Source organism: Scyliorhinus torazame, chromosome 3 (assembly GCF_047496885.1).
Source record: "Scyliorhinus torazame isolate Kashiwa2021f chromosome 3, sScyTor2.1, whole genome shotgun sequence".
NCBI classification, from domain to species: Eukaryota; Metazoa; Chordata; class Chondrichthyes; order Carcharhiniformes; family Scyliorhinidae; genus Scyliorhinus; species Scyliorhinus torazame.
The window spans coordinates 22,665,241-22,953,598 of NC_092709.1; the positions used below are offsets into that span (position 1 = coordinate 22,665,241).

The 288,358-nt window shown below is 49.5% G+C and overlaps 1 protein-coding gene and 1 long non-coding RNA gene across 2 annotated transcripts; one reads left to right on the forward strand and one right to left on the reverse strand.

Annotated features, from left to right (window-relative positions):
- Nucleotides 1–20,044: 20,044 nt before the first annotated feature.
- Nucleotides 20,045–211,241, reverse strand: LOC140408343 (uncharacterized). The gene is made up of 8 exons (XM_072495406.1): nucleotides 211,039–211,241; nucleotides 194,036–194,201; nucleotides 182,226–182,338; nucleotides 123,273–123,378; nucleotides 75,809–75,955; nucleotides 24,103–24,236; nucleotides 21,201–21,371; nucleotides 20,045–20,449 (listed from the first exon to the last, which is right to left on the reverse strand). The coding sequence occupies exons 2-8, from the start codon at nucleotides 194,142–194,144 to the stop codon at nucleotides 20,321–20,323; spliced, it is 909 nt and encodes a 302-aa protein (XP_072351507.1). The 5' UTR covers nucleotides 194,145–194,201; nucleotides 211,039–211,241; the 3' UTR covers nucleotides 20,045–20,320.
- LOC140408344 (uncharacterized) lies at nucleotides 86,942–116,646 on the forward strand. The gene is made up of 4 exons (XR_011940088.1): nucleotides 86,942–87,075; nucleotides 105,885–105,991; nucleotides 112,606–112,689; nucleotides 116,400–116,646. It is a non-coding gene; the product is annotated as an uncharacterized lncRNA (long non-coding RNA).
- Nucleotides 211,242–288,358: the final 77,117 nt, after the last annotated feature.

Sequence of the window (288,358 nt, forward strand, 5' to 3'; positions counted from 1 at the left end):
CTGTTCTTCGCATCCAGCCCTGAATGGAATACCTGCCCTACCCATCCCTTTCTCAGCCTAGCCTGATCTGCCACCTTCAGATGTGTCTCCTGGAGCATAACGACGTCTGCCTTCAATCCCTTTAAGTGGGCGAACACCCGGGCCCTCTTGACCGGCCCGTTCAGGCCGTTCACATTCCAAGTTATCAGCCGGATCGGGGGGGCTACCCCCCCCCCCCACCCCACCCCCCCGCCGACTAGCCATCTCCTATTCTAGGCCAGCCACGTGCCCGCACCTCCCGCACCCTCCAGTCCTCCAGTCCCCCAGGCGGCGAACCCCTGCCTCGACTACCTCCCCTACTTCCAGCTCCCCTTTGGCCAATGCAGCAGCAACCCAGTTCCCCCCCCCTCCCCCCTCCTCCCCCTCTCCCCCCCCCCCCGCTAGATCCTCATCCAGCCATTTTGCTCCCCACATGAGACTCCCGTAAGTCAGCTGACTCCTGCTGACCCCGGCCTCTCCCGCCATTCCATCGACCCCCCAGTATGAGAATCCCCCCACCCCTTGGCAATCAGTGTGCGCTCCTCTCCAGCACCGCTCTTCTCCCCCAGCCCCGCCCCCATCCTTCCCTCACACGGGAAAAAGCCCTCCCTTTCCTGAGCCGGCCCCGTCCCCCTCTGGCGCAGCGTCTTTTTGTGGCCTCCACCCCCCCTCTTCCTCCGTGGGGCCCTGCTCCTCCAACACCGACGCCCACACTCTCCCATAGCCCCCACATCAAATCCATTCACCTATCCCCACTCAGCACTCAAACAAAAAGAACATACCCCAAGCGCAGTAAACAGAGTAAACACCCCCCCACGACAAACCCTCAATTTGAGTCCAACTTTTCAGTCTGTATAAAGCTCCAAGCATCATCAGGCGTTTCAAAATAGTGGTGCCGATCTTGGAACGTGACCCACAATCGCGCTGGCTGCAGCATCCCGAACTTCACCCCCTTCCAATGGAGCACCGCCTTAGCCCGGTTGAAACCAGCTCTCTTCTTAGCCACCTCCGCACTCCAGTCCTGGTAAATTCGGATCTCCGTGTTCTCCCACCTGCTGCTCCGCTCTTGCTTAGCTCACTGGGCTAAATCGCTGGCTTTTAAAGCAGACCAAGGCAGGCCAGCAGCACGGTTCAATTCTTGTACCAGCCTCCCCGAACAGGTGGCGGAATGTGGCGACTAGGGGCTTTTCACAGTAACTTCATTGAAGCCTACTTGTGACAATAAGCGATTTTCATTTCATTTCATTTTGGCCCATCTCAGTGTCATGATATTCAGGTACACATCATAGCACATACATATATACATACTGATGGACAGATCAACGGACCTATCAACACACACAACATGACAGCCAATCACAGGCAAGGGTATACACAGTACAAAACAGGGAACACAACACTTCCTGGGCACTCGAGCAGGAGACGGCTCAGGGCACATAGCTCATTGCAGGCCACTCAGACATCCACCATGTGCTGAGTGCCACCACAAGATAGTGTTAGAAATAGGTCCACAGATTCAAGGGTCATGATCGAACCTCAGTAAACAGTTTACCAATGTGAATAGATGTTTGAAATAAACCTGCGTTGTACCATTCACAACCGTGTTGGTTCGTCTGTGTGGCAGAGCACCCAACACTTCACTCAGGACACACTCTCTGTCCATAAAGCGGTGGAACCTCACCACTACAGCCCTTGGCGGCTTGTTGGCTTTGGGTCTCCTTGCCAGGACCCGATGAGCCCCATCCAGCTCCAGGGGCCTCGGGAAAGCTCCCGCGCCCATCAGCGAATTGAGCATCGTGCTCATATATGCCCCGGCATCAGGCCCCTCCACTCCTTCAGGGAGACCCAGAATCCGAAGATTCTTCCTCCGCGACCTATTCTCCAGGTCCTCGAATTTTTCCGCCCACCTCGTGCGCCTCCACCTTCACCGCCAGGCCCAAGATCTCGCCCTTGTTCTCCGAGGCTTTTTGCCGCACCACCTGGATCGCCGCCCCTTGGGCCTTCTGGGTCTCCACAAGCTTCTCAATCGCTGCCTTCATTGGCGCCAGCATTTCTATCCTCAGCTCCGCAAAGCAGTGTTTAAGAAACTCCTGCTGCTCCTGCAACCACTGCGCCCATGCTGCTTGGTCTCCACCCGCCGCCATCTTGCTTTTCCTCCCTCGCACTTTGCGCTGCACCAGGATCACTTTTTTAACCGCTCCACTCCTGGTCCAATCCATATAATGTCGGGGGGACCTTTTTGTCACCTTCCCACACTGGAAGCCGTCAAACAATTGACGTTGGGGCCTCTCTGAAGAGCCCAAAAGTCCGTTCCCGGCGGGAGCTGCCGAACGTGTGACCTACCTAGGCATAGCCGCAACCGGAAGTCGTGGATGAAGCTATTGGTGCTCCCGGAGTCCAGCAGGCAAGAGGTCACGTGTCCGTTGACTTTCATGCTGGTCGATGTGGTGGCCAGGTTGTGCGGACGAGACTGGTCGATGGTCACTGAGGTAAGTCGTGGTCGGTCGTCGCTGGTGTAGGATGATGGGGAGCCCGGGGGGCCCTGGTCCTGGAATGCCCATGTGCCATGGGGGAGGCAAGATGGCGGCGCCTGAAGATCTCGAGGAGGACAAAATGGCAGTTGAAGATCTAGTGGAGTACAAAACGGCGGCGCCCATGGGCCACACGTGACGGGGGTTGAACAAGATGGCGGCGCCCATTGTCTGTAAACGAGGGGGGCGGGGGCGATAGCGGCGACTGCACGGGCCTGGCACACTGCGGCGAAGTGCTCCTTCTTGCCGCAAACCTTACAAAGGGCAGCGCGGGCCGGGCAGCATTGGCGGGGGTGTTTATGCTGGCCGCAGAAATAACATCGGGGACCCCCGGGGTTTGCTGGCTGGTGCGAGGCGCAGGCGTATTAGCTGGGTAAGGCCCCCACTGGGGTGGCCATCTGTGGGGTCCACGATGCGTAGGAGGGGTGGGCCATGCGGCTGGGGGTGTAGGCCTGAACGTCTCGCGAGGCGACCGTCATGGAGAGCGCTAGTTTCTTTGTCTCCGCTAGGTCGAGCGTGGCCCCCTCTAACAGCCGCTGACGTATGAGGTCCGACCCAATCCCCGTAACAATCGTGTCCCGCATAAGGAGGTTTGAATATTCAGTGGCCGTAACGGCCTGACAGTCCCAGTCCCGGACGAGTGGGATTAGGGCCCGCCAGAAGTCTTCTATGGACTCACCAGGGAGTTTAGAGCGAGTGGCAAGTACGTGTCTTGCGAAGAGCGTGTTCGTCTTCTGAGTGTAATTCTACTTGAGAAGTGTCATGGCTTCGGCTTAGTTCGGCGCGCCCTGGATTAGCGGAAAGGCGCTGGAACTCAACCACGAGTACAGAATCTGTATCTTCTGAGCCTCCGAGACAGAGGTGGACGCCGAGTTGATGTATGCCTCGAAGCAAGCTAGCCAGTGTTGAAAGTCCTTTTTGGCGTTGCTTGAGTGCGGATCCAGCTGCAGGCGATCTGGTTTGATTCGGAGGTCCATCTTTTGAAAATCTTAGAGCAATAAATTGATGCACGATCAATTGCACAAAGACTTAAGTTGGGTATAACTGAGGCTTTATTGCTGTAAGATGTGTGGCCTCCCACAGCAGCTGTTGAAATGGCTGCAGCATGGAGGACACATATATTTATACTCCGCCTACTGGACGGAGCCAGCAGGCAGGGACTACTAACAAACCTTTAGTACAGGTCCTACCATACATCACCTAATAGAGGTGCAACAGTAGTTTACCACAAAGAGCAGCCCCCAAGAGCTGCCTGATAATCAGCGTCTCAAGAGCCTCAGCAGTGCCAGCAGGAGTGGTGACTACTGCTCGGATCCAAACCTTGAAGAGGAGGATGGAATGTACAGACAGTATCATCGCAGCCAGGTAAGTGGAATCTGGGGGCACTGGGGCCAGTCAGGAAGGCCACCATTGCCCCTCCATGGGCCAAAGCCTGCCCGAGCGTGAGGGTGCCCCACCCCCGAGCCCGTAAGGATGCTGTTAGGTTTCACCGGAGGGTCTCCACACTTGGTGAGGGTAAAATGTCGGTGGCAGGGGGGGGGGGGGAAAGGTCTTTAATTGGACACTTAGGTGACCTCTGGGCGGTGGGCAGTCTGCCAACTACCTTGCCGCTGGCAGGAAGACAACATCCGTACCCCCCAACACTACCTTTCCATGCCAAATTACAAGCTTGTCCTCGCAGCCCATCCACAAGAGGCTGTTAAAATCCAGCCCTATATTACAGAAGAGGAATATTTTAAATATTTGTTCTTGGTCTGTAAGTGTCGCCGGCGAGGCCGCCCGCATTTATTGCCCACCCCTCGCTGCACAGAGACATTAACGGTGGGGGGTTTCCTTCTTGAACACAAATAGCTTGCCATGGCCTCAATAATTAACAATAACGTGGTATGATTGGGAACAAATGTAGGACAGAGAAAGGAAGGGTTTCAGGTTTGCTTTCTTGAAGAACATTAGTGAAACATGTTACATTTTTACAATTCAGTAAATGCCATGACCATTGTCCGGTGCCAGTCCTGAATTCTACTGAATTCAGTTTTACATGCCATGACATTATTTGACCTTCTGAATGTTGGTTTGCCGTTATAACTACTCCACTACCTTACCCACAAGCTGTGACTACATAGTGTAAGGGTTCTCGTGTAAATCCTTGTCTGTCCCGTGTTTTCCTTTGTAGTTTTGTTTCTTTTTGGCTTGTATAGTTTTCGCACCTCGACAGTTACTGGGTGTGGTAGTATGTATTGGGGGTCATGTGGGACTGGAAGCCCTAATGTCATTGGCTGACAGATCCCGGGTCCTGGTTGGCCGTTGACCTCTAGCTCCGCCCTGAAGGCGGTGTATAAGAAGCCGGAGTCCTCCCCCGCAGGCCATTCTACTATCGAGTTGCGGGGGAACAGACACGCTTAATAAAGCCTCATCGACTTCACTCTATTCGTCTCACGGAGTCTTTGTGCGCTACAATTTATTAAGCGTGCCTAAAAAGGACTCTGGAGCTCAGGATCATTCCGGAATGCCTGAGGATCAGCCCCCACGCAGTGAACGTGGCAGCAGCCTTCAAGCACTGGCAGACTTGTTTCGAGGCCTACCTCAGAACGGCCACCGGCCGGGTCACAGAAGACCAAAAACTACAGGTCCTGCACTCGAGGGTAAGCACGGAGATCTTCTCCCTCATCGAAGACTCGGAGGATTTCCAGACGGCGTTCGCAGCACTGAAAAGTCTCTATGTCCGCCCAGTTAACCAAATCTACGCTCGCTACCAGCTCGCGACGAGAAGGCAAGGTCCCGGAGAATCGATGAACGAATTCTACGCCGCGCTGCTGATTTTGGGACGAGCCTGCAGCTGCCCTTCGGTGAACGCAAATGAACACACGGACATGTTAATGCGCGATGCTTTTGTGGCAGGTATGAATTCCTCCCAAATCCGCCAAAGACTTCTAGAAAGAGAGTCGCTAGGACTCTCAGAGGCCCGGGCCCTAGCAGCCTCCCTAGACGTGGCCACGTGTAATACCCGCGCCTACGGCCCCGACCGCGCGGCAGCCCATTGGGCTCCGTACGTACCCGTCGCGACAAACCCACCCCCCCCCCGGACACCCCACAGGCTTGCGCGGTCCAAACGGCAAGTCGCACCGGGGGCGCCCGCTGCTATTTCTGCGGCCAGGCGAAACACCCCCGACAGCGCTGCCCGGCCCGCGCAGCGATCTGCAAGAGCTGCGGGAAAAAGGGCCATTTCGCGGTTGTGTGCCGGTCCCGCGAGGTCGCCGCTGTCCCGGGAGAACAGGGAGCCCTGCAAGCCGTTACGCTCCCCAACCCCCCCAGCGCATCATGTACGACCCGCAGGGGCAGCCACTCTGGGTCCCAACCACCGCGGTCCCGGGAGAACAGGGAGCCCTGCACGCCGCTTACGCTCCCCAACGCCCCCCCCCCCCCCCGCGGTCCCGGGAGAACAGGGAGCCCTGCACGCCGCTTACGCTCCCCAACACCTCCCCCCCCGCACCCCATGTATGACCTGCCGGCGCTACCACTTTGGGTCCCGACCACCTCTCCCCACGGAGAAGAGGGAGTTCTGGGCGTCTCTAACGCCCCCCTAACCCCCCCCCCCGCGCCCCACGTCTGACCCGCCGCGCTACCAACTTGGGTCCCGACCACCGCTGTCCCCGGAGATGAGGGAGCCCCGCGCAGTCCTAACGCTCCCCAACCCCCCCAGCGCTCCATGTGCGACCTGCAGACGCCGCCATTTTGGGTCCCGGCCACCACGAGGGGAGGAAGGGCGCCGCAATCTTGGACCACCCCAAACCTGTACGACGCGTGGGGGCGGCCATTTTGTCCACCCCGCCGCCATCTTGTGACCCCCCAGCCATGTGCGATGTATGGGGGCGGCCATTTTGTTCATCCCCGACGCCATCTTGGACGGCAACAACGGACCCCACTCCGCTACTACAACCACGTCTCGCTTCAATTACGCTCGATCAAGCTCGGCCCCGGACACTCCAGATGACGACGACAACGGTGCTAATAAACGGCCACGAGACACCATGCCTAGTCGACTCCGGGAGCACGGAGAGCTTTATCCACCCCGACACGGTAAGACGCTGTTCCTTGACCACCTATCCCAGCGCACAAAAGATTTCCCTAGCTGCAGGATCCCACTCCGTACAGATCCAAGGATTCTGCATAGTTACCCTAACGGTGCAGGGGAGGGAGTTCAAAAACTACAAACTAAACGTCCTTCCCCAACTCTGCGCCCCCACCTTACTGGGATTAGATTTCCAATGCAATCTACAGAGCCTTACGTTCAAATTCGGCGGCCCAATACCCCCACTCACTATCTGCGGCCTCACAACCCTCAAGGTGCAACCCCCGTCCTTGTTTGCGAACCTCACCCCGGATTGCAAACCCGCCGCCACTAGGAGCAGACGGTACAGCGCCCAGGACCGGACCTTCATTCGGTCCGAAGTCCAGCGGCTACTAAAGGAAGGCATAATCAAGGCCAGCAATAGTCCCTGGAGAGCGCAGGTGGTAGTAGTGAAGACAGGGGAGAAACAAAGGATGGTCATAGACTATAGCCAGACCATCAACAGGTACACACAACTAGACGCGTACCCTCTCCCCCGCATATCCGACATGGTCAATCGGATTGCCCAATATAAAGTCTTCTCCACCGTGGACCTCAAGTCCGCCTATCATCAGCTCCCCATCCGCCCAAGTGACCGCAAGTACACAGCCTTCGAGGCAGACGGGCGATTATACAATTTCCTAAGGGTCCCATTTGGCGTCACAAACGGGGTCTCGGTCTTCCAACGGGAGATGGACCGAATGGTTGATCAACATGGGTTGCGGGCCACGTTCCCGTATCTCGACAATGTAACCATCTGCGGCCACGACCAGCAGGACCACGACGCCAACTTCCAAAAATTCCTCCAGACCGCCAAAGCCTTGAACCTCACGTACAACGAGGACAAGTGCGTTTTTAGCACCAATCGGCTAGCCATTCTGGGCTACGTAGTGTGCAATGGGATAATAGGCCCCGACCCCGAACGTATGCGCGCCCTCATGGAATTTCCCCTCCCGCACTGCTCCAAAGCCCTGAAACGCTGCCTGGGGTTTTTTTCATGCTACGCCCAGTGGGTCCCCCAGTACGCAGACAAGGCCCGCCCCCTAATACAGACCACGACCTTCCCTCTGTCGACAGAGGCTCGCCAGGCCTTCAGCCGCATCAAAGCGGATATCGCAAAGGCCACGATGCGCGCCATCGACGAGTCCCTCCCCTTCCAGGTCGAGAGCGACGCCTCAGACGTAGCTCTAGCGGCCACCCTTAACCAAGCGGGCAGACCCGTGGCCTTTTTCTCCCGGACCCTCCACGCCTCAGAAATCCGCCACTCCTCAGTGGAAAAGGAAGCCTAAGCCATAGTGGATGCTGTGCGACATTGGAGGCATTACCTGGCTGGCAGGAGATTCACTCTCCTCACTGACCAACGGACGGTAGCCTTCATGTTCGATAATGCACTGCGGGGCAAAATCAAAAACGACAAGATCTTAAGGTGGAGGATCGAGCTCTCCACCTTCAACTACGAGATTTTGTATCGTCCCGGAAAGCTGAACGAGCCGTCCGATGCCCTATCCCGCGGCACATGTGCCAACGCACAAATTAACCGCCTCCATACCCTCCACGAGGACCTCTGCCACCCGGGGGTCACTCGGTTTTTCCACTTTATCAAGTCCCGCAATCTCCCATACTCTTTAGAAGAGGTCCGTACAGTCACAAGGGACTGCCACATCTGCGCGGAATGCAAACCGCATTTTTTCAGGCCGGATGGTGCGCACCTGATTAAGGCTTCCCGCCCCTTTGAACGCCTTAGTCTCGATTTCAAAGGGCCCCTCCCCTCCACCGACCGCAACACATACTTTCTTAATGTGGTGGACGAATACTCCCGCTTCCCATTCGCCATTCCCTGCTCTGACATGACCGCGGCCACAGTCATTAAAGCCCTGAACACCATCTTCACACTGTTCGGTTGCCCCGCATACGTCCACAGCGACAGGGGGTCCTCTTTCATGAGTGACGAGCTGCGCCAGTTCCTGCTCAGCAAGGGCATAGCCTCGAGCAGGACGACCAGCTACAACCCCCGGGGGAACGGGCAAGTAGAGAGGGAGAACGGCACGGTCTGGAAGACCGTCCTACTGGCCCTACGGTCCAGGGACCTCCCAGTTTCACGGTGGCAGGAGGTCCTCCCGGATGCTCTCCACTCCATCCGGTCGCTATTATGTACGAGCACTAATCAAACGCCTCATGAGCGTCTCCTTGTCTTCCCTAGGAGGTCCTCCTCTGGAACATCGCTGCCGACCTGGCTGGCGGCCCCAGGACCCATCTTGCTCTGGAAGCATGTGCGGGCACATAAGGCGGACCCGTTGGTCGAAAGGGTTCACCTCCTCCACACGAACCCGCAGTACGCTTACGTGGAGTACCCCGACGGCTGACAGGACACGGCCTCCCTGCGGGATCTGGCGCCCGCCGGCAACACACACCCCCCCCCGACACCATCAACCCAACCCCCCCCCTTCCTGCCACCGCCGCACCCCACGACCGCCCCCTTCCCAGGAGGATCGGTTCCCCTCCCCTCAGGCCCGACCAAGAATAAAGCCCAAGCGGAAACCGTAAGGCTCCCGGAGACGACAACACCGGTACAAGCACCACCACCACCGCCACCGGGGCCGAGGCGATCGACACGGACGACCAGACCGCCCGACCGACTCGTGGCGTCGATCTAAATCAATATATGGACTTTTCACAAGAACATTTTGCTTTTCTCCCGATACCTTCTGTAAATAGTTGAAACAGGACTAAATTGTACAATACTGTATTGCCATGTGAATGTTTTTCCTCCCAGGACCAGCCCTGTAAACCCTTACCACCATACGAAGCATCACCCCGCCGGGTTCATTTTTGACAAGGGGTGAATGTGGTAGTATGTATTAGGGGTCATGTGGGACTGGAAGCCCTAATGTCATTGGCTGACAGATCCCGGGTCCTGGTTGGCCGTTGACCTCTAGCTCCGCCCTGAAGGCGGAGTATAAGAAGCCGGAGTCCTCCCCCGCAGGCCATTCTACTATCGAGCTGCGGGGGAACAGACACGCTTAATAAAGCCTCATCGACTTCACTCTATTCGTCTCACGGAGTCTTTGTGCGCTACACTGGGGCCTCTGCCTTTAAGATGGATTTCTCCTTTACTTCAAAAAGGAAACTGCTGGAAAGATGTGCTGTTTGATCTGGCCTCAGGAAACCCCAGGTATGGGCAGCACGGTGGCACAGTGGTTAGAACTGCTGCCTCATGGAGCCGAGGTCCCAGGTTCGATCCCGGCTCTGGGTCACTGTGGATTGGCCATGCTAAATTGCCCCTTAATTGGAAAAAATGAATTGGGTACTCTGAAATTATACAAAAAAGGAAACCCCCGGTAAGATGTGCTGTTTGGTCTGGCCTCAGGAAACCCCCGGTAAGGTGTGCTGTTTGGTCTGATCTGAGCGATGACACATAGGGACTGGTTTAGCACAGGGCTAAAGAGTTGGCTTTTAAAGCAGACCAAGGCAGGCCAACAGCACGGTTCAATTTCCGTACCAGCCTCCCCGAACAGGCGCCGGAATGTGGTGACTAGGGACTTTTCACAGTAACTTCATTTGAAGCCTACTTGCGAGAATAAGTGATTTTCATTTTCATTTCATTTTTTTGATGGACTTGGTTGGCAACTAACAAACTACTTTAAATCCTGGGTCTTAACTAACACTCAAAGCTGATTGTTGCTGATTGTGCCAGAATGCTCCTCACTTTGTGGGACTGGGTGTTTTTCTTTCAGTTTTTGTTCTTGATCAAGAAGGCAGAGGGCCACAGTTCTGTTCTCTCTCTAAAGACTTCCCAACTAACAGAAATAGTTTCTATCTATTTACCCTATCTGTTCCCAACGTCTTATAAACTTTGATCAAACCATCCATTATCCTTCTAAATTCCAGGGAAGATGATCCTAATTTGTGCAACCTGTCATTGTGACATAAACTATGAGCTGGATTCTCCGCAGCCCCGCACAAAATCGCATTCGGCGCAGGAGCGGAGAATCCAATTTCACGCAGAAATCGGGCCCGCCGGTTCTCGGGGGACCGAAGATCGGCATGATCGTGGAGTACGCCACGCGGCTGGGAGCCCATTGACAGGGGCCCGCCCAGCGATCCGCTGCTCCTGACTGGCCGAGTTCCCGATGCCGTGGAACTCACCTGGTATTGCCAGTCGGGAGGCTCACAGTCCACAGCCGCCGGGGGGGGGGGGGGGGGATCAGACACCCGGGGTGGGGGGCCATTATAGGCAGCCGGGGTTAATATCCACGCAGTCAGATCTGCGGGCACGTGGCTGAGTTTTCAGTCTGCCCCTAAGTTTTCAGTCTGCCTCCGTGGTCCGAGTCCACCATGGCGCTCGTCGCCGCCGCTGGAAGACGCCGCCGTGCACATGCGCGGACTCAAAACCGGAAGTGCGGGGGCCCGTATCCGCAGCAAAACGGCGTGAACTACTCTGGGTCCCTGCTAGCCCCCTGCAGGGCATTGAATTTGCTGATCGTTTTTGTAGAAAAGTCCAGAATACACCACGAGCATTTTTAACGCCGGCGTGGGGACATAGTCCATTTTGGGAGAATCCAACCCAAATCTGATGTGCTCCCTCCAAAACAAATAAATTGTTCCCATGCAGCAGTGCCCAGATATGCTGGCAGTACTCCAGGTGTAGCCTAACCAGCGTTCCATTAACCTTTATGATTGTTTTCTCCACCTACCTATTTGTGACATTTAATGAGCTAAATACTGGACCTCCAACCATCTTTGGATCTCCATTATCACTAATATTTCACCAGTTAGAACATATCCTGTTCTATTCTTTTTAGCTTGAAGGTGGATAACCTCACTTTTGCCTATATCGAAATACACTTGCCACCGTTTTGGCCATCCACTTAATCAAGTAATGTGATTGCACCAAAGAGGGTGCAGAGGAGATTCACCAGGATGTTGTCTGGACTGGAGCATTTCAGCTATGAAAAGAGTCTGGTTAGGCTGGGGTTGTTTTCCTATGGGCAGAGAATGCAGAGGGAGAACCTCAATGAGGTGTACAAAATTCCGAGGGACATACATAGGGTAGACGGAAAGAAACGTTACCCCTTAGTAGAGGGGGGCAATAACCAGGGGGCATAGATTTAAGGTAAGGAGCGGAGGATTTAGAGGGGATTTGAGGGAAAACATTGTCACCCAGAGGGTGGTGGAAATCTGCAACTCACTGCCTGAAAGGGTGGTACAGACGAGAACCCTAACAATGTTTAAGAAGCATTTAGGTGAGCACTTGAAATGCCATAGCATACAACACATATGAACCATGTGCTGGAAAATGGGATTAGAACAGATAGGTCCTTGATGGCAAAAACAGTGGGCATAAGAGCCTCTTTCTGTGGCGTAAACCTCGATGACTCTAATTCCCATGCCTTTGTCATTTTGTGTTTCCATCTACACTGATTGCAATGCCGTCTATCACTGTGTATTTTGGATATGTGGTTTTCTGGTTCACCATCCAGAATGTTAATAAACATGGTGAGTAGTTACGGTCCCCACACAGGCCCTCGCAGCACACCCACTAATCTGCCAATTAGAGTATGGGACCATATCCCAACTCTCTGCCTCCTGCTTTCTTTTTCCCAACTGGGTCAGTTCTCTGTGTTACGACACCCTGGGCTAGTGCGCAGTCAATTCCAGACCCACTTTACCTGGAGTCGCAACATAAGTGAATTAACCAATGATTCTGAGAAGAATATCCCAACTTTCTGGCTGCCTCATAATTACAGTCATCAGGTTTGTAAGTTTAAGCACAATCACTTTTTATTATTAACACGTACCATAATGAAATATGCAGCAAATACTGCTGGTTAACTATCATCTAATACCTAATTCCCCCCCCACTTTAACTTGCCCCCACCCTCTACTCACACACCAAGGCAAACAAACATAGAGGGGGAAGAAAGGGGTAAAAATAAGAAATAAAATAAAAACAGTCTTTGTTTCAGATGGTGGTTTCTAGCACACCATCCTTCACAGCAAGCTTGCAAGTTAAAGCCTCGGGTTTGCAGCCTGTGCTGGTCTTCTCTGTCGATTCATTCATTCAGGTTCTCTGCAGCTTTAGAAATAGAGCAGGTATACAGCTTTCCTGGAGAAAACGCGAAAGAGAGAGAGTGAGCAGGTCCTCAGCTCTGCGTGTCTCGGTCTCAACTGCTCCCTGAGGTCTCTGAGACTCATCCCACTGGGGTAGGGTCCAATCACCTCAGGGCAGAGTATGACCTTTTGGCCAATTCATTGGCCACCAGCCAAGCAATTAAACCGGGTTCCATCCCATCTTTCTCTCTTTGGTGCTGAAAAGTCTGAAACTCCCATTCAAACTAGCAGAGACTGGCAGAGTGTTCTCTCTTGTACTTCCGAAATCATCACTCTCTCTGCTGCTTGACTTAAAGATACATGTCCATTAATCATCCATGGATCAAAAATGATAACGGAAAAGTAAAAGAAAAGGGATATAAGGGAATAAATAGGAATAACTCTTACATCAGCCTTCAATTCTATGAACTTCAACTTCAACTCAGAAGGAGGCCATTCGGCCCATCGAGTCTGCACCGGCTCTTGGAAAGAGCACCCTACTCAAGGTCAACACCTCCACCCTATCCCCATAACCAGTAACCCCACCCAACACTAAGGACAATTTTGGACACTATGGGCAATTTAGCATGGCCAATCCACCTAACCTGCACATCTTTGGACTGTGGGAGGAAACCGGAGCACCCGGAGGAAACCCACGCACACACGGGGAGGATGTGCAGACTCCGCACAGACAGTGACCCAAGCCGGAATCGAACCTGGGACCCTGGAGCTGTGAAGCAATTGTGCTATCCACAATGCACAATACTAACAGTCTCTTCGGAGGAACATTATCACCTGCCTTCTGAAAGTCCACATAAATAACATCCATAGTTATTCCCCTGTCAATGCCTTCTTTCATCTCTTTAAACAGTTCAATAGGATCATTGGGAATGATCTCCCATTTACAAATTCTTAATGTCATTTTGACAGCAAGGCAGCAATCAATAGCTGCCATGGTCATTGTTTTCTACAATTGTTGTAGATGGTATGATGTACAATGTCATTATTTTTACAAATCCATTCTGTCTCTCTTGGCAGTGTGCTGCATTTGGTAGTGTTCTTACCTCTGAGCCAGACGTTTCAGGTTCAAGTCTAACTCCAGGGCTTGATGGCCATGGAAGGTGTTCAAAACATGACCAAACAAACTAATCCTTCCATTAGGCCCATGCTTATAACAGATGGTAAGAATGGGAGAGTCTCCTAGTCAGCTATGTTTGATGTGGAGTTGTACCCTGCATAGCATCTGGCAATAGTCAGGATCCAGATTTGCATATTTAAGTGTGCCCTTAAGCTCACTTAGATATGTTTACAGCAGTGTTGCCCAAGGTGCGGGATCGAATGGCCTCACCTCGGACACCCTGAGCAGGCGCTGTTTAGCACTGGTTTCCACAAATGTGGACCGAATGTACCGGCATTTGGGTGGGACTCCCAGGTGATCAGGGGCCCCCAGGTGGTCGGCTACGGGCAGGGTGGTATCCTGGTACCCTCATGTCACCCTGGCACTCCTGATGCCACCCTGGCACTCCTGATGCCACCCTGGCAGTGCTACCTGGGTGCCACACTGGAAACGCCAAGATTGCCAGGTGGCACTGGCATGGGCGCTGGCAATGCCAAGATGCCCAGGTGAAATCTTGCCTGTGCCGGAGATTGGACCCAGGGTCCCTGGCATTGTGGGGTGTGGGTGGTTTGAGGACTGTGGTAGTCACCACTGTTGTATTATATTGTATATACTGCACTGCATACGAGGGTATTACGGTAAGGCCCCTGTACTACAGGTACGGGGGTAGATCCCTGCCTGCTGGCTCCGCCCAGTAGCCGGAGTATAAATTCTCCGAACAGCAGCCATTTCTGCAGCAGCTGTTGGAGGCCTCACATCTCTGTGTAATAAAGCCTCAATTACTCTCTACTCTCGTCTCGTCGTAATTGATAGTGCATGAAGGACCCCATAGTTGGGGGGATCAGGAGGCTGCGCTGGGGGGGGGTCCTGAAATCGGGTCACCATTTTCTCTTCCTGCGCTGATGAGCTGATCTCACCAAGTTCCAGAAATGGAGCAGAGGCCTGTTTAATATTGGGATCGTTCTTGCCGTCGTAAGCGCTGGGAAACACTGGGCTAAATGCGTCCAAAAAGGGACTCTGTTTCATTTCCAATAAATCGCGACCTGTATCAGGAACATCCCTCCATACTCAACACCCCTAACCACACTCCCCAAGCCCCAAAACCGTCCTCATGGATCTAAGGTTAGGAGGTCAAGGTGTGAATGCAACTGGTAATCCTGCGAGCTGACAAGATTTACAACAAACAAAGTTTAAGGAGCATCCTGAAGCATGGCAGCGATCGGAATAGTTGCCAAAAACAGGCCACACATCGGAACTGAGAGGCTGCAAATGTTTTGAGAACCAGCACCTAATCGTTTGCAGTGTTCAGATTGGGAGTATTACAAGCTTCTCTCTCTGGTTACTTCTCTTATTTACATTGTGCATCATCTGTAAAACAAAGTAATGAAGAATAAGAAAGGAGGAAAAATTGATGGAATGGCTGTTGTTCAACTGCCACTGCCGGCTGACTTCTCTGGCACCCGCATTACATTTGTAACAAGTTTAATGCTCTATTTAAATTTGATTGATGTAAATGTTTTAAACGATGCACTTCTGCATAGACTCCCAGCACATAAATGAACTTTTCCTTCAGTATGATTTACTTCACAGAAAAAGAGCAGTTTGTCAAACTTGCATCTCTATTGGATGCCAAAATGAGTGTTCATTAACCATGAATGATGTACTGGTAATAACCTTGGAGGGAGGAGGGATTGGGAGGCGGAAGGAGGGTGAGGGAGGAGGAGCAATGCGTGGGGAGGGGCTGTGAAGAGGGAGTTGCCCTGGGAGTCCTCAACATCGACTCTGGACCCCATGACGTCTCATGGTTTCAAGTTAAACATGGGCAAGGAAACCGCCTGCTGTTTACCACGTACCGTCCACCATCAGCTGATGAATCAGTACTCCCGCCATGTTGAACACCACTTGGAGGAAGCACTGAGGGTAGCAAGGGTGCAGAATATGTTCTGGGTGGGGAACTTCAATGTCCATCACCAAGAGTGGCTCGGTAGTACCACCACAGACCGAGCTGGCCGGGTCCTCAAGGAGATAGCTGCTAGTCGGGGACAGCAGCAGGTGGTGAGGGAACCAATAAGAGGGAAAAACATACTTGACCTCATCCTCACCAACCTGCCTGCTGCAGATACATCTGTCCATGACAGTATCGGTAGAAGTGAGCACCGCACAGTCCTTGTGGAGACAAAGTCCCGTCTTCACATTGAAGATACCCTCCCCCGTGTTGTGCGGCACTACCATCGTGCTAAATGGGATAGACATCGAACAGATCTAGCAACTCAAGACTGGGCATCCATGAGGCGCTGTGAGCCATTAGCAGCAGCAGAATTGTACTCAACCACAATCTGCAACCTCATGGCCCAGCATATCCCCCACTCTACCATTTCCACCAAGCCAGAGGATCGACCCTGGTTCAATGAAGAGTGCAGGAGAGCATGCCAGGAGCAACATCAGGCATACCAAAAAATGAGGTGTCATAGATACATTGCAGAAGGAGTCCATTCGGTCCATTAAGTCTGCACCGGCCCTCGGAAAAGGCACCCTAATTAAGCTCATGCCTCCATCCTATCCCCGTAACCCAACGTAACCTTTTGGAGACTAAGGGGCAATTTATCATGGTCAATCTACCTAACCTGCACATCTTTGGACTGTGGGAGGAAACCAGGGCACCCGGAGGAAATCCACGCAGAAACGGGGAGAAAGTGTAAACTCCACACAGTCACCCGAGCTGGAATTGAACCCGGGACCCTGGAGCTGTGAGGCAGCAGCGCTAACCACTGTGCCACCGTGCCGAGTGGATGACCCATCTCGGTCTCCTCCGGAGGTCCCCAGCATCACAGACGTCAGTCTTCAGCCAATATGATTTACTCCACGTGATATCAAAAAACGGCTGAAGGCACTGTATACTGCAAAGGCTATGGGCCCTGACAATATTCCAGCAATAGTACTGATGGCTTCTGCTCCTGCTGCGGGCGCTTCATCGGAAGTTAGTCAACTGTAGCGTTTTTCACTCACCAACTGACCAGACGACACTCAGAGTTAGAGTTTAGTTCATGAACTGTTTTCAAGGGAGCAAGACATTTATTAGGTAGCTTGCTGAGCACAGAAAATTATACTATTCTCTGTTATCTCAAGTAATTAACATTTACCAATCAAAATAATACATTTGTTTAGAAATTATCTATATCCATTCACAACTAACAACTAGGATTGTATGATGCATTTCATATGAGCATAATTTCCAATCATAATTAAAGCACGTACATGTCATTATAATATTGGCGATCACATGGCTGTCTGCACTTTTATATTATTGCTAGACACCCATAAGATTACAGCATACATTATCTGTGGTGTCTCTTACTCCCATCCCATCGTATATCCTTGCCATAATTTTAAAAAGTCCTTGAGACTTATCCGTTGTTGTGGCAACAGCCTTCTGCCGGCTTGTTCTGTCTGTGGGATTTCAAGCTTCTCAAGCAGCCCATGTGACCACTTATGTTTTATTTTAAAGCATACATGAACTTGTATGATTTGATTTATTAACCCTTTCATTACCTATCTCCAACTGCAATCAAATGAGCTAAACTAAAAGTCAAAAGCGCCCCTGCATTACAAAGCCCTAGTTGCTAAGCAGCCACTGTTGCTTTATTTACTCTTTGTGCTATAGCCCTCTCTAAGCACAATAGAACCACAGTTGGAATGGAAACCAACCACCACACTACAAACACCTTTGTCCAGCATGAATTTAACTATAGGTTTTACCCTTCTAGGCACAACATTTTTAAATTAAACCCACTTAAACCTTATTTCTAATGTTTTCCAATACAAATATAAATCCCTTAAAATTACCTTTGTTTTCCTAGCAAGAACAATATCTGTCTGCAAATCCTTGCACCCTCTCACTTTAGCCTTTGCTTGGTTTCGTGACAATAGCGGCAACAAAAATCATCTGTCCAACAAAGTTCCGAGTTTTGTCACAAGTGTGTACAGCATCAGGCAACTTATGAAAATCATACTGCTTATAAAAAAAATAACAATTTTGGGACTTAAGTTGAAGTCATAGAGAAGCAGAATATCAACTATAAATTGGGGTTTGAGTATTGGAAAGTTTACAAAAAGTTCATACAGCAAAAAGTTTCATCAAAAGCAAAATTCATCTCAGGCTGAAAGTATTGTATAAATGTCTATATTTTATAATTTTACTGCTAAATGTTGAGGATTAAAATGGCATGATGTCGATCATCATTAATTATAATCTATATTTATATAATAAAAAAATTCTTAATGGCCATGATCAACTTTGATACATTTTAAACAATGTCACTTGCCAACAGTAATCATGTGACTATTTCACTTGTCACTCTCCAGCAACCATATTGATTCTAGCTGATTGCATGATCGATCAGCTCGTTCAACGTTTGATTGACATTACTTTGGTCCAGTGAATGTCCAGGCCGGGAGGGGAATATGGTACAAAGAACAAAGAACTTTACAGCACAGGAACATGCTCTTCGGCCCATCAAGCCTGTGCCAATCCAGGTTCCTTATTTGCACCTAATACTTATTGTCCAAATGATCTGTATCCCTCCATTCCCCGCCCAATCATGTGTCTATCAAGATACATCTCAAACATTGCTGACCACTGCGCCACTGTGCTGCCCTCCCCCTCTCACCTTGAACCTGTGCCCCCTTGTAAGTGAGTCTCCCACCCTGCGAAAAAGCTTCTGACTATTCTATACGTCTCGTAATTTTGTAGACCGCAATAAGGTCTGCCCTCAGCCTCCTTCTTTCCAACTAAAACAATCCGAGTTATTCAACCTCTCCTAATAGATAACACCCTCCAGACCAGGCAACATCTTGGTACACCTTCCTTGCACTCTCTCCAAAGCATCCACGTCCTTCTGACAGTGTGGCGACCAGAACTGCAAGCAATATTCCTAATGTGGCTCAACTAAAGTTTTATACACTTGTACTCAGTGCCCTGGCTGATGAAGGCAAGCATGCCATATGCCTTCTTGACCACCTTATCCACTTGCATTGCCACTTTCATGGAACTATGGACCTGAACGCCGAGATCCCTCTGCATGTCAATGCTCCTAAGGGTTCAGCCATTTACTGTACCACTTACTGCATATATGGTAGACTTCTGTTTGTGCAGCATTGGCTTATCTGTCCCTGATAATCACATGGCACATTTTGTGGTAACCCCTGATAGTTCTTCCTGAGCACCGTGACAATCAAAGAGTCAGTACAGCAAGAAGGAGGCAACTCAATCCATCAAACCCATGCAGGTTCTCTGTTGGGCAATGCAATCAGTCCCATCCTCCGGGCAATATGGCAGAGCCCTACAGGGGCCCACTGCGGAGGAAAGAAGGCCCCCCCACAGAACCAGCCTGCCCGCAGATCGGCAGGCCCCGATCGCGGGCCAGGCCACCGTGGCGGCCCCCCCCCGGGGTCGGATCTTCCCATGCCCCCCCGAGGACCGCCCCCGCATACTCGCCTGCCAGGTCCCGCCCTGCGTGAGGTGAGTAATTGACGCCGCGGGACTGGCCAAAAATGGATGGCCGCTCAGCCCATCGGGGCCTGGAGAATTGCCGGGGGGGCCGGTGACCGGCGTGGCGGGAATCCCACCGCTGACTGAAAAATGGCGCCAGAGAATAGGACAGCCAGCGCTAGGGCAGCGGGGTGGGATTCGCGCCTCCCCCCGGGGATTCTCTGCCCCGGCGGGGGGTCGGAGAATCCCGGGCAATATATCTTTAGCCTGGAGTGTTTACTTTTTTTCAGCTTTGGGAGATTATGTCATTTATGGATGGAGCTAAGGTATTCAGATATTTTGGGAAAGCTTTTGCGTTCAGTTTCTGATCTGGCTGCCCTTTAGACCACAAAGTCTTTTGCTTTCACAGTAGCATAGTTAAGAAAAGTACTTAAAGCAGAGCAGACTTGTCTGAAGACAAGGAAGAAGCTGAAACAAACCAGTTGAAACAGCTTTTTGAAGATATCCAGCCAGAATCTGCAGGGGTTCTAACAGGAGCCAAATCTGTTCTGGAAAGCAAGTATTACTCTGTGCCATTGTATTTACTTGGGAATAGAGATAATAATTAAGCGTATTGTATTTATTGCACTGAGTAGTATTGTTTAAGGGGTAATTGAAAGCAATTTTCGGCTGTGATATTAAAGAGTTTAAAATTGTGTTAATAATAAAGATTTATTTTAAAATTACCAAGTCCCTCTTTTATTTTGTGCAATCACCTGGAGTGAATCATTCTTACAAAATAAATTGAAATATTGGGGTTTCGGTCCAGTATCTGAGCCACTGTTGGGGTCTGGTCTGGGATCGTAATAAGCCGTGATGCCTTTGTATTATTTGGACAAATGATTCAATACTTCGCTCAGTCTCTACCGCATATTGATTCGCTGATTTTGTCTTTCGGCCCAAACGGACCCTGGAAATCAACAGTGTCTTCAGAAGCTGAGCTGGAACACCTCATTGCTTATGTCGGTATTTCCACTGGCCTGTAATGCAGACTGCAGTGCGGAAGCTTCAGTTAACGGTCCTTCTTTTCTCTGCCATACCTGCAACATCTCCAAGATCTGAAAATGGGGAAATCAGTCTCATTGTGAACAGAATTGCAAAGCTTTCCTATTTCACTGCAAGAGACCCATAATTGAGTTGCGCCATCACCCCTCTGCCCTCCCATTCACCACCCCCACTCACCCCTTGTGTTTATGGCACTATGTCTATAACTGTAGAACACGCAGGCTTAAGAAAATGGACAACCAAACTAACGAGAGGCAGGCAACTGTTCAATGGAGGTGAGCAAGATACGAGAAGTGAATTTCCACCACTGTTAACTGGGGAGTTGCACAAAATGCCTTTGTGTAAACTTTTCTTTTGGGTCAACAGGCCGATAATCAGCTCGGGAATCTTTCCACCACTTGCCCCACCCTTCCCCAAAGGGAATAACTGTGAGTGTGTGTGTGTGTGTGTATATGTGTGTGTGAAGATACGCTAAAAAAAATTAAACTGACTGTATCATGGCTACTGCCGGACATTCCCTCATGGCAGAGGTCATATGACAATGGCAAACCAGGTAGGACATCTCTTAATGATTGCATTTCAAAACCCAAACTCTGTACACGATGCTGGCTGGAGAAGTACATTTTACCCTTCATTTTTGTTAAGAGTCTCACAAGAAGGCTGTAAGCAAACATAATTCAAGGGTTGAACATTTTTAAATGTGTTAAGGGACCAGTGAGGAACTAATAACTAGATGGATGCATAAATTAAAGTGTTCGGGAAGATGGCAAAAAAAACTCCCAATCAACAATCGCCTTCTGTTACCTGCTGATTGACCTCCGAATGTCTGCCTTCAAAGGCATGGCTGTCTTTCTCTAGAAAGCCCAAATGATTGGCGAGAAGCTTCCAGTCTCTCTTTTGAGCTGACATCTCACTGGCAATCCTAAAAAGCTGTGCACCTGTCACTGCCGAGGTCTCCTGTGGGGCAGCAACCTTCTACGAGACAAACAAGCAAGGGTGTGGGATTAATTACTGACCCACCATTTCAGAATTCAGTGACAGCCCCGCAGAGCAAAAGCCCTGGATCTGCCTGTGAACCCAGAGTTAAGAACCTGTGTGTGTAACATCTAGAAAACACCTTTTGGGAAATCCTAAATTACTTCCCAACCCACTTTACAAATATAATCTAATCTAGGCAAACATCGCAGCCAATTTGGAGTGAGGTAAATGAACAAATAATCTGCTTTGTGTGTTCGCTGAGTGTTAGGTTTGGCGAGGACGCATCTCCTTGACTCTTCTCTGAATAGTGCCAATGTATAATTTTTTACATTTGTCCAAGAGAGCTGAAGAGGTCTCAGATTCAAAGAAAGCGCATAATTTCCTCATTACTGCCCGAAAGTTCTGACCTGGATTATTTAGCAAAACCTTTAAAAAGGGGCTGACACCCTTGACCTGCAGTCTCAGAAGTAAGAGTTTTTCAGCTGAGTTAACACCAGCACCCGTCTTATCTCTGGTGGTGGTGATGGGTGACTGACTATCTGTACAAAAGTTTCTTGATAGTGGTTGTTTGGCTCTTGAAGACCAGGTTATCTGTTTTTGTGTTGTTGATTGAGGGATAAATACGAGGAAGGATACCAGGGATGACTTCCCTGTTCTTCTTCGAAGTAACATGACCGGATCTTTTGCAACATCCACCTGAGAGAATAGACAGGATTCGATTTCACATCTCACCCAGAGAACTGCACCTCTGTCAGAGCAGCACTCCCTCAGTGCTACACTGGAGTTTCCAGCTTTGATTTTTGTGCTCAAGTCATGGAGTCTTAATTGAACCTCTAAAGGTCTGGCTCAAACTGACTGAGCCTCCAACTGCACCTGGTCTGATACACGAGTACTTCATATAATGATTGGGAATGTTTTAAATCAAATTTGTTACTTGGACCTGTGTGATAATATTCATATCCCCTGAATGGAGATGGCCAATCCACCTAACCTGCACATTTTTGGACTGTGGGAGAAAACCAGAGCACCCGGAGGAAACCCAGGGAGAATATGCAGATTCCACACAGACAGTGACCCAAGCCGGGAATCGAACCTGGGACCCTGGAGCTGTGAAGCAACTACTGTGCAACCATGCCACCCTACAACCCAAAGATGTGCAGGGTAGGTGGACTGGCCATACTTAATTTCCCCTTATGTCCAAAGGTTGGGTGGGGTGCGGAGAATTGGACATAGGTAGGGTGGTCTTTTGAAGATTTGGTACAGACTTAATGGGCCGAATGGCCTCTTTCTACACTGTAGGGATTCTATGATTCTATGAAAGCGACGCTAACAACATTGACAGCGATCTGGAATATGCATCTTCTACTTATGATTTGGGGAGGAAGTGGCGGAATGATATTGTCACTGGACTAGTAATACAGAGACCCAGGTTAATGTTCTGGGGATCTGGGTTCAAGTCCCACCAGGGCAGATGGTGGAATTTGAACTCAATATTAATTTAAAAAATCTGGGATTAAAAGTCTAATGGCGACCATGAAAAATTGTGGTTCACTGATGTCCTGCTGGGAAGGAGATCTGCTGCCCTGGCCTACATGTGACTGCAGACCCACAGCAATGTGGTTGGCTCTTATTTGCCCTCAGGGATGGGCAATAAATGCTGGCCCAGCCAGCGATGCCCACATCCCCATGAACGAGTAAAAACAAAATTACCTCCCCATTCCAAAATATATTTGAATGAACATTCTGCAGAGCATTGTATTGTTGCAAGGAGTCTTTCACTTCTAACAAAATGCTAATCACACCAAATAAGGATTGTGAGTTATTTAATCTTTTTTTTGTCCTTTCGTGGTATGTAGGCATTCATTATGATCATGGCTGATCATCAAGTTCAATACTCTGTAACCCAGTAAACCACCTCACCTTTCAAGGGCAATTTAGCATGGCAAACCCACCTAACCTGCACATCGTAGGACTGTGGGAGGAAACCCACGCAGACACGGGGAGCATGTGAAAAGTCCACGCAGAAACCCAAGGTCAGAATCGAACCCGGGTCCCTGGCGCTGTGAGGCAGCCATGCTAAGCACTGTGCCACCGTGCCGCCCAGGTAAAGACAGTAGATGTCCTTCGAGGGACATTAGAGCATCAGTTGGATTTTCATGACAATTGATCCCTGATATAGATTCCATGGTCACCATTACTGAATCTAATTTCCAATTCCAGATTTTAATTGAGTTCATCTTCCACCGAAGTCAATGACCATTTGCATTCCTCGCGGCCATGCCTCCGGGGAACCCGTGGCGGGGGTGGGGGGGCCGCGGCGGGACTAGAAGATCCCGCCAGCGGAAAGGGCCAGAAAATCCCAACCACGGAGTTACATTCCTTTTCAACTTGGGCTGTACAGCTGTCGGTCTTATATTCCTAATGCCTCACTCCCAAACAGTGCAAAACTACCTCATTACTGCACTAGGGTCCAAGAATAATCTGTGTCACTGTCCTTCAAACACTCCCCAATGTACCCACGTGTACCCTGAACTGGCACAGCCGTCGTCAGAGATACAATCACTGGATGAAACATGGTTCTCAATTTTACTGGCAGATATATCAGATAAGAATAAGGTTTGCTTTACTGAATTTTGATATCCTGTAAATTATATAATGCACTACATAACTAGCTTGTGTGTGATTAGTGACTCCTGGACATTTAGTGTTGTGAGGCATGTGGACTTACAACTGAACTGGAAGGCTGGTCTTTACTTGCTGCAATGACGTCCTGTGGTATTATGGGGAAGTCTAGAATTGACTTCACAGCATCTTGGGGCAGCTTCCATATCCACGTAACAAACTGGTCCTCATCAATATAGCCTAAAAAGTATGAGAAACAGAGTCATTTGAGTTGGAGCACAAACCTTTGCCCATATCCAGCTCAGTTTCCCAATGAAACCCCCTGGTTGCCTCTGAGACCCCCCATAGCCATCTTGGGTCTCTCGCCCTGCCAGCCATAATGGGTTTCCCGATGTCCCCGATGAGCTTCCCACACCGACCCGGTGAGAACATGCAAATGGCTTTTAGAGCTGTTTAGCATGTCATTGATAGGATAGGATGCTCGATTCACCTTCCAGCTCACCAGCCGACAGTCCCGCTGGCGTGAATTAGCGTAAACCCTGAGGAACGTGGACCTGGCGGCTTGCCGTCCGAGCGGAAAGTACCCTCCCAACAATTGCCACCAGGGTGTTGAGGGGGGTCCTTCATTGGAGGCGGTGATTGAGATTGTTTATTTAGGGGCTTTTCACAGTAACGTCATTGAAGCCTAGAAGCCTACTTGTGACAATAAGTGATTATTATTATTATTTATATAGCTCTTCAGAGATCCATTAAGTGGAGATGCCGGCGTTGGACTGGGGTGGGCACAGTAAGAAGTCTTTCAACATCAGGTTAAAGTCCAACAGGTTTGTTTTGAATCACTAGCTTTCGGAGCATGTGATGAAGGAGCTGCGCTCTGAAAGCTAGTGATTCCAAACCAACTTGTTGGACTTTAGCCTGGTGTTGTAAGACTTCTCCCCGCGATCTATTAATTCAGGGGAGCAGCTGTTTCCCTAACCGTGGTTATTTTTAAAGGCTGCCTCTTTGTTCCCAAGTGCTCTGGGGGCAGCCTCTGCACTTTCTAGGAAGCACTTGAGAACAAAGAGACAGCCTCTTAAAAAAGAACTGCGGTTAGAAAATCACCTGCTCCCCTGAGTTCATGGATCCTTGCAGAGCTATATAAATAAACAATCTTAATTCCCCACTGAAGCGGAGTACTGAGGGCAGGGGGGGGGGGGGGGGGGCGGGGGGAGGGAATGTCCTGCCAGTGATCCATTTTGAGATCAGGCACCCTTTAAACACGGCGCTCTGCTCTTTGAGGTGCAGGATTCGTCAGAGAGAGTAGGTCCCACCCCTCTCAGTTCGAACCCGGACCCTGGTGTGTCATGCAACCCGCTTGAGGCAGAAAGAAATTCCAAGTGCCATTGCATGGCACGTTGGGGTCGCTCCTGGAGCCAACGGGAATCACTCTGGTTTTCCCGCTGGCCGGAGTACTTAGTCGCGCTTTGGGAGAATCAGGCCCAGAATCTGTCCATCACTGTCAGGTATTTATCCATGGACTCATTCCGTCACTGACAGGTACACTATGCAGTTTTATTCAACAGTAAGAATAAATTTCATTAAAGCTTAAATGTTAACTGTGAACAGCTGGTGTGGAATAGATTATTGATTGATTAAATAGTGGTCACAAGAATTGAGCACTGAAATAAATGGTTATTGGTTAAAGTAGATTATTGAGCACTAACATTGTTAATAAGAAATTAATAAATCCTAAATTATTAATAAAGGCTTATTGCTGAAACAATTAAATGAGATTATTGATTGCTGAAATGGTTACTAAGAGTTATGTGATTGATAAGAGAACAATTGATGAGTGATCATACATCAGTGAACAGGTAATAGAAAGCATTAGTTCCTTAAATAGTTAATAAGGCAATTTTGAGGTGTTACTGTAAAGGTTCAGTAAAGGACAATTACAACCCAAATGATTAACGTTCGAACTGCCTCCATACACCTTTCAGTACTAAAATGGTTAATGGTTGATGCACTTATTACCGTCAACGAGCATGTGCTGATATTAGGATTTTGTAAAAAAAAAGCTAATTTTTCTTTTTAAGTGGATACAAAAAGTCTTAAAGATGGCTGCCATAAGTCACCTGACCTTCGTTTTAATAGCAGTGTGGTCAAATGCCCAGGTAGCTTCGAGCGGATTATAGGCAGCCATATCCAAAATGTGAAGACATTTGAAATTCAATTCGCATTTCCACAAGGGGTAAACAGAAATTTATGGTGACTTCCCTGGAGATAGGTCTTTTTTTAATCTCCTTAAACCTGGGAGAATGGTAACCATTGAGCTTAATGACTGAGACATTTAAAAGGTTAATTACCTCAGCTAAAAAGACAATGGATGGGACTATGCCCCCAAGCTAACCCGATACCTGATATGGGAACCTGATTTGACAGTCTAGGATAGCAGCCATTCTTAAGTTTATGAGCTGCAATAAGGACAGATTGCGAGCAGCGATTATGCATGAAGAATATTGAGAAATGCTTTCAGAGGAAGGTATTTTAAAGAAATAAACTGTGGTTTCTGTTTGAAAGGTCGTGGCAACTGCAGAATTGGGAATGGGAAACTTTCCTCTCTCCCAAAAAACCTGCCGTCCTCCTGAATCCACCTGAAAAAGGCAAAGACCAACCGGTCGACTGCAGAAACCATCACAGCTGTTAACTGAATCTCAAGTTTCTTTTTTTTTCATAGAATTTACAGTGCAGAAGGAGGCCATTCGGCCCATCGAGTCTGCACCGACCCTTCGAAAGAGCACCCTACCCAAGCCCACACCCCCACCCTCCCCCTCCCCGTAACCGAACACTAAGGGCAATTTAGCATGGCCAATCCACCTAACCTGCGCATCTTTGGACTGTGGGAGGGAAACCGGAGCACCCGGAGGAAACCCACGCAGCCATGGGGCGAACGTGCAGACTCTGCACAGACAGTGACCGAATCTGGGATCCTGGAGCTGTGAAGCAACTGAGCTAACCACTATGCTACCGTGCTGCCCACTATGCTACCGTTTCAACCCCTTCCCTTTAGAAAGAAAGGAACTCAAGCAATGGACCCTCAATAATATCTCACAGAGACTTACTTAAAATCCTCATCTTTTCATCTTTATCTGTTTTTATTCTTTGTATCTGTATTTTTAATTAGTAATTTTACCCCTTTCAATGAAGTAACTGTCGGCAGTTGTTTTCGAATAAACTAACCCTTGTCTTGTTAAAGCTTGTCTGCTGGGCTATTTCTAATGGAATAACTCATAAATTAAAAGGGAGTTACATACACACACACACACACACATTCTTAGTTCACAGATCATTTTAAGGAACTGCCTTTTACGTGGTCATGAGACACAACTCAAGCCCTCTAATATTACCATTTTAATCACAATAGAAATATTTTGACATACCATGAAAAAACAAGATGATGAGTTTGGAATAATGGATGATACATTACATTACCAGGCATTAATTACTGTGATAAAAAACCTTGAACTGATGGAAATAGGATGTGAGGAACGAGCATTTTCCCTCAGGGTAGCATGAACTAGGGGAGGTCGTGTGGAGCAGTGGGTAGTGTTGTAAGATTGTCTAGTTCGGTAGGCATATGAAGAGGCTCTGAGTCTTGCATAGGTTAACAATAAGTCATGGAATCATAGGAACCTTACAGTGCAGAAGGAGGCCATTCGGCCCATTGAGTCTGCACCGACCCTCCGAAAGAGCACCCTAGCGATGCCGATTCCCTCGCCCTATCCCTGTAACGCCACCTAATCTTTGGACACTAGGGGGAAATTGAGCATGGCTAATCCCCCTAACCTGCACATCTTTGGACTGTGGGAGGAAACTGGAGCACCCGGTGGAAACCATGACTCATGGGGAGAAAGTGCAAACTCCAAACAGATAGTCACCTAAGGCCAGAATTGAACCTGGATCCCTGACACTGTGAGGTAGCATTGCTAACCACTGTGCCACCGCGCCGCCCCTAAACTACCATTTGCCCTCTCTGTGTGCAACAGCATGTGGAAAATCCCTTTCGATGTGTGAACTGTGGGTTCAGTGACACAACTGATGGGCACTTTGGCCCAAAGGTATAATCAAAGTGGAGAATGTGGGCAACGATCCCGCAACCTCTCACATGCAGAGTGAGCATTCTATGACTGACAAATACACAGTATAAGGTCTAAGCTAAGAGCTGTCTCCATGCTTGTGTCAATAAACGTCTCTGTCCAGTATCAGTTTTTCCACTGGACTTGGGTCATGTGCTCCGTTACATCATAGTGTGGACAGTACCCTATCCCGGCCCACGTTTATTCTTTCTATGCCAGATCCTTACTGCCTCTGAGCAGGAAACTCTGCATTTGAATCCCATCCCAAGCCTTGATGGCCATGGAAGGCGCGTCCATAAAGCAGCCAAACGAGTTGATCATCAACATGAAAATCCTTCCAACACAATATGGCACAATATGGTAGGAGTAAGACTGGTCAGCCATCCTTGATGTGGAGCGGTGCTCCTCAAGCTATGGCCCCTGACTTCATGCTAACAACCTGTTTCAGTAGGGCGGCCATAAGCATGTGCTTTATCTGCCTCATGTGTCTCTAGATTTGGGAAGTTGAAGCCAAAGTAGTGCGAAGTATGACTCTGTCAGGAACTCTGTGTAGAAAGCATTAACAACCAGCACAAAATCACCATGTTACTCATTATATCAAGCCATATTAAGTAAGTAGGTTCTGAAGGTTCACTGCTCACAGTGCTTCACTGCTGATCCATATAAAGTGGGCTCACCTTGTCACATTATCTGAATGAACACACAGAAGCAAGCTCCTCTCCTCTCTGATCATTGAGCCTTATGCCTGCTGCACACACGTTTGTGGCCAAGATAATGACTAGACACATTTCTCTGGGTAAAACCCAATACAAACATTGGACATATATATCTAGTTGGTCAGTGTCTGTAAAGGGAGAGCAAAGTCATGATGTTGGTGGTACGTGTCCCTCATTCGACTCAGAGGAAGACTACCTACTGAAATGTTATAATCTTAGCTGTTTTTGTCTCTTTACCGATGTTGATAGATGTGTGGTGTATTTCCAGAATTTTCTATTTCTGTTTCCCCTGCCCTTAGCTTTTGCTGTTGCCTGCTCCATCATCATCTACCTATAAAGTCCAAGGCTAGGCTAAGTTGCCCTCACTCTCCCACTTCCTACTGGACAAGCTACTTGCCTGATCAACCATGGGAACTTGTGACATGAGAAAGGATAATTCTGTACCCCACAAAAGTCACTGTCATTGCTCAGTAGTGAGTTAGTATCCAAATAGAAACTCTTACTATGAAATAGTCTGACAGTATGGCATGATGGTGGTGTGGGTGAACGTAACTATTGATATTGCAATAACTATGCCAGTAAGTTTGAATCACCAAGTTCCCTTTTGTCATGAATCTGCCTAGCAACGGCAGCAAACAAATTTAACAAAACATAATAAGATGTGCAGCAACAGGTAGAAATCTGCCATTGAGACAGCAGTAGGTAGGATTCAAGAGGCCCCACTGATATGTGTCTCTCCCACTAATGAGATTAGAATGCTGTTTAGATAATAATCAGGTGTGAATAGTTTATGAAGCGAAACAGCTTATTGATGGTTGAGAACATCCATGAGGTTTACATATGTTAATGTATAGTCAAATAAATCGATAGGGCAGACAGCCAAATACACAGAATCAAAGAGGAACTGACGAATGTGATATAAAATAGTTACTTTAGAGTTACTAGTTAATGTAATGTAGAAATAAGCCACTTTGATTTTTGCAGTTAGGGACAAAGGAATTTGAGACCGCATGGAAAAAGCAGGAAGAGGTGTGTCTATGAGGGTGATGCTTCATTGATAGGGGCCAGAGAAAGGGATTGGAAGTGAGCCAATCAGAATAGATCGAACAGGTCAGGAGGGACATAGGCTGACCTATGTCCGTCGAGTATGTGAAACTTGATACCATTTGAACTGATTTTGCAGAGATCCCTTTGTCTGTTAGTTCAGTCGTTTTCTGGAATGAAAGAGGCTGGATGTCTCTTACATTTCTGTAAGATGATTAAGCTTGCAAGCTAAATAAATAACTTCTGTTTACGTGCGAATCCGTCTCAACTTTTATTGAGGCCAGACTGACAGAGAAAGAAATTTGGAGATCAACATTTGGTGCCGAAAACCGGGATTTCTCTGGGCGATCCTGTTCCAACTGCGAAATCAGAATTAGACTGATTATGAACAGGAGGACGGGAACAAAGGGCCCTCAATGTAGAAATGGAAAACGACCAGCATTGATTGTTCCCCTCTTCTTATCGTCTGATTAGTCTGGTCACTCGCGGTTGGCACAGAAAGACCGCCTCGACGAAATCACAGGTCAGTCTGGGGATTAGCACTTTAATTGATGGGATTTCATATTGTTGTTTCGGCTTGGGTTAGGGTTTTGGGCTGATGGGACTTTAAATAATAAAGGTTCAGTCTATTATCGGGGTTCAGAGGCTGATGTGACTTTAAATAATAAAGGTTCAGTCTATTATCGGGGTTCAGAGGCTGATGTGACTTTAAATAATAAAGGTTCAGTCTATTATCGGGGTTCAGAGGCTGATGTGACTTTAAATAATAAAGGTTCAGTCTATTATCGGGGTTCAGAGGCTGATGTGACTTAAATAATAAAGGTTCAGTCTATTATTAGGGTTCAGAGGCTGATGTGACTTTAAATAATAAAGGTTCAGTCTATTATATGGGTTCAGGGGCTGATGGGACTTCAATAGATGGGGGTTCAGTCCAGTATAACTGTTTTTAAATCTGAAGATGGTTCAACTCTATGTGTGAGTGTTTTAAATATATAGTTGATTAAGCTAAAATTGTCTCCTTGGACTGTAAAGTTCCGAGGTCTAGTTGAGATTGTGAGGTTGAAGCAGAAGTCTCTCAAAGGGTTAACAGCAGCAGGCGGAGTTGAAAACAGACAGTGCTTCTCACTCAGGCCTTGAGATAACAGTCTGCAGTGTAATCGGATACCTTTCCTTTGAGTCAGTGAACACCAGCAAAGTTACGTTTTGAATTAATTAAAGGAAACCAGTGGGTTTCTCCACCTCTTTGATAAAAGTTATTATTTTCGAAAGCAATTGATTGAAATTGCCAGAATCTTAAATTTTACTTACTTGAAATAAGGTTTATCTCATTTTATCTGGAGATTAATAGAAACTTAAAGAAGATCATGGACACCATTTTAAAAAGTGTCAATCTGAAGATGATAATTGATTTTGCTAATACTTATGATAGTTGATTTTGCTAATACTTATGTGTATGTAACAGAAAAAAAAACTTGTTAAAAGAAAAAATTGTTAAGATAAAGAAATAATTAAGTTGTAAATGTTATACAAGTTTGTGTTAAGCAAATTGTAAATTTAGTTCTGAGTTGAGATCAGAGCTAAGCTTGCAAGTTGCAGTAATTCAATTTGAATTTTCAAACATTTTTAAGTTTAAAAAAAAAAGAGAGCAAATAGAGAAAAGAAGGACACAGATCTTGAATGCGTTGAATAGCACATTTCAAAGGCCCATAAATCTTTCTGTTATCTTAGACCTAAAACCTAGGAAGATTGATGAGCCATAGGAATGTCTGGGGCGTTTTAATGAAATCTACCGGGGGCAGTCAGGCGATTTGCTGTATCAAAATGGTCAGAATTCCCCTCAATACTGTGCTATGTTAATGCATTGCCTACCACCTTCTGTGGTTACTGCTGTGAAATGTAATAACATGAATTGGACAGAGAACGACCCTTCCCAGATGGCAAGGGCAGTCAGATTTTACTGGAAGGAGGGTGTAGGCCAAGAAGGAGGCTCAGTTACAAAGGTTAAGACTGAGTATGTAATGAAAAAGGATGATCTGCGATCCCAACAAGCGGCAGAAATGGTAGTTTACCAGCAGGAGCTCCAATATAGTGACTTTGGGTGGGTGGATCAGCGAAGAGGAGGATGAGACAACAGTGCTATATTTCTATCACCCCCCAGTGGTGGACGTTAGACATTGAACAGCCACTATCACTGCATCACGTTACCCTGGCCTATGACAGAACTGGACGAAACAGGGAGTTGGAGGACAAATACTGGCCATTACTTGAGACCGAATGGCCAGTCAAGGTTACAGCCACAGTCACGGGAAAAGAAGGTACAGCCGATTTTGTTACAATATCACCACATTTATGGCCACAGTCAGCTTCGGTAAGCCCTCATATTACACGTCAGGTCCATGACCAGTACCATGCCAGGGATATGGGGCGAATGGTCAGCATCTTACCGCAGCTCGTCAGAATAGGTATGAGATATACCTTTTGAACAATCCACGTCTGACATTTAAATACTGTACCACTATCAATCCAGCCTGTTTTCTTAGTGGTCCCCCTGTCCATGAAGACGCACCTGGCCACGACTGTTTAGCCTTGATTCAGGAAACTACCACAATAAGGGGCGATTTGAGTGACATTTCGTCAGAACAACCTGACATGATTATGTGTGGTCAAATATCCCACCGGGGTTTAGTTAATGACCTACTGCAGGCCCTCCTTATGCCAGAGCAGATTTCCGTTATTAAATGTGCTGCCCACACGAATGGTACAACCCCAGTTGACGTTGGTAATGAACGAGCAGATTGTGCAGCGCGCACAGCCGCACAAATTCAGCAAGTGATGGTGCCTAAAATGTTAAGTCAGACTAAACGATCTACTATGAATGTGTCTGCTTCTGACAAGCCAATGCCAACCATCCAAGACGTCATAAGGTTACAGGAGGACGCTCCTGAGAGTGATAAACAAATGTGGAAACGGTTAGGTTGTACATATGATTCTGTTTCCTCTTTATGGACCACACCAGCACATCAGACTTGTATGTCTGATGTACTGGCTTTATGGGTCATCGAATGTGTACACTTTGCAACTCATTGTGGGGCTCGGGGGACTAGTGATTTGTTGCTGGACACTTGGTGGCACCCTAAAATGCAGGGGTTGGCCCAAAGTATCAGTAATCGGTGTTTGAATTGTCAGCAATATAACACCGGAAAAGGTATCCCTTGTGGGAAGGGGCAAACCCCGTTGCCCAGTGGTCCCTTTGAGACGCTCCAAATGGATTACATTGAGTTGGAAAGGTGTCAATGTTATAAATATGTTTTGGTCATTGTGGATGTGTTCAGCAGATGGGTTGAGGCGTATCCGACTATCTATAGTAAAGCTGCTACTGTGGTTAAAGTCTTGATGAGGGAAATCATTCCCCGGTACGGTATACCAGCTCAGTTAAGTTCTGATAATGGGCCTCATTTTATTGGACAAATTAACAAGGGGTTTTGCTCCCAGTTGGGCATACGCCAGCAGTTACACTGTGCTTACAGACCACAGGCAGCCGGGGTGGTTGAAAGACACAATCAGACCCTCAAAACTAAATTGGCTAAATTAAGAGCAGACACGGGACTGACATGGCTTAAGTTGCTCCCCGTTGCCCTCTTCCAGCTGCGGGTTACACCTGCGGGACCGGCCCGGCTCTCTCCCGCCGAGATTCTCTATGGCAGGCCTCTTAGAACTCCCTGGAGCCTGCAGGTTCCCAGACGGGTTCAGTTTCATCAGATGACTGAGGAAATGACCACCTATGTTCTAGCCCTTACGCAAGTGCTCAAGGAACTCCATGGCCAAGTCCGCGCGGCTCACGAGCCATTGCCCAGTACCTAGCTCACTTTCAGTCCAGCCCGGTAGTTATGTAATGGTCAAAAATTGGACTAGGAAGGGGTCGGAGCCGCGATGGGACGGGCCCTTCCAAGTTCTCCTTACCACCCCCACAGCAGTTAAAGTGGAGGGGCGAAGTGCTTGGGTCCACCTACATCACTGTAAATTGAGCCCATCTCCACTACTGTAAAAGGTCGGATACTAACCTGCCTCCCTTCTCCAGTGCTATTTTACAGGTGTGGAGCATGATGGAGTGGCTACGCATCGTCTGTCTGATATTTGGCCTCACTTCGCTTGGCGTGTTATTGGCGATGGACATGGAAAAGGGGAATATTATGTATCTGTGTAGCCCCAACCAATCTACAAGGATACATCACCTATGCACAGGTGATGTTCTTCACTGCCCCCATATACGAGGACATGGTATCGACTCATGGAAGGTCATCAAAGTTAAGGAGAATGTGGGAGTCATGAAGCAGCTGCACCGACCCCGGCGATGGGAAGGGAACATTATATGGACATTGCCTTGTTTTTGGAATACATGTAAATTTGATTTTGGATGTGTTAAAAGTGGTACAATAAAGGTAACATCAGGCTGTCAGAAGAGTGTAGGAAGAGACCATGAGAAAGAGAAAGGGACTAGAGAGAGGACGGGGCGTGTGAGAAGGGAAGTACAGCTAGAACGTAGGTTACCGGGAGATGCACTTAAGTTAATTAAAGGCCAAACTGAGGAAAACCCAGGTAGTATGAATCTCTTCTACCAGATTTACCACCGTCTGTATGGCCAGGGACGGGTTGTCTGCTACCCAAACCCCGCAGCGGTGTCTAGGTTATTTTCTGTTTCACCGCTTTGGGGCACTCCCCAAACGGTGGTTCATTGTCAGCGTTCCGAGCCATTGCCCGAGCAAGTCACTCTTCCTTACGATCCGGATTCAGCACCACCGGCTATTTGCCTTCCCCTCCCTCGGGATAATTCCCATTCACAGTATGATAGGCTGCGACGGTGGAGGGCGTACATACCTAGCCACTTCACTCCCAATAGGGATTCCCGGTCGTACGAGAATTGCTTCAGCAGTGAAGGATATGGCTGTTTGCTGGTAGAGGTGGACACAAATATAACATGTCTGTTTCCCACCTGTACGGACAGGAGGTGCCATATCACCCAGGCGTCTGGCCAATGCGTTTGTTATAGCACCACTTGCGTTCCATTGAACGCTGGCCTCCAGCTCCTTTGTGGTTGGGCGAATGTCTCTCATATCACTGTTGGGAATAGGGCTTTCTGCATTGCTGGGCGGCCCGAATGGGCATTTCAAAATTGGATAAACTGGGCTACTGGGAGGTCCTTACGCAACCGGTATGCTCTTGACTATCTTCTGGCCCGTGAGGGTGGGGTATGCGCCATAGTACAGGGCAAGTGTATTATGGGGATTCAGGACTTGACTGCTAACATTACTAAATTTATGGATCGCATACGGGATCACTTGGACGGGATGCAGGATCCTGACTCTTGGGGTAACTGGGGATTTGGAGGATGGAAGGACTGGTTGATAAATATGGCCATGTATCTAGTGGTAGCTATCGGCTGCATCTTTGTGGGCCTGGCCATCCTTAAATGTGTGATGGGTAGAATGCTGGGTGCACTGGATCAGATCACCGCCCCAATCACCGAGAAAAAAATTTAACTGTTAAAATCCATGAGGGTGAAGCAGATGAAGGGGGGCTAAGACAGGAATTGGAAATGCAGCGACGAATCTTTTTAGATGAGGAACCGTAGCTATAGATTGGATAGTTCGGTTATCATGGAATGATAAAAGGAGGGAATGACGAATGTGATATAAAATAGTTACTTTAGAGTTACTAGTTAATGTAATGTAGAAATAAGCCACTTTGATTTTTGCAGTTAGGGACAAAGGAATTTGAGACCACATGGAAAAAGCAGGAAGAGGTGTGTCTATGAGGGTGATGCTTCATTGATAGGGGCCAGAGAAAGGGATTGGAAGTGAGCCAATCAGAATAGATCGAACAGGTCAGGAGGGACATAGGCTGACCTATGTCCGTCGAGTATGTGAAACTTGATACCATTTGAACTGATTTTGCAGAGATCCCTTTGTCTGTTAGTTCAGTCGTTTTCTGGAATGAAAGAGGCTGGATGTCTCTTACATTTCTGTAAGATGATTAAGCTTGCAAGCTAAATAAATAACTTCTGTTTACGTGCAAATCCGTCTCAACTTTTATTGAGGCCAGACTGACAGAGAAAGAAATTTGGAGATCAACAGAACAAAGATATAATTGACCAGACCCTGAGAAGCCAGGGAGGCTGTTAACATCTAACAGTCTCAGAAAGCAGACACACCAGTTTCCAGCCACCAAGGTTGAAGGCTAGTTCTCCAGTTAGCAACCTAGATGTCAAGTTTACATGAAACAAGACTCTAAGTCTGAGAGCCAAGGCAGTGCAGAAACCCTTTGTAACGGCAGTTGTAAATATCTTTGCTGGACCAGGAAAATACATTTCTCAGACTTGAATAGCATCCCTGTATTGTGCGGTAACCATAAACTGGCTATTTAATTTGGATGTTGCTTGGGGGAATTGGGAAGATTTACAGAGTTCAGGTACCGTAAATATATTTTGGAACAAGGAGTATGTTCTATATAAAATGTGCACGTGTTTAGTAAATCATACATCTTAATTGCATGAGAGTAGAGCAGTTCTGGTCTTGTGTGTTTTTTTATTCTTTACTTTAATAAATAGTCTTTAATAATTATTACAAGGTGACTGAGCTGTTCGTTTTCACTGGGGTTTGACTTGTCTCCTCATACCAAACTAGAACAAAACTATAGACCCCCACAAACTGGCATTCCAAGTTGGGATACCCTTGTGGGTGACATCAGTGGGCTTCGTGACAGAAAACTGGGGGCTCTAATCCGGAATCTTAAAAAGCTTAACTTGTTGGGTGTAGGGATTTTGACTTTTGAATGCAACGAGAGTGAGAATCAAGTGAAACCAAGTAAGAACGTGTTATATTAAGTAACAATCTCACTTGATCTTATCTGGACGTAGACAATGTAACAGTAACAAGGTTGAAAAATGTGCCTACAACCAAATTGAGGGAATTGGCAGATAAATTGGACACTCAACCTCACTGTTAATCACTCCGCCAATCTTTGTGTCACCTACAAACTTACTGGTCCTACCCCCCACCTAGTCGTCTGCCACCCACATAGTTATCTATGTCATTTATATTTTTAAAAGAGAAATGGGGAATGCTGCATTGGAGGAAAGAGAAAAAAAAGGAGAGAAACACGAACTAAAAGGCTCGAACAAACAGCTGAGGAAGGTGGTTCTCGACAGGAACCTAGTGGGTAGCTGTTCAGATATGTACCACCTCTACTGAAATTCAATGAGAGAGATGCTGAGACATGTTTTTTTGTTCTTTTGAAAAAGTAGCTAAACAGATGAGATGACCACAAGACATTTGACCTCGACTCTTACAGGCTAAACTTGTGGGTAGGGTTCGTGAAGTCTATACGTCCTTACCAGAGGAAGGGGCTGGAGACTATGAGACAGAGAAGAAAGCTGTATTGATGGTGTGGTAGCCGAAGGTAAGGACTTCAGGTGGGCAGGATAAAACTAGGCTTATTTACTCTATTCTCAAATGCTACAATTACACCACTCCTCACCCCTTCAGGGTCACTCACCCTGACCTGCTCCCAGGTCGGGATTTATAGCCTGTGAGGTTCCTCCCAATTAGGGGGGGAGATTCTCTTCCCTGCCCCCAATCACCTGGGGAGTTTGTACTCCAAGGTGCAGCAGGGGATCCGTATACAAAATAGGTTTTGGCCCCTGAGGGGTTAGTAACAGGGGGCATAGGAACTGATGTGTTAAGTAAGTTGGTTCAACGTTGACTGCAACTGGATGCAGTGAAACTAGAAACAGGCTTCTGACACAGGAGATGGTCCAACACTGTTTTATTGAACTTCCTGATTGCTGTACATAGTCTGCTGTGAGTTGACACTCTATCAATCTAACTGATAACCTCCTACTGGCTTGACCAGACTAACTCTCTACCTCATGGTGATAGTGCTCACTGGCTTGTGCACTCTTACTATCTCAGTAGCTGTGTCCTGTAGAGAGAGGGAGGGTCTTAATGCCCTGTGTGCTTTATAGTGGTGGTGTCCTGTCTGGTGATTGGTTGTTATGTGTCGTGTGTGTTCATTGGTTATCCTGTGTGTCAATCACTGCCTGTCTGCATCTCATTATATACATGAGTGGATATTATGACAGGAACTAGTACCGGAGCCTCAGAGACAGATGTTTTACGCTGTAAGAACCCAGGCTGAACAGACTTACTTTGAATTTGGAAGGGTTAAGCAAAGTCATTTTGATGGGTGGGTACGAGCATTCAAAATAGGAGGAACCTATGACGCCCCTGAAGAAATAATTCCGCTGGAGGAATTTAAAGATTCGTTGCCGACAATGATTAGAATTCATGTTGAGGAGCAGAAAGTTCAAGCTGCCAGACAAGGCGTGGAGCTGACGGCCGACTATGAACTGGGTCCTGCAGCAAAACCTTTCTTTCGACCCAATTTTAAACTGGAGATGGCTGGAAACTGGGAAGGGTCAAGAGAGGACAGGTCGGCCCGAAAGGGAGGAGTCAGAAATTCCAAGGAGATTTCACCTCAAAATGCAACAGAGTCTGTTGAAGGGGTAAGAGTTATGAAAAAGGTCAGGGACTGGATTGACTACCGGCGGATTCCTCCGTTTCACCAGCAGCCGGCGGATTTCCCGACGGCGTGGGGGTGCCCACAATGGGAAACCCCATTGGCCGGCTGCCGGGACGGATAATCCCGCTGCCTGCGGGGGCGTGCCGCACCGGAAAACAGGTGCGGCGGGACGGAGGATCCTGCCCCAGATGTTTTCATTATAATAAACTGGGTCACATCAAATCACTGTGTTGGAGATGACATTTTTGGCCAATTGGTGTTACAAATCTTAAAACGGGAAATATGAAACCAGAGGCTGGGGAACAGGAGAGGCTGCTGGGATTTGTACGCAGAGTAAAGGAACAGACAATAGAAAGGCACACGTGTGCACAACTTCCACAGGGGCAGAGTGACCAGCAGGTGGCAGACATGTTTAAAGAATCTGAGTGCCTGGGTAAAATATTTCCATTTTAAATATTTAAAATATGGACAGGATCAAAGGGGAACAGATCTTAAAACCTTCTGAGATACAGGCGCGAGTCAATCTCTAATGTTTAGGGATAAAGGCATGTGTTGCCCAGAAGGGATATAAAAAGAAAAAGTGCTGGTCAGTAGCATTCTAGGAGAAAGGAAAGAAATTCCTTTCGTAAAAATAAGCTTACAGAGTAGCATGAAGGCAGGAAAAGTAATGGTAGGCGTGGTGGAAACCTTGCCCATGGCAGACATTCAATTCATTCTAGGGAATGATCTTGCAGGTTCCCATATGGTGGAAATGCTTCCTGTAGTCAAACAGCTGATAGAGAATAATACCACAGTGAATTTACGAAACCGCCCCCTGGGGTACTTCCGGATTACGTGGTGATACAATCAGAGGCTCATAAGCTAACACACAAGAGGGAGAAGTTGCGAGTCCAGGGTGTGTCCTGTGATATCAGGTTTCTAATACCATCCACAGAAAGCTAAATGAAAATGCGGCAAATGCAGAAACCGAGGCAAATGTGTACGTTTCAAAGAGCTTGATTGAATTGCAGCATAGTGATTCAAAAGTAAATAATTTAAAGACAGCGCAGTAGGGAATAAAAAGCAGGACTGATACAAAGGCCCAGCCTCAAGAGTTTTACAACCGGAGAGGGAGTGTTAGCTGTGTCAGGCGAACCCCAGAAATGTAGAATCAGTGGGCTGTGTTACATTGAAAGAAAACTGAGCGAGGAAAATTGTGGTAACTTGATCACGAAAAGGTGGTCAAATGATAGAACATAGAACATAGAACAATACAGCGCAGTACAGGCCCTTCGGCCCACGATGTTGCACCGAAACAAAAGCCATCTAACCTACACTATGCCATTATCATCCATATGTTTATCCAATAAACTTTTAAATGCCCTCAATGTTGGCGAGTTCACTACTGTAGCAGGTAGGGCATTCCACGGCCTCACTACTCTTTGCATAAAGAACCTACCTCTGACCTCTGTCCTATATCTATTACCCCTCAGTTTAAAGTTATGTCCCCTCGTGCCAGCCATTTCCATCCGCGGGAGAAGGCTCTCACTGTCCACCCTATCCAACCCCCTGATCATTTTGTATGCCTCTATTAAGTCTCCTCTTAACCTTCTTCTCTCCAACGAAAACAACCTCAAGTCCATCAGCCTTTCCTCATAAGATTTTCCCTCCATACCAGGCAATATCCTGGTAAATCTCCTCTGCACCCGCTCCAAAGCCTCCACGTCGTTCCTATAATGCAGTGACCAGAACTGTACGCAATACTCCAAATGCGGCCGTACCAGAGTTCTGTACAGCTGCAACATGACCTCCCGACTCCGGAACTCAATCCCTCTACCAATAAAGGCCAACACTCCATAGGCCTTCTTCACAACCCTATCAACCTGGGTGGCAACTTTCAGGGATCTATGTACATGGACACCTAGATCCCTCTGCTCATCCACACTTTCAAGAACTTTACCATTAGCCAAATATTCCGCATTCCTGTTATTCCTTCCAAAGTGAATCACCTCACACTTCTCTACATTAAACTCCATTTGCCACCTCTCAGCCCAGCTCTGCAGCTTATCTATATCCCTCTGTAACCTGCTACATCCTTCCACACTATCGACAACACCACCGACTTTAGTATCGTCTGCAAATTTACTCACCCACCCTTCTGCGCCTTCCTCTAGGTCATTGATAAAAATGACAAACAGCAACGGCCCCAGAACAGATCCTTGTGGTACTCCACTTGTGACTGTACTCCATTCTGAACATTTCCCATCAACCACCACCCTCTGTCTTCTTTCAGCTAGCCAATTTCTGATCCACATCTCTAAATCACCCTCAAACCCCAGCCTCCGTATTTTCTGCAATAGCCTACCGTGGGGAACCTTATCAAACGCTTTGCTGAAATCCATATACACCACATCAACTGCTCTACCCTCATCTACCTGTTCAGTCACCTTCTCAAAGAACTCAATAAGGTTTGTGAGGCATGACCTACCCTTCACAAAGCCATGCTGACTATCCCTGATCATATTATTCCTATCTAGATGATTATAAATCTTGTCTCTTATAATCCCCTCCAAGACTTTACCCACTACAGACGTGAGGCTCACCGGTCTATAGTTGCCGGGGTTGTCTCTGCGCCCCTTTTTGAACAAAGGGACCACATTTGCTGTCCTCCAGTCCTCTGGCACTATTCCTGTAGCCAATGATGACATAAAAATCAAAGCCAAAGGTCCAGCAATCTCTTCCCTGGCCTCCCAGAGAATCCTAGGATAAATCCTATCAGGTCCCGGGGACTTATCTATTTTAAGCCTGTCCAGAATTGCCAACACCTCTTCCCTACGTACCTCAATGCCATCTATTCTATTAGCCTGGGGCTCAGCATTCTCCTCCACAACATTATCTTTTTCCTGAGTGAATACTGACAAAAAATATTCATTTAGTATCTCGCCTATCTCTTCAGACTCCACACACAATTTCCCATCCCTGTCCTTGACTGGTCCTACTCTTTCCCTAGTCATTCGCTTATTCCTGACATACCTATAGAAAGCTTTTGGGTTTTCCTTGATCCTTCCTGCCAAATACTTCTCATGTCCCCTCCTTGCTCGTCTTAGCTCTCACTTTAGATCCTTCCTCGCTACCTTGTAACTATCCATCGCCCCAACTGAAACTTCACACCTCATCTTCACATAGGCCTCCTTCTTCCTCTTAACAAGAGATTCCACTTCCTTGGTAAACCACGGTTCCCTCGCTCAACGCCTTCCTCCCTGCCTGACCGGTACATACTTATCAAGAACACGCAGTAGCTGATCCTTGAACAAGCCCCACTTATCCAGTGTGCCCAACACTTGCAGCCTACTTCTCCACCTTATCCCCCCCAAGTCACGTCTAATGGCATCATAATTGCCCTTCCCCCAGCTATAACTCTTCCCCTGCGGTGTATACTTATCCCTTTCCATCATTAACGTATAACGTAATGATGCAGTAAAAGTTAATTTTCTTTAATATATAAAAATAACCAAGTTTAAAATACAGTATGGACTCACAAAGGTAGCAACTAGCTAAACATCGAAATAACAGTAACAAAATAAGAATAGAATTAGAACTAAGTAAAAATAACTAATGATGTCACAGCACTTCCTGATGACATCAGCGATGCATTTAAATAAGAAGATGCATAATAATAACATTCTATAACAAAAACCACCCTGGCACGCACTCCAGATAGATCCAAATCACACAGTGTGTCACATGAACATGTTAACAAAGTAATGGGTTAGAGGAGATGACAACAAGCAGCAAGTCTTGTTAGTAATGAAGCGGGGGAAGACGAGGGGTAAATTCTGACATTGACTTCCTTATAATTCATTTGGACAATGAGGAAATACTGGACCATTTAAGCCAGTGGTTGAGTCATCTCCCAGTTAAGAGCCGGTACAAAATGACAGAGTTACAGCAGTCCTACAAATAATTTGCTAGGAATGAGCTAGGTAGAACGGGATTAGCGACACATGCCGTGGATGTGGGGGATGGGGTTCCAATCAAACAACAGCCCGTTTGTTAACTCCAGCTAAGTTATTGCAGGTTCAGAAGGAAATTGAGTATCTGTTCAGGACTGGCCTTATTGAATTGGGTTCTTGTGATTGGAGCTCCCCTATTGTCATGGTGCCCAAACCGGATGGAGCCCAGAGACGGTGCATGGACTGCAGGTGGGGGAGTGCCATAGCCCAGAGGGACTTGTTTCATATTCCCGTTTGGAAGACGACATCAAAAGTGTTGGACGGTGGCAATTCATCATCAACATAAACTTGCTGAAGGGCTATTGGCAAGCAGCGCTGACTGAGAAAGGACAGGAGATTGTGTGAGACCCCAAGAACTTTATCAATCCAAAGTTAAGGCGTTTGGGATGAAGAACGCCTCCACAACTGTTCAAAGGCTCACGAACAGAGTGTTTCAAGGATGGAGTCACTATGCCATATACAGTAATGACTTAGTGGTGCTCAGCCAGAAGTAGGCCGAGCACCTCCACCGCATAAGGAACTGTGTGACCGCTGAGAAGAATCCAATCTTGTGATGAACCTAGCAAAAAGCAAATTTGCTAAAGTCCAAACTTTCATATCAGGGTCACACGGTGGGACATGGTCAAATGGCACCACGGCGTGCAAAAATACAGACCATGAGGGACTTCCTGGAACCTACCACCAGAAAAAAGACTTTAAGCCTGGTACAGCCGTTACAGCATTCTAAGATTTATGTTGCCAGCAACCCAGCGAAGACAACCACATATATGTGTTGTGTTTTTGGTCTTCTATACCTTACGAAGGAACACACCAAACACCTAGACTTGTTCAAACTAGGATCTTTATTGAGTCTTGTGCGGTAAAATAGCAACCTGTTGCATGGACGTTATCATGGAGTCTGCTTGTTACTCCTGTAGAAATGCACCTAGCAATGACCATTCACTTGTATGTCTTATTACCTTCTGCAATCTTCTGATGATGGCCGGATATGTCTCCCCTTATATGGGAGTCACTGGTCACATGACCTTGCTCTTGAGCGTGCATGGCGTGTCTGTACCGTCACCTGCTGGTTGGAGGTCGCTAAACATCCATCTATGATATAGCCCCTAGGCATATCACCACAATTTGGACCATGACCCTTTCAAACTTTCTGGAGAAATTTCGAGATTGGATCACTCAGTTTTTCCGATGTCGCTTACAAATCTTTCATGTGGCCGGAAGAAAAAGCGTCATTGTGGACATTTTATCCCAAGTATAAAAGAGACTTCTGGGAACAGTGTGAATATTTCTGGTGTTTCTTCTCCGTTAGTGCATGCTCTTGAATTTTGTAATATTTAATAAGATGGAACTGATAAGAAATGGGTTGAGAAATGAAATGTCTTTCAAATTAAGACATTACATATTAAAAAGGAGGGGGGGGAATATATCATGAAAATGCCTAACAGCAGCAGTAAACAAATTTAGCAAAACAAAATAGGATATGAGGTGTCCAGCAACAGGTAGAAATCTGCCTAAAGACAGCAGTAGACAGCATTCTAAAGGCCCCATTGATATGTGCCTCTCCCAATAACGATTAGAAAGCTGTTTAGATAATCAGGTGTGAATACATTGAGGAGAAACAGCTGATAGACGGTTGGGAACATCCAAGAGGTATACATATGTTAATAAAAAAGACCATAAGACATAGGAGCAGAATTAGGCCATTCAGCCCATCGAGTGTGCTCCGCCATTCAATTATGGCTGATACGTTTCTCATCCCCATTCTCCGGTCTTCCGCCCATAACCCCTGATCCCCTTATTAATCAAGAACCGATCTATTTCTGTCTTAAAGATACTCAGTGACACCAGTTCACAAAAACTTTGTTTTAAATAACAGTAAGTTTTAAATATATTTACTGGACCAGAAAAAGACGTTTCCCAGACTTGAGCATTATTTCTGTATTAGGCAGTAGCTATAAACTATATGGATGTTGTTCGGGGAAATTGGGAAGTCTTACTGAGTTCAGCTATCGTAGATATATTTGGGATCAAGGGATACATTCTATATAAACTGTGTGTTTAGTAATTCATTCATCTTATTTGCATGAGAGTAGAGTAGTCTTGGTTGTGTGTGTTTGTCTTTTCTTTAATGAATAGGCCGGAATTCTCTGGCCGTTGGGATTTACTTTTCTTGCCAGCAACATACCCCATCCATGGGTTCCCTGGCGGCGTTGGGGGATTGGATTGGATTGGATTTGTTTATTGTCACGTGTACCGAGGTACAGTGAAAAGTATTTTTCTGCGAGCAGCTCAACAGATCATTAAGTACATGTGAAGAAAAGGGAATAAAAGAAAATACATAATAGGGCAACACAAGGTATACAATGTAACTACATAAGCACTGGCATCGGATGAAGCATACAGGGGTGTAGTGTTAATGAGGTCAGTCCATAAGAGGGTCATTTAGGAGTCTGGTGACAGTGGGGAAGAAGCTGTTTTTGAGTCTGTTCGTGCGTGTTCTCAGACTTCTATATCTCCTGCCCGATGATACTCATCGGGGGTGTCTTCAGTGGAAATTCTCATTGACAAGCGGTGGGAAGAGAGAATTACACCATCGGCGAACGACGCGCCGCAAAGAAAACATGGCTGGGGAACCGGAGAATTCAGCCTGTAGTCTTTGATTGTTGTTCCACATTGTCTGGGCTGCTTATTCTCACTGGGGTTTAACTTATCTCCTCACACCAAAAAACAGAACAAAACTATACACCCCCACAAACCGGAGTTCCAAGTTGGGATACCCTCGCCGATAACGTCAGCATGCTTTGTGACACTTTGAAGACTGCAACAGCTGCGTACAAAGAAAGACCCCTCTCTCCCAGTCACAGTGAAAATTTGCTAAAGGCAGCTGCTGAGGATCCTTCAGCGAACAGATGTTCTTGATGGTAGAAATATTAAATCGGAATAATCATGAAGTTCCAGAGATTGGGGTTGAAGCTAGTTTAGACAAGAGAAATCGAATTCTGGCTGCTTTTCAGAACAAATAATTTTAACTAGTTTACATCAGCAAATGTCAACAGCAATACTCGGGCAGCCTTGTGTTATAGCTAACTCTTCGTCTCTGACTGGAACATTTTATTGGACGGGGCACGATGATGGTGTGGTGATACATTTATCAAAACACTGAGGTTTTGCTGCAGAACTGGATTTAGAACAGTATCGGAGTGAATAGGAGTGGGGAGTGAAATTTTATTCAAGGAGCAGAATGGAGCTCAATAAAGGAAAACCTTGACAAGACTGAGGTCATAATTAGGTTGCAGAATTGAGCTGAGTGTGGATCGTGAAATGTAAACAGAAGTCAAAATGTATTGGACTCAGGGTTATAGAGGCACAGAGTCATAGGGTTCGACAGCACAATAAGAGGCCCTTTGGCCCCCCCCATCATGTTTGCATTGACTATCAAGCACCTCTCTATTCTAATCCCATTTGTCAACACTTGGTCCGTCGCCTTGTATGCGATGGCATTTCATGGGCTCATCCAAACGAGCCTTCCTGGTTATCTGCCCCTCTACTAAGGAGAAAGTTTCCTTCTACCAAATCTGTGTCCCTCTTAATTTTGTACTCCTCGATCCTGTCCTCCCTCAGCCTTCTCTGCTCTAAGTGAACCTACATGGTTGTACTGTAAGCTAGCACAATGCTCCAGAAGATCAAAGTAATGTAGGATGTAGCTGCGGCCCTAGCTGTGGTTTAGGGACAAGCAGCTTGAGGAGATCACTGATGTTGTGAAGGGCTTTTTTAAGCACGATGGGTAAAATCAGTGGACAGAGGTAGACAGCGGAGCTAGCGGCGGGCAGATGTGTGAATAGGTAGGGTGGTATCATGCTGGGGGTGTGGTGATATGCCTGTAGATAATATTGCATGGACTCAGCGGTGTGACCTCTCACCAGCAGGTGGCTTCAGATATAAGTCTGGGCACATCCAACATCCTCAGAAAGTTATAAGGCGTACATGAGGGCAATCGTGCATAGGGGTACTTCCAGGAGAGTTGAAAGTAACTATGATAACTTGCTCTGTATCTGATCGTTACCTTACCACATGTACATCAATAAAAATCTTGGTTTGGACAAGTCACCAGCAGTTCTGTGCTAGACAACGAACACATAACACAACAGGGGGAAAAGACCCAAGTCGAAACGTTTGGAAGAATATAGTTTGCGGAAGATGGTTGATGGCAGGCTTGGAAACTGGGAACGAGGCGTGGAAAAGAGTGGAAGCCAAGGGTATGGCTGATGTTCTGGTGAAAGTTAATGATCAATGTAATGAGGCTGACGTTAGGGAAGAAACTGAGAAGGACTCAGGGTTTAGCTTCAGATGATATTCTGGAGGTTACTGAAACTGAGGCAAACTGGCGCGGAGGTGCTAGCGGGAGCTGAAGTGGAATTGGTTTTAATTTTACCCACATTTTGTTGCAGTGAGTTTCGTTTCATCCAGGCCAACATAAGTGTACTTTACCTGAATGCTCGTAGTATTCAGAATAAGGTAAATGAGTTGAGGGCGCAAATCATTGTGAATGACTATGATTTAGTGGCCATTACTGAAACATGGTTAAAGGATGGTCACGACTGGGAGTTAAATATCCAAGGGTATCAAACTATTCGGAAGGACAGAGTGGATGGTAAGGGAGGTGGTGTAGCTCTGTTATTTAAGGATGACATCCGGGCAATAGTATGGGATGACATCGGTGCTATGGAGGATAAGGTTGAATCCATTTGGGTGGAAATCAGGAATAGTAAGGCGAAAAAGTCACTGATAGGAGTAGTCTATAGGCCACCAAATAGTAACATTATGGTGGGGCAGACAATAAACAAAGAAATAATGGATGCATGTAGAAATGGTACAGCAGTTATCATGGGGGATTTTAATCTACATGTCGATTGGTTTAACCAGGTCGGTCAAGGCAGCCTTGAGGAGGAGTTTACAGAATGTATCCGCGATAATTTCCTAGAACAGTATTTAATGGAACCTACGAGGGAACAAGCGGTCCTAGATCTGGTCCTGTGTAATGAGACAGGATTGATTCAGGATCTCATAGTTAGGGATCCTCTCGGAAGGAGCAATCACAATATGGTGGAATTTAAAATACAGATGGAGGATGAGAAGGTAAAATCAAACACTAGTGTTTTGTGCTTAAACAAAGGAGATTACAATGGGATGAGAGAAGAACTAGCTAAGGTAGACTGGGAGCAAAGACTTTATGGTGAAACAGTTGAGGAACAATGGAGAACCTTCAAAGCGATTTTTCACAGTGCTCAGCAAAGGTTTATATCAACAAAAAGGAAGGACGGTAGAAAGAGGGAAAATCGACCATGGATATCCAAGGAAATAAGGGAGAGTATCAAATTGAAGGAAAAAGCATACAAAGTGGCAAAGTTTAGTGGGAGACTAGAGGACTGGGAAATCTTTAGGGGGCAACAGAAAGCTACTAAAAAAGCGATAAAGAGTAAGATAGTTTATGAGAGTAAACTTGCTCAGAATCTAAAAACAGATCGTAAAAGTTTCTACAAATATATAAAACAAAAAAGAGTGGCTAAGTTAAATATTGGTCCTTTAGAGGATGAGAAGGGAGATTTAATAATGGGAGATGAGGAAATGGCTGAGGAACTGAACAGGTTTTTTGGTTCGGTCTTCACAGTGGAAGACACAAATAACATGCCAGTGACTGATAGAAATTAGGCTATGACAGGTGAGGACCTTGAGAGGATTGTTATCACTAAGGAGGTAGTGATGAGCAAGCTAATGGGGCTAAAGGTAGACAGGTCTCCTGGCCCTGATGGAATACATCCCAGGGTACTAAAAGAGATGGCTAGGAAAATTGCAAATGCACTAGTGATAATTTACCAAAATTCACTAGACTCTGGGGTGGTCCCGGCGGATTGGAAATTAGCAAACGTGACACCACTGTTTAAAAAAGGAGGTAGGCAGAAAGTGGGTAATTATAGGCCAGTGAGCTTGACTTCGGTAGTAGGGAAGATGCTGGAATCTATCATCAAGGAAGAAATAGCGAGGCACCTGGATGGAAATTGTCCCATTGGGCAGGCACAGCATGGGTTCATAAAGGGCAGGCCGTGCCTAATTAATTTAGTGGAATTTTTTGAGGACATTACCAGTCCGGTAGATAACGGGGAGCCAATGGATGTGGTATATCTGGATTTCCAGAAAGCCTTTGACAAGGTGCCACACAAAAGGTTGCTACATAAGATAAAGATGCATGGCATTAAGGGGAAAGTAGTAGCATGGATAGAGGATTGGTTAATTAATAGAAAGCAAAGAATGGGGATTAATGGGTGTTTCTCTGGTTGGCAATCAGTAGCTAGTGGTGTCCCTCAGGGATCAGTGTTGGGCCCACAATTGTTCACAATTTACATAGATGATTTGGAGTTGGGGACCAAGGGCAATGTGTCCAAGTTTGCAGAGGACACTAAGATGAGTGGTAAAGCAAAAAGTGCAGAGGACACTGGAAGTCTGCAGAGGGATTTGGATAGGTTAAGTGAATGGGCTAAGGTCTGGCAAATGGAATACAATGTTGACAAATGTGAGGTTATCCATTTTGGTAGGAATAACAGCAAAAGGGATTATTATTTAAATGATAAAATATTAAAACATGCTGCTGTGCAGAGAGACCTGGGTGTGCTAGTGCATAGATTATCATAGAATGTACAGTGCAGAAGGAGGCCATTCGGCCCATCGAGTCCGCACCAGCTCTTGGAAAGAGCACCCTACCCAGGGTCAACACCTCCACCCTATCCCCATAACCCAGTAACCCCACCCAACACTAAGGGCAATTTTGGACACTAAGGGCAATTTATCATGGCCAATCCACCTAACCTGCACATCTTTGGACTGTGGGAGGAAACCGGAGAACCCGAAGGAAACCCACGCACACACGGGGAGAACGTGCAGACTCCGCACAGACAGTGACCCAAGCCGGAATCGAACCTGGGATCCTGGAGCTGTGAAGCAATTGTGCTATCCACAATGCTACCGTGCTGCCCACTATGCATGAGTCGCAAAAAGTTGGTTTACAGGTTCAACAGGTGATTAAGAAGGCAAATGGAATTTTATCCTTCATTGCTAGAGGGATGGAGTTTAATACTAGGGAGGTTATGCTGCAATTGTATAAGGTGTTAGTGAGGCCACACCTGGAGTATTGTGTTCAGTTTTGGTCTCCTTACTTGGGAAAGGACGTACTGGCACTGGAGGGTGTGCAGAGGAGATTCACTAGGTTAATCCCAGAGCTGAAGGGGTTGGATTACGAGGAGAGGTTGTGTAGACTGGGATTGTACTCGGTGGAATTTAGAAGGATGATGGGGGACCTTATAGAAACATATAAAATTATGACGGGAATAGATAGGATAGATGCGGGCAGGTTGTTTCCACTGGCGGGTGAAAGCAGAACTAGGGGGCATAGCCTCAAAATAAGGGGAAGTAGATTTAGGACTGAGTTTAGGAGCAACTTCTTCACCCAAAGGGTTGTGAATCTATGGAATTCCTTGCCCAGTGAAGCAGTAGAGGCTCCTTCATTAAATGTTTTTACGATAAAGATAGATAGTTTTTTGAAGAATAAAGGGATTAAGGGTTGTGGTGTTCGGGCCGGAAAGTGGAGCTGAGTCCACAAAAGATCAGCCATGATCTCATTGAATGGCGGAGCAGGCTCGAGGGGCCAGATGGCCTACTCCTGCTCCTAGTTCTTATGTCAGCATTGGAGAGGCTGTTGGGGAGGGTATAAACAATGTGTGGTTGATGGAAGAGAAGATTAGAGATAGAATTGGGTGCCATTAGCATACATTGTACTCAGTCAGTGGGTAAACATATAAATCAGTGATGGGAAACTTCGGCTAGTGAGTGGCCGCACGTGCGGCCATCCTTCACCTCAGTAGGCTCTGAGGTCGAAATCAGACTTTTTCACTCGCCATAAATATGACCAAATACTTTTAATATATGGCAAATATTTCATAACCAGTTAGAGAAAATGCTTAATCATTTATATATTAATAGAACGATCATCAATTCAAATGATAAAAACAAAATAAATACTTTAGATGCTGAAGAGGCGCAGGGCTCTCACTGTCAATGTTGTGAGCAATCAGCACGCACCTCACTTCACTTGTCCTCGCTTTACATGTGAATCACTTCAGTCATAGCCATTGGAAAATAATTACACGGACGGAAATCAGCGGAATGTGGCCACCCTGTGCGTGGGCAACGGTCAACAAAATATCTGGTGGGCCGCACTCAGAACCCAGATGGGCCGCAGATTGCCCATCACTGATATAAATGATGAGGAGAAGGTGGTAAATATATAATTGACAGCAGAAGTGAAAGTATGGAGTGGGAGTTGAGACAATTGGAAGAAATACCAGGGTCCACGTTTTTTGTTAAGTTTTACTCTGAAGTTTGCTGAATGATGCAACGTCTCAGCTGGTAGAGTTCGGTGAGGCTGGGCAATCTAAATAAATGACACAGCCCCCGTTCTAACCTAGGTTGTCGAGAATTGGGAATGTGGAAAGTTACACAACGTCGCCAGAAACGATTTGAAGCCATCAATGGTGCAAGTGTTATTTTAAGCTGTTTAGGGGCGGCCAACACGTTGGAAGTATTTGGCATATGGAAGAGAAGGAATGGTTGGCAAGATAGTCAATCCAAATGGGGCCAATGAACAAGTGACAATGGGATGCAGCACTCTTTCAGTTCCCTTTTTGCGCTATTATTCCAGCGTTTCTGTTGCTTCTCTGACGAAATCCTGGCAGACAAGCAATAAAACTCCTGTGGCGATTCATCTTTGGAATTTACCGAGCTGACCGTACGTGGTAGAATTACTTCTGTGATATTGAAGGAAGGCAATGTCTGATGTTGGACTGATGCATGGCAACCCCAGGTGAGTTGGTTAATCTTTATGTCAAATGCTAAGTTTGTAGACAGGCTTCCAGTTTAAATAACGTCTTTCAAAGTGCAGCAAGGGTTAAACCTATTGAATCAGTCAGTGTAGATATTCCCAGGCTAGGTTGGTTTGGATTAAAGCCTCTCATTCACAGTCACGCTCAGCCTATCTAAAAGCTTAAGAACACTTTGGCTTCAAAGATTCCTCACCACCTCATGTGCTAGAGCAACCTAGCCCTGGTGAGTTATCAGGGCGAAGTGGCTGAACTTGAAAGAAGAGGGGAAATCAACTGGGTCATTACCAAGCCCCTGGTGCCCCACATCCTGCGTCAGGTGGAAAGAACATAGATTAGCAAAGAAATCTGAATTTCTTGGGGATAACAAAACCATTTGTGTTCATTTTGACAAAAGATCAAAAGGATACAAAAACACACTTCTCCCAAGGAACCTTCTCATGCAACTGGAACAGACGTGACACCTGCCCATTTATTTCTTCCCATACAATTGGGATACTTTCCACGTGAGACAGTGAGTTGTGTCCAATCGACTACACTTCATTTATTATTCGTGGTACACTTTTTAAAAATTCATTTTTATCGGCTGTGGATGTCGCTGGCTAGGTCAGCATTTGTTGCCCATCCCTAATTGCCCCAGAAAAAGTAATGCCGAGCTACCTTTTTCAACCACAGTAGTCCATGTGGTGTAGGTGCTGTTAGGGAGGGTGTTACAGGATTTTAACCCAGCGACAGTGAAGGAACGGTGACCAATTCCAAGTCAGGATTGAAGTGTTGGGTACTCTGCTACACAGACGAACCAACACGGTTGCGAATGGTACAACGCAGTTTTACTTTAAACATCTATTTACACTGGTAAACTGTTTACTGAGGTTCGAGCATGACCCTTGATTCTGTGGACCTATTTCTAATTCTATCATGTAGCGACACTCAGCACATGGTGGATGTCTGAGTGGCTTGTAATGAGCTCTGTGCCCTGAGCCGTCTCCTGCTCGAGTGCCCAGGAAGTGTCGTGTTCCCTGTATTGTACTGTGTATGCTCTTGCCTGTGATTGGCTGTCATGTTGTGTGTGTTGATTGGTCCGTTAATCTGTCCATCAGTATGTATGTATGTGCTATGATGTTTACCTGAATATCATGACATCCCCCCCTCTTTTTACAAGAACATGTGCCTACGTGGTCATAAATAGAGATGTGTACTGAGTGTAGCTAAATGTGTGTGTGTGCAATGTGTTTAGCATGTACATGTAGCTAAACTATATACAAAGGGCGATGTCGGGTGCAACATAACAATGAGGTTGTACCATTAACAAAGAACGGGGAAATGTTGAACGACAAAACAAATTCCTGTAACGATAAGAACAGAAACATATTAACACAGTGGTAGTATGAGTTCAATGTACAAGCAGTCTCATAAGTCCAGTCTAGTAGGTGGGCGACGAATTTGGGTTGACCGTTAGGGTGGCACACCATTCATCACCCGGATTGATCGTGTTAACTTGCACCGGCTGGTGGGTCCTGGCTGGAGACATTCGGTTCCCATCAATGACCGCAACACGGAAGGCGTCCCGGTCGTCTGTGTCACTGGCCTGGATATCGTCTGGGCACGACTCGTAATAAGGAGGCTGAATGGTCCGCACGTCCCTGCGAGGTTGTCGGAGTTGGGGAACATTGACAGGTTGAGCTACTCGACAGCAAGCAGCGTAGTGGCCCACCTTGCCGCAGCGGAGGCATTGTCGGGTTCGTGCGGGACATTGCCGCTTTAAATGTGCGGCTCCACAGTTGCCGCACGTCGTGACGACATGGCGTTCGTTGCGCCACTGCGCATGCGCAGTTCGGTCTTGCATCAAGCACGCCTGCGCATCACGTCCATCAGTGTTGCCGTAGTTTATGGCGCGCACAAGCGCGGGAGGCCTTGAAAAGCACGCGAAATGGCCGCCCTCGTCCGGGCCGCGGGCCGGGAGGAACTCGATCGCCTGGACCCGTTCGGCCTTGTAGGGCGTCTGCCTCACTGATCCGGCCGCGTAGGACCCCTGAAGCGCCGATTCGGCCGCCTGAAATTGGGTATAGCGGCTAGTCACGTTTTCGTGCAGGACACAGGCTTCGATTGCGGAGGCTAAGGTGAGGCCTTTTATTTTTAAGAGCTGCTGCCGTAGGGTGCCCGAGGTGACCCCAAAAATGATCTGGTCCCGAATCATGGAATCGGAGGTGGTGTCGTAACCGCAGGACTGCGCGAGGATATGGAGATGCGTAAGGAATGACTGAAAGGACTCAGCCTTACCTTGCAGGCGCTGCTGGAAGAGATACCTCTTGAAGCTCTCGTTGACCTCGACGTTGAAGTGTTGGCCGAGCCTGAGAAGGACCGTCTTGTATTTGGTCTTGTCCTCACCTTCCGCGAACACCAGGGAGTTGTAGACATGGATGTCGTTTTGACCTACCGTGGTGAGGAGGATGGCGATCTTTCTGGTGTCCGAGGCGCTTTCCTTTTCGTTGGCTTCCAGAAAGTGCTGGAAGTGCTGTTTGAACAGCTTCCAATTAACGCCGAGGTTTCCAGCGACTTGCAGTGGCTGCGGTGCGTTGACGGTGTCCATGGCGCAGGATGGCAGATTCTGGAGGATTTGTAGGTAGGTACCAAAGTCACTCCTGGTACTATGAAGTGTTGGGTATTCTGCTACACAGACGAACCAACACGGCTGCGAATGGTACAACGCAGTTTTATTTCAAACATCTATTTGCACTGGTAAACTGTTTACTGAGGTTCGAGCATGACCCTTGATTCTGTGGACCTATTCCTAATTCTATCTTGTGGTGGCACTCAGCACATGGCGGATGTCTGAGTGGCCTGCAATGAGCTCTGTGCCCTGAGCCGTCTCCTGCTCGAGTGCCCAGGAAGTGTCGTGTTCCCTGTTTTGTACTGTGTATGCTCTTGCCTGTGATTGGCTGTCGTGTTGTGTGTGTTGATTGGTCCATTGATCTGTCCATCAGTATATATGTATGTATGTGCTATGATGTTTACCTGAATATCATGACAAGGATGGTAAGTGACTTGGAGGGCAACGTCCAAGTGGTGGTGTTCCCATGTGTCTGTTGCCCTTGTCCTTCTAGACGGTGGTGGTCTGGTGATTGGAAGGTGCTGCCTAAGGAGCCTTGGTGAGTTCCTGCAGTGCATCTTGTAAATGGTACACACGGCTGCTACTGTGCGTCGGTGGTGGAGGGAGTGAATGTTTGTGGAACGGGTACCAATCAAGAGGGCTTCTTTTTCCTTAATGGTGTCGGGTTTCTTGAGTGTTGTTGGAGCAGCACTCATCCAGGGAAGTGGGGATTATTCCATCACACTCCTGATTTGTGCCTTGTAAGTGGTGAACACTTTGGGAAGATCCAATATGGATTAACTGATGTTGCCCTACATCTCCTATTTCGGTCAGGTATTCTTTGTTTTATTCTTTCATCGGATGTCAGCATCACTGGCTGGCTGAGCATTTGTAGCTCTTGTCGAGTTTCTCTTGAGAGTGAGCTGTCTTCTTGGACCCTTGCTGTCCATCTGGTATAGGTGCACGCAGAATGCTGTTAGGAGGTTCTAGGACATGGAGACAGCGACCCAGATATAATCCTGAGCTGTATGTAGCTCCCATCTCAACTCCCCACTCCCATTCCCATTCAGGCCTTTCAATCTGTGTTCCGTCAGAGTTAAACACAAACTTCCACCTGGCATTCTTGCTTTTTGTCCTTCTAATGCCATGTCATACATCAGCTGAGGTGACTTTTGTTCCCCATATAATGTTTATCATCTGTTCCCAGTTTAAAAAAAAATTATTCCCATCCATTAAGCCCTTTGACAAATCACGGCCGGGATTCTCCGAGCCCACACCGGGGCGGAGAGTCGCTGGGGGCGCGCGTGATTCCCGCCACGCCGCTCGACGCTGGGCTGCCGAACCTCCGGGGACAGGAGAATTGATGGCAATCGCGCCCGAGTGGTCGCCGCGGCGCCGGTCTGGGGCTACTGAAATAGGCCCTCTTGGCGATTCTCCGCGGGCGCTGGGCCAAACTCCCACCAAGTTTCACCGAGGCCCGTCGGGGTGGTTCAAACCTGGTATCACCCGGCGGGAGCTCGGACCCGCAGCGGCTGTGGACGTCCTGGTTGGGGGGGGGATCTGATTCCAGGGGGGCCTCCACGGCTACAGGACTGTGATCGGGGTCTTCCGATTGGCGGGCGGCCGCGATCTGGAGGGGCCTACCTCCTTCCGCGCGGGCCCGCTGTTTGGTCCCTGACATGTTGCTCCTTGCCGGCAACCACGCGCATGCGCATAGACGGCCGTCGTGCGCATGCGCGGACCCGTGCCGGACGTGGCGTGCGCAGACCCACGGCAGCCGTGCAGGGCCGCCTTTCAGCGCCGGAGCAGCACGCAGCACTCCGGCGCCGTGCTAGCCCCCTAGAAAACGGAGAATTGCTGGGCCAGGGGGCCCGTTGAAGCCGGTGTACACCACTCCGGTGTTTACGCCGGCGTGACCACTTGGTCGGGATTTCGGAGAATCCCGGCCCACTTCTTTCTCTTGTTCTTCCCCCTGTCGTTGCTCCCTGCAGCCCTATTGCCAAGAACCAAGGTGGGAAAGGGTTAAAATGTAGCACATAGACTCTAAAGGAGCAGGATACAAATGGAGACAGAAAACTCAATTCTCTGCCTAATCATTGTTTTGAAAAAACGGATTTTACCTTCGCTCTCTGGAATTTGACCATGTCCAGATATGGGTAGCGTCTGTTTCAAACTTTGGTGAAACTTAATTACAGGATGCTCCGGAGACTTTGGGAAATTGAGGACAAAAGAAAGTTGCTTACTTTAATTTGTGGGAGGACGGTTGAAGGCTGAATCCACTTCATCCATATCAAAGGACCATTCTGTCATGCACGCTGCAGCAGCTCAGAAATGTACGGCCCAAATTCTCCAACCATTCGCTGGCGGGGGAATTTCCTGGTCCCCCGAGCAGCGCTCCCGGAGCCCGGAGAATCCTGCCCGCAAAGCTACGTGTGGTAATGCAGGCCTGACTAGGGCCTACTGGGCCAGCCAAGAGAAGGCATTGTGATAAGAAATTTATGAAAGACCTAGATATTTAAAGCGTGGCATTACAACGTGAATTTAGAGCTGAGTGACGTATTGAAGTGATCAACCCCAGGGAGGTCAGGGTCATAACCTGAACAGGAGCGTTCAGCAAACTAATAGCCCAGTCTCTGTAAAAAGAAACAATTGTGTCAGGAGTAGGAATTTGGGGCGAAATTCTCCGTTATCGGCGCAAAAAACGGCGCAAATCCCACTTGCGTCACGTCATAAAAATGGGCCGATAGTCTGCGGCCCGAAATGGGCTAGCAGCGACGTAACGGGATCCGCGCTTGCGCAGTGGTTCACGCCGTGCAACGTCATACGCGCTGCACGGCGTGACGGCTCATAAGGCCGCGCAGCTCCCCCCCACCCGACCGCAACACCCGACCGCAACACCCGACTTGATCGCTGGCCGTCGCTCAGCCCCGAGGTTCGAGTCACGCGATGTGGAGGCGCTCCTGGACGCGGTGGAGCAGAGGAGGGACACCCTGTATCCCGGGCACGGCCGCAGAGTTGCCCCACGCCACAGCCGGCGTCTGTGGAGGGAGGTGGCAGAGGCCGTCACCGCTGTGGCCCTAACACCACGGACAGGCACCCAGTGCCACAAGAAGGTGAACGACCTCGTCAGAGCAGGCAGGGTGAGCCACCCCCATATCCCCCATATCCCCCCTCCCCATATCCCCCATATCCCCCCTCCCCCATATCCCCCATATCCCCCCTCCTCCATATCCCCCCTCCCCATATCCCCCCTCCCCCATATCCCCCATATCCCCCCTCCCCATATCCCCCCTCCCCCATATCCCCCCTCCCCCATATCCCCCTCCCCCATATCCCCCATATCCCCCTCCCCCATATCCCCCCCTCCCCCATATCCCCCCTCCCCCATATCCCCCCTCCCCCATATCCCGCCTCCCCCATATCCCCCTCCCCCATATCCCCCCTCCCCCATATCCCCCTCCCCCATATCCCCCCTCCCCCATATCCCCCCTCCCCATATCCCCCCTCCCCCATATCCCCCATATCCCCCCTCCCCCATATCCCCCCTCCCCCATATCCCCCCTCCCCCATTTCCCCCATATCCCCAAGTGAATCCAGCCCTAACCTTAACCTCTGCAATGCACGCGCAACCGATGGCGTGCATTCATGTACCTGCCTAACACTGTTGCCTTTACCCCTGCCACCCCCCCCCCCGCCCCACAGGAGAAGCGCGCACACAACAATAGGGAGCATGTGAGGACTGGAGGAGGGCCCGCTGATGAGAGGCCACTGACCGTACACGAGGAAAGGGCCCTGGAACTGGCAGGCGGACCTGAGGACCGGGAGGTTGCTGATGCAGAGGTCGGGGCCCCACGAGCAAGTGAGCCACCAACAGCCCGTCCCCATATCCCCCCTCCCCTATATCCCCCTCCCCCGTATCACCTGATCACTGCCTGATGTCTAACCATGCATGCTTCATTGTGTATCGCAGGACCAAACGTCCAGGCACCCATCCCCGCAGATGCAGACCGCCCGCAGGATGCCCCTCGGAGACCACAGGAGACGGAGAGACCCGCACCCTCCAGCATGCGACGCCCGCAGGATGCCCCTCGGAGACCACGGGAGACGGAGAGACCCGCACCCTCCAGCATGCGACGCCCGCAGGATGCCCCTCGGAGACCACAGGAGACGGAGAGACCCGCACCCTCCAGCATGCGACGCCCGCAGGATGCCCCTCGGAGACCACGGGAGACGGAGAGACCCGCACTCTCCAGCATGCGACGCCCGCAGGATGCCCCTCGGAGACCACAGGAGACGGAGAGACCCGCACCCTCCAGCATGCGACGCCCGCAGGATGCCCCTCGCACACCACGGGAGACGGAGAGACCTGGAGCAACAGGGAGACGACACCCCCGTCACGTGCGGGAGCGACCACCCAGCGATGAGGGGGGCAGCCACAGGCCCCCGTCACATCCGAGCCAGGACACCACTACCCAGGACACCACTATCCAGGACACCCCTACCCGGGACACCACTACCCAGGACACCCCTACCCGGGACAGCACTACCCGGGACAGCACTACCCGGGACAGCACTACCCAGGACACCCCTACCCGGGAAGACAAAATACCGGACAGTGACTCAGAGTGGATGGGTGGAGACGAACCCCCACCCCAAAGTGCCATGGACTCAGAGTGGGACGAAGAGCACGACACAACGCCACTGCTGTCACCAACACCCTCCACCATCGCAGAAACACTCACCACGGTTGGGCACTTTAGTGATGAGGCGTCTGGTACACTCACTGGTGCGCACAATACAGCCGTCCCGGTACAGCAGGTGGAGGTAGGAGCAGCAGAGGGACCGGGCGGTCGGAGGGCAGCCCAGGCCAAGCGAACATCTGCCGCCCAGATGGATCCCGGGTTCCTGCAGTTACCACATCCACACATAGATCCGATGCAACCACCGACACGGAGACGAGCGAATAGGGTGACGGGTGGCTTGCGGCGGCTGCGGTCGCAGGTGGAGGAGTCCACCCGCGTCCAGGAGCTGGGAGTGGTCCCGGTCATGCGTGCCACCCAGGCTGACACCGCACGGGTGGCGTCCGCGGTGGAGGCAATGGGTGCGACGGTGTCAGACATGGGGAACGGTTTGCGAGGCCTGGGGCCTTCCGTGCAGGCGGCGTCTGTGGCCCAGGAAATGGCTGCCCTCTCACAGGAGGCCATGAGCCAGTGCCAGCGCCAGATGGCAGAGGCGCTCAACGCCATAGCCCAGTCTCAGCAGGCCATGGCCCAGTCTCAGCAGGCCATGGCCCAGTCTCAGCAGGCCATAGCCCAGTCTCTGCAGGCCATGGCCCAGTCTCTGCAGGCCATGGCCCAGTCTCAGCAGGCCATCGCTGAGGGCATCGGCGCCAGTGGCCATGTGCGAGCTGGCGTCGCACTGTCGCAGACAGGGTTCGACAACCCCCTGGGCTCCATGGCTGCAAACCTGCAGACCCCTGTCGATACCAGCACGGGCCTCCAGGACTGGCAGCGTCAGATGTCGGGGGCGCGTCGGATGGCCAGTCCGTTCGCATCCCCCACCCATGTAGAGGCCGGGGGCCATCGGGAACCCCGAGGGAGGAGGAGGTGGTGTGGTCCGTCCCGGCTCCCTCTGTAGGGGAGGTCCCGGTACACCGCGACACCTCGGACTCCCCCCCTTCCGTCCCAGGTGCATCGGATGGGCAACGGGCAGGACAGGCTGGCAGCTCGCCATCCCAGTCGCCCGGGCCGCAGCCTGGCCCATCTAGGCCAGGACGCCTCAGGAAACGGCCGCCAAAGGGATCCGGTGTCAGAGGGCGGGAATCACAGGAGTCCACCTCCAGTTCTGCTGTACCGTCTGGGGAACCACGTAGACGTAGTCAAAGGGCCCGTAAGGCCAAACAATTAGACACTGAGTAAGTTGGCACGGGTGCAGGGCACAGATGAGTTTTAGGGGCTAGGGCACGTGCATGAACTCCTTTGGTTATTAAAGTCAATGTTACACCTACCGAAGCTGCCTTTGTGCTCTGTCCAAAGTGTGCGGGCGTGTCATGTACGTTGAGCGCAAGTGTGTGTGTGACGGGTGGTCTTACCTCAGCCCCAGGTGAGTCTGCCCCCTTCCCCCTGGGCCGCCATCAACATCCCCCGGGCAGAGGACGGGACCGTGCGCTGCAGTGTCACAGCCGCATGCAGGGATGGTCCGGGTGGACGGTGGTACTGTGGCCATGGGTCAGACATAGTCCAACGATGTAGAGCCAGGAGCTCATCGGAGCCGGGTTGTCATCATCCTCCATGGCCTGCGATAGACACGCATCCACCCGCAACTGGGTGAGCCCGGCCCGTTGTGCCGCCGGTGGATCGGCAATTGGGGGTGGGGGGGTGGTGTGCATGCGGGTGGGGTGTGTGGGGTTGGGGAGGGGGGTGAGGGTGCTGGGTGGGTGGATGGGTGGGGGGTGTGGGTGGTCGGCTGTTGTCATGGTGTGCGGTCTGTGGCCATACTACCCGATTCCCACGCCCATCTAGTCAGTGAAGCGGGCGTCTATCAGTCTGTCCCGTGCCCGCTGGGCCAGCCGGTAACGGTGGACAGCCACCCGCCTGTGTCTACCCCGTCTGCCCTGACCATTGCCCCCATCCCCCTCATCTGGGGAGGACTGGGCCTCTTCCTGCTGCTCCTCCACTCCGCCCTCCTCTGCCTGCGGCACATCGCCCCTCTGCTGGGCTATGTTGTGCAGGACGCAGCACACCACAATGATGCGGCCGACCCTATCTGACCGATACTGGAGGGCGCCCCCAGAGAGGTCCAGGCACCTGAAACGCATCTTCAGCACGCCAAAGCACCTCTCGATCACTCCCCTTGTCGCTACATGGGCATCATTGTAGCGGTTCTCCGCCTCATTGCGTGGCCTCCGTATAGGCGTCATCAGCCACGATCGCAATGGGTAGCCCCTGTCGCCCAGCAACCAGCCCCTCAGCCGGGGATGGCGTCCCTCGTACATGCCGGGGATGGATGACCGCGACAACACGAATGAGTCGTGTACACTGCCTGGGTGACGGGCGCAGACGTGCAGGATCATCATGCGGTGGTCGCAGACCACCTGTACGTTCATTGAATAGGTCCCCTTCCTATTAGTGAACACGGCCCTGTACTCTGCAGGTGGCCGCACGGCGACGTGCATCCCATCGATCGCGCCCTGGACCATGGGGAACCCGGCAACGGCAGAGAAGCCCACGGCCCGGGCATCTTGGCTGGCCCGGTCCACGGGGAAGCGGATGTAGCGGTGCGCCATGGCATAAAGGGCATCTGTCACTGCCCGGATGCACCGATGCACCGATGTCTGCGATATGCCGGACAGGTCCCCACTCGGTGCCTGGAATGACCCCGTTGCATAAAAGTTCAGGGCCACCATAACCTTGACGGACACGGGGAGAGGGTGTCCCCCGCCAGTGCCACGCGGTGACAGGTGTGCCAGCAGGTGGCAGATATGTGCCACGGTTTCCCGGCTCATCCGGAGTCTCCTCCTGCATTCCCGGTCCGTGAGGTCCTGGTATGACTGCCGGGGCCGGTACACACGGGGCGCCCTCGGGTGCCTCCGTTGCCGTGGGGCCACGACGTCCTCCTCCCCCTCCTCGTCCTGTCGGTCAGGTGTCCCTCCAGCCTGGGCGGCTGCCGCCTGCCCCTCTGCGGCAGCCTGCGCCGCCTCTCTGGCACGCTCCTCCTCCTCCTCCTCCTCATCCAGGGCAACATAGACATGAGCGGCTGCCACCACGGCGGCCAACATCGCTGGATGGTCTGAAAACATGACAGCCTGGTGGGGGGGGAGGGGAACGACGACATGTCATCATTGCCCATATCCCCTCCTCCCCCCAGCCAGGTGGCATGGACCGCATGGGTCCAACTGTTGGAGGCTGGCACCTGGCCAGGTGGACCAACTCATTTGCCCTCCCATCACCCACCCCGGCACGGACCCCCTCCCCAACCCCCAACCTCCACCCCAGCACGGACCCCCCCCCAACCTCCACCCCGGCACGGACCCCCTCCCCAACCTCCACCCCAGCACGGACCCCCCCCGAACCTCCACCCCAGCACGGACCCCCCCCCCAACCTCCACCCCGGCACGGACCCCCTCCCCAACCTCCACCCCAGCACGGACCCCCCCCCCAACCTCCACCCCGGCACGGACCCCCTCCCCAACCTCCACCCCAGCACGGACCCCCCCCCAACCTCCAGCCCGGTTCGGACCCCCTCCCCAACCTCCACCCCGGCACGGACCCCCTCCCCAACCTCCACCCCAGCACGGACCCCCCCATCAACCTCCACCCCGGCACGGACCCCCTCCCCAACCTCCACCCCAGCACGGACCCCCCCCCAACCTCCACCCCGGCACGGACCCCCTCACCAACCTCCACCCCGGCACGGACCCCCTCCCCAACCCCCAACCTCCACCCCAGCACGGACCCCCCCCAACCTCCACCCCGGCACCGACCCCCTCCCCAACCTCCACCCCAGCACGGACCCCCCCCCCAACCTCCACCCCGGCACGGACCCCCTCCCCAACCCCCAACCTCCACCCCAGCACGGACCCCCCCCAACCTCCACCCCGGCACGGACCCCCTCCCCAACCTCCACCCCAGCACGGACCCCTCCCCCAACCTCCACCCCGGCACGGACCCCCTCCCCAACCCCCAACCTCCACCCCAGCACGGACCCCCCCCCAACCTCCACCCCGGCACGGACCCCCTCCCCAACCCCCAACCTCCACCCCAGCACGGACCCCCCCCCAACCTCCACCCCGGCACGGACCCCCTCCCCAACCCCCAACCTCCGCCCCAGCACGGACCCCCCCCCAACCTCCACCCCGGCACGGACCCCCTCCACAACCCCCAACCTCCACCCCGGCACGGACCCCCTCCTGGCACTCCCCCGGAGCACAGCCTACTCTAACCACCCACCCCCCCCCCCCCCCCCGCCGCACACACACACAAGCCGAGACACACCTCTCCTCACGCAATCAGTCTGCGGCCACGCCATTTCCTGCCCAGAGCCAACCCCCCAGGCCGTCACTCACCTCCTCGCTGGTCGGCGTGAGCCTGGAGCACCGGGTCACGCCGATGAAAAGGAGGTTTGATTCACGTCGACGTGAACGGTCATCACGTCGACGGGACTTCGGCCCATCCGGAAGGGAGAATATCGGCAGGCCGAAAATCGGCTGCCTTGCACAGACCCGTGACATTCTCCGCGGCAGCGGCGCCATTAACGCCCCGCCGACTTTTCTCCCTTCGGAGACTTCGGCGGGGGCGGGGGCGGGATTCACGGCGGCCAACGGCCATTCTCCGACCCGGCGGGGGGTCGGAGAATGACGCCCTTGTTTCGTGACGGCACTGAAATGCTCAACAAGTTATTGAACAGTCGTTGCATTCATATAGTTGAATAGCAACCTGCAGTGAGCTTTATTTCCTTTGGCGAGGGTCACGGGGGGCAGGAAGGATTTGAGACCCCAATCAGATCATCCTTGACCTTATCGAGTGGTGGAGCAGTCTTAGGACAGAATTCCTACCGGGCAGAGGAGGCCATTGGGCCCATCGAGCCTGCACCGATCCTTTGAAAGAGCACCCGTCCCAGGCCCACACCCCCGCCCTATCCTCAGAACCTCACCTAATCTGCATATCTTTGGACTGTGGGAGGAAACCGGAGCCCCCGGAGGAAACCCAAACGGACACAAGGAGAAAGTGCAAACTCCACACTGTCACCCGAGGCCGGAATTGAACCTGGGTCTCTGGCGCTGTGAGGCAACAGTGCTAACCACTGTGCTGCCAGTCTTGATGGGTCCAAATGGCCGTTTCCTGCTCCTAAATCCTGTGTACCTACGTTGTGAGTCTGCTTGGTTCCTCCCTATAAATAGGTGTTTGGTTCCCCTTATGAATGAAATGAAAATCGCTTATTGTAACAAGTAGGCTTCAAATGAAGTGACTGTGAAAAGCCCCTAGTTGCCACATTCCGGCGCTTGTTCGGGGAGGCTGTTACGGGAATCGAACCGTGCTGCTGGCCTGCTTTCAAAGCCAGCGATTTAGCCCTGTGCTAAACAGCCCCTGGCTGAGCTCTTGATGAGCTCATCTATTGATGAGCTCTAAAGTTAAACCTATGGTTTGACTTGCTTGCAATCCGATTCCCAAGTATTACTCAGAGTAAGGGGTCCTCTGAAGAAGATGCTGCCACTCTCTAGGAGTATGCCAATCTACCTCAATTACCTGTGGTCTATAGAAAGGGTTTGAAATGAACCCTGCCCACTGTGGTAGGCTATATTAGGGGTCTCGCGGTACCTAGGTGGGATGTACCTTATACTGTAGTATGAGTGGTAGAACCTGCCTGCTGGTTCCGCCCAGCAGGCGGAGTATAAGAGTCTGTGTTTCACCCACAGCAGTCATTCTGTACCGGAGCTGCTGGAGTAACTACTTGTTCATCAAAGCCTTCAATTGGACTACAATCTCGCTTCAGTAGTGATTGATCGTGCATCACCCACAAATCTTTAATCTAACAAAAACTCAAATTAAAGGTATGGAAATTCAGCCATCATTTCCACACACTTGCCGATCCCCTTGCTTCACACATGATAAAGATGTGACACATCGAGTAGATAATTGTGAAACATTTGAATTTCAGCACTTGCTTACAAGGTTACAGGTCAGCTGCAAACGTGTTGGGAGAGCCGCCTCACACTTAGATGGATGAGCTACCAAAGTGCACAGATAATGCCATAAAACATCAATTCTCTCTGGTTTTCGAAGACATCTACCAAGGTCACACTGGAATAGTCTGAGCAACTGGGCCAGGAGTGCCTATCTATATCCTTCTCGATCCGTTAAATCCAGCACAATGCTTGGTTATTTTCAATATGTCTATTGGAGTGTCTGCTGGTGATTCGAGATAATGAGCAATTGCAAACGGCCCCAACAGCAGCCTGTGGGAAACGTCCATTGCTTAACACGCATTTTGCTGAGGCTGAACAAGACATCCAGGCTGGCAAACAATGTTCTGACAATGACTACATCTCCAAGGGGGTCTGACAACTTGTCTCCTTATTCAGTAATGAAACACTCGCTGGAGAAAACCTAATATTTCAGCTCCTTTGTGAGTCACTACATGCAATATCCTGAAAATGCATCTGGCAGCAAGCCAGGCCTGAATCAAATATTTCAAGAGGGAACCTTATTAACAACAGAACCAGATGCTGGTTATTTAATCTTTGATAGGTGTATAAAGGAAGGCCGCAGAAATCGAACGCTGACAGTAACCCAAGATAATTTAGGATGGGGTGCAGTGCGTTATTTGAATAGTATTGAGTTCAGTTTTGAGTAGAAAATGATTTATATTTGAATTCGTTGTCAGGGTTGAGATGTGAAACTGTGCCCTCAGGTTAATCAAATATGTTCCAAAGTAAGAGATCTCAAAAACATCTACAAATTAAAACTTCATCAGATATAAACCTGGAGGCTTTGTTTGGAGCTGGCTGGTCGTTGTCCTTGGATTGACGGTTTGTATCATTGGAGAAGGTGAGATCTTTCTTTTAAAAACTTTTACAAGATCTTTGATTTGATTTCTTGTCACAGGTAGCGAAATGAAGTGAAAGACATTTTTCTGAGGCCAAGGGAACGTACACAGTACGTAGAAAGTAGACAAGAAGAATAATCAACAGAGAACATTGACAAATGATACATCGACAAACGGTGATTGGTTACGGTGCGGAACAAAGGGCCAAACAAAGCAAATACATGAGCACGGGTAGCATAGGGCGTCGTGAATAGTGTTCTTACAGGGAACAGATCAGTCTGAGGGGGAGTCGTTGAGGAGTCTTGTAGCTCTGGGGAAGAAGCGGTTCCTATGTCTGGATGTGCGAGTCTTCAGACTTCTGTACCTTCTGCCTGATGAAAGGATCTGGAAGAAGGCAATGCCTGGGTGGGAGGGGTCTCTGATAATGCTGTCTGCCTTCCTGAGGCAGCGGGAGGTGTATACAGTGTGGGGGTGACAAGCTTGTGTGATGCGTTGGGCTGAGTTCACCACACTCTACAGTTTCTTGCGACCTTGGACTGAGCAGTTGCCATACCAGGCTGTGATGCAGATTTCGGGTCAGTTTCTCCGTTTGAGAGACTAAGGGGTGAAATCTCTGCCTCTCCAGCCCCATGAGTCTCTGCGGGACGGCGTCGCTGGCAGTGGGATTCTCCATTCCCACCGTCGGCCAATGGGATATTTCCCTTTGGGCCACCCCACACCGCTGGGAATGCGGACGCTGGGACTGAATTGCGTGAGGTTCCCGTTCCACTGTCAGAAAGACCAAGGAACTGATCAACAACTTCAGGAGGTGTAGCACAACACACCCCAGTCTGCACCAATGGCTCCAAAGTGGAGGTGGTCGATAGCTTTAAGTTCTTGGGGGTCACCATCACCAACAGTCTGTCCTGGTCCACTCACGTTGATGCAAATGTCAAGAAAGCTCAACAACGTCTCTACTTCCTATGGAAGGTAAAGAAATTTGGCATGTCTGCATCGACTCTCACAAACCTCTACAGATGTGTCATAGAGAGCACCCTATCCGGCTGCATCACAGCCTGGTATGGCAACTGCTCGGTCCAAGATTGCAAGAAACTGCAGCGTGTGGTGAACTCAGTCCACCGCATCACACGAGCTTGCCACCCGCACATTGATTCTGTCTACACCTCCCGCTGCCTCAGTAAGGCAGACAGCATTATCAGAGACCCCTCCCACCCAGGCATTGCCTTCTTCCAGACCCTTCCATCAGGCAGAAGGTGCAGAAGCCTGAAGACCCGCACATCTAGACGTAGGAACCGCTTCTTCCCCATAGCTACAAGGCTCCTCAGCGACTCCCCCTCTGACTGATCTGTTCCCTGTAAGAACACTATTCACGACGCCCTATGCTGCTCTTGCTCATGTACTGCTTTGTTTGGCCTCTTGTTCCGCACTGTAACCAATCACTGTTTGTCAATGTACTCTGTTGATTATTCTTTTTGTCTACTATGTATATACTGTGTACATTTCCTCGGCCTGAGAAGCCATGGCCACGTAAACCCTCTCAGATACATGCAATAGATCCATGGCACTATTGCAGAGAGCTGCCTTGGTTCTGCCAGGGTTACTCAGCTCCTTACCTCATTACAGCCTTGGTCCAAACATTACCGAAAGAGCAGAACTCAAGAGGTGAGGGGACAGTGACTGCCCTTGATATCATGGTAGCATTTGACCGAACGTGGCATCAAGGAGCCTGAGCAATACTGGGAATCAGGGGCAAAAGTCTGCACTGGTTGGAGTCATATCTAGCACAAAGGAAGGTGGTTGTGGTCGTTGGAACTCAAACATCTCAGTGCTGGGACATCGCTGCAGGAGTTCCTCAGGCCCAACCATCTCTAGTTGCTCCATCAATAACCTTCCCTCTCAGGTCAGAAGTGGGGATATTTACTGATGATTGCACAAAGTTCAGCACCATTTGTATCTCCTCGGATACTGAAGCAGTCCATGTCCATGTTCAGAGAGACTTGGATAACATTCAGGCTTGGGCTGAGAAGTGCAAATACCAGTCATGTCATGCAAGTGCCAGGCAATGGCCATCTCCATAAGACCATAAGATATAGGAGCAGAATTAGGCCACTCGGCCCATCGAGTCGGCTCCGCCATTCAATCATGGCTGATATTTTTTTCATCCCCATCCTCCTGCCTTCTCGCCATAACCCCTGATCCTCTTATTAATCAAGAACCTATCTATCTCTGACTTAAAGACACTCAGTGATTTGCCCTCCACAGCCTTCAGTGGCAAAGAGTTCCACAGACTCACCACCCTCTGAAGCAATTCCTCCTCATCTCTGTTTTGAAGGATTGTCCCTTTAGTCTGAGATTGTATTCTTACCAATAAAAGAAAATCTAACCATTGCCTCTTGACATTCAATGGCATTACCATCTCAGAATCCCCTAGTATCAACATCCTGGGAGTTATCATTGACCCGAAACTGAACGAGTGCAGCCATATATGCAGCTATGTGGCTACAAGAGCAGGTCAGAGGCTAGAATTCTATATCAAATAAGAAGTGTTTAGAAGTGCACTTGCAATGCCAAAGCATACACGGCTATGGGCCAAGTGCTGCAAAATGGGATTAGAATACTTAGGTGGTTGTTTTTGACCAGCATGGCGCGATGGACCTTTAACATCCACTCTCTAAGTAGGCTTACATTAACACTGCAATGAAGTTACTGTGAAAATCCCCCAGTCGCCACATTCCGGCGCCTGTTCGGGTACACAGAGGGAGAATTCAGAGTATCCAATTCACCTAACAAGCCCGTCTTTTGGGACTTGTGGGAGGAAACCGGAGCGCCCGAAGGAAACCCACGGAGACACGGAGATAACGTGCAGACTCCGCACAGACAGTGGCCCAAGCTGGGAATCGAACCCGGGTCCCCGGTGCTGTGAAGCAGCAGTGCTACCGTGCCACCCTTTTCTAATCCTACACTGTTGCTTGCTCCCTATATCCCATATGATCCCAATATCTCATCTAAACTGAGCCCATTGTTCCATTCGCTTCCCATAATCTGTTACCATCCATGTTGCAAAAAAATCTTTATCTGGCCTCGTCTTCATTCTTTCTGTAATTGGTCTTATCTGTGCCCTCTCTTACCATCTCACTGATTTAGGGAAGCAATCTGTCACTATCTTATAACCCTCTTGAAAATCTGTAAAAGGCCATTCCTTGAGTGTATGTGTTGAACGAGTGATAATTGCTCTTGGTCCCATCACATGAGCTTTTGATTAGTTCAATACTCTCTGACACAGGTGTAGGCACAAGCTGAATATATTTAACTATTCTAAGAACCCAGTTAGCCTCTATCCTTCTTCAAATGATGCAAAATCCAGGGAAGAGGGTTGGGTAAATAAATGGGTGCTACATTTCTGTGGGAGTTCTTCCACTTGTTTGCAGTAACCTTGGCTGATGGGTTGCAAATATCCTTGAAGAACTGTGTAAATGGTTTTCATGGATTTTCCGCTCTTACTACGAGTTTTCATTGGATGAACAACAAGGTTCTGATGGAAATTCACCCCCACGACTCGCAAGAATCCCGTGATGTGATTATTTACATAATTAAGCGCCTTTGTGACTATGTACTGCATTGGAAATTTTGGGTAGGTTTTACATGCACCAGTCTCACACAGAGTGAGCATTTTATCCAAAAATGGTGGCCACGCAGTTTTCGTCCATTAAACTCAAAGATTGATACACCTGTGGTTTGTTGCTTGTGAGATCCCACCTCTGGCATGGAGTATTGGTGCATTTCACCCTGCTGTGTGTGCTTGGTGTGTGTGCTCTTTTCTAGATTCCAATAGAATTTCATATATATTATATCGACATACATATATATATATTGCTAAAAAAGGAGACATTGCCAAAGATATTCATTTTCGATTGGGCAGCACTTACTGAACAATCTTGAGTGTGTCAACAACCGATTTAAGATAATCAGTCAACATTATAACGTGGCTCATTTACGCTTCCTACAAGTGATACACATTCATAGACAGGGACCCGTTCCCTGCAAACAAAAGGAATAAGCCTTGAATTATTGAATTACCCAGGAGCTTGAGGAGCCTGTAGTTCCCCTTTGCTTTCTCCTTGGCAATGTCTCAGTCAATCAGAGTCAATTTTCTCCTATAGTAGAAATTGTTGCAATCGTTTGAAATTTGATATTCTTGCATTTGTCCTGATGCGTGGAAGAGAAAATGCTTCTGCATTCTCTCTGTTCAGCAATATTCAGGTTCTATACTACCAAACAAATATATATATTTAGGTAAGGTGAAGCGAGTATGCAATTTCCATTTCGATTTTGCCGCAGAGAGAGTGAATGAGCAAATTGATACTGGAGCAAATATTGTCAGTGGTAATTTCTTGGGCAGTCTGTAGAACTCCCAAAAGATTGGAGTAGAACTGTGCAGTCAGGCTTGCGATGTAGTTATCAGGATTGCAATGATTTGGGGATTTCTCAAGCATCTCCACCGCACTGAAATGCTTGATCCACAAGGTGAATTCAGAGAGTCAGGCGGTCTCCAAACAAAGCAACAGTTTGCAATTATATACCACCTTTCACAACATCGAGACACTTCAGAGCCAATAAAATACTTCTTGTCATGTCGTCACTGTTGTAATGTTGAAAACACTGCCAGATCTTAAAAACAATAATGGAATAAATAGCTAGATACACAGATACGTAGAACATACAGCGCAGAAGGAGGCCATTCGGCCCATCGAGTCTGCACCGACCCACTTAAGCCCTCACTTCCACCCTATCCCCGTAACCCAATAACCCCTCCTGACCTTTTTGGACACTCAGGGCAATTTAGCATGTGCAATCCACCTAACCTGCACATCTTTGTACTGTGGGAGGAAACCGGAGCACCCGGAGGAAACCCACGCAGACACGGGGAGAACGTGCAGACTCCGCACAGACAGTGACCCAAGCCGGGAATCGAACCTGGGACCCTGGGCGCTGTGAAGCCACAGTGCTATCCACGTGTGCTACCGTGCTGCCCGAATAATCCACTCCAGGTGCTAGATTCTCCGTTTTCGGGGCTATGTCCCCACGCCATTGTGAAAACTGTGGTCTTTTACTCCCCGAGTACGCAGCTTTTCGGGGGGGGGGGGGGGCGGAGAATAGTGGAACCAGCGCCGGTCCCGATTTTGTGCAGGAAAACGGATTCTCCGCCCCGTCGCCAAACACGATTTCAGCATCGGGGTGCGGAGAATCCAGCCCCAGGTTTTGGTTGAGGGATAAATATTGGCCTGGACTCTTGGGGGGCTCTCTTGTTTGCCATCAAACAGTGCCCTGGGATTTTTTACAGCTACCTGAGAGGGCAGAAGCGGACCCAATGGACCATCTCATCCAAAAGATGGCACCTCTCACAGTGCAGCACCCATTCAGATAAAGGTAAGGTCTCCATTAGGGCAGCCATTAGGGCAGCATGGTCGCACAAGTGGCTAGCACTGTGGCTTCACAGCGCCAGGGTCCCATTCGATTCCCCGCTGGGTCATTGTCTGTGCGGAGTCTACACGTTCTCCCCGTGTCTCCGTGGGTTTCCTCCGGGTGCTGCGGTTTCCTCCCACAGTCCAAAGATGTACAAGTTAGGTGGATTGGACATGATAAGTTGGCCTTAGTGACCAAAAAGGTTAGGAGGGTGGAAGTGAGGGCTTAAGTGGGTCGGTGAAGACTCGATGGGCCGAATGGCCTCCTTCTGCATTGTATGTTCTATAGTCCCAGATGACCATAGGCTAATCTCTTCTTTGAGGGGGAGAGCTAACTGCTGGTGATTTAATCTGAGGATCACCACATCTCAGGCAAGGGGAAAGCTTGAGAAGGCGGGGTCTTCATGAATAACCTCAGCCAGTACAGGAATTGAACCCTTGTTGCTGGCCTTGCTCTGTATCACAAAGCCAGCTGACCAGCTACTAACCAAACTGGCCCTATTCATGAAGGTCCCGCCTTCTCCACCTTGCCCTCTCCTGAGGTGTGGTGATCCTCAGGTTAAATCACCACCCGTCAGCTCTCCCCCCCAAAGGGGAAGGCAGCCTATGGTCATCTGGGACTTTTACAACTTTACCTTACCCATAGAAACATAGAAAATAGAAGCAGGAAGAGGCCATTCGGCCCTTCGAGACTGATCCGCCATTCATTATGATCATGGCTGTTCATCACGTTCAAAACCCTGACCCACTTTCCCCCCATAACCCCTTATCCCTTTAGCCTCAAGAGCTCTATCTAATTCCTTCTTGAAATTACACAATGTTTTGGCCTCAACTACTTTCCACGGCAGTGAATACCATGCGTGCACCACTCTCTGGGTGAAGAAATTTCTCCTCACCTCAATCCTAAAAGGTTTACCCCTTATCCTTAAACTATGACCCCTAGTTCTGGACTCCACAACCATCGTGAACATTCTTTCGGACATAAGTCATTATTTGAAGAAATGTCAATGTATTGATTTTTTTAAATCAATGAGAGATTTTTTTAAAAATAGTGATGTCATCAATCGACATATAACTTTAGTTTTAGGTCAGCATTGCTCCTGGGGCTTTTCCATGGTGTATACTCGGTAAGTTGCTATGTAAGAGGGAAGAGCAAAGGGTGGTGAGTGAGGGGGGGACGGGGGGGGGGGGGGGGGGGGGGATTTGCTGGCACAAAATGTCACTAAGTTGGCATTGAGGATATAAATGTCCATAGTGGTGGATAGAGGATCACAGGGTGGTAAAGCGGATATGAGGGCTATAAGGGGCTGCTAATGGGGGATAGGATGGCATAGGGTGTTTGAGGAGACATCTGGGGTGGGTGGGAAACATGAGTTGGCATGGATGGGGCATGGGGAGTATTTGAGGTGTGAGGAGGTGTGAGATTGATGGCTGGAGGGAGGTTTTGTGTTTTGTTCATTTGTAAAAAAAAAAATGCAACAAAGTGCCTTCTGCCTAGCCGGCCTCCGGACCTGCCAGCCTCGGTGCTGGTTCCGGGGGCAGCGGATTTTACTTCTAATCCAGCCTGCCATCCAGGGATGAGAATTCAAACTTCCAGGCCTGTTTTTCCCAATTCAGGTTGGCAGAGCTGGGAAAAGTCCCGTCTGTGCATTCATGATCTGGGAGCAAACATCTGGCCCTTTGTTGCTTTTTGTGGACCAAACTACCAAGGAAACAAGGAACTGAATTATCTTGAGGATGGATGGGCTCTATGCTTTAGCCAATCAGGGCAGCATGGTAGTACAAGTGATTAGCACTGTGGCTTCACAGCGCCAGGGTCCCCAGTACATGAAGGGATTTAAATGTTATCAGTAAGAATCTCCATTTTAAATATAGCCTGCAATAGACGCTTAGAACTTTATTTCATCTCCCGATGGCTCTTGAGGTCTGCCTATGGAGGATACTGTGTATGTTGGCATGGAGGGCGTGAAGGCAAAGGATGGTAGGTTGGGATCATGGGTTGACATGAGTTGGCACTAAGTTGGCATAGGCGCTATAATCGGCCATGGGTATGAGCAAGGCAAATCTGTTGGCATGGAGGGTATGAGATGCATTGGGGGTGGTAGAGGGGCAAGGAATGGCTTGGAGCATATGAGGCTCATGGGTGGGGAACATGAGGTGGCATGAGATGTAGCAGTGTGAGGTTTAAGAGAGAGGGTGCTATTTTTTTGTTTTATTGTAAGTGGGACAATGTCCTTGAGTGCTGAGGCGGGCCTTTTAGGCAGTTCACCTCCACGCCTGGCAGCCCTTCACTACAAACTCTATCTGCGGTTAGTGGGCCCAAATCCAGCTCCAGGAGGAAAATCTGAAGATTTGGCCACTTCCTCTCTCGTCAGCCATTTTTCAAACAACGGGTTTCGACTCTTCATAGAATGATACAGCTTTGAAGGCGGCCTTTTGGTCCATCATGTCTGTGCCAGCTCTTTGAAAGCTCTGTGCAATTAGCCCCGCTGCCCTTTTCCCTTAGCCCTGCAAAATGTTTCTTTCTCAAGTAAAAATCCAAGTTCCTTTTGTAGGTTCTTATTGAATCTGCTCTCGCCAGCCTTTCGGGCAGCGCATTTCAAGCACAGGAACTCATCACAAAAAGAAAGTTCATCCTCACCTCATCCTTTCAATCTTTTGCCAATTATATTAAAACTGCGCTCTCTGGTTACAAAAACAGAAAATACTGGACAATCCCATCAAGTCTGACAGCGAAGAAGAGAGCTGATGTTTCGAGTCTGGATGGCTCTTTGTCAAAGCTGTGCTCTCCAGTTGTGAACCACTCCCCACTGGAATCAGCCACGCCTCACTTAATTTAACAACATTTTCTATAATTATGAACAAATTTATTTAAGTCTCTCCTTAGCCATTTCTGTTCCAATAGGAATAATCCCAGATTTCTACTAGTTTCTGATTTGATGTGGGGCGGGGAGCTGGGGTCGGGGAGGGGGGAGTGGGGGCGGGATGAGAGGAACCCTTAAACTAACCCCTGGCCCTGGATGGTGCATGTGGACCCAATGTTCCCTCTCTGCCTATTGGTTTGTGGGTGGACGCCCCTGTTTCCAGGAGCATGCTGTTTAGCACAGGGCTAAATCGCTGGCTTTGAAAGCATACCAAGGTAGGCCAGCAGCACGGTTCAATTCCCGTACCAGCCTCCCCGAACAGGCGTAATGTGGCGACTCGGGGCTTTTCACAGTAACTTCATTGAAGCCTACTTGTGACAATAAGCGATTTTCATTTTCATTTCATGATGCCAGAGGGTGTTAAAATATGGGCGGTACGGTAGCATAGTGGTTAGCACTGTTGTTTCACAGCGCCAGTGACCCGGGTTCGATTCCTGGCTTGGGTCACCGTCTGTGCGGAGTCTGCACGTTCTCCCCGTGTTCCCTCCGGATGCTCCGGTTTCATAGAATTTTTTTTCATAGAATTTACAGCGCAGAAGGAGGCCATTCGGCCCATCGAGTCTGCACCGGCTCTTGGAAAGAGCACCTACCCAAGGTCAACACCTCCACCCTATCCCCATAACCCAGTAACCCCACCCAACACTAAGGGCAATTTTGGACACTAAGGGCAATTTATCATGGCCAATCCACCTAACCTGCACATCTTTGGACTGTGGGAGGAAACCGGAGCACCCGGAGGAAACCCACGCACACACGGGGAGGATGTGCAGACTCCGCACAGACAGTGACCCAAGCCGGAATCGAACCTGGGACCCTGGAGCTGTGAAGCAATCCACAATGCTACCGTGCTGCCCGATTCCTCTCACAAGTCCCGAAAGACGTGCTGTTAGGTGAATTGGACATTCTGAATTCTCCCTCTGTGTACCCGAACAGGCGCTAGGGGATTAGGGGATTTTCACAGTAACTTCATTGCAGTGTTAATGTAAGCCTAACTGTGACACTAATAAATATTATTATAAAGAAATGCCCCAAGTAGTACTTGTGGGTGCTGGCTTGAAACCCATGGGACAGATGCCCTCCCCCACCAAGCCCGCAAGCCGTGGTGCAACTGCCGGGATTGCATCCCATTGAACTTTTGAAGCATTAATCCTTTTGGCTTTTCCTCTGCTTTAACAGATAGGAAATCAGGAGTAGGCAATTTGGGCTCCGAAGCCTGTTCTCTCGTCATTCAGCCAGATTATGCCTGATCTCTATCTCAGTTTCCCTGACGTGCCTTTGCATGTGTTGCCTTCAAAGGTGGCTGATGTGCTAAACTGTCCTTGTCACCACCCCCCCAGGCAACGTGTTCAGCAATCTGCACCTTACAGGGGCGTTATCAAACAAAATCTGACGCACAGAACTCATGAGGCAGCCAATCATAGGCTTGGTGGCAAAGTGAGGTTACAGGGAGTGTCTGAGAGAAGGTAGTGAGGTGGGGAGCGAATTCCAGAGCCCAAGACAAAAGCAATTTCAGAATAATTAGAAATAAAGCGATAGTCACGTTCAAAACGTTGACCTGTTTTTCTCCCAGGCGCTGATTTCTCTGATGTGGGTTTCCAGCACATTTTCTCTTTATTTCACAATTTTCAGCCTGAATTAGTTTTCATTTTAACTTGACCAAAGCGCCCAGTAAATTCTGGCTTTGTTTTGACGCAGGCTGGTGTTTTCCGCGAGGCAGATTGACAGTTCGGTGATTTCACTTGGCCCTCGCTGACAGTCAGGAGAGACTTGGACCCCGCTCAACTTCAACTCCCAGAAAAAGGTGACTAATCAGAGTGAAATCACTGGCACTGCATCGCGACCAACCTCGCTGGTTTTCCCCCCGCTGTGAAATGTCGTAGGTCCAGCCCCTGTTTTCTGATGGAAAAGGAAATCGCCTTACCTTGATCCTTACTGTCGATTTCTCTCAGTAAAAGCTGGGAAAGTTGCGAGATGGACTGTGAAGTATCACTGGGATAGACATCCTGCAGAAGGAGTTGAAATGTTCCCTCGTTCAGTGGACTGGTGAAAGTCAATGTCTGGTACAACCCTGCACAAAGAAACATAATAAGAATTATAATCTTTACTGGTGCCACAAATGGGCTTCCATTCACACTGCAGTGAAGTTACTGTGAAAATCATAATGGTCGCGGGAGAGAGATCTGTTACGGCCCATTAAGAGGTCCACAACCAGGGGTTTGAACAATGCATCCTCTGGCCTCATTCATATTTATTTTGCATGTGGCCTCCACAAGTGGCTGGTGTATTTTACTGAGAATATCTGGGCTACCGGAGTTAAGGCCTGGAATGGGGTATTGGAGAGCCAATATTGGAGAGCCACCAGAGGGTGGGACCTTCCCGAAGACTGTGAAATCAGGTACTGGTGTGGCGAGAGAGGGAGACCTGCACTTCCCACCTCCTCAGCAATGCATAAAAACATGAAAAGATTATTATTCTTTTGTTGGCGACCACTGAGGATTCCCGAGCAGAGCAGGGCGTCCTTTTCCAAGGGGTCTAAGCCAGCTATTCAAGCGATCATTTACACATGCTGAGATCTAACATCCGTTTTAGTTGGCCGGCAGACAGGCGTGTAAAGCTGCCTTGATTATTATTATTCTGTAGTTTTATTATTCTGTATTTATTATTCTGTAGGGCAAGCTGTGTTTGGAGGCTGGATACTGCCTCTGAAATTAATCCTTAAAATGGATGCAATGACCAATGTCCACACCAACTTGTTTGACCATAGCAACTACAGTGTTCAATTGCTCTGGGCTGGATTCTCCGTCAGCAGGATCCCCCGTTTTGCCGGCAGTGCACTCACACTTGCAGATTTCATGACGGCGTAGGGGTGTCCTCAATGGGAAATCCCATTGGCCGGCAGTCAGGACGGAGGATCTCGCTGTCGCCGGAGGGTGCTCCGCACCAGAAAAAGGGGTGCTGTGTTATGGAGAATCTCACCCCCTATGTTTCGTTATGTGAGTCCGGTTACTGTTGATGCTCACTGTGCTTGGTTGGTTAAGTGTGGATGTGGGCTCAAGAGAAAAGTAAACAAACTGCGGAAAGAACTGGAAGTCAGAGCTGAAGCATGGAGGAGGCATTTTAAAGCGTTGCAAATAAAACCTGGTGGACACATGGGGTGGAATTTTCCAGCCCTTCCTACCAGTCGGATCTTCCAATCTGGCCGAAGTCGACTCTCACCACGAGTTCACCGGCAGAGGGACGGGAAAGCCATACAAAATGCCGTAGACTTCGGCAGGACCGGGAGAACCTGCTAGCATCCAATGACAAGCCACCTCCGCCTCGGGAAAACCTGCCATGAGGGGAGAGAAAAATTCTGGCCATGGAAATGACCGTCATCTCTGAGTAGGTCTGAGCAATAAAATAAAAAACAGCAACTAGCACTTTACTGATAAAAACATGGTTTAGAATCTCTTTGATGTGAGAAAAATCTTTAAAAGAGTGATCTTGTGGTTTGAAATACTGAAATGCAGCGGGCCCAAAACAATCAAGAAACAAATTTTCAGGAATCTACTTTTTTAAAAACTCAATTTCCTCTCTTCAAGAGAGGTGTTAAATCCCGAAGACAAAGGTCCTGAATGAAAACACGAAATAACCTCTTGCAATTGTACAGTGCCTCCCATGTCATTGAAATGATTGAGTTATGATCACAAAGAGACAGTTCCATTTTGATTCTCTTCCCACACCTAGTGGGGTACTAAGGCAGACTTTCAGCCGTTTCCATAGTAAGTAATTGTCAGAACAGGTCCCTCGTCTGTCGCCAGGGGCTTATAGCTTGATGGCCTTAACTGCACACCAAACGTGTCTGATCAGCAATCTCTCCCGCCCTTCCCGCCAGCCACTGGAGTGTTTGGAAGGATTTGCAGGTTGCCACTCAACTTGTTTGGCCGGGTTGTGAACGCACCTTCCTTGTCCATCACATCCTGGGGTGGGCCTCAAACCTGGAGACTCTGGTTCAGAGGCAGGGGTGCTACTCACTGCACCACAAGACCTCCACACAAAGGGATTAACAGCCAGATAATCTGTATTATTGAGATAATGGCTCAGGGATAATTGTTGGCTTGGATGCCAAGGGAATTCCCCACCCTTTTGTCCAATAGAACGAGCTTGCATTTACATATCACCTTTCACTACTCAAGGACACACCCCAAAGCACTTTACGGTCAATGAAGTACTTTTGAAGTAGCGTCAGTGCTGTCAGGCACAAATGGACCAGCTAAGTTGTGCACAGCAAGAGCTCACAACCAACAATGCGATAAATGACCAGTAAACTGCATTTTTTGAAAGTATTGGTTGAGGGTTCAGTCATGATATGCAGACATGCACAGAATGAGATACAAGCAGGCAGCTGATGAACACAGAGAACAGGACATAACCAATCAGCAGGCAGAACATTTGGGGGTGGTTTCCCACTATAAAAGGCACAAGGCACTCACACTACATCTCTTTCCACTGGGGACATCTACAGTGTGAGTCAGGGTGTATATATCACAAAACACCTACAGCACGTGGCTAAGAGCTAGTCTGGTTCAGTCAGACAGAGTAACCACACTTAGGTTAGCAGAGAGTCGAACTCACAGAGAATTGAGCTAACTGTGTGACAGGTTCAATAAATCAAATTAAACTAATTTGGATAGCACAATTGCTTCACAGCTCCAGGGTCCCAGGTTCTATTCCGGCTTGGTTCACTGTCTGTGCGGAGTCTGCACATCCTCCCCGTGTGTGCGTGGGTTTCCAGCGGGTGCTCCGGTTTCCTCCCACAGTCCAAAGATGTGCAGGTTAGGTGGATTGGCCATGATAAATTGCCCTTAGTGTCCAAAATTGCCCTTAGTGTTGGGTGGGGTTACTGAGTTATGGGGATAGGGTGGAGGTGTGGACCTTGGGTAGGGTGTTCTTTCCAAGAGCCGGTACAGACTCGCTGGGCCGAATGGCCTCCTTCTGCACTGTAAATTCTATGATAATCTATGATAACTTCAAGGTCTGGAGTATCTTTCAGTTAAAGCTGCATCCAGTTGTAGCCCACGTTATCTCAGTGTGCTTAACACGACAGGTTCAATATTATCACTGGGAGACCATTCTGCTCTTCTTCCAGTCATGGCATGGGATATTTTATGGCCACCGGAGAGGTCAGACTGGGCTTCGCTTTAACATTTAATCCAAAGGGCAGCACCTGCAACAGAGTCGCACTCCCTCAGCACGAGGGTGAGATGGTTACCACTGAGCCACGGCTAATAGTTCTATTGGATCTCATAAGTCCATTTAAATAGACAGACAGTGTCTTGTTTTAATGTTTCACTCAAAAGATTGTACCCGTGGCATTGCAGCACTCCATCAGTCCTGTGTCGATGTATCAACCCTAGATTATTGCTGTCTCAGAGGTAAGAGTGATGCAGCGGATCAAGCTATTGCCCAGATTAAAAGCATCAACATCCTGGTGTGGGGGTGGGGGCAATTTTGATCAGAAACTTAACCAGCTCAGCATTATAAATAATGTGACTACAAGAGCGGGTGGCTTCCGTGGTGGCTAATTCACCACCTGACTACGAAAAGCTTGTTCATCTCTTACGAGGTACACAGTCAGAAGGGTGATGGAATATTCTGCACTTGCCTGGATGAATGTCGCTCCAGCAACGCCGGCGGAGCTCTGATTAGAGCTGGCAGCACCGGGAACACACTCACTGTCATTAATTGGCAGGCATTCTGGAAGGCAACCGATTAGGACCCCCCCCCCCCCCCCCCCCCCCCCCCCCCCCTGCGGTAACCCCCCTGCCAGCAAGTGCAGGCTCAGGATCCCCGATTGTGTTCTGACACCGGAGTCCCAAAGCCCAAGGGAAAATCATTCCGCCCCTGATTTCAGGGTTGCTGGTCACAGTCAGCAGACTCCTGATTGTCACATGAACATATTTATTTCCAAATAGGCCACATGCTTGAGTTGGGCTTGGGCCTATGTGAGAATTGACAATGGTGTCCCTCTTTGGGGAGACCCATGGTGAGGGGGGTATGCAGCCATTGTGTCACAGCCAATGGGGACACCCATACAATGAGGCCTTTCTTTCAATTAAATTGAGAGGAAAATCACCAAGAGAGATTTAAGCTGCGAGGAAACTAAGAAAGCCGTCGTGTGTAGTTAATGAATGCGAAACGAGAAGCTCGGGCCAGAATGTTAAAGAAATACCTGTCCGTGGTCGAGCACAGTGTGTTTCATTTGTAATACAAGTTAAACTGCAACGTGATCCGAATGGATGAGCTATTCTCGATTCATTGTGTGGGAAGGGGAGAAAATGAGCTGAAGATCTGCGAATAGATGTAGCTAGGCAATGCAAAGTCCACTGTCACCATTAAAGCTATTTTAATACCACTTATTTTAAATAAGCGGAAATTTTACAGGAAAGCACACTTCAGCCACACTTTGCTTACAGTATAAGATCAGATATGTGGCACTTTCAGCGACAGCGATGCTCACAGTGCTCCCATTGCATGACATGAGTGATGGCATCTTTTGATTGCTGTGGCTGGCTTCCAACCTTTCCTTGGCATTTGTTAATCCAATTGATCACAGCGCGTCATCGCTTGCCTCTCATCCACCAGTTCAAAACATTCATCAGCAACGCACCTCATCTCAAGAGCTGCAGCCTTTGACTTTAGACAAGGAAAGGCATGCTGACATCGGCCGATCTGTGTAGCGGAGGTATCCGGCTTTGGTGGCCTTATCCTGCGTTGGCCACCTCAGCTGTTTGCCTTGCCACCAACAGCCAAATGGTAAGTTTTGGGAGAGGGACTGGGCAGCAATCGGGTGGTGGTGGGGGGGGGGGGGGGGGTGCAGATTGCAAGCATTGTGAGCTTGGGGTGCAAACTACTGATTCTAGCTCTAAGGAAATGCTGTTTTTAAAACACGTTTTTTGAAGTATCACTAGTTTTTGTTGGTCGCGGTCATGGGTTGGGCCCCATCGTTCACTTTAGAACCCCGACTGCAGCCAGCCTGTCCCCCTCAGTCAGAAGCAGTTTCTGCAAGGGGCCCAGTATACGTGTGAAGCCTTTTAGTTACACGTGGAAGGACTTAAAGCCTCTTTTAAAAGGCTACCAAATCTGCCTCCAAAGTTATCTATAACCAAACGTTAACACCCAAAGCACAAGCAGAGGTCAATTGCAGGATGTTGTACCTTGAAATTGTTCCTTTCTGCTCTCACTCAGAAAACAAACCCAAAATTGGGCCCAAACAGGGGCAATTTGTGCTCATACTAGCTTAATGGCCTGTACCTTCACCAGCAGATTGCCGCTCCAGAGGGAATTGCAAACCCCCTGTCTCGCCTGACCTTCCTCACTCAGGCCAGGTGAGACAGGAGCCGCAAAGTGCGCCACAGTTTCTGGACCGGAGGGGTGGGGTGGTGGTAATGTCTGCTGGTGGCAAGTCGGGCTAGGGTCTGACCTGAGTTGGGGTGGAGTGGGGTTGGACAGGTGGGGGGGGAGGGGGGGCCTCGACCAGACATTGGAGGTATATCCCTTGTCGGGATTGGGTCGGAGTCGTACCGGGTTTGTCCCTGCTTAAGGGCATGGGGTGTGTGTTCCGTGTCAGATCAAGCCAGGTTCAGACCGGGTCTGTGTGTGTGTGTGTGTGTGTGTGTGTGTATGTGTGTGACGGAGGGTGTCCTGTGGAGGCCTCAATCTGGGTCATTAAAATAGTTACTCAAAGTTAGATGTACTTTTATTTCAAGGTGGGGGGAGAAAGGGGGGGGGGGGTACTGACAAGAGTGTGGTTGGTGTGGCGCATTTGGGAAGAGATTGCTGAAGGTGGACGTCCGAGGGCTGGACTGGAGGGTCGTCAAGCCCCCCCCCCCCCCCCCCCCCCGCTGACCAGGCTGGTCACATGGAACATGAGGGGGTTGAATCGGCTGGTTAAACGGTCACGTGTGTTCACGCATCCAAGGAGTCTGAAGGAGGATGTGGCCTTTTGGCAGGAGACGCAGCTGAAGATAGGAGACCTGAGGAGGCTGAGAAAGGGGTGGGTGGGACTGGCGATCCATTCGGGGCTGGATATGAAGATGAGGGGTGCGGCAGTGTTGGCTAATAAGCGGGTAGCATTTGATGTGGGGAGTATTGTGGTCGATCTGGCGGGGAGGTATGTGTTGGTTAGTGGAAATTTGGAGGGGTGCCGTTGGTTCTGGTAAAGATCTATGCCCCAAATTGGGATGGTGTGGATTTTATAAGGCGGGTGTTAGGGAAGAGTCCTGACTTGGACTCGCGGGGGGTGGGGGGGCGGGGGGGGGTCGGTGTTTATGGAGTCGGTTGGTAGTACTTCTGTTTTTGTTTGTTTATATGAAAATGTCTTGAATAAAATATTTCTTAAAAAGAATATTTTTATTTCTTCTAACTCTTTCAGGGTAACTATCAGGGGAAAACTGGCAGAACCATCTGAAGTTAGTGATTTAAATGGCTTTGTCAGATGTTTCCCAGCCGGCTGTAATTCTCCAGGGAGCGGTAGCCCTCATGGACAATTGCTGGGTAAACCCCTAGCTGGGAACGTCCGAGAGGGACAATTGCGATGCTGTGGAGCCAGGAAGTTTTGTCCCAATGTATTGAGTGAAACATGGACAGGTTGTTGCTTTAGCTGGGATATATTCTTACTTACTGCGTCACACAGAGAGTTATCCTGATTTACTAATGTCACAACGACAGTATACAGTGTTGCATTGCAAGTTATTTACGAAAAAGCACCCAATTTCCTGAGGTGCTGTTCATGGGCATATGCACCTCTTTCATCCGGTACTTGTCTCTTTCATTTTGCTTTGCAACCTAATTGTCAAATCTCACCCCAGAGACAGATCCAGCACGACACCCCAGTTCAGTTCCGAGGGAGTGCTGCATTGTTGGAAGTGCCATCTTGTGGATGAAACATTAAACCGAGGCCTGGTCTGCCACCTCAGGGGGGTGTAAAATTTTCCAATTGCATGACTTTGAAGGACAGCTAGTCTTCTTGGTCCCTGGTCAACATTATGCTCACAAAGCGTCCAGGTTATCTGGTAATTTATCCCATTGGTGTTTCTGGGATCTTGTTGCGCGCAAATCGACTGCACCGTTTCCTTACATTCTAAAAGTGACTACGCTTATAAAATCCCAAATTGGCTGTGAAGTGTTCTGGGATGCCATGAAAAGAACTAAAAAATTGCAAATTATTTGTTTTTTCCCCCCCCCCATTATTTTTCGCTTATATCTACTCCTGCTGTCAACCTCTCTGTCTGTTCTCACCCATTGGGCGGGATCTTCCTCCCCCCTCCATGTTCTGCAGCGGTGGAAGGCGGCTTGCCATTGCCCAACGGCTAGACTTTCTTGTCCCGTCATCGCCGTGACCCTCACTTCTGCGAAACCCGCAGCGGGGGCGCTCCGTCGGCAAGATCGTAAGATTGCCCAGCGTGAACGGCCAGAAAGTCCTGCCCATCGACTCTGCCGCTATTTAATTCCAGTTCTCTTTCTTTCTCCTGCCCTTGTTCTGTGAGAAAACTGGGAAGAGATTTCCTTTTAAATCAGTCTGTCTGACCTTGCTGCAATCTGGTTAGCGTTGCCATGGCTACACTCGTGCGCGATGCTGCAAAGGCTTTTCTTTCAGTAAAACTACAAACAAAACCACAAATGGGACTGAACCGATATCATTCCTGAACACCTTCACCACCAGATGTGCAGAGTGTTTGCTGCCAGTTCCTGCAGAAGCCTGTGACTTTCTCCTTGATTTCATTTTCTAATTATGGGCTAATTTGATCGGTGCAGACTCGATAGGCCGAAGGGCCTTTTCTCTGCTGTAGACCTCCATAACTCTATGTCAATCAGTCAACAAACAAGGGGATTTAAATCCCCTTGTTTGTTGACTGATTGACATAGAGTCGTAGAGCTTTCCAGCACAGAAAAGGCCCTTCGGCCTATTTATTCTGCACCGGTCAAAAACAACCACCTGACTATTCTAATCCCATTTTCCAACACTTGGCCCACAGCCTTGTGTGCCTTGGCATCACAAGTGCATCTCTAAATACTTCTTAAATGTTATGAGGGTCTCTGCCTCCACCACCCTTTCGGGCAGCGAGTTCCAGATTCCCACCACCCTCTGGGTGAAAGGTTTTTCATCACATCCCCTCTAAATCTCCTGCCCCTTACCTTAAATCTATATCCCCTGGTCATTGCTCCCTCCACCAGGGGAAAAGGTTTCTTCCTGTCTATGCCCCTCATAATTTTATATACAGGTCTGGAACGTAGCTATGGGGCGGGATTTCTCCCCTACCCGGCGGGGCGGGCAGTCCCGGCGGCGAGGCATGGTGTGAACCACTCCGGCGTCGGGCCGACCGGAAGGTGCGGAATCCTCCACACCTTCAGGGGCTAGGCCGGCGCTGACGGGGTTGGCGCCACGCCAACCAGCATGGAAGGGGCTTGGCGCCATGCCAACCAGCGGCGAAGGGCCTCCGCCGGCTGGCGCGAGTTGGCGCATGCGTGGGAGTGCCAGCACGTGCTGGCATCATCGCAGCCCATGCGCAGGGGGGTTTGTCGCCGCACCGGCCATGGTGGAGGTCCACAGCAGTCGGTGCGGAGGGAAAGACTGCCCCCACGGCACAGTCCCGCCCGTGGATCAGTGGGCCCTGGACGCGGACCAGGCCGCCGTGGGGGCTTCCCCCGCGTCCCCCCGAGGGCCCCGGAGGCCGCCCTCAGAACCAGGTCTAAGTACCTGGTCTAATTTACACCAGCGGGACCGGCCTAAAACGGGCAGCCGCTCGACCCATCGCGGGCCGGAGAATCGCCGGGGGGGCCGCTGCCAAAACCCCGGCGCCGGAGAATTCGGCAGCCAGCAGGGGCCGGATTCACGCCGCCCCCCGCGAATTCTCCGGCCCGGCGGGAGATCGGAGAATCCCACCCATGGTCTTCATCCCTCAAAATTAACCAGAACGATGCCACGTTTTCCACGAAAATGAAATGAAAATCGCTTATTGTCACAAGTAGGCTTCAAATGAAGTTACTGTGAAAAGCCCCTAGTCGCCACGTTCCGGCGCCTGTTCGGGGTAACGTTGGCCAATAAAAATCACTGACTAGCCAGAGATGTGGCTGCGGGGAAATCTTCTTTAATCATGTCCATTAATTTTATTCACAAACCCCTTACATCCACCCACACCATACACAGGTCAATACACTTCACATATGTATATTTAATGAACAAACATCGACCACCATTCAGCAACCAAGGCAGTGAAGCACACGCAATTAAAAGTCTCTCAAAACACTCTGCTTGATGACTTACCATTTTACCAACAAACAGGCATGCAAAAAAAATAAACGTTCACATAAATTCATTGTGATAATAAGAGTATTGAGGTTCTCTGCCTAATGATGGCGTCTATTTATTACTTACTAAACAGAAATGTGGGGCTGAATTTTCCGTTTCTGCGGCTAAGTGTCGGAGCCAGTGGAGAATCTGTGACCCAAGCCAGGAATTGAACCTGGGACTTTAACCACTATGCTACCGTCTTTTAATCTTCTCCACCCCCACAAATTGTCTAAGATAGCTGCACTCATCCAATCCTGGCTTCTTGAGCACCCTCAATTTTAATCACTCCACCATTCTGTATCTTCAGCTACTAAAGTCCTAAGCTGGGGTTTCCAGGCCCTTCCCGTTGGCAGGATCTTCCGGTCTTGCCAAAGGCAGTGTACTTTGGAATGGCTCACCACAACCCACGGCGGAGACGGAAAACTCCAGCTCTCAATCTGTGGAATTTCCACCCGAAACCTCTCTGACTCGCTACCTCCCATCCTTCCTTTCAGGCATTCCCTAAAAGTTAATCTCTTTGACCAAACCTTTGGACAACTGGTCCAAAATCAAGGTATGTGTCTCGGTGTCTACTTTTGCATCATAAACTGCTCCTGTGAAGAGCTTTGTGAAATGTTATTATGTTAAAGAAACATTAGAAATACAAGCTTTTGTTGAATCACATTATTAAATTGATTATTGGAGTTTCCTGGAAGATTTCTATTACCAGACAGCAAACAATCTATACCCTCACTTTTCTATACAATTGGTTTTCTTTTGCACACTTGTGTGCCTTTGGCAATGGTTTTAAAGTTTATTCTTGAATGGAATGTGGCATCACAGATAAGGCCGGCATTTGTTGCTCATCCCCCCATTTCTCTTGAACGGTATGGCTTACTAGACCATTCCAGAGGGAAGTTAAGAGTCAAGCACATTACTGAGAGTCTGGAGCCACATGTAGGGTAGACTGGGTAAGGACGGCAGATTTCCTTCCCTGAAGCACATTAGTGAACCAGATGGGGGTTTTGTTTTTAATGGTAATTAGACACTGATGTCATGGTCCTGGTCATCATGACTGAGACTAGCTTTCAATTCCAGGTTTTTAAAGAAAACTAATTAAATTTTAATTCTGACAGCTCCCATGGTGGGATTTGAAACTACGTCCCCAGAGCGTTAGCCTGGGCCCCTGGATTACTAGTCCCGGGGCAATTCGGCATAATAACTGATCTAATAGTAACTTGCTCGCTCAGCACTTCCCTATATTGGTGCTCCCTAATCCGGTTTCAGAACATCGATAAAACTTTTAGTGACAAACCATTATGGTTCTTTATGGGTAGCAGATTGAACAGCTGCTATCAGTGATTCACTGATTCAATAGCATTGTTTGCATAGGAACAGAACATTAGAATAAATTGAAGGCAATTGACTTATACGGATTAGCTGCACTCCACTGAATGGAGGGGATCATCTGGTGTGGGATTTGCTCAGTCAGGACCTTGTCGATCGGGGCATATCGACTGGGGACTTGAAAGTTTGCCTTTGTTCGCGAGTACAACTCCACTTGTGCCAAGTGCCACGTTTTGACAAACGTTCTCCAATTGGATTTACGGTGACAGACACTGAACCATCTTACCCCATTTTCACCCGCTTTGCTCTGGCGCCATTTTGACCAACGGTCCAATTTCTGCTTTTTTTGTATTCCAGAGGCTCGGATTATTTTCCACACTATTTGAACAGCTTGTTTGTCGTCTGCACTGGGATAAGCATCCAGGGAGTGATTAACAAGTCAGTGACCTTATCAAAGGGATCAGTTGAAGCCACTACCGGAGGGAATGAAGCCTGAGAACTTTATAACCACCATCTCTATCAACCCTGAGGTGAGATTCTTTACTTGAATGTCAAAGAGTTGCTGGGATACTGTTTTATTCTTTTTTAAAAAAAATCCTTTGCTGCTGCTGTTCACTTTTGATCTATTTATTCGTGGGATGTGGGCCTATCCCGGTAAGGGTCAAACCATGATGTAGATGTGGGTGGGGTGGGGTAGGTGGTCATCTATAAACCAGATGAGAAAGTCCTTTACAAAGTTGGAATTTTGCAATTATCTATCAACTTTTATAATAGAATTTTCCTAGGATTTATTGAACTTACCTTCCTAATTTTGGGTCAGAATTTGAGTTTAGAACCTGGTAACCAACAACCACTGTACACCCTATCCGTTGCTGGAGCGAATAATGATTGCGATGAAATCATTACGGTCGATCTTGACTTTGTACAATCATGTAAAACGAGTGACAGCGAATTGCTAACTCGAATGGAATTAAAAATTGAGAGGCGTATAAACAGGGACTGTGAACAAAGTCCCTCATTCTTTCTCTCCCTCTTCCCGTCCTGCTTATCAACAAAGACAAACAAAGAACAAAGAAATGTACAGCACAGGAACAGGCCCTTCGGCCCTCCAAGCCCGTGCCGACCATGCTGCCCGACTAAACTACAATCTTCTACAAATCCTGGGTCCGTATCCCTCTATTCCCATCCTATTCATGTATTTGTCAAGATGCCCCTTAAATGTCACTATCGTCCCTGCTTCCACCACCTCCTCCGGTAGCGAGTTCCAGGCACCCACTACCCTCTGCGTAAAAACTTGCCTCGTACATCTACTCTAAACCTTGCCCCTCTCACCTTAAACCTATGCCCCCTAGTAATTGACCCCTCTACCCTGGGGAAAAGCCTCTGACTATCCACTCTGTCTATGTCCCTCATAATTTTGTATACCTCTATCAGGTTTCCCCTCAACCTCCTTCGTTCCAGTGAGAACAAACCGAGTTTATTCAACCGCTTTTCATAGCTAATGCCCTCCATACCAGGCAACATTCTGGTAAGTCTCTTCTGCACCCTCTCTAAAGCCTCCACATCCTTCTGGTAGTGTGGCGACCAGAATTGAACACTATACTCCAAGTGTGGCCTAACTAAGGTTCTATACAGCTGCAACATGACTTGCCAATTCTTATACTCAATGCCCCGGCCAATGAAGGCAAGCATGCCGTATGCCTTCTTGACTACCTTCTCCACCTGTGTCGCCCCTTTCAATGACCTGTGGACCTGTACTCCTAGATCTCTTTGACTTTCAATACTCTTGAGGGTTCTACGTTGCCTCTCCCTTCATTCCAGTGTCACTTTCCCTTTCTTCCTGACTTTTGTTGGGCCTTTGTAAGACAGAACTTAATGAATCACATGGAGCTGGTTAGTGTTGTGTTATTCACCCTGGGGTAACACGGACTGCAACTGGATGCAGTTGTACTGAAAAGTAGACACCAAATTTAGATGTCGGTTCAATACGATTTATTGAACTTCTGTAACAGTGCACACAGCTTGCTCTGGGTTGACACTCTACTAATCTAAGTGTGCTAACTATAACTAACTAGACCAGACTAGCTCTGAGCCACGTGTAGAAGGTGCTAACCGATATATGTAGCGCACAAAGACTCCATGAGACGAATATAGCGAAGTCGATGAGGCTTTATTAAGCGTGTCTGTTCCCCCGCAGCTCGATAGTAAACTGGCCTGCGGGGGAAGACACCGGCTTCTTATACTCCGCCTTCAGGGCGGAGCTTGAGGTCAACGGCCAACCAGGACCCAGGATCTGTCAGCCAATGACATTAGGGCTTCCAGTCCCACATGACCCCCAATACATACTACCACATTCACCCCTTGTCAAAAATGAACCCTGCGGGGTGATGCTTCGTATGGTGGTAAGGGTTTACAGGGCTGGTCCTGGGAGGATAGAACATTCACATGGTAGTACAGTATTGGACAGTTTCGTCCTGTTGCAACTATTTACAGAGGGTATCGGAAAAAAACAAAATGTTCTTTGAACAGTCCATCTTTGTTTTACATCGACGCCACGAGTCGGTCGGGCGGTCTGGTCGTCCGTGTCGATCGCCTCGGCCCCGGCGGTGGTGGTGGTTCTTGTACCAGTGTTGTCGCCTCCAGGAGCCGTACGGTTTCAGCTGTCGGTGCAAAGGGGAGAGGGACTGATCCTCCTGGGAAGGGGGCGGTCGCGGGGTGCGGCGGTGGCAAGAAGGGGGGGCGGTTGAGTTGATGGTGTCGGGGGGTGTGCGTGGTGCCGGCGGGCGCCAGATCCCGCAGGGAGACCGTGTCCTGTCGGCCGTTGGGGTACTCCACGTAGGCGTACTGGGGGTTTGCGTGGAGGAGGTGAACCCTTTCGACCAACGGGTCCGCCTTATGTGCCCGCACATGCTTTCGGAGGAGGATGGGTCCTGGGGCCGCCAGCCAGGTCGGCAGCAACGTTCCAGAGGAGGACCTCCTAGGGAAGACAAGGAGACGCTCGTGGGGCGTTTGATTAGTGCTTGTACATAATAACGACCGGATGGAATGGAGAGCGTCCGGGAGGACCTCCTGCCACTGTGAAACTGGGAGATCCCTGGACCGTAGGGCCAGTAGGACGGCCTTCCAGACCGTGCCGTTCTCCCTTTCTACTTGCCCGTTCCCCCGGGGGTTGTAGCTGGTCGTCCTGCTTGAGGCTATGCCCTTGCTGAGCAGGAACTGGCACAGCTCGTCACTCATGAAAGAGGACCCCCTGTCGCTGTGGACGTATGCGGGGTAACCGAACAGTGTGAAGATGCTGTTCAGGGCTTTAATGACTGTGGCCGCGGTCATGTCGGAGCAGGGAATGGCAAAAGGGAAGCGGGAGTATTCGTCCACTACATTAAGAAAATATGCGTTGCGGTCGGTGGAGGGGAGGGGCCCTTTGAAATCGAGACTGAGGCGTTCAAAGGGGCGGGAAGCCTTAATCAGGTGCGCTCCATCTGGCCTGAAAAAATGCGGCTTGCATTCCGCGCAGATGTGGCAGTCCCTTGTGACTGTACGGACCTCTTCTAAAGAGTATGGGAGATTGCGGGACTTGATGAAGTGGTAAAACCGAGTGACCCCCGGGTGGCAGAGGTCCTCGTGGAGGGTTTGGAGGCGGTCAATTTGTGCATTGGCACATGTGCCGCGGGATAGGGCATCGGAGGGCTCGTTCAGCTTTCCGGGCCGGTACAAGATCTCATAGTTGAAGGTGGAGAGCTCGATCCTCCACCTTAAGATCTTGTCATTTTTAATTTTGCCCCGCTGTGCATTATCGAACATGAAAGCTACCGACCGTTGGTCAGTGAGGAGAGTGAATCTCCTGCCGGCCAGGTAATGCCTCCAATGTCGCACAGCTTCCACTATGGCTTGGGCTTCCTTTTCCACTGAGGAGTGGCGGATTTCTGAGGCGTGGAGGGTTCGGGAGAAAAAGGCCACGGGTCTGCCCGCTTGGTTAAGGGTGGCCGCTAGAGCTACATCGGAGGCGTCGCTCTCGACCTGGAAGGGGAGGGACTCGTCGATGGCGCGCATCGTGGCCTTTGCGATGTCCGCTTTGATGCGGCTGAAGGCCTGGCAAGCCTCTGTCGACAGAGGGAAGGTCGTGGTCTGTATTAGGGGGCGGGCCTTGTCTGCGTACTGGGGGACCCACTGGGCGTAGTACGAAAAGAACCCCAGGCAGCGTTTCAGGGCTTTTGGGCAGTGCGGGAGGGGAAATTCCATGAGTGCGCGCATACATTCGGGGTCGGGGCCTATTATCCCATTGCGTACTATGTAGCCCAGAATGGCTAGCCGGTCGGTGCTAAAAACGCACTTGTCCTCGTTGTACGTGAGGTTCAAGGCTTTGGCGGTCTGGAGGAATTTTTGGAGGTTGGCGTCGTGGTCCTGCTGATCGTGGCCGCAGATGGTTACATTGTCGAGATACGGGAACGTGGCCCGTAACCCATGTTGATCAACCATCCGGTCCATCTCCCAGTTGGAAGACCGAGACCCCGTTTGTGACGCCAAAAGGGACCCGTAGGAAATGGTATAAACGCCCATCTGCCTCGAAGGCTGTGTACTTGCGGTCACTTGGGCGGAAGGGGAGCTGATGGTAGGCGGACTTGAGGTCCACGGTGGAGAAGACTTTATACTGGGCAATCCGATTGACCATGTCGTATATGCGGGGGAGAGGGTACGCGTCTAGTTGTGTGTACCTGTTGATGGTCTGGCTATAGTCAATGACCATCCTTTGTTTCTCCCCTGTCTTCACTACTACCACCTGCGCTCTCCAGGGACTATTGCTGGCCTGGATTATGCCCTCCTTTAGTAGCCGCTGGACTTCGGACCGAATGAAGGTCCGGTCCTGGGCGCTGTACCGTCTGCTCCTAGTGGCGACGGGTTTGCAATCCGGGGTGAGGTTCGCAAACAAGGACGGGGGTTGCACCTTGAGGGTAGCGAGGCCGCAGATAGTGAGTGGGTGTATGGGGCCGCCGAATTTAAACGTAAGGCTCTGTAGATTACATTGGAAATCTAGTCCCAGCAAGGTGGGGGCACAGAGTTGGGGAAGGACGTTAAGTTTGTATTTTTTGAACTCCCTCCCCTGCACCGTTAGGGTAACTATGCAGAATTCCTGGATCTGTATGGAGTGGGATCCTGCAGCTAGGCAAATCTTTTGTGCGCTGGGATAGGTGGTCAAGGAACAGCGTCTTACCGTGTCGGGGTGTATAAAGCTTTCCGTGCTCCCGGAGTCGACTAGGCATGGCGTCTCGTGTCCGTTAATTAGGACCGTTGTCGTCGTCGTCTGGAGTGTCCGGGGCCGAGCCTGATCGAGCGTAACCGAGGCGAGCCGTGGTTGTAGTAGTGGGGTGGGGTCCGTTGTTGCCGTCCAAGATGGCGTCGGGGATGGACAAAATGGCCGCCCCCATACATCGCACGTGGCTGGGGGTCACATGATGGCGGCGGGGGTGGACAAAATGGCCGCCCCCATGCGTCGTACAGGTCGGGGGCGGTCCAAGATGGCGGCGCCCCTCCTCCCCTCGTGGTGGTCGGGACCCAAAATGGCGGCATCTGCCATCATGGTGTGCTGGGGGATCTGGGGAGCGCTAGGACCGCGAGCGCTAGGACCGCGCGGTGCTCCCTCACCGCGAGCGCTAGGACCGCGAGCGCTAGGACCGCGCGGAGCTCCCTCACCGAGGACAGCGGTGGTCAGGGCCCAAGTCGGCGGCGCCGGCGAGTCAGGCGTGGGGCCGCGAGCGCAAGGACCGCGCGGGGCTCCCTCACCGGGGACAGCGGTGGTCGGGGCCCAAGTCGGCGGCGCCGGCGTGTCAGGCGTGGGGCCGCGGGCGCAAGGAGCTCCCTCACCGGGGACAGCGGTGGTCGGGGTCCAAGTAGGTGGCGCCGGCGGGTCAGGCGTGGGGCGCGCGGTGGGGGTTAGGGTGGCGTTAGGGACGCGAAAAACCCCCTCCTCTCCGTGGAGAGTGTTGGCCGGGACCCAAAGCGGTAGCGCCGGCGGCGGGTCGTACATGGGCTGCGGGGAGGGGGGTTGGGGAGCGTAGGCGGCGTGCAAGGCTCCCAGTTCTCCCGGGACCGCGGTGGTCGGGAAACAGAGCGGCTGCGCCTGCGGGTCGCACATGGCGTGCTGGGGGGGTTGGGACGCATAGACTGCTTGTAGGGCTCCCTGTGGCCCCGGGACGGCGGCGACCTCGCGGGATCGGCACACCACCGCATAATGGCCCTTTTTCCCGCAGCTTTTGCAGATGGCTGCGCGGGCCGGACAGCGCTGTTGGGGGTGTTTCGCCTGGCCGCAGAAATAACAGCGGGCGCCCCCGGTGCGACTCGGCGTTTGGACCACGCAAGCCTGTGGGGTGTCCGGGGGGGGGTAGGGGGTTTGCCGCGACGGGTACGTACGGGGCCCAATGGGCTGCCGCGCGGTCGGGGCCGTAGGCGCGGGTATTACGCGCGGCCACGTCTAGGGAGGCTGCTAGGGCCCGTGCCTCTGAGAGTCCTAGCGACTCTTTTTCTAGAAGTCTTTGGCGGATTTGGGAGGATTGCATACCTGCCACAAAAGCATCACGCAATAACATGTCCGTGTGTTCATTTGCGTTCACCGACGGGCAGCTGCAGGCTCGTCCCAAAATCAGCAGCGCGGCGGAGAATTCGTCCATCGATTCTCCGGGAGCTTGCCGTCTCGTCGTGAGCTGGTAGCGAGCGTAGATTTGGTTAACTGGGCGAACGTAGAGACTTTTCAGTGCTGCGAACGCCGTCTGGAAATCGTCCGAGTCTTCGATGAGGGAGAAAATCTCCGTGCTCACCCTCGAGTGCAGGACCTGCAGTTTTTGTTTGTCTGAGACTCGGCCGGTGGTCGTTCTGATGTAGGCCTCGAAGCAAGTCTGCCAGTGTTTGAAGGCTGCTGCCGCATTCACTGCGTGGGGGCTGATCCTCAGGCATTCCGGGATGATCCTGAGCTCCATAGTCCTTTTTAGGCACGCTTAATAAATTGTAGCGCTCAAAGACTCCATGAGACGAATATAGTGAAGTCGATGAGGCTTTATTAAGCGTGTCTGTTCCCCCGCAGCTCGATAGTAAACTGGCCTGCGGGGGAAGACACCGGCTTCTTATACTCCGCCTTCAGGGCGGAGCTTGAGGTCAACGGCCAACCAGGACCCGGGATCTGTCAGCCAATGACATTAGGGCTTCCAGTCCCACACGACCCCCAATACATACTACCACAATATATACACCCTGACTGTCACTACAGTTGTCACCAGTGGAAAGAGGCGGAGTGCTGATGCCTCGTGTGTTTTATAGTGGGAACACCCCCCTCTAGTGTTCTGTCTGGTGATTGGTTGTGTTCTGTCCTGTGTGTTGATTGGCTGTACTGGGTGTCTGTCTATAAATCCAATCTTTGGGGCTTGCGTCAGATCCTTGTCGACTGCCTGAGACGTGGAGGTGGGGACGACGGCGCCTTGACAGGCGGGATGGCAGCCTGACTGGTAGTCTCATGGTGCGAGGTGTCCGGAGAAGACATAACAACATCTGGAAAGGTGTGATTTGGTGGTGGGCAGGCAAGTTTGCGTAGCGCCCTTCTGTTGCGCCTGACAATGGAGCCATCAGCCATACTAACCACAAACGACCTGGAAGCAGCCTGTCGAACAACAACAGCTGGGGCTGACCAGCCTCCATCAGGTAGCTTGATGTGAACAGCATCTTCTGGAGATAGCACAGGCAAATCGGTTGCATGAGCACCGTACGTCAGTTTTTGCCGGTTTCTGAGTTGCTGCACCTTTTGCAGCACTGGGAGGTGATCCAGGTCTGGTAAGTGTATGGCCGGAACAGTCGTCCGCAGATCTCTATTCATAGGGAGTTGTGCCGGAGACATACCGGTGGACAGAGGGGTTGCCCTGGACGCCAGCAGCGCAAGGTTGAAGTCAGAAGTAGAGTCCGCAGCCTTGCAGAGCAATTGCTTCACGATATGGGGCCCTTTTTCAACCTTCATGTTAGACTGCGGGTAGTGTGGGCTTGAGGTGATGTGGTTGAATTGGTACGACTTGGCGAAATTGGACCACTCTTGGCTGTGGAAGCAGGGACCATTGTCACTCATGACAGTGAGCGGAATGCCATGCCTGGCAAATGTCTCCTTGCAGGCCTTGATGACTGTCCTTGATGTGAGGTCTGACAGCTTCACAACTTCTGGGTAACTCGAGAAGTAATCTATGATGAGCACATAGTCACGCCCATTGGTGTGAAAAAGGTCGATTCCCACCTTGGAGCACGGAGAGGTCACAATCTCGTGTTGTTGGAGTGTTTCTTTTGTTTGAGCAGGCTGGAAACGCTGGCAGGTCGCACAATTGAGGACCATGTTGGATATGTCCTGGTTGATTTCAGGCCAATAGACAGCCTGCCGGGCCCTGCGCCTACACCTTTGACACCTAGGTATCCCTCGTGGATTTGTTTGAGCACTAAGCTCTGCAGGCTGCGGGGAATAACGATACGATCTAGCTTGAGGAGAATCCCCTCGACGACTGTCATGTCGTCCTTCACATTAAAGAACTGAGGGCATTGCCCTTTCTGCCAACCATTTGCAAGGTGGTGCATTACACGCTGCAGAAGAGGGTCTTTGGCAGTCTCTTCACGAATGCTGATCACTCTTTCATCTGAGGCCGGGAGGGTGCTGGCACACAGTTGCACCTGTGCCTCGTTTTGGCAGATGAAGTCAACCTGTTCACAGGGCGAGGTGATGGAGCGGGACAGGGCATCCGCAATTATCAGCTCCTTGCCTGGCGTGTATACTAACTCAAAATCGTACTTGCGGAGTCGAAGGAGAATGCGCTAAAGCCTGGGCGTCCTGTCATTCAAATCCTTATGAATGATATGGACCAAGGGTCTGTGGTCAGTCTCCACTGTGAATGTTGGTAGACCGTAGACGTAGTCATGGAACTTTACAATGCCGGTTAGGAGGCCCAGACACTCTTTTTCTATCTGGGAGTACCTCTGTTCAGTAGGAGTCATGGCCCTTGACGCATAAGCCACTGGAGCCCAGGACGAGGAGTCATCCTTCTGGAGGAGCACCGCACCGATGCCGTCCTGGCTGCCGTCCGTGGAGATTTTTGTCTCCCTCTCCGGGTCAAAAAACGCCAGTACCGGAGCAGTGGTGAGCTTTGCTTTGAGCCCGAGCCACTCTGCTTGGTGTGTGGGTAGCCACTGGAATGCAGTGGACTTCTTCACCAGATGCCTGAGAGCCGTGGTGTGTGATGCGAGGTTGGGAATGAACTTTCCCAAGACGTTTACCATACCGAGGAAGCGGAGTACCGCCTTTTTGTCTTCCGGGGTCTTCATGGCGTTGATGGCCTTGACTTTGTCCGAATCTGGTTGCATGCCCTGCTGGGATATTTGATCGCCCAAGAACTTGATGGATGACATGCCAAAGGAGCACTTGGCCTTGTTCAACTTGAGGCCGTTTGCATGGAATACGTCGGAAGACTTGTTTGAGACGAGATATGTGTTCCTCGGGGGTCGTGGACCATATGATTACATCATCTACGTAGACACGCACACCCTAAATGCCGTCCATCATCTGCTCCATGATCCTGTGGAAGGTTTCAGAGGCTGGAACATTGCCGAACGGCATGCGGTTATAACAGTACCTTCCGAAAGCAGAGCTTCCTGCTGGACTTGTCCAGTTGTATCTGCCAGAAACCACACGATGCATCTAGCTTCGTGAAGAATTTGGCATGTGCCATCTCACTGGTTAGTTCCTCCCGCTTCGGGATCGGGTAGTGTTCCCGCATTATGTTCCGGTTAAGATCTTTGGGATCTATACATATGCGCAACTCTCCTGAGGGCTTCTTCACACAGAACATCGAGCTGACCCAGTCAGTCGGTTCCGTCACTTTGGAGATGATGCCCTGGTCTTGGAGCTCCTGTAGCTGCGCCTTTAAACGTTCCTTCAGAGGAGCCGACACCCGGCGTGGTGCATGGATTATAGGCGTGGCATCAGGCCTGAGTAAGATCTTGTAGCAGTATGGCAGCGTACCCATTCCACTAAACACATCTGGGTATTGTGCCAGGATGTCATCAATGTCAGCCTGAAGATCCACATTGGCAGAGGACATGGCATGGACTCGCTGCACGAGATTGAGTAGCTTACATGCATGGGCACCAAGCAGGGATGCTTTGTCAGGCTTGACAATTTCGAATCGCAGTGTGGCAGTGATGGTCTTGTTGGAGACATGCAGATGACAAGATCCGAATGCAGTTATGGCATTGCCATTATAATCAAGGAGCTGTAAGGCCGGTGGAAGAATTTTGGGTTGCTTTTTAATGCGGTCAAAATCTGCTTGAGAGATGAAATTGGCAGAAGCACCAGTGTCCAGCTTGAACTGGATGCTGCATTGGTTAACGTGTATGACAGCACGCCATTCGTCCGCGGAATCCACGTTGAGGATAGATAGGCATCTTGCTGAATTTGAGGAGGCATATTCACATGTAGTGAAGATGCCCACACGATATGGGGATTCCAGGCAGTCGTCCTCTGGATCCGTAGTTCTACCAGGATCAGAATCCAGTAGACCTTGCTGTACACATCGAACGCGTTTGCGTTGGAAATGGGATCGCTGGCCCTTGACCGGTGGTGCAGACCTACACAAGGCTGCATAATGTCCAGGCTTCCCGCAATTTAAACATCGCCTGCCTCTTGCAGGGCATTGCTGCTTTAAGTGGGCGGTGCCGCAGTTCGGGCACGTCATGATGTTGACATTGTTACGCTCCATGCGTTGTCGCACATGCGCAGTGCGGTCAGCCGACATTCACACCTGCGCAGTTTGGTCTTCGGCCGCTTCGTTCTCCCGTTCGTGGTGCGCATGCGTGGGACCCCTGGAAAAGCGCGCAAAATGGCCGCTTTCATCGATACTGAGGCGCCGCATCCGGGCGATGGCCTGTACACTCTCAGCCTCGTGGGAGGCAAGTTGTTCCTGTTCTGCCGATTTAAGACTGGAGTACCGACTACTCGCCTATTCATGCACTTTACACGTCTCGATTGCGACTGGCAGAGTCATGTTTTTTATTTTAAGGAGCTGCTCCCGCAAAGCATCGGAGTGGCCCCCAAGCACGATCTGATCCCTGATGATGGAATCAGCGGTGTCACCATAGTTGCAGGACTGCGCTAATATACGGAGATGAGTTATAAAGGATTGGAAAGGTTCATCCTTACCCTGCAGGCGTTGTTGGAAGACATAGAGCTCAAAGCTCTCTTTCGTTTCGACTTTACAGTGACTGTCGAATTTAGCTAAAACGGTCTTGAATTTGGTCTTGTCCTTGCCGTCGGCAAAAGTGAGCGAGTTGAAAATTTGGATGGCTTGGTCCCCCGCAGTTGATAGGAGCAGTGCGATTTTTCTGCCATCGGACGCATCCTCGAGGCCCGAAGCCTCGATGTAGAGACTGAACCTCTGCTTGAGGACCTGTTGATTCCCAAAATTCTTTCTCCGTCAGTCTGGCCTCAATAAAAGTCGAGATGGATTTGCACGTAAAAAGAAGTTATTTTATTCAGCTTGCAAGCTTGATTCATTTCACAGAAACATAAGAGACATCCAGTCTCCTACATCCCAGAAAGCGAATGAACAAAGAGACAAAGGGATCTCTGCAAATCAATTCAAATGGTATCAAGTTTCACATACTCGACACCCATAGGTCATCCTATGTCCCTCCTGACTTGTTTGATCTATTCTGATTGGCTCACTTCCAATCCCTTTCTCTGGCCCCTATCAATGCAGCATCACTCTCGTAGACACACCTCTTCCTGCTTTTTCCATGCGGTCTCAAATCCCTTTGTCTCTACCTGCCAGAATCAAAGTGGCTTATTTCTACATTACATTAACTAATATCTCTAAAGTAACTATTTTATATCACATTCGTCATTCCCTCCTTTTATCATTCCATGATAACCGAACTATCCAATCCATAGCTATGGTTCCCCATCTAAAAAGATCCATCGCTGCATTTCCAATTCCTGTCTTAGCCCCCCTTCATCTGCCTCACCCTCATGGATTTTAACAGTTAAGTTTTTAGGGGCGTTGATCTGATCCAGTGCACCCCGCATTCTACCCATCACACATTTAAGGATGGCCAGGCCCACAAAGATGCAGCCGATAGCTACCACTAGATACATGGCCATATTTATCAACCAGTCCTTCCATCCTCCAAATCCCCAGTTACCCCAAGAGCCAGGATCCTGCATCCCGTCCAAGTGATCCTGTATGCGATCCATAAATTTAGTGATGTTAGCGGTCAAGTCCTGAACTCTCATGATACACTTGCCCTGTACTATGGCGCATACCCCACCCTCACGGGCCAGAAGATAGTCAAGAGCATACCGGTTCTGCATTGCAAACAACCGTAGCTGAGACAACTCCTTGGTTATTGCCCCGAGGGCTCCCAAGGTTTCATTTCCCAAGATGGTAAGGCCGCAAATAAAATAATTCCGATCACTGACAGCCAAGGAACCCCCCACACCTCCCAGTGTCAATACGCTCAGAATGCCCCACCCGGCTGAGTGGCCCCGGTTGGGTGCAAGAACCTGAGGTTTTTTCCAGTTCTCGCAAAATTCAGCAGAGACTGCCCGGCGTGCTAACTGATTATGCAGGTTCCACGCCGAAGGACAGGGGACTGTGGTAGGGACTAGAGTCCCTATAGCAATTCGGCGGGGAAATGGGGGTGACAAAACGTTGGTCGCTGTACCATTAAATAAAAAGTAGTATCCTTGTTCCGTGTGCAGGCTAGCATCACAATCAGTATATCGGTTGCGTAAGGACCCCCCAGTAGCCCAGTTTATCCAACTTTGAAATGCCCATTCGGGCCGCCCAGCAATGCGGAAAGCCCTAGTCCCAACAGTGATATGAGAGACATTCGCCCAGTCACAGAGGAGCTGGAGGCCGGCGTTCAATGGAACGCAAGTGGTGTTGTAACAAACGCATTGGCCAGACGCCTGGGTGATATGGCACCTCCTGTCCGTACAGGTGGGAAACAGACATGTTATATTTGTGTCCACCTCTACCAGCAAACAGCCATATCCTTCACTGCTGAAGCAATTCTCGTACGACCGGGAATCCCTATTGGGAGTGAAGTGGCTAGGTATGTACGCCCTCCACCGTCGCAGCCTATCGTACTGTGAATGGGAATTATCCCGAGGAAGGGGAAGGCAAATAGCCGGTGGTGCTGAACCCGGATCGTAAGGAAGAGTGACCTGATCGGGCAGTGGTTCGGAATGCTGACAATGAACCACCGTTTGGGGAGTGCCCCAAAGCGGTGAAACAGAAAATAACCTAGACACCGCTGCGGGGTTTGGGGATCAGACAACCCGTCCCTGGCCATACAAGCGGTGGTAAATCTGGTAGAAGAGATTCATACTACCCGGGTTTTCCTCAGTTTGGCCTTTAATTAACTTAAGTGTATCTCCCGGTAACCTACGTTCCAGCTGTACTTCCCTTCTCATACGCCCCGTCCTCTCTCTAGTCCCTTTCTCTTTCTCATAGCCTCTTCCTACACTCTTCTGACAGCCTGATTTTACCTTTATTGTACCACTCTTAACACATCCAAAATCGAATTTACATGTATTCCGAAAACAAGGCAATGTCCATATAATGTTCCCTTCCCATCGCCGGGACCGGTGCAACTGCTTCATGACTCCTGCATTCTCCTTAACTTTGATGACCTTCCATGAGTCGATACCATGTCCTCGTATATGGGGACAGCGAAGAACATCACCTTTGCAGAGGTGATGTAACCTTGTAGATTGGTTGGGGCTACACAGATACATAATATTCCCCTTTTCCATGTCCATCGCCAATAACACGCCAAGCGAAGTGAAGCCAAATATCAGACAGACGATGCGTTCCACTCCATCATGCTCCACACCTGTAAAATAGCACTGGAGAAGGGAGGCAGGTTAGTATCCGGCCTTTTACAGTAGTGGAGATGGACTCAATTTACAGTGATGTAGGTGGACCCAAGCACTTCGCCCCTCCACTTTAACTGCTGTGGGGGTGGTAAGGAGAACTTGGAAGGGCCCGTCCCATCGCGGCTCCGACCCCTTCCTAGTCCAATTTTTGACCATGACATAACTACCGGGCTGGACTGAAAGTGAGCTAGGTACTGGGGGCAATGGCTGGTGAGCCGCGCGGACCTGGCCATGGAGTTCTTTGAGCACTTGCGTGAGGGCTAGAACATAGGTGGTCATTTCTTCAGTCATCTGATGAAACTGAACCAGTCTGGGAACCTGCAGGCTCCAGGGAGTTCTAAGAGGCCTGCCATAAAGAATCTCGGCGGGAGAGAGCCGGGCCGGTCCCGCAGGTGTAACCCGCAGCTGGAAGAGGGCAACGGGGAGCAACTTAAGCCATGTCAGTCCCGTGTCTGCTCTTAATTTAGCCAATTTAGTTTTGAGGGTCTGATTGTGTCTCTCAACCAACCCGGCCGCCTGCGGTCTGTAAGCACAGTGTAACTGCTGGCGTATGCCCAACTGGGAGCAAAACTCCTTGTTAATTTGTCCAATAAAATGAGGCCCATTATCAGAACTTAACTGAGCTGGTATACCGTACCGGGGAATGATTTCCCTCATCAAGACTTTAACCACAGTAGCAGCTTTATTATCGATAGTCGGATACACCTCAACCCATCTGCTGAACACATCCACAATGACCAAAACATATTTGTAACATTGACACCTTTCCAACTCAATGTAATCCATTTGGAGCGTCTCAAAGGGACCACTGGGCAACGGGGTTTGCCCCTTCCCACAAGGGATACCTTTTCCGGTGTTATATTGCTGACAAATCAAACACCGATTACTGATACTTTAGGCCAACCCCTGCATTTTAGGGTGCCACCAAGTGTCCAGCAACAAATCACTAGTCCCTCGAGCCCCACAATGAGTTGCAAAGTGTACACATTCAATGACCCATAAAGCCAGCACATCAGACATACAAGTCTGATGTGCAGGCGTGGTCCATAAAGAGGAAACAGAATCATATGTACAACCTAACCGTTTCCACATTTGTTTATCACTCTCAGGAGCGTCCTCCTGTAACCTTATGATGTCTTGGATGGTTGGCATTGACTTGTCAGAAGCAGACATATTTATAGTAGATCGTTTAGTCTGACTTAACATCTTAGGCACCATCACTTGCTGAATTTGCGCGGCTGTTCGCGCTGCACGATCTGCTCGTTCATTACCAACGTCAACTGGGGTTGTACCATTCGTGTGGGCAACGCATTTAATAACGGAAATCTGCACTGGCATAAGGAGGGCCTGCAGTAGGTCATTAACTAAACCCCGGTGGGATATTTGACCACACATAATCATGTCAGGTTGTTCTGACGAAATGTCACTCAAATCGCCCCTTATTGTGGTAGTTTCCTGAATCAAGGCTAAACAGTCGTGGCCAGGTGCGTCTTCATGGACAGGGGGACCACTAAGAAAACAGGCTGGATTGATAGTGGTACAGTATTTAAATGTCAGACGTGGATTGTTCAAAAGGTATATCTCATACCTATTCTGACGAGCTGCGGTAAGATGCTGAGTCTGCAGTTGCCTCAGTAGTGCGATGGCCGAGTGGGAGCTATACACCGTAATATCCTGTTGGAGGGTGAGAGCATGTAATGGCTATGCGATGGCATTGATTGAACGTAAATCCTGTACTAATCGGTACTGGTCTGGTTTGGCTGGTTTAGGCACAGCAAGTATGGGGGTGTTACATTCTGATTGGCAAGGGACCAAAATACCCTGTTTCAACAGCTCTTGAATTAATTTATCTATTGATGGAGCAGCTTGAGATTTCAGGGGGTATTGTCGAATGGAAGGTAGCTTTACATGATCCTTAATCATCACCTTAATAGGTGTAACATTTGTCTTTCCCACTTGTGATGGGTATTCCGCCCAGACCTGTGGATTGACATATTCCAACACATCATGTCCCCTGTGATGCTGCAGTCGAGTGTTAATCGTTTCAGGGACCTCAAAATATTTTATGGTAGTGCCGTCCGGCATGACTTGAAGTGCATAGTCTGTTGGATCCGAATGATCCACTGCCCTCCTGACCATTCGCCCCATATCCCTGGCATGGTACTGGTCATGGACCTGACGTGTAATATGAGGGCTTACCGAAGCTGACTGTGGCCATAAATGTGGTGATATTGTAACAAAATCGGCTGTACCTTCTTTTCCCGTGACTGTGGCTGTAACCTTGACTGGCCATTCGGTCTCAAGTAATGGCCGGTATTTGTCCTCCAACTCCCTGTTTCGTCCAGTTCTGTCATAGGCCAGGGTAACGTGATGCAGTGACTGTTCAACGTCTAACGTCCACCACTGGGGGGTGATAGAAATATAGCACTGTTGTCTCATCCTCCTCTTCGCTGATCCACCCACCCAAAGTCACTATATTGGGGCTCCTGCTGGTAAACTACCATTTCTGCCGCTTGTTGGGGTCGCAGATCATCCTTTTTCATTACATACTCAGTCTTAACCTTTGTAACTGAGCCTCCTTCTTGGCCTACACCCTCCTTCCAGTAAAATCTAACTGCCCTTGCCATCTGGGAAGGGTCGTTCTCTGTCCAATTCATGTTATTACATTTCACAGCAGTAACCACAGAAGGTGGTAGGCAATGCATTAACATAGCACAGTATTGAGGGGAATTCTGACCATTTTGATACAGCAAATCGCCTGACTGCCCCGGTAGATTTCATTAAAACGCTCCAGAAATTCCTCTGGCTCTTCAGTCTTCCTAGGTTTTAGGTCTAAGATAACAGAAAGATTTATGGGCCTTTGAAATGTGCTATTCAACGCATTCAAGATCTGTGTCCTTCTATCGTCGTCTAACGCATAGGCCTGCTGGAGTGCGGCATGACTAGCATAATTCAGGTGGTTAAGATAATTGCGGTACTCTGCTGGGGTTAAAATCTGCTGGACTAGGGCCCAGAGGTCCCTTGAATCAGCTTGATAAATTGAGATGGTAGTTCTCAAGGAATCCACGAAGGCAGCAGGAGATTTTTTTCTATCTGGAATTGTAGCCATAATAGCCATCATCTCACTGGGTGTCCATGGGAAGTAAACGTCTATCGTGGGGTTCGCTCCCGCAGTCCCTGGGTCGGGGTTTCGCATCTTCCTAATCGGTAACTGTCTCCGAATGTCACCAGGGGGCACTCTAGCTATTTCCCCTGGTTGTTCCAAGACTTCAACGTCTCTCCCTGTCACTAGGGGGAGTTCTTTCTCTTCAAACGAAGTTGTTTCAGCTTCCTTTGTTCCCGTATCTTGTGATTTCTCCTTAGTTTGGGGAGACTTAGGTTATATGCTTAATTGTTTCTGGTGAGCGTCAAGCCCCTCTCTCGCTGTCCGAGATCTTGTCCTAGAGCTAACTGGGCTTGTGGGACAGAGTTCCTTTTGCTCTTCCGGTTGTGAAGTTGGTAAATCAGGACCCACACTAGCACTCAAAAGGGCTTGAGTTTCTGGCATATTTGAAATCTGGTGAGCAATGACTGGGTATATATTATTGTACTCTGGTGGTTCTGGAATGAGCGCAGACCATGCTATGGGTGCAGACGGAACTTTTACTGACTTTTCCAAATTATTGAATTTCTCTTCTTCTGTCAATTCAAGGCCAGCCATTGAACTACGTAGCTCGTCTCTTGTGTGACCCGGATCCTTCCTGTCTCTATTTGCTCTTTTTTTTTAAAACTTAAAAATGTTTGAAAATTCAAATTGAATTATTGCAACTTGCAAGCTTAGCTCTGATCTCAACTCAGAAATTTACAATTTGCTTAACACAAACTTGTATAACATTTACAACTTAATTATTTCTTTATCTTAACAATTTTTCTTTTAACAAGTTTTTTTTCTTTTACATACACATAAGTATTAGCAAAATCAACTATCATCTCCAGATTGACACTTTTTAAAATGGTGTCCATGATCTTCTTTAAGTTTCTATTAATCTCCAGATAAAATGAGATAAACCTTATTTCAAGTAAGTAAAACTTAAGATTCTGGCAATTTCAATCAATTGCTTTCGAAAATAATAACTTTTATCAAAGAGGTGGAGAAACCCACTGGTTTCCTTTAATTAATTCAAAACGTAACTTTGCTGGTGTTCACTGACTCAAAGGAAAGGTATCCGATTACACTAGCGACTGGTGCTGTTATCTCAAGGCCTGAGTGAGAAGCACTGTCTGTCTTTAACTTTGCCTGCTGCTGTTAACCCTTTGAGAGACTTCTGCTTCAACCAATATGCAGCATTCCCCACAATCTCAACTAGTCCTCGGAACTGCATTTTTCGCCAATACAGTCCAAGGAGACAATTTTAGCTTAATCAACTATATATTTAAAACACTCACACATAGAGTTGAACCATCTTCAGATTTAAAAACAGTTATACTGGACTGAACCTTCAGTACTGAAGTCCCATCAGCCCCTGAACCCATATAATAGACTGAACCTTCATTACTGAAGTCCCATCAGCCCCTGAACCCCATATAATAGACTGAACCTTCATTACTGAAGTCCCATCAGCCTCTGAACCTTTATACTTGGAATTGAATCATCATTTGAGATGTCACATCAACCCAAAACCCTAACCCAAGCCGAAACAACAATATGAAATCCCATCAATTAAATTGCTAATCCCCAGACTGACCTGTGATTTCGTCGAGGCGGTCTTTCTGTGCCAACCGCGAGTGACCAGACTAATCAGACGATAAGAAGAGGGGAACAATCAATGCGCGGTCGTTTTCCAGTTCTACATTGAGGGCCCTTTGTTCCCCATCCTCCTGTTCATAATCAGTCTAATTCTGATTTCGCAGTTGGATCAGGATCGCCCTGAGAAATCCCGGTTTTCGGCACCAAATGTTGATTCCCAAAATTCTTTCTCCGTCAGTCTGGCCTCAATAAAAGTCGAGATGGATTTGCACGTAAAAAGAAGTTATTTTATTCAGCTTGCAAGCTTGATTCATTTCACAGAAACATAAGAGACATCCAGTCTCCTACACCCCAGAAAGCGAATGAACAAAGAGACAAAGGGATCTCTGCAAATCAATTCAAATGGTATCAAGTTTCACATACTCGACACCCAATAGGTCATCCTCTGTCCCTCCTGACTTGTTTGATCTATTCTGATTGGCTCACTTCCAATCCCTTTCTCTGGCCCCTATCAATGCAGCATCACTCTCGTAGACACACCTCTTCCTGCTTTTTCCATGCGGTCTCAAATCCCTTTGTCTCTACCTGCCAGAATCAAAGTGGCTTATTTCTACATTACATTAACTAATATCTCTAAAGTAACTATTTTATATCACATTCGTCAGACCCGCCAGTTGGTGCCGAGATTGCCAGAGATCCGTAGCTGTGGAGGGGCCTGGATCTTCTCCATGCCGCTGGAAGGCACTTGCTGGTCGTCACTGAATCACTCAAGGTAAATTATTTAGATAAAGTAGACTACTGGTACCATGTTGTGTTATTCACCCTGGGGTAACACGGACTGCAACTGGATGCAGTTGTACTGAAAAGTAGACACCAAACTTAGACGTTGGTTCAATATGATTTATTGAACTTCTGTAACAGTGCACACAGCTTGCTGTGGGTTGACACTCTACTAATCTAAGTGTGCTAACTATAACTAACTAGACCAGACTAGCTCTGAGCCACGTGTAGAAGGTGCTAACTGATATATACACCCTGACTGTCACTACAGTTGTCACCAGTGGAAAGAGGCGGAGTGCTGGTGCCTCGTGTGTTTTATAGTGAGAACCCCCCCCCTCTAGAGTTCTGTCTGGTGATTGGTTGTGTTCTGTCCTGTGTGCTGATTGGCTGTACTGGGTGTCTGTCACTGCCTGTCTGTATCTCATTATGTGCATGAGTGCATGTTATGACAGTTAGCAGTGACTCCTGCTATGCTGCAGGTTCTGCCTGATGACTGGGAGAGGAGGGTGAGGCAACTACATAATGTGCTCACTATTGGAGAGGAAGGTCCTTGTGCTATTGAATGAGCTGGGGAGCAAGGACAAAGGGTGGCAGTATGGGGTAGATTTTTCAAAATTTGTTCAAAAGATGTGGGCATTTCTGGCATTCATTGCTCATCCATAATTTCCATGGAGAAGGTGATGGTAAGCTGCCTTCTTGAACCGCTGTAGTCCATGTAGTGTAGGTACACACACACTGCGTTAGGGAGGGAGTTCCAGGATTTTGATTCAGTGACAGTCTAAGAATGGTGATATGGAGGGATTTTCCGCCTCTGTTTTCGGCAGGCAGGAATGCCGGTGGGAGCGGAGAATCCAGTGGGAGCCAGTCGAGCTGGCAGTTCTTTTGATATCTCTCCCCAAACGGCATTTACGCCAGCAGGAATTCCCGTTGCCCTTGAAAACGCTCCCCCCCCCCACCCCCGCCGCCCCCGCCAATGACATAAAAGGGGTTCCCGCCATGAAAAGTTCTGGAACACTATTGCAGTACATTTAAATACAATTAGCGGGAGTTTCCTCTGTACTATCCACCCATGTGAGGATTCCAACCCCCCCCCGCCCCCAGTGGTGTGGCATATGTACGTGGTATTTACAACAGGACTGGACAAACGGGGACCTGGCGGATGGTCCCCGTCAGGGGCAGACAGGTAAGTACAGCCCCCAGTGGGGGCACTGACAGACAAGCTTCAGTTGGGGAGGTTTAAGGGTGGGGGTGGGGGGCGTTCCCCCTGGAGGAAGTGAGGACCTGCAACACATCCAGCCATGCGCAAGCCTCACATGAGTAACCATACTCCTACCAGTGTTCCCAATGCCATCCCCTCCTTTGTAGGTCAATCAGTCGACCGGCCTGGGCCATCCTCATGCCCTCTGGAGATGCAGTGCTTCCAGCGGCTCCAAGGGAGACATCGCGGAGACCAGCACTGAAGAGGCATCACAGCTGTTACCCGAACCGTCCACCGGTGTTAATCCTCGCACCTTGGTGGGAATGAGTAGTAGGCAGGCTTCTGGGTCACTCCTGGTGAGTACCTCACAGCTGAAGATCCACATCAGGTGGAGTCAGGGACGTCCCAAAGGTCTGGCACTCGGGAGGGATGCTGGAGCCCAGAACTATGTGAGCCCCAATCCGATGACATGGCGCTGGGTTCGGTTGTCCCAGAGCTGCGGGAGCTGCAAAGGCAGAGTCACGAGCATTGGGAAAGGATAACACCATCCCTCCTCGGACTGCAAGGCTGACTGAAGGAATCCTATCGCCTTATGTCTGAGGAGATGGTGCCTTCACTCCAATGCAACAACCGCTGCGAGGTGGCGTCTGCAATGGAGATCTTGGTGTAGGACGTACATTAAATGGTGGTTGATGTTTAAGGGGCTGGTTTAGTACAGTGGGCTAAACAGCTGGCTTGTAATCCAGCACAAGGGCATCAGCGCGGGTTCAATTCCCGTACCAGCCTCCCCGAACAGGCGCCGGAATGTGGCGACTAGGGGCTTTTCACAGTAACTTCATAGAAGCCTACTTGTGATAATAAGCGATTATTATTAGTAGTATTATGTCCGCTGCATGGCTTAGCTCATGACCTCCATGGCTGAGGGTATGAGCTCCATGGTGCAGGGCTTCAACTGCACGGTGCAGGGACCGGGTGGCAATGCACGAGTGTCAGCGCCAGAGGACGGTGGGGCTCCTGGATCTCCAGGGGCCTCCAAACACCTGAAGAGAAGAGGATCAGCAGGAGCACAGTCCACCCAGGAGGTCCTGGAGACCTCCAGATCGCACACCGAGGCGGGTAGCACTGCAACATCACTGCTGTCCGAAAATAGGCCCAGGTCCTCAAGGTCCCAGCCCTCCATAGGACGCCAGCCAAGGGCATCTTAGGTGTGGTCATCCCCCAGGCACCATGGTAGGAGAGATCTTGACACCCTAGTCCCGGACAAACCAAGAGGCTATGACGACCCCCCTAGACTTGTGCCCCATGCGGGCTCAAGCCATCACCTGAGGCCCTTCCTCTGCCTCCTCTACAGATTGCTGCTGCCCCTCTCCTCTACCTCCTCCTCATCCGAGGATATGTAGCGTTCATCCATGTCCTCCTTGTCCAGCTACTTGGTTAGCTGTAGTTGTGGAGAGAAAAGCAGACCACTATGACGTAGGACACCCTTTTGGGGGCACCGGACCTGCATCTTGAGCAGGCCAATCGCCTCCTTGACCAACGTGTGCGTAGATGCATGAGCCTTGTTGTACCGAATCTCAGTGGGTGCATGTGATCTCTACACTGGTGTCATCAGCCACCTTCTGAGTGGGTGCTCTTTGTCCCTGAGGAGCCATCCATCAAGCCTCGGCATTCCTCAATAAAGGCTGGGATCTGTGAGCAGCCCAAGGTGTAGCTGTCTTGGAAGCTCCTCGGGAAATGGGCACACACCTGCTTAATGCACATGGCATGGTGACAGATGATCTGGACATTGAGGGTGTAGTGCCCCTTGTGGTTCATATACAGCACCCTATGCTGCCATGGGGATCGCAGAGCCATCTGGGTGCAGTTGATGCCACCCTCCACCTGGGGCAGGCCACATATGTGGACGAAGCCCATGGCCTTGGCATCCTGGCTTGTCTGGCCCTGATTAAAGTTGATGTACTTGTGGGCCCTTGCAAATAGCGCACGTGTGCACGGCTGACTGGGAAATGCTGCACATGTGACGGTGCTGCCCTGAAATGAGCTGCTGGTGTAAAAGTTCAGAGTGGCAGTAACTTTCAGGGCCACATGCAATGGGTGCCCTCCCAGTCCATGTGGTGCCAAGTCCTGCATCACCTGGCACAGGTGGGCCACTGTCCCCAGGGATAGGCGCAGCATTCTCTGGCACTTGATCTCTGGTATTTGGAGGTAAGACGTTCTCCGACAGTAGACCTGTGGCCGGTAGTGTCTCCTCCAAGGCTTTGCCACACACCTGGTAGATCAACGGCTGTGCCTCCCCCTCCTGTGCAGGGCGTTGGTCCTGACTATATGCAGCTACACTTCAACATCACAGCTGCTTATACAGCGATATCAAAAGAACTGGCAGAACGACGGGCTCCATGATTCTTTCAAATCAAAAACCGAACGGAAGAGAACATCAAAGTGAGCGATGAGGAATCCTAACAATGCCCCAACTCACAACCTTCTTGAGGGGCGGGATCTCCCCTACGTGGCGGGGCTCCCGGCGGGATGGAGTGGTGTGAACCACTCCGGCGTCGGGCCACCCCAAAGGTGCAGATTTCTCCGCACCTTTAGGGGCCAAGCCCTCACCTTTAGGGGCTAGGCCCGCACCAGAGTGGTTGCCGTCCCGCCGGCTGGCGTGGAAGGCCTTTGGCGCCACGCCAGCCGGGGCTAAAGGGACCCCACCGGCCGGCGGAAGTCCGCGCATGCGCGGGAGCGTCATCAGCTGCTGACGTCACCCCCGCGCATGTGCAGGGGGGGGGGGGACACCTCCGCGTTGGCCATCGTGGAGGCTGATGGCCAACGCAGAGGGGAAAGAGTGCCCCCACGGCACAGGCCCGCCCGCGGATCGGTGAGACCCGATCGCGGGCCAGACCACCGTGGGGGCACACCCCGGGCCCCCCCCGCAGGACCCCAGAGCCCGCCCGCGCCGCCGGTAAGGGAGGTGGTTTAATTCACGCCGGCGGGACCGGCATTACAGCAGTGGGACTTCGGCCCATCGCGGGCTGGAGAATCGCCGGGGGGGGGGGGCCAGAGAATTCGGCGGCCGGCGGGGGCGGGATTCACGCCACCGCCCAGCGGGGGGATCGGAGAATCCCGCCCGAGATCTGGAACATCCATCCATGCACATCCACCTGTGTGCGCGTTTTTCCACTGAGCCTCACCCCCTCCAGCGTCGCACACAACACTTGAGAACCTCAGAGTGCTGCATCCCCCCCCCCACCGCCCCCCCTCTACCCACAAGGGTGAGGACTGAGGCAGTTGACTGCATTGATTTGACTTGCCTTCCATTCCGATGGGGGAGAGAGAAACTGCCACCTGTGATGTTCTGAACGGGGTGATTGATGAGCGCTGATACCCTTACTGAGTGGAAAGACGCGACTGATTAAAAACCTATCGATCTCAGCCTGGAAAACGTTCAAGGATTCGGCCTCCACAGCTTGCTGGGTTAAAGCATTCCAAAGATCACCACTCTTTGAGAGAAGAAATTCTGCCTCAAATCCGTCTGAAATGAGGACCCCCTTATTCTGTGACAATGCCCTTGTATGAAGGGGCCTCCTTCTCAATTTTTGGCTTCTCTTCAATTCCCCTGCTCATGACCTTTGGCCACCTTCACGTGAAGAAGCGGGGACTGGGGACAAGTGAGAGGACCACCCCGCGGGACTGCTCCTGGGTCTGGCCGAGGTTCAGGTAGGATTGGATTGGATTTGTTTATTGTCACATGTACCGAGGTACAGTGAAAAGTATTTTTCTGCGAGTAGCTCAGACAGATCATTAAGTACATGAGAAGAAAAGGGAATAAAAGAAAATACATAATAGGGCAACACAACATATACAATATAACTATATAAGCACTGGCATCGGATGAAGCATACAGGGTGTAGTGTTAATGAGGTCAGTCCATAAGAGGGTCATTTAGGAGTCTGGTGACAGTGGGGAAGAAGCTGTTTTTGAGTCTGTTCGTGCGTGTTCTCAGACTTCTATATCTCCTGCCCGATGGAAGAAGTTGGAAGAGTGAGTAAGCCGGGTGGGAGGGATCTTTGATTATGCTGCCCGCTTTCCCCAGGCAGCGGGAGGTGTAGATGGAGTCAATGGATGGGAGGCAGGTTTGTGTGATGGACTGGGCGGTGTTCACGACTCCCTGAAGTTTCTTGCGGTCCTGGGCCGAGCAGTTGCCACACCAGGCTGTGATGCAGCCTGATAGGATGCTTTCTATGGTGCATCTGTAAAAGTCGGTAAGGGTTAATGTGGACATGCCGAATTTCCTTAGTTTCCTGAGCAAGTACAGGCGCTGTTGTGCTTTCTTGGTGGTAGCGTCGACGTGGGTGGACCAGGACAGATTTTTGGAGAAACACCCCTAGGAATTTGAAGCTGCTCGGCTGACGAGTTGTTCGGCCAGACTGACTGCCTCATTTCCCTGGCCACGCTGCCAAACCTGCAACTGAGCATCCGCTAGTACACTCGAGACCTTCGCTGGATGCAGTGACTGACATACACAGCTGACAGCAGGAATGACGACAAGGATTTTCCAGCCCCTCCCGACGATGGGACCATCCGGTCCCTCCAAAGACGACTCCCTGTGGTGGGTTTCCCGGCAGTGGGGCGGGCGGGCGATGCAAAGGTTTGCAGAATTTGGTGGGCCCGAATTATCCTGCTGGCTGCCAGTGGCTCACCACATCCACCATCGAGGGGAGTGTCGGTAAATCCCGGCTTGATTTGATATGTTCCCTTTGGTTTCATTTATAAATTTGAGTTTACAGACGTGCGCCCCTTCGAAAAGGGAGAAGTTTTGTTAATTCGATTTTGACTGATGTCATCCTAATTGGCATTTTGTCAGAGAAGATTGTGAGTTGCTAAGCAACGGACAGTATAGCAGAGAGAGCTCATTCTCCGCTGCCTGGGAAACTTGTCCCTCACACCAGCAAACATGATCTTGCTTGATCAAGTATACCACAGGACTCATAAATATATTTAGATTTGGCACGCTCTTTGATTTAGCCAGCATTTGAAAGATTTTAATTTTCCGCACATGCGAGGGAAGGACAACGTTGACTAAATTAGTATTGGTTTGCAATTATTGAGGTTTTTAACCATAGCGATGGTTTACCAGTGGATAACGTTCGTTTTGTTTTAACGGAACCGATTCTAGAATGAAGATTTAGTTCAAAAAGTGATACCTTGCATAAACGTGTCCAAATATATTTTACAGCATTAAAAAGCGATTAGCAATTCATTCTGTTGGAGATGGAATTAAATATGCATAATTGTTATTCTTTCATGATTTGATAAACATATTTATATTAAAGAGCGTAATTTGAGTTGGTAAGCAGGTTACAGGAATGAAGCAAATAGCAAGTCATTTAGGATCTGTTTATTATGTTTCTGGGCAGGAGATTCACACCAGAAAACCTGGGTTTGTGCCCTCTGCTGAGGCCATTTTCAAAGAGATAGGGCTACCCATCTGCACACAGCAGGTAAGATTTTATTATCTCGCTCATGCCCGCCACAAGACGATTATCCATCTGCCATGGTGGGCTTCGAGCCTGGAGCCCCAGGGCATTGCTCTAGGTTTGAGGTTTACCAGTTCAATGATCCGTACCCTACTTTGAGGTAGATCAAGTAACCAAGTCAACTCAATCAAATAACTGAGGGGCAAATTAAAGGGATGGCCCTTAAAGGAGCACAGCCTTAAACAAAAATGACAAATGAAACTTAAAACATCAAACCAAAACGTGCTGAAAAGGGTCAATAATGCTTCTCAATCCCTGCGGGGCCCACCAGGCACGGAAGGCCTTGACAGTGCCGATGAGCGCCGTGTACTACCCCTCCAGGGGCACCCAGCCGCGGTACAAATTTCAGCTCACCAATGCCCGCCACAGGACGATTTTTTTAATTGATACTATCTACCATGGTGGGATTACTATCTACCATGGTGGGATTCTAGCCAGAGACCCCAGAGCATTGTTTGAGGTTTGTGGTGTTCCAGTTCAGTGACCGATGCCACTAGGCCGCAGGAAGGAACCGACACGACTCATTAAGAGCCACTTGAGGCCAATTAAAGGTGAGGGCCACAGTAGGCAGCTGGAGACAGCCTCCTGGTGACAGATTGAGGGCCCAGTGCTCACGGCAGGCCTTTAGATGCTCTTCATGCCAGCCTGGCTACAGAGGGGTTTGCCCCTCACCTCCACCCGCCACCCCTCACATCCAAGTGGCATGGCTGTAAAGGCCATTTTTAAAATTACAGATTCAAACAGATTGAATTGAGGCATCTCCGTATTGAAGTGTTTCCTTCCTTACTTTTCCCCCAAAGCAGCCACCTGCTCCTTTCAAGCTGCAAGCTCTTGTGATTGGCTCCCCAGCTTCAAGAACTCCAGCTGCCTCCCTAAATTGGATGGTTAACCTGTCCTCAGGCCAATTAACAGGGCACCCCTGTGAAAAGCCACGGTGAATGAACCCAGGGTTGAATTGGGCATCCAGAAACAGCCCCGATCTCTGTTTTCTGCCTCTGGAGGGGAATGCCTGTCTGAAGTGGCCACACCTGTTGTCCAGGCTAAGCTGCATCGACATATGTTTTCCCGGTCCGTTGACAAGGCCCATGGGGGTGGAGGTGGGGTACAAGGCCCATGCGGGGTGGAGGTGGGGCACAAGGCCCATGGGGGGTGGAGGTGGGGCACAAGGCCCATGGGGGGGGTGGAGGTGGGGGACAAGGCCCATGCAGGGTGGAGGTGGGGCACAAGGCCCATGTGGGGTGGATGTGGGGCACAAGACCCGTACGGGGTGGAGGTGGGGGACAAGGCCCTATGGGGGGTGGAGGTGGGGCACAAGGCCCTTACGGGGTGGAGGTGGGGGTAAGGCTCATGGGGGTGGGGGTGGAGGTGGGGCACAAGGCCATATAGGGGGTGGAGGTGGGGGACAAGGCCCATGGGGGGGGGTGGAGGTGGGGGACAAGGCCCATGGGGGGGGGGGTGGATGTGGGGCACAAGGCCCGTACGGGGTGGAGGTGGGGGACAAGGCCCGTACCGGGTGGAGGTGGGGCACAAGGTGCATGGGGGGTGGAGGTGGGGGACAAGGCCCGAGGGGGGTGGAGGTGGGTGGGGGGGGGGGGGGGTTGGGGGGTAGAATAGTTCTCTGACTGCATTCGACATGAGAAGTATGGACAGAAAGAAGAAGCAGTTGCATGTTCAAGAGGCCTGTAGTTGCGAGGCCTAGCAGCCAGCCCTGAGACCATCTAGCTGCAATGGGAGGTCAGCAGCCAGAAGGCACCCTAAGGCCTAGGCATCTGGCAAAAGTAGCCAACATCCGTTGAGGTTTGGGGCCATTCTTCGGTTGATTCAGCCGCGAATATACCCATTGATCCACAGCTGAAGGTAAAGGGATGGGAGGGCGCGAACTAAAAAACATCCTACTACTTGTTCACAGATTGTCCACAGAAAGTTTGAGATCCCACTGGTCGACAGCAGTTAGCGCGACACTGGGTAGCCCAGTGTACTTGGGGCGGACACAATGGCCACAACACCACAACAGCAGCAGCCATCCCATAATATCACCGGAATCCCGAGCAATTGTACCATTAGAAGAGAAGACGGACAGCCGTGGGATACAATTTTGAATCATTCCCATCCACTCAGGTAGATACAAAATGCCCCGCAGCAGTGTTCAGAGAAGGGCAGCGGGATTCTCCTGCTGCCCTGGCCAATGCTTAACTCCCAAACAAAGCAGGTTCTCTGAACATTCATCTCACTGTTGCTCATGGGGCTTCCCTGTGTGGGACAAACGAACAGCGGGTTTGTCTACATTAAGACGGTCGACAATCCTTCCTGTATCGTGTAATCTGCATTCTGTGTCCAATCATCGCCCTGACTAGCTCAAAATTGTTTTATACCAAAAGGTGGGAATTGTAAATTGAACCCACTAATTATAGAATCATAGAATCTTCACAGTGTAGAAGGCCATTCAGCCCATCGAGTCTGCACCGACCCTCCACCGACCCTCCAAAAGAGCACCCCACCTAAGCTCACCGCCCCCCCCCCCCCCCCCCCCCATCCCACCCTATCCCAATAAACCCCTAACCTAATGTTAATATGTACGGAGCATTTCTTGTTAAAAACAAACAAATAAATAATGCACCAGAGGATCTCCTTATAAATAAGCTGTCATTGTAGAATGTGGTGTTGGGTGTTCTGGATCACAAACAGGTCACCAACACTGGAAGTGGTGCAACTCTATTTTATTATAAGGTTAACTATATTAACATACTTGAACTGTGGGTAAATGCAATACCAGCTTTAACTGTAGACCCTTGCCTAGTCCTAACCAGGTGATGCACTCAGCACATGGTGAATGTCTGTGTTGCAGGCTGTGAGCTCTGTGCCCCGAGCTGGCTGCTACTAGAATGAGCGGGAACTCTCCTGCCCCCTGTCTTTATAGTGCGTGTGCTCTCACTGTTGATTGGCTGCGGTGATGTTTCTGCTGATTGGTCCCACTGCATGTCCATCAGTGTGTGTGTGTATGTGTCTGCACCATGATATACTGGTGTATATTATGACATCCTCCCTTTTATATAAAGAATATGTGCCTGCGTGACAATAAATATTGTGTAGTGAATGTACTTGACTATGTATGTGCGTGTTATTTACATGATTATGTACACGAGGCTAATCTATTTACACGGGAAGGTGCCTGGTGCAGAGAAATAGGGTGTCACATCAACAACAAAATGAACATTATATACAAACTACTGGAATGATGAAACAGGATCACAGAACAGATCAAAGAGTCCAACATCGTAAAACTCATAAGTGCGTGTGCTTTCACTGGTGATTGGCTGCAGTGTTGTGTATGCTGATTGGTCCCACTGCATGTCCGTCAGTGTGTATGTGTGTGTCTGCACCATGATATACTGGTGTATATTATGACAGAATGGATTTCACAGGCCTCTGAGAATATAAACACGAAGGTTTCAGCTCTTTCAAGGATTGAAAGATCTCTCCAACAAAAGCAGAATGGTGAAACATTCCAGGCTTGCTTTTAGCTTGATATGTAGCTTTATCCTCGCAGGTGCTACACACAATATAAAAAACAGCCTATAAAATACTCACATTTAGACACAGTGTTGAACTGTGTATGTACTGTTCACTGCCTTTCTATGATAAGCATTCCACAAATAATTCCTTTTCTCTTGCAGAGCATTTTTCATGGAAAGTTGACATTGAGCTGCCATTTTAAAACACTCAATAATGAGGATTAAATGCTCTCCTTGCTCCTCCCAGCTCCACAAAGAGGGAAACAACATCAGCGGAAAAAAATTCAATTTACATTTTGGTGGCAGATGTTGGTTTTTACCCTACAAGATCCAATAGGAATGGGCTCACCACCTGCTCGCTTCGGAGTTTTTCACAGTAACTTAAGTGCAGTGTTAATATAAGCCTACTTGTGACAATAATAAAGATGATTATTATTATTCGTTTGTGAGCTTAAATAGACGTTGGATTCTCCTCGGGTCGTGCAAGGGGTCCTACCCGCCGTCTACAGGAGCCACCTAGCGCACCTGAAAGTTGCCTGAGGATGATATGGCATCAGACCTTCCGAATTTTCTTGGGGGAACCTGCAAAATTGGTCATTTTGGTTCTTGTTTTCTAGCCCAGCACATCAAGGACCAATGTCGACCCTGTTGTACTGTTGGCAGCGAAAGAGTAGCAGAGTTACTTGAGACTTCTCGGGGTAAATTCTTCAACATTCCTGGTTGAGGTCCACGTACTCCAACCTAAGACTAATGGGTGGAAAATTACAGAGCTGTAATATGAGCCAGCTCCCGACATGCACTCCTGGTACCTGACGCTCTATTGTAGGGCGTGCTAAAGGCTCTCCTCGCTCTGTGATAAGGGACACTGTATCTGAATCTGCTCCTATTGATTCTCAACGACAGGCTTGCTATCTCTCCAAGAGTGTCCTTGTGATGAATGATATCTGTATACACATGTGCCTTTAATGCGTAGGCCCCTTTAAGACCGGGTTTGGAGCCTCCAGCTCCGCCCCCAGGGAACTGTATATAATGTTACGTTCAGTGGGCAGCGTGCAGTGAGCACACTTCTCGGCAGCTGTCTGGTTCTCTGGTAATTAAAGCCTTTGAATTATCAATCTTCTCTCCTGAGTCGTAATTGAGGGTATCTCAATTTAATTACCAGACCACATCAAGATGGACAGCGGTCTAAAGCCGGAGAAGCTCAATTTGGACGCTCGGTCGCTGGAGGCCACTGAAATGTTTAAATACTGGCTCCGGTGTTTTGAGGCCTATCTGAATTACTCAGAGACTGAAGTTGACGGACCTCGCAAGCTGAGCTTACTACATGCCCGGGTGGGCCACCGACTATCCTCCGTGATCGAGAAAGCTACGACGTACGAAGCAGCGGTCGAAAGCCTACAGAAGCGCTTTGTAAAGCCGATAAACGAGGTACATGCCAGACATTTGCTCTCGACGTGCCGCCAGCGCTCCGGGGAAATGGTAGACGAATACTTGGAGAGACTCACCGCGCTCGCCAGGAACTGCGACCATAAAGAGGTGACGGCAGAAGTCCACATGAACTTACATATTCGTGATGCTTTCGTGTCCAGTATCCGATCCACGTACATCCGGCAGCGGCTCCTAGAAGATCGAGCTAAGGACCTCCAAGGCACGGTAACGCTCGCCTCTTCTCTGGAAGCGGCCCACCATAATCTACGCACGTACTCCGCGGACCTTGCGAACCCCTCTTGATCCCCTCCAGACTTGGCCACGCTTCAGGCGACCCGCTCACACCGGGGGCCCCCAATGCTATTTCTGTGGGCAAGGCCAGCACTCACGCCAGCATTGCCCGGCCCGCTCCGCTATCTGCAATGAATGCGGAAAGAAGGGGCACTTCGCAAAGGTCTGCCTGGCTGGGCCCAATGGCCAGAAACAAAAATCTCATCGGGCCCAGAAATCAAACTCCCGGGACCACAGGCCCCGCAACGCGGCCGCACGGCGGCCGGGCACGCCCACCTCCGACGCGTCATCGGCCTCGTGCGAGTATTAGGGGCGGCCATCTTGGCGGCGGCCATCTTCAAAACCCAACACGTGCGACCGACGGCGGTGGCCATTTTGCGAGTCCGATTCAACCGAGGACTCTGACTGCTCGCAACTAGGAGCGATCACGTTCGATCAATCTCGGCTGAAGCACCTGCGAAACTCAATGATGCAGGTTCAAATCAATAGCCGTGACACACCCTGCCTTTTTGACTCCGGGAGCACGGAGAGATTTATCCATCCAGACACGGTAAGACGCTGCTCCCTGCGGACCTATCCCGCCTCCCAAACTATTGCCCTCGCATCTGGGTCTCATTCGGTCCAAATCAGGGGATATTGTGTCGCGAACCTTGCTATTCAAGGCGCCAAATACGCCTGTTTTAAACTGTACGTCCTCCCTCACCTCTGCGCCCCCCTACTGCTCGGTCTGGACTTTCAGTGCAGCCACCGAAGCCTGACACTGAAGTTCGGCGGACCCCTGCCCCCGCTCCCGGTATATAGCCTGGCGACACGCAAAGTTGCACCACCCCTCCTCTTCGCGAACCTCACGCCCGACTGTAAGCCCGTCGCCACCAGGAGTCGGCGGTATAGTGCCCAAGACATGACTTTCATCAAGTCAGAGGTTCAGCGGCTACTAAAAGAAGGGGTCATAGAGGCTCGCAACAGGCCTTGGAGGGCACAAGTACTGGTAGTCCACTCCAGAGAAAAACAACGTATGGTGGTGGACTATAGTCAGACCATAAACCGCTTTACGCAACTCGATACGTACCCACTCCGCCCGCACAGCAGAAATGGTGAACCAAATCGGCCAGTATCAAGTATTCTCCACGGTCGACCTAAAATCTGCCTATCATCAACTCCCTATCCACCCAGAGAACCGTCCCTATACGGCCTTCGAAGCAGCCGGTTGGCTCTTCCACTTCCTCAGGGTCCCTTTTGGCGTCACAAATGGAGTCTCCGTTTTCCAAAGGGCGATGGATCAAATGGTGGACCAGTACGGCTTACGGGCTACATACCCGTACTTGGACGACGTCACCATCTGCAGCCATGACCAGCAGGACCATGACGCAAATCTGAGGAAGTTCCTCCAGACCGCCTGGGCCCTCAATCTGACATACAACAAAGAGAAATGCGTGTTCCACACAACCCGGCTAGCCATCCTCGGCTACGTCATGGAAAACGGGGTCCTCGGCCCAGACCCCGACCGCATGCGCCCCCTTAAGGAACTTCCCCTCCCCCGTAGCCTCAAGGCACTCAAATGTTGCCTGGGGCTCTTTTCCTATTATGCCCAGTGGGTCCTCAGATATGCAGACAAAGCCCGACCACTCATTAAGACCACGGTTTTTCCCCTGACGGCTGAGGCTCAGCCGGCCTTCAGTCGTATCAAGGCCGATATCATCAAGGCCGCCATGCACGCGGTGGACGAAACCATTCCCTTCCAGGTAGAAAGCGATGTATCAGACCTCGCCCTGGCTGCTACCCTCAACCAGGCGGGCAGACCAGTAGCGTTCTTCTCCCGAACCCTCACCGCCTCGGAAATTCGACACTCTGCAGTCGAGAAGGAGGCACAAGCCATAGTGGAGGCCGTGCGGCACTGGAGGCACCACCTAGCTATAGGACCAACAGTCGGTCGCCTTTATGTTCGATAACGCACAACGGGGCAAAATAAAGAATGATAAAATTCTGAGGTGGAGGATCGAACTCTCCACCTACACGTACGATATTACCTATCGTCCGGGGAAGCTCAACGAGTCCCCAGATGCCCAGTCCCGCGGCATGTGCGCCAACGCGCAAAAAGACCGCCTGAGGGACATCCACGATGACCTCTGCCACCCGGGGGTCACCCGGCTTGCCCATTTCACCAAGTCCCGCAACCGACCTGACTCCACCGAGGAGGTCAAGGCCATGACCAAGGCTTGCCAGATCTGCGCGGATCGCAAACCGCACTTCTACAGACCAGACAGGGCCCGCCTGGTAAAGGCCTCTGGGCCTTTTGAGCGACTAAGCGTGGACTTTAAAGGGCCCCTCCCATCCACCAACCGCAACATTTATTTCCTCACTGTCATCGATGAATTCTCCCGCTTCCCCTTCGCTGTCCGCTGCCCCGAAATGACCTCGGCCTCCGTAATCAAGGCACTGCACAGCATCTTCACGCTGTTTGGTTTCCCCGCTTAAATCCACAGCGACCGGGGTACATCGTTCATGAGCGATGAGCTGCGTCGATATCTGCTCAACAAGGGCATCGCCTCAAGCAGAACGACCAGCTATAACCCGCGGGGAAACGGGCAGGTGGAGCGGGAGAACGCGACAGTTTGGAAGGCTGTCCTTCTGGCCCTACGGTCAAGAAGCCTCCCAATCGCCCGCTAGCAGGAGGTCCTACCCGATGCCCTACACTCCATTAGGTCGCTCCTCTGTAAGGCCACGAACGAGACCCCTCACAACCATTTGTTTGTCTTCCCCAGGAAGTCCACCTCTGGGGTCTCGCTTCCATGTTGGCTGATGACTCCGGGACCAGTTCTACTCCGGAGGCACGTGAGGAGCCATAAGACAGATCCGCTGGTCGAGAGGGTCCAACTACTACACGCAAACCCTCAATACACCTACGTCGAGCATCCCGACGGCACCCGCTGGCTCGCCCACCGCGCCCCCCCCTTCTACCGACGCTCCCCTCCTCGCACCGGCCGTCGACTCCGACAGCACCCCCCCCCCCCCATAACGCCCCCCTACCCCCAGCCGGCGCTGGCACCAAGCTCCCTTGTCACTCCGGATACCACCCCTGCTACAATGCGGGCAAAGGCTCAGACAACCATGCTCCCGGATATACCACTACCGAGGACGACCGTATCCACCGCACCACCACCGGAGCTGAGAAGGTCGACACGGACAATCAGACCACCCAAAAGACTGACCATGTAATTCCACTTCACCCCCGACGGATTATGCGTTTTTTTTAAACAGGGGGTGAATGTGATGAATGATATCTGTATACACATGTACCTTTAATGCGTAGGCCCCTTTAAGACCAGGTTTGGAACCCTGGGGGACTCTGGCTCCGCCCCCAGGGAACTGTATATAAGGTTACGTTCAGTGGGCAGCGTGCAGTGAGCACACTTCTTGGCAGCTGTCTGGTTCTCTGATAATTAAAGCCTTTGAATTATCAATCTTCTCTCCTGAGTTGTAATTGAGGGTATCTCAGTCCTGAATTGGCTTTGGGAATGAACAGCTGCGAGCAACTCCCAGGAGAAAAATCATCGCTACATTAAAAAATGTTTTTCTTTCAATTGCTGGCAACTTTTCTGTCTTAGTTTTGAAAATACTGGAGATGAGGGAGAAGGAAGGCTTTTCAATGGGATGCAACAGTTGAAAGAGGGAGATCATGTCCAGGAAAAAGGCCGAACCAGAGTTGGCAACCCTACCATGCAGAGTATTTAACAGCCCATCATTCTTTCGATGGCGTGTTGATGACAAATATTAAGTTTCAATTTAATCTGCTGGAATGACATATGAAACTTTAAAAAAGGCAGTTTTGACTGTTAAAACAAAGACACTGACTCAAGATGGCAGCCACAGGTCATCTGACATGTCTGCAACTGCAGGTTGGTCAGGTTTCTGGAAGTTTCCGATGTGGATTATAACTGAGACATGTTCAGCAAGCCCTCCTGTGGGATTTCACACCTGCTGATGTGAAAGATGACTTCAAAGATGGACTGAAACTTAAAATGACTGCCACCATTTGCCTCACTGTAAAAGCCACATTCCATTCGGTGAGGCTGAAGATGGAGAGTCCACCGAGACAATGGTTGTTGATATGTTCTTCCTAGCTAATTACATGAAGGAATGCGTCAATCAGAGGTGGTGGCGTGGAAGTTCAAAAAATAGTCACCTAGCCCACAACACAGTCCAGACATGAGATATTCAATTATATTCTGTGGAATACACAATGATTATGAGCGAGAGCTCACGTGATGGGGATTACCATTTCGAAATGTCTTTTATTACAAACTCTGCTTGCTGAGGCAATCTGGTGAATCTGAAGACAGCAAAAAAATGCTTACCTCTCTCTTTCAACTGAAGTGAACCTTACCTGCTTATCTCAGAGTGGGAAATACAAAGCACTAAAGCAGCATTTCCAGAAGGAAAACCCGATAACCACAGCCAAAGAATTGTCTTGGCCATGAACTACAGTGAAGGACTCATAATCAGTGAACTCTTTATATCTTTGCCTTTTATTAAGTACACTCCTGTCCTTTGTACCGTGTGTGTGTGTGTGTGTGTGATGTGACCATACATTTTTTTCCAGAAATTTAGAGTGCCCAATTCATTTTTTCCAATTAAGGGGCAATTCAGCGTGGCCAATCCACCTACCCTGCACATCTTTTGGGTTGTGGGGGCGTAACCCACGCAGACACGGGGAGAACGTGCAAACTCTACACGGACAGTGACCCAGAACCGGTATCGAACCTGGGACCTCGGCGCCGTGAGGCAGCAGAGCTAACCACTGCGCCACCGTGCTGCCCTCCCTTGATGTGACCATACTTAATCTCACCCCATCAGCATATCCTTCTGTTCCTTTCTCCCCTGTGTTTATCGAGCTACCCTGTATATACATCGATGTTATTCGTGTGAGTGGGTGCAATGGGGGCCAATTTCTACTCCATGTCTGACTGCTTCTAAACACTAACAGATAACCAAATACCAATTTGACTTAGTTGTTTATTTACATATGCAGGCTTCCTGGTTACTGCGATTTAGTACTTTAAAAAGCTAATAGTATGAATCAAGAAAGCAAATGGAGCTATTTTACTTTCTTTCAACCCTTTCTGATTTCTTCCCTCCCCCATCGCCCAATAAATCTATTCCCTAAAACACTTCCAGTGAAGAGATCAGGAAACACAGATCTCTATTAATAGGAAGTACATCTATCAGAGGTCAGTCTTTACCTAACTAGACCAGCTGGCTGTTCGTATCCCGTTTATCCTTTGTACATTTCCCAGGGAATCACATGGCAGATCTTACCTCGGAGTTTGGTTTCGACGTTGGCTTTGGAGAGCCACGACACCGCGCTGCAAAAGGTTTGAAAGGTCACCAGGTCGTCCAGTGCGAGAGGCATCTGCTGCACCAGCTTTCACAGTAGTGAAGACATACGGAGAAAGGACAAGTAATCAGAACAGTTTGTTCATCCGCCCCCCCCACCCAATCCCCAGCATTCCTGCACATTCTAAAGAGACATGCTTCACCGCATCTCTGGAGATGAGCTTCGGAGTTTTGTCTGGCGCTGGAGGAGAGATGTCTTTATCGAGAGGGTTTTGTGACAGATTCCTCCTCCATGCTCCCATTGGGGCGCGAAGTAGCAGAAAAAGGAATTTCCTGTCTCCCCAGCAGGAAATCGAGTGTAGCTTATAGTGGACCCCCCAAAAACAGGCCAGCAAAATCCCCTCCTTAACAGGGAGGAGCAGTCCTGTCACAGGCCCCGCCGGTAACTGAAATCTCACCTCAAAGATGAATGATCGGGCTCAATTCTCCCAAAATGTTACTAAAGGCTGAATTCCCCGCCCCTCGGCGGCAGGATCGCGAATCGCGATCAGGCGGAGAATCGGGGCATCCGGCCGAAATCGCGGTTCGCGCCGGGCATCGAACCGACCGCTATGCTCCGGCCCCTCACTGGTGGCGGGTCGGGGTTCGTACCCGCCCGCAGCGGGAGGATGTTATTGGATGCAAACGGGTCTTTAATCATCCATTCTCTGGTCCTCAGGAGCAGGAATAAAGTGGGCCGGATTTAGAACAGGTCTCACTGAATCTGAGGCTGATGTGGTGGTCTGTAATTGTTTTCACTGCCCCTGTCGGGATTGCTTTCCAACTTCCAAACAGGGGGCGTCATTCTCCGACCCCCCAGCGGGTCGGAGAATGGCCGTTGGCCGCCGTGAATCCCGCCCCCGCCGGTTGCCGAAGTCTCCGGTACCGGATAATCGGCGGGGGCACTAATCGGGCCGCGCCGGTTGACGGGCCCCCCCGCTCAATTCTCCGGCCCGGATGGGCCGAAGTCCCGCCGAGAAATTGCCTGTCCCGCCGGCGTAAATTAAAGTAGGTATTTACCGGCGGGACAAGGCGACGTGGGCGGGCTCCGGGGTCCTGGGCGATCTCGCCCCGGGGGGTACCCCCACGGTGGTCTGGCCCGCGATCGGGGCCCACCGATCCGCGGGCGGGCCTGTACCGTGGGGGCACTCTTTCCCTTCCGCCTCCGCCACGGTCTCCACCATGGCAGAGGCGGAAGAGACTCTCCCCACTGAGCATGCACGGGAAACTGTCAGCGGCCGCTGACACTCCCGTGCATGCGCCGCCCGGGGATGTCATTTCCGCGCCAGCTGGCGGGGCAACAAACGCCGTTTCCGCCAGCTGGCGGGGCGGAAATCCCTCCGGCGCCAACCTAGCCCCTCAATGTCGGGGCTCGGCCCCCAAAGATGCGGAGCATTCCGTACCTTTGGGGCGGCGCGATGCCCGTCTGATTGGCGCCGTTTTGGGCGCCAGTCGGCGGACATCGCGCCGGTGGGGGAGAATTTCGCCCAGGGATCTTTGTTCTGGGGACCCCCCGCTCCCAGGTCCTTCTGTTTAGGGGGTCTTTGCGGGGGGTCCCTTAATAATGGGGTCTCTGTGGGGGAAGTTGCTCTATATAGGGGGTCCTGTGGGGTGTTCCTTTAATTCAGGGATCTCTGTTTGGGATTTCCCTATTAAGGTGTTAAGGGGGTCCCTGAGGGGGTGTACCTATTAAGGGTCCCTGGGTGGGGGGGAGAGAATCTCCTTATTTCAGAGGTCCATGTGGGGCTCTCTATATTAAGGGGGTCCTGGGGTGAGGTCTCACTTTTAAGGGAGTTCCTGGCGGGTCTCCCTATTAAGAGGGTCCCTGGGCAGCTCTCTCTATTAGGGGGGACCATGTGAGGTCTCCCTAATTAGGGGTCTTTGAGGGGGGGTTCTTTTATTCGGTGGTTCCTGTGGGGTGCCTGCTCAAAATGGCAGCCCGTTCGCGGGATTCTTTGGAGAATCCCCTTGTATTCCTTGCCCTGCATAAATTAGCATGGCGACGGATACTGAATTGCTCAATGATTTGCACTTCGTGCAATTCAACTCCGACGGGAGAACCTCTTCTCCAAAATAAAGATTTCGCCCTCGGTGTCATTTTGGGTGAGATTGATGGGGTGTTTCCCATCGCCTTTATGGGTGATGTCTAGACCTGTATTCACCCACACTTAGTCATTTTTTGGGGAATTGGGCACTTTCTACCGGTTAAACCCCCACTTGGAAATTTTTTTTGCAGTGGAGAACTGAACCAGCCGGCCAGGCCGGCTCCTCAGGAATCAAGGCGCCGTTTTGGAAGGGTGCGTGATCTTAAAGTGAGCTTTAGGATCCTCCACAACCCCCACCCACAGATAATACGGCCTCTGCAGACATGGGCATCGCGCACCCTCTACCCCTCAAGTGAGCACTTCCCGCTATGAGGTCACTAGTCAGCGAGGGGCCTCCCTCACCTTTAGGGCCTCCCCTTTCAGTCCCCTCTTTCAGATTCCCTGCCTTCAGCACTGCTCCTGAAATATAGCTGCCGTTGGGGATGGTACAAGGAAGCCAGCCTGCCAGTGGGAACATTATTCATTCTCCACAACTGTCGTCATTAAGGGTATTTATCCCAGCTCTGTAAAAATGTCCTTTCTCACCTCCCCTGCCACTGAAATGCTTAACCACATTTTTGTCACCATTCGACTCAATGGGGCAGATGTTCAATGCCATTCTTACATTGCAGATTAGCTGCGTGGTGTTGAAGCCGTTTGACATTGATTTTACACTTCTTCAGTGCCCTCCGTCTCTCCCTCCCTTCCTTAAACTCCAACTCATCCAGATTCCACCAGTTTGGATTCTGCCCAATATTAAGCCTTGCTCACCCATCACCCCAGCCCACATCAATCTACACACACACCCTGACCCTCCCTTTAAACTTAAACTCCCGCGGTGAAATCGCAGCCGGCGCCGGGGCGGAGAATCCAGTTTGACGCCGTAATTGGGACCGGCACCGGGTCGGCGATTCTCCGGGTACCGAAAAGTGGCGTCACCAGGGAGTACGCCGCGCCGCCGGGGGCCACTGCCAGATGCCCGCTCCGACATCCTCCATCCCGACCGGCTGAATTCCCGATGGCGTGGAACTAACCTGTTATTGCCGGTCGTGATACTCGCGTGGCGGCTGAGGAGGTGGCCGCCCTGGTCGGAGGAAGGCCAATCAGAGGCCCGGGGGGGGGGCCTTATAGGCAGCCGGGGAATGATTGTGCAGGGTTTGAGGGTCGGGCGCGCGGCCGATCGAGGGGGTCTCCTTTGTGGTTCTCTCTCCGCGGTCCGAGTCCACCATGGAGCACGCCGTGGCCGCTGGAGACTGCCGCCGTGCACATGCGCGGCCTCCGACCTGGAAGTGCGGGGGCCCGTATCCGCAGCAAAAGCTGCGAGATTTACTACGGTTCCCTGCTAGCCCCCTGCAGGGCTGGGAATTCGTGTCCCTTCAATCCAGGATTTTCAGGAGTAAAACTCTACCTTTTTGACGCTGGCGTGGGGACATAGTCTCAATAATGGAGAATCCAGCCCCTTGTTTACACGATCAGCTCCTTCAAGGCCCCGTCTCTGTTACACACCCTCTCAGCTCAGTTGGCCCCAGACTGGTCTTTCCCGCCACCACACCCCCGCTTCACTTTGTATCTCTATCAGCAACAGAGCCTCCACTTATCTCTTCATCTTTGAAAATCTTTGGACCAAAGTTTCAATGGCTCCCTCTGAACTGGCACCATAATCTGGCATCGACTGCTTTAAGTCTTTTATCTCCCTGCCTTCCACCCATGTAAAGCATCTGGAGCCATTTTCTAGGTTAAAGGTGCTGTATAAATGCTACTTAGCTGGCTGATTGGAAGATAAAGCAGCTGGCCTGTAATTTACATCCCTCACTGCTCTGTCGGGAGCCAGGTTTTGGCTTAGTGGTCGCATTTGTCATGCCAATGGATCATAGCCACGGATTGTTTACGGACATATTGCCCTTTACTGCATGACACACATTTTTTTAATGAAAGGACATTGTAAGGGTCGTTCTTGTTTATTCCCTGCCAATTCTCTTGGGCGCGATTCTCCGAGCCCAGCGCCGGGCCGGAGAATCGCCGCAACCGCGCCACGCTGCCCCGACGCCGAGGTGCGGAGAACCGCCGCCATTTGCGCCGGCGCGTTTGGCGCGGCACCAGTCGGGGGCGCTGTCCGCGGCCGGGCCGCGACTCTCCGGCCCGAATGAAACGGCAGAGTCCCGCCGGCGCCGTTCAACCCTGGTCGCTGCCGGCGGGAACTCTGCGCGAAGGGACGGGGGTGCGGCCTGAGCAGCTGGGAAAAGCGCTCCTTCACCGGGGGAGGGGGGGGGGGCCTCCGATGGGGTCTGGCCCGCGATCGGGGCTCACCGATCGACGGGCCGGTCTCCCCCCCCCCCCCGGGCCTGTTTTGTTCTGCTTCTGGCCCCAGAACCCCCGCGCCATGTTGCGTCGGGGCCGGAGCGCTGAAGAAGTCCCCTGCGCATGTGCGGGTTGGCATGGCCCAACTGCGCATGTGCGGGTTGGCGTGGCGCCCATTTGGCGCCAGGAAGGGAGGCTGGAGCGGCGTGAACCACTCCAGCGCCGTGCTGGCCCCCTGTGGGTGACAGAATTGGTAGTCCCCACGCCCGTTTCGCGCTGTCGTGAAACGCGACGACGTTCACGACGGCACAAACACTTAGTCTCCATTTTGGAGAATCGCGCCCAATTTCCCCTCTCATTTATTCTTCCAAAAATTACATTTTTGTTTCATGGATGATTAATGTGTCTTTAAGGAAAGTGGCCTGTGCCTTTAATTCAAGCCGAGGATTTCAGGAGCAGGAGAGATCACTGTGCTGGTTCACGCTGGAGCTGCAGACAGACTGGCACCTATGACAGAGAATGGCTGGTACTTGGTTTGATTGGATCTGATTCCACTGGCATGTTTTCAGAGTCACGCGGTTTCATTTCGGTTTCACTTTTGATTCTGCCGCCTGGATGGAGGTATCTAACTAACTCTCTCCATAAAAGATCTAACTAAACCTCTTCAGAAGGCCACTGAACATAGAACATACAGTGCAGAAGGAGGCCATTCGGCCCATCGAGTCTGCACCGACCCACTTAAGCCCTCACTTCCACCCTATCCCCGTAACCCAATAATCTCTCCTAATCTTTTTGGTCACTAAGGGCAATTTATCATGGCCAATCCACCTAACCTGCACATCTTTGGACTGTGGGAGGAAACCGGAGCACCCGGAGGAAACCCACGCAGACACAGGGAGAACGTGCAGACTCCACACAGACAGTGACCCAGCGCGGAATTGAACCTGGGCCCCTGGCGCTGTGAAGCCACAGTGCTAGCCACTTGTGCTACCGTGCAGCCACTGTGAGGGCTGACCATCTCTCCAGCAAATCTGGGTGTCCTTCTCTTGAAACTGTAGAGGCCTGAAGCCAAACCATGAGCCGAAAGCAAGCTTTGATGTGAAATAAAGTGTTAATGCAGAAAGATATCGGCCTGAATGTGAACCTCAAGCTGAGAGCCATGTTTTCTAGCTGGCCCGGAACCTGAATGAATGATTCTGCAAGAAAGTCCACTACTAGCTGTAAACCAATATCTTTGATCAACCAGCATGCTGTGAGGAAAGCATGCTAAAGAACTTCCATATGAAGCAAAGACTCTTAATGTTGACCTTTGTCTTATTATTTTATCCCTTTCCACCCCTCTGCGTTTGTCTGTCTTGTGTGTGAGAGCAGAGGGTGGGACAGTTAAAGGTTGTAGTAGGTATTAACTTATTGTTATCTAGTTGTATTTCCTGCATATTTCATGATAGTTCTTGCTCTCAATAAATAATATTCTTGTTAAAACTTACAAACCTGATGACTGTAATTATTGGGCAGCCAAGAGCCAAAGACCTTGAGTATTTTTATTGGGATTATTGGTTAATTCATTTGTGTTGTGACTCAGGGACGAGTAGGGCTGGAATTCACCACACACGTGTCCAGGGTGTCATAAAAACATGTAAGCAAAAAGCTGGCTGAGACAGTAAAGTAGCCACTTGCTGGAATTCCTAAATTTATTACATTTGACCAACTTGTCCAGAGAGAAAGGAACATCACACTATTTTCCAAACAGAGACACTTCAAAGGAAGAGATGTAATCCAAAAACCGAACTGTAATCTCCTGTGGAGATAATGGAGGCTGATTACCATCTCAGCAGAAATCATTTCCTGTGAGATGTATCCCAGACTATGAACATGAGTTGAAAGAAAGTGATGAACATGTTTGTGTTATTCTCCTTCCGTGAATACACAAGAAAAGGGGTTAAAAGCCAACTGCAACCCTCTGGTCTCTGTGTGCTAGTCTGTTTTTCTAGTTCTATTGTGCTGGTGTGTGCTGTCAACATCACAGCTGAATAACATCCCGTATGCATCCTTGTGCTTGTAGGTTAAAAAAAAGTATCAATCACTGATTTTTGGAAGCAAGTCACAAGTCAGCAAAGTCACACTAGAAAAGGAAACAGGACACCTTCTTTCAGCTAACCTGCAGAACTAAGAATCCTCAACCCAACTGCTCAAGTACTAAAGTCAGCGCTACCGGATTCACCCAACTTTATGGCCACAACATTTCACCATCTACTCCTCATGGACAAGCCAAAGACTGATTTGTATATCTCTTTCACTTTTATTTTTGGACTCACATCTCATTTCTAATCTGGATGTATATATGTTGTGTTTTTGTTATTTCATTCTTGCGTTTTAGTAACCAATAAGCTCACTCCTTCTTTATCTCAAGAAATCCTGGTTTAATTGGCTCCGGTAAAAACATAAATACATTTGGACTGGGAAAAGGTAACCACGAGGGAAGGGGTCCTTTTTAAATTAACCTGGTTGTGACCAACCGAGGATGCTGAATAAACAAGAGGAGGCAGGTCATCCTTCCTCACTAGGAGCATAACAATTTGGGGATATTCCATCTGGAATTATAATAAATTAAGAAGCCTTGCCTGGGAACTGATAGCAACACATTATTACCTCTGAATCAGAAGGAGTTGGGTTTGAACCCTAATCTACATGGTTCTTCCCCTTGGAGGTCAAAGCTCTGTCTCTGGATTTGAGGCTGATATCCACCGGGATCCTCCCATCTCGTGACTGTGTGCCCCCACCACCTTACCCTATGTGTTGTGGCTCCAGTCCACAGTATTAGCGACTCTTCCAGCTGCATTTGAGAAGGTGCATTGAAGCAATGGAAGGAACATTCAAATCGCAACTAGCCAAACCATTAATCAGCCTGTGAACCCTTCTACTACTCCACAGTATTCTCCCAACGAAAGAGAGTGAAGTTATAAAATGATGAAGATCATGCTGCAAATGATATGGCAGGGGAACCTTCACCTAACACGAAGTTCAAAAACCATCCACGTTTCCTCAAATCTAATTAAAATGGGCAGATTTAGTTCGGATTAGCCATTATTCCACGCAGATTCACGGGGAGAGATATTATGGGTAATCGCTGGAAGCAATTCAAAGCGGCCAACATGTAGAATTGTTTGAGGGAAGCTGCAGGTGGAAGCAATAAAAGGGAGATTGAAAAGGCAGAGGGAGAGAAATGAAATGAAGTCAGAATCCAATAGCAAAGACTGAGCTGAAATAGAATGCGATGGGAACAGAGAGAAAAGCTCCAATAAAAAATCTGAGTGGACAGACTGAGATGCCAAGGGGATTAGAATTATTGCAGAGAAAGGAAAGGAATATCGTGAGTGAGAGGTGAATGAATCAAATTCAGGGGTCATTGTTTTTCACTGACAAATATCTCCACTTTGCATTACTTGTTTGTTTTATTTTTCACTCGGTTAAGCTTTCGTGTGCCAAGTAGCACAGCCAGTGTCCCCTTCCTCTCTGCTTTCCCTCTGGGTTTCCTTTCACATGTTTTACAGCGACCCTTTCAACAAGTCAGGACCATAAAAAAAATCACAGGGTGGATTCTCCGGTCGCCGATGCCAAAATCACATTCGGCGAATGGCTGGAGAATCCAAATTCCCAATGAAATCGGGGGCGACGCCGCTTTCAAATAGCTCCTCCCCCTCCAAAGCGTATCACCATTGCCTGATGCCCGCCCCGGTATGCTCCACCCCCGACCGGCCGAGTTCCTGATGGCGCGGGACACGTGTGGTCTCATCCGTCGGGAACTCGGCGTGGCGGCTGCGGACTCAGTCCAGCGCCGCCACAGTTGGGGGAGGGTTGCTCCGTGGGGCAGGGGACGGCGGCATTTTTCGGGGCTGGGGGCAATGTGGTGGGGCGGTACGGGGCGTGTGAGCCGGCCGAAGGGGGGGGGGGGCCATTTTGCGGGAACGGATCCGCGAGTGGCCTCTGCCATGAAGCACAGTGCCGCCGCGGCAGGCGGCCGCCATGCGCGGCCACGGACCCGGCAATTCTCCGTGGCATATCCACAGCTAGAGCGAGGTTCACTACGCTACCATCCTGCTAGCCTCCAGCAAAACGGGGAATCGGTGGCCGTTTCGCACCAGTTTTCCCGCCAGGTCGGCGTGGAGACATAGCCCCAGAATTGGAGAATCCAGCCCCACATTCTCGTCATGTTGGTCTCAACGATTTATCGGCCATCTCTCGCTGCCACTGAGAGGCGCACCCATCTCTTTAGCAGTTGCTGTCCTGTGTGGTGAAGGTGAACTCCCACAGTGCTGTCAGGTAGGGAGTTCCAGGATACTGACCCGGCAACATTGAAGGAGTGTCTGAGTTGGAGGGGAACCTGGCTGTGGTGGTGTTCCCACGCCTTGCCCACCTGGGTTATTGTTCTGAGGGATGCTGTCGAAGAAGCCTTAACGGGTTACGATGCGGGCACCCCCCTGGCTTCCTTGGGTTTATGGGGGAGAGGTTCATTCCCGGAGATGGAAGAAAGGCAACTGTGTTGGCACCTTAGCCATTGAGTCCCTAGTGTTGGCAACCCAGATCAGACCCTGGCTTAACCATTTGGGAACCGGCCTTCACTGTTGTTTCTGCAACAGCCAAGATGTCCACAGATGTCAACATCTGCAGCAACCTGAGCTGCATGCCACACCCAGTCCATGCCTTTAACACTGGACCCACCGATGCCACTTAGCCTTTGTGCCAGTGGATCATGTGACCCACTGTTGGTGATAATTGTCACATCCATCCACTGACACCAGGCAAACGTTTATGCCACATTGGCCGTCAAAAGGAGAAAACTACTCGAGGCAGTGCCACACTTTTACCAGGTCTCAAGAGTACAGATGTGGCCCATGTAGGCATCATGATGTTTAATAACAACCCTGTGGAACATTGAAATCACACCTGATTCCACTTGATCATGACTTAGATGGTCCTGGACCACTACAAATGGTATACCAGCATACACCTTGCTGCCACTTTGTGAAAGGCCAAGTATCAACGTTATGGAAAGGAGTGGGCTGACTGGGTGGCTGGTTGCTGGGAGACTAAGAATACTCATTGCCGTTCTGGCTATTAACCAGTCATAACCTCACCCCCTTGCACCACAATCACCCCCCTCTCTCCCCCCCCCCCCCCCCCACACCCACCCCCTGCATCACCCCAAGACAGGGTGAAATTACAATCCGGCATCCAATTGTGAGACAGGTGCGACCTACTCTACAGCCATGGGAAGGTACCTTCGAGTGTCTGGTTTTGCTGTTTGTGTTGCCAACCCTCCAGGATTGGCCTGGAGTCTCCAGCAAATGAAGTTCAATCTCTTGGACACAGCTGTGTGCAGCCCTGGAGAAAGAAAACGAGGTGAGCCTGTGAGGAGCAACATCAGCCAGGTGACCAAACTCGAGTGAGTTCTTTGTAGTCCAAACCCTTGGCCAGACCATGTACTAAAAGCATTTCACTTGCCTTGCAGGAACATAACCTGAAGAGTCAGGCCCATCCATGAGCAGTGGCCCACACCCCAGCGATCACAGGTACCAGCCACTATTGCAGACGCACACATATCAATGGGCACACTTAGCAGGCAGGCACTGGGTCACTGTCTGGTGAGCACCACACTTCTTCTGATGCACATCAGGTGGACGTAGGTACATCCTTAGGATTGGATGGTCGGAAGAGGTCTGCTGGATTCCTGGACAGCTGTGCCCCAGCCAGTTTCCGCACCTTTGGACACGTTTATCCTCAGTTGCTTGAGGAGCGAAGGAAATGTCAGGAATACCAGGAGGGGTTTTTCAGCGACAGTCCTGTGACTGCAAGGCTGAGTCCCAAAGCCTTCAACAAAGAACAAAGAACAAAGAACAAAGAAAAGTACAGCACAGGAACAGGCCCTTCGGCCCTCCAAGCCCGTGCCGACCATGCTGCCCGACTAAACTACAATCTTCTACACTTCCTGGGTCCGTATCCCTCTATTCCCATCCTATTCATGTATTTGTCAAGATGCCCCTTAAATGTCACTATCGTCCCTGCTTCCACCACCTCCTCCGGCAGCGAGTTCCAGGCACCCACTACCCTCTGCGTAAAAAACTTGCCTCGCACATCTACTCTAAACCTTGCCCTCTCGCACCTTAAACCTATGCCCCCTAGTAATTGACCCCTCTACCCTGGGGAAAAGCCTCTGACTATCCACTCTGTCTATGCCCCTCATAATTCAGTGGCAGGAGATGGTACCGACAAAGCCTGGCATCAAGGTCAACTCTGCAAGGGTGGTGTTCGCATTGGAAAGCCTTGGGCAGGACATCAGAGCCATGGCTGGCAAACTCTGAAGCCTGGCTCAGTCCATGTTTGAGGGCTTCAACACCATGGTACAAACAGTGGCGGGCCTCCAGGACTGGCAGCGCCATGGCATTGAGCTCCACCCCATGGAGTAACCTAAGGGCTCACGAGCACCTAGAGGGAGGAGGAATAGTTGTGGCACATCCCCGGGCCTTCCGCCCAGGACAGCCTGGGAATGACCAGCCAATCTGAATCCTCCCTTCCTGATACCGGTGCATCTAAGGCGAAGCGGGCAGAACAGGGTGATGCAGCAACACCAGCGCCACCCGAAAGCAGGTCGAGGATCTCCAGGTCCCGGCCCGCCAGAGGACACCCGCCAAGAGCATCTCAGGCAACAGAGTGGGAATGTAGCTGGCTGCCTCCACTTCTGATGTGTATCCTGGGAATACACCGAGACATAGTGGGAGGGTTCCCAAGCCTAAGGAATTGTAGGGGCACAACATGGACACTGTTGAAGTTAGACACAGGTAATTGTTTTTTTTTTAATCAGTTGTTGTAAATGCACACGTTACTTTATTATAAACCTTGTTCTGCACAATCAAAAGGCCTCACTCTCATTAACTCTCCTGTCAGTGGGACAGCGATTTTCCCCATCTGGCTACAGCTCTTCTCATAGGTCCTCAATGTCAAGCAAATGGTTCGGCCTACTATAGTTAATATTATATAAATCCTGAAAGAAAGGACCCGGGCATTATTAAGTGAGTCCTCGACCCGCCCCACAATCCTCCTCTAGCGCCAAGGGACAGATCCCTGGCGTTTTTGAGGATCACATTAAATTTCAAGAATGACTTGTAGGGGACAAGGGATATCCTCTGAGGTGTTGGCCGATGACACCAGTGGGGAGGCAAGAGGCCGCAGTAGAGGCCTGGGAAAACGAAGCTGACAGTGCCACCCAATCTGCGATAGACAACAGCGGGTCTCCAGGACTGGCAGTTCCAGATGGCGATGAGGCTTCTGGAGCTCACTTCCGCGGTGCAGCGGTGAAGATGCGCTTCCGCTGCCTCGACAGGTCCGGTGGGGCCCTTCAGTACAGCCCACAGGGGGCTTCCCACATTGTGGTGGTCTGCTGTGCCCATAACCTCCCTCTGCAGTGGGGCAAAGACCTCGGGGAGCTGCACCTGTCCTCGGATAAGGAGAACATTCAGAAGGGAGTCGAGGAAGAGGCCGGTGAGGATCCAGAGGAAGGAGGCCAGACAGATGCCAGGCAGAGGCAAGGTGCACATGGGCAGTAGGGTTAGGGATGCCCCCATCGCCTCCCGCTTTATGTAGTAGGATCAGTATGGTGTCCGACCCTTACCCCCAGCCCCAGGATGTCAAGACCCTGCTGCGACCAGGGGATGAAGGTTGAAGTCATCTTCGTCATCAAGGTGCTGGGACAGAGGAGTCTTTGAGTGCCTGCTACCCGGTCGAAGAAGGAAGGTGATGCCGACTCACAGTGTGGAATAGCCTGTGATGCTCCTCAGCTACTGCTTATGTCTGACTCCTGTCTGTCTGCTGCCCACACACAAACTTGCCGGTCAAGTCTAAGTGAGGTTCGGCCCAACATTCCTTTGTCCCCTTTCGCTAGAGGGAGATTAGGGCTGAGGGTCTGGGGATCGCTGAATCATATCACTGTGAATGAGTGGGGCTAACCAGCTGACAGACATGGAGGGCCAATGAGAACATGCGTGTCCTGATGGGGAGAAGCGCTATGCCACTGGGAGGAGGGTTAATGTGGTGAAGAGCAATAATATTTAATTCAGCGACATATGCAGATTTTGCTTTTGAGAATGCCCCCCCTACACTACTGCCTAACTTCACCTGAGCCCATGCAGTGCCCCTACAATTCCGTCGACTTCTGTATCCTCCCACTATGTCTGGGTGTGTGCCCAGGTAGAAGTGGCCTGCTGCCTTCCACGCTCTGTTGCCTGAGATGCTCTTGGCGGGTGTCCTCTGGAGGACTGGGTCCTGGAGGACCCTGGTGCTCTTTCGGAAGCCTCTGGTGTTGGTCCATCATCCTGGTATGCCTGCTGTGCCTGAGTTGCGCTGGTCTCAGGAAGGGGGGATACAGTTTGGCTGGTCACTTTCGGGGTCTCCTGGGTGGAAGGCCCTGGGATGTGCTCCAGCAGTTGCTTCTCCCTCCGATGCTTGGGATCCTGGGTTACTCCATGGGATGGAGGGGCAGCTGAAGTGAGCGCCAGTAGCCTCAACGTCATAGAAACATAGAATTTACAGTGCAGAAGGAGGCCATTCGACCCATCGAGTCTGCACCGGCCCTTACAAAGAGCACCCTACTCAAGCCCATGTATCTACCCTATCCCCGTAACCCACTTAACCTTTTTGGGCAATTTAGCATGGCCAATCCACCTAGCCTGCGCATCTTTGGTCTGTGGGAGGAAACCGGAGCACCCGGAGGAAACCCACGCAGACACGGGTAGAACGTGCAGACTCCGCACAGACAGTGACCCAGCCGGGGATTGAACCTGGGATCCTGCAGCTGTGAAACAATTGTGCTAACCACAATGCTACCGTGCGGTCACCTGGCACTGCAGTCCTGGAGGCCCGCCAGTGTCTGCACCATGCAATTGAAGCCTTCAGCAATGGTCCTCAGGGACCGAGCCATGCTTCGGAGTTCTCCCGTCATGAATCTGACCTCTTGCCTCAGGATTTCCACTGTGGACGCACCCTTGCAGTGTTGGACAGGTTGCCACACATTGCCGGCAACATCTCCTGCGACAGGAAGCTTTGTGACTCTTCCATTTGGCCTTGTAGTCACATGAGTGTCACTGACAACCCCTCCTGCTATTTCCAGCTCTGCTTTTGCATCTCAAGCAGCTGAGCGATGAATGTGTCCAGAGGCATGGCACCTGGCTTGTAGAACAGCTGAGTCCTGGGATCCAGCAGACCTACGACATTCTAATCCCTGGGTCATTCCTGTTTCCACCTGACATGCACCCTGCTAAGTTCGCCCATCGAGGTGTGTGTCTCTGCACATCGAGGTGGATGGTGTGGGTGATAGCTGTGACGCTTAATCCATATCCTTCTCCGAGATCTCCTCCGAGCTGGTGTTGAGGGAGGTGGAACACTGAAGGTGGAAAGGCCTGGTTCTTTGGGTGATGTTCCTGTGAGTCAAAGGACATGGATTTGGTACATGACCTGCTCAAGGGTTTGTCATCTGGATGAAGTTGCTGTGACTCCTCACTCTCAGCCCACCTCACTCTCAGCACAGGTCTGCACTTGTTCCGTGCCTGCCAGCTCATGGCTCTCTCCTCGCATGGCATCAGGGGCCTCAGCTCGGGCATCTCAATGCTCATTTTCTCTCTCGCCAGTTGTGGGTGAGCTTCTGCTGCAGAAACACAAATGGGGATAATGTGAGCTGGACACCTGGTGGGTCAGAATTTATATCGTGCCTGATTTAAGCTGCACCTGATTTAAACCGTGCCTGATGTACATCACGCCTGATTTAATCCGTGCCTGATGTACATCATGCCGGATATAAACCGTGCCTGATTTAAACTGTGACTGATTTAAACCGTCCCCGATTTAAACCCTGCCTGATTTAAACCGTCTCTGATTTACACCATGCCTGATTTAAACCCTGCCTGATTTTAAAACTGCCTGATTTAAACCATGCCTGATTTACATCGTGCCTGATTTATATCGTGCCTGATTTACATCGTGCCAGATTTAAACCGTGCTTGATTTACACCGTGCCTGATTTACAATGTGCCTGATTTAAACCATGCCTGATATACGCGTGCCAGATTTACACGTGCCTGATTTCAACCGTGCCTGCTTTACATCATGCCTGATTTACATTGTGCCTGATTATATCGTGCCTGAATTAAACCATCCCTGATTTACACTGTGCCTGATTTAAACCGTCCTTGATTTAAACCATCCCTGATTTACATTGTACCTGATTTAAACCGTCCCTGATTTAAACATTCCTGATTTACACCGTGCCTGATTTAATCCATCGCTGTTTTAAAATGACCCTAATTTACAGTGTGCCTGATTTACATTGTGCCTGATTTACACCGTGCCTGATTTAAACCATCGCTGATTTAAACCGACCCTGATTTACACTGTGACCAATTTACATCGTGCCAGAACACCATGCCTGTATTAAATTGTGACTGATTTACATTGTGCCTGATTTTCATCATGCCTGAATTACATTGTGCCTGATTTACACCGTGCCTGATTTACACCGTGCCTGATTTACACCGTGCCTGATTTACATTGTGTCTGATTTACACCATGCCTGATTTACACCATGCCTGATTTACACCGTGCCCGATTTGCACCGTGCCTGATGTACACCGTGCCCGATTTGCACCGTGCCTGATTTAAACCGTGCCTGATTTACACGGTGCCTGATTTACATCGTGCCTGATTTGCACCATGGCTGATTTACACTGAACCTGATTTAAACCGTGCATGATTTACACCGTCCCTGATTTACATTGTGCCTGATTTACATCGTGCCTGATTTATATAGTGCCTGATTTATATCGTGCCGGATTTACACCTGCCTGATTTACACCGTGCCCGATTTGCACCGTGCCTGATGTACACCGTGCCCGATTTGCACCGTGCCTGATTTAAACCGTGCCTGATTTACACGGTGCCTGATTTACATCGTGCCTGATTTGCACCATGGCTGATTTACACTGAACCTGATTTAAACCGTGCATGATTTACATTGTGCCTGATTTACAACATGCCTGATTTACATCGTGCCTGATTTACACAAGGCCTTATTTACACCATGCCTGATTTAAACCGTGCCTGATTTACACCGAGCCTGATTTAAACCATGCCTGATTTATGCTGTGCCTGATTTAAACCGTGCATGATTTACATTGTGCCTGATTTACACCATGCCTGATTTACATCATGCCTGATTTACACCATGCCTGAGTTACATCGTGCCGGATTTACACCTGCCTGATTTACACCGTGCATGATTTACATCGTGCCTGATTTACACCTTGCCTGATGTATATCGTGCCTGATTTACATCCTGCCTGATTTACACCATGCCTGATTTGCATTGTGCCTGATTTCCATCGTGACTGATTTACACCGTGCCAGATTTACATTGTGCTTGATTTGAACCGTGCCTGAATTACACCGTGCCGGATTTAATCCGTGCCTGAATTACATTGTGCTGATTTATACCGTGCCTGATTTACACTGTGCCTGATTTACACCGTGCCTGGTTTACACCGTCCCTGATTTACATTGTGCCTGATTTACACCATGCCTGATTTACACCGTGCCTGATTTACACCGTGCCTGACTTACACCGTGCCTGATTTACACCGTGCCTGATTTACATTGTGTCTGATTTACACCATGCCTGATTTACACCATGCCTGATTTACATTGTGTCTGATTTACACCGTGCCTGATTTACACCGTGCCTGATTTACACCGTGCCTGATTTACATTGTACCTGATTTACACCGTGCCTGGTTTACACTGTGCCTGATTTACACCGTGCCTGATTTACACCGTGCCTGATTTATATCGTGCCTGATTTCACCATGCCAGATTTACATTGTGTCTGATTTACATTGTGCCTGATTTACATCGTGACTGATTTATATCGTGCCTGATTTATATCGTGCCCGATTTACACCGTGCCTGATTTACATTGTGTCTGATTTACACCATGCCTGATTTACACCATGCCTGATTTACATAGTGTCTGATTTACACCGTGCCTGATTTACACCGTGCCTGATTTACACCGTGCCTGATTTTTATCGTGCCTGATTTACACCGTGCCAGATTTACATTGTGTCTGATTTACATTGTGCCTGATTTACATCATGCCTGATTTATATCGTGCCTGATTTACACCGTGCCTGATTTACACCGTGCCTGATTTACAGTGTGCCTGATTTACACCGTGCCTGGTTTACACTGTGCCGGATTTACACCTGCCTGATTTACACCGTGCCTGATTTACACCGTGCCCGATTTGCACCGTGCCTGATGTACACCGTGCCCGATTTGCACCGTGTCTGATTTAAACCGTGCCTGATTTACACGGTGCCTGATTTACATCGTGCCTGATTTGCACCATGGCTGATTTACACTGTACCTAATTTAAACCGTGCCTGATTTACATGGTCCCTGATTTGAACCACGCCTGATTTACATTGTGCCTGTTTCAAACGATGCCCATGTACACCATGCCTGATTTAAACCATGCCTGATTTACGCTGTGCTTAATTTACACCGTGCCTGATTTACACTGTGCCTGATTTACACCGTGCCTGATTTACATTGTGCCTGATTTGAACCGCGCCTGAATTACACCGTGCCGGATTTAATCCGTGCCTGAATTACATTGTGCCTGATTTACACCGTGCCTGATTTACACTGTGCCTGATTTAAACAATCCCTCATTGAAACCGTGCCTGATTTACACCGTGCCTGATTTACATCGTTCCTGATTTACACCGTGCCTGATTTACACCGTGCCTGATTTACACCGTGCCTGATTTACATCGTGCCTGATTTACACTGTGCCTGATTTACACTGTGCCTGATTTACATTGTGCCTGATTTATATCGTGATTGATTTACACTGTGCCTGATTTACATAGTGCCTGATTTACACCGTGCCTGATTTACACCGTGCCTGATTTATATCGTCCCTGATTTACACCGTGCCTGATTTACATTGTATCTGATTTACACCGTGCCTGATTTACATCGTGCCTGATTTACACCGTGCCTGATTTACATCGTGCCTGATTTATATCGTGCCTGATTTATACCGTGCCTGATGTATATCGTGCCTGATTTACATCCTGCCTGATTTACACCATGCCTGATTTGCATTGTGCCTGATTTACATCGTGACTGATTTACACCATACCTGATTTACATCGTACCTGATTTACACTGTGCCTGATTTACACCGTGCCAGATTTACATTGTGCTTGATTTGAACCGTGCCTGAATTACACCATGCCGGATTTAATCCGTGCCTGAATTACATTGTGCAGATTTATACCGTGCCTGATTTACACGGTGCCTGATTTACACCGTGCCTGGTTTACACCGTCCCTGATTTACATTGTGCCTGATTTACACCATGCCTGATTTACACCGTGCCTGATTTGCATCGTGCCTGATTTACACCGTGCCTGATTTACATTGTGTATGATTTACACCATGCCTGAAGCCTGATTTACATTGTGTCTGATTTACACCGTGCCTTATTTACACCGTGCCTGATTTACACCGTGCCTGATTTACATTGTGCTTGATTTGAACCGTAACTGATTTAAATCGTGCCCGATTTACATGGTGCCTGATTTACATCGTGCCTGATTTGCACCATGGCTGATTTACACTGAACCTGATTTAAACCGTGCCTGATTTACATGGTCCCGATTTGAACCATGCCTGATTTACATTGTGCCTGTTTCAAACGATGCCCATGTACACCATGCCTGATTTACGCCGTGCCTGATTTACGCCGTGCCTGATTTACACCGTGCCTGATTTACATTGTGCCTGATTTGAACCGTGCCTGAATTACACCGTGCCGGATTTAATCCGTGCCTGAATGACATTGTGCCTGATTTACACCATGCCTGATTTACACTGTGCCTGATTTAAACCATCCCTCATTGAAACCGTCCCTGATTTACACCGTGCCTGATTTACACCGTGCCTGATTTACATCGTTCCTGATTTACACAGTGCCTGATTTACACCGTGCCTGATTTACACCGTGCCTGATTTACACCGTGTCTGATTTACACTGTGCCTGATTTACATCGTGCCTGATTTGCACCATGGCTGATTTACACTGAAACTGATTTAAACCGTGCCTGATTTACATGGTCCCTGATTTGAACCACGCCTGATTTACATTGTGCCTGTTTCAAACGATGCCCATGTACACCATGCCTGATTTAAACCATGCCTGATTTACGCTGTGCTTGATTTACACCGTGCCTGATTTACACTGTGTGTGATTTACACCATGCCTGATTTACATTGTGCCTGATTTGAACCGTGCCTGAATTACACCGTGCCGGATTTAATCCGCGCCTGAATTACATTGTGCCTGATTTACACCATGCCTGATTTACACTGTGCCTGATTTAAACAATCCCTCATTGAAACCGTCCCTGATTTACACCGTACCTGATTTACACCGTGCCTGATTTACATCGTTCCTGTTTTACACCGTGCCTGATTTATACCGTGCCTGATTTACACCGTGCCTGATTTACATCGTGCCTGATTTACACCGTGCCTGATTTACACTGTGCCTGATTTACACCGTGCCTGATTTATATTGTGCCTGATTTACACCGTGCCTGATTTACACCGTGCCTGATTTACATCCTGCCTGATTTACACCATGCCTGATTTACATCATACCTGATTTACACCGTGCCTGATTTACACCGTGCCAGATTTACATTGTGCTTGATTTGAACCGTAACTGATTTAAACCGTGCCGGATTTACATGGTGACTGATTTACATGGTGCCTGATTTGCACCATGGCTGATTTACACTGAACCTGATTCAAACCGTGGCTGATTTACATGGTCCCTGATTTGAACCATGCCTGATTTACATTGTGCCTGTTTCAAACGATGCCCATGTACACCATGTCTGATTTACGCCGTGCCTGATTTACGCCGTGCCTGATTTACACCGTGCCTGATTTACAGTGTGCCTGATTTACACCATGCCTGATTTACATTGTGCCTAATTTGAACTGTGCCTGAATTACACCGTGCCAGATTTAATCCGTGCCTGAATTACATTGTGCCTGATTTACACCGTGCCTGATTTACACTGTGCCTGATTTAAACCATCCCTCATTGAAACCGTCCCTGATTTACACCGTCCCTGATTTACACCGTGCCTGATTTACACCGTGCCTGATTTACACCGTGCCTGATTTACACTGTGCCTGATTTACACCGTGCTTGATTTACATCGTGCCTGATTTACACCGTGCCTGATTTACATTGTGCCTGATTTACATTGTGTCTGATTTACACTGTGCCTGATTTACACCGTGCCTGATTTTCATTGTGCCTGATTTACACCGTGCCGGATTTACACCGTGCTTGATTTACACTGTGCCTGATTTACACCTTGCCTGATTTACATTGTGCCTGATTTACATCGTGCCTGATTTACATCGTGTCTGATTTACACCATGCCAGATTTACATTGTGCCTGATTTACACCGTGACGGATTTGCACCGTGCCTGATTTTCATCGTGCCTGATTTACATCGGGCCTGATTTAAACCGTTACTGATTTACATCATGCCTGATTTACACCATGCCTGATTTAGACTGTGCCTGATTTACATCATGCCTGATTTAAACCATGCCTGATTTATGCTGTGCCTGATTTAAACCGTGCATGATTTACACCATGCCTGATTTAAACCATGCCTGATTTATGCTGAGCCTGATTTAAACCGTGCCTGAATTACACCGTGTCGGATTTAATCCGTGCCTGAATTACATTGTGCCTGATTTACACCGTGCCTGATTTACACTGTGCCTGATGTACACCGTGCCTGATTTACACCGTCCCTGATTTACATTGTGTCTGATTTACATTGTGCCTGATTTACACCATGCCTGATTTACACCGTACCTGATTTACATTGTGCCTGATTTACACCGTGCCTGATTTACACCGTGCCTCATTTATATCATGCCTGATTTACACCGTGCCTGATTTACACCGAGCCTGATTTACATGGTCCCTGATTTGAACCATGCCTGATTTACGTGTGCCTGTTTCAAACGATGCCCATGTACATCATGCCTGATGTAAACCATGCCTGATTTACACCGTGCCTGAATTACACCGTGCCTGATTTACATTGTGTCTGATTTACACCATGCCTGATTTACACCGTGCCTGATTTACATTGTGTCTGATTTACACCGTGCCTGATTTACACCGTGCCTGATTTACACCGTACCTGATTTACATTGTGCCTGATTTACACCATGCCTGATTTACACCGTGCCTCATTTATATCATGCTTGATTTACACCGTGCCTGATTTACATTGTGCCTGATTTACACCGTGCCTGATTTACACCGTGCCTGATTTACACTGTGCCACATTTACATTGTGTCTGATTTATATAGTGCCTGATTTATATCGTGCCGGATTTACACCTGCCTGATTTTCACCGTGCCTGATTTACACCATGCCCGATTTGCACCGTGACTGATGTACACTGTGCCCGATTTGCACCGTGCCTGATTTAAACCGTGCCTGATTTACACGGTGCAGATTTACATCGTGCCTGATTTGCACCATGGCTGATTTACACTGAACCCAATTTAAACCGTGCCTGATTTACATGGTCCCTGAATTGAACCATGCCTGATTTACGTGTGCCTGTTTCAAACGACGCCCATGTACACCGTGCCTGATTTAAACCATGCCTGATTTACGCCGTGCCTGATTTACACCGTGCCTGATTTACACTATGCCTGATTTAACCCGTGCCTGATTTACATTGTGCTTGATTTGAACCGTGCCTGAATTACACCGTGCCGGATTTAATCTGTGCCTGAATTACATTGTGCCTGATTTTACCCTGCCTGATTTACACTGTGTCTGATTTAAACCATCCCTCATTGAAACCATTCCTGATTTACACCGTGCCTGATTTATATCATTCCTGATTTGCACCGTGCCTGATTTACACTGTGCCTGATTTACACCGTGCCTGATTTACATCGTGCCTGATTTACACCATGCCTGATTTACACCGTGCCTGATTTACATCATGCCTGATTTATATCGTGATTGATTTACACCGTGCCAGATTTACATTGTGCTTGATTTGAACCGTAACTGATTTAAACCGTGCCGGATTTACATGGTGCCTGATTTACATGGTGCCTGATTTGCACCATGGCTGATTTACACTGAACCTGATTTAAACCGTGCCTGATTTACATGGTCCCTGATTTGAACCATGCCTGATTTACATTGTGCCTGTTTCAAACGATGCCGATTTACGCCGTGCCTGATTTACGCCGTGCCTGATTTACGCCGTGCCTGATTTACACCGTGCCTGATTTACATTGTGCCTGATTTGAACCGTGCCTGAATTACACCGTGCCGGATTTAATCCGTGCCTGAATTACATTGTGCCTGATTTACACCGTGCCTGATTTACACTGTGCCTGATTTAAACCATCCCTCATTGAAACCGTCCCTGATTTACACCGTGCCTGATTTACACCGTGCCTGATTTACATCGTTCCTGATTTACACAGTGCCTGATTTACACTGTGCCTGATTTACACCGTGCCTGATTTACATCGTGCCTGATTTACACCGTGCCTGATTTACACTGCGCCTGATTTACATCGTGCCTGATTTGCACCATGGCTGATTTACACTGAACCTGATTTAAACCGTGCCTGATTTACATGGTCCCTGATTTGAACCACGCCTGATTTACATTGTGCCTGTTTCAAACGATGCCCATGTACACCATGCCTGATTTAAACCATGCCTGATTTACGCTGTGCTTGATTTATACCGTGCCTGATTTACACTGTGCCTGATTTACACCGTGCCTGATTTACATTGTGCCTGATTTGAACCGTGCCTGAATTACACCGTGCCGGATTTAATCCGTGCCTGAATTACATTGTGCCTGATTTACACCGTGCCTGATTTACACCGTGCCTGGGTTAAACCGTGCCTGATTTAAACTGTGCCTGATTTACACCGTGCCTGATTCACACCGTGCCAGATTCTCACCGTGCCTGATTCACACCATGCCAGATTTAAACGGTGCCTGATTTACACCGTGCCAGATTTAAACGGTGCCTGATTTACCCCGTGCCTGGGTTAAAATATGCCTGATTTACATTGTGCCTGATTTACATTGTGCCTGATTTACACCGTGCCAGATTTAAACGGTGCCTGATTTACACCGTGCCTGATTTACATCGTGCCTGATTTACATCGTGCCTGAGTTAAACCATGCCTGATTTACACCGTGCCTGATTTACATCGTGCCTGATTTACATCGTTCCTGGGTTAAACCGTGCCTGATTTACACTGTGCCTGATTTACACTGTGCCTGATTTACACTGTGCCTGATTTACACCGTGCCTGGGTTAAACCGTGCCTGATTTAAACTGTGCCTGATTTACACCGTGCCTGATTCACACCGTGCCAGATTTAAACGGTGCCTAATTTACACCGTGCCTGGGTTAAACCGTGCCTGATTTACATTGTGCCTGATTTACATTGTGCCTGATTTACACCGTGCCAGATTTAAACGGTGCCTGATTTACACCGTGCCTGATTTACACCGTGCCTGATTCACACCGTGCCAGATTTAAACGGTGCCTGAGTTAAACCAGGCCTGATTTACACCGTGCCTGATTTACAACCTGCCTGAGTTAAACCATGCCTGATTTACACCGTGCCTGATTTACAACCTGCCTGAGTTAAACCGTGCCTGATTTAAACCGTGTCTGATTTAAACTGTGCCTGATTTACACAGTGCCTGATTTACAACCTGCCTGATTTACACCGTGCCTGATTTACAACCTGCCTGAGTTAAACCGTGCCTGAGTTAAACCGTGCCTGATTTAAACCGTGTCTGATTTAAACTGTGCCTGATTTGAACAGTGCTTGATTTCCATTGTGCCTGATTTAAACCTTGCCTGATTTGAACAGTGCTTGATTCTATTGTGCCAGACTTAAACCGCACCTCATTCAAAACTGTCTAATTTATACCTTGTCTGATTTACACTGTGCTCAATTGTCACTGCCCCCAATTTTACTCTCTGATTGAAGTGTAAAACAGAAAAAGAAGCTGATACTCTCAGTGGTCAGGTTAGGTTAAGATTACGTCTTGGTCTTAACTCTCCCCGGTTGATTTGTTTTTATTGACAAGCATCTGAAACAGTCCCCATCATAAATGATGGGTGATTCATAATCTGTACTTTGTACAAATGATACTGTCATCTTATGGTACACAGTATCAGAGAATTGTTACTGTTGTTGGTCACCATCTGCAAAGTCATTTAAATTTCATTCTTAATACATATCACTGGCTATATTACTGTTTTCTGATCATTAAATTGTCATGTGTACAAAGTTTACAGTTTATGCGAGCTACTTCTTTTATTTCTTCAACCAGTTATACAGATAGGTAGGCACTCTTTGTAGCCTTTGTGCGTGATTGCAGTTAACAATGTGTTATTCAGAAAGACCTTCAGTCCTGTTTGTGACGAAGGAATTATTTAAAAATTGCACAGCAATCATAAACCTGTGTCTTTGGAACCAGCAGCCCTCTGACTGCAGTATCGCCTGAGGGTTCCTGCCTCCACCAGATGTGCATCATTAGCGGCGAGGTGCTCACCAGATTGCGCCCCGAAGCCTGACCACTAACATATCCCACCGAGGTGTGTGTATCCGCGGTGGTGGAGGGTGGGAATGACAGCTGTGCCGCGACTATAACGGTGGCATCCTCGGAGCTCTCCTCCGAGGTGGTCTCCTCGGAGTCAGGAGAGGGTACTGCCCAGGATGGGCCGGCGCCATTGGCTGGAGAATGGACATGTGGTCAGTGGGAGGGATGGGCCAGTCAGTCAGGCAATAACAACTCATGTTTGACAGGTTCCCCCAGATGGACCGTGGTGGTTCCTCACCTCTGCGGCCTCCGCCAGCCTCCGCGTGGGTAACCGATCTGTCCTGCCACCCCAGTCACCTCCAGGTGAGGATTCTTAAATCCGGCACCCCTCCACCAGTCTTGCCGGCAATTATGGGAGAGTTTTTCCTGAGGAGATATAGAGAGGGCATCATTAGCCATCCGTGTGGTTCACAGTGGTGGGCCGGGGTGTGTGGAGGGGGGCTGGGGTGGGGGGGGGGGGGGGGGGGGGGTTGAATGGGGAGACGGGAGGAGGGAGGGCTGGATGTCCCATGGCGATTTGGTGGGTGGATGCTCCCTCGTGGGGGGGGGGGCTTTGGTGTCTACTCACTCATGCTGCCCGGTGTACGTCGTTGACCGTCTTATGGCACTGGAGGCCAGTCCCCCTGGTCATACTCCCCGAGCTGACAACTGCTGCCACCTTATCTCAGGCAGCACTGGCTGCCTTGTGGCTCACCCTCTGGGACCCTTGGGGGAACAGGACATCCCTCCTGGTCTCCACTGCGTCCAGAAGTCTCGACAGGTCAGTATCCCTGAATCTCGGGGCTGGCCCCCTCGGTGTCATTGTTGCGAGCTGGCTGGGGTTGGCTGAGCAAGAGCTGCTTAAGTGCTGCTCGACCTTGTTATCGGAGGGCTGGCGAATCAGCTAGCGAGCCTTCCTTTGCGGCGAGAAGCTCGGGAGGCCTCATTAAGTGTACCGATTGACTAGCGCTGCCTACCTCGCTCAGCCGTGCAGCGGGAAGCTCAGGAAATTCCATCTCGCCAGCACACTTAGAGATTTTTCCAGAGAATCGCGTCTGGCTGGCATTGGGAGAAGTCTGATCAACTGATGTTCTGCTTCACTCATCACAATGAGTTAACACGTGGAGACAGTGTGATTCTGTGGAATCCCGGGTGGTCGTCCCCCCTCAGGCTAGGGTGCCAATCCTTCAAGGAGTTACACTGCGCCCACCCAGGGCTGAAAAAGATGAAGATGTTACCACACAGTTACACAGTTACAGGAATAGACAAAGTCATTGCGGAACTATTACAACAGTGCCACTCTTAAATACAGGAATTCTTGTCACATTCACCCTTAGGAATGGCCAGGCCACCCTAAGACCAGGGTCCACGTTGATTATGCCAGCCCGTTTCTGGGCAAGATGTCTTTGGTGCTGGTAAGTGCCCACTCAAAGTGGCTACCATTCTGGGGGATGACGACCACGACCTCACCAGCCACAGTAGATGACTTGTGCCAAGTGTTTGCCATTCAAATGGCAAATCCTTCGGACAATGGCACCCCCTTCGCTGGCGATGGTTTCCAGTGTTTTGTGAGAGCAAATGCCAAATGGGACAGCCACCTACCACCCAGCGTCCAATGGTTCAGCTGAGTGGGCCATTCAAACTTTCAAGAAAGTCATGAAAATGCAGTCAGATGGACCACTTTGCCAGAGGCTGGTTAACCTTTTGCTGTTGTACAACACGGCCCCTCATTCAACCACAGGGGTTACACCAGCTGAGCTGCTCATGGGCCATTGGTTGAGAACCTGATTGGATCTTGTATTTCCAAATTTGGCGGGGAGACTGGAGGCACGTCAGTCCTGCCGGAAGAGTCAGCAGTCAGAGCAGAGAGCTGGCAGGTCATCCCAGGTGGGAGAGCTGGTTTTGTTCCATAGCTTCGCCTGGGTTAGGCAGACGGGCTGTGGCCCGATCAGAGGTTTGTGGTTGATGTCAATGGGAAGACCATCAGAAAACACGTCGGCCACCTGAATCGAGGGGTGGTGACCCTGAGGGTGGAGTTGATGAGCCCAGTGGGCATTGTGAATACTCCTGTAACCCGGTTCAGCCAAGGGGAGTAAGAGACTCCCGGCTGTGTTCAATCAGCTGCGTCTGTTAAGAACGGCGAGACTAATTCGCCTGTTATCAAAGTGGCATCAACAGTGGATCATCCAAAAGAGGGCTGAGCCTGTGGCTGGACTGCAGAGGTCCGGGAGGACCCAGAGGTCTCCAGACCAATTGACTTCATGACGGACTCTTTGTCCTCGGTTATCCCTATTAGCATTTGTAACTCTTGTGCTTAGTTTTTGGGGTACTGTATTAAGGGACTTAAGGGGGACGGATGCAGTAGGGTGGCCCCTTTAAGGGGGCCAAGCTTCACTGATCACGTGACAGGCTCTGGCCAGTCATGCGGGCGCACGTGACCCACAGCCAATGGGGAGTTGGGCAGGATTGTTGGAGCAGAACCCGGGCAGTGTGGACCAGGGAGTTGAAGTGTAAGAACCTGATTTATAGAGTTCTGTGTCTGTTATCGAACTGCCTTTACCTTCATCATTAAACCCATTTGTTACCTACTGGAAGCCTCCAGTGTATGTCGCGAGCCATCACAAAACGGCTCTTCCATTATTTCAGTTCTTTGTATAATGTATGAATGTTTTGTGTTATTTCCTATTTCTCCCACTTCCCCGGTAATGAATTTCCCGCAGATGTGTGATAGACAGTCACTGCCTTCAGTCTGATTTCAATCCCAGTCAATACCAGTCAAACAATATGTGGACAGTCCAACTAGGGAAGGGGCGGTACTGGACCTGGTATTGGGGAATGAGCCCGGCCAGGTGGTAGATGTTTCAGTCGGGGTGCATTTCGGGAACAGTGACCACAATTCAGTAAGTTTTAAAGTGCTGGTGGACAAGGATAAGCGTGGTCCTAGGATGAATGTGCTAAATTGGGGGAAGACTAATTCTAACAATATTAGGCGGGAACTGAAGAACATAGATTGGGGGCGGATGTTTGAGGGCAAATCAACATCTGACATGTGGGAGGCTTTCAAGTGTCAGTTGAAAGGAATTCAGGACCGGCATGTTCCTGTGAGGAAGAAGGATAAATACGGCAATTTTTGGGAACCTTGGATAACAAGAGATATTGTAGGCCTCGTCAAAAAGAAAAAGGAGGCATTTGTCAGGGCTAAAAGGCTGGGAACAGACAAAGCCTGTGTGGAATATAAGGAAAGTAGGAAGGAACTTAAGCAAGGAGTCAGGAGGGCTAGAAGGGGTCACGAAAAGTCATTGCCAAATAGGGTTAAGGAAAAGCCCAAGGCTTTTTACACATACATAAAAAGCAAGAGGGTAGCCAGGGAAAGGGTTGGCCCACTGAAGGAAAGGCAAGGGAATCTATGTGTGGAGCCAGAGGAAATGGGCGAGGTACTAAATGAATACTTTGCATCAGTATTCACCAAAGAGAAGAAATTGGTAGATGTTGAGTCTGGAGAAGGGTGTGTAGATAGCTTGGGTCACATTGAGATCCAAAAAGACGAGGGGCGAAATTCTCCGTTATCGGCGGAAAGTCCGCCGATCGGCGCAAATCCGACTTACGTCACGTCGGAAAAATGGGTCGATAGTCTCCGGCCCGAAATGGGCTAGCAGCGACGTAACGGGATCCGCGCTTGCGCAGTGGTTCACGCCGTGCAGCGTCATACGCGCTGCACGGCGTGACGGCTCATAAGGCCGCGCTGCTCCCCCCCACCCGACCGGAACACCCGACCGCAACACCCGACTGGATGGCTGGCCGTCGCTCAGCCCCGAGGTTCGAGTCACGCGATGTGGAGGCGCTCCTGGACGCGGTGGAGCAGAGGAGGGACGCCCTGTATCCCGGGCACGGCCGCAGAGTTGCCCCACGCCACAGCCGGCGTCTGTGGAGGGAGGTGGCAGAGGCCGTCACCGCTGTGGCCCTGACACCACGGACAGGCACCCAGTGCCACAAGAAGGTGAACGACCTCGTCAGAGCAGGCAGGGTGAGCCTCCCCATATCCCCCCTCCCCCATATCCCCCCTCCACCATATCCCCCCCTCCCCCATATCCCCCCTCCCCCATATCCCCCCTCCCCCATATCCCCCCTCCCCCATATCCCCCCTCCCCCATATCCCCCATATCCCCCTCCCCCATATCCCCCCTCCCCCATATCCCCCCTCCCCCATATCCCCCCCTCCCCCATATCCCCCCTCCCTCATATCCCCCCTCCGCCATATCCCCCCTCCCCAATATCCCCCATATCCCCCCTCCCCCATATCCCCCTCCCCATATCCCCCCTCCCCCATATCCCCCCTCCCCCATATCCCCCCTCCCCCATATCCCCCCTCCCCCATATCCCCCCTCCCCCATATCCCCCCTCCCCCATATCCCCCATATCCCCCTCCCCCATATCCCCCCTCCCCCATATCCCCCCTCCCCCATATCCCCCCTCACCCATATCCCCCCTCCCCCATATCCCTCCTCCCCCATATCCCCAAGTGAATCCACCTAACCTTAACCTCTGCAATGCACGCGCAACCGATGGCGTGCATTCATATACCTGCCTAACACTGTTGCCTTTTACCCCTGCCACCACCCCCCCCCCCACAGGAGAAGCGCGCACACAACAATAGGGAGCATGTGAGGACTGGAGGAGGGCCTGCTGATGAGAGGCCACTGACCGTACACGAGGAAAGGGCCCTGGAACTGGCTGGCGGACCTGAGGACCGGGAGGTTGCTGATGCAGAGGTTGGGGGCCCACCAGCAAGTGAGCCACCGACAGCCCGTCCCCATATCCCACCTCCCCTATATCCCCCTCCCCCGTATCACCTGATCACTGCCTGATGTCTAACCATGCATGCTTCATTGTGTATCGCAGGACCAAACGTCCAGGCACCCATCCCCGCAGATGCACACCGCCCGCAGGATGCCCCTCGGAGACCACAGGAGACGGAGAGACCCGCACCCTCCAGCATGCGACGCCCGCAGGATGCCCCTCGGAGACCACGGGAGACGGAGAGACCCGGACCCTCCAGCATGCGACGCCCGCAGGATGCCCCTCGGAGACCACGGGAGACGGAGAGACCCGGACCCTCCAGCATGCGACGCCCACAGGATGCCCCTCGCACACCATGGGAGACGGAGAGACCCGGACCCTCCAGCATGCAACGCCCGCAGGATGCCCCTCGGAGACCACGGGAGACGGAGAGACCCGGACCCTCCAGCATGCGACGCCCGCAGGATGCCCCTCGCACACCACGGGAGACGGAGAGACCTGGAGCAACAGGGAGACGACACCCCGTCACGTGCGGGAGTGACCACCCAGCGATGAGGGGGGCAGCCACAGGCCCCCGTCACATCCGAGCCAGGACCCCACTACCCAGGACACCACTACCCAGGACACCACTACCCAGGACACCACTACCCAGGACACCACTACCCAGGACACCCCTACCCGGGACAGCACTACCCGGGACAGCACTACCCAGGAAGACGAAATACCGGACAGTGACTCAGAGTGGATGGGTGGAGACGAACCCCCACCCCAAAGTGCCATGGACTCAGAGTGGGACGAAGAGCACGACACAACGCCACTGCTGTCACCAACACCCTCCACCATTGCAGAAACACTCACCACGGTTGGGCACTTTAGTGATGAGGCGTCTGGTACACTCACTGGTGCGCACAACACAGCCGTCCTGGTACAGCAGGTGGAGGTAGGAGCAGCAGAGGGACCGGGCGATCGGAGGGCAGCCCAGGCCAAGCGAACATCTGCCGCCCAGATGGATCCCGGGTTCCTGCAGTTACCACACCCACACATAGATCCGATGCAACCACCGACCCGGAGACGAGCGAAGAGGGTGACGGGCGGCTTGCGGCGGCTGCGGTCGCAGGTGGAGGAGTCCACCCGCGTCCAGGAGCTGGGAGTGGTCCCGGTCATGCGTGCCACCCAGGCTGACACCGCACGGGTGGCGTCCGCGGTGGAGGCAATGGTTGCGACGGTGTCAGACATGGGGAACGGCTTGCGAGGCCTGGGGCCTTCCGTGCAGGTGGCGTCTGTGGCCCAGGAAATGGCTGCCCTCTCACAGGAGGCCATGAGCCAGTGCCAGCGCCAGATGGCAGAGGCGCTCAACGCCATAGCCCAGTCTCTACAGGCCATGGCCCAGTCTCAGCAGGCTATGGCCCAGTCTCTGCAGGCCATGGCCCAGTCTCAGCAGGCCATCGCTGAGGGCATCGGCGCCAGTGGTCATGTGCGAGCCGGCGTTGCACTGTCACAGACAGGGTTTGCCAACATCCTGGGCTCCATGGCTGCAAACCTGCAGACCCCTGTCGATACCAGCACGGGCCTCCAGGACTGGCAGCGCCAGATGTCGGGGAGGCGTCGGATGCCCAGTCCGTTCGCATCCCCCACCCATGTAGAGGCCTGGGGGCCATCGGGCACCCCGAGGGAGGAGGAGGTGGTGTGGTCCGTCCCGGCTCCCTCTGTAGGGGAGGTCCCGGTACACCGCGACACCTCGGACTCCCCCCCTTCCGTCCCAGGTGCATCGGGTGGGCAACGGGCAGGACAGGCTGGCAGCTCGCCATCCCAGTCACCCGGGCCGCAGCCTGGCCCATCTAGGCCAGGACGTCCCAGGAAACGGCCGCCAAAGGGATCCAGTGTCAGAGGGTAGGAATCACAGGAGTCCACCTCCAGTTCTGCTGTACCGTCTGGGGAACCACGTAGACATAGTCAAAGGGCCCGTAAGGCCAAACAATTAGACACTGAGTAAGTTGGCACGGGTGCAGGGCACAGATGAGTTTTAGGGGCTAGGGCACGTGCATGAACTCCTTTGGTTATTAAAGTCAATGTTACACCTACCGAAGCTGCCTTTGTGCTCTGTCCAAAGTGTGCGGGCGTGTCATGTACGTTGAGCGCAAGTGTGTGTGTGAGGGGTGGTCTTACCTCAGCCCCAGGTGAGTCTGCCCCCTTCCCCCTGGTATGACTGCCGGGGCCGGTACACACGGGGCGCCCTCGGGTGCCTCCGTTGCCGTGGGGCCGCGACGCCCTCCTCCCCCTCCTCGTCCTGTCGGTCAGGTGTCCCTCCAGTCTGAGCGGCTGCCGCCTGCCCCTCTGCGGCAGCCTGCGCCGCCTCTCTGGCACGCTCCTCCTCCTCCTCTTCCTCCTCCTCATCCAGGGCAACATAGACATGAGCGGCTGCCACCACGACGGCCAACATCGCTGGATGATCTGACAACATGACGGCCTGGTGGGGGGGAGGGGAACGACGACATGTCATCATTCCCCATATCCCCTCCTCCCCCCAGCCAGGTGGCATGGACCGCATGGGTCCAACTGTTGGAGGCTGGCACCTGGCCAGGTGGACCAACTCACTTGCCCTCCCATCACCCTCCTCGGCACGGACCCCCCCCCAACCTCCACCCCGCACGGACCCCCCCCCCCCCCCAACCTCCACCCCGGCACGGACCTCCTCCCCAACCTCCACCCCAGCACGGACCCCCCCCAACCCCCAACCTCCACCCCAGCACGGACCCCCCCCAACCCCCAACCTCCACCCCAGCACGGACCCCCACAACCCCCAACCTCCACCCCAGCACGGACCCCCCCAACCCCCAACCTCCACCCCGGCACGGACCCCCCCCCCAAACTCTACCCCGGCACGGACCCCCCACCCCAACCTCCACCCCGGCACGGAACCCCCCCCCCCAACCTCCACCCCGGCACGGACACCCTCCCCAACCTCCACCCCAGCACGGACCCCCCCCAACCCCGAACCTCCACCCCAGCACAGACCCCCCCCACCCCCAACTTCCACCCCAGCACGGACCCCCCCCCAACCCCCAACCTCCACCCCAGCACGGACCCCCCCCAACCCCCAACCTCCACCCCAGCACGGACACCCCCAACCCCCAGCCTCCACCCCGGCACGGACCCCCACCCCAAACTCCTCCCCGGCACGGACCCCCCCCAACCTCCACCCCGGCACGGACCCCCCCCCAACCTCCACCCCGTCACGGACCCCCTCCCCAACCTCCACCCCAGCACGGACCCCCCCCAACCCCCAACCTCCACCCCAGCACGGACCCCCCCCAACCCCCAACCTCCACCCCAGCACGGACCCCCCCCAACCCCCAACCTCCACCCCAGCACGGACCCCCCCCAACCCCCAACCTCCACCCCGGCACGGACCCCCACCCGCAACCTCCACCCCGGCACGGACCCCCCCCAACCCCAAACCTCCACCCCAGCAAGGACCCCCGCCAACCCCCAACCTCCACCCCGGCACAGACCCCCACCCCCAACCTCCACCCCGGCACGGACCCCCCCCAACCCCCAACCTCCATCCCAGCACGGACCCCCCCCAACCCCCAACCTCCACCCCGGCACGGACCCCCTCCCCAACCTCCACCCCGGCACGGACCCCCTCCCCAACCTCCACCCCAGCACGGACCCCCCCCCCAACCTCCACCCCGGCACGGACCCCCTCCCGGCACTCCCCCGGAGCCCAGCCTACTCTAACCCCCCCCCCCCGCCGCACACACACACACACAAGCCGAGACACACCTCTCCTCACGCAATCAGTCTGTGGCCACGCCATTTCCTGCCCAGAGCCAACCCCCCAGGCCGTCACTCACCTCCACGCTGGTCGGCGTGAGCCTGGAGCACCGGGTCACGCCGATGAAAAGGAGGTTTGATTGACGTCGACGTGAACGGTCATCACGTCGACGGGACTTCGGCCCATCCGGAAGGGAGAATATCGGCAGGCCGAAAATCGGCTGCCTTGCGCAGACCCGTGACATTCTCCGCGGCAGCGGCGCCATTAACGCCCCGCCGACTTTTCTCCCTTCGGAGACTTCGGCGGGGGTGGGATTCACGGCGGCCAACGGGCATTCTCCGACCCTCTGGGGGGTCGGAGAATGACACCCGAGGTGTTGGATGTCTTAAAAAATATTAAGGTAGATAAGTCCCCAGGGCCTGATGGGATCTACCCCAGAATACTGAAGGAGGCTGGAGAGGAAATTGCTGAGGCCTTGACAGAAATCTTTGGATCCTCACTGTCTTCAGGTGATGTCCCGGAGGACTGGAGAATAGCCAATGTTGTTCCTCTGTTTAAGAAGGGTAGCAAGGATAATCCAGGGAACTACAGGCCGGTGAGCCTTACTTCAGTGGTAGGGAAATTACTGGAGAGAATTCTTCGAGACAGGATCTACTCCCATTTGGAAGCAAATGGACGTATTAGTGAGAGGCAGCACGGTTTTGTGAAGGGGAGGTCGTGTCTCACTAACTTGATAGAGTTTTTCGAGGAGGTCACTAAGATGATTGATGCAGGTAGGGCAGTGGATGTTGTCTATATGGACTTCAGTAAGGCCTTTGACAAGGTCCCTCATGGTAGACTAGTACAAAAGGTGAAGTCACACGGGATCAGGGGTGAGCTGGCAAGGTGGATACAGAACTGGCTAGGTCATAGAAGGCAGAGAGTAGCAATGGAAGGATGCTTTTCTAATTGGAGGGCTGTGACCAGTGGTGTTCCACAGGGATCAGTGCTGGGACCTTTGCTGTTTGTAGTATATATAAATGAATTGGAGGAAAATGTAACTGGTCTGATTAGTAAGTTTGCAGACGACACAAAGGTTGGTGGAATTGCGGATAGCGATGAGGGCTGTCAGAGGATACAGCAGGATTTAGATTGTTTGGAGACTTGGGCGGAGAGATGGCAGGTGGAGTTTAATCTGGACAAATGTGAGGTAATGCATTTTGGAAGGTCTAATGCAGGTAGGGAATATACAGTGAATGGTAGAACCCTCAAGAGTATTGAAAGTCAAAGAGATCTAGGAGTACAGGTCCACAGGTCACTGAAAGGGGCATCACAGGTGGAGAAGGTAGTCAAGAAGGCATACGGCATGCTTGCCTTCATTGGCCGGGGCATTGAGTATAAGAATTGGCAAGTCATGTTGCAGCTGTATAGAACCTTAGTTAGGCCACACTTGGAGTATAGTGTTCAATTGTGGTCGCCACACTACCAGAAGGATGTGGAGGCTTTAGAGAGGGTGCAGAAGAGATTTACCAGAATGTTGCCTGGTATAGCGGGCATTAGCTATGAGGAGCGGTTGAATAAACTCGGTTTGTTCTCACTGGAACGAAGGAGGTTGAGGGGCGACCTGATAGAGGTCTACAAAATTATGAGGGGCATAGACAGAGTGGATAGTCAGAGGCTTTTCCCCGGGGTAGAGGGGTCAATTACTAGGGGGCATAGGTTTAAGGTGAGAGGGGCAAGGTTTAGAGTAGATGAACAAGGCAAGTTTATTACGCAGAGGGTAGTGGGTGCCTGGAACTCGCTACCGGAGGAGGTGGTGGAAGCAGGTACGATAGTGACATTTAAGGGGCATCTTGACAAATGCATGAATAGGATGGGAATAGAGGGATACGGACCCAGGAAGTATAGAAGATTGTAGTTTAGTCGGGCAGCATGGTCGGCACGGGCTTGGAGGGCCGAAGGGCCTGTTCCTGTGCTGTACATTTCTTTGTTCTTTGTTGTTTGACCACCAGTCACCAGAAGATACGTGAGATTGACAGAAGTAACATTTCCACAAAAGGTGCCACTTCCCGAATGGGCGCATGTCCTGATCTGTGTTTGTTCGGCAAATCTTGGCTGGGAGATACATACCCCTGGCTGCTCAGTTTCACTAATCCTGCAATGTCCCCCGCCTAAATCTGTGGACACTATCCATGGGTTTTTATTGGGAAATTACTCATTTAATCCTCACTAGTTTTTATATTTCCTGGCTGTAACTCTGCAGGTCAATGTCCTTGTTAAATTTGGAAGTTGCTGCGCACCGAGAATAACACATAACAAGCGGCAAATTCTTCAAGTTGATAACTGGGATCAGAGCTACTGCTAACGAAAGACAATTTTCCACTTGACATGCAATGAGCTTCCACTATGGAGTTGAATTCACTCCGTGCAGTTGAACTGTGGTAATTGATGTGCTAGCTTTAAGGGGATACTTTCTTGGGCTCCTGAAATCCCTCTGGGAAGTAATCCAGCTTAAATGCCAGTTGGTGCACAGACATAGCATTATTATCATTTTCTGTAGCATTTTAAGAACTTGATGACCCATGAATTAAAGGTGAAGGCAAACATGACCCTTGTCTGCTTAAACCCCTCTCCTCTTGAGTCCTCCATCCTCAAATCTTGTCGCCATGATCTGAGCCATCCAATCAGCTGCATCTCCAACATCTCATCCTTCCCCTAGGCCAAACTTCCTTTGATGTTCCCCACTGCCCTCCGCCTGAATTTGCATCTTTCTTTCTCCAGCAGTCCATGGAAGCAAGGAGGGCACTTGCCAGGGGGTTACAGCCCGTGTCAAGTGCTTCCGCGTGGAGTCTTTAACGCAAGAGGCTGTTGCCCCGCAGGAATTTACCGGTTCATAAGCAACCTGTTTATGGCGGTGTTATAAACACACCTTCTGTGTCCATCAAGTCCTGAAGTGGGACTCCCTCCAGGGGAGCAACTGATAAAATAGTTTCTGATGCCACTTCGTGTCTAATTAACTGGCTGTACCTTGTAATATTAAATGACAATAAATCGGTAGGATTACAAAATGTTGAATTTTTTGATTTACAGTTTAATTTTCAACGAGCTTTGCTGAATTTAATCCATTTACACCCGACAGCCACCAACCCACACCAGTTGAAAGGATAGTGACAAAGAAATGAAATGGAACCGACCGCTCCTTTCAATTCATCCTGATTATATTTTAATCAGATAGAACAGAATTCTCCGATTTAGTTGAAGAGTTTCTTAAACAGGCAGACATTTATCGGTCTGCATAAGAAGCGCTGAACAATCAGAGCCTCTATAAATGGCCGCAACGCTCACTGTGGTGCATTCTAATGGGAAAATAACAGCTCGGTGGCAACATGGATGGCACACATCACCATTGCAAGGAAACCTAGGTCAAGTGCAAGCAATGATCCAGCTCTTTCTGGCCTCACAGAAGCAGGTTGTGTCAAGCAAGACTGGCGATGCTGGGCACGTTACATGGAGGAGGAAAAAGGAGAGCAGCAAAAGGATGGCCAATGAGGTTAGAGGTTACAAGAAAGGAAACAACTAGTGTCTTTCAAAGATACTGGCTGGGATTTTCTGCCCCCCCCCCCCTCAGTGGTGGGTTTTTCAGCAGTCGAGGTGGCTTGCCATTGGCTTTCGGTGGGATCTTCCTCTCCCGCCGGAGTCAATGGCCATATTCATGGCTCAGCTACTGTGCCACTGTGGAGCCCACCGCATGGGCTGTCTTCGGTGAGAAGGGCTAGCAATTTCCCACCCATTGTCTTTCTGGATGTCCCAAAGCATTTTTACAGTCAATTAGGTACCTCTGAAGTGTAGTGATTGTTGTAATGGAGCCACCTGCACAGTAAGGTCTCACAAACTGTAACAAAGACTGAGTAATGTTAGTTGAGTGACGAATGCTTTGGAGAACTCAACTGTTCTTCAAAAAGTGCCATGAAAACTTTTATATCTGGCTTTGAGGCAGACAGAACTTTGGTTTAATCTCTCAACTGTGGGAGAGCACCTCTGACAATCCCATGCTCCCCGAGTACTGTGCTGCAGTGGCAGCCTAGATCGCACATTATGGCCGTCTTCTCTTTTCCCGCTGGCAGCGCACCTCTGCCCGTGGGGTTCCCGGCAGTATGGGGTGGGGTCACTGGGAAATCCCATTGACAAGAGGCGTGATGAGAGAATCCCGTTGCCAGCGAACCGCGCAACACCGAGAAACACACGGTTGGGGGACGGGAGAATTCCGCCCTACATCTTAGAGGTCTTGAACCCAAAACCGTCGAACTCACAGATGTGAGTGCCAACCATTTGGGCTGAGGCTGACATCTCGCAGAGGCACAACAGCAGACCCGCTGCTACCCACAGACAATGGACCTCACTGTATTTCACAGTGGACCAATTGAAGAGATGACTTGCTGGGAAGACTTTCAAATACTGGTCACCTGCTTCTCACCTGATAGAACAGATTGGGAGTTTGCTGGGGAGACCTTTGCCCACTGGATCCAATTTTCAGACAGGTCTTTAAATGGGAGTGTATCACTCCAAACCAAAACAGGTGATTTTTGAATTAAGGTACTATGCCAGTCGTAGAATCCTGATTCGAGTTTACATGGAGAAATATTTGAAATAGGCGCAGAGTACATTGGTCCCACTTTCTCCGGGTCTGGAGGGCATCAAATCCTCAAAGAAATCCCGCCCTAAAGGAAAATTTGAAAACAAATTGTGGGGTCAGGAGTGATGCCAGTCCATTCCTGCCCTCCCTCCCCACTGGGTTCTGAGCATTTACCCTCCCCCATACCCACTCCCCAACACCCTCCAGTCAATAGGTCTGACAGGCCGATGGCTGCGAACAGGAGCTGAATAATTTTGCATCCGAACAGACTGGGAAGCTGTAGAGGCGGCCTGTTTGGTTGCCGCAGAATGAGTTGGTAAACCTGACTGCCTCATTGGGGCAGACGTTGCAGGCACACTGCCAATACTGTGCCCATTCAGAGAACAGCCCAAACATCTCCGCTACACATCTCCCCCATCACATGAACCTGCCTCCCATCCATTGACTCTCTACTGTGGGAGAGCATTGTCTACACCTCCCAGCAGGGGATTGGGAACCTGAATTGTAGCTCCAGTATACAGGAGGTTGAGAGTAGTGAGGTCATGAGTAAGGTTTCAAAGTTGCAGGAGTGTACCGGCAGGCAGGAAGGTGGTTTAAAGTGTGTCTTCTTCAATGCCAGGAGCATCCGGAATAAGGTGGGTGAACTTGCGGCATGGGTTGGTACCTGGGACTTCGATGTTGTGGCCCTTTCGGAGACATGGATAGAGCAGGGACAGGAATGGTTATTGCAGGTGCCGGGGTTTAGATATTTCAGTAACCTCGGTGGTAAAAGAGCGGGAGGGATGGCATTGTTAGTCAAGGACAGAATTGTGGTGGCAGAAAGGACGTTTGATGAGGACTCGTCTACTGAGGTAGTATGGGCTGAGGTTAGAAACAGGAAAGGAGAGGTCACCCTGTTAGGGGTTTTCTATAGGCCTCCGAAAAGTTCCAGAGATGTAGAGGAAAGGATTGCAAAGATGCTTCTGGATAGGAGCGAAAGCAACAGGGTAGTTGTTATGGGGGACTTTAACTTTCCAAATATTGACTGGAAACGCTATAGTTCGAGTACTTTAGATGGGTCCGTTTTTGTCCAATGTGTGCAGGAGGGTCTCCTGACACAAGGGGCGCGATTCTCCGCTCCCGCGCCGGTTTGGAGAATCACTTAGGTCGCCAGATTTTCCCGCAACGCTGGTCCGACGCCCTCCCGCGATTCACGGAAGCGGCCAGATCGGCACAATGGCGTTTTGCGCGGCGCGGTCTAGTGAATCGCCCGAGACAGCCAAAATGGCGATTTGCTGGTGCCCCCGCGATTCTCAGTGCCGGATGTGCCGAGCGGCTTGCCCAAAACGGCGGGCCCCCCCCGGCGCTGTCCACACCTGGTCGTTGCCGGCGGGAACAGCGCGGGAACGCTGGGGGGCGGCCTGCAGGGGGGCGAGGGGGGATCCTGCACCGGGGGGGGGGCCTCAAATGGGGTCTGGCCCGCGATCGGTGCCCACCGATCGTCGGGCCGATCTCTCTGAAGGAGGACCTCCTTTCTTCCGCAGCTCCACAAGATCTGTCGGACTCTTCTTGCGGGGCGGACTCGGGGAGGACGGCAACCACGCATGCGCGGGTGACGCCAGTTATGCGGCACTGGCCGCGTCATGTATGCGGTGCCGCCTTTATGTGTAAATGACTTGGCGCCGCTCTTAGCCCATTTTCGGGCCCTGAATCGGTCGGGATAGGGGCCGTTTCGTGCCGTCGTGAATCTCGACGGCGTTTACGACGGCGCGAACACTCTGACTCCATTTCAGAGAATCGCGCCCAGTATGTAGATAGGCCAACGAGAGGCGAGGCCACATTGGATTTGATACTGGGTAATGAGCCAGGACAGGTGTTAGATTTGGAGGTAGGTGAGCACTTTGGTGATAGTGACCACAGTTCGATTACGTTTACTTTAGTGATGGAAAGGGATAGGTATGTACGGCAGGGCAAGAGTTATATCTGGGGGAAAGGCAATTATGATGCGATGAGGCAAGACTTATGGTGCATCGGATGGAGAGGAAAACTGCAGGGGATGGGCACAATGGAAATGTGGAACTTGTTCAAGGAACAGCTACTGCTTGTCTTTGAAAAGTATGTACCTGTCAGGCAGGGAGAAAGTGGTCGAGCAAGGGAACCGTGGTTTACTAAAGCAGTCAAAACACTTGTCAAGAGGAAGAAGGAGGATGATGTAAAGATGAGACATGAAGGTTCAGTTAGGGCGCTCGAGACTTATAAGTTAGCTAGGAAGGACTTAAAGAGAGAGCTAAGAAGAGCCAGGAGGGGACATGAGAAGCCTTTGGCAGGTAGGATCAAGGATAACCCTAAAACGTTCGATAGATATGTCAGGAATAAAAGAATGACTCGAGTAAGAGTAGGGCCAGTCAAGGACAGTAGTGGGAAGTTGTGCGGGGAGTCTGAGGAGATAGGAGAGGTGCTAAATGAATATTTTACGTCAGTATTCACACAGGAAAAAGACAATGTTGTCGAGGAGAATACTGAGATTCAGGCTACTAGACTAGAAGGGCTTGAGGTTCATAAGGAGGAGGTGTTAGCAATTCTGAAAAGTGTGAAAATAGAAAAGTCCCCTGGGCCGGATGGGATTTATCCTAGGATTCTCTGGGAAGCTAGGGAGGAGATTGCTGAGCCTTTGGCTTTGATCTTTAAGTCATCTTTGTCTCGAGGAATAGTGCCAGAAGACAGGAGGATAGCAAATGTTGTCCCCTTGTTCAAGAAGGGGACTAGAGACAACCCCGGTAACTATAGACCAGTGAGCCTTACTTCTGTTGTGGGCAAAGTCTTGGAAAGGTTTATAAGAGATAGGATGTATAATCATCTGGAAAGGAATAATTTGATTAGAGATAGCCAACACGGTTTTGTGAAGGGTAGGTCGTGCCTCACAAACCTTATTGAGTTCTTTGAGAAGGTGACCAAACAGGTGGACGAGGGTAAAGCAGTTGATGTGGTGTATATGGATTTCAGTAAAGCGTTTGATAAGGTTCCCCATGGTAGGCTACTGCAGAAAATACAGAGGCATGGGATTCAGGGTGATTGAGGCTGTTTTCATTCGAGAGAAGAAGGTTAAGAGGTGACTTAATTGAGGCATACAAGATGATCAGAGGATTAGATAGGGTGGACAGTGAGAGCCTTTTTCCTTGGATGATGATGTCTAGCACGAGGGGACATACTTTTAAATTGAGGGGAGATAGATATAGGTCAGATGTCAGAGGTAGGTTCTTTACTCAGAGAGTAGTAAGGGCGTGGAATGCCCTGCCTGCAACAGTAGTGGACTCGCCAACACTAAGGGCATTCAAATTGTCATTGGATAGACATATGGACGATAAGGGAATAGTGTAGATGGGCTTTAGAGTGGTTTCACAGTTTGGCGCAACATTGAGGGCCGAAGGGCCTGTACTGCGCTGTAATGTTCTATGTTCTATGTACCCGCTGCCTGGGGAAAGCGGGCAGCATAATCAAAGACCCCTCCCACCCGGCTTACTCACTCTTCCAACTTCTTCCATCGGGCAGAGGATACAAAACTCTGAGAACACGCCCTAACAGATTCATAAACAGCTTCCTCCCCGCTGTTACCAGACTCCTAAACAACCCCCTTATGGACTGACCTGATTAACACTACACCCCTGTATGCTTCACCCAATGCCTGTGTCTACGTATTTACATTGTGTACCTTATGTTGCCCGATTATGTATTTTCTTTTTCTTTTCTTTTATTTTCTTCTACTTAATGATCTGTTTGAGCTGCTCGCAGAAAAATACTTTTCACCGTACCTCGGTACACGTGACAATAAACCAATCCAATTCAATTACAAAGAAAACCACGGATGAAACAATCATTCTGAGTATCATTTACTTATCACTCTGATTGTTCAGTCAGTGGCACTTTCCGCTAACTGTGATGCCCCGGCACTAATTCAAAGGATTGATTTGCTGATGATTTATTTGTGCTCAATCTAACGGACAAACAGGAAGCATTTTCCCCCTGATTTTGCCCCGTATAGCGCACAATTAATTTTCCTTCCAAACAGCATTGAACCTTGAAGAAACTGTTAATTTTCTAACGGGGCTTTATGCTGATGCCAATCTGCAATTAATTATTTGAAATGTTTCTTTTAGATGTTCGCAAAAGTACCCAGTGTTTACGCCTCTGGGTACTCATACACCTGCCCATATCAAGCAGGCGTCCAGGGCTGTGAGACTGAGCTGGTTAATGATGCCTGTCTCACGAGCGTTGGTGCAAGATTTGAGGTAACATTTTGAGGTTAATACTGAACGTTGGCCTCTATTGTTTCATGTTTCCACTTCTTAAGTGGCCACAGCTTTGCACCAGGTTTTCTGCCACTGCCCTTGGGTAGATCCACCATATTGGGTTCCCCAGCGGGGATATTCTCCCTTTTACTTAAGAGGAGGAGACACAATGGAGGAATGCTTTCAGATCAGACACACTGTAGACAAACTGAACAACAACATGGGTAATGCCCATATCTTCTAGGGGTGGCATTGCCCATGAGTAGGTGGGTGTGGGGGACTTTCAAATTCACTTTGTGATCAAGGCACCCTTTAAAAAAGGTATCCTAATCTCTGAGGAGCCGGTCACGCTGGCAGTTCAATATTCACTGTAGACAGACTGCACAACAACACAGTGCAATTGTATATATAGCTCCTTTGATGTAAGGAAGCAACCAAAGATGTTACACAGCAGTGAAATAACACATACATTTGGCACTGCATGAAAGGACAGATGAAGAAATATTTGGTTAAAGAGGCAGACTTTAAGGAGCATCTTAAAGGAAGAGGGAAGGATGGAGGGAGCGATTTGACCAAGACATTTCGATTCTTATTTTAGGCGAGTTCGGCAGGGTGTTCCTCGCTGGCTTTTTGGGTGAGATTCAGACCGGCATTCACCCACACTTAGTCGTTTTTTGGGGCCTTGGGGAGTTTCTCCCCGGTCCAGCCCACGCTTTTTCAGCTGTGGGGAGCTGAACTTGCCGGCAAGGCCTGCTCCTCAGAGATGGGGGCGCCATTTTGAACTGGTTCCCCGATCTCTAAGTGAGCTTGAGAGTATCCTCCACGCGCACCCCCCCTCCCCCCCCCTCCCACCCACAGGCAATGCCACCCCCTGGCAGACATGGGCATTATGTGAGTCTGGTAACTGATCTACGTTCACTGTGCATGATTGGTTAAGCCTGGGTGTGGACTCAGAGCAAAGCAAACAGGTACCACAAAAGCTACTGGAAGCTGATCTGACAGCAGGAACGCAGCCATATTGGACGGGATTCTCCGTTGCTGGAAGCCGAAATCGGGAACGGCGATCGGGCGGAGAATAGCTCCAGATGCCGAAATCGCGGCAGGCCCTGGTTTGACGCTAGGTTGCGATGCTCTGTCCCCTCCAAAACAGCATTAGTGCACCGCGCGTAGTTGCAACACCGTGTGCATCTAATTACTGGGCCCACCTTCGATGCTCCGCCTCCGATGGGTCGAGTTCCCAACGGCGCGGTCCATGTGTGGTCTCAACAGTTGCGAACCTGGCGTGGTGGCTGCGGAGAGAGAGAGGGCATACGGACAGTGTCCAACACCGCCATACTTCAACGATAGTCGTGCCGCTGGCCAGGGGGCTTCTGCCAGGGCTTGGGGGAATAGGGGGTGGTGGCCAGGAAGTGGCCGATGGGGTCGGGGTGGACGGGTACGTGGTCCAGGACAACCGGAACCATCTTTACGGGTGCGATCGGTGCGTGTGTGGGGGGTGTAGCGTGTACGTGCGCTGCAGCTTGTCAGCCCTGTGCGTGTCCAGCACGGACCCGGTGATTCCTGGTCCATTTTTTGTGCGTTCTGCTGGCCCGGTGCCCGCCCCTCTCCGGTCGCGGAATCAGGGAGAGTATGGCTCCAATTTTTCCAGCGTGGACCTCCACAGATCCTACGTTGGCATCAGCACTGAGACTCAGAAACGGAGAATCCAGCCTATTGTGATTGCAGAGATATTTTAAAACTCTTGCAAATAAACTTGTTGCACACTTAGAAAGTAGTGTCATCTCTGCATTGCTCTGATATATCAAATATATTACAGAAGGCATGGTACATTATGGAGTGAAGGACGTAGGGGATGTATGAGAGGAAAGTTAGAGGAACATAGATTGGAGGAGGGTTTTGACGAAAAGCACATCAACCATTATTGCGACCTTCATCCAAAAAAGGATAGTTTTTCAACTTGCCTCAAGACAAAAATCAATACATCTCATGAATATTGTCAGTGGATTTCCACAAAATAAATAGGGGCATTTTACTTTTTTAGCAGTGATAAAGATTGCACTGTGTTATTTTATGGTAATTCTGGTGTCAGCTATTTCATATTAGGAGAAAAGAGATTGGTTTGTCAGTACGTTTGACCTTGAGGGTCAGCGATACGTTAACAAAGTGGATGTAAGCCTCGGACTGAAGCTGCATTGACTAAAATAAATAAAAAAGCCAACTTCTGGAGAAAATAAGAGCTTCATAATGTCAATACAACTAACACTTTATAGGTTTTTAAATTTCTAATTTTTACTGATGTGCACTATTTCACACTGCATCTGAAAAAAAACCCAGCAAGGGTGAAATTTTTGACTCATACAATCCAGTTGGTTAGTCTCCCACATCAGGAACACAAGTCTGAAATTAGAGAGCGTGCTGCCTGCAAGCATTCATAACAGAACACGTGAATTATCAGCTCAAACAGAAATAAATAGATATGGCAGCTGGAAACTGGGAAAAGGTGGTGGGGTAGCTCTGTCAATTAAGGATTACATTAGTACAATAGTGAGTGATTGCCGTAAATTTAAAGATAAAGATATAGAATAAGTTTGGATAGGGATAAGGAAAAGCGAAGGTAGGAAGTCACTTGTGGGAATAGCTTATAGGCCTCTTAATAGTAGGTACACTGGAGGGGCAAATAGAAAGAAATAATGGGGGCTTGTGGGTAAAAATCTACACACTGATCGGACAAATCACATTGCAAATGTAGCCTGGAAGATGAGTTTATCGAATATTTTTGAGACACGTTCATGGAGCAGTACGTGCTAGAGCCAACCAGCGAGCAGCCTATTCTAGACCTAGTGGTGTGCAATGAGGCATGTTTAATTAATGACCTTATAGTAACGGAGCTTCAAGGTAGGAGTGATCGGAACGTGATTGAATTTCGCATTCAGTTTGGCGGTGAGAAGGGTGAAATGTGTGTATCTAAGACTAGTGTCTTAAACTTAAATAAACCCAATTCTAAGAACAGAGACGCTGAAGAGAACTGGGAAAATAGATTAAAAGATAGGACAGTAGAGAAATAGTAGCAGCCATTTAAGGAAATATTCCATAATTTTCAGCAAAGCTATATTGTAGTGAGAAAGAAAGACACTGAGAAGTATGCACCATCAGTGGCTAACTAAGAAAGTTAAAGATAGTAAAAATTTAAAGAAAATGCATACAATGCTGTGGTGGATCGAGACATATATTGGAAGCTTCTCGCAGTAAAGAAAAGGGGTTTATTGATGAAAGGTAAAGGCAGTTAGATAACAGACACAGGACACTGTACAACAGGTCTCTACTCTTCAGCTCCCTGGTCCACTCTGCCCAGCGTCGTGCTCCCAGGGCCCTGCGCCAACTCCCCATTGGTCAGGTTTCCCAAGCTCCTTCGCGAGCTGGTCACGTGATCAGTGGAGCTCGCCCCCTTAAAGGGACCATGCTATCAAGTTGGATGATCAGCCATGATCATAATGAATGGTGGAGCAGGCTTGAAGGGCCGAATGGCCTCCTCCTGCTCCTATTTTCTATGTTTCTATGTCATCTACAAACTTGGATATCAATTTTATTCCCTTAAACCATGTACGGTGAAAAGAAATGTATTAATCTTTGGTCGTTATTGTCCCAATCAGATACCATTCCCTTTATTCCTACTCTCTGTCAATTACCAAGCCACACCACAAGATTACTTCCAGTTTCATGACTTTCATTTCTCATAACCTTTTGTGCGAAAAACTATTAAATGTCTTCCAGAAATCCAGATAGACAACAAACACCCTTGGTCACTTCCCGATCCACAATGCTCGTGACCTTGTAACAAAAATGTAACTAGCTTAATCGAACACGATCTAACCTTTACAATTACAGGCTGATCCATTAAATAAAAGCAAATTACTGCAGATGCTGGAATCTGAAACCAAAAAGAAAATGCTGGAAAATCTCAGCAGATCTGGCAGCATAAGACCATGAGACATAAGAACAGAATGAGGCCACTCGGCCCATCGAGTCCGCTCCGCCATTCAATCATGGCTGATATTTTCTCATCCCCATTCTCCTGCTTTCTCCCCATAACCCCTGATCCCCTCATTAATCAAGAACCTATCTACCTCTGACTTAAAGACACTCAGTGATTTGGCCTCCACAGCCTTCTGCAGCATAGAGTTCCACAGATGCACCACCCTCTGGCTGAAGAAATTCCTCCTCATCTCTATGTTAAGTCTGAAATGGTGTCCTCTGCTTCTAGTTTTACCTACAAGTGGAAACATCCTCTCCACGTCCACCCTATCCAGGCCTCGCAGTATCTTGTAAGTTTCAATCAGATCCCCTCTCATCCTTCTAAACTCCAACGAGTACAGACCCAGAGTCCTCAACTCATACGACAAGCTCTTCATTCCAGGGATCAGTCTTGTGAACATCCTCTGGACCCTTTCCAAGGCCACATCCTTCCTCAGATATGGTGCCCAAAACTGCTCACAATACTCCAAATGGGGTCTGAACAGAGCCTTATACAGCCTCAGAAATACATCCCTGGTCTTGTATTCTAGCCCTATCGACATGAATGCTAACATTGCATTTACCTTCTTAACTGCCAACTGAATCTGTAGGGGGGTAAAAGAGCTAACGTTTTTAATCCAGATGACCCTTTGTCTTTTTGCTTTCAGGCTGACCTGTGACCTTGTCCACGCATCCAGTTACTCTGGTCTTCATTATAGTTTCCAGTAACATTCTTTTATTTTAAAAAAATACATTTACGGGACACGGGCGTCACTGGCTAGGCCAGTGCTGTTGCCCATTCCTAGCTGTCTTTGATAGTGATGTACCGTCAATTACCACGAGACGGGAATGGTGGAACAATCAAGGCTTTATTGAACAAGATGTTGTGCCTCCTGTAGCTGGCTAGAATGGCTGCAGCACCGGCGAGCACACACTTTTATACGCCGCCTGCTGGGCGGAGCCAGCAGGCAGGGATTTACCGTCGTACCTATAATATACGGGCAGTGCCGTAATACATATAATATACCACGAGCGGTGTTCACCACAAATAGCTTCCAGTAATTGCCCACAACTGACATTAAATTGACAGGTTTACATAAACTAACATCTATATTCCTCCCATCTAAAATATTTTTTATATGCACTGACTGAATGATTTTAGTGGTGCTTCCATTTTTCTTTGTTAAGGAGGTCAATCGTAGAGAAAAGAAATCCAGGAGCGCTAAGTATGAGACTTTCATTGCATGACTGCGGTAAGGAAGCTTTAAACAAGGATTCTTCCCAACCCTCGTAAATGCAACTGCCAGGGCGGAGAGAATTTTCCTTTTGTGTTTGGTGCTAATGAAGAAACACTCTTGGTATTTTGGAATTGGATGGGACATTTCAGATTTACTCCAAAAAAATCAGCAATCCAAATAAAACAGGAAGGATCGCCTACCTCACAGCTTGGAGAGAATATAAAGATTTTTCTCCCGGTAGTAAATGGTTTACGGGACGTGCCGTGAGCACTTTACACTGTAAATGAGTCAAGCTTTTCAGAATTCTCCCCCAGTCTCAAGCAAAGAACCGCTCGAAACTCAGTTCAATTCCTTCTGATTTAATTTGGCACAGCCTGACTCGTACCATTTTGGATGACTGCGTTGGATTCACTGCACCTCCTTAATATGCTTATCTGGGCTTTAATGGCCACCTGCGCTCAGCCATATGTGCTATGGTGCAGATCTTAGCAGCCAGATTAAGAATGCAGTTTCACTCGAGACAACCATTAACATTTAGCACTCTGCTGTCTCTCGATGATGGTTGCAGCTCTTGCCTCTTAGTGGGGAAGCCAGTGCTTCAGTCTTGTAGCAGCTGCTCCAATGTGTAACAGTTGCTTTTTTTATGTATTCAAGAAAGTTAAGTCTCAAATTTACGCAGCGCAAAATCGAGCAAGGACCCAGGAGCAGGTTGCAATCCCGTTTCCCATTGGATGGATAATGAAGTGTGACACCAGCACTAGGAAGCATTCAAGAAAAAAAAAAGCCTGAATAACAGAACTACACAAGCTGCCACATTCGAGCCAATAAATTAAAAATGCACATTAAGACGTGGCATGTGAGGGGACTGAATGGGCCGGTCAAGAGGACTCACGTGTTCTCGCACCTAACGGGGTTAAAGGCAGGCGTAGACATGCTACAGGAGATGCACCTAAAACTCGCAGATCAAACAAGATTGAGAAAGGGGTGGGTGGGCCAGGTGTTCCATTCAAAGACCAGAGGGGTAGCAATTCTGGTCAGTAAATGGTTTGCATTTGAGGCAGGGAGTATTGTGGCTGATAAAGGGGGCAGATACATTATGGTGACTGGGAAGCTGCAGGGGACCCGGGTGGTGCTCGTGAACATCTACGCCCCGACCTGGGATGACGTGGAATTCATGAGACGCATGCTGGGTAAAATCCCGGACTTAGACTCACATAATGTGATCATGGGGCGGTGACTTCAACACAGTCATTGACCCTGTATTGGACCAGTCAAAGTCCAGGTCAGGAAAGCGACCAGCAGTGGCTAAGGAACTGAGGAGCTTCATGGAACAGGTGGGGGACTTAGACCCATGGAGGTTCGCTCGGCCGAGGGCGAAGGAGTTCTCTTTTTTCTCCCACATCCACAAAGTCTATTCTTGTGTAGATTTTTTTGTTGTGAGCAGGGCGTTAATCCCAAGGGTGGAGGGGACGGAATATTCAGCCATTGCAGTCCCTGACCAGGCTCCGCACTGGGTGGACTTGCGACTTGGTGAAGCGAGAGGACAGAGCCCACTCTGGAGGCTAGATGTGGGACTGCTAGCGGATGACGAGGTTTGTGGGCAGATAAAGAGGAACATTCAAAACTACTTGAAAACAAATGATACGGGGGAGGTAACGGCGACTACGGTTTGGGAGGCTCTGAAGGCAGTTAATAGAGGGGAGTTAATTTCTATCAGATCCCATAGGGAGAAGAAAGAAAGAGCGGAGAGAGAGAGAGGCTAGTTGAGGAGATACTCAGAGTAGACAGGAGTTACGTGGAGACCCCCGAGACGGGGCTATTGAAGGAGCGCCAGAGACTGCAGGCGGAGTTTGATCTGCTGACCACACTGAAAGCAGTAGCACAGCTGAGGAAGGTAAAAGTCCATGAATATGGGGAGAAAGCGAATAGAATGCTGGCACACCAACTTCGGAGGAGGGAGGCGGCCACGGAAATTGAGGAAGTTCAGGATAAGGATGATAACACGGTCTTGGACCCAGAGGGGGTGAACAAAGTCTTTAAGGTGTTTTATGGTAAACTGTACGAGTCAGAACCCCCAGCGGGAGGGGAAGGGATGAAGCAATTCATGGACCAATTGGGTTTCCAAAGGTGGAAGAGGACCTGATGGAGGGACTGGGGGCCCCGATAGAGTTGGAGGAGTTTGTTAAAGGCCTAGGGAGTATGCAGTCGGGCAAGGCCCCGGGGCCAGACGGTTATCCTGTAGAATTCTACAAGAAATTTTCAGAACTGTCGAGTCCACTCCTGCTAAGGTCCTTTAACGAGGCTAAAGAGAGAGGGACCCTCCCCCTAACAATGTCACAGGCTTCGATTTCACTCATTCCCAAATGGGAGAAAGATCCGCTACAATGTGGGTCCTACAGACCAATATCGCTCTTGAACGTGGATGCCAAATTGCTGGCCAAGATTCTGGTCGCTAGAATTGAGGACTGTGTCCCAGGGGTGATAGGGGAGAATCAGACAGGCTTCATTAAGGGCAGGCAACTGAACTCCAATGTACGGAGGCTCCCAAACATTATTATGATGCCCTCAGAAGGAGGGGAGGCAGAAGTAGTGGCTGCGATGGATGCAGAGAAAGCCTTTGACCGGGTGGAATGGGAGTACCTGTGGGAAACGCTAAAAAGGTTTGGATTCGGTGAGGGATTCATAGGGTGGGTCCAACTACTTTATCAGGCCCCCGTAGCAAGTGTATGCACGAACAGGATGAGGTCGGAATATTTTAGGCTCCATCGAGGGACGAGGCGGGGTGCCCCCTCTCCCCGTTATTATTCGCCCTTGCAATAGAGCCATTGGCCATAGCGCTGCGGGCTTCAAAGAACTGGCAGGGTTTGGTTCGGGGGGGGGGAGGAGCATCGGGTCTCACTCCACGCGGATGATCTGCTCCTGTATATTTCGTACCCGCTAGAGGGGATGGGGGAGGCCATGCAGATTTTGAGGGACTTCGGCAATTTTTCGGGGTACAAATTAAACGAGAAGAAAAGCGAGATGTTCGTGATCCAAGCTAAAGGGCAGGAGAAGAGACTGGGAGAGCTTCCACTTAAGATGGTGGAGAAGAGCTTTCGGTATCTACGTATACAGGTGGCTCGGAACTGGGATGCCCTCCACAAGCTTAACTTATCCCGATTGGTAGAGCAGATGGAGGGGGACTTTAAAAGGTGGGACATGCTCCCGCTTTCTCTAGCGGGGAGGGTGCAGACCGTTAAGATGACGGTCCTCCCCAGGTTTTTGTTTGTCTTCCAGTGCCTGCCCATCTTCATCTCTAAGTCTTTCTCTAAGCGGGTGAACAAGATCATTTGGGGATTTGTATGGGCAAATAAGACCCCGCAAGTAAAGAGCGCAGTCGGGGGGGGAGGGGGAGGGGGGGCTGGCACTGCCGAATGGGTTTCACAGCTGGCATAGGGCAGTCCCGGCGGATTGGAAATTAGCAAACGTGACACCACTGTTTAAAAAAGGAGGTAGGCAGAAAACGGGTAAATATAGGCCAGCGAGCTTAACTTCAATAGTAGGGAAGATGCTGGAATCTATCATCAAGGAAGAAATAGCGAGGCATCTGGATGGAAATTGTCCCATTGGGCAGACGCAGCATGGGTTCATGAAGGGCAGGTCGTGCCTAACTAATTTAGTGGAATTTTTTGAGGACATTACTAGTGCGGTTGATAACAGGGAGCCAATGGATGTGGTATATCTGGATTTCCAGAAAGCCTTTGACAAGGTGCCACACAAAAGGTTGCTGCATAAGATAAAGATGCATTGCATTAAGGGGAAAGTAGTAGCATGGATAGAGGATTGGTTAATTAATAGAAAGCAAAGAGTGGGGATTAATGGGTGTTTCTCTGGTTGGCAATCAGTAGCTAGTGGTGTCCCTCAGGGATCACTGTTGGGCCCACAACTGTTCACAATTTACATAGATGATTTGGAGTTGTGGACCAAGGGCAATGTGTCCAAGTTTGCAGACGACACTAAGATAAGTGGTAAAGCAAAAAGCAAAAAGTGCAGAGGATACCGGAAGTCTGCAGAGGGATTTGGATAGGCTAAGTGAATGGGCTAGGGTCTGGCAGATGGAATACAATGTTGAAAAATGTGAGGTTAACCATTTGGTAGGAATAACAGCAAAAGGGATTATTATTTAAATGATAAAATATTAAAACATGCTGCTGTGCAGAGAGACCTGGGTGTGCTCGTGCATGAGTCGCAAAACGTTGGTTTACAGGTGCAACAGGTGATTAAGAAGGCAAATGGAATTTTGTCCTTCATTGTTAGAGGGATGGAGTTTAAGACTAGGGAGGTTATGCTGCAATTGTATAAGGTGTTAGTGAGGCCACACCTGGAGTATTGTGTTCAGTTTTGGTCTCCTTACTTGAGAAAGGACGTACTGGCACTGGAGGGTGTGCAGAGGAGATTCACTAGGTTAATCCCAGTTCTTCTTCTAGTTCTTATGTTCTTATATTAAAATGATGGGGGACCTGTTCATAGATGGGACTTTTCCCAGCTTGAAAGCGCTGGAGGAGAAATTTAATTTGCCCCCTGGAAATGCCTTCAGGTACCTTCAGGTACGCTCCTTTCTTAAAAAACAGGTGGTGACATTTCCGTTGCTACCCCCACGTAGGATACAAGATAGGGTGGTCTCCGGCACCTGGGTAGGGGAGGGGAAGGTGTCGGAAATCTACCAAGAACTACAGAAGGCGGAGGAAGCCCTGGTGGGGGAACTTAAGGGCAAGTGGGAGGAGCAGCTAGGCGGGGAGCGGGATGCGGGCCTGTGGGCTGATGCCCTAAGCAGGGTTAATTCCTCATCATCATGTGCCAGGCTTAGCTTAATTCAGTTTAAGGTGGTCCATCGGGCACACATGACGGCAGCGAGAATGAGAAAGTTCTTTGGGGTTGAGGATAGATGTGCGAGGTGTGCGGGAAGCCCAGTGAACCATGTCCATATGTTCTGGGCATATCCGGCTCTTAAAGGATTCTGGCAGGGATTTGCTAAGGCAATGTCCAAGATCCTAGACACGCGGGTGGTGCCGAGTCCGGAGGTAGCGACCTTTGGTGTGTCAGATGAACCGGGAGTTCAGGACGCGAAAGAGGCCGAGGTCTTGGCCTTTGCCTCCCTGGGAGCCCGGAGACGGATCCTTTTAATGTGGAGGGGCTCGAAACCCTCGAGTGTGGAGACCTGGAGTGGAGACATGGCTGGGTTTCTCAGTCTGGAGAAAATAAAGTTTGCCTTGAGAGGGTCCATGACCGGGTTCTCTCGGAGGTGGCAGCCGTTCCTCGACTTTCTAGGAGAGCACTAAAATGTCAGCAGCAGCAGCATCCCGGCGTGGGGGGGGGGGAAATGTTGCGTATTTTTGTTCTTTTTTCTTTATATAATGTTAACATTTACTTTGTTTTGTTAAATGTTGTTAATGGTTATGCAAAAATCATGTTTTGATAAAAATCTGAATAAAAATAATGTAAAAAAAAAATGTACATTAAGTTGGTGGAAGAATTGAGTTGTTGGCTAATTCAGTTTTTTAAAATAAAACGGAGAGTATTAATGTTGAGGGGGTTGGGGATGGGGCTTAATCCAGGAAGAGTTCAGTTTGGCCCAACAAAAACATTAGAAATATCTGCTGGCTGTTATTTTAGCAGCCTCCCTAGCAGTAGTCCCTTTGATAACTAGTGGTTAGGCCGCTTGTACCTCAGAATTGCGATCGGGATCCTGGGACCCTGCACATTATAAATGGCCTCCTGTTGGATCGTGTGGGTATTCCAGCTTCTGCCCAAGGTGCCAGTGGGCAGATGCGCCAGGTAATTAAATTAAATTTTCAGGCTGCCCTCATCCGCCCTCTAAAATGGGTGTCTTGCTGCGATGGGAAGTGTTAAATATGGTGGTAGGCAGAGATGCTGTCAGATCGATGCTGGGTAAGTGATGTGGCGAAAAGGTGGGCAAATGGAGTTGAGAGGCACAGGACAGCATAACCTAGATGAATAGCAGAACGCTCTGGAAGGGCTGAATGGCCGACTTCTGTTCCCATGCTGCTTTATATTCACAGATACTAGGAGGACAAAGCTCCCCTTTAAGAAAAATAAATACACACGCGAGAGCCATCTGTGAACATTCTTCTATATTGTCTTTCCAAGGCTCACTGCTGAATTAACAGGGTTAGCATGCATTTCATATAAAACACATCTGCTTATACCATTCCAATAGGGCAAATCAAGCCTGAATTCTTTGTTTTGATTGATGTTTCAGCTTTACTTTTCCCTCAGAAGGATCATTGAGCCCAATGTAACCTCGAAAGCCGACTGCAGTCACGTTCTGACAGGAACGTTGCATAGCTTTCTTGCCCTCCTTTGTTCCCGATGGAAAAATAACAATTTCTCTGGGTCTCACGAGTAAACACTGATGAAGAAGTAAAGTTTATCTTATAATAGCTGCGGGACCAGGCTGAGAGGTCTGGGAGGAATTCCAAAGGAGATTGTGCCATTAAATTACAGTCCCACGCAGAAAATGACTCAGCATCTACAACATATGCCGTGTCATTAATCGACCCAGAACCATGCAGTCAATTCCATCCGACTCCAGCCCTTCACAGATAAGTCATTCTGTCTTTCAATCTAATCCAGGTTATCTCATTAGGTGGCCTCCTCCTGTCACAGATGTCTAACACCGTACAGATCAAACTAATTGCTTTTTAGGCAGCACTGTCCTGGATTTTAGCTTCTGGGTGAGTTTGTAAAATTTTGTGTATCAGTGCTTCAGGGGAGTAAGTTTCAAACTGTGGTTTTAAAATTGAATTTCTTTGCGAGCGACCTCTAGGAAGGGAAAACCTGGGAATGTTTCCTTGCTAGAGGGTAAGGCAACACAGCAGTTATTTTACTGGGTTTGTAATTCAGAGATTCTGGTCCCGTGTGTTTGGGCTAGAAAATGGTCCACAATATCCTCTGGGCAGGAAGGTTAGATTCACATCCTGCCCACAGCCACAGCATGCTGGTGGAAGCAGGCAAATCTGGTCTTGCCTCCTCATTCAGTTGATTGTAACATAGCTCCGAGCGTGTTTCATGCTACTCGCTAGGCCTGAGCCCTCAGCAGGGGACCGAGCAACATTTGCAGAGAGCACATGATGTCGTCAGCCTGCTGCTATTAAAGACGGTCTCTCCCTTTTAAGGGGAAGTTTGCATTGAGTCACAGAAGGCCGTTGTTGAATATCTGCCCTGCAATTCTGAGCAAGGGTATAGGGACAAGCAGAAGAGAGAGAAGAATCCAGGGTTTGCTGATCTGACTTAGGACTGGAGGTGGGCAGGAGGAGAGGGGCAATATTTCTGCTGGAGGTCAGGAGGTCATCAAGACCACTCTCAGAAGGGAATGGAAGCAGTCGGCTAGGAATGTCTGGCTTTGAGGACTGAACACAGGTGCCACAAGGAGTGTTAATTGGGTGGTCGAAGTCCGTGAACGCAACTTCACCCGACGTCTCCTGGTCCAGCATTCGACCAACCTCTCGCGCCGTTCAATGCACCACATTCCCATCATGTATCCAGCTGCTGTCCCTGACACTTAGAACTCAGACCTAAAATTCGGATTGCGTTCATGCTTATTCCAGTGATGCCAGCCTCATACCCAGCTGCTGTTGCTTCCGCATTACTCCAAGCTATTCGGCTGTGGAAGGCACCTCCCCCAAATGCAGTGCGCCACAATCACTGATATTCCTCCCCCTCTCTTGAAACACAAAGTACAGCACCATAAAGACTCAAGCTCAACACCATCCAGGACAAAGCAGCCCCTTGATTGGTACCCAATTCACAAATGTTCACTATATCTACAACTGATGCACAGTAGCAGCAGTATGTACCATCTACAAGAAGTATTGCAGGGACTCACCAAGGCTCCTTTGACAGCACCTTCCAAATCCACAAACTCTACCATCTAGAAGCACAAGGGCAGCAGATGCATGGGAAGTTCCCCTCAAAGACACCCGCCATGCTGACTTTGAAATATATCGCCGTTCCTTCACTGTCAAAATCCCGGAACTCCCAGACAGCACTGTGGGTGTACCTATGCCACGTGGACTGCGACGTTTCTAGAAGGCAGCTCGCCACCACATTCTCAAGGTCAATTAGGGATGTGCAGCAAAGGCTGACTGAGCCAGCGATGCCCACATCCCATAAATGAATAAAAAACAGAACAGGAGGGGGCTGGGCAGAACCAGTGGGGATCAGGGGTGCCTTCCCCTTCTGAGCCCGACATAGGCGATGGTACTCTAGTCCATGGGGCTGGCTGCCATGTCGCTTGTGGAACCTGGTATTGCTGAGAATATTGAGAATCACAGTAAGTTATTGCTTTATGATCTTTACCCCCAGCTCACCTTTGTCCAGCTACCTGGCACAATGTGCTCGCTGCAGATGGTGACATCATGAGGCTCTTGCTTCCCGCTCCACCCACTTCCCTGACATCAACCTTCCCCCTTCTGATTTCTAGTATACCCAAGAATTGCTGCCTGTCTAGTCACAGCAGCCCCAGCGGGAAGAAAGAGAGAGATAGAGATAGAGAGAGAGCCTTGGAACATCACTCGGGAGGAAGCCTCATAACAACCAGGCACTGCACACTAATTAGAGTCTGGAATAGAGTTGGGGGATAGCATTTGGAAAGTCGCTGAGCACGACTGGGCTGCAGCCAGGCCAGGGTAAAGGATCCTGTATGTGCCAGCTGAACAGCGGGTGAAGGCACAGGCATGTTCCACCACAGGGGCGGGGCGTCAGATGAGGACCTCAATGGGAGCGAGAGAGAGAGAGAGAATAATTTGTTCTTCTTTGTTGGGCTGTGAGTGTCACTGACAAGGCCGGCATTTGTTCCCCATCCTAATTGCCCCTGAACTCAGTGGCTAGACCAATTCAGAGGGCAGTCTTATTGTTGTGGGTCTGGAGTCACATGGAGGCCAGACTGGGTAAGGAGAAGCTCATTTTCGGCCCTAAAAGGACCTTCACGAATCAGATGGGTTTTTACAATAATCGACAATGGTCACCATTACTGAGACATTTGTTTCCAATTCCAGAATTTTAAATAATTGAATTTAAATTCCCCCAGCCGCCGTGGTGGGATTTGAAACCTTGACCCCAGGACATCAGCCTGGGCCTCTGAATGACTAGTCCAGTACAGAAGCACTCCACCACATACTGATGAAGTTTTACATTGCGATGCTGGGTGTATTGATTAGCCTCGCAGACAGCCTCCTGCAACTGTCATGGAGCATGTACGAGTCTGGCTCCAAATTGGCAGAGGGCATCATGTCAAGCCTGCCCTCTCCTCGACCACTCCTCGATCCCACTGCTGTGCAGCAGATCCAGAAGCACTCGAGCTGCCGTCTTTATGTGGACAGGCCATCACGTCCTCTGCCCTCTCTCTGAGGATGCAGCAACACATTCCTGCCCAATCCAGGAACTCAATAAATCACAGCGCCTCCAGAAACAACCCCGCCGAACATCCAGAGAATCCGTAATAGCGGAAGTTATTCCAAATTAGTGTACCTGGAAGTTGGATGCCTGGCCCTTTTTGCCTGTTGGCCCTTTTTGTAGGTGGACGCATGGGTTGGGAGTCTCCGGTCTCCGCTGCCGAAATTGCGTTCGGTTATCGGCTGGAGAATCCTCGCTTGCGCCGAAATCGGGGGCGCCGCCGCTTTTGCGATGCTCCACCCCCCTCAAAAATGGGGTATTCGCAGAGTACACTGCACGCCGTCGGGATGACCTTACGACATCACCTGAGGCCCTCCCCCGATGCTCCGTCCCCGATGGGCCGAGTTCCTGATGCCGTGGAACACTTATCCTATTTTTTGTTGTGAACCCGGCGTGGGCGGTGGCGGTCTCAGTCCAGCAGCGCCACAGTCGGGTGGGGAGCCGTTCTGCGGGCAGGGGGGCTTTGTGGGGGCTGGGGTTACTGGTGGGGAATGTTCCGGGGGTGGCGAGGCTGATTACAGCGGGTCAGTGTTTGGCCAGCTGGGCATGTGCGGGCACAGAACAGGCAATTCTCCGGCCGTATCCGCAAGCAAAGCCAGGGGCTTTACGCTGCGTGCCTGCTAGCCCCCCACCAGATGGAGGATCGGTGCAGCCTTTGTGCTGTTTTTGGGGGGCGTAAATCACCACTGTTCCAATGCTTAGTCAGCACTTAATCTTCAAAGCGGAGAATCCAGCCCATGTTCTTAAGTGTGGGACAAGTGGGTATATTGACTGGACAAGTCCACAAATAGAGCGTCAAATGAACTGGCAGGGCTCAGTGATGACATAGCCAGCACCAGTTGGGAGGCTTCTGGAACACCAGGGGACACAGCCACAGAGTGTCCTTCTCATCATGAGGCACCATGTTGACCATGCTGACTGAAGGTACAGTGCATCCACTCGGAGGACACCTTGTACCCAATCTCCATGCCCACTGACCCTTGGTAACCCCTACAAGTGGCACCAGTAAGGCATTTAGGCTGCTAGAGATGGGCGATAAATGCCTACACCATCAAAATTATTTTTGAAAATTGACTATAATTAAAAGGCTGTAGATTCTCCAAATGATATCAGCATAGCTGCATGTTGCAGGCGCAGACTGTAGCCTGACAGTGTGTTGATGCAGTGAAGTAAAACTATCTCAGTGTCCTATAACACATGGCCCATTGTCCAGAACGTTCATTCCATTATTGGACGTCCTGGCCTCCATTCTCTGATGTTGCATTTAGGATCGTAATTTGGAAAAATGCACTTTTCTTTGAATAATGTGCAGCAAAAGGACACAATGGGCTGGAACACGATGGGCTGAATGGCCTCCTTGTGTGCTGTAACCATTCTATAAGTGACCACCTGTCTCTTGTGAATGCTGATTGGCTGCATTCATTCAAGGGAGTGATGGTCCTATTTCTGACTCACCTTGTCTAATATGTCAGTAGTGTAACGTGACTCGGTGATCTCTTGGAGCAATTTCGATTACCATACGTGCCTGGAGAGGAAGATCCCAGACATTATTTTCTTCCATGTGTCCTTGAAGTTTTATTTGTCTTTTTGTCTTTCTTAAGGATCATATAGAATCATACTGCACAGAAGGAGGCTATTCAACTGATTGGGCCTGTGCTGGTACCTTGGCAGAGCTATCCAATTCAACCTATTCTCTTGTTTTCTCACCCCTAACCTTGTCTGGCTCAGAGTGGGTGGAGAGTATGTAAGTTGTCATTCTTTTACAGGACATACTGGACAGGCCAACTGGTCTTTTCCTATCTGACGTTTCTGTAATGTGTGTGTGTGTGTGTTACTGTTTACTCAGGGAGTTTGGGTTGCTGTGGCAACATACACTTTTTGTTTTACAATTCAAGATGGTGCCGGACCATGGCGACACTCTGTGAGCTCTCTCACCCAGACCCTTTTCTTTTATCTCTTATCACCGTTCTGACCTACTAAAACTCTTTTCCACTTCATATATAATTATGCCCTATGCTGCCCTTGCGCATGTATTCGCTTTGTTTGTCCCTTGTTCCGCACTGTAACCAATCACTATTTGTCGATGTACTATTTGTCAGTGTACTCTGTCGATTATTCTTTTTGTCTATGTACGTACTGTGTACATTCCCTTGGCCGCAGAAAAATACTTTTCACTGTACTTTGGTACATGTGACAATAGATCAATCAATCAATCAATCTTACATGCATGTTTTCTGGAGCTACGGATAATGATGGTAGAGGTTCCAGCATTCTTTCATGGTCACTCCTGCCACCTTCCACTGATGCGTGTTGGAAGGATTTTTCAGATTGATACTCTGCCTGTTTGGTCATGTTATGAATGCTCCTTCCTTGACCATCATGTCCGGGATGGGACTTGAACCCGGAGCTTCCGGCTCAGATGCCAGGATGCTACCCACTGAGCCACAAGATCTCCTAATCTTCACTGACTTACATGACGGATGATATTTTATTTTTTACCATTCTCAGACAGTTCCCTAGTGTCCCCTGGCACACAGCACCATTCAGTACCTGATGGTTAAATCTCTCGACAGTGAGAAAGCGACTTCGGAGAACATTCCCGTTTCTGTCAGGCTGCAGGAGGAGGAAGCGGCTCCAGCACCTCTGTACCTCTGGAATGGTCACTGTGGGAACAAGCACGAGGCAATTAGGGGATGCTTTTGTTTTGTATTTTCTTTCACTGGTTATGGCTCAGCACTTCGTACATTGTGCAAACGACCGTCTCGGCTTTAATGACCCTTGTGTACCGTTACCACACGAGTGTTTCCACTGCATGCTTGCATTATTTTATTTTGGGCGTGCCGTAAGGGCTCATGGGGAGTCTTTTCCTTTTGTGGGTATCGTTCCGGACTCTCAACTCCATGATTCGAAACATAGTCCAGATAATTCTGGTCTGAATCCAGCGTCAGATAAGTGTGGGTTCCCGTGCCCCACCCTGTTATATGGGCTGCGGGGGCCATGAAACCCTCCCAGTGGTATGGGACGAACCATCCCGTGGGATATGATGATGTTTACACACAGGCAAAGAGTGCATGACAGAAAGCACACATTCTGCCTGGCCTCCCCTGTTATATTTCTGAAATCACTGCAGCTTGTGAGACTACTGATCAGCTTGACTTGTTTCACTACTTTGCATTCCTCTCCAAGGGAACAGTGCAAAGATATGAAACAATAGCAAGGCAGGTGCCAGGGCACTCAGGCTTCCTTTTGACAGTCTGTTTGCCATGTTTAAAGTGAAAGGGGTAGAAACTGGGATGTGATTTAACTGCTGATGAGAGTAGCAGTAAGAAGCACAACCAAGGGGGCGATTCTCCACCCGCCTTGTGCCCGGCGCACATCCCGCTATTCAAAGAGAATTCCAGGAGAGCCCCTGGGCGCGATTCTCCACTCCCGCGCCGGTTGGGAGAATCGCCTGGGCCGCCAAAATTTCCCGCGACGCCGGTCCGACGCCCTCCGCGATTCTCCCAAGCGGCAGGAACGGCCCCGTCGAGTTCCGCGGGCCGCAGACACCCAAAATGGCGATTCTCCGGCACCTCTGCTATTCTCAGGCCCGGATGGGCCGAGTGGCCATCCCAAAATGGCGGGTTCCCCCCGGCGCCGTCCACACCTGGTCACTGCCGTCGGGAACAGCGCGGGAACGCTGGGGGGGGGGGGGCTGCAGGGGGGGAGGGGAGGGGGGATCCTGCACCGGGGGGTACCTCAGATGTGGGGTGGCCTGCGATCGGTGCCCACCGATCGTCGGGCCGTCCTCTCTGAAGGAGGACCTCCTTCCTTCTGCAGCCCCGCAAGGTCCATCTGCCATCTTCTTGCAGGGCGGACTCGGAGAGGACGGCAACCCGCGCATGCGCGGGTGACGGCAGTTATGCGCCGCCGGCCGTGTCATCTATGCGGCGCCGCCTTTACGCGGCGACAAGGCCTGGCGCGTGTAGATGACGCGGCCCCGCTCCTAGCCCATTATCGGGCCCTGAATCGGTCGGGATAGGGGCCGTTTCGCGCCGTCTTGAACCTCGACGGCATTCACGACGGCGTGGGACTTCGACGCGGGAGTGGAGAATCCCGCCCAGTAAATGGGGTTGGTGCTCTAAGCCGAAGGGACCGCAATGCTCCTGGCCCATGGCACCAGATGTAGCCTGGTCCATGCCCTCACTGGCACTGCCAGGATGTAGGGTGGAACTGTCAGGGTGCCAAAGTGCACTGCCAAGAGGGGGGGCCTGAGAGGGTGCATGGCCATGAAAATCTGGGATTGGTGGGGGGGGGGGGGGGGGGGGGGTATTTTTGTAAGGGCCATGAAGAATCCAGCACGAGTTTTAAGGATACAAAGTAATAACATTTATTTACTATAACATATATACATAACAGTAGTAGTAACTTCCCTTGCTACATACTCCTTTCTGCTGGTTCCTGAACTGGCCAGATTTATTTATACTAGGAGTTTACTAGTGGTTTCTCCGCCCCCCTCATTGGGGAAGCTCATACTCCCACAGGATTGTGGGATAGTCATTAGTCCCCAGCCAATGGTAAGTAGGCAGGTTATAACAGGTATGAAGGGCGGCCTAAAGGGGGTATGAAGGGGTGTAGGCCAAAAAGAGGGGACGTGGAGGGGGACCTCAAAATGGAAGCTTTAAAGGGGGGACTTCGGCGACCCCATAGTGGGATGCTGGTCACTTGCTGGGGGGTGGGGGTTCTGGTATCAGTGATGGTGGGGGGAGGGTTTCTGCCACTGAGTGGGGGGGGTGGGGGGAGGGGCGGCTGCAGAGTTGTCTGGAGACCGACCCTCTGACAGAGCACTGCACCAAAGCCCACTTCTCACCCTATTCCAATAACCCCTTAACCTAACCTGCACATTCTTGGAGACTAATGGGAAATTTAGCATGACCAAGGGGCGGCACATGGCACAGAGGTTAGCACTGCTGCCTACGGCGCCGAGGACCCAGGTTCGAATCCCTGCCCTGGGTCACTGTCCGTGTGGCGTTTGCACATTCTCCCCGTGTCTGCGTGGGTTTCACCCCCACAACCCAAAGATGGGCAGGTTAGGTGGACACACTAAATGGCCCCTTAATACAAAAAAAGAAATAATTGGGTATTCTAAATTTATTTTAAAAAAATTTCGCATGGCCAATCCACCTAGCCTGCACATCTCTGGACTGTGGAGGAAACCGGAGCACCCAGAGGAAACCTAAGCAGACACGGGGAGAAAGTGCAAACTCCACACAGACAGTCATCCGAGGCTGGAATTGAACGCGGGTCCCTGGCTCTGTCAGGCAGCAGTGCTAACCACTGCGCCGCCCTGCCGCCTCAGGGTTGATTTTGCAATTTCCATTGCTCCATCATTGCTGGCTAAGGTATTACTGGCTTAGCCACTAAACCTTGGAGTTCTCCCTAAACATATATATTCTTTAAGATGCTCCTTGCAACCTACCTCTTTGACCAAGCTTGTGGTCACCTATCCAAGTATCTCCTCATGGTCCTCAATGTCAGATGTTGTTTGCTCCTGTGAAACTCTCCATTAAAGGGTGCCATATGAATGAAAGTCGGTGCTGTATCTTATAGGAATCCATGTCATGGTGAGCATATCATTCCTGCAATGATTCTGGACAGCTCACACATCCATGGGATATACAAATAAACAAGGAGCCTTCCAATCACCGCTGGACTGACCAATAGGAGAAGGAAGTGCACCTAACTTGGTTGCAAGTCTCCTTGTGGTGTGATGAGGTGGGAATTGTGCAAGTTCTCCATTCTGTACTGTCAGTGGGAGGAGCGCTCTTTGCGTTCTGAAGTTTATAGAACACTACAATTGTGTCATTCCATTCTCTCTCACACAAGGCAACGAGGGCAAACTTTTCTTCACTGAAGTCTTTTTGGAATTTGTCCTCCAGCGTTTCTTCAAATACTTCAGAAAAACCAGCTCAGCAGGAATTAAAACATTTCAGTCAAGCTGACCGAGCATTGGCTGACTGTTGCTTCGAGGTAAGTTATGTGGCAAGTCTTTCGGACAAGGCTGAGGCATTCATGTAAAAACTTTAATGAAGGTTTAAAATGACACAAAGGGAAAGTTCAATTGGTAAATTGAATAAAAGAGAAACTTGCATTTGCTTGACACAACCTCAGGACTGTGGTAAACCACTGTTAGTGTATCATATTTATTGTGGTAAACTGTTACTGTACTGTGGTAAACCACTGCCTGATGGCTCCGCCTGTGGCTCCTCCCCTCGAGCTCGGTATAAAGGTGGCTGACTTCCGGCCCTGCCCCAGTTCGGGATCAGTGGCCAGGAGGCTTTCGGTTTAGCTTATTAAAGCCACAGTTTTGTTCACTACTCGTCTTGTGTTAATTGATGGCACATCAAGGACGTCCTACAGTGCTCGACATCCAATTAAGTACTTTTGAAGTGTCGTCACTCTCAGAATTTAGGAAAAGTGGCAGCCAATTTGAGCACAGAAAGCTCCCACAAACAGAAATACATTAAAGGCTGGATAATCCATTTTAGTGATGTTGGTTCAGGGATAATTATCAGCCAGAATTCCAGGGGTAATTGCTCTGTTCTTTCACAAAATAGCGCTCGATCAGGCGAACGGGGCCTTTGTTTAACCTTTCATCTGAAAGACTTGCTGACCTCTGACAGGGCAGGGCTCCCTCAGTACTGCACTGCATTGTCAACCGAGATTCTTGTGCTCAAATTTCTGGATTGGGGACTTGAACCCATACTGTCCAGAATTAGAGGCAAGCATGTTATCTGTAGTATTAGGATGTTCCGGAAGGGTAAGTGTGGTACTAGGGAAACAATATCACCCACATGATGATCTAGAGAGTTACATGGGAGTAGTAGAGTGTAGTCGTAAGTCTGGTAGAAGTCAGCATGAAAGATAAAAATGGAGGTCGAGAGAAAGCACGGAATTATGGATCAGTAAACCTGACGTCAGTAGGGGGGAATATTCTAGAACCCATGATCAAAGATTTTATAGCAGGGCACTTAGAAAACAGTGGCAGGATCGGACAGAGCCAGCATGGGTTTCTGAACTTTGGAGGGAGTGCAGCGAAAATTTACAAGACTGATTCCTGGGATGGCAGAACTGACGTACGAGAAGAGATTGAATCAGTTAGGATTGTATTCACTGGCGTTTAGAAGAATGAAGGGGGGAATGTCATAGAAACCCATAACATTCTAACAGGACTGGACAGGGTTGATGCAGGAAGGATGTTCGAGATGGTGGGGGTGTCCAGAACCAGGGGACACAGTCTGAGGCTACGGGATAGACCATTTAGGACAGAGATGAGGAGAAATTTCTTCACCCAGAGAGTGGTGAGCCTAAGGAACTGTTACCACAGGATGTATTTGAGCCCAAAACAACGTATGGTTTCAAGAAGCAGTTAGATATAGCACATAGGGCGAAGGGGATCAAAGGATATCGGGGGGGAAAGCAGGATTAGGCTACTGAGTTGTGTGATCAGCCATGAAGGGCCGAATGGCCTCCTTCTACTCCTATCTTATCTATGTTTCTGCACCACATTGTCAGGATTGTATCTTGTACATATTCTCCGGCCTCCCAGACGCAATTTTCTTGGTGGCAATAGGTGGCACCAGTCACTAGAGGCTGAATTCTCTGCTTCTGTCGCTGACAATGGAATTTCCCATAAAGCCCCACCCCCCCGCCCCCACCCCACAGGCAGGAGTGCATTGTCTGCAGAACCAGAGAATCCTGCCGCCAGCGAATAGCCAGAGAATTCACAACAAACTCAATAATTTATGAGGTGCTCGTAGCTCAGGGGCAAGATTCTCTGACCCCCCGCCGGGTCGGAGATTTCCCTCGCACATCACTCCATTCTTTGAAAAACATCCACATTTATTTCCTCAGGGAATGAAATTTCTAATGTGCATACCATGGGTTTCAACAAAAGTTTCATATTAATTTTTCACAATATTATTACATTTTATGACAGCCATAACTCAATTGATAGTGTTGTACAGTTGTATGCTGTCCCATGAAGAGGTCTGTATCATTGAACAATAACTGTTTATTAATAAGACATAAGTATATGTATAGTTTGTTGTGACAGCAAGGTCTGACATTTATAGCACCAAAATGTTTCTCCGTGCAAGTTGTGGTTGAGTGGGTAGCACTCTTGCCTCTGAGGGTTAAGGTTGCAGTTTAAGTCCCACTCCAGGGCCTGAGCACAAACATCTAGGTTGATACTTGAGTGCAGTACTGAGGGAATGCTGCAATGTTGGAGGTTGCTGTCTTTCAGATGCTAAACGGAGGCCCTGTTTTCCCACTCAGGTGGATGTATAAGATCCAGTGGCACTATTCTGAAGAAAGGCAGGTGAGTTATCCTTGGTCTCCTGGATAATGTTTATCCTTCAAACAACATCTCCAAAACAGATTACCGGTCATTACTACATTGTTGTTTGTTGGATTGCGCCGTGTGAGATTTAGCTGCCTTATTTCCTCTATCACAACATTGACTAAACGTCAAAAAGTACTTTGTTGACGATACAGCACTTTTGAATGGTCTGAGGCCAGGAGGGCTACAATATTAGCGCTAGTCTTTCTTTCTGTAGCGAATGGAATCACAACTAAGGGTGACCGAAATAGGAGAATTTTTATAGCAGGATTTCGCCAAAATCCTCAAATTGCATTTATATATCACCTTTAATGCAGTAAATTATCCCAAGGCACTGATTTTCAATGGACTCTTTCGATACGAAAGTGTTGCTGTAGACTGTCGGCCAACTGAAGAGGCTCCTTGAGCAACAAGCCTATAAGATCAGGGTGAACATCATCGGCAAGCTCGCTAAATGTTTCCTCAAATATTAAGTTAATTTCTCTTTTCCTTTGAGGCTGCTTCTGTCATGGTGCCTTAATAGATAAATGCATAAATCTCAACCTAATTGTTATCCAACACCTCCTGTTTGTTGGCATCAACTAAGGACAGGACTGGGCTTAGCTGTGATTCTTTGAAACTGACTTGCCAAGATCTTGTCAAGGCTCATGTCTAAATGTTGAAGCAAAAGTGCATTTAATGTCTGTCTCCTTCCCAGACTGTCATTGTTTTGAGCACCAGGATTGTGGATGTACAACCATTTAAAGTTCATCCCTTTAACTGCTTACATTTTGACACATAGTGTTCTGAGTTTTGCCTTCTTGATTGAATCCTGTCTGAAAATGCTAACTTTATCAGGATTTGAATCCTCAACAGTATTTGCACCAGAAATGTATTTTGTGTTATTGAGTGGTAGTGGCTTGATGTGTTTTGTGCTCTTCAAAGTTAGGCTAATTTGGAAATTTATCAAGTCCGTGAACTGCATGCATGAACTGAAACCCCTTGATCGCTTTACCCTATGTTTTGTGCTTAAATTCATATATACATGGTAGCACAGTGGGTAGCACTGTTGCTACACAGCCCCAGGTTCAATTCCCGGCTTGGGTCACTGTCTGTGTGGAGACTGCACTTTCTCCCTGTGTCTGCGTGGGTTACTTCCGCGTGTTCCGGTTTCCTCCCAAAAGACATGCTGTTAGGTGAATTGGATATTTTGAATTCTCCCTCTGTGCACCTGAACAGGTGCCGGAATGCGTCGACTAGGGGCTTTCACAGTAACTTCATTGCAGTGTTAATGTAAGCCTACTTGTGACAATAAAGATTGTTATTATTACATTTGATGTGGGCACAATAAAACTGCTTTGGTAATGAAGTTTTGCAATGTGAGTGATGCACGTAAAATGTCACAAGGTGTCAGATGGGAGAAAACCCTCTTGGAATTGAACAAGACCTGTTTTACAATACAGGAATATCTCCAGTACGAGGATTCAAGAAACTGCCTTAAAAATCAAGGTGTCAAAATCCAGGATGAGATGCCAAGGGAATTCAGTAGAGTGACACTAGGGACAAGGCACTTCGGTTATGTGGAGACACTAGAGAAGCTGGGGATATTATCCTTGGAGCAGACCAAGTAAGGGGAATTTAATAATAATTTTTATTAGTGTCACAAGTAGGCAATGGAGTTACTGTGAAAATTCCCTCGATGTCACACGTCATCACCTGTTCAGGTACACTGGTGAGAATTCAGAATGTCCAAATCACCTGCTAAGTACATCTTTCGGGACTTGTGGGAGAAAACCCGGAGGAAACCCACACAGACACGGGGAGACCGTGCAGACTCCTCACAGACAATGACCCAAGCCGGGAATCAAACCCAGGTCCCTGGCACTGCGAAGCCACAGTGCTAACCACGGTGTTACCGTGCTGCCCAAATAGTAGCGTTCAAAATTGTTTTGATAGTGTAAGTAAGGAGAAACTTTTTGATATTGGTTGGCGAAGAGAGGGTGCTGATAGAACCAAAGAGAAGGTGAGCATTTTTTTTCAATAGTAATTTTTTCCAATAATAATTTAAAAAAGGAATTGGATATACACGTGAAAGAAATTGTAATGGGAAATGAGCAGGGGAGTTTGTTAACTGGATAGCTCTTTCAGAGAGCTGGTATAGGGAGGATGGGCAAATGGCCTGCTCTGTAAGCTGCTTTGATTCTATGAACAACCTGCATAAAAAGCCACGTGTCTATAATGACCACCTATTGGTCGTTCGAATGGTATATTATTGAACGACACACGTGTAGCAAATAACTGCCTAGTTCAGTGCGCGCGTTTAATCGAGTGCTATGAGGAAAGGTTCCTATTCTGGATTCTGCCCTTGCATTGCTAATACTCTCTCCAGGACAGCTGTCAGAACAGTTCCCAGGACAAACTGATTCTTTATTCAGTGCCTTTTGTTAGCCTATATTCTCAGTGTTCCTGCTTGCCTCCGAAAGACGTTCCAAGTCAAACGACATTGCTGGGAGCTCATTAAATTTCTTATTAGGACATCTTGATCTTCGGTGAGATACTCCGTTTGGCAGGAAATATTGGAGTAACTGCCAATTTTGTCAGTCGAAATGCATTATTATTGTCTACAAATTATCTCTTATCCTGAATAACTTTAATGCAGAAATATCCATGAATGTCCTTTCTAACTCACGCATACATATGGGATTTATTTGGATTTTAAAAAGGTAATAAAAAGAAGGAAGACGCGTTTATATAATGTCCTTCATGACCGCAGGATGTTCCAAAGCACTTTACTGTCAGTGTAAGCTGCTCTTTTGAAGTGTAGTCATTGTTGTAATGTAGGGAACACAGCAGCCAATTTGTGCAAAGCAAGATTCCACAATCTGAATTGAGATAATGACCAGATAATCTGTTTGAGTGTTATTGGTTGAGGGGTAAATATTGGCCAGGACCCAACGAACTCCACTGCCCTTCAATACAGTGCCATGGGATCTTATCACTTGAGAGAGAGCAGTCGGAGCCTTGGTTTGAAATCTCAACCGCAGGACAGCGAGCGGATTTCAACCCAAAAATGTCTTTGTGCACGATTCTCCGGAAAGATTTCTAAGTGCAGTAGCGAGCAGGGATAGCAGTGAGCTTCCCGGTGCCCAGCCCAGCGAGGCCTGCAGTGCTATTCAACGTTGATTGGTTCACTTAAAGAGGCCTCACGAGCTTCTCGGCATAAATAACGGCTCGCCAGCTGAATCGCTGGCACCGCGCTTGCCAGCCGCCCGCCAACAAGGTCGAGCAGCACCGAAGCTGCACTTGCCCAGCCAACCCCAGCCAGCTCACAGCAATGTCACCGAGGAGACCAGCCCCGAGATTCGGAGATGCTGACCTGGGGAGGCTGCTAAACGCAGTGGAGGCCAGGAGGGATATCCTCTTCCCCCGAGGGAGGGTCAGCCATAGGGGACCCAGTGCTGCCTGAGACGAGGTGGCGGCGGCTGTGAGCGTGGGAGTGTGACCAGGAGGAATTGCCTCCAGTGCAGGAAAAAGGTCAATGACCCAAACCGAGCAGCATGAGTGAGTAGACACCAACGACCCCCCCCCCCCCCTTACCCACGAGACCTTTCCGCCCCCACAGGAGTGTGTACTTCCCTCCCCTTTCAACCCTTCCTCCGCCCTCTCTCCCTTCAACCCCCCACTCCTTCACACATTCCGTACCACCACTGTGAACCACCTGTGTGACTAATGATGCCCTCTCTGTGTCTCCTCAGGAAAAGCTCTTCCACAGTCGCTGGGAGAAGGCCCAGACTGGCGGAGGGATGCCAGACATCAGGATCCTCATCACCTTTGAGGAGCGTGCCTTGGAGGTGACTGGGTGGCCGAGGACAGCGTGGTCACCAACGCGGAGGCTGGTGGTACCCTCTCCTGACTCCGAGGAGAACACCTCGGAGGAGAGCTCCGAGGATGCCACCATAATAGTCCACAGCTGTCATCCCCACCCTCCACCAGCACAGAGACACTCACCTCGGTGGGAAGTGTTAGTGGTCAGACTTCTGAGGCACAATCTGGTGAGCCCCTCACAGCTGATGGTCACCATCTGATGGAGGCAGGAACTCCCAGGTGAGACAGCAGTTGCAGGGCTGCTGGATTCCAGGACCCAGGTGCATTCTGGGGACACACCTGGATGTAGTGGTAGAGCTAGGAGGGCAAAGCACTTCATGGATCCATGAGGACAGCAGGGAGGGGGGGAGGAGGGGGGGTAGGTAGGGAGTGAAGGGGCAGGTGGTGGGGGAGGGGACAGCACCATTGGGAGATTGGAGAATTGTTAAACACAACAAACATCTCATCAGTGCCAGCGTGACCACTTGCTGGGGAGGCCGCTGAATGAGGTTTGGTTGAAGCTTGCGAGACGTTTTGATCATTGCAAATCTCGCAAGAGGCCTCTGCGAGATTCAAAGGCCTCATCCAGACACCAAGTCAGGCGCGACGAGGTCGTTAAATTATGCCCGGCACCTCTGACAGTGCAGCGCTCCCTTACTCCCTTATGGGGCGGCACGGTAGCACAGTCGTTAGCACTGTTGCTTTACAGTGCCAGGGGTCCCAGGTTCGATTCCCGCTTGGGTCACTGCCTCTGCGAAGTCTGCATGTTCTTCTCGTGTCTACGTGGGTTTCCTCCGGGTGCTCAGGTTACCTCCCACAAGTCCCGAAAGACGTATTGTTAGGTAATTTGGACATTCTGAATTCTCTCTCTGTGTACCCGAACAGGCGCCGGAGTGTGGCGACTAGGGGATTTTCACAGTAACTTCAGTGCATTATTAATGGACATGGTAGCACAATGGTTGGCACTGCTGCTTCACAGCGACAGGGTACCGGGTTTGATTCCCGCTTCGGCCACTGTCTGTGCGGAGTCTGCACGTTCTCCCCGTGTCTGCGCGGGTTTCCACTGGGTGCTCCGCTTTCCTCCCACAAGTCCCAAAAGACTGCTTGCTAGGTGAATTGGACATTCTGAATTCTCCCTCAGTGTACCCAAACAGGGGCCGGAGTGTGGCGACTGGGGGATTTTCACAGTAACTTCATTGCAGTGTTAATGTAAGCCTACTTGTGACAGTAATAAAGATTATTATTATTGTACTGATGGATTGTGGGATCAAGCGGGGCTTGAACCCACAGTTTTTTAGCTCAAAGAGAAAAATGTTATCATTGAACCATGGGGTGGTCTCAAACTTCTATGTTCTGTTGATTTGACCTTGATTTAATCCAGCAAGAACAAATGCCTGCCATGGGCCTGACCAGGATAAAAACTAAATTCTCCCAAGTTTTCTGATCTCTATCATTCCACTGCTCTCTAAATCAGGTCACAAAGAAGACAAGCATTGGTCCCACTGAGCTATTGGGGTAGCGAGCACAAATGACCCAAATACCATTTCCTTTTCTACACAGTTGAAAAATTTCATTTGAAAAAATGTGGCACTAGATAAATCAATCTCTAAATGCACAAATCAATTGAATTCAGACTGAGAGGGCACAAGAACAGATGGCAGAATATTCCAGAATGTCAGAAAGTGCTAAACACTTGAAGGGATTATCCCATGGGAGCATTTAGCATCATTTATTGTTTGAAATATTAAATAGCTGATTGCCTTCATTAAGGAAAATGAGCTCGAGGACAGAAGTTGTGAGTAATATCATTTACTTAACAAATCCAGGATAAAAATAAGTAAGCAACCAACATGTGTTCACATTTCCTGCAAACGAATTGGCTTATCTTCCAGATTGAATCTGTCACGTTTATAATGAACACTGTTATCTAATTTAATGACACCCAGTTACAAAATAATCCGGTATGTACCAACAAATTTCTGCAGTTAAGTTAGTTGAGGAAAGTTAGTCGCTAATCTTTGTCGCTTGATCGCTTGATCTTAGTCGCTAGTACTTAACTGAGCTGATTTTACAACCGTATCCTACACAACACTTGTGGGTCACATTGCAGCTCCCAGGAATCTCTAAATCCACTTACGTTGACATGCTTCTGCGTGCGCAGTGATCCAGTTTGCCTGCGATGGGTCAGTGGACTCCAGGAGTAACTGTCCTCCACTCCTGTGGAAATTACTTGAATAGATGCCCATGGTCAGAAAAAGGGATTCAGTTGTGAAAGACTATGTGGGACTTAAGCGTTCTGCACACTAAAATAGAAAGAAAAGAACTAACGTTATTGTACAGTTATTGTTCTTGCGTTCAACACCGCCCCCCTCTCAACACAACAATCCGGTCAGACTCCTATTCATTGACGACAACTCCGCATTCAACACCATAAACCCAGCCAAGCTCATATCAAAACTCCAAAACCTCGGAGTTGGCCCCTCCCTCTGCAACTGGATCCTCGACTTCCTGAGCCATAGACCACAATCAGTAAGGAGAAACAACAACACCTCCTCCACGATAGTCCTCAATACCGGGACCCCGCAAGGCTGCGCACTTAGCCCCTTACTACACTCCCTATACACACACGCCTCTGTGGCAAAATCTTTAATATATATTTCCTTTCTTACTTCTGCTCTCCAAACATCTTTATAAAACTGCCTATGTCTTTATGGTGCCACTTACCTGCACACGTACTTTCAGGAAATCCAGTACGACCAGCATGTCAGGTCGGACATTAAAACCTGGTACCGTGGCAACAGTTGGTCGTGCTACTTGTGAAGGCAAGCATCCAGCAGAGGGCAGTAGAGCGGAGCTGCTGATTGGCTGTTGCGGGGGACATTTGCATACATGCATTGTGGTCACCGTAACTTGAAGGTGTACCTGTGCAAGAGACCCGAGCTGTTCAAGTGAAGGCAAGCATCCAGCAGAGGTCTGTAGAGCAGAGCTGCTGATTGGCTGTTGTGGGGGAAATTTGCATACGTGCATTGCGGTCACCGTAACTTGAAGGTGTACCTGTGCAAGAGACCCTAGCTGTTCAAGTGATGGCAAGCATCCAGCAGAGGGCAGTAGAGCAGAGCTGCTGATTGGCTGTTGCGGGGGAAATTTGCATACGTGCATTGTGGTCACCGTAACTTGAAGGTGGTTTGTGGAGGAGCTGTTGTCAAATGACACTTAAACCTGAAACACTTCTTCAGTGTTTCCCTTCCTACCCCCTCCTCTCACCAAAAAACAAAAACCGCTGTAAGGATCCGAGCCGAGATGAAGGCTCGATGATAGGTAGAAGTTGAACTGTGACATCACAGCCTGCAGGTAAGTGTTTGACTGATGACTGGTAAGTAGTTTTTCTTTTCCCGGAGGTGTTATCATGTGGGGTGCAGTGGTTGCTGAGTGTATGCTTGCTGAGAAGGGGAGTAAATTTAAAAAAACTTACTGTAGGGAGTTTCCAGCTGAATCAAGTCGGAGTGAGGACACAGTGACTGCTGGGTAAGTAGTAAAGATTTAAATTGTTTGCGCAGGCCCATAACAGCTGATTGCTGTTTTCGTGTGGGGTGCAGTGGTTGCTGGTTAAGTGTTTATTTTAACCTGTATTTAAGTAAACCCTAGACACTACACTTGTAGTGTCCCCCACCCTTCCACCTCCTTTAACCTAAGGGATAGAGCGAATCACAGGTAAACTCTTTCTTTCTTTTTCTTTTTTATCCAGAGGGGATGGCAGGAAAGGTAGTGCAATGTTCCTCATGCAGATTGTTTGAGGTGAGGGACGCCATCAGTGTCCCTGCTGATTTCATCTGTGGGAAGTACACCCATCTCCAGCTCCTCAGAAACTGCGTTAGGGAACTGGAGCTGGAGCTGTATGAACTTCGGAGGCAGAGGTGGTTATAGATAGAAGCTTCAGGGATGTAGTTACTCTGAAGAATAAAGATAGATGGGTGATGGTTGAGGGGCTGGGAGGAAGTACTCAGTACAGGGATCCCCTGTGGTCGTTTCCCTTAGTAACAAGCATACCGCTTTGGATACTGTTGGGGGGGGGGGACTTACCAGGGGTACGCCATGGGATACAGGTCTCTGGCACAGAGTCTGTCCCTGTTGCTCAGAAGGGAAGTGGGGAGAGGAGTAGAGCATTAGTCATTGGAGACTCCATAGTTAGGGGGATAGATAGGAGATTCTGTGGGAACGAGAGAGACCCGCGGTTGGTGTGTTGCCTCCCAGGTGTCAGGGCCCGTGATGTCTCGGATCGTGTTTTGGGGACCCTTAAGGGGGAGGGGGAGCAGCCCCAAGTCGTGGTCCACAGAGTTACCAACGACATAGGTAGGAAAAGGGATAGGGATGTAAGGCAGGAATTCAGGAAGTTAGGGTGGAAACTTAGATCTAGGACAAACAGAGTTGTTATCTCTGGGTTGTTACCCATGCCACGTGATAGCGAGACGAGGAATAGGGAGAGAGAGGAGTTGAACACGTGGCTACAGGGATGGTGCAGGAGGGAGGGTTTCAGATTTCTGGATAATTGGGGCTCATTCTGGGGTCGGTGGGACCTCTACAAATGGGATGGTTTACACCTGGACCAGAAGGGTACCAATATCCTGGTGGGGAAAGTTGCTAATGCTCTTTGGGAGGGTTTACACTAGTTCAGCAGGGGATTGGGAACCTGAATTGTAGCTCCAGTATACAGGAGGTTGAGAGTAGTGAGGTCATGAGTAAGGTTCCAAAGTTTGCAGGAGTGTACCGGCAGGCAGGAAGGTGGTTTAAAGTGTGTCTTCTTCATTGCCAGGAGCATCCGGAATAAGGTGGGTGAACTTGCGGCATGGGTTGGTACCTGGGACTTCGATGTTGTGGCCATTTTGGAGACATGGATAGAGCAGGGACAGGAATGGTTGTTGCAGGTGTCAGGGTTTAGATATTTCAGTAAGCTCAGGGAAGGTGGTAAAAGAGGGGGAGGGGTGGCATTGTTAGTCAAAGACAGCATTACAGTGGCAGAAAGGATGTTTGATGAGGACTCGTCTACTGAGGTAGTATGGGCTGAGGTTAGAAACAGGAAAGGAGAGGTCACCTTGTTAGGCCTCCGAAAAGTTCCAGAGATGTAGAGGAAAGGATTGCAAAGTTGATTCTGGATAGGAGTAAAAGCAACAGGATAGTTGTTATGGGGGACTTTAACTTTCCAAATGTTGACTGGAAAAGCTATAGTTCGAGTACTTTAGATGGGTCCGTTTTTGTCCAATGTGTGCAGGAGGGTTTCCTGACACAGTATGTAGATAGGCCGACGAGAGGCGAGGCCATATTGGATTTGGTACTGGGTAATGAACTAGGACAGGTGTTAGATTTGGAGGCACTTTGGTGATAGTGACCACAATTCGATTACGTTTACTTTAGTGATGGAAAGGGATAGGTATATACCGCAGGGCAAGATTTATATCTGGGGGAAAGGTAATTATGATGCGATGGGGCAAGACTTCGGATGCATCGGATGGAGAGGAAAACTGCAGGGGATGGACACAATGGAAATGTGGAGCTTGTTCAAGGAACAGCTACTGCGTGTCCTTGATAAGTACGTACCTGTCAGGCATGGAGGAAGTGGTCGAGTGAGGGAACCATGGTTTACTAAAGCAGTCGAAACACTTGTCAAGAGGAAGAAGGAGGCTTATGTGAAGATGAGACATGAAGGTTCAGTTAGGGCGCTCGAGAGTTACAAGTTAGCTAGGAAAGACCTAATGAGAGAGCTAAGAAGAGCCAGGAGGGTGCAAGAGAAGTCTTTGGCAGGTAGAATCAAGGCTAACCCTAATGCTTTCTATAGATATGTCAGCAATAAAAGAATGACTAGGGTAAGAGTAGGGCCAGTCAAGGAGAGTAGTGGGAAGTTGTGCGGGGAGTCCGAGGAGATAGGAGAGGTTCTAAATGAATATTTTTCGGCAGTATTCACACAGGAAAAAGACAATGTTGTCGAGGAGAATACTGAGATTCAGGCTACTAGACTAGAAGGGCTTGAGGTTCATAAGGAGGAGGTGTTAGCAATTCTGGAAAGTGTGAAAATAGATAAGACCCCTAGGCTGGGTGGGATTTATCCTAGGATTCTCTGGGAAGCTAGGGAGGAGATTGCTGAGCCTTTGGCTTTGATCTTTAAGTCATCTTTGTCTCGAGGAATAGTGCCAGAAGACTGGAGGATAGCAAATGTTGTCCCCTTGTTCAAGAAGGGGAGTAGAGACAACCCCGGTTGTCTCTACTATAGACCAGTGAGCCTTACTTCTGTTGTGGGCAACGTCTTGGAAAGGTTTATAAGAGATAGGATGTATAATCATCTGGAAAGGAATAATTTGATTAGAGATAGTCAATATGGTTTAGTGAATGGTAGGTCGTGCCTCACAAACCTTATTGAGTTCTTTGAGAAGGTGACCAAACAGGTGGATGAGGGTAAAGCAGTTGATGTGGTGTATATGGATTTCAGTAAAGCGTTTGATAAGGTTCCCCACGGTAGGCTACTGCAGAAAATACGGAGGCATGGGATTCAGGGTGACTTAGCAGTTTGGATCAGAAATTGGCTAGCTGGAAGAAGGCAAAGGGTGGTGGTTGATGGGAAGTGTTCAGACTGGAGTCCAGTTACTAGTGGTGTACCACAAGGATCTGTTTTGGGGCCACTGCTGTTTTGTCATTTTTATAAATGACTGGAGGAGGGCGTAGAAGAAATTTGCAGATGACACTAAAGTCGGTGGAGTTGTGGACAATGCGGAAGGATGTTACAAGTTTCAGAGGGACATAGATAAGCTGCAGCACTGGGCTGAGAGGTGGCAAATGGAGTTTAATGCAGAAAAGTGTGAGGTGATTCATTTTGGAAGGAATAACAGGAAGACAGAGTACTGGGCTAATGGTAAGATTCTTAGCAGTGTGGATGAGCAGAGAGATCTTGGTGTCCATGTAAATAGATCCCTAAAAGTTGCCACCCAGGTTGAGAAGGTTGTTAAGAAGGCGTACGGTGTGTTAGCTTTTATTGGTAGAGGGATTGAGTTTCCGAGCCATGAGGTCATGTTGCAGCTGTACAAATCTCTGATGCGGCCGCATTTGGAGTATTGCGTGCAATTCTGGTTGCTGCATTATAGGAAGGATGTGGAAGCATTGGAAAGGGTGCAGAGGAGATTTACCAGAATGTTGCCTGGTATGGAGGGAAGATCTTATGAGGAAATTGAGGGACGTGAGGCTGTTTTCGTTAGATCGATGAGTCAAGTGCCGTATCCCGTTCGTACGAGAGCATTATTCAGCGTCTGTAGATGTCTGTTACGCATCTACAGACACTGAAAGATGCTCTCGTACGAACGGGATATGGCACTCGACTCATCGATCGACAGTTCCAACGCGCCACAGCAAAAAAACGCACCAACCTCCTCACAAGATAAACATGGGACACAACCGACAGAGTACCCTTCGTCGTCCAGTATTTCCCCGGAGCGGAGAAACTACGACATCTTCTTCGCAGCCTTCAACACGTCATCGATGAAGACGAAAATCTTGCCAAGGTCACTCCCACTACTTGCCTTCAAACAACCGTGCAACCTCAAACAAACCATTGTTTGCAGCAAACTACCCAGCCTTCAGAACAGCGACCACGACACCACACAACCCTGCCATGGCAATCTCTGCAAGACGTGCCAGATCATCGACATGGGTACCACCATTACACGTGAGAACACCACCCACCAGGTACGCGGTACATACTCGTGCGATTCGGCCAACGTTGTCTACCTCATATGCTGCAGGAAAGGATGTGCCGAAGTGTGGTACATTGGTGAAACCATGCAGGCACTGCGACAATCGATGAACGGACATTGTTCGACAATCGTCAGTCAGAAATGTTCCCTTCCAGTCGGGGAACACTTCAGCAGTCAAGGGCATTCAGCCTCTGATCTCAGGGTAAGCGTTCTCCAAGGTGGCTTTCAGGACGGGATACAACGCAGAATCGCCAAACAGAAACTTATCACCAAGTTCCGCACACATGAGTACGGCCTCAACCGGGAACTTGGATTCATGTCGCATTACATTCATCCCCCACCATCTGGCCTAGGCTTGTGAAATCCTACCAACTGTCCTGGTTTGAGACAATTCACACCTCTTTAACCTGGCATTACCCCTCTCTCTGGATCTGTAAAGACTTAATTACCTGCAAATGCTCGCATTCAAAGCATTGTCTTGTATCTTTGACTTTGTTTATATATATGTTTTTGGAACCTTCCTCTTCATTCACCTGAGGAAGGAGCAGTGCTCCGAAAGCTAGTGATTTGAAACAAACCTGTTGGACTTTAACCTGGTGTATTTAGACTTCTTGCTGTGCTCACCCCAGTCGAACGCCGGCATCTCCACACCATGGTTTCCGTTGAGTGTGTAGGCGAGAAGAGGCCAAGGTAATTTTCAATGCTGCCCAACCAATTGCGCCAGTAGTAGGCCAGGAAGAGCAGGAATGCAGTCACAGGCTCCTAAAGGATTAATGTCTTTTCCGGTCCCAACTTCCCCCTGATCTTGAGGGTTTCTACAACTTCTACCCAACTGCGCAATGCAAGGGCACCCCCCCCTGTCACCGACTGCCCTTAACCCTTCCTCCGACTAACTGCCAGGGACTGTTACAGTGGGTCCCTGGCACGACCTCCTGCAGTCAATGTCCTGTTCCCAGACTACATTATGAAATCAGCACTTTTAAATTCACTGAAATAATTGAAAACCATACAACTGGAATCTGATCCAATATTGCCCAAAGACAATCCCCAGGCATTCTAAAACATGCTGCTTATTACAACTGGGCTTTTCAACACATCCCTCCATTTTCTGTCCCTTTGTCACTCACAAGGCTGACGTTCATGTTTGAGCTAGCGTACATCCTTTACTGGCTCTCTATTTTGCTCACTCTCTGACCTATCTCTTTCTTATTCTGTCAGACTATCTGCTTCTCTGAATATTTTTCTATCTCTCAATCCATTTCTTAATCTGTTTCTCTCTAACTATTTAAAAAATATAATACCTTGGATGTGGTTCAATGTGAGTATTTACCAAAATAAATCATGCTTTACCTTGTTTTGAAGTGTATAGAAAAAAACAGAGCTCATAATTACTGTTGCAGTAGGGCTACCCTTGTGATTGTTGCAAGGAGTCACACTCATTACAGACTGGGATGTCGCTCAATAAGTTGTTTGTGCAGATTTAGACTTTGTCCTGTCACAAGGAGGACAAACACCGACTAGTTGGGCCGAATGGCCTGTTGTAACTTTACATTTGCGCAATAGGTTGTTATTGCAGATTTAGACTTTGTCCTGTCACAAGGAGGACAAACACTGACTAGTTGGGCCGAATGGCCTGTTGTAAATTTACATCGAATTAACTGCACAGAAACAGGCCACTTGGCCCGACCCGTCTATGTTAGTGTTTATGCTCCACAATAGCCTCCTCCCAACCCGTACCTCATCACACCCAATTGGCATATCCTTCTATTCCTTTCTCCCTCATGGACCTATCCAGCTTCCCCTCAAAGGCAATTTGCCTCAACAGCTCCACATGGTAATGAGTTCTACATCCAGAAGCACACAGAATTTAGGAGCAGGAGGAGGCCATCTGGCTCCTCCAACCTGCTCTGCCATTCAATAAGGTCTTGGCTGACCTGGTGTGGCTCTAACCCCACTTTCCTGCCTGTCCCCCATAACGCTCAAGTCGCTTGTTGATCAAAAATCTGTCCAAGGCCGCCTCCAATAAATTCAATGATGCGGCCTCCGTTGCTCGCTGGGGAAGAGAATTCCACAGACTAACCAGCCTCCGAGAGAAGAAAATTCTCCTCAGCTCAGTCTTAAAATGGGAGACACATAATTTTTGAATTGGGTCCCCTAGTTATAGACGCCCCCACAAGGGGAAACCGTCTCCCAGAATTTGCCCTGTCAAGTCCGTTCAGGACCTTATATGTTTCAATAAGATCACCTCTTATTCATCTAAACCCCAATGGATACAGGCGGAACCCATCTAGTCTTTCCTCATAAGGGAGCCCCTGTACCCCAAGAATCAATCGAGTGAATCTTCCCTGAACTGCTTTGAATGCAATCTTAAATAAGGAGACTAAAACTATACAGTCTCACTCAGGCCCCCTACAGCTGTAGCAACACTTCCCTACTTTAATAGTCCATTCCCCTTGCAATAAAGACCAATGTTCCATTTGCCGTTCCAATCACTTGCTGTGCCTGTATCCCAACTATTCCACGGGTCAAGAAATTTCTCCCAAATTCCCGAATTAATTTATGAGTGACTACCTGATATTTTTTGTCCTCTGGTATTGGACTCACCCACAAGCAGAAACATCTTCTCCCCTGTTACGATCTGAGTTAATGTTACTACCGGACAGACAGATCTCCAAGTGGAAACCTGGCTCGATAGATCGGAATTTTTATTTTTTGTTTGGAAACACGGATCAACAGAGTCACAGGGCTGCCAATGAACTTTTCACAAAATAATAAAACGTTTATTAAACATGAAAAGATTGACTCTAATACACTGCTTCTTCACCCCAGCTATATTGTGACTGGTATTCACGGATTTAAAAATAAAATTTATAAGGATTTATAAATTGAAACACAAGTTTCAATTTATCTTATATTTGGATATTCTCATGAACGAAATGAAATGAAAATCGCTTATTGTCACAAGTAGGCTTCAATGAAGTTACTGTGAAAAGCCCCTAGTCGCCACATTCCGCCGCCTGTTCGGGGAGGCTAGTACGGGAATTGAACCGTGCTGCTGGCCTGCCTTGGTCTACTTTAAAAGCCAGCTATTTAGCCCAGAGTGCTAAACCAGCCCCTGATTAAGTAACCCCTCATTAGGTTTGTAGTCCATGAATACAAAGAGGCCGACACCAAGTGACAGATGCTACCCAATACAACTTCAGAGGATTTCTCATCAAATCCTCCCAGATGCTCATCACATTGTTTGACAACTGGTCTCACTGGACCTCTGACTTCCACATGAGTGCTTCCAAACTCCTGTTCTTGAAAGAACGCATCTTAAAACCTTTTCACAACCAGTGTTTTCTCTTGGGTCTTTCATCAAGGATCCACATCCAGGATTTCAACCTCTCCTTTCAGTATTCTTCTGCCTTGGATTGCTACCTGCAACCAAGCTTCCATACAATCTCTCAGGCCCCCAGCCACACCAATAGGACACTACTGCTTCATAGGCTGTATTAGGATGTCACCAAATTGTTGATTTATCTCAGCTGACTTTCAATTTGGTTCATGAAGCTGTCTCTTTAATTCATAGCATTTTCTCTGCTTTTTACTTGAATTCCCCTGAACAGGACCCAGTTCAACTTCCTGTTCTTTGTTCCTTTAACTGAACGGTCGTTCTGCAACATACTTTAATTCCAAGTCCCTGGATTCTGGACTTTTGGTTGCTCTTTTGGGAAGTTTACTTTCTGCAATTCTCTTGTCCTGTCCAGCTTCCCCTGGGTCCAGCTTAAAACTAACTCTGAAATTATTTCTGCCCTGATTGCTAAGCAACAACCTAGTTGTCCTTTAAGTCTTGTTTGCTTCCACATTGTAAACCTCCATTACCATACAGGCACCTGAATCAAACTGAAGTTATTAACCCTTTCAAATACAGAAAGACAAAACCTACTCAAAGCTATAACCAATGTTGATAATGGATAGTGGCGGGTCAGGCTCACGGGGCAGGGCCCGGTGGTATGATGATGGTGGATAAGAAGGGTGGGGGTGGGGTGAGAGACCCCCAGTTAAGATAGTCACGTGGGACGTGAGGGGGTTAGGAGGTCCGGTCAAGAGGTCAAGGCTGCTTGCGCATCTTAAAAGTTTGAAAGCCGATGTAGCAATGCTGCAGAAGCCTCACTTGAGGGTGAAGGACCATGTGAGACTTAAAAATGGCTGGGTTAGTCAGGTGTTTCACTCTGGTTTTGACGTAAGGGCTCGAGGGGTAGTGGTAATGGTCAGCAGATGAGTACGTTTCCAGATGGATAATGTGGTGGCAGATCAGGGGGGTGATGCACTATCAATTACGACGAGACGAGAGTAGAATGTAATCGAGGCTTTATTACACAGAGATGTGTGGCCTCCGACAGCAGCTAACGAAATGGCTGCTGCTCGGAGAGCACACACATTTATACTCCGCCTACTGGGCAGAACCAGCAGGCAGGGATCTACCCCTGTACCTGTAGTACAGGGGCCTTACCTTAATACCCATATATATACAATATAATACAACAGTGGTGACTACCACAGGGGGTAGATATGTGATTGTGACAGGGGTGCTGGAGGGGAGGTTAGTGGCGCTGTTAAGTGTATACGGTCCCAATTGGGACGATGTGGGATTCGCAAAGAAGGTGTTTGGGGCCATCCCCAACTTGGACACACACGAACTGATAGTGTGGAGGGACTGGAACTTGGTGCAGGAGCCAAGGTTGGACAGGTCACGGCCGCGCTCACTGGTCCCATCAGTGGGGGGGGCGAAGGCGTTGGCTGGGCTAATGGTGGAAATAGGAGGGGTGGACCCTTGGAGGTTTCTGCACCCGAGGGAATGGGAGTATTCGTTTTTCTCAGCAGTCCATAAGGTACAGTCGCAGATCGACTTTTTTGTGGTGGGGAAGGCTTTGCTGGCTGGGGTTAAGGGGTCGGAATACTCGGCAATTGCAGTGTCAGATCATGCTCCGCATTGGGTGGATATGGTACTGGAGAAGGGGGTAGCGCAGAGACCGGGGTGGAAACTAGATGTGGGAATTTTGGGGGACCAAGGGTTCTGTGACAAAATTGAAAAGGTAATTGAGGAATATGTAGGTTTCAACTGTACGGGTGAGGTGTCGAAGGCAGTTGTCTGGGAGGCTCTAAAGGCAGTGGTGAGGGGTGAGGTGATCTTGTTTAAGGCCAGGGTGGACAAAGAGGAGAGGTTGGAGTGGCAGAGGGTAATAGATGAGATGTTGGAGGTAGATAGGAGTTATGCAGAAGATGGGGACCCAGCGGAGCTGGAAAAGAGGAACTACAGGCGAGCTTTGACCGACTATCTACCAGGAAGGCGGTGCGCCAACTGAGGCGAGCAAGGGGTGCAGTTTACGAGCATGGAGATAAGAATGTTAGCAGGTCAGCTCCAGAGGGAGGCAGCGGTAAGGGAAATTGTTCGGGTGAGGGACAGGGCAGAGAAGTTGGTGGTGGCTACGGATCTGATTAACAAGGTCTTTGAGGAAATTTATGAGAGGTTGTACAGGTCAGAGCCACCTGGAGGAGATGCAGGAATTTCTAGATGGGTTGGAGTACCCGAGGTTAGGGGAGGGGGACAGGGCTACATTGGAAGGAGCAATAGTGGAGCAGGAGATAAAAGATGCAATTGGGAGGATGCGGTCGGGGACGGTGGCAGGGCTGGATGGGTTTCCAGTGGAATATTTTTAAAAATTCAAGGATAAGCTGGCACCCCTGATGGTGGGGACGTTTGAAGAGGCGATAGGGAAGGGGGTGTTGCCACAAACTTTGGGGCAGGCATCAATTTCCCTGTTGCTAAAAAAAGATAAGGACCCGATGGAGTGTGGGTCGTATAGGCCCATAACACGTTTGAATGTGGACGCAAAGGTATTGGCGAAGGTACTGGTGGGTAGGCTGGAGGAGTGCCTCCTGAAGGTGATAGGTGAAGATCAGACAGGGTTTGTAAGAGTGAGGCAGCTCTTTTCAAATGTTAGAAGGGTTTTGAACGTGGTTACGGAACCGGCGGAGGGGAAGCAAACAGAGGTGGTTTTGGCATTGGATGCTGAGAAGGCGTTTGACTGGGTAGAATGGGGGTACTTGATGGCAGTTCTGGAGCGGTTTGGGATTGGACCAAGATTTGTGAACTGGGTAAAGCTACTATATAAGGAGCCGAGGGCGAGTGTCCGTACAAACAACATCAGCTCGAGATACTTTTCTCTCCACCGTGGGACTAGGCAGGGATGTCCTATGTCCCCCCTGCTGTTTGCATTCGTGATTGAGCCATTGGCCATCGCATTAAGAGGTTCGAGGGTATGGAAAGGAATAGTGCAGGGAGGAATAGAGCATAGGGTGTCCTTATATGCCGATGACTTGCTGTTATATGTGTCAGAACCGAGTGTGTCATTAGGGGGAATATTGGAGCTGCTTCGAGTGTTTGAGTCTTTCTCGGGTGTTGTGGGCGAGGCGTATTCAGAACCCCAAAATGTATCATGGAGTTCAACCAACCTCTCCCTTTAATGTATTTGTTGCTTTTCCTAGTACATGACTTTTTCCCTAGGTGTGGGATTACAATTATGGACACGTGGGTTTTTAAACACAAAACACTGTTTATTCCATGAACTCAAATTAAAATCTTAAATAAACTTCCGGTGGCGCCCTCGAGGTAGCAGGTGCAGGTCGGATTGCTCCCGCCCGCGATGGGCAAACGGACCTGTTTCAAAGGATTTTTTCGGGACCTGGCGACCTGAATCGGTGGAGGAGACGAAGGGAAGAGGTTTTCCCCCCGGGGTATGGATAGTTGGACCAGAAGTGGTCGAGTGGAGCGGCAAGGATCGAAGCGGGAGCAGCGGGGACCCCAGACCGGGCGGCGAAGCATGGCGGACGGCAGGGACCAGGGAGCGGACGGCAGGGACCAGGGAGCGGAGGCTCACTGGCCAAGGGAGCAACAGATGGAGTTTTTCAGGAATTGCTTCACCGAACTGAAGAGGGACACATTGGACCCGATGAGGGCGGTTTTGGACCGAATGGTCGAGGCGCAGGCGATCCAAGAGAAGGCGCTCAGGGAGGTTGAGGTGAAGCTCTCCACCCAGGCGGACACGGTAATGGAGCTGGAGCATGAGGTGGAGGAGCTGAACGCCCGCCAGAGGAGGATGCAGGAGCAGCTTGAAGAGCTGGGGAATAGAGCCAGGAGGCAGAACCTGAGGATCGTTGGCCTCCCCGAGGGCTGTGAGGGATTGGATACAGGTGCATACATAATGGGTATGCTCGAGGCACTGATGGGACCGGAGGCCTTCCCTCGACCCCTGGAGTTGGATGGGGCGCATAGCGCCCCCGCAAGGAAGCCCAGGACGGACGACCGACCGAGAGCCTTGGTGGTCCGCTTTCACCGGCTTGCTGACAGGGATCGTGTGCTGCGATGGGCCAAGGCGGAGAGGAGCAGCAGATGGGAGAACTGCGAGGTGCGCATCTACCAGGATTTGGGAACGGAGCTGGCCAAGAGGCGTGCAGGATTCATCAAGGTAAAGGCAGCCCTCTACAAAAAGGAGGTGAGGTTTGGAATGCTGTATCCTGCGAAGCTTTGGGTCACGTTTGAGGAACTTCATCACTACTTCGAGACACCAGAACAGGTTTGGGCCTTTATTAAAGAGAGGAAGCTGGACTTGAACTAACGGGCACTTAGTTTTTTCAGTGCTCTACAGTGGCGGTGGACTGTTAACCTAACTGGCTCTGACTAGGAATGGACTTTTATTAAAAGAAGAAGCTGGACTTGAACTAAAGGACTCTGGGCTCGCAGAGCTGTTGTGTGGCGGTGGCCTATTAAATTATCCTGTACTGTAATGTTCTATCCAAGATTGTTTTCAGCCGGGACGGAGAGCGGGGGCTGGAGGGCGCACTGCTTAGGGTGATTTTGGGAGATTGCAACGAGGGGGAGGGGGGGGGGGGAGAGAGAGAGAGGGGCCCTGCAAAGGGGGCCCTGCACTTGGTATCTTTTGGCGGGAAATCGGGGCCTCTGATGGGGGGATGGACTAGGGGCTGGTTAAGGGACTTGAAAGGGCACGGGGAGATACAATCAAGTTAATGGGTCCTTGGTGTGTGGGAGGAGGGCCCGAGTGCTCGGGCGGGAGACAGTCAGGCGCCAAGGGCAGGGGTCAGCGTAGCTAGCATAGGTCAGGGGGCACCAGGGAGAGTAGGAGAAGGGGCGGGCTAGTGCCAAGCGCAGGGCTGACCAGGCAGGTCAAGCCTCGGGGGAAGGGGGCGGGGGGATTTGGGGGGGCAGCCGGGAAAGAGAGCAGAGAAGACTTAAGTGGGCAAGGGGGGGGGGGGTGATCAGATATCCCCCGGGGGAGAAAGTCGCTTGCAGGGAACAGCGTAGGAAACCGACAGCAGCAGCACCCGGGGAGGGGAGGGGGTGGGGGGGGGGGTTAGAGCCACATTAGTTTAGTTGAAAACGTGGGGCTTGGGCAAACAGAGCTGATAGGGGAAGTGCCTTATTAATATGTTTATTCTTTCCCACTGTTCGTTTTCAAGATGTTAAGGCTTTTTGCATATGGCCTTCTTTTTTCTCTGTAAATATTACAAATTTGTTTTAAATAAAAAATTTCAACAAAAAAAAAGATCTTAAATAAACATTGGATCTCTTAACACCCCTTACTTCAAAGATAACTCAGAAAATATTGCAACAGTAAATAACTCCTTAAAATGTTCCTTCAAACTTCCAAGAGACTTAACACCTTTAAACAGTATCACATCAGGTTAAAGGATATATATATTTTCTGGAGAATGGCAGAGATATATTAGCTTGGTTGACTTCAGCTCCAGCAAAACAGCCAGTCACTTTTAAACTGCTTTTTCCAACTGCAAAACTAAACTGCAAAATGGCTGACCTGGCCTCAGCTCCACCCACTCTCTGACATCACTGTTTTCTTAAAGGTACATTGCTTAAACATCCATGCCTTAAAGGTACCCTCACATGACACGGGGTACAAACTAAATCCAGACAAGAGTGAGTATTTTGTGGTGTCTCGGTCGGGGTGGGGGCAGGGGTGGGGGGCTGCCATTCCGTAGGGCAGGGACTCACTTTAGATACCTGGGGGTGCAGGTTGCTCGGGAGTGGGGGGGGGGGGCTCCACAGGTACAACATTTCTAGTTTGGTGGGGAGAGTGAAAGCTGATCTGGCAAGGTGGGATGGTCTCCCTCTACCACTGGCCGGTCGGGTGCAGGCGGTTAAAATGAACATGTTGCCGCGATTTCTGTTTATTTTCCTGCCAAAGGCTTTTTTTAGAGAGATTGAGGGAAGGATTACCTCATTCATATGGGGAGGGAAGGTGGCCAGAGTTAGAAAGGTGCTGCTACAGAGGGGAAGGCAGGCAGGGGGTTTGGGTCTCCCGAACCTGATGTATTACTACTGGGCGGCGAATGTGGAGAAGGTGCGGAGCTGGGTCAGAGGGGTTGATTCCCAGTGGGTCAAAATGGAGGAGAGTTTGTGCAGAGGATCGGGATTGAAAGCACTAGCAACAGCGCCGCTCCCGATGGCCCCAGGGAAATACTTAGTGAGTCCGGTAATCATAGCTTCATTGAGAATTTGGAGGCAGTTTCGCCAACACTTCGGGTTGGGGGCAGGGTCAAGGGAAATGCCGATTCGGGGGAACCACAGATTTGAGCCAGGGAAGTGGGATGGAAATTTTCGAAAATGGGAGCAGGGGATTAAGACACTAAAAGATTTGTTTCTTATGGGTCGGTTTGCAGGATTGAAGGAGCTGGGAGCGAAGTATGGGCTGGAGCAGGGGGAAAATGTTCAGATACATGCAGGCTTGAGATTTTGCCAGAAAGGAGATACAGGGCTTCCTGGAGGAGGCGGCCTCCACATTGCTGGAGGAGGTGCTGACGACAGGGGGACTGGAGAAGGGGGTAGTGTTGGCAGTTTACGGAGCTATTTTGGAAGAGAAGGCACCACTGGAAGGGATCAAACAAACTGGGAGGAAGAGTTGGTAGAGGATATGGAGGAGGGGTTCTGGTGTGAGGTGCTCCGGAGAGTGAATGCCTCCACCTTGTGCACGAGGTTGGGGCTGATACAGCTGAAGGTGGTGTACAGAGCACACCTCACGAGGGTGAGGATGAGCTGATTCTTTGAAAGAATAGATGTGTGTGAACGTTGTGGGGGGGGGGGGGGGCGCTAATCACGTTCATACGTTTTGGTCCTGTCCAAAGCTAGAGGATTACGGAAAGGAGGTTTTTAGGGTAATTTCTAAAGTGGTGCACGTGAAACTGGACCCGGGCACCCGGGAGGCCATATTCGGGTGTCGGACCAGCCAGGGTTGGAAACGGGTGCGGAGGCAGATGTTGGCGCCTTCGCCTCGTTGATCGCCTGAAGGCAGATCCTGATGGGTTGGAGAGCAACCTCTCCACCCTGTGCCCTGGCGTGGCGGGGGGACCTGTTGGAATTCTTGACTCCTGAGAAGATTAAGTTTGAACTGAGGGGAAGGATGGAGGGGTTCTACAATTCAAGGGCATTATTCATTATGCACTTTCAAGAACTGGATATCATCGAACATTAGTTGGGGGGGAGGCTGGGAGGGTTGGGGGGAAGGGGGATATGTGTGGTAATGGTGACTATGGGTGATTCCTGATTCTTTTTTGTCATTTGTTTATGTGAACATACGAGCAAATGTTTGGGGTTTGGTGGGAGGATGGGATTGTCGTTATTGATATGGGGATTGAAATATTTGTGACGGATTATTGTTTATTGTTGGTGGGTGTAAATTTGGGAGAAAATGTGAAAAAGGAGAATAAAAATATATTTTTAAAAAAGCTACAACCTATTTCTAATATCCGCAAATACATGCATGGTTTACTTAAAACTGCCTCTGTTTCTCGACACATCTATCTTATCAAAACTCTTTATCAGTCACTGGAGTCCTCTATTTTCTTAATCGGGCCTCAGCCTAATCTGTCTTTCCTGATACTTATAACCTGCCAGTTCTTCTATCAGCCTTGCAAAGTTTTTTTTTGCATGTTCTCCAGTGCGTCTGAGATTCCATTTGGAGACCAGAGTTGTGTATGTTGCATTTGAAATCCACGAGTTAATAAGTCGGCAATGGCAAATTCCAAAGTGTCTCCAACCATTGTCCAACACCAAAAATAAAATAACAGGGCTTCATCAAAGCCAGAGTGAAGTACAATGCAAAGAGCAAGGCGTTGTAGTTCAATTTCACCCTCCCTCACAGCAGGGAAACTGATCAAGGGGAATACTTTGATTAAAGGGGGGGGGGGGGGGGGATGCTCCGGGCAAGAGGCTCTCAGTAGTCAGATGGACCAAGCAAGCCCGGTAATAAAGGGAAACTCCCTCACAAGGACCCTGATCTCGGAACTCCGAACCCAAATGCTAAAGAAGCGCTCAGTGCAATCCACTTACCAGCTCTTCCGCAAGACGCCTGCAGGAACGACGCTGTGTTTGGCGGCGTCACTATAGATACGGCCAAGGTAACCTGCTGCAGATTCCAAAGCAAATGTGCTAAAGGCCACCCCGTGTTTGCACTCATTATACAGAAGCAGAGCTTTCCTGAAGGCCCTGCCTTCACCATCTTGATCCTGCTGATCAAATACCCCCCATACCCGCTGCAGGCTCCAGTCTCCACATTGAAGAGTGCCACCGCCGCAGGGAGGCAGCCCCAAACACACACACACACACTATTTGTCCAGCCAAGGTCCACTCACTCCCCCACCCCCCACTGATTTTTTTAAAACTCACTTTTCTTTGTTTTAAATCCCTCCACATCTCCACCTACCCACCCTGTCTTACTGATCCCTCCAGTGCTTGACCAATGCTCCTACTCCTCCCTGACTCCTAGTCTGTTTTTCTCCTGTCTCCCAATCACCTTCATCACTCTGTAATGCCTGTTTTGGACAGGTCGGATAGAAACATGGATGATGGGAGCAGGAGGAGGCCATTCGGCCCTTCGAGCCTGCTCCATCATTCATTATGATCATGGCTGGTCCTCCAACTCAATATCCTCATCCCACTTCCCCCCCCCCCCCCCCCCCCCCATATCCCCCAAAGGGCAGCACGGTAGCATTGTGGTTAGCACAATTGCTTCACAGCTCCAGGGTCCCAGGTTCGATTCCCGGCTTGGGTCACTGTCTGTGCGGAGTCTGCACGTTCTCCCCATGTCTGCGTGGGTTTCCTCCGGGTGCTCCGGTTACCTCCCACAGGTTAGGTGGATTGGCCATGCTACATTGCCCTTAGTGTTCAAAATTGCCCTTAGTGTTGGGTGGGGTTACTGGGTTATGGGGATAGGGTGGAGGTGTGCACCTTGGGTAGGGTGCTCTTTCCAAGAACCGGTGCAGACTCGATGGCCGGTGCAGACTCGATGGGCTGAATGGCCTCCTTCTGCACTGTAAATTCTCTGATCTATGATATCCTTTAATCCCCTTCACCCTAAGTGCTATATCTAACTGCTTCTTGAAAGCATGCAATGTTTTGGGCTCAACTACTTCCTGTGGTCACAAATTCCACAAGCTCACTACTCAATGGGTGAAGACATTTCTCCTCATCTCTGTCCTAAATGGTCTACCGCGTATCCTCAGACTGTGCCCCCTGGTTCTGGGCACCCGCACCATCAGGAACATCCTTCCTGCATCTGTCTAGACCTGTTAGAATTTTATAGCTTTCGATGACCACCCTCCCTCAAATTCTTCTGAACTGCAGCGAATGCAATCCTAACCGATTCAGTCCCTCCTCATACGTCAGTCCTGCCATCCCAGGAATCAGTCTGGTAAACCTTCCCTGCATGGACCAGCTGTTTTTGCTTTCACTGTTTCTTTTCATATGTTCATTATATATATCCATAAACAAAATATTTTAATATCAGAGCTTTAAAAAGATAAATGGGAGAGTGAGGGGGTGGGGTGGGGGGTGGAGGGGGGGGGGGGGGAGAGGCATGGCAGAGAGGTATTGTCATTGGTCTCGTAATCCAGAGACACAGGGCATAGCTCACAGCAGATGGTGAAATTTGAATTCAATAAAAACCTGGAATTAAAAATCTAATGATGACCATGAGACTATTGTCGATTGCCGTAAAAACCCATCTGCTTCACAAGATTCATACATTCATTTACAGCACAAAAGGCAGACATTCAGCCCATCGGATCCATGGTGGTCAACAAAGTTCTGATTCTGACTATACCAATCCCGTTTTCTAGTTCTTACCCATATCCCTGGAGGTTACGGCAGTGCAAATGAATATCTAAATACTTCTTAAGTATTACAAGAGTTTCTGACTCAATCCCCTTTGCGGGCAGTGAGTTCCAGACTCCCACCACCCTCTGGTTGAAAAGGTTTCTGCTCAGCTCCCCTCTTAACCTTCTACCTCTTACCTTAAATCCATGCCCCTGGTTATTTACCCCTCTACTAATGGAAAAAGTGCCTCGCTATTCACCCTATCTGTGCCTCTTATAATCTTATACGCCTCTATCAGGTCCCCTCTCAACCTTCACTGCTCACATGAAAACAGCCCCAGCCTATCCAATATCTCCTCATAGCTCAGACCCTCTAGCCCAGGCTGTATCTCCTCTGCACTCTCTCCAGTGCAATCACATCCTTCCTATAACGTGATGACCAGAATAATGTTGTACTCCAGTTGTGGCCTAACCAGCATTTTATACAGTTCCGGCATGACTGCCTTCCTCTAGTATTCTAAGCGCCGGCTAATAAAGGAAATGTTATGCATCTGGGAAAACAGCTTTGTTGGTTCTGAGTCATGTGATGTGTCATGACATCAGCAGAGTGTTTCCGCGGCCTTGGGCAGATCACCATCTTGATTGTATGAGCTACGGCCTTAATAAGCCTCTCATCGTACTTTACAAGAATCCAGAGTTGGGGAACCTCCATCCCTCTTCTCTTTGCAGCAATAAATAAATATAACAGGAGGGAAAACTGGCGATGCGGATAGAGGCAGGAAAATCACTGGAAAGAAGATTTTCCATGATTAATTGTACGACGGCATCGGAAGCAGCGGAAGATTCTCAAGACTGGATTTGCACATACACGGACCGCTCGTGGGCAAAGCACTGCTGCCCACGTGAAGGGTTAACAGAAGTTTTTGACCGCAACTATGAGTAAGAAGACCAACAACCTGGGAAGATTTGCTTGCATTGAAGTGAGTGTCATCTGGGCTGCAGGCAGCAAAGCTACATATGCTGCAGGATACGGGTCTTCGAAGTTTGGCAACTTTACACGGACCACTATTCAGGCGAAAAGTCAAAATTATATTCAGGCATAAAAGGGAAAGATTTCATCATTGCTTGTTCAAGGGATTGTTGCGCCATACTTTCCAACACAATTGGAAGAGAGGAAATGAAGACCTTAGGAGTCGGAATCTAAAAATGGCAGGAAAAACGGGCACCGCAGACGTGTTTGATGAGGATTATGAAACATGTAATTCATATGAAGGAAGATTCCAATTGTTTTCATAGCTAATCAGACACCAGAGGACCTACAGCTCACAACATTTCTCAGCTCAGTTAACTGTAAAATGTTTTTGATGCTGCAGAATCTTATTCCGCCAGCAAAACCACGAGCCAAGTCCTTCAGTGAAGTATTGCAAATTTTAGAGGGACATTTCTCTCCTAAAGTGTTACTGATTGCAGAAAGGATTCAATTCCACCGACGTTGTCAGGAAGGGGGTGAAACCATTTTACAGCTTATAGTGTCTTTTAGAAGATTAGCTAGATATTGTTAATTTGGTACAGCACTTGATGATACTCTTCGAGACAGGCTGATTTGTGGATAATACAGTTCAGCAATTCATAGGAAGCTGCTTATTGTAAGTGATTTAAATCTTGAAGCTGCTGTGGAAGTTGCCACATCTATGGAGCTTGCAACAAGAGAAGGGGCGTCATTCTCCGACCCCCCAGCGGGTTGGAGAATGGCCGTTGGCCGCCGTGAATCCCGCCCCTGCCGGTTGCCGAAGTCTCCGGTACCGGAGATTGGGCGGGGCGGGAATCGGGCCGCGCCAGTTGGCGGGCCCTCCCGCTCAATTCTCCGGCCCGGATGGGCCGAAGTCCCACCGAGAAATTGCCTGTCCCACCGGCGTAAATTAAAGTAGGTATTTACCGGCGGGACAAGGCGGCGTGGGCGGGCTCCGGGGTCCTGGGGGGGGGCGCGGGGCGATCTGACCCCGGGGGGTTCCCCCACGGTGGCCTGGCCCACGATCGGGGCCCACCGATCCGCGGGCGGGCCTGTGCCGTGGGGGGACTCTTTCCCTTCCGCCTCCGCAACGGCCTCCACCATGGTGGAGGCGGAAGAGACTCTCCCCACTGCGCATGCGCGGGAAACTGTCAGCGGCCACTGACACTCCCACGCATGCGCCGCCCGGGGATGTCATTTCCGCGCCAGCTGGCGGGGCAACAAACGCCGTTTCTGCCAGTGGCGGGGCGGAAATCCCTCCGGCGCCGGCCTAGCCCCTCAATGTCGGGGCTCGACCCCCAAAGATGCGGAGCATTCCGCACCTTTGGGGCGGCGCGATGCCCGTCATATTGGCGCCGTTTTGGGCGCCAGTCGGCGGACATCGCGCCGTTGGGGGACAATTTCGCCCCAGATTCGCAGAAAGGGGCTGGAGCAAAGATCCAAAAACTGGATACCTCAAAGAACAAGGCTGCAAAGGTGAAACCATGTCATCATTGCACACAGGTTGGACACTCAGCCGGGGGGAGGCTGGAGTAAATCATAGACATGCAAGAACTGTGGCAAGAAAGGCCTCACTGCCAAAGCGTGTTGGGCTCAGAAAGCTTCTCCTATACCAAGAAGGTGCAAGAAGAACAGCACAAGTAAACAATCTAGTCATATCTACAAATTAGTGGTTGAAGCTCATGGCCACTCAAAAGACAAAGAAACTGACCTACTGCAAGAGCTTAAGCTAGGTGTCTTGTCAATGCAGGGTGACCAACAAGGTTTTTGAGATATCCAAAACTTGTCCTTCATGAAATTAAAATGGAAGTGAATATGGGCGCAGCGGTATCGCCAATATCTGAGACAATTTATCATCAAAAGCTGAGGCATTTACTTTTCAAAATGTCGAATTTGGTACTAAGGTCAAACGCTGAAGGGGCCGTACCATTAAAAGGATGCATTTTGGTGAATGGAGAAGCAAATGGGCAGACGGCGAAGTTGCCTCTTTATGTTGCCAATGGAAACTTTCCTGCTCTATTTGGCAGAGTATGGTTGGCTACGATTAGGCTTAACTGAGAAATAGTTAATCAATTAGTGGATTCAAAGAGTAACTTGCAACAACATCTGATCAAGCATGAGAAGGTGTCTGAAGATTCACTAGGCTCTGTGACTGGAGTTGAGCTGCATCTAAAAATCAAGCCAGACAGCACACCCAAATGTCTCAAAGCTATACCCATATCATATGGCACCAAACCGAAAGTTGAAGTCGAACTGGAGAGATTAGTAAGGACAGGAGTCATTGAACCCGTTGCTACAAGTGATTGAGCAACACCAATCATTCCTGTATTAAAATGGGATGGCTCAGTGAGAATTTGTGGCGATTTTAAAACTACTATTAACCCAGTTTTGTACGTAACTCATTATCCACTGCCACTGATTTAAGGCTTGTTTGCTGGACTTTCTGGAAGACAGAAGTTCAGTAAAATTGATCTTTAATGGGTATTTCTGCAGATGAATGTGGCTTCTCAATCACAGATACTACTCACCATAGTGACACACAAAGGCCTGTTTCAATACAGGAGACTTCCTTTTGGAGTAACATCTGTGCCAGCTCTTTTTCAATGATGCATGGATCAAATTCTATGTGGGTTGAATGGAGTGCAATGTTATTTAGGTGACATACTCATCGCTGGTTCAAGTGAACAGAAACATTTATTTATTTTTAATTTTTACAATTAAGGGACAATTTAGTGTGGCCATTCCACCTACGCTGCACATCTATGGGCTTTGGGGGTGAGCCTACACAGACACAGGGAAGACAAAACAAATACTTAAGTTCAAGAAGGAAAGATAAGGGGAGGTGACCATAAGCTCTTCGAAAGGTTTGAGGAAGATGTTAAGAGACCGCAGGAAAGTGGAGTGTGGCGAAGTTAGGGGGAGACTTCCAGTGAGTGGAACCTGTATTATAGTTGAGAATGAACAAGGACAGGTGGAAGAAGAAAGCAGAGCCTGGTGAAAGGTCACTGGTCTGAAACATAGGCCAATGTGTTACAGCTATTTCTGCCGCGGTTTTCCTGGTAGCGAATGGTGCGGACAGCGATAGAACCCGTCGACAACAGCAGGACTGTAAGATCCTACCAGCAGCCACGCTGCTACAAAACATACCGTAGGTGTGTGTGTGTTTGGGGGTGGGGGGGGGGGGGGGGGGGGGAGGGGGGGGGGGGTGGCGGTGGTGATGGTAGAAAATCCCACCCATTAACTCTGATTCTCTCTCCACAGGGGCTGCCTGACTTGCTGAGTGTTTCCAGTATTATTTCATTTTATTTCAGAGGGGTGTATGGTTTGGGACTGTGAGACTGGAGGAGGTGATGGATGACGAGAATATCAAATTTGGGCCATTTGGGGGATTGAAAGCTAATGTAGGTAGAATTAATAAAAAGCACACAGGAGACAAGTAAACTATTTTATGGTGTACATACATATAAACACCCATAACAGCTCTGGCCAGATTCTATCTGTAGAACCAAAATCATGCAAAGAACAAGGAAACAGAATACTTTGCATTTATTTAGCACCTTTCACAACCTGGCAGTATCACAAAGTGCCTCGCAGTGCCGTAATAATGAAGGGAAACACCAAATTGTGTCCAGCAATATTGAACCTTGAGTAAGATTTGTGAGTTTTAAAAAAATAGACATACAAGACAAATATGGCTGAGGATGTAAAGTCTGTCACTGGCTGAATTGCTGGTGAGTGACACTCTGAGAGACAAAGAAACTCCACATGTGTGTGCGTGCATGTGTGCTTGTGAGTGCGTGTGTGTATGCATATGTGTGCGTGTGCATGTCCATATGTGTGTGCATGTGCATGTGTGTGTGCATGTGGGTGTGTGTGCATGCATGTGTGTGTACGCATGTGTGGGTGTGTGTGCATACATGTGCGTGTGTGTGTCAGCGCTGCCGTGGCAGAACATGTCTGACACTGACAATGAAACCAGCCAGCAGCAGCCACCCTGTAAAAGTATTTTTGCAGGTATATCTCCATCTCCACCTCTCTTTCTCTAATTGTTAAAGTCAGCAAAGACCACAGATGAAACGGAAACAGGGAAGCTTCTCCACGAAACTGCAGAACACCAGAACCTTGAAACCGATTATTCATCTGCTGAAGTCAGCGCTTCTGGAATCTCGAATCGCAACAGCCACAAAGCTCAATCATCTATTCCTCACGAGTCAGGGAATTTTGTTACTTACTTACTTTGGACGCAATTCTCACTTCTAATTTGTATGAATGTATTGGTTATGTTTTATTCATTTTCTTGTCTTTAGTGGCTACTAAACTCATTCTATGTTTAAATTAAGAAAGCCTGGTTAAATTTGTTATTTTAAAAACATAAATATTGGCACTGGGAAATAAGGGAGAGATCCTTTATTTTAGATGAATCTGGTTGTGACCAGCAAAGGGGGTTGAATAAAGAAAAGGAGCCAGTTCATGTCTCCTCACCGAGGTCATAACAATTTGGGGGATATCCCAGCCCGACAGTAACAAATTGAGGGATCTCCCCCAGGTTAACAAATTTGGAGAACTTTCACCTGGGGACCAGTCATAACAACAGCCAATGAAATACTCTTGAAATGTAGTCACTTTTGTACAGGGGAAACATACTCAGCAATTTGTGCACAGCAAGGTTCCGGAAACAGGAATGAGATCAATAACAATGTAAGCTGTTCTAATGATGTTGGATGATGGATAAATGTTGGTCAGAGCATCGGGGAGAACACACCAGCTCTTCTCCTCTTAGTGCCATGGGAGTTTTTACATCCACCAGAGAGGTCTACCATCTCATCCTGAAAGACAGCGCCTCTGCTGCCTCAGGAATATACTGGAGTCTCAACCGGGATTACGAGAGCAAGTCTTTGGAACATGGATCCACAACGTCCTGAGTCAGAGAGCTCTGCCGCTCAATCACAGCTGGAGAAGCATTGGAAAATTAAATAGAGGTCACCTCGAGCATGGTTGCTGTCTCCTTTATTGTTCAATAAATGATTTTCAGGAGAACATCAATGATACTGTTTTGAGATGACATCTTTGCCAAGATTGGCAGCAAGATAATAACTAGGAGTTGCAGCTGACTCAGTATGTGTTGCTCAGCTTCAGAGTGGCAGATGCCATTGTGGAGAACTGCTGTGTTATGCAAGTGGTGCCAGGCATCTCCAGGCACATCTGTTCTATGCATGGTGCCAACTAAAAGTAACAGAGCAGAAAAGGGACTTATAGGTTGACCAGTCACTAAATGTTTGAAAGCTATGTGAAGTAGTTACAGAGGCAGTGAATGAGAAGCATTGCCAGTCAATAATATACAAAAAACAAATACTTTACACTACTGCAAACCCATTGATTGGTACCACATCTGCCTCCTTAAACATTTACTTTCTCCACAGTGTGCACCATCTAAACGATGCATTGCAACAACTCGCCAACGCTCCTTCAACAGATCCTTCCTTCTCTACCAGCTAGCATTTAAGGGCTGTGGATTCGTGGGAACACCATCATCTGCAAGTTCACCACCCAGACTTGGAATCGCATCACCATTTCTTCACTGCTCCTGGGACAAAATCCAGAAACGCCCTTTTGAACAGCACTGTGGGTGTACCCTACACCACACTGACTGCAGTGATTCAAGAGATGGATCATCGCTTCTTTCTCAAGGGCAATTAGAGGTGGGCAATAAATGCTGGTCTTGCCAGCAATGCCCCCCATCCCACCAACGGACATATTATAAAGTTGTTGCAAGTGGGAGGCTCATTTTATTGGAGCCAACTTAGACCCGAACATTCTACTTGAATTGCACAGTCTCAGTGTTGGTGTGAAAACAACATTGCTTTGCCCCTGTGTTAATCTTGTCATGTGAATGCATCCAAAATCAGCTTGCAATCAGTCACCATCACACCAGATTGCTGGGTATTGATTTCACAGGTGTGTCCTCGAGAAATAACATTGTGGACAGCCGGACAGCTGGAAATGATATTCTGAATGATATAATGATACCATGACTGGTATGTCCAGTCCATCGAGGAACTGCCTCATCCTGAAATCCCCCCCGGGGGGCTTGGAAGTGTACATCCCTCAGTAGAAGGCCTCAAAAGCAGTGTTGACCTCTTACGGCTCTGCTGCCAGTCTTCCCTTGTTGTTCCTAATCTGTGCTGTTTCCATCGTGGCTGCCTGTTTCCTCAGCTGGTTAACCAGCAGGCGGCTGGCTTTGTGTCCATGTTCGTAGGAGGTCCCCTGTGTCTGGTGGAGCTGGCACACAGCTTACCACTGGAGAGCAGGTCAAAGTGCATTTGCAGCTTTTTCCTCTCCACCAGAAGCTCTACGGTTGGGGAGTATCGTCTGCCTATCTTCAGTATGGAGTCGACCAGCTGTTACCTAGCTGCCCTCTCTTTCCTATCTCTACGTCCGTCATAGCCAATAATCTCACCCCTGATCACAGCCTTCAGCGCCTTCCAGAACATGGAGTGTGGTCGGAGATTACGATCGCAGAATATTCCGCTTTTAGTATCCCTGGAAACACCGTTTTCCCCACCACAAAGAAATCTATGCATGCATATACCCATTTACGTGGGAGAAGAAGGAAAATGTCTTCTCCCCTGGGTATGTGAACCTTCATGGGTCCATCTGCTCCATAAATGTGCTGAGTTCTTTCGCCATGCTTGAGGTCTTCCCCGCCCCTGGGTCGTGTACACAGTTAAAATACCCCCGCCCCATGATCAATCAATGTGTGTCTATGTCGGGGATTTCTGCCATGGTCTTCTTTATGAATTCCGTGTTGTCCCAGTTGTACACATTAACTAGGACCATTGGGGCCCCTTCCAGGACACTGCTGACCATGACGTACCATCCCCCAGGGTCCGTGACCATCCTTGTCGCTGTGAACACTATCCTCTTGCTGAGCAGTACGACTAACCCCCTAACTCTCCTCCCATAGCAAGAATGGTAAGCCTGTCCCACCCAGCTCTTTCTTACCCCCAGTCGGTCCTTCTCCCTCAGGTGTGTCTGTTGGAGGAAGACAATGTCTGCTTTCATACTCTTCAGGTGGGTAAAAACTCTTTTCAGGATCTTTTCAATGGGCCGTTAAATCCCCTGATGTTCCAGGTGACTATTCCAATGGGGGTTTATCCCCCCCCCTGCCTCCCCACCTCCTACGGGATCAACCGTACTTACCTTGATGATGCGCTCCTGCACCTGGGGTTTCCCTTTGTTAGGGAGCCATCCAAAATGGCCACGGTCGTCATACTCACCATGAGGACAGAGTTTCCCTTTGGGGACCCTCCAAAGTGGCTGCTTATGGTGCCACCTTTTTCCCTGTTGCCATGCGTGGTTCCGCTATGGTACTGCACCTTCCTCCCACCTCTTGCCCCTCCCCCCCTGCCATTGTCCCCCCCCATCTCACCTCTCCCCATCGCCAGGTGCTCTCTCCCCCGCCGGAGATGCGCCGTGCTCCCCCCCCCCCGCCCTCATTCGTACCTTCTGATGCTAGCATTCCCGCTAATGTGGTGGCCCCCCTCCCAGGGTCAGTCTTAGCCTCTCTTTCGCCTGCTGTTTTTCTTTCCTTTCCCCTCTCCCCCTTTCTCCTTTTTTCCTGGACCCTGCTGCCCTCGCCCCCGCCTTTCTGTGCCACAATCTGGTCAGTCATGATCTTATGAAATGGGGTGGAGCAGGCTCGAGGGGCTGAATGGCCTTCTCCTGCTCCTGATTCATGTGCTTGTGTGTATGGGCATATGTAACTATTTCCTCCAGTAAACTGAGCAAGAAAGGTTCACTTGTAAATTTTGGTATGTGTACAGATATCTGGCGTTCTCTCTGCAACGCAGTGTGTAAAATTGAAGTCACTGGGTTAAAATTGTAATGGTAACTAATGATAAGGACTGTGCCTGTTTTTCCTAGATGCTCCACAAGATTGTGCTATTAGCTCTAAAAGCGATACGACTAAAATTGTTGCTTGCTCCACAGGTGGCCATATGGTCTATCTCAGTCTGTTCGAACAAACACTGCGACCTAGCATGTCCTTCCCTTGAACTGAGAGAGAAATTCCAATTTCAATTCTCTTCATGCACCAAGAAAAAAAAACTAGTATTTATACAGTTCATTACTCTCGTGACATTCCAAAGAACCTACGAACCGATTAATTACTTTTTGAACAGTATTCATTGTCATTTTGTCGGCAAACACAGCAAGGTTCCCCAAACAGAATGGCCAGTTAATCTGCTTTTAGCGGTGCTGATTGAGGTAGTCATGTTGGCAAGGACAACTGGAGAAGTACTTCACAAAACGCCAGGGGAACTTCTATAAAAATATGAATATGCAGATTGGGGCAAAGTTTAACTCCTCATCCAAAAATAACAACAATCCCCCAGTACTGCACTGAGGTGTTAACACAGATTACGAGCTCGGGGCCTGAAGTGGGACTTGAACCCAGGATCAGTGTCTCAGCTGCAACGGCAGAGCCATGACTGGCTAACCACGAGCACTGCCACAGGAGGTTTGCTAATAGATATTGCTCGCATTCAAATGTGCAAAGTGCAAAAAAAAAAAAAAAAAAAAAAAATTTGAGTATTTGGGAACTAATTAAACATAATAACTTAATTATAATTAAGAGGATATCTAAGCCAGAGATCGGAGAATATTATAGTTAGCTATTGCATTTCTATTAGAAATCTAGTGCTAGGAAACAGATAGTTGACAGTAACTTTGCAATTTAAAAAAAAAGTATTTATAAAAAAAAAAGACAAATTTTAATTTTAATTAATTGACGCAATGTCAGTTAGAGGGGTGCTGTGCTCTGACTGTGAGATGTGGCAGGTCCGGGAGGCTTCCAGCGTCCCGGATGCCTTCATCTGCAGAAAGTGCACCCAACTGGAGCTCCTCACAGACCGCATGGTTCGGTTGGAGCAGCAATTGGATGCACTTAGGAGCATGCAGGTGGCGGAAAGCGTCATAGATCGCAGTTATGTAAATGTGGTTACACCCAAGGTGCAGGCAGAGAAATGGGTGACCACCAGAAAGGGCAGGCAGTCAGTGCAGGAATCCCCTGTGGTTGTCCCCCTCTCGAACAGATATACCCCTTTGGATACTGTCGGGGGGGATAGCCTATCAGGGGAAAACAGCAGCAGCCAGAGCAGTGGCACCACGGCTGGCTCTGATGTTCAGAAGGGAGGGTCAAAGCGCAGAAGAGTAATAGTAATAGGGGACTCTATAGTCAGGGGCACAGATAGGCACTTCTGTGGACGTGAAAGAGACTCCAGGATGGTATGTTGCCTCCCTGGTGCCAGGGTCCAGGATGTCTCCGAACGGGTAGAGGGAATCCTGAAGGGGGAGGGCAAACAGGCAGAGGTCGTTGTACATATTGGTACTAACGACATAGGCAGGAAAGGGCATGAGGTCCTGCAGCAGGAGTTCAGGGAGCTAGGCAGAAAGTTAAAAGACAGGACCTCGAGGGTTGTAATCTCGGGGTTACTCCCTGTGCCACGTGCCAGTGAGGCTAGAAATAGGAAGATAGAGCAGACAAATACGTGGCTAAACAGCTGGTGGAGGAGGGAGGGTTTCCATTATCTGGACCACTGGGAGCTCTTCCGGGGCAGGTGTGACCTGTATAAGATGGACGGGTTGCATCTAAACCGGAGAGGCATAAATATCCTGGCCGCGAGGTTTGCTAGTGTCACACGGGAGGGTTTAAACTAGTATGGCAGGGGGGTGGGCACGGGAGCAATAGGTCAGAAGGTGAGAGCATTGAGGGAGAACTAGGGAATAGGGACAGTGTGGCTCTGAGGCAGAGCAGACGGGGAGAAGTTGCTGAACACAGCGGGTCTGGTGGCCTGAAGTGCATATGTTTTAATGCAAGGAGCATTACGGGTAAGGCAGATGAACTTAGAGCTTGGATTACTACTTGGAACTATGATGTTGTTGCCATTACAGAGACCTGGTTGAGGGAAGGGCAGGATTGGCAGCTAAACGTTCCAGGATTTAGATGTTTCAGGCGGGATAGAGGGGGATGTAAAAGGGGAGGCGGAGTTGCGCTACTTGTTCGGGAGAATATCACAGCTATACTGCGAGAGGACACCTCAGAGGGCAGTGAGGCTATATGGGTAGAGATCAGGAATAAGAAGGGTGCAGTCACAATGTTGGGGGTATACTACAGGCCTCCCAACAGCCAGCGGGAGATAGAGGAGCAGATAGGTAGACAGATTTTGGAAAAGAGTAAAAACAACAGGGTTGTGGTGATGGGAGACTTCAACTTCCCCAATATTGACTGGGACTCACTTAGTGCCAGGGGCTTAGACGGGGCGGAGTTTGTAAGGAGCATCCAGGAGGGCTTCTTAAAACAATATGTAAACAGTCCAACTAGGGAAGGGGCGGTACTGGACCTGGTATTGGGGAATGAGCCCGGCCAGGTGGTAGATGTTTCAGTAGGGGAGCATTTCGGTAACAGTGACCACAATTCAGCAAGTTTTAAAGTACTGGTGGACAAGGATAAGAGTGGTCCGAGGATGAATGTGCTAAATTGGGGGAAGGCTAATTATAACAATATTAGGCGGGAACTGAAGAACATAGATTGGGGGTGGATGTTTGAGGGCAAATCAACATCTGACATGTGGGAGGCTTTCAAGTGTCAGTTGAAAGGAATACAGGACAGGCATGTTCCTGTGAGGAAGAAAGATAAATACGGCAATTTTGGGGAACCTTGGATGACGAGTGATATTGTAGGCCTCGTCAAAAAGGAAAAGGAGGCATTTGTCAGGGCTAAAAGGCTGGGAACAGACGAAGCCTGTGTGGCATATAAGGAAAGTAGGAAGGAACTTAAGCAAGGAGTCAGGAGGGCTAGAAGGGGTCATGAAAAGTCATTGGCAAATAGGGTTAAGGAAAATCCCAAGGCTTTTTACACGTACATAAAAAGCAAGAGGGTAGCCAGGGAAAGGGTTGGCCCACTGAAGGATAGGCAAGGGAATCTATGTGTGGAGCCAGAGGAAATGGGCGTGTTACTAAATGAATACTTTGCATCAGTATTCACCAAAGAGAGGGAATTGGTAGATGTTGAGTCTGGAGAAGGGAGTGTAGATAGCCTGGGTCACATTGTGATCCAAAAAGACGAGGTGTTGGGTGTCTTAAAAAATATTAAGGTAGATAAGTCCCCAGGGCCGGATGGGATCTACCCCAGAATACTGAAGGAGGCTGGAGAGGAAATTGCTGAGGCCTTGACAGAAATCTTTGGATCCTCGCTGTCTTCAGGGGATGTCCCGGAGGACTGGAGAATAGCCAATGTTGTTCCTCTGTTTAAGAAGGGTAGCAAGGATAATCCCGGGAACTACAGGCCGGTGAGCCTTACTTCAGTGGTAGGGAAATTACTGGAGAGAATTCTTCGAGACAGGATCTACTCCCATTTGGAAGCAAATGGACGTATTAGTGAGAGGCAGCACGGTTTTGTGAAGGGGAGGTCGTGTCTCACTAACTTGATAGAGTTTTTCGAGGAGGTCACTAAGATGATTGATGCAGGTAGGGCAGTGGATGTTGTCTATATGGACTTCAGTAAGGCCTTTGACAAGGTCCCTCATGGTAGACTAGTACAAAAGGTGAAGTCACACGGGATCAGGGGTGAACTGGCAAGGTGGATACAGAACTGGCTAGGCCATAGAAGGCAGAGGGTAGCAATGGAGGGATGCTTTTCTAATTGGAGGGCTGTGACCAGTGGTGTTCCACAGGGATCAGTGCTGGGACCTTTGCTGTTTGTAGTATATATAAATGATTTGGAGGAAAATGTAACTGGTCTGATTAGTAAGTTTGCAGACGACACAAAGGTTGGTGGAATTGCGGATAGCGATGAGGACTGTCTGAGGATACAGCAGGATTTAGATTGTCTGGAGACTTGGGCGGAGAGATGGCAGATGGAGTTTAATCCGGACAAATGTGAGGTAATGCATTTTGGAAGGGCTAATGCAGGTAGGGAATATACAGTGAATGGTAGAACCCTCAAGAGTATTGAAAGTCAAAGAGATCTAGGAGTACAGGTCCACAGGTCATTGAAAGGGGCAACACAGGTGGAGAAGGTAGTCAAGAAGGCATACGGCATGCTTGCCTTCATTGGCCGGGGCATTGAGTATAAGAATTGGCAAGTCATGTTGCAGCTGTATAGAACCTTAGTTAGGCCACACTTGGAGTATAGTGTTCAATTCTGGTCGCCACACTACCAGAAGGATGTGGAGGCTTTAGAGAGGGTGCAGAAGAGATTTACCAGAATGTTGCCTGGTATGGAGGGCATAAGCTATGAGGAGCGATTGAATAAACTCGGTTTGTTCTCACTGGAACGAAGGAGGTTGAGGGGCGACCTGATAGAGGTATACAAAATTATGAGGGGCATAGACAGAGTGGATAGTCAGAGGCTTTTCCCCAGGGTAGAGGGGTCAATTACTAGGGGGCATAGGTTTAAGGTGAGAGGGGCAAAGTTTAGAGTAGATGTACGAGGCAAGTTTTTTACGCAGAGGGTAGTGGGTGCCTGGAACTCACTACCGGAGGAGGTAGTGGAAGCAGGGACGATAGGGACATTTAAGGGGCATCTTGACAAATATATGAATAGGATGGGAATAGAAGGATACGGACCCAGGAAGTGTAGAAGATTGTAGTTTAGTCGGGCAGTATGGTCGGCACGGGCTTGGAGGGCCGAAGGGCCTGTTCCTGTGCTGTACATTTCTTTGTTCTTTGTTCTTTGTTTAGGGAATGATGTAGATAACAGGTTCTCTTCACTGGCTTGTGCACTTTGAAAACGTGGCCTGAATTCCACTGATATCAAATTTTGCCTTGCCTCATGGTAGCAGGGAACAGAACTGTCTGTACCATTCACGATGAATAAACACAGCGTAAGCTTCCCTGTTTTGTATCATTCGTATTATTAACCATGCAAGGTGCTGGGTGCTATGTAAGGCAAAACAGGTGTTGAGGATGTGTGTGAGCATGGTGAGTTTAGAAATTGGGAATCAGATTATGACGTAGAAGTAACAGTTTAGCATGACTGGCTCATAGAGATTTTTCTCAGACTGCACCGACTATTTGATAGTGGAGTAAGATTGATTCATTTATACAAATTGGTGGTTAGGCAGCAGATTGAATAGTATGTGCAGGCTGGGCACTCAATTATAGAAAGGATATTAAAGCCATTGAGAGCTTACAGAGTAGATTCATCAGAACAACACCTCCTCCATGATAATCCTCAATACCAGGGCTTCGCAAGGCTTCGGCCCCTATTATACTCCCTGCACACACACGACTGTGTGGCACAATTTGGCTCCAACCCCATCGACAAGTTTGCTGATGACATGACCGTAGTTGGTCGGATCTCAAACAACGATGAGTCAGAGTACAAGAGGAAGATAGAGAACCTAGTGGAGTGGTGCAGTGACAACAATCTCTCCCTCAATGTCAGCAAAACTAAGGAACTGGTCATCGACTTCAGGAAGCGAAGTGTCGTGCACACTCCTGTCAGCATCAATGGGGCCGAGGTGGAGATGGTTAACAGCTTCAAATTCCTAGGTGTAAACATCACCAACAATCTTTCCTGGTCCACCCACGTCAACGCTATGACCAAGAAAGCACAACAGCCCCTATGCTTCCTCAGGAAACTAAGTTAATCTGGCATGTCCACATTGACTCTTACCAATTTTTACAGATACACCACAGAAAGCATCCTGTATGGCTGCTGTTATATTACTTACTGTAATATATGTTACTTATTTGCTTCATACCAAGATGCTCTTAAATTCAATGTTGATTAACACTCGTAGTCATCCAATGAAAGCAAATAATCTACTGAGCAACTAAACAAATAAACTTGTGAGTTTGATTTCTTCAATATTTTTACTGGGTATTAAATAAACAAGATAGAATAAGAATAAACTATGATTAACTACACTTGCACTCTGAACTAGCTCTCTACACCTCTGGTCATAAGAACATAAGAACTAGGAACAGGAGTAGGCCATCTGGCCCCTCGGGCCTGCTCCGCCATTTAATGAGATCATGGCTGATCTTTGTGGACTCAGCTCCACTCTCCGGCCCGTACACCAGATCCCCAAATCCCTTTATTCTTTAGAAAGGCATCTATCTTTTTCTTAAAAACGTTTAAAGAAGGAGCCTCAACTGCTTCACTGGGCAAGGAATTCCAGAGATTCACAACCCTTTGGGTGAAGAAGTTCCTCCTACACTCCGTCCTAAATCTACCTCCTCTTATTTTGAGGCTATGCCCCTAGTTCTGCTAGTTCTGGTCACCCAAAAAGGTGGGAACTCAGATTGAGTCTGTCTTTATACCCCTTGTTCGTGCTGCTATCTAGTGATCACTTAGCTGTAATGACTATACATTAACCCCTTATGTATATACAGATATGCAGATCACTACAGCTACATCACAGCCTGGTGTGGTAACAGCACAGCCCAAGACTATAAGAAACTACAGAGAGTTGTGAACACAGCCCAGTCCAAAACGTGAACCCGCCTCCCATCCACTGACTCTGTCTACACCTCCTGCTGCCTTGGGAAAGTGGGCAGCATAATCAAAGAACCCTCCCACCTGGGTTATTCTCTCTTCCAACCTCTTGCAATAATCTAATAATAACGATTATTATTAGTATTATTCCATCGGGCAGAAGATACGAAAGTCTGAGACCACGCACTAACAGATTAAAAAACAGGATAAAAGCAATTTACTGCGGATGCTGGAATCTGAAACGAAAGAGAAAATGCTGGAAAATCTCAGCAAGTCTGGCAGCATCTGTAGGACGAGAAAAGAGCTAACGTTTCGAGTCCGATCACTCTTTGTCAAAGATTTAAAAACAGCTTCTTCCCCGCTGTTACCAGACTCCTGAATGACCCTCTTAAGGACTGAACTGGGGCGCGATTCTCCAACCCCCCACCGGGTTGGAGAATCGCCGGGGGCCGGCGTGAATCCCGCCCCCGGCGTGTCCTGAATTCTCCGCCGCCAGAGATTCGGTGGGGGCGGGAATCGCGCCGGTCGGCGGGCCCACCCCCGGCGATTCTCCGGTCCGCGATGAGCCGAAGTCCCGCCGCTGTCAACCCACGCCAGCCGGCGTGGATTGAACCACCTTTCGAACGGCGGGACAAGCCGGAGTGGGCAGGCTCCGGGGTCCTGGGGGGGGGGGGCGAGGGGCGATCTGGCCCCTGGGGGTGCCCCCACGGTGGCCTGGCCTGCGATCGGGGCCTACCGATCCGCGGGCGGGCCTGTGCCGTGGAGGCACTCTTTTCCTTCCGCCTTCGCCATGGTCTTCACTATGGCGGAAGAGACCCCCCTCCACTGCGCATGCGCGGGGATGCCGTGAGCGGCCGCTGACGCTCCTGCGCATGCGTCGCCCGGCGAAGTCATTTCCGCGCCAGCTGGCGGGGCGGAAATCAGTTTGGCTCGGGCCTAGCCCCTCAAGGTGAGGGCTCGGCCCCTCAAGATGCGGAGAATTCCGCACCTTTGGGGCGGCGCGATGCCGGACTGATTTGCGCCATTTCTGGCGCCGGTCAGCGGACATCGCGCCGATTGCGGAGAATCCCGCCCCTGATCTCTCCACACATCTTCCCTACTGTTGTTAGCACCATACTCCATATGCTTCACCCGATGTCTCTGTCTATCTATTTACATTGTGTATATATCATGTGTCCTATGTTTTTCATGTATGGAACTATCTGCCTGGACTGTACGCAGAACAATACATTTCACTGTCCCTCGGTATATGTGACAATAAATCTAAATCTAAATGATGCTGTTGCAGGGGAGCTATAGTTAAGTGCAAAGTCTTGCAATGCTGGGATTATTTCCATTGCTCGGAAAACAAAGAGGAGATTTAAATAAGGAAACATTCTAATGAGGTGAATAAGGAAAAAACAACTTTCTCTTGTTGGGAGTCAGTGACCAAGGCTTATGGTTGAACAGGTGTTTTTTTAAATTATGAAGAGTTTTGTCAGCGTAGATTTCCTACCAGTTTCAAATCATCTTTGATTCTGCCTGGAGCCACAAAACATCTAACAAAGGAAATAATAATCAGCACATTTGTACCAAAAACATGAGTAAATTGGGAAAAAAAAAACATTGACTATTGATTTATTACTGCCACACAATAAGATGCATTCAGGTCTGAAGCATGTTACACGAGGATGAAATTACGTGAAATCTAAAGTCAGAATGAAAGCGGCAACATTCAATTAGCATTTACAGCTTCAGCAGGAATCTTTCCTTTGTCAACAGATGAAGGTGATTGAACTGAAATAAATTGAGTGTTTGTCTTTCATTCGCCCACACAAGGTTTTGGGGCACATTGCAATTTTGTTTTTTTAATGGTTGAAGTCCAGTCAAGGGAATATTGATGAGTAACAGGAGCATGTATTACAGTGGGACCTCCTCTTTTCTTAAACAAAGGGCTAATTTTTAAGATTTCAACTATTTTAATCGCTCCACTCCAGTGACAAATGCGAATGATTTTGCAGGAGGTGAATTTGAAAAATACAAAGGACAAACAACTCATAATAATTCTCCTTTCGCCACTTCCTGAATACTTAAGAGTTGAAAAATTACTGCAGGAACAAAAACACATTTTTTTCAAAATGTAACACTATGAATATTTTGGGACATATGGGGCGAAATTCTCCATTATCGGCGGAAAGTCCGCCGATCGGCGCAAAAAACGGCGCAAATCCCACTTGCGTCACGTCATAAAAATGGGCCGATAGTCTGCGGCCCGAAATGGGCTAGCAGCGACGTAACGGGATCCGCGCTTGCGCAGTGGTTCACGCCGTGCAGCGTCATACGCGCTGCACGGCGTGACGGCTCATAAGGCCGCGCAGCTCCCCCCCACCCGACCGGAACAGCCGACCGCAACACCCGACTTGATGGCTGGCCGTCGCTCAGCCCCGAGGTTCGAGTCACGCGATGTGGAGGCGCTCCTGGACGCGGTGGAGCAGAGGAGGGACGCCCTGTATCCCGGGCACGGCCGCAGAGTTGCCCCACGCCACAGCCGGCGTCTGTGGAGGGAGGTGGCAGAGGCCGTCACTGCTGTGGCCCTAACACCACGGACAGGCACCCAGTGCCACAAGAAGGTGAACGACCTCGTCAGAGCAGGCAGGGTGAGCCTCCCCCATATCCCCCCTCCCCCAAATCCCCCCCTCCCCCATATCCCCCCTCCCCATATCCCCCCTCCCCCATATCCCCCATATCCCCCTCCCCCATATCCCCCATATCCCCCCTCCCCCATATCCCCCATATCCCCCCTCCCCCATATCCCCCCTCCCCCATATCCCCCATATCCCCCCTCCCCATATCCCCCCTCCCCCATACCCCATATCCCCCCTCCCCCATATCCCCCTCCCCCATATCCCCCCTCCCCCATATCCCCCATATCGCCCCTCCCCCATATCCCCCCTCCCCATATCCCCCCTCCCCCATATCCCCCATATCCCCCATATCCCCCCCTCCCCCATATCCCCCATATTCCCCCCTCCCCCATATCCCCCCTCCCCCATATCCCCCATATCCCCCCTCCCCCATATCCCCCCTCCCCCATATCCCCCCTCCCCCATATCCCCCCTCCCCCATATCCCCCATATCCCCCATATTCCCCCCTCCCCCATATCCCCCCTCCCCATATCCCCCATATTCCCCCCTCCCCCATATCCCCCCTCCCCCATATCCCCCATATCCCCCCCTCCCCCATATCCCCAAGTGAATCCAGCCCTAACCTTAACCTCTGCAATGCACGCGCAACCGATGGCGTGCATTCATATACCTGCCTAACACTGTTGCCTTTTACCCCTGCCACCCCCCCCCCCCAGGAGAAGCGCGCACACAACAATAGGGAGCATGTGAGGACTGGAGGAGGGCCCGCTGATGAGAGGCCACTGACCGTACACGAGGAAAGGGCCCTGGAACTGGCTGGCGGACCTGAGGACCGGGAGGTTGCTGATGCAGAGGTCGGGGCCCCACGAGCAAGTGAGCCACCAACAGCCCGTCCCCATATCCCCCCTCCCCTATATCCCCCTCCCCCGTATCACCTGATCACTGCCTGATGTCTAACCATGCATGCTTCATTGTGTATCGCAGGACCAAACGTCCAGGCACCCATCCCCGCAGATGCAGACCGCCCGCAGGATGCCCCTCGGAGACCACGGGAGACGGAGAGACCCGAACCCTCCAGCATGCGACGCCCGCAGGATGCCCCTCGGAGACCACGGGAGACGGAGAGACCCGGACCCTCCAGCATGCGACGCCCGCAGGATGCCCCTCGGAGACCACAGGAGACGGAGAGACCCGCACCCTCCAGCATGCGACGCCCGCAGGATGCCCCTCGGAGACCACGGGAGACGGAGAGACCCGAACCCTCCAGCATGCGACGCCCGCAGGATGCCCCTCGGAGACCACGGGAGACTCAGAGACCCGGACCCTCCAGCATGCGACGCCCGCAGGATGCCCCTCGGAGACCACGGGAGACGGAGAGACCCGAACCCTCCAGCATGCGACGCCCGCAGGATGCCCCTCGGAGACCACGGGAGACGGAGAGACCCGGACCCTCCAGCATGCGACGCCCGCAGGATGCCCCTCGCACACCACGGGAGACGGAGAGACCTGGAGCAACAGGGAGACGACACCCCCGTCACGTGCGGGAGCGACCACCCAGCGATGAGGGGGGCAGCCACAGGCCCCCGTCACATCCGAGCCAGGACACCACTACCCAGGACACCACTATCCAGGACACCCCTACCCGGGACACCACTCCCCAGGACACCCCTACCCGGGACACCACTACCCGGTAGAGCACTACCCGGGACAGCACTACCCGGGACAGCACTACCCAGGACACCCCTACCCGGGAAGACGAAATACCGGACAGTGACTCAGAGTGGATGGGTGGAGACGAACCCCCACCCCAAAGTGCCATGGACTCAGAGTGGGACGAAGAGCACGGCACAACGCCACTGCTGTCACCAACACCCTCCACCATCGCAGAAACACTCACCCCGGTTGGGCACTTTAGTGATGAGGCGTCTGGTACACTCACTGGTGCGCACAACACAGCCGTCCCGGTACAGCAGGTGGAGGTAGGAGCAGCAGAGGGACCGGGCGGTCGGAGGGCAGCCCAGGCCAAGCGAACATCTGCCGCCCAGATGGATCCCGGGTTCCTGCAGTTACCACACCCACACATAGATCCGATGCAACCACCGACACGGAGACGAGCGAATAGGGTGACGGGTGGCTTGCGGCGGCTGCGGTCGCAGGTGGAGGAGTCCACCCGCGTCCAGGAGCTAGGAGTGGTCCCGGTCATGCGTGCCACCCAGGCTGACACCGCACGGGTGGCGTCCGCGGTGGAGGCAATGGGTGCGACGGTGTCAGACATGGGGAACGGTTTGCGAGGCCTGGGGCCTTCCGTGCAGGCGGCGTCTGTGGCCCAGGAAATGGCTGCCCTCTCACAGGAGGCCATGAGCCAGTGCCAGCGCCAGATGGCAGAGGCGCTCAACGCCATAGCCCAGTCTCAGCAGGCCATGGCCCAGTCTCAGCAGGCCATGGCCCAGTCTCAGCAGGCCATAGCCCAGTCTCTGCAGGCTATGGCCCAGTCTCTGCAGGCCATGGCCCAGTCTCAGCAGGCCATCGCTGAGGGCATCGGCGCCAGTGGCCATGTGCGAGCTGGCGTCGCACTGTCGCAGACAGGGTTCGACAACCCCCTGGGCTCCATGGCTGCAAACCTGCAGACCCCTGTCGATACCAGCACGGGCCTCCAGGACTGGCAGCGCCAGATGTCGGGGGCGCGTCGGATGGCCAGTCCGTTCGCATCCCCCACCCATGTAGAGGCCTGGGGGCCATCGGGCACCCCGAGGGAGGAGGAGGTGGTGTGGTCAATCCCGGCTCCCTCTGTAGGGGAGGTCCCGGTACACCGCGACACCTCGGACTCCCCCCCTTCCGTCCCAGGTGCATCGGGTGGGCAACGGGCAGGACAGGCTGGCAGCTCGCCATCCCAGTCGCCCGGGCCGCAGCCTGGCCCATCTAGGCCAGGACGCCCCAGGAAACGGCCGCCAAAGGGATCCAGTGTCAGAGGGCAGGAATCACAGGAGTCCACCTCCAGTTCTGCTGTACCGTCTGGGGAACCACGTAGACGTAGTCAAAGGGCCCGTAAGGCCAAACAATTAGACACTGAGTAAGTTGGCACGGGTGCAGGGCACAGATGAGTTTTAGGGGCTAGGGCATGTGCATGAACTCCTTTGGTTATTAAAGTCAATGTTACACCTACCGAAGCTGCCTTTGTGCTCTGTCCAAAGTGTGCGGGGGTGTCATGTACGTTGAGCGCAAGTGTGTGTGTGAGGGGTGGTCTTACCTCAGCCCCAGGTGAGTCTGCCCCCTTCCCCCTGGGCCGCCATCAACATCCCCCGGGCAGAGGACGGGACCGTGCGCTGCAGTGTCACAGCCGCATGCAGGGATGGTCCGGGTGGATGGTGGTACTGTGGCCATGGGTCAGATATAGTCCAACGATGTAGAGCCAGGAGCTCATCGGAGGCGGGTTGTCATCATCCTCCATGGCCTGCGATAGACACGCGTCCACCCGCAACTGGGTGAGCCCGGCCCGTTGTGCCGCCGGTGGATCGGCAATTGGGGGTGGGGGGGTGGTGTGCATGCGGGTGGGGTGTGTGGGGTTGGGGAGGGGGGTGAGGGTGCTGGGTGGGTGGATGGGTGGGGGGTGTGGGTGGTCGGCTGTTGTCATGGTGTGCGGTCTGTGGCCATACTACCCGATTCCCACGCCCATCTAGTCAGTGAAGCGGGCATCTATCAGTCTGTCCCGTGCCCGCTGGGCCAGCCGGTAACGGTGGACAGCCACCCGCCTGTGTCTACCCCGTCTGCCCTGACCATTGCCCCCCATCCCCCTCATCTGGGGAGGACTGGGCCTCTTCCTGCTGCTCCTCCACTCCGCCTTCCTCTGCCTGCGGCACATCGCCCCTCTGCTGGGCTATGTTGTGCAGGACGCAGCACACCACAATGATGCGGCCGACCCTATCTGACCGATACTGGAGGGCGCCCCCAGAGAGGTCCAGGCACCTGAAACGCACCTTCAGCACGCCAAAGCACCTCTCGATCACTCCCCTTGTCGCTACATGGGCATCATTGTAGCGGTTCTCTGCCTCATTGCATGGCCTCCGTATAGGCGTTAACAGCCACGATCGCAATGGGTAGCCCCTGTCGCCCAGCAACCAGCCCCTCAGCCGGGGATGGCGTCCCTCGTACATGCCGGGGATGGATGAGCGCGACAACACGAATGAGTCGTGTACACTGCCTGGGTGACGGGCGCAGACGTGCAGGATCATCATGCGGTGGTCGCAGACCACCTGTACGTTCATTGAATAGGTCCCCTTCCTATTAGTGAACACGGCCCTGTTCTCTGCAGGTGGCCGCACGGCGACGTGCATCCCATCGATCGCGCCCTGGACCATGGGGAACCCGCCAACGGCAGAGAAGCCCACGGCCCGGGCATCTTGGCTGGCCCGGTCCACGGGGAAGCGGATGTAGCGGTGCGCCATGGCATAAAGGGCATCTGTCACTGCCCGGATGCACCGGTGCACCGATGTCTGCGATATGCCGGACAGGTCCTCACTCGGTGCCTGGAATGACCCCGTTGCATAAAAGTTCAGGGCCACCGTAACCTTGACGGACACGGGGAGAGGGTGTCCCCCGCCAGTGCCACGCGGTGACAGGTGTGCCAGCAGGTGGCAGATGTGTGCCACGGTTTCCCGGCTCATCCGGAGTCTCCTCCTGCATTCCCGGTCCGTGAGGTCCTGGTATGACTGCCGGGGCCGGTACACACGGGGCGCCCTCGGGTGCCTCCGTTGCCGTGGGGCCGCGACGTCCTCCTCCCCCTCCTCGTCCTGTCGGTCAGGTTTCCCTCCAGCCTGGGCGGCTGCCGCCTGCCCCTCTGCGGCAGCTGCGCCGCCTCTCTGGCACGCTCCTCCTCCTCCTCCTCCTCATCCAGGGCAACATAGACATGAGCGGCTGCCACCACGGCGGCCAACATCGCTGGATGGTCTGAAAACATGACGGCCTGGTGGGGGGGGAGGGGAACGACGACATGTCATCATTGCCCATATCCCCTCCTCCCCCCAGCCAGGTGGCATGGACCGCATGGGTCCAACTGTTGGAGGCTGGCACCTGGCCAGGTGGACCAACTCATTTGCCCTCCCATCCCCCACCCCGGCACGGACCCCCTCCCCAACCCCCAACCTCCACCCCAGCACGGACCCCCCCCCCAACCCCCAACCTCCACCCGGCACGGACCCCCTCCCCAACCTCCACCCCAGCACGGACCCCCCCCCAACCCCCAACCTCCACCCCAGCACGGACCCCCTCCCCAACCCCCAACCTCCACCCCGGCACGGACCCCCCCCCAACCCCCAACCTCCACCCCAGCACGGACCCCCAACCCCCAACCTCCACCCCAGCACGGACCCCCAACCCCCAACCTCCACCCCGGCATGGACCCCCCCCAACCCCCAACCTCCACCCCGCCACGGACCCCTTCCCCAACCTCCACCCCAGCACGGACCCCCCCCAACCTCCACCCCGGCACGGACCCCCTCCCCAACCTCCACCCCAGCACGGACCCCCCCCCAACCTCCACCCCGGCACGGACCCCCTCCCCAACCCCCAACCTCCACCCCAGCACGGACCCCCCCCCAACCCCCAACCTCCACCCCGACACGGACCCCCTCCCCAATCTCCACCCCAGCACAGACCCCCCCCTAACCCCCAACCTCCACCCCAGCACGGACCCCGCTCCCAACCTCCACCCCAGCACGGACCCTCCCCCAACCTCCACCCCGGCACGGACCCCCTCCCGGCACTCCCCTGGAGCCCAGCCTACTCTAACCACCCCCCCCCCCCGCCGCACACACACACAAGCCGAGACACACCTCTCCTCACGTAATCAGTCTGCGGCCACGCCATTTCCTGCCCAGAGCCAACCCCCCAGGCCGTCACTCACCTCCTCGCTGGTCGGCGTGAGCCTGGAGCACCGGGTCACGCCGATGAAAAGGAGGTTTGATTGACGTCGACGTGAACGGTCATCACGTCGACGCCCATCCGGAAGGGAGAATATCGGCAGGCCGAAAATCGGCTGCCTTGTGCAGACCCGTGACATTCTCCACGGCAGCGGCGCCATTAACGCCCCGCCGACTTTTCTCCCTTCGGAGACTTCGGTGGGGGCGGGGGCGGGATTCACGGCGGCCAACGGCCATTCTCCGACCCGGCGGGGGGCCGGAGAATGACGCCCTTGTTCTTTTGGAGCTAGAGAATGGACCACTGGACTGAGAATGTTCTAGAAGAATACGCTGTTGGTCTGGGAGCGGAATGGGAGCATGGGTTCCAAGCTTTCGCCCATTGCTCCTCTGTGAAGCAAATTGCCTTGAACATTGTCCCATCTTTTCTGTATTATCCAGCATCGTCTACTCTTGGGCAGATTTGCTGGTCGGTGTTCAAATCATTGTTTAAGAAATGTAACTTGAAATCAAAATGAAACAAATCGATATGAATAACACAGTTGTAGATTTCATAGAATTGACAGTGCAGAAGGAGGCCATTTGGCCCATCGAGTCTGCACTGGCTCTTGGAAAGAGCACCCCACCCAAGGTCCACACCTCCACCCCATCCCCATAACCCAGTAACCCCACCCAACACTAAGAGCAATTTTGGTCATGAAGGACAATTTAGCATGGCCAATCCACCTAACTTGCACATCTTTGGACTGTGGGAGGAAACCGGAGCACCCGGAGGAAACACACGGGGAGGATGTGCAGACTCCGCACAGACAGTGACCCAAGTCGGAATCGAACTTGGGACCCTGAAGCTGTGAAGCAATTGTGCTATCCACAATGCTACCGTGCTGCCCTTGTGAGCAGATATTGATGACATTCTGGTCACCTCTATGTATAAACATGTTAAAGACTATTCAACATGAGATGCCGTACCTTTAAAAAAGCTACTCATTGTGCTTGTTTAGTTAGGCATGTAGCCAATACATTTGGCCATCAAGGGGAAAAATGGTTGAGAGACCTTCAATGGCACAACCATTGTGAGGTCAGGGCTGAGCATACCTTCCCAGCCAATTTGAGGTCTAACTTGGTTTTGGAGGACCACCTCCATTTGACTCGCAGGAACTCTTTCACCTCTCTTTAGCCTCCAGATTCGGCCTGCGAGTCTGTGAGGTGCCCGGCTAGTGTTGCACCGAGGTCAGGCAGCACGCCTCAGGTTCCAAGCTCAGTTCCCATCCTGCCACGTTGGCCAAATCTTCAGCTGGACCTCCCTCTAGTTGGCCAAAGCTTGTTCTGCCACTGAGACCTACTCACTGGAGAGGGGCTGTGTGGTCTGTGTGAAAAATACACTTAAACCTTTCTGCAGGGTAAATTAGATTTCAAAGTGTCTCCAGACTGACACTAACCTATATTTAGATCTTTGTACTATATTCCTCTTTTTGTGTTCAATCAGTGACAGTTTGTGTGACATTGTGTGGATGAAGAGCACTTTAAAATAAAATCAATCACTGAAGAATAGACTGAAGTGGCTTTTTAAAGAAAATAATAAAGAGAAATGAACTTCAAGGAGCAGGTTTACTGGATTAATAAGAACATTCATAAAACAGATGAGTATTCCTAAAAGAACTAAGAATGGAACATCCAGCCATTAGAAAACGAATCCAGTAACATGGGGAGTGGGCTGCAGAGAGTGGGCCTTGGCAGAGTTTTCAATGTTTCTTCTGTTCAGTCCTCACCTATCCCAATTTCAGTTTTGGTATTAGCTGAGGGGCGGGGAGGGGTGGGGAGTGGTGGTGTTGGAACGGTGTCCTGACACCTCCTTGCCACATTGTGGCAGGTATTGCAGCAATGCAGTCAGCTCCTCTGCAGGGACAAGGTGCATAACTGCATGTGGATTTCAGTGAGCAACTCAAATTGCAATTGTTCCCAAAGTAACATTGGAACAGGAGAAGACCATTCAACCACATGCGTCTATTCGGCTATTCAATTCACTTACAGCTGATCAATGCATCCACCTTGGTTTCCTGTTCATGGGCGGCTCGGCAGCACAGTGGTTAGCACTGTTGTTTCACAGCTCCAGGGTCCCAGGTTCAATTCCCGGCTTGGGTCACTGTCTGTGCGGAGTCTGTACGTTCTCCCCGTGTCTGCGTGCGTTTCCTCCGGGCGCTCCAGTTTCCTCCCACAAGTCCCGAAAGACGTGCTGTTAGGTAATTTGGACATTCTGAATTCTCCCTCTATGTGCCCAAACAGGCGCCGGACAGTGGCGACTAGGGGCTTTTCACTGTAACTTCATTGCAGTGTTAATGTAAGCCTACTTGTGACAATAAAGATTAGGATTATTATTATCTCTCAATACATTTGGCAAGTATAAAGCAATTAGTCTCTTATTGAAAATTATTAATTGAACTAGCATCGTGACTTTTTGTAGGAGAGGGATGTGCGAGGAAATGTTTCCAAACATCTCTCCTAAATGGTCTGGCCCTGATTATAGGGTTATGCCCTCTTGTCCTGAACCCCACCCATCGGAGAAAATAAGTTTCCCTCTATCTATCTCATCGATTCCTTTCAACACTGTAAAAGTCTCAATCAAATCATTTCTTAACTTTCTATATTCCAGGGTACATAAACCTCGCTTATGTAATATCCCCCCATATAATCTAACATTGGAACTCCAGTAACATTCTGGTGAATCCACACCGTTGCTCCAGGAGGCAATATTAAATTCTATGCTCTGGTGCCAAGAACTGTACACAATCTGTCAGAGCTGACCTAGTCAGGCAATAGCGGCAGTAAAACATCCGCCTCTTTAGATTCCAGCCCTCAGTCTAGTCATAAAGACTAACAAATAATACATTATCCTGTTTGATTATTTCTTTGTTTCTTAGTTCGATATTTTATTGATCTGTTTGTATGGACACCTAAAGCACTTCACCGTTCCTCAGTTTCCATCATTTTAAAAACACTCGGATCTACTTTTTTTGGTTCAAAGTGGATAATCTCACTCTTACCAGCATTGAAATTCCTCTGCCACAGTTTTGACAACTCCCTCATTGTATCACTGTCTCTTCATAATCCTATGCTTCCATCCACACTTTGAATGGTGTCAACAATTTTTGTGCCATCGACAAACGTGGATATATGGGGCGGGATTCTCCGAAATTGTGATTGACGTTTGGGCAGAGAATGGATTCTGACACCAGAATTGAGGCAGGCGCCGATTTGATGCCGGTCCTCCTTGCTCCTCCCCCTCCAAACTGGCGTCATTGGGACGCGCGCCACATGCCTTTGCAAAGCTGTTGGCACGTCATTGGCCGGCCCACCCGCGATGCTCCGCCCCCGACGGGCCGAGTTCCCGACGGCGCACATCACACGTGGTCCCAGCGGTCGGGAACCCGGCGTGCCGACTGTGGAGAGTATCTAGTGCCCCCACACTTGTCCGGGACCTGTGCCACTGGCTGAGGGGGCTTCTGCTAGAGCTAGGGGGACTGGTGGAGGTTGGCCAGGGGATGGGTTGTTGAGTCGCGGTTGCAATTCGAGCACGGCCGGCGCCATGTTTTACAGTGCGACCGGTGCAGGTCGACAGCCCTGCACATGCACGGCCCGGGACCCGGCCATTCTCCAACCGTTTGCAGCGCGATCCGCGGGCGTTTCACTCGGCACCAGTGCTAGCCCCTCACCGGTACCGGAATCAGTGAGGGGTTCGCGCCAAATTTCTTGTCGTGAACCTCCCGCAGATTCTCCGTTCAAGCCAGCACTTAGCCTCAGGAATGGAGAATCCAGCCCATGGTTCTTTATTGTAATATTTATGTCATTAATAAATGCAACAAATAGTCGAGTGATCAGCACAGATCCTTGCAGGGCACCATTCGTCACTAACTTCTCATTTGAGTTTTTTTGCCATTCATGAGACGTGAGCATCGCTGGCTAGGCCAACAATTATTGGAGGGGATCTTCCAGGTCGTGGTGTTGCCATGCATCTTCTGCCCTTTGAGGTAGTTGTGATTGTGTGTTTGGAAGGTGCTGTCTAAGAAGCCTTGGTGAGTTCCTGCAACGCATCTTGTAGATGGTACACACTGCTGCTACTGTGTGTCAGGGGTGGGTGGCATGAATGTTTGTGGAAGGGGTGACAATCAATCAGTTGCTTTGTCTTGTATGGTGTTGAGCTTCTTGAGTGTTGTTGGAGCTGCACTCATCCAGGCAAGTGGGAGTATTCCATTACACTCCTGACTTGTGCCTTGTAGATGGTGGACAGGTTTTTAGGAGTCAGGAGATAAGTTGCTCACAGCAGGATTCCTCGCCTCTGCCCTTTCTTCTAGCCAGAGTTTTTATATGGCTGGTCCTGTTCAGTTTCTGGTCAATGGTAACCCCCAGGATATTGATAGTATGTAGCCTTTATTGCTACTCTATCTTCCACTGTCTAACCAATCTCCGAACCAGTTCTATACTTTGCCTTCAATCTATGAGCTTTAATTTTAGCTATCAGTCTCTTATATGGAATCTTATTACAAGTCTTCTGAAGGTCTACATAAACGATATCCGTAGATGTTTCAGAAGGCTCAGACTCTGCAGGCAGGAAGGGAATGGGTGACCATCAGACAGAGCAAGAGAGCGAGGCAGGTAGTGCAGGAATCTCCTGTGGCCATTCCCCTGCAGAACAGATATACCGCTTTGGATACCGTTGAGGGGAATGGCCTCTCAGGGGAAAACAGCAACAGCCAAACTCTTGGCACCACGGTTGGTTCTGCTGCAGAGGGAGGGTTGATAAGTGTGACAGGGCAATAGTCATAGGAAATTCAATTGTAAGGGGAATACACAGGCGTTTCTGTGGCTGCAAATGAGACTTCAGGATGGTATGTTGCCTCCCTGATGATAGGGTCAAGGATGTCTCGGAGCGGGTACAGGAGATTCTGGAGGGGGAGGGTGAACAGCCAGTGGTCGTGGTACACATCGGTACAAACGACATAGGTAAAAAAAGGGATGAGGTCCTAAAGGTAGAATACAGGAGCTGGGAAGGAAGTTAAGAAATCGGACCTTGAAGGTAGTGATCTCAGGATTACTACCGGTGCCACGTGCTAGTCAGAGTAGAAATGACAGGATATATAGGATGAATACGTGGCTGAAGGGATGGTGTCAGGGGGAGGGTTTCAGATTCCTGGGGCATTGGGAGCGGTTCTGGGGGAGGTGGGACCTGTACAAACTAGATGGGTTACACCTGGACAGGACTGGAACTGATGTCCTAGGGGGGCTATTTGTGAGAGCGGTTGGGGAGTGTTTAAACTAATATGGCAGGGGGATGGGAACCGATGCAGGAAGTCAGAAGGTAGTAAAACAGGGACAGAAACAAAAGGCAGTAAGGGGGAAAGTATAATGCAGAGAAGCCATAGTCAAAAATCAAAAAGGGCAATAGTACAAGGTACAGTGACTGAGGGGAGCTCAGTGAATAGGCCCAGTAATACTAAAATGAATAAAATGAGAAGTAAAAACAAAAATGGTGAGCGATGCGGACGGTTATTACATGAAGATATGGGTTCAACGACAAGGAAAGTTAGGAGAAAAGTTAAGAGAAAAATAACTTAGCAGAGGTTACTGATCAAGGTGTTAAGATTCAAAACAGAGGTATAGAAGCCAACATAAGTGTACTTTACCTGAATGCTCGTAGTATTTGGAATAAGGTAAATGAGTTGGTGGCGCAAATCATCGTGAATGACTATGATTTAGTGGCCATCACTGAAACATGGTTAAAGGATGGTTACGACTGGGAGTTAAATATCCAAGGGTATCAAACTATTCAAAAGGACAGAGTGGATGGTAAGGATGTAGCTCTGTTATTTAAGGATGACATCCGGGCAATAGTATGGGATGACATCGGTGCTATGGAGGATAAGGTTGAATCCATTTGGGTGGAAATCAGGAATAGTAAGGCGAAAAAGTCACTGATAGGAGTAGTCTATAGGCCACCAAATGGTAACATTATGGTGGGGCAGGCAATAAACAAATAAATAACTGTCGCATGTAGAAATGGTACAGCAGTTATCATGGGGGATTTTAATCTACATGTCGATTGGTTTAACCAGGTTGGTCAAGGTAGCCTTGAGGAGGAATTCATAGAATGTATCCGTGATAGTTTCCTAGAACAGTATGTAATGGAACCTACGAGGGAACAAGCGGTCCTAGATCTGGTCCTGTGTAATGAGACAGGATTGATTAATGATCTCATAGTTAGGGATCCTCTCGGAAGGAGCGACCACAATATGGTGGAATTTAAAATACAGATGGAGGGTGAGAAGGTAAAATCAAACACTAGTGTTTTGTGCTTAAACAAAGGAGATTACAATGGGATGAGAGAAGAGCTGGCTAAGGTAGACTGGGAGCAAAGACTTTATGGTGAAACAGTTGAGGAACAGTGGAGAACCTTCCAAGCGATTTTTCACAGTGCTCAGCAAAGGCTTTTACCAACAAAAAGGAAGGACGGTAGAAAGAGGGAACATCGACCGTGGATATCTAAGGAAATAAGGGAAAGTATCAAATTGAAGGAAAAAGCATACAAAGTGGCAAAGTTTAGTGGGAGACTAGAGGACTGTGAAACCTTTAGGGGGCAACAGAAAGCTACAAAAAAAGCTATAAAGAAGAGTAAGATAGATTATGAGAGTATACTTCCTCAGAATATAAAAACAAATCGTAAATGTTTTGACAAATATATAAAACAAAAAAGAGTGGCTAAGGTAAATATTGGTCCTTTAGAGGAGGAGAAGGGAGATTTAATAATGGGAGTTGAGGAAATGGCTGAGGAACTGAACAGGTTTTTTGGGTCGGGCTTCACAGTGGAAGACACAAATAACATGCCAATGACCGGTGGAAATGAAGCTATGACAGGTGAGGACCTCGAGATGATTGTTATCACTAAGGAGGTAGTGATGGGCAAGCTAATGGGGCTAAAGGTAGACAAGTCTCCTGGCCCTGATGGAATGCATCCCAGAGTGCTAAAAGAGATGGCTAGGGAAATTGCAAATGCACTAGTGATAATTTACCAAAATTCACTAGAGGTGGTCCCGGTGGATTGGAAATTAGCAAACGTGACACCACTGTTTAAAAAAGGAGGTAGGCAGAAAGCGGGTAATTATAGACCAGATGGCTTAACTTCGGTAGTAGGGAAGATGCTGGAATCTATCATCAAGGAAGAAATAGAGAGGCATCTGGATGGAAATTGTCCCATTGGGCAGATGCAGCATGGGTTCATAAAGGGCAAGTCATGCCTAACTAATTTAGTGGAATTTTTTGAGGACATTACCAGTGCGGTAGATAATGGGGAGCTAATGGATGTGGTATACCTGGATTTCCAGAAAGCTTTTGACAAGGTGCCACACAAAAGGTTGCTGCATAAGATAAAGATGCATGGCATTAAGGGTAAAGTAGTAGCATGGATAGAGGATTGGTTAATTAATAGAAAGGAAAGAGTGGGGATTAATGGGTGTTTCTCTGGTTGGCAATCAGTAGCTAGTGGTGTCCCTCAGGGATCAGTGTTGGGCCCACAATTGTTCACAATTTACATAGATGATTTGGAGTTGGGGACCAAGGGCAATGAGTCCAAGTTTGCAGACGACACTAAAATGAGTGGTAAAGCAAAAAGTGCAGAGGATACCGGAAGTCTGCAGAGGGATTTGGATAGGCTAAGTGAATGGGCTAGGGTCTGGCAGATGGAATACAACGTTGACAAATGTGAAGTTATCCATTTTGGTAGGAATAACAGCAAAAGGGATTATTCTTTAAATGACAAAAAATTAAAACATGCTGCTGTGCAGAGAGACCTGGGTGTGCTAGTGCATGAGTCGGAAAAAGTTGGTTTACAGGTGCAACAGGTGATTAAGAAGGCAAATATCCTTCATTGCTAGCGGGATGGAGTTTAAGACTAGGGAGGTTATGCTGCAATTGTATAAGGTGTTAGTGAGGCCACACCCGGAATATTGTGTTCAGTTCTGGTCTCCTTACCTGAGAAAGGACGTACTGGCGCTGGAGGGTGTGCAGAGACGATTCATTAGGTTAATCCCAGAGCTGAAGGGGTCGTATTATGAGGAGAGGTTGAGTAGACTGGGACTGCACTTGTTGGAATTTAGAAGGATGCGGGGGGGGGGGGGATCTTATAGAAACATATAAAATTATGAAGGGAATAGATAGGATAGATGCGGGCAGGTTGTTTCCACTGGCGGGTGAAAGCAGAACTCAGGGGCATAGCCTCAAAATAAGGGGAAGTCGATTTAGGACTGTGCTTAGGAGGAACTTCTTCACCCAAAGGGTTGTGAATCTATGGAATTCCTTGCCCAGTGAAGCAGTTGAAGCTCCTTCAGTAAATGTTTTTAAGATAAAGATAGATAGTTTTTGGAAGAATAAAGGGATTAAGGGTTATGGTGTTTGGGCCGCAATGTGGAGCTGAGTCCGCAAAAGATCAGCCATGATCTCATTGAATGGCGGAGCAGGCTCGAGGGGCCAGGTGGCCTAATCCTGCTCCTAGTTCTTATGTTCTTATGTTTCTCTATTACCTCTGTTGCTTCCTCAGAAAATTCAATGACGTACCCTTTGCAAATTGATATTGACTCTTGCTAATTAGCTCAAGTTTCTCAAAGTGATCAGTCACTCTGTTCTTAATTGTATAATCCAAATAGCTTCCCCACCATCAGATGCTCAGATAATATTAGACAACAAATGTTAGAAATAGTGATGGCCATTAGGATCTGGGGTCGATTATGCAGGGAACTGCAGTTTGACAAGGAACCAGTGATTCAGTCATAGGTAAGGCTAGTGTTACAGCTAAATTCAGTGGAACAGGTAATACAAGCTTGGGCTCTCCTGTTTGTGATGAATGTAGGAATTAAAGATGAATTGTATTGTATGTATTCGGCACAGTAAGTGTTAAAAGCCTGGGTTAGTGTGTGTGTGACTGCTGCAGCCATGTTTTTAAAAATAAATACTAGTTTGAAAGGTTGCGAGCCAGGTGTGCAATTAAAGCATCATAAAAGGCTTGGGCTAATCAAATTTTGTTTTGACTGAGGGGATTCCCTGCGGAATTTGATTTCAGCTTAGTAAGGTGATGTCATTGCTGTGTGGAGCTTCATTTTCAGGCATGTTGTAGAAAGCAGTTCAGATCTGATCTGAATAAAGCTGTGTCCAGAAGTCAAACAGTTTTTGTGCTCACTGCAGTTCAGTTAAAAGAGACTAACAGTCTTTGAAGAGGTGCGGACTTGTCTGAACACAAGGGGGAGCAGAAACAAGCTGAGAGGAATCTTCTGAAGTAATACAGCCAATGTTTCTGTATGGGTCTGACAGGAGTCAGATCTTGGGCGAAACTCTCCGTTATCGGCGCAAAGTCCGCCGACCGGCGGCAAAAACGGCGCAAATCCCACCTGCATCACGCCGCCAAAAACGTTGCAAAGTCTCTGGCCCGGAATGGGCTAGCAGCGACGTGACGCTATCCGCGCTGGCTCACGTGGTTCACGCCGCATGGCGTGACGGCTCATTAAGGACGCGCTGCTCCCCCCACCCGACCAGAACAGCCGACCGGATGACTGCCCACCGCTCAGCCCCGAGGTTCCAGTCTCCTGACATTGAGGCACTCCTGGACGCAGTGGAGCAGAGGAGGGAGGCCCTGTATCCCGGGCACGGCCGCAGAGTTGCCCCACGCCACAGCCGGTGTCTGTGGAGGGAGGTGGCAGAGGCCGTCACCGCTGTGGCCCTGACACCATGGACAGGCACCCAGTGCCACAAGAAGGTGAACAACCTCGTCAGAGCAGCCAGGGTGAGCCTCCCCCCCTGCCCGATATCCATATCCCCCATATCCCCCTCCCCCATATCCCCATATCCCCCCTCCCCATATCCCCCCTCCCCATATCCCTCATATCCCCCCTCCCCCACAACCCCCTTCCCATATCCCCCTCCCCATATCCCCCCTCCCCATATCCCCCTCCCCTATATCCCCAATATCCCCCCACCCCCATATCCCCAATATCCCCCCTCCCCATATCCCCCTCCCCATATCCGCCATATCCCCCTCCCCATATCCCCCTCCCCATATCCCCATATCCTCCCTCCCCCATATCCCCCCTCCCCATATCCCCCCTCCCCATATCCCCCCTCCCCCATATCCCCCCTCCCCCATATCCCCCTCCCCCATATCCCCCAAATCCCCCCTCCCCCATCTCCCCATATCCCCCCTCCCCCATCTCCCCCATATCCCCCTCCCCCATATCCCCCATATCCCCCCTCCCCATATCCCCCATATCCCCCCTCCCCCATATCCCTCGTATCCCCCCTCCCCATATCCCCCATAACCACCCTCCCCCATATCCCCCCTCCCCCATATCCCCCATATCCCCCCTCCCCATATCCCTCGTATCCCCCTCCCCATATCCCCCATATCCCCCTCCCCATATCCCCCCTCCCCAGATCCCCCCTCCCCATATCCCCCATATCCCCCTCCCCCATATCCCCCCTCGCCCATATCCCCCATATCCCCCCTCCCCATATCCCCCTACCCCATATCCCCCATATCCCCCTCCCCATATCCCCCCTCCCCCATATCCGCCTTCCCCCATTTCCCCAAGTGAATCCAGCCCTAACCTTAACCTCTGCAATACACGCGCAACCGATGGCGTGCATTCATATACCTGTCTAACACTGTTGCCTTTTACCCATGCCACCACCGCCCCCCCCCCCCTCCTACAGGAGAAATGCGCACACAACACCAGGGAGCATGTGAGGACTGGAGGAGGCCCCGCTGATGAGAGGCCACTGACCGAACATGAGGGAAGGGCCCTGGAACTGGCTGGCGGACCTGAGGACCGGGAGGTTGCTGATGCAGAGGTCGGGGGCCCACCAGCAAGTGAGCCACCGACAGCCCGTCCCCATATCCCCCCTCCCCCATATCACCTGATCACTGCCTGCGTGTCTAACCATGCATGCTTCATTGTGTATCGCAGGAGCAAACGTCGAGGCACCCATCCCCGCAGATGCAGACCGCCCGCAGGATGCCCCTCGGAGACCACTGGAGATGGAGAGACCCGGACCCTCTGGCATGCGACGCCCGCTTGATGCCCCTCGGAGACCACTGGAGATGGAGAGACCCGGACCCTCTGGCATGCGACGCCCGCAGGATGCCCCTCGGAGACCACTGGAGGTGGAGAGACCCGGACCCTCTGGCATGCGACGCCCGCAGGATGCCCTTCGGAGACCACTGGAGATGGAGAGACCCGGACCCTCTGGCATGCGACGCCCGCAGGATGCCCCTCGGAGATCACTGGAGATGGAGAGATCTGGAGCAACAGGGAGACGACGCCCCCGTCTCGTGCGGGTGCGACGACGCAGGCGTGTGCCACCCAGCGACGAGAGGGGCAGCCACAGGCCCCCGTCACAGCCGAGCCACGAAACCACTACCCAGGACACCACTACCCAGGACACCACTACCCAGGACACCCCTACCCAGGACACCACTACCCAGGAAACTGAAATACAGGACAGTGACACAGATTGGATGGGCGGAGACGAACTGCCACCCGAAAGTGCCATGGACTCAGAGTGGGACGAAGAGCACGACACAACGCCACTGCTGTCACAAACACCCTCCACCATCGCAGAGACGCTCACCTTGGTTGGGCACTTTAGTGATGAGGCGTCTGGTACACTCACTGGTGCGCACAACACAGCCGTCCCGGTACAGCAGGTGGAGGTAGGAGCAGCAGAGGGGCCGGGCGGTCGGAGGGCAGCCCAGCCCAAGCGAACATCTGCCGCCCTGATGGTTCCCGGGTTCCTGGAGTTACCACACCCACCCATAGATCCGATGCAACCACCGTACCTGAGACGAGCGAAGAGGGTGACGGCCGGCTTGCGGCAGCTGCAGTCGCAGGTGGAGGAGTCCACCCGCGTCCAGGAGCTGGGAGTGGTGCCGGTCATGCGTGCCACCCAGGCCGACGCCGCACGGATGGCGTCCGCGGTGGAGGCAATGGGTGCGACGGTGTCAGACATGGGGAACGGTTTGCGAGGCCTGGGGCTTTCCGTGCAGGCGACGTCTGTGGCCCAGGACATGGCTGCCCTCTCACAGGAGGCCATGAGCCAGCGCCAGCGGCAGATGGCAGAGGCGCTCAACGCGTCTCTGCAGGCCATGGCCCAGTCTCAGCAGGCCATGGCTCAGTCTCTGCAGGCCATGGCCCAGTCTCAGCAGGCCATGGCCCAGTCTCAGCAGGCCATCGCTGAGGGCATCGGCGCCATTGCCCATGTGCGAGCCGGCGTCGCACAGTCACAGACAGGGTTTGCCAATCCCCTGAGCTCCATGGCTGCAAACCTGCAGACCCCTGTCGATACCAGCACGGGCCTCCAGGACTGGCAGCGCCAGATGTTGGGGGGGGCGTCGGATGGCCAGTCCGTTCGCATCCCCCACCCATGTAGAGGCCTGGGGGCCATCGGGCACCCCGAGGGAGGAGGAGGTGCTGTGGTCCGACCCGGGTCCCCCTATAGGGGAGGTCCTGGAACACCGCGACACCTCGGACTCCCCCCACTTCTGTCCCAGGTGCATCGGGTGGGCAACGGGCAGGACAGGCTGGCAGCTCGCCATCCCAGTCGCCCGGGCCGCAGCCTGGCCCATCTAGGCCAGGATGCCCCAGGAAACGGCCGCCAAAGGGCTCCCATGTCAGAGGGCAGGAATCACAGGAGTCCACCTCCAGTTCTGCTGTACCATCTGGGGAACCACGTAGACGTAGTCATAGGGTCCGTAAGGCCAAACAATTAGACACTGAGTAAGTTGGCACGGGTGCAGTGCACAGATGAGCTTTCGGGGCTAGGGCACGTGCATGAACTCCGTTCATTATTAAAGTAAATGTCACACCTACAGAAGCTGCCTTTGTGCTCTGTCCAAAGTGTGCGGGGGTGTCATGTACGTTGAGCGCAAGTGTGTGTGTGAGGGGTGGTCTTACCTCAGCCCCAGGTGAGTCTGCCCCCTTCCCCCTGGGCCGCCATGAACATCCCCCCGGGCAGAGGACGGGACCGTGCGCTGCAGTGTCACAGCCGCATACAGGGATGGTCCGGGTGGATGGTGGTACTGTGGCCATGGGTCAGACATAGTCCAACGATGTGGGGCCAGGAGCTCATCGCAGGGCAGGTTGTCATCATCCTCCATGGCCTGCAATAGACACGCGTCCACCGGCAACTGTGTGAGCCCGGCCGTTGTGCCGCAGGTGGATCGGCAATGGGGGGGTGGTGTGCATGCGGGTGGGGTGGGTGGGGTTGGGGAGGGGGGTGAGGGTGCTGGGTGGGTGGATGGGTGGGGGGGTGTGGGTGGTCGGCTGTTGCCATGGTGTGCGGTCTGTGGCCATACTACCCGATTCCCACGCCCATCTAGTCAGTGAAGCGGGCGGCTATCAGCCTGTCCCGTGCCCGCTGGCCCAGCCGGTAACGGTGGACAGCCACCCGCCCGTGTCTAGCCCGTCTGCCCTGACCATTGCCCCCACCCCCCTCATCTGGGGAGGACTGCGCCTCTTCCTGCTGCTCCTCCACTCCGCCCTCCTCTGCCTACGGCACATCGCCCCTCTGCTGGGCTATATTGTGCATGACGCAGCACACCACAATAATGCGGCCGACCCTATCTGACCGATATTGGAGGGCGCCCCCAGAGAGGTCCAGGCACCTGAAACACATCTTCAGCACGCCAAAGCACCTCTCTATCACTCCCCTTGTCGCTACATGGGCATCATTGTAGCGGTTCTCTGCCTCATTGCGTGGCCTCCGTATAGGCGTCATCAGCCACGATCGCAATGGGTAGCCCCTGTCGCCCAGCAACCAGCCCCTCAGCCGGGGATGGCGTCCCTCGTACATACCGGTGATGTATGACCGTGACAACACGTATGAGTCGTGTACACTGCCCGGGTAACGGGCGCAGATGTGCAGGATCATCATGCGGTGGTCGCAGACCACCTGTATGTTCATCGAATAGGTCCCCTTCCTATTGGTGAACACGGCCCTGCTATCTGCAGGTGGCCGCACGGCGACGTGCATCCCATCAATCGCGCCCTGGACCATGGGGAACCCGGCCACGGCAGAGAAGCCCACGGCCCGGGCATCTTGGCTGGCCCGGTCCACGGGGAAGCGGATGTAGCGGTGCGCCATGGAATATAGGGCGTCTGTCACTGCCCGGATGCACCGGTGCACCGATGTCTGCGATATGCCGGACAGGTCCCCACTCGGTGCCTGGAATGACCCCGTTGCATAAAGGTTCAGGGCCACTGTAACCTTGATGGACACGGGGAGAGGGTGTCCCCCGCCAGTGCCACGTGGTGACAGGTGCGCCAGCAGGTGGCAGATGTGTGCCACGGTTTCCCGGCTCATCCGGAATCTCCTCCTGCATTCTCGGTCCGTGAGGTCCTGGTATGACTGCCGGGGCCGGTACACACGGGGCGCCCTTGGGTGCCTCCGTTGCCGTGGGGCCGTGACGTCCTCCTCCCCCTCCTCGTCCTGTCAGTCAGGTGCCCCTCCAGCCTGGGCGGCTGCCGCCTGCCCCTCTGCGGCAGCCTGCGCCGCCTCTCTGGCTCGCTCCTCATCCACCTCCTCATCCAGGGCAACATGGACATTAGCGGCTGCCACCACGGCGGCCAACATCGCTGGCTGATCAGAAAACATGACGGCCTGGGGGGGTGGGGGGAACGACGGCATGTCATCATTGCCCATATCCCCTCCTCCCCCCAGCCAGGTGGCATGGACCGCATGGGTCCGACTGTTGGAGGCTGGCAACTGGCCAGGTGGACCAACTCACTTGCCCCCCCTCCCCACACGTCCCTCCCCGGCACGGACCCCGTCCCCCCATCCCCCTCACCGGCACGGACCCCATCCCCCTCCCCGGCAGGGACCCCATCCCCCTCCCCGGCACGGACCCCATCCTCCTCCCCGGCACGGAACCCGTCCCCGCATCCCCCTCCCCGGCACGGACCCCATCCTCCTCCCCGGCACGGACCCCATCCCCCTCCCCGGCACGGACCCCATCCCCCTCCCCGGCACGACCCCCCCCCCCCATCCCCCTCCCCGGCACGGACACCATCCTCCTCCCCGGCACGGACCCCATCCCCCTCCCCGGCACTCACCCCCTCTCCCGGCACTCCTCCGGAGCCCAGCCCACTCTAACCACCCCCCCCTAACCTTGAGCACTGGTTGACGCCGATTGAAAGGTGGTTTGATTTACGCCGACGTCACGTCGGCGGGACTTCGGCCCATCCGGACGGGAGGATATCGGCAGCCCCAAAATCCATTGCCTTGCGCCCACCCGTGCCATTCTCCGGGGTGTGCGGCGCCATTGACGCCCCGCCGACTTTTCTCCCTTCGGAGACTTCGGCGGGCGGCGGGGGCGGAATTCACGGCGGCCAACGGCCATTCTCCGACCCGCTGGGGGGTCGGAGAATCTCGCCCCATGTCTTTAAAGCAGTGTCAAGAAATCTCTCTTTCTCAAGAACATTTCTGTAAATCATGTATTCCTATGTACCATTGTATGTTAAAGTGGATTGAGAGCTGAGATGGGTGTTTTTCTCGTTTAAGTGGGAATAAGTATAGCGATTAAGGGTATTTCATTCACTGTATTGAGTATATTGTTTATGGGGTGATTTTATGCTATTTTATGGTGTGATGATAAAGATTTTAATACTGTGTTAGTAATAAAGTTTGTTTTACAATTCCATATTCCTATTTCCTCATGTAATCACTCCTGGAGCAAGATATCCTTTCCATACAGCCTGATAAAATTAAAATAAAATATTGGGGTTTCTGTCCTGTATCCTAGCCACTGATGGGGTCTGGTCTGGGATTGTAATATGTTATCTGGTCCTCGTAAGAAGATGCTATCATTGCTTTCCCTTGCATGCAAGTTATTAGTGAACTACTTTCTCCACTATCACAGTATAGAAACACATACGTATTTGGGCGCCAGTCGGCGGACATCGCGTTGTTTCCGGAGAATTTCGCGGAAGTCCACTGTTAGCAGGGAAGAATCCAAGGCAAAAAATGTTCAAACCTTCACTGTCACTGGCACTGCCATGCCTGCCAGGGAATTTCACTGGATATCCTCTGGAAATATGGTGGGCGACCCTGACACTGTCTCAGTGGTGGATCTGAGCTTCCACATGCATTGTTCCACAGTTAGGTTGAGATACTTCTGCCATGGTTGACCTACGGAGTTTGGAGTGAACTGTATTCTGGAGTCCACTTCTTGCAGTCCAGCTTTGCTCCTCTTGCATCCAAATATTCCAGCTCTTTCCCTTCCAGACAAAACGTGGTAGAATGCTATTCCAAACAGTAACCTCAGAAATTGGCATAAATGTCTTCCTGGAAATGCAACAAAGAGGAACCATCAAAATGTACCATTTCTTAAGAAGGGCACCCTCCAAAGTCCTTGGTACAGACCAAAAACTTCAAATTTCCAGTTTCTATACAACCCAACATAAAGGCAGGGAAATTATGCAGAGCCATTGTTGCATCATTTCCACATTATGGCCATGTTGCATAAATGGGAGGAGGCCAGGCATTATGAGTTTCCACTTCTTACTCCATGTACGGATGCACATGGAGCATTGTGGGAAAATTACTGGGCAAGTGAAGTGGTTTTGTAGCTGGACTAGTAATGCAGTAATGATCTGGAGGCAGAGTTCAACACTCAGCACAGGCAGCTGAGGGAATTAGAGGCAGGATTTGTTTGCACTGAGTGCTGAATTTGGTGCTTGTTGAGTGCTATAGTAAGAGTTTGGTGACTGAGGGAGTATAAGGCTTCATTTTTATCTAAAGTTTAGTCTTTCTTTTATTTAGTTAATTAACTTAAAAGTTTCTGTTTGGTTTAGAAGAAGGTGAATTTTCAATAAGCTTTAAACAGGCTTCTACTTGTAGGCACTTGCAGCTGGAGCTTGTTAATTAGTTAATTGGATGAGGCCAGTTTTCAGAGGCTAGATTCACAGTATAAAAGTGATCCCCTACAGTGCATACTTTGTTTGCACTGAGTGCTGAATTTGGTGCTTTTTGAGTGCTATAGTAAGAGTTTGGTGACCGAGGGAGTGCTGAATTTGGTGCTTTTTGAGTGCTATAGTAAGAGTTTGGTGACCGAGGGAGTTAGGTGAGGAGGGAGTAAGGTGCTCCTTTCATTTTGTTTCCGACATTTCCGCAAAGAGTGCGAAGAGAGCCAGGAGTTTACAGAAAGTGTAGCTGACTGGGAGCAGAGTCGGAGGGCGGAGATCTAGTTAGTCCACAGGGCAGCTATATTCCGTCAGGTAAGAAGGGATGGAGGCTAGGCCAGTTGCATGCTCCTCCTGTAGGATGTGGGTGGTGAGGGATACCACCGGTGTCCCCACTGACTATACCTGCGGGAAGTGCACCTAACTTCAGCTCCTCAAAGACCGTGTTAGGGAACTGGAGCTGAAGCTGGATGAACTTCGGATCATCCGGGAGGCAGAGGGGGTGATGGAGAAGAGTTACAAGGAGGTAACCACACCCAAGGTACAGGACAAGAATAGCTGGGTTACAGTCAGGGGGAAAAAAACAAACAGGCAGACAGTGCAGGGATCCCTCGTGGCCTTTCCCCTTCAAAACAAATATACCATTTTGGATGCTGTTGGGGGGGCTGACCTACCGGGGGAAGGCCCTAGCGGCCAGGTCTCTGGCACTGAGTCTGGCTCTGGGGCTCAGAAGGGAAGGGGGGAGAATAGAAAAGCAATAGTTGTAGGAGATTCAATGGTTAGGGGAATAGATAGGAGATTCTGTGGTCGCGAGCGAGACTCCCGGAAGGTATGTTGCCTCCCGGGTGCCAGGGCCAGGGATGTCTCGGATCGTGTCTTCAGGATCCTTAAGGGGGAGGGGGAGCAGCCAGAAGTCGTGGTGCACATTGGTACCAACGACATAGGTAGGAAAAGGGGTGTGGAGGTAATAAACAAGTTTAGGGAGTTAGGCTGGAAGTTAAAAGCCAGGACAGACAGAGTTGTCATCTCTGGTTTGTTGCCGGTGCCACGTGATAGCGAGGCTAGGAATAGGGAGAGAGTGCAGTTGAACACGTGGCTGCAGGAATGGTGTAGGAGGGAGGGCTTCAGGTATTTGGATAATTGGAGCGCATTCTGGGGAAGGTGGGACCTGTACAAGCAGGACGGGTTGCATCTGAACCAGAGGGGCACCAATATCCTGGGAGGGAGGTTTTCTAGTACTCTTCGGGAGGGTTTAAACTAATTTGGCAGGGGAATGGGAACCGGATTTGTAGTCCAGCAACTAAGGTAGCCGATATTCAGGACGCCAAAGCATGTAGTGAGGCAGTGGGGAAGGGAACACTGACAAAGGAGAGTACTTGCAGGCACGGAGATGGGTTGAAGTGTGTATACTTCAACGCAAGAAGCATCAGGAATAAGGTGGGTGAACTTAAGGCATGGATCGGTACTTGGGACTACGATGTGGTGGCCATCACGGAAACTTGGATAGAAGAGGGGCAGAAATGGTTGTTGGAGGTCCCTGGTTATAGATGTTTCAATAAGATAGGGGGGGTGGTAAAAGAGGTGGGGGGGGGTGGCATTATTAATTAGAGATAGTATAACAGCTGCAGAAAGGCAGTTCGAGGCGTATCACCCTATTGAGGTAGTATGGGTTGAAGTCAGAAATAGGAAAGGAGCAGTCACCTTGTTAGGAGTTTTCTATAGGCCCCCCAATAGTAGCAGAGATGTGGAGGAACAGATTGGGAAACAGATTTTGGAAAGGTGCAGAAGTCATAGGGTGGTAGTCATGGGCGACTTTAACTTCCCAAATATTGAGTGGAAACTCTTTAGATCAAATAGTTTGGATGGGGTGGTGTTTGTGCAGTGTGTCCAGGAAGCTTTTCTAACACAGTATGTAGATTGTCCGACCAGAGGAGGGGCAATACTGGATTTAGTACTGGGTAATGAACCAGGGCAAGTGATAGATTTGTTAGTGGGGGAGCATTTTGGAGATAGTGACCACAATTCTGTGACTTTCACATTAGTAATGGAGAGGGATAGGTACGTGCAACAGGGCAAGGTTTACAATTGGGGGAAGGGTAAATACGATGTTGTCAGACAAGAATTGAAGTGCATAAGTTGGGAACATAGGCTGTCAGGGAAGGACACAAGTGAAATGTGGAACTTGTTCAAGGAACAGGTGCTACGTGTCCTTGATATGTATGTCCCTGTCAGGCAGGGAAGAGATGGTCGAGTGAGGGAACCATGGTTGACAAGAGAGATTGAATGTCTTGTTAAGAGGAAAAAGGAGACTTATGTAAGGCTGAGGAAACAAGGTTCAGACAGGGCATTGGAGGGATACAAGATAGCCAGGAGGGAACTGAAGAAAGGGATTAGGAGAGCTAAGAGAGGGCATGAACAATCTTTGGCGGGTAGGATCAAGGAAAACCCCAAGGCCTTTTACACATATGTGAGAAATATGAGAATGACTAGAGCGAGGGTAGGTCCGATCAAGGACAGTAGCGGGAGATTGTGTATTGAGTCTGAAGAGACAGGAGAGGTCTTGAACGAGTACTTTTCTTCTGTATTTACAAATGAGAGGGGCGATATTGTTGGAGAGGAAAGTGTGAAACAGATTGGTAAGCTCGAGGAAATACTTGTTAGGAAGGAAGATGTGTTGGGCATTTTGAAAAACTTGAGGATAGACAAGTCCCCCGGGCCTGACGGGATATATCCAAGGATTCCATGGGAAGCAAGAGATGAAATTGCAGAGCCGTTGGCAATGATCTTTTCGTCCTCACTGTCAACAGGGGTGGTACCAGGGGATTGGAGAGTGGCGAATGTCGTGCCCCTGTTCAAAAAAGGGACTAGGGATAACCCTGGGAATTACAGGCCAGTTCGTCTTACTTCGGTGGTAGGCAAAGTAATGGAAAGGGTACTTAAGGATAGGATTTCTGAGCATCTGGAAAGACACTGCTTGATTAGGGACAGTCAGCACGGATTTGTGAGGGGTAGGTCTTGCCTTACAAGTCTTATTGAATTCTTTGAGGAGGTGACCAAGCATGTGGATGAAGGTAAAGCAGTGGATGTAGTGTACATGGATTTTAGTAAGGCATTTGATAAAGTTCCCCATGGTAGGCTTATGCAGAAAGTAAGGAGGCATGGGATAGTGGGAAATTTGGCCAGTTGGATAACGAACTGGCTAACCGATAGAAGTCAGAGAGTGGTGGTGGATGGTAAATATTCAGCCTGGATCCCAGTTACCAGTGGCGTACCGCAGGGATCAGTTCTGGGTCCTCTGCTGTTTGTGATTTTCATTAATGACTTGGATGAGGGAGTTGAAGGGTGGGTCAGTAAATTTGCAGACGATACGAAGATTGGTGGAGTTGTGGATAGTGAGGAGGGCTGTTGTCGGCTGCAAAGAGACATAGATAGGATGCAGAGCTGGGCTGAGAAGTGGCAGATGGAGTTTAACCCTGAAAAGTGTGAGGTTGTCCATTTTGGAAGGACAAATATGAATGCGGAATACAGGGTTAACGGTAGAGTTCTTGGCAATGTGGAGGAGCAGAGAGATCTTGGGGTCTATGTTCATACATCTTTGAAAGTTGCCACTCAAATGGATAGAGCTGTGAAGAAGGCCTATGGTGTGCTCGCGTTCATTAACAGAGGGATTGAATTTAAGAGCCGTGAGGTGATGATGCAGCTGTACAAAACTTTGGTAAGGCCACATTTGGAGTACTGTGTGCAGTTCTGGTCGCCTCATTTTAGGAAGGATGTGGAAGCTTTGGAAAATGTGCAAAGAAGATTTACCAGGATGTTGCCTGGAATGGAGAGTAGGTCTTACGAGGAAAGGTTGAGGGTGCTAGGCCTTTTCTCATTAGAACGGAGAAGGATGAGGGGTGACTTGATAGAGGTTTATAAGATGATCAGGGGAATAGATAGAGTAGACAGTCAGAGACTTTTTCCCCGGGTGGAACAAACCATTACAAGGGGACATAAATTTAAGGTGAAAGGTGGAAGATATAGGAGGGATATCAGAGGTAGGTTCTTTACCCAGCGAGTAGTTGGGGCATGGAATGCACTGCCTGTGGAAGTAGTTGAGTCGGAAACATTAGGGACCTTCAAGCAGCTATTGGATAGGTACATGGATTACGGTAAAATGATATAGTGTAGATTTATTTGTTCTTAAGGGCAGCACGGTAGCATTGTGGATAGCACAATGCTTCACAGCTCCAGGGTCCCAGGTTCGATTCCGGCTTGGGTCACTGTGCGGAGTCTGCACGTCCTCCCCGTGTCTGCGTGGGTTTCCTCCGGGTGCTCCGGTTTCCTCCCACAGTCCAAAGATGTGCAGGTTAGGTGAATTGGCCAATGATAAATTGCCCTTAATGTCCAAAATTGCCCTTGGTGTTGGGTGGAGGTGTTGAGTTTGGGTAGGGTGCTCTTTCCAGGAGCCGATGCAGACTCAAAGGGCCGAATGGCCTCCTTCTGCACTGTAAATTCAATGATAATCTATGATTAATCTAGGACAAAGGTTCGGCACAACATCGTGGGCCGAAGGGCCTGTTCTGTGCTGTATTTTCTATGTTCTATGTTCTATGATTCTCCGTCGGTTCACGGCGCTGCTATGAATGGGAGATTTGGCCAAACACCAAATTCCCTGCCCTCGCTAGCACCGGTAGCGGGGTGGACTTGCAATGGAGAATCCCGGCCTAAATTCCGTTAGTTAAATTTGAAATATAAACCAACAGAATCAATTAAGGTGGCCATGTAACTACTTTATTGTCGTGATAAAAACCCATCTGGTTCACTAATGTCCTTTAGGTAGGGAAGGAAATCTGCCGCCCTCACCCAGTATCGCCTGCATGGGAAGCATGGTAGTATAGTACTTCACAGCGCCAGGGTCCCAGGTTTGATTCCCGGCTTGGGTCACTGTCTGTGCGGAGTCTGCACATTCTCCCCGTGTCTGTGTGGGTTTCCTCCGGGTGCTCCGGTTTCCTCCCACAGTCCAAAGATGTGCAGGTTAGATGGATTGGCCATGCTAAATTGCCCTTAGTGTCCAAAATTGCCCTTAGTGTTGGGTGAGGTTACTGGGTTATGGGGATGGGGTGGAGGTGTGGGGTTGGGTAGGGTGCTCTTTCCAAGAGTCGGTGCAGACTCGATGGGCCGAATGGCCCCCTTCTGCACTGTAAATTCTATAATGATGATGATACATGTGGTTCCCGGCCCACCGTGATGTGACTCTTAACTGCGTCCTGAGATGGTCAGGCAAGTCACTCAGTTTATAAAGGAGGTGGCTCACCACCACCTGTTCAAGTTGATTAGGGATGGTCAATAAATGCTGGCCTCGCCAGTAGTGCCCGCATCCTGTGAATAAATTCTAAAAAAAGCTTGACCTGCAAATAATGACCGTTTGTTTTTCCTGTGGGTTTACTAATGTAACAGACCTGCAGGGGTACAATGCAGAAAACATCGCAAAGGATGTCATAACTGTTTTGTATCAGGTATAGACTGGAAACATAGAATATAATGCAGCTAATAATGTCTTTAATTGCCATGGTAGATTCCATAATGTGTACTGAGATATGTTATTGTGAATTTTTATGAATCCTCAAATGTAAAACATCCTAATTGAACTTCAAAGTCCTTTTGAAGCTAGCTTATAACTTCCCAAACTAACCCAACAACGTACCACTAAATAGAGAAAGAACAGTTCTATCTCGACAGTCTGGGTACATCTCCAAACCATGTCCCAGAGGCAAGAAGGCAGTCTGCTAGGTCATTCTGCGGTCAATGTGTGTTAATTGAGGAAGCACTCTTAAATGACTCTGCATTCCTTATCGGGGAGAAGAGGCAGAACGGGTCAGATTGGCAATGTGTTTGTTGGCAAGGACAACAAAGAGAAAAGTATATTTTATTAAGAATTCCGAGGGTGATGAATTGGGTTTCTGAATACGTAGTTACTGATTGTTACAGAGTTCTCATTTTATTCCAGTAGCGTATTCAAATTAATTGTTACTAAATTTATAAAAACTTGCTGCAAATATTAGATCCACATTAATGCACGATCTATGTCCCAATTGCCCTGTCATTTAGCTTAGTCATACTTGAAACATCCAAATTGAGGTGGAGACAGATTACCTCTCAACTTCGATTTTCATTTTCATAAATTACTTGAAATAATTTCATCATATATCAATAACACCTCAAATCAGGCCACGAGACACTTCATTATAGTGAGAAGGCTACCCAATGCCTCTTGGAAAATAAGATAACACAGAAAATTAAATGAGGCCCAAGGAGGTACAGACACATCAGATTTTGAAGATAATCTGAAACAGCTCAGCTCACTTCTCTTAAATAAACCTTAAATGGTTGATTAGCAGAAAGAATTATAGTAGCACCTTGTAAATCTAAGTCAAGGTTTTAAGAGCTAGGTTACTGGTTGTTAATTATGCCACATCATGGTGATACAAGAGTTCAGGCTGTAGCACCTGCGGCTGGTATGTTTAGGATCTACTCCAAGATAATTTAGAGGGAGTTATGGCATTTATTTGAAGCCTTTGCACATCTGTGTGTGACCTTGTTGAGCCAAAAACTGCTTCAGCAAGATCAGACATAGCTAGGGGCACCTTGTCCAGAAATTACACAATGTCAATGCCTGAATGGATAGGCCTCAGATGTCCTGATATTGAACTTCAGGCCTAGTTGACATCAAGTTGGCGATTTGCGGCTGAACGAATGTGCGTTCCCAGCCAGCTTTCTCCACCGAAAGTTGGTAACTGTCAGCGCGTAAACTCACAGATCACCATAGCTTAGATGGATCCTCACATTCGATTCGCTTTTATTACTGACAGGTTTTCATTCATCAGTTATTTTGATGTAAATGATCAACAATGAAAACAGTGGGGGCAGCACGGTGGCGCAGTGGGTTAGCCTTGCAGCCTCACGGCGACGAGGTCACAGGTTCAATCCCGGCTCTGGGTCACTGTCCGTGTGGAGTTTGCACATTCTCCCCATGTTTCCGTGGGTTTCGCCCCCACAACCAAAAGATGTGCAGGGTATGTGGATTGGCCGCGCTAAATTGCCCCTTAATTGGAAAAAATGAATTGGGTACTCTAAATTTATTGAAAAAAAACCCCAAAAAACCAATGAAAACAGTAGCCCTTCAACAGGAGTCAGAAGGTAAAGGAAGAAATGGGAGATAGAGACTGAAATTAATTGTCTCTTTGGTTGTGTCGATATTTTTGTTGCTGCAATGCTTGATTTCTTTGGAGCAGTCCATTCAGCAGCTTGAGCCTGTTCCGTCATTCAATTAGCTCATGGCTGATCTGTATTTCAGCTCCATTTACTGGCCTTTGATCCTTAATCCCAGGATAGCCTTACCCAACAAAAAGCTATTGATCTCATTCTTGAAAAATTCAATCGACTCAGCAATCACAGCTTTTTGGGGGAGGGAGATCCAGATTTCTACTACCCTCAATATGGATAAACGTGCTTCCTGCTTTCACTCCTGAATGGCCTGCCTCTATTTTAAACTTGCATCTCTTTGTTGTGGATACCACTACCAGAGGGAATACTTTATTGGTACCCACCCTATTAGATCCTTTTATCATTTTAAACACATTGATTCGATTTCTTCTCAGTCTACAAAACTCAAGGGCATACAAGTTGCATTTTTGCAACCTGTCCTCTTAGTTTAACCCCTTAAGCCCTTGTATCATTCTGTTGATGTCAGTATCTAGTAGAATATCTTTTTAATTATAGTAAATACAGGGCAGCATGGTAGCACAGTGTTTAGCACAGTTGCTTCACAGCTTCAGGATCCCAGGTTCGATTCCTGGCTTGGGTCACTGTCTGTGCGGAGTCTCAACGTTCTCCCCATGCTTGCATGGGTTTCCTCCGGATGATCCGGTTTCCTCCCACAGTCCAAAGATATGCAGCTAAGGTGGATTGGCCATGATAAATTTTCCTTAGTGTCCAAAAAAGGTTAGCAGGGGTTACGGGGATTGGGTGGAGGTGTGGGCTCAAGTAGGTTGCTCTTTCCAAGAGCCGGTGCAGACTCGATGGGCCAAATGGCCTCCTTCTGCACTGTAAATTCTATGATTCTACAACTGTTTTTTTTTCTCCCTCAGTTCTTCAGGTTTCAATGGTCATACAGCAAGTACAGTAAAAAAAAATCAGTCACGGGGGGTGCGGGCACCACTGGCAAGACCAGCAATTATTGCCCATCCCTAATTACCCTTGAGAATGTGGTGGTGAGCCATCTTATTGAATACAACTGAGTCGCTTCCTTAACCACTTCAGGAGACAGTTAAGACATTGCTATAGGTCTGACGTCACACAATGGTTGGGTGAGGATGGTGAGGATTGGGTGAGATTAGATTGGGTTACGGGGATAGGGGTGGGCTTAGGTAGGGTGACCTTTCCATGGCCCGGTGCAGACTCGATGGGCTGAATGACCTCCTTTTGCACTGTAAATGCTATGATCTATGATCTCCTTCCTGAAGGGACACTGGTGACCAAGATGTGTTTTTTTTAGGTCGAAGCGTAGTGGCTTCATGGCCACCATTACTGGATACAATCTTTTTACTTTGGATGTTATACAATGGGTTAACTTTAAATTTCCCAACTTCCACCAGGGTGGGATTTGTACAGCTGTGTCTGGATCAGTCGTCCAGACATCTAGGTTACTAATTCTGTTGAAAGAAAAAGCCACTTTGCCATAGGAGATAACCAGACTCCATTGATCCATTTTCAGGACTAGGCATCGGGCACTGCGTCTGATCAGAATTCCTCTGGATACAATTCAACTTCAACGCCAATATTTCTGGTTATTTTGGGGGATGTGAAATAATCATGAAAACCAGCAACTTGTTAGAAGAATCAAACCTGCTCACCAATACCCCTGCAAGGAGGGAAGCCTGTCATCCTGAACTGCTCCTCCCTACAGTTGTTCATCAATTGTTGACATTTAATTCCCTCTGGGCAACTTTGGGACGGGCAATAAAAGTCACCTTGCCAGTGTTACCACTTCCCCAAGAATGGTATTTCAAAAATAGTTATTCTTTGTATAGAAAGTTGATGGGAACTCAGGTGCATGTGCTGACTTTCCTTCATGTTGTCCTCTACTAGATGAGGCACAACAACTAAAACAGAGAAATATGAAGGGGGAGCTGAAGCTTCAAGTTTGCCAGGACTGCATTGCATACAATGTTGATCACAATTTTACACTCAAACATCTGTGGAGAGTAAACATGCTCAGACCAGCAAGATAACTGAGAATGTATCTGGGGTCTGGAAGCCTTGTGATCCAGAGCTTAAGGGTCCAACTTTTAAATGGAGATTGCTATCAGCATTGAGCATATATCCAGGCACCTAGGGCATTGACCAAGAAAGTGGAGCAGGTGGTCATTCAAAGGGAGGAGCCTAATGGAGGACCCTAATATGTACATAGCACGGTGACAGATGTCTGATTGACAGCTATCCATTCCAGGGGCATATGGCAGTTCTGGGCAGAACTGTAACAGACATTCAAAATGATCAGGGGGTTGGATAGGGTGGACAGTGAGAGCCTTCTCCCGCGGATGGATATGGCTGACACGAGGGGACATAACTTTAAACTGAGGGGTAATAGATATAGGACAGAGGTCAGAGGTAGGTTCTTTACGCAAAGAGTAGTGAGGCCGTGGAATGCCCTACCTGCTACAGTAGTGAACCCGCCAACATTGAGGGCATTTAAAAGTTCATTAGATAAACATATGGATGATAATGGCATAGTGTAGGTTAGATGGCTTTTGTTTCGGTGCAACATCGTGGGCCGAAGGGCCTGTACTGCGCTGTATTGTTCTATGTTCTATGTTCTATAATGCCACAGAGGTATCAGTACAGAACTGTACTCTGCTGTGGAGTCTACAACTATTGCCATTGAAGCCTTTAGTATGATATAGGATAGCGATGGTTCACTGTCTTCAGAGCACCTGAAGCTCGGACATAAAGAAATACCCTTGGGATATCAACATCCTTTTGGTTTCCTGTCTCATAGATCTGTGTCCACAGAGGGCTGCTGTTTCTTGACAGTGATGCAGTATTTTCCATTCCCATGTTGATGCCAATTCTCAGGACAGGACCGCATAACCTCCAACCATGTGGCCCTCAAATGCCTGCGCATGAGTAAAACTGAACTGAACCAGCCATATAAACACTGGCTACCACAGCATGTCAAAGGTTAGGAATCCTGTGCTGAGAAACTTACCTCCTGAATCCCCAAAGCCTGTCCACCATTTACAAGGCACAAATCAGAAGTCTAATGGAATACTCCCACTTGCCTTGATGAGGGCAGCTCCAGCAACACTCATGAACCTTGTCACCATCCAGTACAAAGGAACCTGTTTGATTCGCACCCCTTCCACAAATATCCACTCCCTCCATCATTGATGCACAGTAGCAGCAGTGTGTACCATCTACAGGATACACTGCAGGAACTCACCAAGGCTCCTTAGATAGCACGTTCCAAATACACACCCGCCCCATCTAGAAGGACAAGGACAGCAGATACATGGGAACACCACCACCTGGAAGTTCCCATACATGTCACACACGGTCCTGACTTGGAAATATGTTGCCGTTCCTTCACAGTCGCTGGGTCAAAATTGTAGAATTCCTTCCCTAATAGCAGTTGTTCAAGAAGGCAGCTCCATTCTACTTTCTCAAAGGCAATGAGTGATGGGCAATAGATGTTGACCTAGCCAGTGAAGCCCACATCCCAAGGATAAATTTTTAAAAACATTGGTAGGCTGGGTTTGCAAAGGAAAAGATCCTTTTTGCGTTGCAGCAGGTCCTTTCTGTGTTTAACATGCTCTGAGATAAGGGTCAACTCAGGCATAAAAGACAAAGAAAGAACATATATTTACATAGCAACTTTTCACAGCCTCGGGACATCCCAAAGTACTTTACAGTTATTTCTGAATTGCGGTCACTGTTGTAATGTAATGAAGCACAGCAACAGGGCAGCACGGTGGCACAGAGGATTAGCACTGCTGCCTCACAGCGACGAGGTCCCAGGTTCGATCCCGGCTCTGGGTCACTGTCCGTGTGGAGTTCGCAAATTCTCCCCGTGTTTGCGTGGGTTTCGCCCCCACAACCCAAAGATGTGCAGGGTAGGTAGATTGGCCATGGGATAATTGCCCCTTAATTGGAAAAAATTAATTGGGCACTTTAAATTTATTAAAAAATTAGAAATACAGCAGCCAATTTGTAGAGCGAGGTCCCTAAAGCAGAAATTTTATAATAAGCAAATAATCTATTTTTAGTAATGTTGGCCACATCACTGGGTTGTTACAGACAGCATGGTGGTTAACTTAAACAACCCTGATTTTGCCTCTTGACACCCATCTGTAAGCAGAAAGGTGTTCATAAATTGCTTTCCTTTTTATAAGCGGTCGTGTGTTTCCCAGATCCTCAGTTTTGATGTGATCCATTTTTCCATCAGTAAACCCACAGCAAACTCCAGATAGGATGAACTCAGAGGGTTAGTTTATTTTCACACACTCAAAACACAGAAGCGGGGATCACCACGTAACCCCCTGTGCACTCATACAGTAAAGGAGGGATGGGAAAAGAAAGAAGCACAGGGCAAAGACCGCAGAGAAAATAATTATTGCTTCACGTGGGTCCAGGGTCCAGAAGAAGGCTCTTGAGGAATGCTCAGCCACCCATCTTGGGAAAGGATGAAGATTTAATAGGGGAAGATGCAAACCACAAGTGAATGCACAATGAGGAGAAAGACTAGGAAGACAGGCAGACTGGTGGTAGATTAAAATTGTGGTTGCACCAGATATTAAAGCTGATATTCAATTTTATGTTGCTATGATCCCAGCTGCGGTTGAGGGGCAAGTTGGATCCCACAGTGAAACTTGACTTGATAGATCCTAACTCCTTTTTTAGGAACTATGGAGGAAAGCTACTGAACAAATTCACAGCTGATGAACGTCTGATGATACAAAGAATGAAATATTTATCAAAACAAGAGAAGTGAACCATATTACACCAGAAACAAAGTATTCAGTGGATGATTAAGGTGCTTGGATTTTCTGGATGACTCAGATGTTTGGGCTGAAACTAATTGCTGAGTTGTATGGATGATTATTGACTTTTGAAACTTTTATGTTAACTTTATAAAGATTAAGGACCTGAATGCTCTTTCATACAATAACATTCTCACAAGCTTTTATCAAAAGAGGCCAAAAGGCAGATTAAGATTGGCTGACACCTGCACTATTATAAATCAAAAGGGGAAAAACGCGAACTAGCCATTTATGAAAATAACTTTAATATTAAACGTTTTTACAATCCGAGTTCTCATCCCGCAAATCCAAACCAACATGTTATCTGCTGATAAATATGCTCAGCAGGTACATAAATATACCTTTGCTAAAACTATTCTGTAATAGACCGCTATGGTGTAACAGTTTTTGGACTTTCACTCCTTACTTCAATGGAAGAGCCTTACATGTGACACTATTAGTGAGATTAGAAACACACATTTGAGGAAATCTGCACAATTCTACTGTGCTGTTCAAAAATGGCTAGATGCTTTCTAGTTTCAGTCACAGCCTCAGAACATAGAACATAGAACATACAGTGCAGAAGGAGGCCATTTGGCCCATCGAATCTGCACCGCCCCACTTAAGCCCTCACTTTCACCCTATCCCCATAACCCAATAACTCCTCCTAATCTTTTTGGTCACTAAGGGCAATTTATCATGGCCAATCCACCTAACCTGCACGTCTTTGGACTGTACAGAACTGTACAGTTATCATAGGCTTGCATAATATTTTCACCTTTTTCTTTTTAATATACTTGAATTACTCAATTTGCAATACAACCTTTAACTAAATCACCAATGCTATATGTGCCATAGTTTGGTCATGTTATGGTTATGGTGGAATTTAAAATACAGATGGAGGGTGAGAAGGTAAAATCGAGCACGGGTGTTTTGTGCTTAAACAAAGGAGATTACAATGGGATGAGAGAAGAACTAGCTAAGGTAGACTGGGAGCAAAGACTTTATGGTGAAACAGTTGAGGAACAGTGGAGAACCTTCCAAGTGATTTTTCACAGTGCTCAGCAAAGGTTTATACCAACAAAAAGGAAGGATGGTAAAAAGAGGGAAAATCAACCGTGGATATCTAAGGAAATAAGGGAGAGTATCAAATTGAAGGAAAAAACATACAAAGTAGCAAAGATCAGTGGGAGACTAGAGGACTGGGAAATCTTTAGGGGGCAACAGAAAGCTACTAAAAAAGCTATAAAGAAGAGTAAGATAGATTATGAGAGTAAACTTGCTCAGAATATAAAAACAGATAGTAAAAGTTTCTACAAATACATAAAACAAAAAAGAGTGGCTAAGGTAAATATTGGTCCTTTAGAGGATGAGAGGGGAGATTTAATAATGGGAGATGAGGAAATGGCTGAGGAACTGAACAGGTTTTTTGGGTCAGTCTTCACAGTGGAAGACACAAATAACATGCCAGTGACTGATAGAAATGAGGCTATGACAGGTGAGGACCTGAGCGGATTGTTATCACCAAGGAGGTAGTGATGGGCAAGCTAATGGGGCTAAAGGTAGACAAGTCTCCTGGACCTGATGGAATGCATCCCAGATTGCTAAAAGAGATGGCTAGGGAAATTGCAAATGCACTAGTGATAATTTACCAAAATTCACTAGACTCTGGGGTGGTCCCGGCGGATTGGAAATTAGCAAACGTGACACCATTGTTTAAAAAAGGAGGTAGGCAGAAAGCGGGTAATTATAGGCCAGTGAGCTTAACTTAGGTAGTAGGGAAGATGCTGGAATCTATCATCAAGGACGAAATAGCGAGGCATCTGGATGGAAAGTGTCCCATTGGGCAGACGCAGCATGGGTTCATAAAGGGCAGGTCATGCCTAACTAATTTAGTGGAATTTTTTGAGGACATTACCAGTGCGGCAGATAATGGGGAGCCAATGGATGTGGTATATCTGGATTTCCAGAAAGCCTTTGACTAGGTGCCACACAAAAGGTTGCTGCATAAGATAAAGATGCATGGCATTAAGGGTAAAGTAGTAGCATGGATGGAGGATTGGTTAATTAATAGAAAGCAAAGAGTGGGGATTAATGGGTGTTTCTCTGGTTGGCAATCAGTAGCTAGTGGTGTCCCTCAGGGATCAGTGTTGGGCCCACAACTGTTCACAATTTACATAGATGATTTGGAGTTGGGGACCAAGGGCAATGTGTCCAAGTTTGCAGACGACACTAAGATAAGTGGTAAAGCAAAAAGTGCAGAGGATACTGGAAGTCTGCAGAGGGATTTGGATAGGCTAAGTGAATGGGCTAGGGTTTGGCAGATGGAATACAATGTTGACAAATGTGAAGTTATCCATTTTGGTAGGAATACCAGCAAAAGGGATTATTATTTAAATGATAAAATATTAAAACATGCTGCAGTGCAGAGAGACCTGGGTGTGCTAGTGCATGAGTCGCAAAAAGTTGGTTTACAGGTGCAACAGGTGATTAAGAAGGCAAATGGAATTTTGTCCTTCATTGCTAGAGGGATGGAGTTTAAGACTAGGGAGGTTCTGCTGCAATTGTATAAGGTGTTAGTGAGGCCACACCTGGAGTATTGTGTTCAGTTTTGGTCTCCTTACTTGAGAAAGGACATACTGGCACTGGAGGGTGTGCAGAGGAGATTCACTAGGTTAATCCCAGAGCTGAAGGGGTTAGATTAGGTGGAGAGGTTGAGTAGACTTGGACTGTACTCGTTGGAATTTAGAAGGATGAGGGGGGATCTTATAGAAACATATAAGATTATGAAGGGAATAGACAGGATAGATGCAGGCAGGTTGTTTCCACTGGCGGGTGAAAGCAGAACTAGGGGGCATAGCCTCAAAATAAGGGGAAGTAGATTTAGGACTGAGTTTAGGAGAAACTTCTTCACCCAAAGGGTTGTGAATCTATGGAATTCCTTGCCCAGTGAAGCAGTAGAGGCTCCTTCATTAAATGTTTTTAAGTTAAAGATAGATTTTTTTTGAAGAATAAAGGGATTAAGGGTTATGATGTTTGGGCCGGAAAGTGGAGCTGAGTCCACAAAAGATCAGCCATGATTTCATTGAATGGTGGAGCAGGCTCGAGGGGCCAGATGGCCTACTCCTGCTCCTAGTTCTTATGTTCTTATGTTCAGAAAGAACTTGCACTTGCTTAATTCTTTATCTGATCCTCAAGGTGCTTTCAGGGTATCCTGAAGCACTTCACATGAGCTTAATAACGTTTGAAATGCTGTTACTGTTCCATAGGGAAACACATTTGCCAGTTTTCACAATGTCCCACAAAGAGCCATGAGATAACTAACCAGTTAACTTTTTTAATGGTATTGGATGAGGAAGGACTATTGACTGAGACATCAAAAATAGGTAAACATTCTGTTATGGTGCTGAAGAATAATTCTAGAACATTTGCTCAAGAGTCAGGGTGGAGCTTGAACCTACAAAATTTTAACTCAGATGTGTTGTCAACTGAACCAAGCTGCAACTTGAATGGAAGGCTTGACTGTCATTATTCTGGGAAGGGACGAGTCACACACCATTGATGTCACGGAATAACATATGTACCAGTAATACAATGAGTTAACAGTGATACTGTGCCCTTTGATTTACATTGTTTGAGTTCACTAGACCAACTAAAGAAAACTATTCTTCCTTGAGCTATTTTGCATGTTAAAGAAATATACAAGGGGGTGACTTCCGATGGCGGCTATGAAGGAGTAAGTCGCACATTTGGTGGCTCCCGCTCGGGTTGGACTTCTGGACCTTTCCCCCCCGATTTTCTACCGGACTTGAATTGTAAAATTGGTGACAGAGGCAATTGTGTACAGAATTCCCACATCGGTGCATGGAGAGAAGGACTAAAAGTGCTCGTAAAGGCAGAAAGCTGCAGCTGCAGCTGGAGACAGCATGGCGGAGGACCGGACCTCTGGTTTGTCAACCCAGCGGTCAACGGAGCAGCTGATGCAAGTTATTCAGGAAGGCTTTGCGAAGCAGAAATGGGACTGCATGGATCCGGTAAAAGAGTCAATTGAGCGGCTGGAGCTTAGATTGGACGGCCAAGATCGGGCGATCCAGAAGGTAGAGAAGGTGCTGGGTGAGCAGGAGAAACATCAAACTGTCGTGGAGTTGGAGGTGGGGATGCTGAGGGACCATCAGAAGAAGTTCCTGGAGAAGGTGGAGGACCTAGAGAACAGGTCCCGCCGGCAGAACTTGAGAATCGTTGGGCTCCCAGAGGGGTCCGAAGGAACGGACGTTGGGGCATACATTGCAGACATGTTTGAGAAGCTGCTGGGGGATGTGGCATTCTCCCGGCCCTTGGAGGTGGAGAGGGCTCACAGAACACTCGCGAGGAAGCTGCGAATGGGAGACCCCCGAGGGCAATGGTGGTGAGATTCCACAGGTACTTGGATAAGGAGCGCATTCTACAGTGGGTCAAGCAGACACGAAGCTGTAAGTGGGACAACAGTATCCCAATAGAGGGGTGAAAGAAATCATGAGGATTCGAGGGGAATTTGGCCGGTTTTCAGGGTATAAGCTAAATATGGGGAAAAGTAAGATGTTTGCGGTCCAGGTGAGGGGACAGGTGAGGCGATTGGGGGAGCTGACGTTTAGATTAGTAGGAGGAAGCTTTAGGTACCTCGGCATTCAAGTGGCACGGGAATGGGACCGGCTGCATAAATTAAATCTGGTCCGACTAGTAGACCAAATGAAGGACAATTTTCGGAGGTGGGACGCGCTTCCGCTATCACTGGCTGGGAGGGTGCAGACGGTGAAGATGATGCTCCTCCCGAGATTCCTGTTTGTATTTCAGTGTCTCCCAATCTTTATTCTGCGGTGCTTTTTTAAACTGGTCAACAAAGTGATCACTGGCTTTGTTTGGGCAGGCAAGACCCCGCGAGTAAGGAAGGTAATGCTTGAGTGGAGTCGGGAGGGCAGGCTGGCGCTGCCAAATTTTAGTAACTATTACTGGGTGGCGAATATGGCCATGATCAGGAAGTGGGTGGTGGGGGAGGGGTCGGCATGGAAGCATATGGAGGCGGCTTCATGCAAGGGCACCAGTCTGGGGGCATTGGTAACTGCGCCTCTGCCCTTCCTGCCAGCACGGTACTCCACCAGCCCCATGGTGGTGGTGGCCCTGAGAGTCTGGGGGCAATGGAGGAGACATGTGGGAGCAGAGGCAGCATCGGTCTGGTCCCAATCTGTGATAATCATCGGTTTGCCCCAGGAAGTATGGATGGGGGGTTCTGGATATGGCGGAGAGCAGGGATTGAGAGGATGGGGGATATGTTTATAGAGGGGTGCTTTCTGAGTATGAGGGCGCTGGAGGAGAAGTTTGCGTTGGCGAGGGGAAACAAATTCAGGTATCTGCAGGTGCGGGACTTCCTATGTAAACAGGTGCCAACCTTCCCGCTTCTACCGCTAAGGGGGATTCAGGACAGGGTAGTTTCCAGAGGGTGGGTAGGAGAAGGGAGCATCTCTGACATTTACAAGGATCGTATGGGGTCAGAGGAGACGCAGACCGAGGAGCTGAAGTGCAAGTGGGAGGAGGAGCTGGGAGGAGAGATAGCGGATGGTCTATGGGCGGACGCGTTGAGTAGAATCAACGCGTCCGCAACATGTGCCAGGCTCAGCCTGATACAATTCAAGGTAATTCACCGGGCTCACATGACAGTGGCCCAGAGAGCAGATTGTTTGGGGTGGAAGACAGGTGTGCAAAATGTGCGGGAGGACCAGTGAACCATGTCCACATGTTCTGGACATGCCCGAAGCTTAGGGGATTTTGGCAGGGGTTTGCAGATGTCATGTCCACGGTGTTTAAAACAAGGGTGGCACTGAGTCCAGAGGTGGTGATTTTCAGGGTGTTGGAAGGCCCGGGAATCCAGGAGGAGAAAGAGGCAGACGTTCTGGCCTTTGCTTCCCTGGTAGCCCGGAGACGGATACTATTAGCTTGGAGGGTCTCAAAGCCCCCGAAGTCGGAGACCTGGCTATTGGACATGGCTAGCTTTCTCTGTTTGGAGAAAATCAAATTCGCCTTGAGAGGGTCATTATTAGGGTTCGCCCGGAGGTGGCAACCGTTCGTCGACTTCTTCGCGGAAAATTAATCGTCAGCAGAAGGGGGGGCCGGGGGGGGGGGGGGGGGGGGGGGCGGGGGGTTAGTTTAGCTTAGAGTAGGGGGTTAATAAAAGTGGGACCTGTAAGGGAGGGAGACGGCTTTTGCACTATGTTTATAGTTTCATGTACATTGTTTAATTTGTTGTTGTTATAATACCAAAAATACCTCAATAAAATGTTTATTAAAAAAAATATATATACCTGGGGGTGAGCCAAAGGTTCAAATTCAATCCAGGGAGGCACAAAAATTATTCAAAACTTTGCTTAGTCAGTTTATGGCATTTTCTGAACAATTCCATCCATGTGGCTGTCTCCCAGGTACATATATTAGTGGCGACTCAATGCATTGTGTATCAGGTTGCTCCATTCCTCTATTTACAGACTAATCTGTAACACAATTGCACGCTTGTCAAGTAAATCACTGCCACGAAAATGCACCCAGAGCGGAGACATCCTGCAATAGGAACCTATTGTTGCAAAACGCAGGCTATTGTTGCAAAACGCAGGTTGTTAAGTTGCTGTCCTGGGGCAGCACGGTGGTGCAGTGGGTTAGTCCTGCTGCCTCACAGCACCGAGGTCCCAGGTTCAATCCCGGCTCTGGGTCACTGTCTGTGTGGAGTTTGCACATTCTCCCCATGTTTGCATGGGTTTCGCCCCAAAGATGTGCAGGGTAGGTGAATTGGCCACACTAATTTGCCCCTTAATTGGAAAAAAACAATTGGTATTCTAAATTTATCTTAAAAAAAGAAAATAAAAAAAGGTTGCTGTTCTATTTTGGAGCAGCAGTGGGAGCAAGGACTGAGGCTGTTATGCTGTACCAGAAAACCAGCAGTGGTTGAGTTAACAGTGAAGGAACACGCAGGATGAGAAGCTCCAATATACCCTTTCGCAACTAAGTAAGTTCCGACAATCAAAGTTGATGAAGTGCATGATTTTCTTTCTTCAGTTAAAATAACCCATAAGTATTCTATGTTAAAATCAGAGTGGTATACAGGGTTTGACCTGGTCCAACAAAATAATACTTTAAATGGAATCATTTCATAGGGACTGAATTATATCATGCACTATGACTGTCCTTTCGCTTCTGTTACATGAGCCTCAACACTGTTTGGGACAGTTACCTCTATGCAGATTGTTCTGGTTACTGAAATGAACAGTTCCCAGTGGACACCAGTCTGCAGGGCTAAGTTTCTTATAATGCAGACTGAGTGCTCGTTCTTTTTCTTTGGTATAGCGTAGTAACTGGAAAAGTGTCAGAGGGGATACTCACACACAGTTGTCATTGAGGTTATACTGTTGGGCAATTGAAGAAACGATTTCAACTTGGATCTGTTTTGAGCTTCAGTTGAGAGGAACCTTTCAGTTGTAGTGTCATCTTGAATATACACACTGTGAAGCACAATGGGTATAATTTGTCTTCACCAGTGGTGCGAAGTTAATAGAACAGAAAATTGGACGTGGCGTAAACTGGACTGTTGATTCATTATGAGTCCATTTTGAGCTACTGGCAAAGACCAATTTCACCCCCACAATGTTAACCAGTAAAATTATTATTTCTTCTTTTTCATAGCCATTCTACGACTGATTCAGGAAGCAATTTTGGAGAGTTTTATTTCCCATAATTGTAGTCAAAATAAGCTTTTTTCACATAAATTCTTTCTGCATAAGAATTGCTTTCCACCTAACGTAAAAAATATTGGTATGCTCTTAGCTCAGTCACACTTTCATCTCTGAGTCACAAAAGTGGATTTGAGACCTATTCCAATGCCATTGAGCACATATTGCAGGGACTGCTGCACTGTTGGGGGTGCCAGCTTTTGGATGTTTTGTTAAGCTGAAGCCTGACCTCCCTTCTCGGGTGCATGTCCTGCATTACAACAGAACAGTAGTTCCTTCAAATATTATGTAACTGGCTGTCCAGAATTCGTAAAAGGGACTGTATAAAGGCACATTTTTTTCTTTCTTTTAGATAGTTAGAGTCGCCATTGCCTGGTGGCATGTGCAATACCCCATTTCTCCCGCTGCTATTTGTCCAGTAAAAGACATTTGGCTCCATGGGAACATTGATTGCCTTACATCCAGCAGACCTGGATTCTCCACAGTTAATGTTTATATTTAGTCAATTGTAACAGACTGATCTTGTCTCTGGATTATTTCCATAATGTTTCATGAACCATTAGCTGGACTCACAAATCGTCTACTGGACTGGTCCTTAGTCTTGTTCCTACTTTCCAACTTGTTGACTTGAATGACGGTATCAGGAGCCATATTTTCCCAGAGTAGTCAGAGTGATGGGAGCACACAAACCTTCTCACCATAGAACATAGAACATTACAGCGCAGTACAGGCCCTTCGGCCCTCGATGTTGCGCCGACCTGTGAAACCACTCTCAAGCTTATCTACACTATTCCCTTATCGTCCATATGTCTGTCCAATGACCATTTGAATGCCCTTAGTGTTGGCGAGTCCACTACTGTTGCAGGCAGGGCATTCCACGCCCTTACTACTCTCTGAGGAAAGAACCTACCTCTGACATCTGTCCTATATCTATCTCCCTTCAATTTAAAGCTATGTCTCCCTCATGCTAGACATCACCATCCGAGGAAAAAGGCTCTCACTGTCCACCCTATCTAATCCTCTGAACATCTTGTATGCCTCAATTAAGTCACCTCTTAACCTTCTTCTCTCTAACGAAAACAGCCTCAAGTCCCTCAGCCTTCCCTCATAAGATCTTCCCTCCATATCAGGCAACATTCTGGTAAATCTCCTCTGCACCCTTTCCAATGCTTCCACATCCTTCCTATAATGCGGCGACCAGAATTGCACGCAATACTCCAAAACCGGCCGCACCACAGTTTTGTATAGCTGCAACATGACCTCATGGCTCCGAAACTCAATCCCTCTACCAATAAAAGCTAACACACCGTATGCCTTCTTAACAATCCTCTCAACCTGGATGGCAACTTTCAGGGATCTATATACATGGACACCGAGATCTCTCTGCTCATCCACACTACCAAGAATCTTACCATTAGCCCAGTCCTCTGTCTTCCTGTTATTCCTTCCAAAATGAATCACCTCACACTTTTCTGCATTAAACTCTATTTGCCACCTCTCAGCCCAGCGCTGCAGCTTATCTATGTCCCTCTGTAACTTGTAACATCCTTCCGCGCTGTCCACAACTCCATCGACTTTAGTGTCATCTGCAAATTTACTCACTTCTACGCCCTCCTCCAGATCATTTATAAAAATGACAAACAGCAGTGGTCCCAAAACAGATACTTGTGATACACCACTAGTAACTGGACTCCAGTCTGAACATTTCCCATCAACCACCACCCTTGTCTTCTTCCAGCTAGCCAATTACTGATCCAAACTGCTAAATCACCCTGAATCCCATGCCTCCGTATTTTCTGCAGTAGCCTACCGTGGAGAACCTTATCAAATGCTTCACTGAAATCCATATACACCACATCAACTGCTTTACCCTCATCCACCTGTTTGGTCACCTTCTCAAAGAACTTAATAAGGTTTGTGAGGCACGACCTACCCTTCACAAAACCGTGTTGACTATCTATAATCAAATTATTCCTTTCCAGATGATTATACATCCTATCTCTTATAAACGTTTCCAAGACTTTGCCCACAACAGAAATAAGGCTCACTGGTCTATAGTTACCGGGGTTGTCTCTACTCCCCTTCTTGAACATGGGGACAACATTTGCTATCCCCCTGTCTTCTGGCACTATTCCTGCAGACAAAGATGACTTAAAGATCAAAGCCAAAGGCTCAGCAATCTCCTCCCTAACTTTCCAGAGAATCCTAGGATAAATCCCATCCGGCCCAGAACACTTATCTATTTTCACACTTTCCAGAATTGCTAACACCTCCTCCTTATGAACCTCAAGCCCTTCTAGTCTAGTAGCCTGAATCTCGGTATTCTCCTCGACAACATTGTCTTTTTCCTGTGTGAATACTGACGAAAATATTCATTTAGCACCTCTCCTATCTCCTCGGACTCCCCGCACAACTTCCCACTACTGTCCTTGACTGGCCCTACTCTTATCCTAGTCATTCTTTTATTCCTGACATATCTATAGAAAGCTTTAGGCTTATCCTTGATCCTACCTGCCAAAGACTTCTCATGTCCCCTCCTGGCTCTTCTTAGCTCTCTCTTTAGGTCCTTCCTAGCTAACTTGTAACTCTCGAGCGCCCTAACTGAACCTTCATGTCTCATCTTTACATAAGCCTCCTTCTTCCTCTTGACAAGTGTTTCGACTGCTTTAGTAAACTCATGTCAAGTTTCAATTCCCAGGGAATGTATTATCCGAGTGTATTCCACCACTGGAAGCGTGCAAGTCTATTCCAATACATTTTTAAAATGCTGGATAGGTAGAGAATCTCATACTTTTAAAATTCATCAGAAATATATTGCCGTTCCTTCACTGGTTCAAAATCCTGGAACTCCCTCCCTAATGGCACTGTGGGTGTACCTACACCACAAGGACTGCAGCGGTTCAAGAAGGCAGCTCACCACCACCTTCTCAAGGGCAATTAGGGATGGCCGATAAATGCTGACCTAGCCAGTGAAGCCTCGATCCCTTGAATTAATGAACAAAAATTGAAGCTTGGTTTTATCATTTCAGCCTGCTGTATCTGGCAACCACCTATCCAGCTAACAGTCCAAGTGCAGCTATTGTGATGGGGTTGGCAGAATCTCTGAAAGATGTAATGATTCAGAGGGAGAAATGAGAGAGGGTGAGAGAAGAGAGAGTGAAATGATAAAGATGAGGCAGACAGTAGAAAAAAGCAAAGGGAAAGGTGATGAGGGAGATGGAGAAAGAAGAGACCGAGTGCACGTGGATGAGACAGAAAATGATAGGATGAGAATGAGAGAGAAAGTGTGCGAGACAGAATAAATGGGGTGCAGAGAGAGGTTGAGGCTGAGAATGGATGCGAGTGGTTAAAGAAAGGATGATGCTGAGAGGATGAGAGAAGAAAGAATGAAGCAGAAATGAGGGACGTGGGAGAGAAAGAGGAAAAGGGAAAAGAGGTATTGAAAGAAAATAAATGAGAAGGAAAGGATGAAGCTGGCAGACAGATGATGAGAGAGTGAAGATGAGAGAGAGGGAAGAGGATGAGAAGGGGAGAGGGGGAGAGAAAGACAATGTGAGAGAGATGTCGGGGAGAGAGGGGGAAGGAATGAGAGCAGGGAGAGAGAAAGAGGGGAGAGCAGGGGCGCAAGAGAGGGGTGAAGGAGAGAGGGGGAGAGATGGAGTGGGGCAGGGGGATGAGAGGGTTTGAGAGAGAGAGGCAGACAGACGAGGGGAGATAGGGAAGGGAGATAGAGAGGGGATTTGAGGGATGAAGAAAGGGGGGAAAGAAAAGGGGAAGAGAGGGGATAGTGTGAGAGAGAGGAGCAGATGGTGGAGGGGATGAGAAAAAGAAAGATAGACAATGAGGCAGAGAGAGAGAGAGGGAGGATATGGGAAACTGATACACCAAGTGAAAAGAGTGTGAATTTAAACAAAGCCAGAAAGACAAAGCGAGAGGAGGCCCAGGGTTCTCCTGCCCTCAGACAACTCCGCCTCCCACATTAACATCAGCTGAAGCAGCCCCACAAGAGGCTCTGGCACTGCCCCAAGCCTCTCTCCCCCCACTCCACACACACTCCCCATGCTGGTGCCCGCTCTCTGGACTCACTCCCTCTCTAACACACACACTCCCCATGCTGCTGCCCGCTCTCTGCACTCACTCCCTCTCTAACACACACACAGTATGAAGTTGCGAGCGTTGCTGTCTCTCTGCTTCACGTTGCTCTGGTGGCTGCTGCCGGCTCGGGTCTCCGCGGCCCCCACCTCCTCGACCCCGGTCGCCTGCACGTCTCCCCCGAGCGCCGGCTCGGTGCTGGAGCTGGCATCGAGCTCCAGGGTGGTGATCGAGGGCAAAGTGCAAGAGGTGCCCGGGGAGCAGCGGGCACCAGGCGGAGGGGAGGAGGAGGAGGAAGGTGCTGCCAGGGGTTCAGGAGCGGCTGGCAATCGGACCGGGAGCAGGGGAGAGGTGCATACCGTCCGGGTGAGGGTTCACCATGTCTGGGCTCTGAAGGCAGGGGGTCTGCGGAGGGACCGGCTGCTCTGGGTCCACGCGGCGGGGCTGCGGGGCTGCCTGGGCCGCCTGAAGACAGGCAGCAGGTACATCTTCTTCATGGAGCCCACCAACTCCACGGACATCTTCAGAACATCCCACCCGCCACTCGAGACGGCCAGGAGCGTCAAGAAGGACGTCAGTAAGATCCTGTGTGAAGGCTGTGGTGAGTCCTTCCGTTTTAGCTTATTTTTCAATGTCAGTGCTCATGCTTCTTCCTCAATGCAACTTCAACTGATCTCTGCAGGTGCAGACTGACTTCTTTTCACATTAGACGTGCCTTTTCTCTGCATGGTGCTTTGTTTATGAAATGGTGTGTGTGTGGGTGTGTTTCACAAGAAGTTGTTGTCATTGCAGACAAGCAGGTGTTGCATTGCTGGGGGAGCTTGGAAGTTGTGGACGGTCTGTTTCAGGGGCTGTGTCCCGGGTCCTCCTTGTTCCCAGTTTGTGATTTGGTGCTGAAATCAGTAAAAGAAAAAACTTCAGCCTCTTTGATTGCACTTTGCCTCTCTCGGCGCTGTCTTTGATATCTGCCTTCCCACCGTCTGCTTAAAGTTGGATCGTTTGAGCATCTTGTGCGTTTTAATCGATTTTGAAATGTTTATTTTTTTAATTTGCACGCAGTTCTGTTGGCTGGGGTTCGGGGAGATTGTCAGGTGCGTGGATTGTAACCGCCGAGCAATGTAATAATCCGTGTCATTCTCTGCAGAGGGAGAAAAAAATATTTTGGTATCCCGTGGAGGTTTAACCACATTTGGGAAAAAAAACTTTCCCAGGCGTGACTTGAACCGTTTGAGAATAAACTGCCTCCCCCCCCCCCCCCCCCCCACCAGATTCACCCCACACATTTCCAGGCAGGTGCATTTAACCTTTTAAACCTGGTGTCTGAGCGGGGAAAGGATGCAGATTGCAGGACACCCCGGGGCCATTCAGACTGAAATATTACACTCATTGCCCGGGAGCTAACCACTTCTCAGTCACTCAGTAAGCTTAACTTGCGAGTGGGTGAATTTAAACATGTGTGTGTGTGTGTGTGGATTCCACCTCTTTATTTTTGCTCTAATTCATGAACGGTCCAACACTTCCACCCTTCATACATAAAAACCCAAAGGTGCGGGGAGAGGGTTAACCTTCAGTAACCTATGTTGAGCAGTGGGGAGAGAGAAGGTGGTGGTCGTAGCAGGCGATTCCCTATGATAATATCTCGCGGAGATGCGCCAACGTGTGTTTTGCAGGTGCTGGAGAGTGAGACAGGTTATCCCGGGGCCACCCTCTGCTGGGTTAAGTAGTAATGTTGCCTGCTTGCGGTGCCGCACAGAGAGAGAGACGGTGAGTTGTGTCTGTCTGTGGGTCCTCTCACTTTAATCGTCTGCGGTTATTGATTTGAACGGCGTTGCCCTGTGAAAAGTGCACAAAATTGGTGATGAAATGCGATGCAACAGCTCGGGCAGGAGTGCGCTACAGGGAACTGTCCAATCGGCGTGGTGCTGAAAGTGCACCGTCTACTCTACTGCGACCCAGAAGCGCTTGTTTAAGCCTCTCAGTGCAAGACGGGCATCCTTTACGTACGGATTGTCGGACTAATGGATGACTGTGAAGACAATACTTTAAAAAAAAAGCTTTAGTGAAATAAAATAGCATCCATTGATAGGTCTGGTGCTGTTTTAGATAGAGCAGTTCTGGTGGTTAAAGTGACTGCAAACATGGGGAAGCTTCCTCTCCACACTGTGGCCCTTTGACCCATTCTTGGGGAGGCCTGACGCCCCCCCCCCCCCCTCGCCCCCACCGACATCTGCAGCGCTCAGCACTTTCCCCGCCGGCCCCCTGCTAGTCAGAAAGACCATCATCCTACGTACGGTTAATTGGAACTTTTTTTTTTGCTGTTTCTTTGCCCAGTCATTGGTATTATGGAACCGGGTGAATAACATAGAAAGGAGGCCAGACTTTCCTCGAATTGACGCCTTGTTAATTAAACTGGGCGCCGTGTGAATGCACCAATCCTCAACAGTTTGGAATCACTAAATGAATCAAACCATTGAATGACTTCATAAGTTGCTGCGGGGAGATGCGCTCATATTACCCTCAGGGCTCATATTCTGTTCATTTCAAGCACAATTAATAGGTTATCTAAATAGAGCTTGCGAAAGCAAGTGTGCAAATGCCTCAGTGTGTCTGATTGTACACTTCAGGTTTCTGTAGTCTGTGCAATGAGGCATAAATATTTTAAATGTGGCATCCAGTCGCCGCTGCGATGCTCTCGGGTCCCTTTGCAGTGTTTTCTGATGCCCCTCCACAGACTTTCATTTTCCATTCAGAAACGAAGAGAAGACATATGGAGGCGATGGCATAGTGGTGTCATCACTGGACTAGTAAACCAAAGAGCCAGAGTGGGGCCCTGGGAACCCAGGTTCAAATCCTGACACAATTGATGGTGGAATTTGAACGAAAAGATGGTGGTAAATCCAGACCTAATCAGCCGTAGGGCAGCACGGTAGCACAGTTGCTTCACAACGCCAGGGTCTCAGGTTCCATTCCCGGCTTGGGTCACTGTCTGTGCGGAGTCTGCACGTCCTCCCCGTGTCTGCGTGGGTTTCCTCCCACAGTCCAAAGATATGCCATGGATTAGCCATGTTAAATTGCCCTTAGTGTCCAAAAAGTTTAGGTGGGGTTACTGGGTTAAGGGTGGAGGCGTGGTTTGAGTGGGGTGCTCTTTCCAAGGGCCCGTTCAGACTCAATGGGCCGAATGGCCTCCTTCTGCACTGTAAATTCTATCTATAATGTCTCGAATTAGGCTGTAAAGAATTAGGCTGTCCAAAAAGACTTGGACAGTCTTTTTGCTTTTCATTGTGAAATGGGGAAGCGATAAAATATGCACAACAACAAATTAAAGAAAAATCAATTTGCTTGTGTGTGTGGTGGGGAGGGGGTGCAATTATCCTGGCTTTTAACAGTTCCAAAGCCTTGTATTCTGGTGCAGACTCATCTCCAGTGCAAGTGATCCAAGGCTAAAGTTTTAGGCTCTATGCTTTGGAAGTTTGGGCATTATCCTTGATGGGCAGGTCACGCAACCAGAAAAAAGTTGTGTCCTGGAAGAAAAGGAATGTGGAAATGAAACAATTATTGGATCTGATCACCTTTTGCTGCTGAATTGCAGAACTGGGGGTATTGTGGCTGGTCCCCCAAAACGCTTATACTTGTTGCTTGCAGCTTGATGTGAGCCGGACAGCAAACATGTTAATATTCGTTGTCAGTTATTTTGGAGGCGAAGGCTGGAGGTGGGGGGGGCGGGGGGGGGGGGGGGGGGGTCGGTGTGCGCATAGAATTATACATTTTTTAATTCAGCAACAGGTTGATCTTGGTTTCTGGGCTGTTCCAGGATATGGTTTACCTCGAAACTGTATAGAACTTAGACAAAGGAAGATCGAGAATGAGGGGAAATCCGTCCCTCATCCACCCCGAATTAGTATTTTGTATTTGCACCAAGCACTGGCTTGGAATTTGAATGCTTGTCCCTCAAGGACAGGACAACACAAAATAAATATGCCGAGGTCCCCAGCACACCATTAGGGTCAGTCGCATGACAGAGGCATGTTTTTAAGCGCAGAGTGTTGTGTTGGAACAAAAGTGAATTTTACAATCGGTTTTTACAGCTCAAATTGATCGGGTGGCTCAAATATATCACGTCAATGATTCAACCTTTGATTATCCAGTCTATTTTTAAGAAATCAGTCATTTTTCTGAGTTCCTATTCACATTCTTTGTCATAATGTCAACAATTCGGGGTTGTCACGCTGTAGGCTGGGCTTGTTGGCTGTATTAAAAGAGCATCACAAATGATGTATTATTCAAAGACGGTAAAGCATGTAAAGATAACCCTAACTTGATCATGGGATTAAGAGTAAGGCGGTGGAACCACTAGACGGGACCAGAGAGCGACAACCATCGCTGATCCGCAGCAACTTGAAATTCAAAATAAATCTTTCAACACAGAAATGTATTTGTACCACTCAGAACTGACAGGGGTTTGTTGAAGTTACATGATAAGAAAGCTGTATGAGATGTTTCTATTGTGCTATTCTAATGTCCTCCCTGGTTCGCCAGGTTCTCTATATTGGCAATGGTCCTGTCTCTGTTGCTAATAATGTAATGGTTGTGGTATTTCGTGATATGTTAACACTCAGTTGGGCTGATGCACGAACAGTCAATCATTCTTATTTGTGAAATATATGACATGAACACAGACTGCATCTCGATAGATATATATTTGACATTGGAGTTGATTTGAAGCTTTTAAAATGATTGCACCAACTTTCATATCCGCAGGGTCTGGAGAGGTAGATTTTGAATGATTGTGTTTGCTGCATTTTTACAGAAAAGTTTTTGCCATTACTGAAGTAGGGTACGTGTAACTTAAGACTTGTTTAGCTCTCGTACCTTCGTGTTATTAGAAGATATGGTGCTGGTTTATGAAGTGCATTCCAAACGTGCAAATCGACATCTTTAATTGCATGATGGGAGTGTTACATTACTGCTGTTGACAATTATTTTAATATGGTTTACTCACTGTGACTTCACTATCGGGAGTATAGTGCCTTCCTAATATAGCTGGAGCAAATACAGTTCCAGCGTCCTGTGTGAGACCAGGGATCAATGATTTAAAGCAGCAGAGAGTAACAATGCTGCCGAGATGCAAAATCAAGAGTTAATCAAGCCTGTTGTGTTCCCTGTGCTTGCAGTCAATGGATGGAATAGTCAGTCAGGAGAAAACAAACTGGCACAAAATCTTTTTTAAATGACCCAAAGGTGTAAGAGACAGGGCTGTCTTACCTGTGCTGGCCCCGTGGAAAACTAATGTGAGACGAGCTCTTCGTTGAAAGTGAAGCAGTCAGCCTGACACTTGCAGTGTTATAGAGTGCGTCTGGGCTGAGTATAATGAAAACTCTTGGCATTGGCCCCAAACAGTGCAGCGTAATGGGGATATAAGATCAGGCTCTCAGTCAGTTCCACTTGCTTCTGTATGGTTTGTTTACACGCCAATAATAAAATATATTTTTAGGTTAAGCAACGTATTATTGAGTCGAGCCTAAACCTATAACAATCATAGAATCTTCCTTCACAGGAAACATCATTTGCTCCGACATGGCAAGACTGGCTCTCTGAAAAATCTATCCAGTTAAGTCCACACCCTTGCTCTTTCCCAGTAATCTTGCCATTGTCTCCTAGTCAAATACTAGGTTGTCTTAAAGTCTGATCAATTTGAACGACAGCATTCGAGTCCAAGAACTTAAATGTCAGGGGTCCAGTTAAAAGAAAAACGCTACTGATGCCAAGGTCTCACAGGTTAAAGAGTTGCAGACCTCTTCATAGACGGATGGTAAATGTAGCCAAATTGTACCTCATGCTGCATTCCGCCAATTCATTTTTGTCAGTATCTGCTATTCATACAATCGGCTGAACACTTTATACAATTAATTAATTACTTCCTCTTGTTGGCATTTACTTGGCATTTAGAAGTGATGTTAAGTGCAGAAATCAAATAATGTTAGAATGACTTCGGGACTGTTGCCATTCCTATTTCTCGCTTTGGGATTGTGACCTGTTGTGCGCGATTATTACACGGGGTATAAGCATTTTAACTGAGAAACGGCCAGGCAACCTGCTGAGGCACCGACCATACCCATAAGTGAAAAGTGTGTGCTGCACATGATAATGAGGAAGGTCTCAACCGGCGAGAGGGATTCTCGTGCTATGAAAGAAGAAAGCCACAGGAGTTATTGAAAAATTGGAATCGGATTGTTTACTGTATTGGAATTAACTGGTACGCAAGGGTATTTTCCAAGAAATATTGCAATTGACATTTGAAGATGTGAAGCAAATGCAGCGATTATTGCAAAAGCTCACATCACGAGGCCCTCCCTCGATTCAAGAACTGTGTGAGTGAATGCTAAAAGTTTTGTCGCTTTGGATTTCTTGTGCAAGTATTTTTTTTACTTGTTACTTCTGTTTGAAAATATTAACATACATTTTATTGCCCCACAATTCAATAATCTCCTGTTTCCTTTATAAACTTGGAATACAGTTTAAGGGGAATGATTCCGTGCCTCTTTACCAGCAATATCAAGACAACCCGGATAGAATGGCAAAAAGTTGAGGAATTTTAAACGTTGTGTTCACCTCCCCGCAAACTTTGGTGTGAGTTTAAGATTCAACCTGCCGGATTAGGCTGGTCAAAAACCTGGTTAACCTTCGATTGTCATCACTTTATTGGCTGCACGAGTAAGCAAATGCTTGTCAAAGTTATTTTTCAATTCAAAAACTGTTGACTTTACCAAGGATCTGTACAAGCACGCCAGTGTAACAATTACGTTGTCCAGTCTAGTTTAAAAAAAAAAGTCATTTTTAGTGATTTCAAATCAGACTTAGGAGGACTGAACACTCACATTAAAATGCTTTTTTTTTGTCCTGAAGCCATTTTGAGGTGTACTAGATATATCATCCCTAGACCAGAGAGAGATGCTCTCTCTCTCTCTCTTGCTTTGAGTAACATGCCCCAAGAGGGCGTGGCCATCATCATGGGCTCCCAGCCATGATACCACTCGGCAAAGTACTGCAATGGCCACTGGCCATTTTCTTCTGCAAGTGGCTAGCCAGGGCTTTCTCCCGCTCATATTGTCTGCCTGCCGCAGGCTCTATGTTGCAAGGAGCTGCCACTCAATCTGTTTGGTCACGTTATGAGAGCACAGGAAGAGATATCGCTTTCAGATAGTGACAATGGTCGCTGTCATTACAGGGATAGGGCACTGAAGGAGTGAATGGTCATTCGAGGTGGAAATTAAATTGGTTCTCTTAAGAGGCGGGCACAGCCAGTTTACCAGCCAAGCAGTAAACATGCAAATTGATTTCCACAGCATGCAAAGCAGAAGGAAAAATAACCGTATTCTTATTTCCCAGTTTTTACTGTATTTTCCTTCTGGGAAGTCAGGGTGCAGTTTTTAAAAAAACTCATTGCTTTAATGACCCTGCCATTTTCCTGCCCTCTTTGCTCTTGAAAAGATCGACTCCATCTTGGAGCACAAGTCCTGGTTGTCCAACTTTGCTGCACTCCCGCAAACGTTAAATGGGATACGTTGGCCATTTGACAGCAGGAGGCGTCACAGCTTGGCCTGTTGCTGTGCCTGCCCTATACCCAGGTGCGCACAATTTTTCAGCAAGAGATTGTTAATTATTGGGAGCAAGCCCGCTGATAAATTGTTCCCCTGCTCCCTGGGCTCAGAAGTCAATTGTGACACTTCTTCATCATTGTCATTACAATAAGCTAATCACGCAGATGAGAATTGAACTTGAGCCTGTACGAACCTAAATGGTTCCGTTGCTTACTGTGTCAGCTCATTGAGCTCTTGGGGAATGGGAATTGATTATATTTTAAATCTGTACCCTTGTGCAGAGCAGTGGAGCTTAGTGACCAAGGACACCATGTAGTTAACGTGTGAGTGCTTCCTGTCCAATTATAAACAGAAGTGTTGAGACCGATAGTAAATGCGTAATTATTTTTTAGGGATTTAGTAGCTATAAAGTATTACTGTAATATTAAAGAAAATGGACTAATGCCATGATGAATTGGCACAAATACTCTGGTAGAGATGATAAATGTTATAGTGAAAGACATATCTTCAGTAACCACCCCACCACCTGAAGAAGTGCAGGCTTTGTGCAGTGTCTGCATTGGAACAGGCACAATGAGAAGTTAGTGGTGGCTCAGAAATACCTGATTTGACATGGCCAGTTAGGACTCCAACCAATCATGAAGGATTTACAATTTTGGCCATCAACAAAAATCGCATTAGCTAATGGTGTCTTCATTTTGGAGGCAAGTCAATTGTCAAATAACTGCTTGGGCGAGCTGTCTTAAAGTCACCATTTCAAGCCGCCAGCAAAGGGCAGCGGTGATACAATTTCACCAGCTCTTTGTATCCAGATGGATCGAGGTGCTGTGTCTACTCAGTCTACCTCTTGCTGGCCTCCCCCCTCCAACATCGCACTCCAACCCTGACAACCATCCTCAATTACAGAGGTGAAGCTGCATTAAACATGGCCTTAAAACCATCTCCTCAAAACACAAGGCACATCAGCTACGTTAAGGTTCAACAGTGGTTGTTGGTGAATCACAATAAGATCCTGTGGGGATTTGACACGGTGGATGCTGGAAGGATGTTTCCCCTTATGAGAGAGACCAGAACTGGGGGTGGGGGGTGGGGTGGGTGGGGTGGGGGTGGGGGGTGGGGGTGGGGGGGGTGGGTGGGGTGGGGGTGGGGGGGAGCATTGTTTTAAAGCAGTGTTTTTCAAACCTTTAACCCACTTTTCCAACCGGCTGACCTTCGGGACCAAAGTAGACTGACTATTGTGGCTTATGCCAGCCAACCTTCATGATACATGCCATGTTCGCTTACCTTTAAGGTGAAAGGGGAGCTTGATTGGTCCTCTCTCCAATCAGATTCACAGGAGGGGAGGGCAACACCCATATCAGGTGCAGAGTTCAGGCAGTTCCTTTGCGTCTTGATCTTTCTGGAAGCAGAAAATCCAACCTTGCACATGTTGGTCATTGTGAAGGGCAATAGCAATAAAATGCCTGTTTTATTCAGCACTGGATACTCCTGGGAGATGCTACTCCTGAATGCTGACAGCCTCATGGGCTTTTGGCGTGTTTTTGATGTGGTATTACAGGCCAGATACAGCAGCCTCGTCTTTTAACTTGGAGTCAGCTGCAAGTTAATAACTGACTCTGGAGTCTCTCTCAAGCTCAAAAGGAACTTTTCACCCACATGTTCTCTTTCAAAATCTGAAACTTTTTTTATAGGCTGTTAGATGCCCTTGAGCTCAGTACAGAGCTAACTCTAGCACTGCTCTTTCCTGCCTTGGACTCGCCTGTGTAGCTCGCTCCAGCAGGTTCTGTTGTGAGATCCCGGCCAGTATGTACACTGCCTATTTGTGTCTGTGGCCATCTCTTACATGTAACAAAACAAATCTACTTCACAGTCCTCTTGCCTTGCTTGCTGGCAGCTAAGAAATGGAAACAGCTCTCCTCCGTGATTTGGCACCAAAAGCATGAACATTGAGGGCGCTTTACGTCAAGTGTACATGCAGGGCACATGACATGCTCATTGCTGCTGTTTATGTCTGGACGACCACACATAGCATCATTTTCTCCTCATTTAAAAGGCAACAGCAGCCTCCATTGTCAATAAAAATGCCGGTAGCGGCCATTGGGTGTTTCTCCCGTGATTGGGCCTACTGCTGGAATGCCTCAACCGATCGTTCCGTGATCCTCTTGACACCCACCCGTGACCCATCAACCCGCACTTTGAAAAACCCTGGTTTAAAGCAAAGGGGTGAAATTTTGTGACTTTATTATGGTGTGGGAAGGGGGGTGCGGTGTGGGAACCTGCGGTGAGCTGACCAAATACATCGTGGGACTGGAAATGTCGGCAGTGGGAGGGACTGTAAAATTGCACCCAAGAGATCTCCCATTTAAGACGGGGATAAGAATTTTTTTTTTCCGAGGGCCGTTTAGTGTGTGGAATTCTCTTTCCCAGAGAGCAACGGAGGAAGGTCATTGAACATTTTAATGGCAGAGTTAGATACCTGACTGCTAAGGGGGTCAAAGGTTGTAGGAGGTGGACAGAGGCCACAATCAGATCAGCCAAGACCTTATCAAACGGCAGAGCAAGTTCAAGTGTTGAATGGCCTATGTCAGTATGTTCATGTTATAACGCACATTGTTCACACGGGGTAGGGGATGATCCACTACCCTGTGGAGCTTGCAGAATACCAGCTCCACCGATTAGGGGGGGGGGGGGGGGGTCGAACCTTAACACAGTTCATGTGTCTTTGCATAAATAGAGTTGGCCAGTCAGACACCAACTAGAGAAGAACCTGTACTGGAACTGTACGCAATAGTGAACGTGTTAAATAAATTAAGTTGTGCTTTTCTCTCCAACTCGATGTGGACACCTTTCATTGCCCCTTACAATATTGTATTTAGGCTATCACCTCATATTCAGCTCGACATCACATATTTGCATAAGTTAAGAAACTAAGATACAAATAAACCGGTTTCAAATAAAATAAAATTGTTGTGACTTACTTTAACCGAATGTAAGAGGCTCATGCTCCAATTTCTCCTTAT

Excerpts from the sequence above, each read along its gene's own strand:
- LOC140408343 (XM_072495406.1), bottom strand. The coding sequence starts at position 194,144 with ATGGGCATCTATTCAAGTAATTTCCACAGGAGTGGAGGACAGTTACTC. Across the intron at positions 182,339-194,035 it reads GCACGCAGAAGCATGTCAAC|TGACCATTCCAGAGGTACAG; the intron begins GTAAGTGGATTT and ends TTGTTCCCACAG. Across the intron at positions 75,956-123,272 it reads CGTCGAAACCAAACTCCGAG|GGTTGTACCAGACATTGACT; the intron begins GTAAGATCTGCC and ends TTCTTTGTGCAG.